The sequence below is a fragment of the Syngnathus acus genome, chromosome 22, assembly GCF_901709675.1.
Source record: "Syngnathus acus chromosome 22, fSynAcu1.2, whole genome shotgun sequence".
In the NCBI taxonomy this organism is placed as follows: domain Eukaryota; kingdom Metazoa; phylum Chordata; class Actinopteri; order Syngnathiformes; family Syngnathidae; genus Syngnathus; species Syngnathus acus.
The window spans coordinates 9,930,558-10,146,593 of record NC_051106.1 but is presented as its reverse complement, the minus strand read 5'-3'; the positions used below and the strand labels follow the sequence as shown (position 1 = coordinate 10,146,593).

The window sequence follows — 216,036 nt, the reverse complement described above, 5'->3', positions numbered from 1 at the left end:
CCATTCTCGATGCCAGCAGCAGAGGGGACACGGGTTTGTCAAAAAGCAAGTGGTCGTCAATCAGCTGCTGCTGCTCGCCATCTGACAGGTTTCTCAAGGAATAGTACTTCCCCTGTAGGTCTCCGGTTAGCGAAGCCAAGACTGCACACAAAGGGTGTTTATTTTCCCACTAACTTTCCATTCGGCTCATTTTTGCGTACCTTCAATGGAGAGCTTCTCCACAGCACGTCTCTCGCCACGTCGGCAGAGCGGCGGCAGGCAGAAGCCGCGGATGCTGCGGCCCGTTCGCACTCGGGAGCTCAAAACATACTCTGGGTCGAGATCGTCGCCCCCCTTGAAGCGACACACATTTTTGGTCAAAGTGGAAATGGCCAGTGGATGCGTCACGTGATCCTCGTACCACGAGGTTGTCCGGGTTGAGGTCGGTCTTATGCATGTCTGTTGGTTTGTATCCTCCGTGTCTGTCCTCGATCACAAGGTCAAGCAGCTCTTTGAAGACCTCGTATGACTCCTCGTCTCCAGCCACACAGCCAACCGTCATGATGAAGGGGTGACCTGCGCAAGTCAAAGAATGCCACATCAGCATGTATTCAATGACGGCGGCGGCGGCGGCAAGTGATTTACCTGGATTATCCACGCCTGTCTGGATGACCCGGTCTATAGTAAAGCCATTGGGGGTGGTCCGCTCCCTCAGTGTTTTGTACATGTCCATGGTTAAGAACTTGGCCATGTGGTTGTTGTGTTTACTGAGATCAGGGAACTCGTCCTCTGCCGTCAGCCCCTTGAGCTGAAGGTTGGCCATTTTTTGACAGCTAAAAGACACACTTCCAAACTCAAAACAAGGCACGGAAAGAAATCGCAAACATATCAACCCGCCCAACATCAAAGTGTGTAAGTTCTGCTTGTTTTATAAAGGCAAGGGTAAATATATAGTCATTGAACTGTCTTAATTCAAAGCGATTACAAAACCATCATGCCAGCAAAGAAAAAAATAACAGCCAAAGATTTAATACGAATCAAAGCTAAATCTCTCCACTTCGGTTCAGTGGTTTCATATGATAGAATTGCAACCCAGCTCCAATATTTTCAGAGGTTTTATGGACTGCTCAGATGAGTGCTTCTTGATGGACCAGATGGAGGGCCGGACGGCCCATGTGCGGACCAGTAACGGGCACAGAGCTGCACTTTAAATTGAATGCCAGAGGATGAAGTTTTGTTCACAAAGCCTGCCACTTTACAAGAAGTGACTGCAATAGGGGTGTAACGATTCATCGATACACATCGATTAATCGATATAATGCTCTACGATTTGTTGGCATCGATGCTAAACGTAAACATCGATCTATATCGCCCGTTTTTAAAAAAAAAAAAAGAGTTTGACACCCCTGCCCTAGTCGGAAACCCTAACCCTAGCTTGAAACCCTAATTAGCAATGGCAAAACTCCTTGGAAACCCTGGTCGGAAACCCTAACCCTCGTTTTGAAAGCCTAGTTAAAAACCCTAATCTTAGAAACCCTAAAAGTAGTTTGAAACCCTCGTTGGAAACCCTAACCTTAGCTTTAAAACCTAGTTTGTAACCCTAAGCTTGGTTTAAAACCCTAGTCGGAAACCCTACCCCTTGTTTGAAACTTTAATTAGCAATGGCAAAACTCCTTGGAAACCCTGGTCGGAAACCCTAACCCTCGTTTTGAAAGCCTAGTTAGAAACCCTAATCTTAGAAACCCTAAAAGTAGTTTGAAACCCTCGTTGGAAACCCTAACCCTAGCTTTAAAACCTAGTTTGAAACCCTAACCTTGGTTTAAAGCCCTAGTCGGAAACCCTGAGCCTAGTTTGAAACCCTAATTAGCGATGGCAAAACTCCTTGGAAACCCTAGTTGGAAACCCTAACCCTAGTTTTGAAAGCCTAGTTAGAAACCCTAACCCTAACTCTAGTGTTGAAAGCCTAGTTAGTAACCCTAACCCTAACTCTAACCCTAACCCTAACCCTAACTCTAACTCTAGCCCTAACCCTAGTTTTGAAAGCCTAGTTAGAAACCCTAACCCCAACCCTAATCCTAACCCTAACCCTAACTTTGGAAACCCTAGTCGAAAACCCTAACCCTAGTTTTGAAAGCCTAGTTAGAAACCCCAATCTTAGAAACCCTAAAAGTAGTTTGAAACCCTCGTTGGAAACCCTAACCCTAGCTTTAAAACCAAGTTTGAAACCCTAACCTTGGTTTAAAACCCTAGTCGGAAACCCTGAGCCTAGTTTGAAACCCTAATTAGCGATGGCAAAACTCCTTGGAAACCCGAGTCGGAAACCCTAACCCTAGTTTTGAAAGCCTAGTTAGAAACCCTAACCCTAACTCTAGTTTTGAAAGCCTAGTTAGTAACCCTAACTCTAACCCTAACCCTAACCCTAACTCTAACTCTAACCCTAACTCTAACCCTAAACCTAGTTTTGAAAGCCTAGTTAGAAACCCTAACCCCAACCCTAATCCTAACGCTAACCCTAACTTTGGAAACCCTAGTCGAAAACCCTAACCCTAGTTTTGAAAGCCTAGTTAGAAACCCCAATCTTAGAAACCCTAAAAGTAGTTTGAAACCCTCGTTGGAAACCCTAACCCTAGCTTTAAAACCTAGTTTGAAACCCTAACCTTGGTTTAAAACCCTAGTCGGAAACCCTGAGCCTAGTTTGAAACCCTAATTAGCGATGGCAAAACTCCTTGGAAACCCTAGTCGGAAACCCTAACCCTAGTTTTGAAAGCCTAGTTAGAAACCCTAACCCTAACTCTAGTTTTGAAAGCCTAGTTAGTAACCCTAACCCTAACTCTAACCCTAACCCTAACCCTAACTCTCTCTATCTCTAACCCTAACCCTAGTTTTGAAAGCCTAGTTAGAAACCCTAACCCCAACCCTAATCCTAACCCTAACCCTAACTTTGGAAACCCTAGTCGAAAACCCTAACCCTAGTTTTGAAAGCCTAGTTAGAAACCCCAATCTTAGAAACCCTAAAAGTAGTTTGAAACCCTCGTTGGAAACCCTAACCCTAGCTTTAAAACCTAGTTTGAAACCCTAACCTTGGTTTAAAACCCTAGTCGGAAACCCTGAGCCTAGTTTGAGACCCTAATTAGCGATGGCAAAACTCCTTGGAAACCCTAGTCGGAAACCCTAACCCTAGTTTTGAAAGCCTAGTTAGAAACCCTAACCCTAACCCTAACTCTAGTTTTGAAAGCCTAGTTAGTAACCCTAACCCTAACTCTAACTCTAACAATAACTCTAACTAACTCTAACTCTAACCCTAACCCTAACCCTAACCCTAGTTTTGAAAGCCTAGTTAGAAACCCTAACCCCAACCCTAATCCTAACCCTAACCCTAACTTTGGAAACCCTAGTCGAAAACCCTAACCCTAGTTTTGAAAGCCTAGTTAGAAACCCCAATCTTAGAAACCCTAAAAGTAGTTTGAAACCCCCGTTGGAAACCCTAACCCTAGCTTTAAAACCTAGTTTGAAACCCTAACCTTGGTTTAAAACCCTAGTCGGAAACCCCGAGCCTAGTTTGAGACCCTAATTAGCGATGGCAAAACTCCTTGGAAACCCTAGTCGGAAACCCTAACCCTAGTTTTGAAAGCCTAGTTAGAAACCCTAACCCTAACTCTAGTTTTGAAAGCCTAGTTAGTAACCCTAACCCTAACTCTAACCCTAACCCTAACTCTCTCTATCTCTAACCCTAACCCTAGTTTTGAAAGCCTAGTTAGAAACCCTAACCCCAACCCTAATCCTAACCCTAACCCTAACTTTGGAAACCCTAGTCGAAAACCCTAACCCTAGTTTTGAAAGCCTAGTTAGAAACCCCAATCTTAGAAACCCTAAAAGTAGTTTGAAACCCTCGTTGGAAACCCTAACCCTAGCTTTAAAACCTAGTTTGAAACCCTAACCTTGGTTTAAAACCCTAGTCGGAAACCCTGAGCCTAGTTTGAGACCCTAATTAGCGATGGCAAAACTCCTTGGAAACCCTAGTCGGAAACCCTAACCCTAGTTTTGAAAGCCTAGTTAGAAACCCTAACCCTAACCCTAACTCTAGTTTTGAAAGCCTAGTTAGTAACCCTAACCCTAACCCTAACCCTAACTCTAACTCTAACAATAACTCTAACTAACTAACTCTAACTCTAACCCTAACCCTAACCCTAGTTTTGAAAGCCTAGTTAGAAACCCTAACCCCAACCCTAATCCTAACCCTAACCCTAACTTTGGAAACCCTAGTCGAAAACCCTAACCCTAGTTTTGAAAGCCTAGTTAGAAACCCCAATCTTAGAAACCCTAAAAGTAGTTTGAAACCCCCGTTGGAAACCCTAACCCTAGCTTTAAAACCTAGTTTGAAACCCTAACCTTGGTTTAAAACCCTAGTCGGAAACCCTGAGCCTAGTTTGAGACCCTAATTAGCGATGGCAAAACTCCTTGGAAACCCTAGTCGGAAACCCTAACCCTAGTTTTGAAAGCCTAGTTAGAAACCCTAACCCTAACTCTAGTTTTGAAAGCCTAGTTAGTAACCCTAACCCTAACTCTAACCCTAACCCTAACCCTAACTCTCTCTATCTCTAACCCTAACCCTAGTTTTGAAAGCCTAGTTAGAAACCCTAACCCCAACCCTAATCCTAACCCTAACCCTAACTTTGGAAACCCTAGTCGAAAACCCTAACCCTAGTTTTGAAAGCCTAGTTAGAAACCCCAATCTTAGAAACCCTAAAAGTAGTTTGAAACCCTCGTTGGAAACCCTAACCCTAGCTTTAAAACCTAGTTTGAAACCCTAACCTTGGTTTAAAACCCTAGTCGGAAACCCTGAGCCTAGTTTGAGACCCTAATTAGCGATGGCAAAACTCCTTGGAAACCCTAGTCGGAAACCCTAACCCTAGTTTTGAAAGCCTAGTTAGAAACCCTAACCCTAACCCTAACTCTAGTTTTGAAAGCCTAGTTAGTAACCCTAACCCTAACCCTAACCCTAACTCTAACAATAACTCTAACTAACTAACTCTAACTCTAACCCTAACCCTAACCCTAGTTTTGAAAGCCTAGTTAGAAACCCTAACCCCAACCCTAATCCTAACCCTAACCCTAACTTTGGAAACCCTAGTCGAAAACCCTAACCCTAGTTTTGAAAGCCTAGTTAGAAACCCCAATCTTAGAAACCCTAAAAGTAGTTTGAAACCCCCGTTGGAAACCCTAACCCTAGCTTTAAAACCTAGTTTGAAACCCTAACCTTGGTTTAAAACCCTAGTCGGAAACCCTGAGCCTAGTTTGAGACCCTAATTAGCGATGGCAAAACTCCTTGGAAACCCTAGTCGGAAACCCTAACCCTAGTTTTGAAAGCCTAGTTAGAAACCCTAACCCTAACCCTAACTCTAGTTTTGAAAGCCTAGTTAGTAACCCTAACCCTAACCCTAACCCTAACTCTAACTCTAACCCTAACCCTAACCCTAGTTTTGAAAGCCTAGTTAGAAACCCTAACCCCAACCCTAATCCTAACCCTAACCCTAACTTTGGAAACCCTAGTCGAAAACCCTAACCCTAGTTTTGAAAGCCTAGTTAGAAACCCCAATCTTAGAAACCCTAAAAGTAGTTTGAAACCCTCGTTGGAAACCCTAACCCTAGCTTTAAAACCTAGTTTGTAACCCTAACCTTGGTTTAAAACCCTAGTCGGAAACCCTAACCCTAGTTTGAAACCCTAATTAGTAGGGGTAAACCCGCGATTTACACCCCTAGACTGCTATCTTTACAGCGCACTATTTGTTGCTGGACAATGCTCCGGCAGCGCACGTCCACAGTGTGTGTAAAGGCCTTTAAGATGAAAGAATCATGACACAGCCCCTGGGCCTCAACTGACCTCAACCTGCTATTGACAACTTTGGGCCTTTCTACAGGAGATTTACTGTGTAGGAAAACAGTATACTTCTTTTAACACTTGTCTCAAAGGCTGTTGTTGCAGCAATACAAAAAGTTGGATCAAGAAACTTCACCACCAAGCTCTTTGATGGCAGGGTTATTGATATGACATATAATATGAATTCCTTTCCCACCACTCAATTTCATAACACACATGACCTAAAACTTTTACTTTCTTCAATATTTAGGTTTGAGGCGTGGAACGTTTTCTATTTCAAAGAGCCTTAGTTATGAATATTCATAAATGCAAATATGTAAGCTATCATATTTTTCAAGCACGTTACCGTTCTATGATGCTGCACTATGAGTGCAACCAAAAAAATCCGTTGAAATCGGAGTCAATTTTCTTCGAATTCATCAAATGAGAGCACAATTTAACATCCATTGACTTACACTTGTTCAATAGTGTCTGACATGTTTGCGTCTTCTTTCTTCACAACTCCAGCACTTGCAAGATGTGGTTGGAGACAGCCAGACAGACAGTCAGACCGAGAGAGAGGCGCACGTACGCTACGGCCAGCTGCACGCACGCACGCACGCACTCATACACACATTTATAGCCATCGACGTGGCACATCGTCAGCAGCATCAGCTCTGTGATGAACACGACGTGGGCGAACAATTAAATGCGTCGTGTGCTCCACGTTCGCTTTGCGCAACAAATTGTTCCAACAAAGCGTCATGTTTGAAACCTACCTCTTATGAAAAAAAACCCCTATGACCGCCTTTTTAATATATATAAAGTGGATTAAAAGCGTGCACTTATTCGTACGAATGACACTATCAATCCCCATGTCTGCAATTCCCGTCTGAAAATGAGGCGTCTATGGCCACAAGAGGGCGACACAGGCGTGGGTTTCAAGTCAACTTCATTGAATATGTAGGAGGGTTTTTTCTCAATTGTTTCCACTTGAGTATCAATGACAACAACAGAGCCCATTCTGCTAAACTACAAGCACAATTCCTGCTGTACACTCAAACTGCAGTTCTAAAAATACACTTCTTATATTTTCAAAACATGAAATACAATTCTCTGCATTTGGCATCATTTTCATGAAGAAAATCTCTTGTCATTCAAAATTCCATGTTTAAATGTTATCACATGGGCAAACTCCTATTTTTTACAATTCACAATTTGAGCATCCAAAGCAACAGGTGAGCTCGTCGGTTTAGGAGCAATGGATGCCAACATTGGAAACAAAGGCAGAGCCAGAGGAGCGAGAGGACGAGGGAGGCCAAGGATCGAAATCTCCGATGAGGTGCGAGCCGCTTTGGTTGACCATGTGGTCAACCGCGGTCTCACAATGACGGAGGCTGGCAAAAAAGTCCAGCCCAATATGAGCAGGTATACCGTAGCGTCCATCATCCGGGCGTTCCAAAATGACAATAGGTAAGAAAAGTGCAGTATCAACATGGGTACTGGAGGGTGAATCAAATACCGTAATTTTCGGACTATAAGTCGCGGTTTTTTTCATAGTTTGGGTGGGGGGGGCGACTTATACTCAGGAGCGACTTATATACATATATGTTTTTTTTCACTTTTTTGGGCATTTTATGGCTGGTGCGACTTATACTCCGGTGCGACTTATAGTCCGAAAATTACGGTATGTACTAGCTCAGAAACGTTGTACCCCTTTGTATTCCTATGCAGTATTTTACAATTTGTATCGCAGAACTGAAAGATTGTCAACCCGAGGTGGTCGGGAACGTCTTCTGTCTCCAGAACAGGAAACTGCAATCAGGACCATGGTCCTGGAAAATAACACCATGACATTACAGCAAATGCAGAGAAGAGTCATAGAAAACAATGATATATTTCAAAATGTTCATAGGGTGAGCTTCTCAACACTGGACCGTGTCTTGCGTCGAAATAATCTGTGGAAGAAACAGGTCTACAGGGTGCCATTTCAACACAATTCGGCAAGAGTCAAAGAATTGCGATATAACTATGTGCATGTAAGTCCGACACCATCCACCACACATATCATCATAGAGTGACGGCTACATTTCTGATATTGTTTCAGAAAGTCCTTGAGCTACAGGTGGCTGACGTGGAGCACCGGTTCATCTTCATTGATGAAGTTGGATTCAACTTGACAAAAAGAGGAAGTCGTTGGCACAAAGACCCCAGCCGCCACCGATGGAACATCACAATGTGCGCGGCCATCACCCACCACGGCGTCATCCATCGTCACGCTACCTTCGGTCCCTACAACACCGCCCATCTGATCACATTCCTGGACGACCTGCACGAGAAACTCATTCCACCAAATGGGGTGGACGGGCCGGAACGCGTCAGGTACGTTGTCATTTGGGACAACGTAAGCTTCCACCGGGCCGCCGCCGTACGTAAATGGTTCAGCGCCCACGCACGCTTTTTAGTGGTGAATCTCCCTCCGTATTCTCCGTTTCTCAATCCTGTTGATGAATTTTTTTTGGCCTTGAGATGGAAAGTGTATGAGCGAAATCCACAAGCACGTAGAACCCTTCTCCAAGCCATGGAAGAAGCATGTGGAGATATAGGAGCTGAAGCTTTTGTTGACTGGATTTGCCATGCTCGGCGGTATTTCCCACACTGCTTGGCCAGGGAAAATATTGATTGCGATGTGGATGAGGTTCTGTGGTCAGACTGAAACAGAAGAGCGGATGCAGCATAGGGTCGTTTTTTTTTTCGCACAAATGCTTCTGCTCTTTTGTATGTTGACCACTGCATTTAACACCCAGGCAATAAAACACTGTCAGCCTAGATTCCAAAAGGGTTACCCCATAAAAACAACAGTGAGCTCAAATAAAAAGCTCTTCCAGGTTGTTTATCAGATCCAAGTTCAAGTACCTGGAAATATTAGCAGATATGATTGTCTTTTTTCTTTCATTTGATCAAACCCAAACGCAAAATAAAGGAATTGTCCTCATAATAATGGTCAATATTTCCTCAATTATTTAGTGACTATTTTTCCAAAAAGTAATTTGTGTCAAATCCAATGACGTTTGTGGCAAGAAGCCACTTTGCAGAGAACCACCTCAGGTGTGCCTCTATCGTCTACGATTGAATTTTCATTCATGACTAAAAAAAACAGCCTTGCCGTTATTTTCCATAAGAAAATGTTCCATAGGAAACTTATTATATAGTAATTTATTTTGGCGAATGTCTTCCCAAGGGCAATGTACAGCGTTTACCATAATACAATACTCTTTAATTCCATCATTTACAGATGAAGTCTTTGATGGGTGAGCTACAGAGATCACAAAGTGGATAGAACAGATGACTGACACGCATGTCAACGACGTCTGTAAGAAACGTTGTCACTCGCTGAAATCAGCTTGCGGCTCTATTTGTCAGATCTGAAAGGCAGACCGTTGATTTCACATAAAGGAGCAAAAGTAGTTGTATTCCATCACATTCGTTCAGCAATTCTAATAATAAAACCAAAAAGTGAACCTATGTAAATGATGGATGCTTTCAGGCAGCTAATTTGAAGGTTAACAATGATTCAGCAATATTCACAATGTTCTCCACACACAAAACGGAGAAAGGGTTTGTAAAAAAGCCGCCGGCATGGAAAAATCTCGCTTTTCCACACGTCGAGCACAAAATGCGAGTTTGGTGGGACTTTACAGCAGCGGAAGGAGGTGACTTATTTCAACAAGAAAGCTCTGAACGGATTGTTGCCTGTGAATAATTTCCGCTTCAGCGGCACCACCGTCGTTTATGGCCCACCGTAAAGGCTAAGCGAGATTTCCTGTGATTATTGTTTGTTAAACTTTGTCAAGTTTATTTATACTCGTGGGGATGGGATTCTATTTACTTTGTTTTTTTTAGCTTGCTTTTTGCACCTCATCATTTCAAACGGCTTAAAACATGAAAAGGGGGGATTTTGCTCGTAGCGTGAGCCTGCTAATTGATCATTTATAGAGCCACGTCCAAATAATAAATTAACAAACAAACCAATAAATAAGCAAGCAGGCAAAACATCAACAAACACATTTTTTAAAAAGTCTTCAGTACAAATGTCTCTGTAAATCCAACATATCAAGTGGCAAGCTTTCTTTTTTTCTTTTTTTGCCGTGTGAAAAATGGGGGTAATTTGAGGGTCCTGCAATCGAAATGAAACATGGGGCTGGCAGCAGCAACTTTGAAATTGGTCTCCTCAGTCATCAGAGTTTGGGAATCAACGTCTGAAGTCGGCGAGGTCGAAATCAGAATAATGGTCTCTCAGTTTGTGACGCAGAAAAACTTAAATATTTGCTATAAATTCCACTCTGTGAGCTCTCAGTCATGCCTACTTTACGATGCAAAAATACATTTTCTGGACTCCAAAACTATCCTTTGAATTCCATTTGCCATCCAGTGTCTGATGTGCTTTCATGTTCAGTTGGGGATTTGACACCCTGCGGGGTTCTCATAATAAAAGCTTCACGGATTGAGCTTTTTTGCTTATGCTCAAAAGGTTGTTTCCAAACCGGAGGGAGAAAGCAAAGGTTTGCTGACACAGCGTTTGCTGTCGTCTAGTCAGTTACAGTTACCAAAGTTGGGGAGTGAATCCAACTGCACAGGCATGTTGGTTAAAGCACAGTGGCGTTGTGACCCTCCATTCTGGGCAGCCGGGTGTCCTGCACCGTCCCCATGGTGACCAAGAGCGGTCGGCTGTCTTCCGATAATCCCGACCGACCCAGAGACACCGAGGCGGGGGCCCTCTGGTGGGCCGCCGGTGCACTCTGTTGGGAGGGAACCAGCTGAGTCGGAGTCAGAGTCGGAGTCGGCGCCGGAGCCAAAGCCGCCTCCGTCGACACGTCTTGCTCCTGGTAGCCGTAGCCAATACTCCCGCAGGGGAACCGCCTGAGTCTGTACACCGGACCGGGTGGCAAAGTGCCAGAATCTAAAAGGAGGGGGGACTGGCTTGCTGGCGGAGGGGGTGCTAACAAGGGTCTGCAGAGACCCTGCGGCGGCTGCTGATGATGCTGCAGCATCTGAAACTGATGCTGATATTGAAACTTATGCTGGAGACCCATCGAGCCAGCCACCTCGGCCACAGTCCGTCCCACGTGCTCCTGGCCTTCGCCGGGCACCCTGCCGCTGGTGCCGGCCAAACTCCCCCCCACGCCCCCTTGCCGCTGCTGCTGCTTCCTCTGTAGCTGCTGCAAGAACCACGAGCCGTACGTGGGGTTCCAAAGACTGCTGCTCTTCCCGTTGTGGCTCTTCTCCTCTGCTGGGTGACCCTGGTTGAAGGCCAGGTTGATGTGGCCCCCCTCTGGGCCGGGCTGGGCGCTTCCCTTGGCAGTGAGGGTGGCGCTCGCCGCCGCCGCGAGGGTGCCGGTCGTCGTCACCGAGGTCTGCGTGTGAGGTTGCTGGTGTTGATGGAGGTACGCTTGGGGCTGAGACGCCGTCTGCGCTTTGGCTTCGGACGGGGCTGTGTGCTCGGCGCCTCTTTGGCTCTCCTCTGAGCGGTAGCGTGCTTGCGCCTCTGAAAGTTCCCCGTCAGGCACGTGAGCGTTGACCAGCACGGCGGCGCCCGAGGCATTGTCAGGATGAGCTGTTACATACTCCTCTTCTTCCTGGACAGGCCCGTATTCAATAGGCAAGGGCATGGTCACCACATCCGGGTCCTAAAATGTTCAAGAATTCAAGATTTGTTTTTTTATTGGCCATGTTTGAGCATGCCAAACAAGGAATTTGACTTGGGTACATCTCAGCCTCTGTTCAACATTTAGGTGACTAACAACACTCAGGACATGTGCGAAAATTGACAAATATTCCCAAACATCCCCTGATCTTAAACTCAAGGACAGAGCTCGTGTTACAAGAGAACCCATCACGAGGAGTTTTGGAATCGAATTTAATGTCGGGTACACTGCGGACGCGGTGGTGTTATGTTGCGCCAATTTAAATATCTTCCAAAACGAGTCATGCAAAATAGTACATCACTTACAACATTGGTGTCAAACATCATTTATGTGGCCCACAACTTTACTAAAATGACACATTGTCTTCACTTAGACATTGCTAGCGAAAATATTTCAAATCAAAATATGTGAACAGTTTTTTCCTAGTCTCGGCTTTCAAAACGAGTAATTCATCACTTTATTGTGTAATGTAGGAAGGAAACTATGACTGGCAAAAATAAGTTTGACATCCCTGACTTGCATCATATTCCTAATGTGGTGCCTGTGATTTTTCTTTTACCACCTCACTGTAACGGGCAAGCAGTCCTGACTCTTACCAGCCGGGATAAACGCTTCTCGCCAACTTGAAGCCCATATAAGCAGTAGAAAATGAATACATTGATGTATTGTATTGTATTGTATTGTATCTGTGCCACTCACTTTCTTTCTCATCAGTTTCCTGATCGCTCGTGTTATGCATGTCCCACGTGGACTACGGTAAATCCACTCTAAAAGCTTTCCGTCAAGCTGCCGGCTTACTTTTTCCCGCTTCCAGCGAGGCGTGCGTTCTTTATTGTCTGCGGACATTACATTCTTGAACTTTTTTTCCTCCTCCAATAGGTGTTTCTCTTCCAAGTCAGTATTAAAATGTTCAGCCAAAAATGCTTTGTGTGGCACTTTCTCCTCAGACTAACCTTCAGCTTTACACATGCAATGTCAGCTCCGTAGGCTGTGTGTGCACTTTTAATGAAGTTTTCATTCAAGACTTAGTCAAAGTAATGAAAGGCACCTTCTTGAGGCACCATCTATTATGTTTTTCTGGAGGGTATAAAACAGGAGGCGGCGTCTAGGTGAGATGTGGCCATTATTGAATCAAGTGGACAATGATTAAATGGTAGCCTGGGTCTCAACAGCCAAGACCACAATTGTACAATTATCTAGTATTCTTCGATAGCGTCTTTTGACTTCCTCCAATAGGGCAACACCATCCGATACTTTGTCTTTAATTCTGCTCTTCACTTCCAGAGAGTGGAGACATAATGTGTAGCTCCCCTTTTATCTGATGCAGGACTCGTGAAATAATCCAATGAAACAACAAATAGCGCTGGATCGGTTGACTATAAATCCCAGCATTCAATTACATCCAAGATCTAGTTTGTTACCTGCAAGCAGTAGTCAATTCTCTCTAGGATAGTTGAGAAGTTTGGTCTGTCCTCGGGTTGGTGCTGCCAACTTTGAGTCATTATACGGTACCTGGAGATACACAAGAATGAACAAACAAACTCCAGAATGTATGCAGATAGCGGAAGAAATGCTGATGCGTTATATCACAAGCAGGAACATAAGTTCTAATCTTTTCTTTTCCATGGATGGGTTACCCATCAAACTCAAAGAACATATCAATCCTCGTGAAGCTTTGTTTAGAATTATTTTTGCCCTCATATTCCAGTCCCTCAAGTTTTAAAAAAGAAATCTCTCCAAGTCTGTACAATAGTTGTCTAAGAAGGCCCATAGTCAGTACAAATAAAGTCATTATCACAGGAGAACAGTTAATATGTTCTCAAGGGCATCAATAATGGCTGCCAGCTCCCATTATTTCATTCAATTGACTTCTCTCAGATTGCACATGAACTCTGCGGTCAGCACACTGTCCAATTCTGACATTTGGCACTCATAGTGAATATTTCACTTTTTCCATATAATCACTGAGATGGAATATTCTAAGTGGGCATATTGAGGGTGCAATGAGGACTAAAAAGTCGAGCTGCGTCTGTCCAAATGTCTTATCATTGGAGTTCTTATCACGGCAACAGCAAAGGAAAGAAAGCACAAGTCGTTGGACTCATCCTGCATATTCACAGCACTTTTTTATCCAAATTCTCCTGGGACATCATTTCCTTTGTGTTTCGACGCAACAACCACGGCACGGCGCGGCACGGCACGGCACGGCACGCGTGGTCAGGTTTACATACACAGGCCCCGGGCAGTTTTTGGGTGGGTCCATTCTCCCACCGTTGGTTACAAAGTCCAGCACTTCTTGGTTACTGCGACTTGGATAAGGCATGTAGCCCAGTGAGAAGATCTCCCAGAGCAGAACCCCAAATGACCTGGTCAACCAAAAAGGGAAACGAGGTGAATGACAATCAAGTCGTCTCAAAAGCGCCATCAAAGCGACGGCCATCAAGGACAAGGACCAAGATAGGGAAGTCAAAGGAAGATCATCTCTGACTGACAGTGACAACACATCAGAATCTGGCAACAAAGGGTGCGTGCTCACCAAGTATCTGTTTTGGATGTGAAGATGCCCTCCATGAAGGCCTCAGGTGGCATCCACTTGACCGGGAGCATGGCACGACCACCTTTCCTGTAGTAACTCGCTCTACATGCGCACAGGCAAGTTATGCAAGCAACAGAAAAAAAGACATCAGAATCATAATAGAATGAAAAGCAGCAATAGTTTTCTTTGCCGTTGCCATAGCGACAGACTCATATGGAAGGATAAAAGAAACCTGACATGCATATTTAATTGTGTGCTGTCACTGCTCTGATCCAAAAGACACATTTTGTTGTGAGGAAGTCACAATCTGTCATGGGAAAGAGGCAGGAGCATTTTTCTTTTTTTTTTTTTTCTGGTCCGAGCCATTTTTAACGCTGCCTTGCTTTTGGTAAAGAAATGATCTCATTGTTAATAATGGCGGAGGTCGAAGGCAAATTCATGCTGAGCTACATCTAAGTTCAAGATAATCAAGATAAAAATGATAGGTCGGCATCCCCGCGGCTCCTGCGCCGCATGCACTTTCAATGTGTGTTCATTTGATTTTCAAATTTAATTCTGAATTTAAAGATGATAGCGCTCTGGGTGGTGGCCAAAGGGAGTGAGTGACCTTAGCGGTCCAATCCAAGGTCGCAGCATTCCTGGCGAGTGAGCAAAGTCCAGAAAGACAAATTCGAGCCTTGGTCACTCCGTAATTGCTCAGCAGAGAGTATCTGTCGAGCAGGAGTGGGCATAATGTATGCCCAGCGGCATAAGTGGAAGAAAAGGAATGGACGGATGAATCATTGGGCAATTTGTCAAGTTCCAAATAACAGGTGACGAAACGAAAAACAAAATGTCTTGGCTGTTCCAAGCTGCTGAAATATTCATTAAAAGTGTCTGGGGCTTTCAAGTAATATGGGACAACGGAACACACCCATTCATAGGCTCTTGCATAATCATAGCCTTTTGAACAAAATCAGGCAAAAAGCACCCAATCCCATTTTAATGTTGCGTTAGCCATTTGCACATTGGACCTTCTCAACACGACATACATCAGGTGGTGGTTAAGTGCTACTCTACATTCAGAGGCGTTTTACAAGTGAAGTTAAAGAAGCAAGCATTTGTTTCGTCGAGCTTTGACCTATCAGGATGCCGGCGCCGGCCGCACCAGCTCCATCCAGACAAATTCAAGGCATTGCAAAAGAGAGAGAGTGATGCTCTGCATTCATATGAAATTCCCTGAGATGCACATGACAGTGGCCCTCATTGTTTCTGTCTGAGGAGGCAATTGCTCATTTTCTCTGTGCCATTTAACTGCAATGGTGAGATTGATTAAAGCGTTTATTCTTGGTGACGTTGATGATGTTCGGAAAATTTTCAATGACATGCCATCGATTCCAAAGTCCTCGCTTGCTTATCTAAAAGCAGGGTTAGGTGACATTTTTTAATGTCCTTTGGACTCGACCACTTCCACCCAAAGGGTACCTGTACAAAAAAGTTCTACACGGAACCCACACATGAAGATTAAAAAAAATCATTGAACATAAAATAGTCACCCGTTTGACATCCTCGGTCAGAAAGAGGCAAAATTGGGACGCCATTTGTCTTTATTTACTCACTGGCCATAAATGAGTGAGTTGATGCAAAATGAACGCGTTAACTTGATTGTGTGTCCGTGCCAGTTTCCACGACTCTGTCAAGCACGAAGCAAGCAAGCTAACTAAGCGTGGCATTCAGTGAAACCTTGGGCTTGGCTGCCAAAAACGTTTGCCACCTAACTACATAGATCGAGAAATGGCTTTTCTCTCCTGTATGTGTTACAATAGTCCTCATGCCCAAGAATGCATCCAGTCCTCCTTGAATAGAAAAAGAACTATGGCACGGCAGATTTTTTTTACGAATACAAGAGAACTTTTTGCTTTATGAGTGACAATGAAATAGTTCCTCCCAATCCAGAATACAAAATGCACAGTTCCCTGATAATTTGACATCATCCTTTGTTAGACGCCAACCAAAACGAATATGTAAGTCGTCAAGATTCAAACCCGGGACCTTTTGACTGTGAGGCAGCACCAGCCCCACTGTGCTACCCCGACAAGCTGTTCTTTTTGTCCTTTTTTTTGTTTGTTCTCGCGACTGAACCCACGAGCCCACGTTCGTGCCAGGCTGTCTGTTTGAGTGAAGAATAGCAGCACGTGCGAGTACGCCTGTGGCTCTGCTCTCCGAATATAAAAAGCTGACATTAAGCTCCATGCCTACCCTCACTGCGACGGCCTTAAAAGGACTTGCACGTCCCTTGTCACACACACACACAGAGAAAAAAAAGGGCCACACCACCAAACAGCAAATAGAAGTTGCAGACAGCCAAGCGGCACTGAGCGAGGTACCCTCTTCATTCTTCTGCACATAAAAGGAGAGATAAGCCCAACTGCTGGAGGCTGCTATATAAAAGCAAAATCTTGGCCAGGCACCTGAAAAACTGACATCCGCAATTAAATCAAGCAGGCCTAATGTGGCACCCTGGGGACCACTGGAGCAACAGCCTTAACCAGATGTGACTTTGGAGCCCATCGGAGGATTTTCACAGAATGTTGCAATGATATACTAGTTTCATGTTGTGATACATTTCCCCTGCTCCAGTCTCTCTTAGATGAAAGCTAGAAAGATCTCCCTCCGTGTGGAACATCACATGGCCGTGTTAAAATATTTGAGATGAGAATAATGAGATGCTAGTTGGCCACTGAATGCTTGCTCACATTAGAAGCCTCTTTGACTTGCGCTTGAACGTTTACAGATCTTAATGAGCCACAGGGACGGTGCAATCGTTTATGGACACAGATCAAATTGAGCAATTACAAATTTACTAGGTGCATCCAATATTGTCAATTAATGCAATACTAGTTAAAAGGTTCTACTTAAAGTAGTTGACATCGATTAATTGATAGTAGTTGTAGTCTTCACTAACAGCATCATTCTTTGCATTTTGATTGACATTCAGCTGTTTGGAAAAAGAACAAAGCAAGTCCATATCCACAGAGATTAAAAAACAACGTTGCTGCAACATTGACAAATGATATAATTCATTCGTGCTGTGCTTCATTTTTACCTGTAAATATCCCGAGCCATCCCAAAATCTCCAATCTTGGCCACTCGACCCGGCCCTTTGCACGTCAGCAGGCAATTACGAGCCGCAATATCCCTAAATGATGAAAAATACACGCAGAAGTGTGAAAATCCAGCCTTCTTTGGCATTTTATCTTTTCAAGAAGTTTAGCTGATAGATTTGGCACATTGGATCAGACTAGCAAGTTGCCATCAGCATTGCTGGTAAGCTTCCTGCAGCGCTTTTTATGACTCGACACACCTGAGAAAAGATTGAAGTGCGGCGTATACAAGCAAGATGAGAAAATACATAGAGTCTTTTTTTCAAAGAGCTGGGTTTGTTATTTTTTGAACAAGAACATTTCAGTGTACATTTCAGTGTTTTGGAGGGGAAGCAAAACACACTGGACTGAATGAATGTCGAGCTGTGCAACTTTCTTCAGAGCGTAGTGCATCCATCTCTTCATCAGGCCAGACAAATGGGCACCGAGACTAATAAACTGCCAGAATGCTACATCAAAATAACAGCATGTGACACACTGCTCAAACGGAATCATGAGGCGGGGGCACAACTGCAAAACACGCAACTGGAAGCGAGATGACTGATCGCGGTAGTAAGCGGCATGCGCTGGCTGGCTGGCTGGCTGGCGTACTTCATACAGCCTTCTTCTGATTAATGTAGATGTGAAATGACACAGTTGGGATGCAGTAATAGCTTAGACTGATTTAAACAGAGGCGGCTCGTTTTTATCACATGGCCTGCGATGTTGCGCCAGGAGAAATTGCAAATGAATCAACCAATTTGTATTGAATAATTCACTAAAAAGTCCTCAAAATCAACAGTTCTGTCTGGCCATCCCCTTCCTTCCTTCCTTATATTATCTGGAAGAGGCGAGGCGTTTGCTTTAGTGAGCATGGGTGCAATTTCCATTCAAAGTATTTTAATGAGCATGTATTTAGCAAACAATTTACAGTAGCTACACATCATTACCTCCGTTTGGGGCCTAAGCACAATGGTATTCAGTGGCAGCCACTATATCTATTTGCTTATGTTTTATCTTTGGCTCTTCCCGATTACAAACAGCATGTGGTCACATACATACGAGCGTAGGCAAATGCAAGTGGCGTGCCTAGTCCTTGTTTAATGGCTCGGGAGAAGTCACGCTAATGATTTGGTTCTGCTGCTAGGCAAGGACAAGCAGCCAGAGTTGTCGCAGACGGCGAGCGGAAGGAGGCCTTCGGGGAAGGGCACGCACGCACGCACGCACGCACGCGGCCGCCGGTTTGCGTGCAGCACAGTAATGGGAGGACAGCTACTTATTAAAACAACGTTAACAGGCCTCACACTGCAGACTTTACTCACAGTGAATTAGAAGGAGCTTTCCTGCCTTTGTTATTGCTATTAAACTATTGCTGTTGGACTTTTTAAAGAGCTTTGCTTGCGTTGAGCGCCACTTTACTGCCCTCGGCGCAGTACTTCACTTATGCCATTGCTATTTCCAAAGGAAGTGTGGGATTGAACTGCTTGTTGGTATTTAGTCATCTGACCTCATTCCTTTGCTCTTTACTCCTCCTATTCAAGCGGAAACGTTGTAATTATCCACAAGGACAGTATCAGCGGCCATTTCAATACATGCAGAGACGACGGGCCGGGCCGGGCCGGGCCGAGCCGAAGAGAAGGTCAGCGAGCTGTGCAGAAGACGTGGCCATTAGGTGGATTGATGGGGCTTTACCGCTCCACGTTGGAGCAAATACGCTTTAATCGGCCTCGTTTATCAATGGCTAATACCTGAAGTGAAAGGGAGAGACTCTTCAATTGTCTTGATTTGACTGTGGGAGGAAATGTGACCTTTCCCCATATTGACTTGTACCTGACCTTCCATGTAAGTGTCCATAACGCTGATTTGGGGCTTTAGAAGGAGGCTCTTTGAAAACCATTGTTTTCTGGACAGGATATAAAAGGGACGTTATGTATGGGCGCCTGTAGATCGGAAGCCATCAAAAGATTTGTATAAAATGATGGCCAGGCGGGTCGTGCAGTAACCAACGCATTGACGCTTCAAACCCAGCTCTGTCACATGTCGTCGTGCGCTTGGGCTTATTGGACTTACCTGGTAAAACATTGAATTAAGAAAAGAAAAAAAAATCCTTGTTTGTCCTCTCAACTATAATGTCAGAGGCAAAATGTGTCCTTATGTTCCACTTGAGCAGGTGTAGTCATAATAAACCCAAGAACAGATCTTGTTTATGCAATCTGTGAAGATCGTTTGCGTCATTTGCATTTCACATGGGCAATATATATGCATACCTTTCCCATCTGCTGGATTTCTTGAGAATACAAATTCTGTAACTCATCCATTTGTCGATGTCTATTGAAAAAATGGATGGATTCAGATACCTGTGGATAAATTGGTTCTCTTCCAGATACTGGCAGCCTTTGGAGATATCTCGAGCTACATTGAGAAGGTCAACCATGGTCAGGCTGGACGCTTGCTCCTGAGAGAGAACCATAGTTATGAATTAGAATAGGCTTGATGGCACAGTGAGTCACATCTAAAAGTCAGAGTTTCTGGACTTGGCTTGTTCAGACAGTTCCCTAATTTGGAAGGGCAATGTGTCCCAACACGAATAACGATGAGTCTCACCAATCGAGGTCTCATCTCCCTGAGAAAGGTCTTGAGGTCTCCTCCGGTCATCAGCTCCAGAAGTATGAATCTGGGCATGGCCTGCAGACTCACCCCAACACAGCGCACAATGTTCTGGTGGCTGAACTTACTACAGAAACAAAAGCACAGGAAATAAAAAGCAATGGATATGATGACTTGATATGCGTGAGCAAATTTGATTGGGCTGGTACCTGATGATTAGAGCCTCCATAAGGAAGTCCAGTTCATCTTGTTCTGAGCAAACCTCAGGGAGGGTCTAGTTTTGCATACAAAAACATAGGAGCTCATTGAAAATAGAAGATGGGATAGAGTCTCCTATTCAGTTTTTTTTTTTGTAAAGGGAACAATTTTGGAGGGGACATCACCTTGACTGCCACATGAAGTGGACTGGGTTCGCCTGGTATTCCCACCGCCAGTCCCTCATATACTTCACCAAAAGCACCATGGCCGAGGCCCCTGGAGTAAAAATTGGTTCATGCAATATTAGCACAGCCGGATGCAAATAGTGACTGTGTGGTTATTCTTCACCTGGTGAGGGAGATGTTGCGTCGTGGCACTTCCTTCAGGTCATTGACTGACGTGGTCTTGCCGGCGAAGCAGTAGTTTGGATTATAGTCAGTCATGATGGTAGAAGCCCGCAGTTTACCAAGCTTGCAGTCTGGACTCTGGAGCTCCAGCTGAATTGACTGCAGCTCTGTGTGTTTACGCCTGTACACTAGAGACCAATTGAGATTTTTATCAATATAACAAGAACAAACTTTATCTCCATCTTCTATCGTTGACATTTAGTGCTTGGACATAAAGTGGAACTTTTAGAATTCTTGAAAGGACCTTTTTCCTTCCCCACCCCTGCTTAGCAGAATTCAGTGTTGAGACACGTAATAAACATCTCTTTCAAAAATAGTCATGTAATATAGGTATCACATTTCAGAATAGAACATTACTAAAAGGACTTACAAACAAAAGCAACTCATTTATGCAGATGCAGATAAAGCAGCTGAAAAGGAAGATGACACTGCTGTGACCTGGTGTTATGGACACATTAGTCCTAGTGAGAATGCTTAATGTGTTTTATTGCAACGTGGATGTGTTTAGAGGAGCAAGCGCCGGCCACTGTGGAAGAGTTGTCGGCCTCCAGCTAAGCTGCCATCCATCATTAGCACATTTCATTGGTAGTCCTCACCCCCTGCCTTGCCTGTGAGCATAGGTGGGAGTCGGAATATGTGTGCGCGTGTAGTATAAACTTTCCACTCCAGCTACGAGAGGGAGCGTGGGTGTGCATGTGGAGGAGATGATGGCTTGATGAGTGCATGTCTGGCAATAATGCTTTGAGAGCTGCTGGGCAATTGGATGTGTGCACTGGCTCTAAGTCCTTCTTGTTCTGACAACAATATATTGAGCAGGAATGTTGCGGAACTTTGTGCATGTGGGTGGGGGAAAAAATGCGTCTCCAGTCAAGGCAGAAAGTATATACGTACTACGGTCATGTATATTTAGTATCGACATGTTCAAAGTATATATATATATATATATATATATATATAGTACTACGGTCATGTATATTTAGTATCGACATGTTCAAAGTAATATAAAAGTAAAGTACTATGTTATGTGTGCTGGGGAACCTATGGAACAAATAGATGTTGAGTTCCAATTGTTCCAAAAAGCCTCCGACCAGTCATCAACTGCAGCTGATCATTTTTCACAGCCTTTTTATTGTTATTTCAAATGAAAATGTCCATTAGAACTTTCTCCGAAATATAAGTGCGACAGGAAATGAGAAAAATGGAGTGCCACACTGCGTAAAACCTCCCCCGTGTTACTTCCCTTTCTGTTCTCGTGCACCTATTTGCTGCAGCTGCCCACACAATAAGTGAGCGATTGATTTCTCTCGCTGATTCGACATGATCAATCGTCCAGAAAACTTGCAGACAAAGGCTGACTATTGCCAACGTGCGAGGACTCACTGAAAATACTACACAAACGTACACGAGGAGCTCCTCGGACCGATAGCCACCCGTCGGCTGGCTCACGTTATCAAAGGCTGGCCATTTGGATTGCTTGCAAATAGTATATCCCATCTATATCCTTCCTAAACAAGACTTTGCTCTAATTAGCTTCACAGTGACAAGGAAAAACGGCATTACAATGAGCAATGAAGTGGCAAGACTAGAAAGAAAACATTTTGTGATACTATGATGCGGTTTCTTTTGGCCCTCAATGCGCCAACACTTACTTATCATGACTCCCGACACAGCCAGAAGCAGGGCGGCGATGAGGGCCGAAGTCCCGACAGACAGGCCGAGGGCCAAGTGGGAGAGGGACGGCTGGGGAGGCAGCAGGGACACCTCTGCAGAAAACAGCCATCCAGTTGTTACCTTCCCAAGAGAACCATTAACATTCCCTTCGCCGCTCTGATTCTCGACTTAATTAACGATGTGAAAGAGATGACACAACAGAGCTGGAGGGGAGGTGCGGCATATCAATTCCTTGTTGTCTCGACGGGATGCTCTCAATGCCGAAGAACAAACGTGGCCACCGTATTGAGAGGGTGACCTTTTCTGACCGAGCGACATACAATGAGCTGCTGCTTGTCCTTTCAAAGAACAGATTTGCAAATCATCAGGACGAGGAGAAACTTCAGGCTGTGACGATATTATTTGGAGGGAAGTACCGCTCGCTATGATATGGATTGTAATGATGTATCGATTCATTTCAGATCAATATTCATGTATTCATTGTTCATCCGAGATCACAAATCGTAATTGAAGAGGCAATTTTGGGTGGCCCACAGCCATTTGTGACACTTGGACCCGTGGGAAAAGTCATTTTTAGTGAAGCTTGACATGGTTTCGAAAGACAGAGCGTGAAGAAAATATCCAAATAAGTCACAAATGACTCTCTTATCCTAAATCCTTCACATGGTAAGAGGTTTTATCACACTGTAGCAGAGATAAATGACTGATCTTGGAAAGCGACAACATGTGGAGCAACAGTTGCTCATTAGGTACAGTGTGATTATTCCCACGACGTATGTGTCCTTTTTAATGAATGATAAAGACATTAAAACATTGAGTGAGATAAAGATTGACTAAAGTACCCAGCCGCTACGACATAATTACATTTGCAGATTAATTCGTTTTCTGTTCACAGAGTCACAGTTCATTAAAGGTACACTTTGATTCAATTCAATCCATGCCGACTCGACACACGCAAGTATCCCACCTGTAGAGTTGATACAGGACATGCCATCGGGTGCCAGGATGAGGTCATCATCACAATAGCAGACAATGTCGCCCTTTATCTCGTGACATTCGCCACTCTCGCAGTGACTGCAGTTCCGAACTGGAATGATGATCACCTCTCCGTCGCTCTCCATTGCTAATAGAGAAATACAGAGAGAAGCAAAATGTGGAGAAGGATCGTTTTGTGTATTCTCACAGTACATCAGAATACATTCCACAGTCTAGTGCTACTCCACTCAGTTGCCAAGTGTTTGTATTGACACTCCGAGGGATGCTTATGGAAAAAAACACACTCATCATATTTGGAGTTGGAGAGAAGGTGCTTCGAGTTTTTACCCTTTCATGTCACTACAGTATTAATATAAATGAATAAATACCAATACATGAATAAATAAATAAGTAAGGTGTTCACCAAAAGATTCTGCCTACCAAGCATGTTATTTGGACGTGAGAGAAAATGGCTATACTTATAAAAACATGATTGGGATGTGTTATATTAATTATATTAATGATACAAAAATGCTTTTGAATGTTTTTAGATCACCTTTCAGAGGGTAAAGGTAGGGCTCTCCAGCAGGACCGAAGAGGGACGTGCCATCATCACCATCGTGTTTGGGATTGTCATTTAATGAGGTGTTACCACCTGGAAAGAAAATTAACAAGTGATCAACTTGCTATTCTAATTAACATCATCCCTTCATTCCCCATACTGCTCGTTCTCATTAGAGTTTCCACTAAGCTAATCTTACCTGACCTTTGGCGAGAGAAAATGTAACCTGCGTTGGTCACCAGACAATTGCAGTGCAGCTAGAGACAACTGATATTCAATTAACCTAAGATGCCTGTTTTTTTTTTTTTTTTTTTTAATGAGAGGAATGAGCAGATGGAGAAAATTCGTTTTAGCATGGAGATGACAGGCAAACACCACGTAGAGATCTTGCAATGGAGATTCACACCCCAGCCACTTGAATGTGAGGCAAACATGACTACAGAGGAGAGGTGGGTACCTTCAACATGGAGGGAGGAAAGAAGACAAGGAATAGAAAATAGGACAGCACAGGACAGATAATGAGCCAGGCAGCGCAACACGCAAGGTGAAAATGACGGTGTAGTGCCTAAATGCCAGGAGGGACTTTAGAGTGCAACTGAGAGGACAATCCAGAGAGTGAATGTAATCATAAGGGATGTTTGGTGAGAATGGCTCCACACCAAGCAAGCACATCTCTACATTAGTGAAATAATGCCGTCACACATGCACATTAGCCATCTGGTGCCTAGAGTTCCTGTACAGGCAAAATGAGGACAGGTGGAGTCAGTCTCATCCATCCGAGACGGAAGTGCAGACCAGGATGGCCACCTCGTGGGGAATCATACGAGAGGACACCGTCCACACTTAGCCAGCCCCACTGAGGCAACCGGACCATCCCCACAAAAGAATACAGGGACCTCATGGCTGCCCTCCGCATGTTACGTGGTGAATTAAAAACAGTACGAGCCAAGCCTACCTGGCCTTGTGTCCTCATGGGGAAGATCAGAGGACATGAATGTGCTTAACAGTGCCTTGTGATGAATATATATATATATATATATGTAGATAGCCAGAGAATCACGGAAGGGGGGGAAGGAGGCGTCCAGCACCCCAAACCAGGAGGTGCCGACCTTCACAAACGGCGACAAGGCTAACGAAGGGCCCAAGGCACAAGGGAGAGTCCCTGCTGACTTATGGTGAGAGGTGTACAACGTAGACGTACGTAGATTGAATATAATATAATATAATATAGGGCAACTGTGAAGAGGGAATTTGAAGTGATCTGATGCCAGCCGCCATGTGAAGCACTACATTATCACTGCTTAATCATGGAACAAAATTCAATAGAAAGCAAAGTTCTGCCACATTACTAAAATTGGAAAAATTAAACGAGTAGTCGAGAGGCTGTTTATGTTTGCAGGCACCCATGAATAGCCTTTTTTTTGTGTGATTTTATGCTTAGTGGAGGGTCATCTCTGGAGGGAGATATGCACGTGTTCATTGTCTCTTTTGCTCCACATAGAACATTCATTCAAATGAATCTGCCATAAAGCATGTGGACATTTTCACACTTCATAGAAAGTAATATAGACATTGGGCAAAAGTTTCTTTGACTGACCTCTGTATCCTCCACCGCCGCCTCCAGCCATACAGCCGCCTCCACCGCCGCCAAAGCCACCTCGTGTCTGCCAGAACTTTTGACAGGGCTGTCCTCCTTGTCCCCCCAGAACGAGAGGTCTGCCGCCCTGACTGACTGGCGCACTGGCATTCCATCCTCCACCCCCACCTGCCACAAGGTACAACATATCACACATTATATGACAAGGGAATCTACTGTGACTCATGCTTGGTCTGTGCGTGAGGGTAATGAATAAAAATGGTTTGAAATAGCAGTCAATATCGGCATAAAAACCTTCAAGCTTCTTCTACAAAGACAAAAAAAAAAAATGGCAGCAAAAGCCTACTAGTCTGGGGCCAATCAGAGGCACTTTAAAGAGTGGCAGATGTGTGCCGACTCCCAATCAGCAGGAGATTGAATGCGATGGAATCATTCTCAACACAGCTACATCCTGGATATAAAAGGGTGTGCAGACTTGTGCAACCACATTTTCAGACAGGGGTTTGTAGACGTTGTACAGTATATGCACTATATGTTGCCAAGGATATGTGGTCCATTTGGGGAAAAAAAAAATTGGTCCCAACCACTGTCAATTGGAAACGCAACATACCCCCTAAAATTGTCATGTCATAGCCCCGCTAACAGCATTTGGTTTCATTGCAGCTATCAGTCTTGTTTCTCATACAATGTTCTCTTTACCGTGGACTTATGTCACAAAGTAAATAAAAGCAAGCAAGGCTGTATATCCAGGGCAAGAGCTGAACAGAGGCCATTACAGTATTGGAGCGAGGTACACTAGTGCCTGTCGTCAAGTCACTTTGCGTGCCAATTATTTTGACTTCAAGTGTGCACGAACAAATGAATCCTCTGTGTTTCTGTGTTCTCTCTTCACTGGTGTGAGAGACTTAAAGTCAAGCATTTCATTTCGCATCAATGTCTCAGAATTTCCAATTGCAAGGCATAAAGAAAGCAAACATTTCAACTATTATGAATATTGTATAATGTGATATCATATAGCATACCTGCAGCATTTGACTTTCCATTGCGACCCGGTTGGCTGAGGTCATAGTCCATCTGTTCTAGCTGGCTCCCCGATTGGCTGCTGTAGCCTCGGCCTCCTCCTCCACCGGCAATGATGAGAGGGATGGAGAGGCCGTTGCGCACCTGGGTAACACAAGCTTTTATTTGGTGATTCTTCATTGCTGTTGCCATGTCAACCTGCCACCAAGATCTGTATGAGAACTATTTGAATGTTCCAATGGGTAAAAACTACCATCTAACAATGTCTAAATGAGCCTCAAGTTTTCCGAAGGCATCATTCATGACTAAATGTCTCACCTTGAATACGTATGAAGCCCCACCACCTCCGCCACCTCCACCCTTCACTTGAGTCCTGTTCAGCATAGGGCCAGTCTGTTCCAAGCAGATCTTATTCAACATGGCGTTGGACTGTGGGCAGAGGAGAGAACCAATGATAGAACTCACAAAGGATTGCTTCTATTAGCGTAAGCAAGGACTATTTATTGAACTTCCGCAGCAAAGACAATGCGAGTGGGATGGACGTTTTCATCGTTTACAGTCAGCGTAACTCTTGATCAACATTACTGAGTGAAAGCCACATCGTATCTGAGGTAACTTTTGTTACGCTGAAAAAAATGGGTACTTTAGAATAAAAAAATCAATAGTAAGGATGTCAAAGTGGAAACGTGGGTACTTCGGAATAAAAAATCAATAGTGAGGATGTCAAGTGTACACAGCATGCAGGCATGTTTGAAAAGGTGAGAGCTTTTTATTGCTTTACTCTATCTAAATCGATGTTCTTTTTCTCTTAAATAACTTCTACAAGAGATGGATTTCAAATGTTTACTTATATAAAGTTTTCCCCATAGATAAAACTACAAATTATAAATGAATTGGCTATAGGACCCCTGTTTTGAAAGCCATTTTTTTATGCTATAAAATAATAAAAAATCATTTCAAAAACCTGTTCCACCATCCGCAACTCAATTGTATTGTCAACAAAGAATCATGTGTTTGCATAGATGTGGCGGCGTTGAGACTAAATCAATCACATTCAAAACTCATGTGGAAAAGATTCAGCGGTACTGTTGCTCCTCTCTTCGGTGACTTGAAGAGGACAAGCGGCCATTTTCAAGAGTAGGAACGATTTTAAGTGCCCCATTATTTGAGAGTAGGTTCCGCTTTTTACTTCCTAAACACACCCCCAGTGCTACCTTTACTTTTGAATTTGTCTGAGCTGAAAGCTCCCGGGAGCTGGGAAGGAGGAGAAGGCGGGGTTTAGCACAGTTCGATTGACAGGAAGTGGGTCGGATTGACAGGGTACAAAACAAATGGCATCAAAAGTTGTGGAAGAGCCTTCTTCAACTCTTTCTCCCTCTAAGCGACTTGTGACTGTTGCTGCTCATTTTAAAGTTGCCTGTGTGAGAAAATAGAAGCAGAGAAAAGATAGGTGTGTGTGTGTTTTGAAAATGACAGTGAGAGAGCAGAAGTGTCTATAGGCACTCTCTTGCTGCAGACTTCTCAGAAAGCACCAAAAGTGCTCTCTTGCTTGCCTGAAAGAGAGACGTTTGCAACGGTAGATACAATGTCTCAACAGACAACCAAACTGTGATGGATATAATTGGCTTCCCTTGACACTTTGATTCACTCTCATCAATATAAATTCTCTGCACAGGGTTGCAGGGTTAGATTGCTTGAGACCATTGGCTTGTAAGTTACTCTATAACAGGCGGCGGGAGCCAGATAAGGCTCTTTGGTGACTTATTAAAAAGAACATTAGTACACTCAAAATATGGTTAATTAAAATACATGCATTGAATTGTATCTAAATGGTCTGGCTCTCACGGGAAATGATCTGTCCGTCAAAAAGGTTCCCGACCCCTGCTCTATAAGCTCCTCGTCAGACGGAGGGAGGCCTGTAAAGGGCAAATAGTGTTTTCTGGGTTTGGTCATGTGAATTTCACAAGCGGAATTTTTTAACTCGACTTTTCTTTTGGTTATTTATTAAGACTGACATACTAAATGTAAAGTGCTCCATGCTTAATAATCTCATTGGATAGCGACTTTAGAGGCCTCCAGAGAAATCATGAAGGATGTCCTGACATTCTCAAGGGAACAGAGCGTCCATCCGTATGTCATGGCTGTGGATGTGGGGAAGACTTACTGCTCTTTGAAATGTAAATGAAATAAATATCCATTCATTTTCAACTCCGCTTGTAGTGATTAGGGTCAGGGGGAGGGATGCGTGAGCTGGAGCTTCTCTTCCAGCTGCCACGGCGAGTCCCATATACATACACTCGACTGGTGGTCATTAGCCTATCTTAGAGAAATAAATTCAATACTGTGTGCATGACTCCGATAGCTACCGTTGTTTTTGCGGTGAACATCTGCAAAAGAATGCAATTCCTTTATTCGAGTCAACTAAGTAAGCTAGGCTGCAAAATCTGCATCCATTAATAAAGACTATGACAGTTTCTCGATAAAGTATTATGGAGAAGGCTCATTTCAGCAGACCTTGTTGTGGACAAATATTTATTCAATACTCTATCTCGCGCTAATATCAGGCAGCAAACAGCATATAATTAGCATAGAATTGAGAATAATCTATGTTAATGCAATCTCTCTCTGCAGCAAGGCAGGAAATGATCATTGAAAGGGGCTGCTGTGCCACAGAAATTATTATTAGATTTAAAAGAAAACATCAAAATGCTTCTATTCGTGCAAAGCGTTTTGAGAAGCTAATTTTCTGTCTTGATATGTGCAGATGATGAGGATATTATGTCTCTCAAGATCACTCGTAGTACATTGGTTTCAAGCAAACAAACACAGCAGCTTGATCGCTCACTGTTATTTGGATAAAACGGCACGGTTTAAAAGTGATGCCTTTAACTCCTTCACTGCCATTGACGGGAATAGACGTCCAACGTCACTTTGTACTGGGCTGCCACTGATGAGAATTGACGTCAAACCTCAGTATGTACGTACTGAGTTAATTGACTTAAAAGTACTTGTACATGCTGCGATGCTGATTGTTAATTACATCATTTATAAAAGTAAGCAAAATGGAGTTGCAAAGCTGTGTTTGTGCAAAACCAACACCGTTACAAGGCTGGCGACTGCGGGCCAACTATTTGATCGAACGATATTTTTATTTCAACAAACACTTAACAGCCTTATGTCAAATGTGACTTTCTAGCCAACTACGGAGCAATAAAATCAGCAATAAAATGACTTTTCTTGCCACCATCTGTCTGTGGCTCTGTTAGCGAGTGGTGGACTGAATGTCTGACAAATATGTATTCACTTGTTAATTCACACTTGAATAATGTCCCACAGACATTATTGAGACACTTTGATTCTGGCCTACATTTCTGAATGTTTACATGGGAAATGATGGATGGTTTCATTGGTGACTGGAGGGATTTCTAATCTGAGCCTTGTGTAAGCATACAGCAGGGCTGCCAGCAAAGAGCTCCAGAGCATAGCGGATGACAACCACCTCTGACAAAACAACCAAAGTAAACTGAGGGGAATCAGCCAGGGGGATCATTGTGAGCTTGCTCGCTGTTTTAAATAGCCCTTTAGTGGCCAGAAAATGAGTCTTCTCTGTTTAACAACACAATGTAGATTGCTATCCAGCTGTTATGTCCAGATGTGGCATCTCTCAAAAGCCCCACAGCCACTTGCACACCTTCACAGGTATTAGATTAGGACTCCCTTTCCATTTTACATACGTACAATAGTGCATTTGTAATCATTGTCACTTCTTGGTCCACTACACTTGGCTCTTCTACTCTCCTTTCATTTCATTAGTCGTAGACTCGCAAATGCAATTCATGAACATTTCATACCATGAGAGATCCAAGTGACATCATTTGTGAAGAATAAATCCACGAATGAAACTTACACTGGGACATGCGTCCTCTCCTTTTTGACCGACCAGGATGTGAAGCAGCTCTCCTTTCCTCAGCAAAAAGTCTCCAGCGATGTAAATGCCATGTGATCTACTCATGGCCATAACGCTTCGGCCGCCTGCTGCACCGTACGCTGTAATCCTAATAAACACACACACACACACCAAACAAACAAAAAGAATCATTTTTCATCCATATCATTAACTCTGGATAGATTGTCCACGAGAAATAATTGACATGCCCGTAACTATTTACTGTACATGCAAACAACAACAAAGAATTAAAAAGCTAAATGAAATTGGGAAAAGTACAATTTAGCTTCAGGGCACGTAGGCACGCGTTTGCAGGCGTGCATACAATATAATGCAGTCACATAAAAGCAAATACATGGACTTTCACAGCAGAGGATGTCCATTTTAACTGTCCTAGTTTTACCAGCCAGAAAAAAAAAAAAATTGATTGGTTTTTGGGAGTGCTTCAATATTGCTCTTCCCTGGTGGTTTTGCTCGGTGGAGAGAGAACACTGCCTGGTGCTCGCTAGCTACCTCAGCTGTTTGCCTAATGACTTTTGGGAGATGCAGAGCGCACATTCATCTCTGTGGCCGTCTGTCAAGTTCATTTACTGGCTCTGCCGGATAACCGAGCGGCATCAAGGCTTCGATTTTGAGGTTTGGAGGTCTTTTTCTAAAAAAAAACAAAAATAAAAACCCCAACAAACTCTGGGACATGTGTCATGATGGCTGTTAGTAAGACTCAAGACACGTAGCAGGGCAGGGCTGAGTGGGAGGTGAGAAGTCCAATTCAACATAAATGCCTCCATGTTTTCATAAAATGCCCACAGGGTAAATATTGATGGCTGCCCGCAGTGATTGATGCTACATATTGAATTCTAGTGTAGAGTGCAGTTTGAGGACAATGTGCCCAGGCTGACTGTTGATGTATTTTTGAAAATTCTCTTCTCTACTCCTCTGTTCTCTTGAGGAGCCTTGATGCCATGCTGATGCCATGCACACAGGAGAGGAAGAAGTGGGCGGGCGGGAGGAGTGTGCATTGTTATGCTGTTCCAAACTGGATTTGCTCCCGAAAGATGCTTTTTGTGTGAGCTGTACAAGTATGCCAGTTTTGCACAATGTGTGTATTTGACAATTTTGAACGTTTCACAAATCATCGCAAATCAGTCACTGCATCTCAATTCAAACAAATAGCAAAACAAAACGTGTTTCTTTCCAAAAATCCTCAAAGGTAAATCACTCTCCTTTGGGGAAACTCTACATGCGGTGCCGTATTAATTAGAGTGCGGTCTTCCTAAACCACCAAATTCATATCACAACTTCCCTCGTGATTTGCTTTTTCGGAAAGCTGGTTGATCACTGGTTGATTTAATGCTCCCCACATTTCCCTTTGTTAGTAAAAGTCAAGATCCACCTGGGAAAAGGTCAAATGGAAATGAATACAGATATGCTTGACTTATTACAACAACATTTTGTCATGTATAGAATAAGTGAACTAGTGCCCAAATATTGTGCGGTGTGAGGCAATTCAACAGAGACTCATTATAATACATTTTGACCAGCACGACATCTTTGGCATTTGATAGTACAGCAAAGAGCAGAGAATTGCACAAATAACAATGAAAATGGAAAAAATACAGTCAACGTAATGCAGGTATTCTATAAAGTGCTCATTTGTTCCTACCTGTATGTGCCAGTTTCAGGGACCTGCCACATTTGAAAACCTTTGAAGGGCCCTCGTGTGCCCACAGTCACGTTGATTTTGCTGCTCCTATAAGAATTGAAGCACTGGGAGGGAGTGGGACCTTCTGGACCACCAGCACCACAGGTGGTAAAAATCCATTTTTTGGCTGAACGCCAAAGAGAGAGAGAGAGAGAGAGCAAAACAATAAGTTTAGACAAACATACATACATGAATATTTATGTCATATGAACAATGGCAGCAGGTGTCCCAACTAATTATGCTCTGACTGAAATTAGCTTGAGAATGATCTTGTCAACTGAAGGACTTCATGGTGCAGAGCCACAGTCTCTACTACCAGAGTTGCAAATGGCTCAAAGTCAAAAGCAATTCAAAAGTGATGCCACTCAGACTTCTTGCACAGTGTGACTGCTATAAAGGTTGTGAACAAAAAAAACAATCCCTCAATCTTTTGGATTGTACTGCACAATGTGGCCTGAGCGGCAGGTTACTTAATAGTGCAAGGTTACGTACTGCCGCCAGAAAGAAAATCATGTTTTGAAACTCCATTAGGTCGATGAAATTCAAATACACATACTGGGGAAATCATAAATAAAAAATAGAAAAAATAATAATCATTCACATATCTTTGTAAATCATACACGAGCATCTTTTGGGAGTTGCTGACAGCTTTGAAACCACATCAAGTATCATTTCAATGTCTATTTGTAGTTCATAGGTGCTAAATTCTCGAGTAACTTGAAGATGATGTTTGGGCATCATTTATTTATTTATTTATTTATTTGTCATATACAAACGGCATCATTGGCTATCAAATTTCCATTGACAAATTGTGCAACAAGTAATCCCTTCTAAAGAAGACATAAATGGCAGCGAAGGTCATGCTTGTCTGTCTGCACCTTAATAAAGCCCACTTTGCCTGACTATGGAGGCGAATTGTCACAGGATGCAACCAGATGGATCAAAGCTGGCACAGTAGGGATGGATCTGCATCAAAAAAAAAAATCAAGCACGCGCCTCAAATAATAAGAACAAAAGCTGCATTTGCATGACACTGTTCATTTTTGTTCCCCCACAACAGCAAAGCCAAAGTAACAAGAAGTAGCAAACTGTTAAATCTGTACTCAATGAAGCATTTCAGCTCGGCAACTAATAAGCAGCGAGATAATGGCAAAACCCGTCTCGGCATGAAGCGGGCGGGGAGCACCATCTGCTTGAAGAGCCAATTGAATTGTTTCAAGCCAAAGTTGATCTATTTGATTTGCAGCCCATTTTCATCTCATCCACGCTGCTTGGGTTTGTTGTCTGATGTTGCGTGAGCAGAACCTTGATATGAAAATGTGCGGGTTCAAAGAAGAGCACCCTGTCTGTCTTTCTTTTTTGCAGATGATCACTTTTGGAAATGTTATATTTCAGATCAAATGCTTATCTCTGTCACACGCTCGCTCGTGTGCACATCCACGTGCGGAACGAGAGCTCAGATTGAGGTTAGTTCACTGCAGAGTGAACCACCCACCACAAGCTCGGATGACTTTTTCATTAAGAAGAAAAAGATGAGTCGGTTTCTTTTGCCAGGATAGTGGAGCATGGATGCAGATAAGAGGAAAGTGTGTGCAGGTGAAGTCGGGGTGAATAAAAAAAAAAAAACAGCCAAAAGGAGAGCAGAGTGGGATCAGAAGCACCTGACAAAAAGACATGGCGCCTTGGTTAAGGGGTAAAAACCTGAACTCACAAAGTGTCAATCAATAAAACCTCTTGAAATGGAAAAGAAAATGATACATATAAAGACAGCATTGACATCTGCTGGTGGGAAACGATGAAGGCGAGAGGAGACGAGACGTTTTGTCGGGGTTAATCACAAAGCGTGTCAAGGGACGACAAGGGCTTTGCTGGAGTGACAGGCTGGCAGAGTTCAAATCCCCATCAGGCCCAGAGCACGGCAAAGCGTCAGGCCCACAAGGGGAAACGGCAGACGCCCGGCCAATATTAAAGGCTCACATGACAAATATTTTGCTACAGATTTAAGCAAGGGTCATTGAAGTGGACAGACATGGTTTGCTTTCACGGGCCACATAAAATGATCTGGCGGGCCGGAGCTGGCCCCCGGGCCTTGACTTTGACACCGGTGATCTACAGCATAATATGGACACGGGCAAGAGCAATAAGTAGGTTTTCTTTTTCAATGTTACCCATCCTCCCAGATCCAGCTCATACCCCCCCCACAGCGTCATCATAACAAATAAGCAGGTCAAACACCAATGTAGCATTTTCCTCCCTGACCCGCCAATGAATGAAACAAGTCAGCAGCAGCTTGTGTTCAAGACTGACAAGCGACTGGGCAAGAAGCAGCCCAAATTAGCATTTTCCCATTTGGCTCTTGCTCTGACCATCTACGCCTGTTCAGCAGATTGAATACTACATGGCGAATTGGCCGCATGCAGAGACAGACCGTTCACTGGCAGTGGCATCAATCCCTCATTTCATCAAACATATTTTTTACTGATCTCGTAAAATCACTAGTAGGGATCCTAGCAAGTTATATGAAATATTTGCTTTAGATTTCCCGATTGCTCCCATTTGCAATTTGCTGTGTATTTTATTGAACATGTGGAGTTAGGTGGGCTTGGTGTATAAAATCATTCATGAATTCAAGCAGATCATGTGGAAAAACACAGCCCAAGGATCAAAGGTCATATGACATGAATCCTTCTTGTGGAGTTAGTCTTTAGATCATTCAAAAGCTCCTGAATGAAAGTGTAGAAAAGCGATTTATTGTGATCATCTTTGTTTGCATGTGGGTTGCATTATTGCATTAGCTATATTGACCAGTTTGAATGTAGTCATCCCAGAATGTGCAAAATAGACTGCCCAATCCAGATTGCGCCCAGTCAGTAGATCAACTCCCTCAATTATTGCTGCTTCCATTTGGATCATACAAACCTGTAGTGAATAATACCTTTAAAGTCAAAGTCAAGTCAAAGTCAAATTAGCGGGGCTTACGCGATATGTCAAAAATCTTGAAAATTGAAGTCTCAGTACACAACAAAATCAACTGTCTGGGCTTGAAAAAAGCTTGAACGCTATAAAAGCTTTCAGGGACAGAAAATATGATGCAGATTACTGTGATTTGAGTCCCATGCTAGGATTCCTGGGACCATCATTATCTGCTGGACGTGAAAAGCACTGCTCAACCCACTCACATAGACTCACATTTTCTCCACATTTATTTCAGTGCAGGATGCTTATTGTAAAAAAAAGATTTCTTTCCCATCCAGTTAACCAGAAGAAGAGTAACATCTCACTTTTTTTTTTTCTTTGAGCGAGTCCAGTGCTTGAAAGCTTTCTGGCTAAGGAAATGTGTTTTGGAAAAGGTTTGATAAGACTAACACAAATATATGACTTTGGATATGGAACTCGACATGTTGCCTTACTGAAGGAAGGAAGGAAGGAAGGAAGGAAGGAAGAGAGCGTGAGCCAGAAAATGTCATGTCTGTGTAACCGTCTCCATTGACATTCTCCGGAGACAAATTGAAGAATTTTACACTCCGTAACTGCCCGTCCTGCTCCATTTATTGCCAAAGGAGATCTCGACAGGACTCCTGCTGTTGCGCGCTGGATGCGAACCGGTGGGGGGCGCGCTTACTTTATTAGAGTCTGTGTGTCATGTCAAATGCAATGCATTTAGAGTTGTTGAGAATCAGTGCATGCATGCATGCGTGGGTGGGTGTGCAAGCACAGACAAAGGAAGACAGACAGAGAAACACTATGGCATGAATAGCTTCAAGCTATGTGAAATAGCCATCTCTCATCCAAATCCACACTTACAGTAATCTCTGGTAGGTGAGTTCATCAGAGGAATCCCGACGGATGGGGTTGTGGCAGTGATCGGCGGTCCCACGGGCAAGCCGGTTGCGCTACTGCTGGCCACCGGTGGAAACTCTCCATTTGCTGAAATGAAATGTTCCATTTTATCACCAAAATATGGCATTTCTAATTCCATGTGCAGCGGCGTTGTTATGGTGTCGAATGTGCAAGTAAGCAGACTGACTAGCAGCAGTTCAATCTGTGGAATCTGCAGTAAGGCTTTTCATTTGGCTATAAAGAAGAGAGGAAATGCATACATCCAATTTCCTTTGCCTCTATCTCTCCAAACAGCGAAGGGGTAAGCACATTCAGTCTGGGTCTTTTGTAGCAATCCATCAGGCCTCCAGCCCCGACCGACCGACCGACCACATTTCCAGGACTGAGATCATATGCTCGCTCGCTGCTACCTTGATCTCATCCTGCTTAAATTCTCTCCCGGGGTGAAGTCTTCTTGGCAAAAGGCCGCCTGATTGCCTATTACTGCACAAGATAGAGGAACTTCTTCCCCCCAAAAGATGTTAAAGTAGGGGTGACTAATTTTACCTGCGGTGCTTGGAAGGCGGCCTGGAAAATTGTCACCTGTCCCCATTCTGTACGCCTGCCTCAGTGTGGAGAAAAGATGACTTTTCATGGTTGCTTAGCAGAAAGCCAGAATAAATGAGTCACTCTGTGCTGACGTCAATGTATCAGTGCATTGAAGTTGACATACTTCCATCAGCTTGTGTGACGCATTGTATACATAATATACACAAAAATGTGCAAAGGTTATGATTCAAAGTTGCGCCGCCACCTGTGCACTGACCACTGAGCTAAATGTCGGGGCGTCGCCCTTTTTGAAGGCTCTGAGAAGTGAGGAAACTTGCTCAATGTTGGCATCTATCACATGAAAAATAAAAACACACCTAGATATCAACAATGTGCATGTTCTACAGATAAACAGATGTACTGTGAACGATCAATTAAAAATAATAAAGTGCATCTTGGAGTCTGTCAAATCATATTTTCCACGCAACAAAGTTTGTTTGCACTCAAGTCAATTGAATACAATTAACATGGATGAAACATGGATATTGTAATACTTATAAATACTTGGTGACAGAGTTCACCCTTCCCCCTGTTTACGCTTTGCAAATGGCATTTCCTTCAAAGTGACACAATGCTTCTGTCAAGGAGAAGCAGTGAAGAGCAATGTGCTCACAGAAGATATGAAAAGTATGTCACCTGCTATGAACGCCAGCCAGGTGTGGGTCAAGTTGGAAAGTTTCCATAAAAAGGGATGATTAAAAGTATATTTTGTTGTCTTGTAAGTGCTCCATTTCCTTTAAATGTCATTTTGCTCCAGATGAAACTAACACTGCTGTTGAGTATGGGATGTTTTTCATATACATATATAATGGGAAAGAAAAATAGGAACACATCTCTTCAAACTCCTAAGAATAGCTTCTTTTTTTTTTTTTAATCAGTGATATAATCTTACAAACTCTACCGTGCGACAAGTGGCCAGGCAAATGTGTGAAATGCAAAAACACGTAAGCAATTTCGTCACCGCTGCTGCTGCTTCTCAATTCTAAAACGACACAGTGAGGTTGCGTGTGTGACATACTATGCTACGATATTGAAGTTGAATCCAAAAGAGCGTAACGCGTTTCGACAATCTGACTTCCACAACAACTAACGATTAAAAGACATTTTTTACAGCGCAAACAACTGCAGTTAAACACAATCTGTCTGAAGCTGTGTTTTTATATCTCAATAAGGATTTAAAAGCTCAAAATCTTTTCTTTCCTTTTTTCCACCAGCATGCTTCAGTTAGTAAATCAATAGCTCATTCCCAAGCCTGTAATCCTCAAATGAATAAGAGCATGTAAACCTCTGCCGCTTGATCGCTGTGTGCAGATTTGATGGATCATGCACTCAGCATACGAGTGGACAAATACATTTGACAGGTTGAATGAGTGGAAGCACTTTACACACCATCTGGCTGTCCCACTGGAAGTTCAAGGCTTCTATGTGTTGTTTTAACACAAGTTCAGCATGATTTTTTTGTGCCTGTGTGTGAGAATCGAGAGCAAAGTTGCTGCAAAGACATTATCATTCAGGCAATGTGTGGAAGACAGCACTGGAATGTTGCTGCAGCAACTAGCAAGCAGGTCGATGGAGTAACGTGAAACGAGAGGAGAGGCCGGCGAAACAACCGACTGAAGTGTGACTATTCATTAGTTGGGTGCCCCGAGCTACCTGGAGGCCTCCAGAAGTGTTAGAGTCAAGCAATAATGGGAAATAACGGTGATGGAATTGTTGAGTCACTGTAGCCAAAATAGAGTTTTCATCAAATGCTATAAAAATGTGAGTACATCTCCATAAGTTGAAATGGTGACTGATAATAATGATACAATCTATCATTTCAACTGGGTGTGATGAAAGAAAAGTATTTTCAATCGGCCTCATAACCTTTGTAAGACGTTGTATTCCACGGCTGTCTCTTCAGCATCGACTGGTTGGTTGGTTGGTCTGATGGGGAATCAAATATGACGGATGGATGACAGAGATACCTGCCTGCTCTGGCTCAAGAGCTTGGAAAGTGTTCAAAGCATAGATAGATGTTCCTGCAGTGCTGCCAAAGCAGTGCAGCCAATCCAGAGGCCATAACCCAGAAATGTGAGAGCAAATACCCATCTGCTAGAAAATGTCATCTCTTTAAATAAAGGGCCGCTGAGCCACTGGGCTCGGTTTTGATCAATGTTTACAGCTTTTGACAAACACAGTCATCGTTTTCTACCTATTAAAACATCATAAAAAGTGTTTGATATTAAAATGGATGTTATTTGAAGTGTATTGAAAGTTGCTGACAATATCTTTCGACTTTGTTGATCATTTGAAAGCCATCACTTTTCTACCTTATTTAAATGATGAAAAATGTTTCATATTAAAATGGAAGTTATTTGAAGTATATCGAAAGTTGGTGACAATATCATTCTACTTTATCATTTGAAAGCCATCAGAGGCGTTACAATTATTCACACTCAATACTCATGTAGAAGTACAGAAATGAGAGTTTCGGAAGACTTCCGTAGAAAATAAAGTACCCCCAAAATAATCATATACATGAAAAATATAAAATATGAAAAACCGCACTCACAAGCCAGGAAGCAATTCATGCTGAAAGAGATGTTGTCAAGTGAAATAATGGACCCAGGACCGGGTCCAGGTCCATCTTCTGATCCGAAAAGAAGCCAGAACCTGTGGGAGAACAGAAGGCATCAAACAATGTTAAAACGTGGAAAAGGTTTGACAGCTCTCACTTGAACAGAAGAACCTTTTAAAGTTAAAGTCCCAATGATCGTCACACACACATCTGGGTGTGGTGAAATTTGTCCTCTGCATTTAACCTATCCCCGTGTGATTTGGATCCATCCCCTGGGGGAGAGGGGAGCAGTGAGCAGCAGCGGGAATCATTTGGTGATCTAAGCCCCCAATTCCAACCCTTAATGCTGAGTGCCAAGCAGGGAGGCAATGGGTCCCATTTTTATAGTCTTTGGTCGGCCGGGGTTTGAACCCACAACCTTCCAGTCTCAGGGCGGACACTCTACCACTAGTTCACTGAGCTGTTTTAAACAAACATTCACGCTGAGGCATTTTAAGCCATCTCTTCCGTATCAATAAACTTCTTGATAATCTGACCGACATGCTACATTTGGGTGTAGTCGGTCGGTTGTATTCTGCAGCACTTTGGGATCTGCTTAAGCTCTACAAAAGGTCACCTCGCAAAAACTAGAAGGTTCATCTGCTGGTTACGAACATGACATTATAATTTAGAACACAAACACCGCCGACTACACAACCCAGGAATAAAAAATTAATCACTCTCAGTGGAACAGGATTATCTGAGCTCGAATGGCAAAAAAAGCTCCAGTCAGGCAAGAAAAGATAAAGTGCTTTATGTGGGTTTCTTCCTTCCTTTCTTCTGTCTCTTTAGCTTTAACTGATCTCCTCGTTGAGGGGGAATCGGGGACATTGCTAATTATGTGGCAGGGAGATGAAACCTTGAGGATTGATTTCAACAATATATCACAGACGGGCAAAATAAAAGGGCTTTTGTACACAAGGCACATCTGTTGTGAGGATTTGCTAAGGGATTTGTTCATTTCACGTCATTGCGAGAAAAGAAAATGCAATCAAAATGCTTGAAACGTATTTTGAGAGAGAGAGAAACCGAGCTTATTGGTCCAGAGGTCGATTGCCACGTGGGAAATATTTATACTCGTGTGACGACCAGTGACTGTTAAATTTAAAGCTGCCTTAAGAAAACTCTGTCAGCGAGTGCCACTGGTGAGTGTCGTACCAGTCAGCCAGTCCATAAAGTGGAACTGTGATGAATTTCCAGCCTCTCTGAGATGTAGCTTCGCTGGCTGAGTGCCACAGTTGGCGCTGCTCCTTGGGGCCAGTGCTGTTCTCTGCTATCCACAAAGACAGCATCCCCTTCTGCATAGCACTAGAACACATCCAGAACCGCACCTGTGGAAAATAGCACTGTATTTTTTGCTGGCTATTTTTTAATAAAGAAAAATACCACTGTATTGCGTATAGTCATGAAGTAAGAAAGACAATTTGAAAAATAAAGTGGTTTTAAAATTGTGTGAATCGTGTATATTGGGACCACCTGAAAGTCAAAACAACATCTGCGCCTTCAAGTGAGTCTGGCCCAACTTGGCTGGTTAGTTTGTGTGTTAGTGTCTAGACGTGAGTTTTGTTCTGCAGAAACGTCTCTCCCCCCCTCTCGTTTTTTTGATTCATGTTCTGTATTCATCAAACATTTCACATGAGTGATCCAGATTCTCAATTTGAAAGATTTCCCACCTACGATTCAGACAAATCCTACAAAAGGAGGAAACTTCTTTCAGTCACTTGTACCTGCAACAGATGCATTCTCCCCAGACCTCGTTGACCATAGGTAGTAGGAATATAGATTGCTTTTTGCCTCAGCTTTCACTTCATTACAACAATCCGATAAAGTGACCTCATCTTCTGGTGCCGCAACAATCTGTCTGTCACTCTCGTCGTACACGTTTCCTTTTCCTCGAAACAAGCCCTTCAAATCCGTGAGCTTCAACACCTGAGACAGGACAGATTTTGGGGGCACAATACACTCTCTTGGCCAAGAAACGTTGTCTCTGATTCAAAGGAGATTCTCATGTGGTTCTTTGCCGATGGCTGCAAACTGTCCTAGCAACTTGATGAGACCAGCAGGACCAAAACATCCAAAAAGTAGACATCCTCGAGTATATCCTAGCTGCAAGGTATTACTGGTGATGCAAATTGAACTCCTGAAATAAGATATATGGACGGAATAGCCGGTAGTAGCGGTTCAGGCAGTTTCCTTCCCAGTGAGGGATTCCAGTCATGTCCCATGTCCAGTCAACAAAGCCCATGCACATTCAAATCCCACAGAGGCTTTAATTCCATAAGTGACAAGAAGATGCTTTGGAAAAAGGGAACAAAGACTGGAGGCACAACAAACAGAATAATTAAAGACAAAACCAAGTGATGAAGACCCGAGGGAAAGAGTTGATTGGTTGATACCGAAGGGCATAATAGATGCGACCATGTGAAACTAATGACTAAATGAGCAGCGTGAGACTGACAAAGTCAGGAACTTTGGGGAAAAATACAAGATGATCATTCTTAAAGTGCCCAAACCAACAAATATTTGATCAACATAAACATAGTCCAGCCCATAAACACAGATTCATGGCAAATTAGCAGTCTAAATCAGAGAACCACCTCCTAAATCACTTAATCACGATCCTTACGGAATGACGTAAGTTTTTATTTGGACTCCAGGGCTACGCTTGAAAACAGAACTTGACGTTCACCAGCCGTGGGACAGAAAAAAGCCAGCTGGACATAAAGATCAAACACAACAAGCAACTCTGTAATCATTCAGAGATGAACAGATTTCAACCAGAAGGCTGGCTCATTGGGCTTGTTTTGCATCAACACCACTCCTGCATGCTTCTCCACAAATTAATCTAATTTTGTTGTTTCCTGAAGGGATATGGTCAAACTAATCTGGCCTGAAAACACACAGGGCGTAACACAAATTAAACGGCAGGAAGTAAACAGCTCCAAAGCTTGCCAACAAGCGAGCTGGCATGTCCCTCAACAGCATTTTATTAAAGCCAAGCACATAATTCTCTTTTCACCATTTCGCTGGAATAGATGCTGGTTTAATTCTGATAAGCGTAACACACAGAGGCGGCATAACCGCAAAAGTGAATACGACGTCTTTTATGTCAAGCACTCACTTATCCATTACAGCTTGAGGTGCTTATCGTCCGCTGTGAAAACAGATGGTGACTCGAAAACACTATTGTGGACAGTGGTCATCGGGCATGACATGAAAGTGAGCTGTACTAATACCAAAAATTCACATCATCAATATGGTTGTCCAGGAGCACACAGGCTCGGTCGGGTAAAAAGCGCCAAGTCGGTGTTTAAAAAAGGGATTTTGCGTCTTAATCTGGAATCATGCTTAATCTGTTTTTTGTTGTTGTTGTTGTCAAGAGACTGTGGGAAATCCTGCCTCTTAATCACTAAGCAAGCGGGGCGGGGTTTTCCACCGTGTACAATAATAATAATGATGATAATAATATACAAAAAGTGATTACAATAAGTCATTTATACCAAATTGGAATTGTCTTTGGGTTTAGCTCTCGGCTGCCTTTTGTGGTCTCGTCAATGACTTCAGCACACTTCTCTCACGCCTTTGAAGACTCCCTCCAGCTCTTTCCAATGTGCAAAGTTCACTTGCAATGGGCCATTAGAATGCAAAATAACACCAATAGCCAACCATAATTAAGACTTGAGGGATCTAAACTCTTCATCTACATGCGGCAGCGGCATCATGGACCACCAAGAGAATGGCATTTTATTTCATATGTAGGTAAGTCGAAGCAGCTTTCGATTGACAAGGTCAGCCTTGCTGTTTACTCCCGACTCGAAACAAGGATAGAGACGCATCCCTGCAAGTTTGGGAGACATCATGGTATAGACGTCTGGGAACCACGTTCCTCATCTCTCCCACTCTCCCTGTCACCATGCTTGTTTCATGAGGAATCTTTGAGCAAAACATCAAAGGAATGTAATCACCTCGTAACACCTTCTTTGTAATCTTGAATGAATTATTCATAAAAAGATTTAATAAAGCTTATCCCTGTTGAGAGGGAGAGTTGCACCATCGGTGGACACTGGATCTTTTATTTCTTTAAATACATCCTGACAAAAGCTTTACTTTAGTAGTACAAAACTTCTATTCTGATTGACTACACAGGATGAAATGTTAGTTTTTGCTTTTAATATCTATCAAATTTGAACAATTGGACACATTACATTCTATTTTCATCTATGGAGACTAATTAGAATATTATTACTGTCAAACTCAGACTTTTATTGAAGTTGGAATTGCTTTTAAATTGTATTTACGTACTACATTACCTACCTCAGCACATTTGCTATACATAAAAGAAGCAATACAATTATTTTTGACAAAGAAATCGACTATTAGAAATTATTTTCCATGTGTGTAATGTATCTCAAGTTCACTTGATTGAACAAACTGAGATAAATGTATTTTTTGGATGATATTCAATTCTACAGAGAAGCTCATGTACGTAAGTCAACTACATTTAAAAGAAGATAGAACAAAGCATCAATTGTTTTCAATCTCCTTTTTTCCTCATTCTGGTCACATTTGAGCAGGAGTGTATGGTAGCTGACTTGGGGCATGAGGGCATGGCACATAGCGCTAGAGAGACAAAAAGTCACATTACCTTCTCACCTATAAATCATTTAGAGTGCTCACATAAACAAACACGCATGGGGGGGGGGGGGGGGGGAGAAAGAGAAGAACAGGTAAGTCCAATTTTATAGTCTTTACTTGTGCATGCATACACACTTGCCAACAAACAATTATTTCTCCCTGCGTGTTCCAAAGCAGTCCAAGGCAAGTCTTGGATTTGCTACCTCTGAGTGCAAAGTCAAATCTTTACGTGTCCCACATTTGTGACGGCAACATTCTCAACCGAGCATTCGCAATAAAAAATATTCAAGTGAGTACTCACCGTGCAAGGGGAGTTTCTTAAAGGAGGTGGAAAGAGAGGACTCCTGAGTAATGCCGAGTGATGTTGACCTTTGAACTGGTTCCCCTCCATACTGAGTGTTGCACCTTTTCAACAACAATAAAATCCATTATTATACAGTGTCAAACATCAATAACTAAACATGCAACACTTGTAAAAACGTGACAGTAGTGACATGGTGGTTTTGATCCATAACCAAAAAAAAGAAAAGAAAAGAACTTGTCAGACCAAGTGCAGCTTGGACCAGGGTTTATTGACAGAATTCAAAAAACAGACTCGGTAAACTAACATAACTCACTAACGAAACCAACAACAGGACTGACCGGGACGTGAAACAAGAAGACAGCAGGACATGACGACAGCAACAGGAACCAAGAAGACATCGTGACACTAACACACAACACACACAACAACAGACACGCAATGATCCGACAGGGAGTGACACACAGGACTTAAATACAAGACAGGTAACAAGAGGCAGGTGAGAATGATCACACTAATCATGAGGACACAGGAGGGGAGGGGCGAGCACACAGACAGAAACCACGGACATGAGCACACAGGAGGGGCGAGTCGTGACAGAACTAACCTAAAGACTCAATGTTAAAGTAAAAGGATGTTCACTTTATCACATGACGTTATCACACACCCTCCATTATTTTCTCATTGTCAGCGAACAAAAAACAAGCCTCAGCAGAAATAGGATGGATTCAAAACACTTATCACCTGTCCATGGATTTACAATTCAGCGCCGGAATACATTGAGTATGTTTTCATGCAGAGTTAGCAACAGCGGAAGCAATTTGTGACCTGCTTTTTAGCACACCTGACATCTTAAGTTCCGTACCTTTGGCTATTATGATGCTGTTGGCGACTACTCATGTTTGATACACTTGGAAGAGGTGAGTTATCCGCCATGGCTGGTCGTGCATGCAAAGGCGGAACTAAGTCTCATATAATTGATGTCATGCAGGGCTATTTCCTCCAAGACCTGTTTCTATCCTTTCAGTCAAAATCCTGGCCATTATTTCAAACTGTACGCGCTCGCGCTGATCTCCACTCTGTAAACTGTGCGCCTCACCTACACTAAATGGAAGTCATTTGTGTTCACTCCCACAACGGAGCAAACGCCCTTTTTCTACCTGCGCCCGTCTACAAAAACAACCCAAAGAGAACTCCAACCTCAAATGCATTTGGGTACAAACTTGGCTTTTAACTATACACTTAAAAACACTTCAATAGATATTCTGGACCACCTGAGGATGGGCAGCTCTGTCTTGCGGTCTTGGCTGAAGACTGGAGTCTTCTCCAAGGGACACCCATCATTGACTGCCAACTGCACTCATCTTCTTCAAAAGAGCAGTAGCTGCCATTCAGGAAGCGGCCTGGAGAGACACAGGAAAGAGAATATATGAGGCCAATAGAGAAATGATAAGCACAATCATAATAGCGGGGGTATGGATAATGAGTAGACACCCAGGAGGGCTAGGGTTAGGTAGGAAAGAGACACTTTGTGGAGATCAACATGCAAGAAGAGGGTGCAGTATTGCATTGGCGAAATTTAGGTAGATGCGTAAAGTGGGAACTGAACTAGCCCTAGACAAAGAAGTGAGAAGGCCCACATCAAGGAGATGGGAAAAGTGCCATTGACGGAAACGAAGCCACTCAGGTAGCGCTATAGTGTGTTTGCGTGCCTCTGAAACCCTTTTGGCTGCTCACTGCTGGGATATTTTAGTGGCTTGAGCAGCGAATCAAATGCAATCCTCTGGAAGCCCGAGAGGAGTTGAATGTGTGGTCTGTCTCGCCTCATTTCCACAATGCCATCATGGAAAAGTGCAAAGTCTTATTTCTGACAAGATTTTTTCCCTCCCTTGTTTGTTGAAGTAATTGACTGCATAAATCAAATACAACTTGGGTAGGGCAAATATTATAAGAGCTATTGTCAAAGGCATTTGTTGGATTGATTTTTTTTTCTGTCCCATCTTCAGATAACAGAGTGGGGAATCGAAAGCATGATGAGGCAGGCTAAGTAGCTGAAGAAATAAAAGAGTTGCATACACTTTTGGCAATGCTGACGTTTTGCTTTTTCAAACCCAAGTATAACTCCGGGCTTTTGTTTCACGCTTTGGTGTGTTTCTTTGTTGTTGCTGTTTTTTTTTTTTTTGGGGTCATTTTCTCGTTCCTTTGATTTTTTTTCCCCAGAAGCTTGATGCTCCTTTAAAACTCTAAGTACCCATTACCTATAACAATATGTTGTTTTGTGATAAAAGTGGAGTTTTTTTGGCATCATCAAGAAAATGGCGCAATACTGACCTTTGCAAAGATTACAGTGCGAGAAAGAATGTAAAAAAGAAAACGGCCTCCACCTAAAAGACTAAAGCTTGAATTCATCAAAACATAGCGCTGACTGTATCTGAGTAAAGCTCACCTCAACTATAATATTAACATTGTTAAATGAATAAAACTATTTGTTTTAACATCCACAGATTAATATCCAATTCCACAGCTGGGACATTCTTTGAGGTTGCCGCACATTTGTACACTAGTTCCGTGAAGACATTTCATTCATTTGTAACTTGGGCTAAGATATGAAGGGGCGTCCCCCCTTCCTTCTGTGTAGTCAGAGCATCAATTTCCTTCCCCTTCATTTGGTTCACATCAATACGAGCAGACAGTTACTGCCGGAGTCAGAATTTGATTGCATATTAGTTTGTTACACCACGACTATCTAAAATGAGCACATCAGTCATTTCTTTTCATCATTCATTCCTTTGCCCTCACATTCAGACATCACAGAACACAATCACCTTCAGCTCAGAATAAACTCTCCATGTCCTTTCAAACTGAAAATATTTCTATTTTAATACGCAAGATCAATTTTTGTGAGCTCCTAACTTTTTAGCTGAAGCTCCATTTTTGAACATTTGCAGTGTATTTCATAAGGTCATAGTTTGTTTTTTTGTGGCAATATTCTGGCTACTGTGTGTGTGTGTGTGTGTGTGTGTGTGTGGTTACTAGATGTTTTTAATATATGACACAAATCATCAGGCTTTGTATACTTGCATTTACACCCAGTCATCTTTCCCCCATTTTTCAATAAGCGCTCATGTGACCCTGTGACATTTCCTAGTTTGCCTTTTCTTAATTATTAACGGTGAGCAGAACAACAGCCAAAAGAGAAGAGATGGCTCGATGCAACGGCCTCATATCTGGGATGAGGAGGAATCTTGCAGATTACCACTTAAATCACATGCTCGGATTCCCTTTGATGCAAGCAGTATTCCTCAGTAGTTGGATGGAATATGCTGAAAAGCAGCGGGGCGTCGGCAGATTGACGAAGATCAACCGGGGAACGCTATGGCTGAAAGATGGGAGAATGCACGTGTGCGTAATGATGCAGGGCTTGGTTGGATCGGGTACAGACTCAATTGCACCTCCATGTCAAAAGTCTTGTGATTGACACAAGCCATGATCTTTGCTAGGACTCCCTTGCTACATTTTCCTGTTAATTAGCCTCTCTGTAGCTTATGGGGGATTCCAAAAGACCAAATCAGGAAATTCACAGACAGATCAGAGAAAATAGGGCAGCAGAGATGGGGACGCTGTGATTTGCATGCTTGTGGCAAGTGATGGTCATGTCAATAAAATACAAAGATTCATGTATGGAAGTTAACTGTGTCACACTAACACATGGATGGATCACTTGTGCTTGTCTTAAGCCTTCGAGGAGAAAAAGACCTTTAGAACAGGAAAAGGCGACATGTTTTGACTGCATCAGAGTGCCTTAGCTTCTCCATCTCTTTTCAGTCACATATTTTGGCCAAAAAGGTTGACGTGTACATATTTTGCGTCTAAGCCACTACATAGCAGCCCTCTCACCTTTACAATTCTTTTTTTTGTGTTTGTTTATAATTTTTGAAAATGGAATTTTGAGTAATTCTACAAAAATAATAATTTGTTGGTCTTGATAATTGCTGATATAAAAAAATGATAGGGCCAGATGGAATTCATTCGAGAGAATTCTGAAACTTGGCCAAGGCAGTATTCCACCAAGGCTTGGAAAAAACAAGGAAACTGTAAAAAAAAAAAGAAAGAAAGAAAGAAAGAAAGAAAGAAAAAGAAAAATGTGAACTATGTCAAGGGTGATGAATGCTCACCAAGCTTATTTGCACACTTTCTGCTGCCTTTCTCTTTGTTGGAAGAGACACTTAACTGCTCTTCTCAGAGGCCTTAATGAAGCTGCAGAATAGCTGACCAGCTTTTCGACATCGGTGTTACAATCCAGAAATAAAGGTCACAGAACACAGTGATTATATCTTGGTTACACAATCCGAATGTACTCACGACATCGCTCGCCCTCGTCATCCCCAAGTGGACAGTCCGTTCGGAAGTCGCATAATTTATCCAGTGTAATCACAGGTCCCTGGTGACAGTGGTAGCGGCCCTCCAGAGTGATGGTAGGGCCCGCTGAGGACGCTGGAAGATAAAATGAAAATGCTGTTTCTATGACAACAAATTCGGACAATAAACGACTATATTTTGGAACTGCTGGAAAAATAGAACTCACAGATAAAGAAGAAAATGTTTGTCTATTTACTTTGTTGTGACCAGAAGTCCACTTAAATAATCAGCATTAAAAAATTACTTCAGTTAAATAGACTTTGAATAAACTCTTGATTAACACATTGAGTTTGATAGCCAAAATATATAAACAACCAACATACAATTTGATTTCGCATTGGACAAAATGTCATGTAATTCCGGATGATGCTGTGTTTAAGATTTACAACAGCACAAAAAGACAAATCAACTGCTCGGGTAAACATAACCTATAAATAGCAGAAAAATCTACACTTATGTTGCAGAAGTACATCAGTCAGTGACACGGGTGAATTTATGTCTTGGCTGCAAAGCGTGTGTGACATCCTAAGGCTGCCTTGTACCAAGATAAATAACTAGCCCAGGTCTGCATAAGTACGTATCTGGCTTACAGTACAGTCTTCATCAGAAAAGAAAAAAAGAAAAAACCTCTGACCCAGATAGCTACTCTTGTTCTTCGCAAGACACACAAACACAGTTGTACCGCGGTGATATTTGCATTTCTATGCAAATAAGAGCGCTGATATTTGGATATTCCCAAACTGACACCACGACCCCAATCCTCAGAGACGGATCACAGACAAAAAAAAGAAAAGTGGGGAAGGAAAAAAAGGGAGTGAGATTGTGCTGATGATCATTTTGTCTTGATTTCCTCGACTTTTCATGTACAAGTAAATAACTGGTTGGGTTGCGTCTGTTGTCAGCAAATTTGTTTTTCTATAAAAGCCAAATAACATTTGCTTCTAATTTGCTGCGGTAGAACTGTTCAATGCAAGAGGTTGTCATTTAATGTTTTTATAAATTAGAAGAACAGACTTACAATTGAATTAAAAGGATCCAACAAGCAAGCCATTCAAATAGTGGATGACATCCAATGACCAAACTGGGCAAAAAAACCCTCAAAGGCCCATAAAAAAAGGAAAAATGCCTTATTGAATTATTGTGGCCTACAAAAAAACTGTCCTAGTGCCCCCACCTAGCAGGATCCCAAATTGCCAACATGGCGTCTGCAAGGGCGCTTTATAGCTGCTTGCAGGTGTAGATTTTAGAGTGTTTCTTTTGTTTTTAATGTTTCAATACGATTGTATTTCCCCCTGCCGATTTGTTGGTTGCTTTCCATCTCAGCGGGATTCCTTGTTGAACAGCCAGACAGCCGGTTGTACTTGTTTCTCAATACTGATCCGACTCCATATGACTCTCACCTCGCTCTTCACCTTCCCACTAATAGGAGGCACCTGTGCTTCTAGCGCTGAGCCAAAAACGGCAGCCCGGCTTCGCTCTCGCACTCTCTCTGGTCTGCTCAAGGTTTCTTGGCAATCACAATTTCACCTTGACTCTGCTGCACAGTGCTTGTTTATGTGGGCTTGAGTTAGTATATAGTCGGTCAGGGGTGTGCTTTTATTTCTTAAGTGCCCTAAGACAACTTCAAATATTTACCATATGTCACAAAATGATCTGCGGAGATTTTTCAAAAGTATGTTAAAACATTTTTTTTCAACCCAACTTCTTAATCGTAAACAAAAAAAAAAAACTCATTTGCCTGAACAAATGACTTCAGCTATGCAAGACGGAGTTCCGTTTTTACAAGTGAAATGTTCAGAACCGTAAAAACAGCAATGTGCAGTGACATTTGTCTGCAAAAATAGACATAGCAAGCCCGGGACAAGGCAAATGTACCATTTCAAATAAATGAGGTGATGTTTGTTTATGACCATCCGGGTTTATGGGTCTGGATGCAGTCTTGCGATGGGCATTCATTCAAGGCATGCCTTATGCATTCATTTCAGTTTAGTGCAGCACCATAGTTCATCACTAAAAGGGAAAAAAGAAAGCCTTGGCCAAGCATTATGGCAAAGCATGTAAATCCATCTATTTGTGTTAGCTCGGTGACACTTGGATAAGCACCCAAAAGTGGCTATGTCACTCAGCTGGTACATTTGGCCGGACCTGAGCCGTAACCCCGGCCTACCACAGTCCTTAAATCACACTTGTCAGTCTGCGGAAATAATTAGGTTAGTCTGGGATGAATTGTTTGCAGTTTTGTTATCCACATGCTCATGACAATGTGAGGTGAGTGACAGAGGGAAGCCCTCATTTGAGGGCACTTCTGTTCCGTGACAGCTTTCTATACTGTACAGCAAATAAGCCTTTTTTTTCCTTACAACTGTAAGCAATTCTAAAAACATGCATGTTAGGTGTGAAACTAAAATGTATACGACTAAAGTGTTTTGTCATTCAGATACGGGCTAACGCACATTATTTCACAAGATGAATAAAAGTAACTGAGAGTCTAACTTGTTAACGACTACAAGACATTACTTTTAACATGAAACCCAAGTTGAATTCTTTTGACAACAGGCCCAAATAATTCACAAAATATGAACATCCCTGTCGAGACATGGCACATTTTTATAAATCTCTTACATCAATGCTCCAACTTCAGTGTCTCGAATGCTCTGAGAGATTTCATTTCACCAAGACGTGTGAAGAAAACAAACCCACAAGACATTAACAGAGAAATATGATCAAATATGTGTTCACAAGAACGTCAAAACTGAAACTCCTTAAATAAATAGATTACAGTTTGGGCAGAATAAATCCAGGCTCTTTTTAGAATCCTCTTGTGGCTTTGCAATGTTTCATAAAAACTGCCATAAAAGTTTTATTTGTATCATTTTGTTTTCCAAGCTCCAATCGAGGTTTTATTATACGAGCTTCTGTTGCAGAAAACAACGAAAGAACAAAGTCAAGGTAAAGGTCCGACAATTGGAATTTGTCACTGAGGAAATGTCAGTGAGAATATTAAAAGTTGCCAATATCAATTGTTGTTTGAATTTGCAGATAACCGCGAGGCTATTTTCTGATCGAAGCAATCAAACTCTAATTTCTACAATTACAGTTTGCGACATGTTTGGCAATCGAAAGGGTTTGCATGAAATAAAATCATCTGTATCCATATACATGTTTTAAATAGAAGTATAGTCTACTTAAATTCGATGAATACAGATGATTAGATTTCATGCAACAGCTTGATGAAATGAAATTGTGTAAATGTCGCAACATAACGTTTTTCTTCTCTTGTAAATGCATTTGAAAATGAAAGGATATGAAGACACTCATCTGTCCTTGGATTCAATAAGTAGTCTATACTTAAAAATGGCATTTTTTCATACATGCGGCCACCCAGTAGAGCTTCTTATAATTGTGGCCCCCTCCATCATTTCATTTGTCCATCCCCGGGATAGTACATTTCCCCTGAGGAATTACAATCAGTAATGTAAATTAAATGTGTCAGTTTCCTCTGACACCCAGATAGAATGTAAATGGGTTTTTGCTGATAATATAACTTAGGAGTTAGTTCCACTTAAGTAGTGCACTGGAGGCTAATTTTAAAGAGGAGACGTTCAAGTGTCGGGTTCAAATGAAGGCTTGCACTCAAAGGGGGACTTTGCAGTTCAAATAAAATGTCAGCATAAACGTGACCGTAGTACTATTTTAGTAAAATTATTTGTGGAAAAACAAATCATCCTTCAATACCCAATTTTCAGTCATTTGATTTTTAAGAAACCACTGCAACTGAGGAACAACAACCAATCAGAGGCGTGATCACGAGTTGCCACTCGTTTGCAGGACGCTTGCAGCAAATAATAATAATAATAAGAAAATTACATATACAGACATGACATTCAATAAAGTCTCAATCGAATCCAAACTCATAAAAGCCCTGCTGATAGTCAATGAAAAAAAAATAACAGAGAACATTATAATGTCCATGCGATGGACGAGGTGTCATTTCATTCTGCAGGGAATCATATTTAGCACATTTTGGAAGTCCACACGCAAATGAAAAATAAAGGTTGTGGATACAATAGCTGCTGCCTCTGTATTGGTGAACAGATTGTCAGTTAACCAGTCAAGAAGAAGCGAGTAGACTTTTGCTGGCCCTGAGCATGGAAGAAAATCTCAATTTAAAACGTAATCTTCTGTATCTTGTCACAAAGTCGTGTTTGATTTTATGGGGGGTGAAAGTAATGAATTCTAGCAAGAGAGGATGGAATGCAAGTTGTGAGGTATTCATGATTTACAGCTGCTGGGATGCTAAAGATGGATTTTGAGAAGTTCCCCTACTGAACAGTTGACATGTCAAGAGGTGTTTGGACATGAATTCAATTATCTGCAAAGCGCCATGCTCAATTGGGCCCAGCTCTGTCCAGTCACTACCACTATCTATCATGCTTCTACTGGCAAAGCCTACAAGCACACTTGGGACAGAGCAAAGAGCAATCGTACACCGTTGTGGGATTCATAATTGAATGTCTTTTACCGCAGAATGATTATTGTATTATTAAAGGCTATGAACAATCTTCAATTAATGTGCTCCTGCAGCAGCAGTTACTCGAGGTAAGGGGGGGGAAGTCAGTGGGCACTGTCATATTTAAACATTGTACAGAGCTTAAGATATTAATACTGTTGTTAAAATGTGTGTCCTAAGTTTTGCACGTGAGTGTCTGTGTGTGAGCTGTGATCCACAGCAGACTGAACAAAATTAGACTTGAGGTGTCAGAAGTGATTCCGTAGTCAAGCTAAAGTCTGTCCACAACAGCTTGAACACATTGAGCAGCTGCCTGCTAGATCCGATTGATTTAGACACCTGTTCCGTTTGCCATATACAATATGGGCTGCCTGCAACATTTAACATTGCTCCGCATTTGAAAAAGTAACAGCTTTGCTAGACTGCATCGGAAAAGTTTCTGCATTGGAAAATCAAATTGTGCTGATGATCTGGAGTGCGCATTTACATTTAAAAGGTTGGGAATCTCCAAGTCTAGTCTAGTGTAGTGTAGTCTGTCTGCGAAACCTATCAAATTGAAGCCAAGAGTCGACAAATCAAATACATGCCACTGTACAGGATGTCAGTTCTCTTGGTGATGGCAAAACAGCAATAACAAAATTGCCACTGTTCAAATACTTGTGAACCTCAACGCAAACACACCCACATTTTTTTCAAGTATTGATGGAATAGTTTTATGAGTATTGATGGAACCTGTCTATGCCCTACAGTCCTTGGACTGTTTTCAGCTCCGTCTTGCATAAATGAAAGAATGCAGTTCAATAACACTTTCAATGGCATCACAGCTGACAAATCAATACATGACCAAAGGGGAATTGACAAAAATAGTTAGCCCCGGCATTTTTCTCTTTAGTACATTTCATCCTGCACCATATACGGTAAACAGTCTGGAATTGTAGAATTTGAAGAAAATAATTGGATTGGGTTATTTTACAGATGCAAAATTGAAAAGTCAATCACCACCTTATGCTGAGGATGGAAAGCATTGGTAAAGGAAAACCTGAGAGCCTTGCACAGAAAAGCTTTTTCCGACAGAGCATCCATCCATCCAGTCCATCCATCCATCCATCCATCCATCCATCCATCCATCCATCCATCATCCATCCATCCATCCATCCATCCATCCATCCATCCATCCATCCATCCATCCATCCATCCATCCATCCATCCATCCATCCATCCATCCATCCAAGTGCATGTCCGCTACGTCCACTCCACCAGATTCCACAGTCCAATTTGTCCCGTTGCCTCTGCGGGCCCTTGTGTGATTGATGGGCCTGGGGACACCCTCATGCTACCGTGTACCTAATCGCAAAGTATAGACTTGCCGTACCGCTCCATTAAGGGCCTGCGGCAGAGTGGTGTAATGGTTAAGGAAATGCGTCAGGGAAGGGGAAGGTCACACTAGTTCAAATTCCCCACAGGGATGTCCGCTTCCTTGTCCAGCACTACATGTCTACTTGGAAAATGAATAGTGACAGCTTGCCGGGAACACGAGCACACATACTAAATATGCTCTTCAGTGAGCAAACTGTCTTTTGGCAGCGAGGCTAGTATGACTTTGATACTACAATGACGACAATAATACGACAAAGGCATGGAGTCAAGTCACATAATCGGCTAATGAGATTGTCAGTCATCGGGGCGGTGTCTGTTTCCTTACGGGGTGAAAGACACAAAGTGACTTAGAAGGTCATTGAAGTGTTTTCTGCTATGCCATGGTGATCATGGTGAAGAAGTAGCAGATAGGCGCAGCCTAACTTCCTGTCAGGGGGGTAGAGACATCATACCATGCAAGTTACTTTGGAGACAACAAAATTGGATTGCTTGTAGGTCCTGTGACTGATGAGTTCATTAAAATGGAAGGCTATGGAGAAACAAGTCCTAGCATAGCGTCGTTCATTCATCCTGTATTGATGATCTCTCCTTTCACTTCATGAGCTTGAGTAATCAAGGCAAACTGAGACGTACACATTTTAGGGGCATCTCTGAAGGGTTTCGCATCTAAATGGCAACATTGGCGGCATTCAAACAAAGCTGCAAGAAAAAAAAAAGTAATCAGCACACATGCTGCTAACTGCTCGTGGTTTTCACTTTACACAGAGTATATTCGCATTGAGTTTTGTTTTTTGGCGAGGGATGTAATGCCATTATTTTTTATTTTTTTCAGGACACTATTATGCTACATTTCCTTTGATGAAACAACATACTTTTGTATCCACACTCCCCCCAAAAAAAAAAAGCCTCAAATCCTATGGGAGCAAATAAACAGGATTAGTTGAAGCAAAGTTTGACTCAGGCTTGTGTAAACGCTCCCAATCGTCTGCGTACAGGTCATTAATAGCAATGAGGAGGTCATTTTGAGTGCAAAAGCCAGGAATAAATAAATCAAACTGCACCAGGGATGCTGTATGAGAGCCCCAATTGTCTGTCCTTGCTTCAAATTCTGTGCAGGTAAGAAAGGAAGGTAATTTGAGCCCCAGCTTTGTGACAGGTGCTGGAGGCTAAAGTGGGGGTGGCCTTGAAATCCACAAAATGTGGAAAGGCCACACGGTGATCTTGCCGAGAGAGATTAAGGCTTCGATTTTGCAGTAGGAGCTGCATAATGGCCGTTGTGTTGGGGACGCAAGTTTAAGAGAATCCGACACTTCAGCACACTGCTCTTCTCTACCAGCTATTGCCTGACAAGAGGAACAAAGTGAACCCTGAGTTGACAACAATTAGACACTGCTGATCCAAGGCTGATTTACATGATCAACATCTGCTCCACCCTTTGTAGACAGTTATCTAAAGAGGATAAGCACATTCATTTGCATAAAAACACAATGCGCACAGTCATTGTTTTGCATGTTTATCAGCAGCTTTTCTGTCTCCCCCTGACCAAGGATAAAAATAAAAATAAAATAAAAAGCAACACTGTGTATATCATTTTAATACTGCGTGGCTATTAACTCATTCCCTGCCAACCCAGTTAATATCTCTGACGTCAATAACCGTCAGTGGCACTGAATGAGTTAAAAAGTTGAAGCTAGCAAATAATGGACATCTAATTATTGCCTGACAATTATTTTTCTTTACAAGTTGCAAAGGTGATATATGAGCCGTCTGCAAATACTAACATTTTAGGCAAGATAAGCAAATACATCTTTTGGGCCTAATAATCCATCATTGATCAAGCAAACAATATTGACCAAACAATCCATAAGCAAGTGCTGTGAAAATTGCATTTGCTTGCCAAAGTTGCATTAATTAGATTCTATAAACAGATGTGAGAAAAAAAACTGAGATATGCCAACAAAGCAAACAAGCAATTTACATTCAGTGGCAGAAGCGGATTTTGCGATAATTAAATTTGTACTGTGTAAACAGAACATTGTGTGTGTCATTTTTGAGAATTTGGGACTTTAATATTTGTCTAAAAGTCAGGGACATGTTTTGAATCCACACACACACACACACACACACACACATACTATAAATGACTAAAATTCAAACAATTTAAAATGAGTAAGTTTTTTTTGTTTCCAGGAAGCTGTGTTAGTCCCATACTGGGAATTCACTTTGTGCTGTGTAGATTTAATTTTGTCCAATATAAGGAGCTAATGGTGGAACACTGATTTTGGCCAACCCTCACTCAATTATTCCATTTTATGTTTTAGACACGAGCTGGTAAACAAGTTCCTGAGGTTTTACAGTAGGAACTTGGAATCTTGAAAAAAAATCATTCATTTGGAAAATCACATTTGTAAAAAAAAAAATATATATATTCACATACGTAGTATGTCATGGACACATGAGAATCATCCATTAAACAGATTCAGGCGAGTATAATAGCGACTCTGAGCATCTATTATGTGTTTGATGAATGGGATAAAATGGGAGGAAAAAAGCTCACTTGAAATGATAAAGCAAAGGCTGTTGTGGGCCCGCACAGGAAATGGAAACAGTCATATTCATTCAATTTGCAAAGTGTTCAAAATCAACAGAGAGGAATATTATTTCAGCCTCCGACAGTCTTCACATTTCATTCCAGAATGTAGTCCAATAAAGAAAACCATTTTTCATTTGACATGTTTGAGTTGCTTTGAGAACTCATGCATTGACTGTAGTCTACAAGCAAGTAAGGGAGGAAGAAAAAGAAAACAGGGCCAGTCTCCTCCATCATATTAAGGTGGGCTTGTTATTCACTCCGACCACCTTTGAAAATTGCCATTTAATGATACAATGCCACAATCAAAGCCCTGCAATTTCATTTAACAGAGCAAGGACCCCCTTTTGTTAACCCTATTATTTATTCCAACCATTCAGCGCATTGTATAAAAATCCATACCTGAACATAATACGAAAAACAAAAATGAATATGCAGTGTAATATATTAAATATTCAAACATATGAATTGTTGTTACAAATAGGAATAGGTAATTCATATTTAATAGTATATTTTATCATATATTATCGATGAATATTTTGTCAAGTACAACATTTGAAATATTGCATTTTAAGTTACGTCTGTAGTTCAATTTCCCAAGTAGTTCACAGAGTCAAACCCAAGGTTCATAACATGTCAGCTTACCCAAAGTGCAGTTGGTGGTGAAATTGGGCTCTATCATGGCCGTGTCATCAAGCGTTCGCTGGTCATAGCTGGCTGAGATCCGGAAAGGCGAGCCCCCGTGGGTCCCCAAGGTGAGGTGAGCCACGGCCCAGCTGCCAAGAAGAAAAAGCAGGAGCAGGATCATTGCCATGAGCAGGCACCACGGCTGACAGACATTGTCACATCCTCTATGAGGCTGCGAGGTCAGGGCAGGTTGGTCCTGCTCGGCCCCCAGGAGAGGGACCGTCTGAGACCTCAGTGGAAGATGGGAGCGCTTCTTGGTTCCTTTCCATTTTGACACATTGCCACTCTTTGAGTGTGTAAAGAAGCCTTCGAGATGACACCCCATTTTCAACTGCTGACTGACTGAGGAAAATCCCAAACCTGTTGGAATGCAGTGAGAGTTCTGTGTACACGGACGGCCCTCCTACAACCGCAGGCAGTCCCTAATTTGGTTAGGTAAATTAAATTGTGCTGATGAGGCTTCAAGGTCATAAAACAAAGTCCCCCTTGATCCTCTGCTTTTTTTTTTACGTACCACTTTTACTTCCATACATATTTCTATGCAGCATATTTGGGTGATAATGTTTTTGCATAGCCGTGATTGTACTGCTACTCAATAGAGAAAAGAGACAAAAAGAATAAAAATGAAAGAACTTGATTGTTCTGTTTGTTTGTCCATCTGTGTGTTATTTGGCAGACTACTTCTTGGTTTGTGGAGGATGACATTTCCCCCCCGTTCACGCTGAGCCAGCTCCGGTGTTGGTTCAGAGCTCAGCTGAAGATCATTTACTGCAAAAAAACACCCACTTGAAGCGCACAAAAGTGGTGCCAGACCTACACCTACTCTTCAGATTGAGAAGGAAGACGTTAGTAGCTGCTGTGTGTATGTTTCCTGGTTGCCCTCTGTAAGTGTGTGGTCGAGTGGTGGACAAACAGGTCGTAATGCCACAGAAATGTTTATCCGGACCATTGTCTACAACCTTGTCCAGAACATAGACTCACAATCATATAGACACATACAGTCTAATTCACAACTTGTTTTACATTAACACCTGCTACTGATATGGTTGGATAACAATGGCATGTCGTTTTTTTCTCTTTCTAATTTCCAATCTGTAGTAGCTTGCTTGTATTTTCACGTGTCAAAAGCGAACGGTGAGTTTAATGGCCAAGTCTGTGTATGAAGAGTAGATGAAACCAAAAATGCATCCCCGCACAAACTGCCGCTCCACAAACATCTGAGCTTTTATGATTTCCCAAACGTCTGTGCACTGACTCAACAGGCTTTGCATCACAAGTGTTGCCATCTTCTCTTATTCTGTTTTTTTCTTTTTTCCATTTCTATTTTCGAGCGCCCTCGCTCATTGCACTCGGCCTTTCTTTGAGAGCAGGGAAGGTGTTGACCAGATGGGAAGTGAAACTTCAACACCACACGACATCATTAGACAGCATCTGTCAGATCCTATCAAAGGGGAGAAATTAAACACTCGATAAGAGTCGTCAGTGTGTCCTTGGTCACGTTGATATTACGTTCGGACTCAGAAATCCACATGCTGTGCTGTGAGGATCAAAGCCCCACAGGCTGAGTCGTCGGCGGCATGGCGATGAGCCCGTAATTGCGCAGCCATGTTTGTTTCCTTGTGCGTAAAATATATGCAGGGCAGGCAACAAGCTCCGAAACCCCAGATAAGCAGTAAATAAACGCTTCGATACCCCAAAACTCAAACAGAAAACAAATGAGCAAAATTTGAAATGAACAAGGATGTGCCTGGAGTTAAATACTCTCAAAATACCGACGCGTGGAAAGCAAGAGCTGATGGGACTGGACCAGAAACTCCAGTTTTGGTTGGCTCAGAAAGTGGAAAGTCTTTAAAAAATCCATTTCTACCGGTGTCTACTTACAACAGTCTGTGTGACCACTTGCTTAATTCTTTGTATGTCTTATCAGGCTACGTATGTGCTGACAATCACTGGACTGATTAGATGAACAATTGTGAGTGGAGCTGCCAGTGCACATCACTCAAAAGCGTTCAACGTAATTCGTGGTTGACCATGCATGGCACAGGGCCCGCAAATAAATATGGAATACAAATGAGTGAGAAGGACCAAAGGCAGCCTGTTAAGGCAGCTCGGCTAGCTTTGTCATTTATGACTACTTTTTCCCACCCTGTTTTAACCATTTACTGATCATTTTGAAAACCAATTTTGGACCATTTTTGCCATGACACTGCTCGTCTGTGCTTGTTGTTTGTGCCAGTGCATTGGCAGCCCATTTGGACTTCTACTTTTGGTCTTTTTGCATTCACACCATTTTAGCCATGATTTCACAGTGTGTGGATGCGATGATGGTGCATATTGTATAATATTTCAAAGATCAGTTCCCTACTGATCGAGAACCTAATGGTGCTGTCTTTTGAAATTCATTCTCCAAGAACCATATTATTATATATTTATATTATTGTATTTATATTGCATTGAAATAAATATAGAATATGAATCAATAATAAAAATAAATTCAAATAATTGAAAACTGCTTAGGTGACCATGTTGCAGAACTTCTCGCCTCATCATATTCTTTGTGTTTGTTGTTTTTTTTTTCCAGGATTTTTGTCACACTCTCACTCTGTCCCACCCACAGCTGCAGATGGCACAAGCATAGAGCAAAGAAAACATGTGAAATCCCTGCTTATGTTAGGGAAGGGCCCAAGTGGATGTCTCAAAGCCCAGCCAGCATCATTACTCTGCACCAGCTGGTTCACTCTGTCACTGTTCTCAGCCATCTTTGTCATGGAAGTGGTCCTAATTCGGGGTAATCTCCCACCTCACCGCGACCGCTCTTTATCTACGTAAACCCTTTTGAGACATTCATTTTATTATTTGCAGCGTGCTTGTGCCACCTCCAGTTGCAAACGCCTGAAAAAGAAAGCACAGAGTGGGTGAAGTGAAGAATATTACAGCATAGAAAGCCAATTGGCACGGAGTTATGAGCATGACTGCCACAATCTCATTTTGTTGTTGTCACACATTGCATTAAAAATGAATGAAAGGATAATCATCACATACGTAGGCCTTAACCTCAAAACAAGCTTTGGACAAGAAAATGACATCATTTGTTTGTTCTGCCAGGCAATGAGCAACAATACTTTCTTCATGGCACGACCAACAAGCATGTGATTTTTACATGATGGTTTTTGGCTAGAATGAAAGAGGGCACTTTAGGCAGGCTTGAACTATTATATAGCCAATTGATTTAAACCTATATAGAGCTAAACAGATTATTCTGCAACAAAACTGCCAGGAGCTAATCGCACAAAATGAAAGCAAACTGGAGCAAATAAACAAATGCAAGCGTGCCCTCGCTGTGATGTGTTTTTTTCCACACGGGCTGGAAAGATATAGACATAATCTGCAAGTCAGTTTCTTTTTGATGCTTTTCTTACTGATGTGGACTCAGTTGTCACGCCACTTTTACATTCGCCTCAAACAGCCCCATAACATAGCACCTCACATGACTGGGCACAACGTCACCTTTCTTTGCCATAACATTTCACAAGTGGCCTGGCTCGACCATTGTTTTTGTAATCCCAAATATGAATTGCATGATGTGGCAGGATGGCAAAGTATTGTACAGCTCATCAAATGCACACAACTTTCACAGGTGAGGGTTTAAACACAGAAATGTGCCCAGGTACTACAGACTGACCGACACTTAGCCTGCACAGAAACGACTGCATATTTCCATCGGAGATTTTAAACGGCCCCGTATCTTGAGTCTGAGAACAAGTATCAATCAGGTCAAATATTATACAGCAGCAGGCCATGAATGCAAAGCTTTCATCAAAACTTGACACTTAAGATAAATGAGACACATTCTGCGACAATTTAATAGAGGTCAACCTGAACACTCAATGAATACTGTGGACTCATTGAATGCAATGAAATCATTTCTAAACAAAATTAAGAACCACACAATAACAGCTAGGCTGAGACAGATGAGCACAGATGACTGAAGTCGAAGCATTCAACAACTGTGTACCAACAAAGGTTCTCCGTCCATCGCCAGTGTCATTCGTTTGAAAATTTATATTAAAGATGATACTAATCATGCATTCAATGAATACATTTTTGCAATGATTCAAAAGGTTTGATGTTGAATTAAAATATAACAGCAACATCGCCACTTGCGCACTATAATGATATCTGACAGCGATATCAAATATCCTGCCTTTGTAAAAGTAATAATGTTCAGCCTTAATTACCACTGTGATGGGAGCTTTCCATTTAAATGATGTTGAATGGTGGTGAGGAACTTTATTGCGTCACCATTAGGCCATGGATTCTTCCCGTCCGCTCCACCCACCCACCCGGGGCTGCCACCATCACCGAGCGAGCGCTGACCACTGAGCTAAAAGCCCCCGGCTGCCAGCTAAGCACTCTGTAGCAGGTTACGAGAAGTGAGCTTTTCAGTACTTTTGCACAGCTCAAGTTGGTACACTCCATCCCGATACTCAGAAAAGAAGTGTTTTGTTGAGATGCAATCCAAATCGAACGGTTAGTTCTTTTTTTTCTTTGACTACAAATGTTAATAAGTAAATATTTACACCAAATGATGTGCTGAATGTGATCTAAAAGTGCCCTCAGTGTAATCGTATGAAAGTGACAATTTTCTGTGTTATATGAATTATTGTAAATTTGTACAAGCAACCATTTTGGATGATGTTGTCTTTATGTTGACAAAAACCCGCAATTCAATGTAAAGCAGGCGAATGAATCAACAGAGACGGTCCATCATCCAAGTTAATGGGAACAAGAGCAACATCATTATTGATTCCTGTGCATTATTTCTTATATTTCCAGTGTGCTCCAAACAAGGGTTATCTACTGCAGATATCTCCCAGCATGGACCCGTCCGGCCGGGACCAGAAACATTTGCTGAAAGCAATAATAATTGGCTATCTACTGTACTTGAAGATTCTCGCTCTCTGTCAAAGTGAGTGAAGTGTCTTGCTGTGAAGGTTCCTGTCTCAGCACTAACCTCATAAGCCTCGGAATCATTACCCAGCAAGGTGGAAGCCAGAGGCCCTTGCCTCCTATAAAAGTGATTGACACCATGTCGCTCATAATTCAAGATAAGCTCAACTCCACCCAAGTTTATGCAACCAGGGACTTTCTCGAATGTTATCACGGGTGCCCCACAATGGGACATTTTTTTCACTTGCAAGATAAGCGTATGTATCGAAGTGACGAGCTCCCAACGCCAAAACGTGTGTTTCCCTGACACTAAAGGCAGTTAGTTCTTCAACAAGGTAATAGGCCAGGCTGAATGTGGTCAAACATGTCAAAGACAGCCTTCCTTTGTTTTAAATGTTGAATTGTTATGGTTTGAACCAAGTGAGACACTTGTCAACTCTGGAGCGAGATTGATTGTTTTGGAGCGAACTGAACAAACACATAATTCCACCGTCCAGTGCTGTCATGTATGATAGAGGCAACGCAAAGACACAGCGATTCATCACTGTAGTTGCTTTCCCGCTTAGCATTCACAATCTAATTAACGTTCATGATAATGGTTCCCTTCATTATAATGATGTCATCTATTATCCTTGCTGCGTTGCGTGTGTCATTGCAGACTCCTTTTGCCTCTTGGAGCCAGCCCACTGCCTGGGTTTGGGGTTTGACTCTCTTCAAGTAAGCTGGGGTGTCTGAATTATTCAGACACCCCAGCTCTTCAGCTGAAGTGTCTTCTAATGATAGCGTGATGATCGAAATGTCATTGCAATAGCAACAGACGATTTCAGAGCTGGGAGCGCGCACGGAGAGACACCCAAAGCCCCCCTCCATACCGACAGGCTTACATCACCGGATGTTTTTTGTGCTTTACATTTTTAGCCACAATAGTAATAGGAGTCAAAAGTGCAAACAACACTAGAAATGACTCTGCCCTATTTAGCGATGCATGCATTATGAATATTAGCTTCAAATTGTACCTCATCAAATTTAAAATCATAGTGTCATATTTTGAATAGAACAGAGTCCTCTGCAAGGATAAAGTCTAAACCTTTAAAAGAAGGGTACCAATCAATTTCTACTCTTGATTTATTATTCCAGTATTATTGTCCCCTCTGCATATCGAAGCTGTAAGTCCAATTTAATACGACTGCTGCACGTACTAACAACATGGAGGCGCTCAACAAATTGCTAAACCCTTTGAGAAATTTATTATGACAAAGATGATATTCATGTGAGGGTAGAAGATCACAGGGCTAGAAGCCCTTTTTTAATTACAACCTAGATTCAATTACTTTGTAAACCCTCACTTTCCAGTGCCACAGGAAATTGCTCAAATGGGATGATAGCGCATGTGATTAAAACATGTCGCATGAAAAACCGCTGTCAAAGCTTCACATTTCCAAAGAGAAGACCGATTCCATGTCGTGTCATGGTCAGTGCCACCAAAGGACAGTGAATTCTCTTTTGCAGGCCGACCTCTTTGTAATCTTTGGGGAGCGCTCTATTGAACATGACAAAGTTTCAGCGCCTACTGAAATGGAGTGGGAAATGTTTCAAACTAAATGACACTTTAACCAAAACTGTCATCATTTGGCAAACTGTACATTTCGTCTCTCTCGGGTGGAGATAATGCAAACATTTAGATATTCGTTTTGACTTGAGGGGCAAAGTTAAACGGCAAGTCAACCCCAAAATAGATTCTGTGCAGCCCAAAAATGGGGTTCTGATGACATGTTTTGTTTGTGGAATATGAATTAAAATCCATCCCTTTGAATCCGTCTCAGGAGGCAGCCATCTTGGCACTTGCTGCCTACTGAAAATAACATCACACTTGCCAGGTCTCAAGTCACAATCAATCACAACTCAACTCCAGAAAAGTGCCCGCCCCGTGCGATGGCTCACTTTTGCTGCTTAGCTCATATGCCACCAACGCAATATTAATCAGAATCCCGTGTTTATTTAAATCCTTTCTCTGTAAGTTTGCAATCAGAAGAGTGTTGCAATTCTACTTCAGTTTAAATATAGATAGCTTGCAAGATGAATACAAAACTTCACCTGTGAAAGCCATGCAACACCACAAGTACAGCACAGCACAGCACAACTACAAGGTGCACTTGTAGTACTGAGTTTGCTGAAACACATAAATCATGAAATTTTTAACATTTGGAACCACAAAAAAGGGGGTAGGGTGAAGCTAGAGCAGTGAGTCCAAACATCACAAAAGATAACCAGGAGAGACACAAACTTGTATTCATGCACATTTTTTGTTGTTGTTACAGCTTCACTGAGCAAAGTTTGAGATGTAAGCGAGCGTATACTTCATGAATAACCAACTTAGAGGCATTTGTGTATCATAAATGTATTCATGAAATCCGACATGTTCCTATGACAATCCCCATTAAACAGTTTGTGAAAATAATTTCATAAAATAAAATACTTTTTTGAAATAATATGCAAATAAATAATATGAATAAATCAAATAATTACAGCGCATTAGAGTGACGGGCATTTTCAATGGCCTGACACCTGAAGTCAAACCATCGATGACTTTTTTGAGCCACCACACATATTATTTTGACAACTCTTCTTATCTAGTGAGAAAGTGACTTTTTTTCTTTTTCTTTCCTTGTACCGAGGCAATATCTCAAAATGTGTGTTTGCCTCAACATTCCATTAGTGGAACTGGGCGAGTGTCGAAGGGCTTTTAAAGTGAGCAGCAAAATTGGAACTCGCAGTCAAAGTGACTCATATCTATACATTTATGGGACAGTGTCTCACTTTAATGTCGTTCCATTAGGTGATTGTGCATGACCTAGTTTACAAGTTGCCATTAGAAATGCACAGTGGAACCTCAAAAGTTCACAAAAATTCCTAAACAATTGTGGACTGACTGGCCACCAATCACAGGCTGCTCAAAACAGATCAGGTCAAATGAAATAGCTTCATAGGAAAGAAGTAATTAAACCGATCAAATGAATAAATAAACACATCCGTTTCGAGGGGTGTTGCATCTTTGAGCCTCTAGAACTCAGAAGCACTTGCCTGTCATGTATACCGAGATCGACTGTCAAAATGTCCCATAACGGCTCATTGCGTTTCGGGCAAACCGGGATGCCGTGGAGTGGCCGTCGTGGTGTAAACTTTGTAGCTTGGAGCTGTTAACTCACTTTTATAGTCTGTGCCATTTTACACATTAAGGTCACACTTATATCAGTGAACTGTAGCCTTGGCTCTCCTTTGAGACTGTACATGTTATTTTTTCCTTTTTATACGACTATGGCACTAAGGGAGCATTCGAACATATTTAACGCCAGGGATGTGAAAACCATAAACAGTGTTCAGTCCTAGATCTAATTTATCACAAGGCTCCCTCTCTGCTCCCATCGATAGCAGATTACATTTCAAATGTGCTACTGCGGACAGATATTTTAGCCAATAAGCATGGGCACAGGGAAAGCACAGGCTTTTCTCCGGAGTGATATTGCACAACAAAGGAATCAGGCTGACCTGTGATCTTATTGTTCAAAAGAGTGATGGCTGACCATAAAGCTGCCTGCCACTGCTCGGGTGAAATGTTGCGACATAGGAGGCAAACCCCAATTACTTTGCTGGGGAATGGAATCATCTCAAACATAACTGCAAAGAGAATCTGAAAAATATGGGCCATCTCCAGGAACTTGGTGACTTCGGGGTGATTTTTCTCCAGTGACATTAAGATCTGTACTAGCATTTTTAAAAGCAATATTGAAGACAGGAATCATGTTATGAGTCTGGCCATGAGAGTAGAAGATCTTGAAAAACGTGCCTTGGTTGTTAAATCCGAGCCATTTTCCCATCAAAAGAACTGATTTGGGAAATAAGCGGTAGACTTGGGAATGAGGAAACGTTCAGAAAAGGAGGACAACTTATCATTCCACAAAAAAATAAATACATCTTAAAAACATCCTTAGTTACATATTAGAGTATGCACTGAGACTGTTGAAAGTTCAAATGTGTTTCTGATGTGTTAAGATTTTTAAGAAGCTTTCCAGGACAAAGTTGTTTATTGGATATTTGTCCGAGGGAAAACAGCGACGCAGACTCAACCATAAAATTGACTGACCACGCTGGAAGCCCAGTCATGCCTAAATACAGAAATGTTGTAAATACAGCAACGTTTTGGAAATGCAAGGCGATTTATTTAAAGGCAAACATCAATGGATGTCTTGGAAAAGATAGAAGGAATCTTGGGATGTGATTTTTTATTTGTAAATAGACTTTAAACGCCGCTTTTGAGTTATGCAAAATGTTACATTTGGGAACATGCAGTTAGTGAGTTGTTTTTGATCAGCAAAGACTTTTAGGGCTACAAATGAACGGTGCATGGATGACCAGACCGGTGCCTCATGAGAAGAAAGGCGGCAGGTGTGAATGAGGCTCCCACTCTCTGTGAAAAACGTTACAAATGCAGTCGAATGCAGGTAAACACTGACAGAAAACAGCATTTACTGAAGGCATCATTAACGTCAGAGGCTATAATGCGAGGAAAGCTACTGCTGAATGTGGTCAAGTAAATATGTGTGACCTCCACAGCAACCAACGCAAAGTTAGCAATGATCAAAATCAAGGTGGTCTAACTAAAGACGTATCACTTTCAAAATGCTGTATTCAGAAATAGTTTTTCCCCAGAATGTTTCTTTCAAGAACGTGTCTTGGATCCCACCTCTGCCGTTGATTGTCATTCGATCCGACTAAGCAAATAAAAGCAGCTGCGGCATGTATACAAAAACACGGCTCTTCTATAATTGCCGACAGGGTCTCGTTTGTCTCTTGTCTTTTGGTTATCAAGGAGAATCCGTGTAATACATTGTGCTATCAAAAGCATTGCCGCACTTTCATCTCCAGTAAAATGGGCCCCCGGGCTGACAGGTGAAGAAGGGTTAACCACAACACAGGGTGATGTCTGTGATCGTTGGCAGGAGAGGTGCATATTGATGGAGGCTAGATTCAAGAGGGGGTTGCATAAGAGCAGGGGGGATATTATGTGAGGTGGGGGGGGGACAATTTCCTGGCCTCACAGGTAGCATCAATGATGTAACAGGGGCGAGCGAATGCTGCCATCATGTAAGATGTTGAGACATTTAGCGCTCAAGACTCACATCACAGCTTTTGAATGGATTGTTCTTGATGTATTTGTGCGCTCTGATTGGCTGGTGAATAGTTGAGGGTGTAACCTGCCTCCAGGCCAAAGGCTCCTGGGATAGGCTCCCGCTCACTCCCAACTGTAATGAGGATGGATAAGCAATCGGGATCAATGAACTGATGTGTGCCTTCACCTTTGTTTGATCTTCTGCCCTCTGGGAAGAGAGAGGTACAGGAGCCTGCGCTCCCGCACCACCAGACTCACCAACAGCTTCATACTCCAGGCTGTTCGGATCCTGAACTCTCTCCCCCCTCGGCTGCGTAACGTCCTGTACTTTTGCGCTGTATTCTGACTGTCTGCTGTATGCACACTTGCTCCATTTTTGCTCCTCTTATTTATTATGTTATTTGTTTATTTATTACTTATTCATCGCTCTTATTTATTTATTCATTGTTTGTGCCTTCTTGTTTCTACTTTTTGTGTTGTTTACTTGTATGTATATTGTGTACTATGTCTTGTCACCGTGGGATAGTGGGAAACGTAATTTCGATCTCTTTGCGTGTCTTGACGTGAAGAAATTGACAATAAAGCAGACTTTGACTTTAAATTGCAGTGTAAAGCAATGTAAATGAGACCATCATTAGATTGGACATACAGCTATAAAAGAAAAGAAAAATCTTGGTCATAGCCACTTTAGCAGTTTGACTTATTCCTGGAAAAAAAAAAGAGCTGAAGAGGAAGAATTCTTTCGTTTGGTGGATAACATCAACTAACTGCTGTGATATAGAAGTGGCTAGATTGAGGAGCTAAAGAAAGAAATTGAAATGAAATCATTGTAAAGACTTTCCAGGAGATCATTTTGAATAAAGTGTGTGGTTTATTGAAAATGGACTCCCTCCAGTTTATGACTAAGCCGCTCCACAGTGGAAGTCTGCAAACTTAACAATCATGCCCTGTTTTCGGTGTGCTTTGAGAGCTGTTGAGAGACTCCTGAGATAACTTGCCTTGTGTCAGAGGCTTTCCTGCTACTGTGTGATTTTCTCGACGAGTACATGAGTACTGTTTTTCATCACAGCCGTACGGCTCCCCTCCAAAGCTCTTGAAATGTGCTGATTGCTTTTCACCAGAGACATGACCTTCTTCTCATGATGATTTATTCTCTGATGCATTTGGTGAATTTCAAAATGTCAAGATACAGTCATCAAATTATTTCTGATTCTTAATTATCTCAAATGTAGAATGCTATTTTCAGTCTCTGCCATCACTGGTGAGTTAGTATCAGCAAGGGAACTTTGCGTACGGAACATCTGAAGAGTTCAAATGCAAACGCCGTAAAGCCCCGTAGAGCGACGCCCACAAATATTACGAAGATATAATGAGCTTCTTTTTAATTGCCTAATTTATTATACTTATGTGTTTGAGCATCAGGTTTCAAACACAAGGCACAAACATTCAGGGAGATTTTATATTTTTATGATGTTATTCAAAGGCTGGCTATTTACGCAGCAAGATACATTTGAATGTTTTTGCAAATTGGTTATTGTTACTCTTGACCGTTTATCATGTTAAAACATTGCCTGTATGATCATACTTTAATCTCGGAACAGATGACTTCAATTTCTCTTATTTCTTTCGGGGGGAATTTGGTTGTAAATACATTTGAGATCTACCCGTAACTACTAAATGGCATGTACATCTCTCAATGAATATCTTGGATGCAAGCAAACTAAGTTTTTGTCGGTGGAATAAACATTTTCACAGCAGTATGGCATTTACAACGCCAATTAAGAATCCATTTTTCAAAAATAATATGGCACGTCCAAATCACTCCACTCCACTGTAGTACGCCCATGCATAACAAACATGGCTGGAGTCCCAGAAGATCCAAAGTGGTTTCCCAAAAGTACTGTCAGCTTCCATACAAACAGTCTGAATGCTTTTACTATTTAAATAATTCAGCTTTTGCCTCATCACTTTTACAATTACGCTCTACGACATCACCGCTGGTGCATGCAGCAAAATATTTTTCAATTTCAGTTTTAATTAAAAGAAAACTAATAGCCAATTTGTATGAGGCGATTTAGCCCATCTCCAGCTGATGTTTGTTGTGTGATGAATTTGAGAACTGATAAGTGGAAACCCCGAAATGCACATTTTGCAGCTGCCAGAGAGGAGTGTGCAGCACAGGTGCCGCAGGCCATGTATTGGAGCTCTAATTGAGTCCTTGGAAATAATAAACATATGCATGAGTGCTGCTCAAGTGGAGACATGTAGAAGAGAAGCACTCATGAAGGTACCCTAACCACCATCTGTTCCTTTTCTAAATTTTGCCATGGGCTAAGAATATTAATGACATGGCTCAACGGGAATGCCCCAAAGCACCCACACTGCAAGCACAATGCCCACAAAACCAAAAGACAGGTTGAAATCATTTTCTTAGCCTCCTATTAGCAGGTATGAAACATGGTTCTCTGCATGGTTAACACACTGCATGAATGCCCCGCTTGCCCAGCAAAGCTTCATTTTAAAGCCTCAACCATCCAGGGAGTCAAAGTTTTGGATAATCAACACCTCAACTCCTTGGGAGCAGCCAGCCAAAATCCGGTAATCATTCAAGCAAATAATAACAGTGACTTGAGGTGATTATCCATCTGGAATGGGCCAAAGAAGCTTTGCTTCTGGCGCCCAGCAGCTATCCAAAAGAAAAAAAAAGGGCTTATCCGGATGACCGATGCGTCTCCCCGGCTGTCGTATGGACTGGCAATGATCTTTGTAATGATGATTTTTACAGCCATCAGGAGTAAAGACAACTCGGTGAGTCGGTTCTTTTTTTTCTCCTCACCCCTTCACGATATTTAAAATGTGGCTTTTGAGATTTAAGGCGACTGCTGTTGCACAGTTTGCTGGCTGATGGCCAAAGCCAGTGTTGTTGTTTTTTACTGTTTTCCTCATTTGTGACTTCAGAGTATAGCTTCAATGTGCAGAGCAATTCTGAATGTCTTATAACTGAAGTGATAAATGTAAGTGTCATTTTTACCCTGTCACTCCCTCGCCTACTCCTGGCTTGCTGTCTTGTATTTCGAGGATTGATGCAGGATGGCGAGTTTTTGTCCACCTGGAAATTTATTGGCTCCTGTAGTATCAGAGCCATAAAAGAGACAAAACGCCAGCAGCCACGAGCAGCCTGTGAACTTTAACACCTGAGATTCACTGCACATGATCCTAGAAAGGTTCTGGCGCTGACCTCACCACACGTCTAATTGTAGCCACTTTCACACAGGGAATGTGTGTGAGGCAGAGGCACAAGAGTAGAATAGATTTATTCCCTGGCCATTTCAGAGTGACGCATTAAAGCTGCTTACTGGGAAAGGCTGAATTCTACACAGACGACACAAGTCAATCCATTAACATCGAGCGGTGACATCAGCAGCACAAGTGTCCAAATGGCTTTTCAATTACGCCATTTATGATGAAAAAAAAAAGTCAGAAGAAAAACTCTTAGCTTCAAGTATGAGTGAGTCATGGTTGAAAATTCATCTGGAGAGCGAGCGCATGTAGATTCAAGATGTGTGTAAACAGAACATGTCATATATGAAAATAGTTATCACAAAATTGAGGCATGTTTTCATTTGAAGGTTACACTGAAAGTTCAACCAACACTTTTAAGAGTTGATGAACTCAGTTGACTTTCTGGAACAACTGTAAGGCGCTTGATGTGACCTGTCAGCAAAAGCTGTAAACTGGAGAAAGGATGAAGGTGTAAACAGGATGTAGACTGTGTAAGACGAGGATCACAAGAAATATTTCATTTCTGGATAGGCTAATAGTGCTTACGTGAGGCTCTAATGTTTTGCTCCCAGACAATTAGGGTGGATGACAAATCAGCAGACGTACTGCCCGAGTGCTCCTCAATAGGGGAGAAGGAAATACGGAAAATAAACCTCAACAATAGCATTTTGCCGACTTACTTTCCAGTGGAAATGAAATGATTTACTGTCAATTAAAATGATTTTGTGTGCCTCTGGTTCGTAAGGTTGCTACAACGTGCAGACTTTCGAGTCTCAACCCAATTTGTGAATCTCAACTCTATTAAAAAGTAAACCGTTTTTTGTCACTTTATGACAATAAAGCAAGTGCTGACTAACTTAGCTTTTTAACAAAAAAAACCCGTTGTCACTGTATATTGTTCTTCTTCTGCTGTCATGTACATTTGTCAAATGTACTTACAGTAGATGGATGTAATGGAAAAGGACAATTTTCCGATGTCCATTGAGCGCTAAACATAATCAATCAAACCAATATTCTTATCTGAAAATGACTATCCTCAAATGAGCAGTTTATATTCTAGTTTTTGGGAAAAACACTGATGTAATAATGTGTGTAATGACTCGGTTAAAAAGCGGCATACATCTGATTCCTTCTAATTTGTATGAATTGTTGTGTCATTTGTTTTAATGCAAGTCAATGAAGTGAGTGATTAGAAAGTCACAACGCACAATCAAGTGCGATATGTTTGTTTTAAGCACATCTAAATTGTTCATAACAAAGGGCTTTCTGCCAAATTATAATCCACAAGGATGGCTTGTTTTCATCTCGGCAAACACAATGAAAATTAAAACGCAAGGGGACAGGTTGACAATTAGTAAATTGATCACAATCGGCTTCCATCTTTTCTCAACAATTCAGCGCCTTACCACCCCCATCCTTGGAACAGGGTTGTTGTGAATTTGTCTCAAAAGAGCAGAGGCAGAAATGATGTGGGTGGATGACACAAATGAGTGCACGCAAATGCACATCTGTCACACATGTGAAAAAGCATGCTTTCGCTGCGCTGCCTAAAGCTGTTTGTTTCTACGGATATATACTACTTACTGCATGTAAATAACATTGATAAAACAGAGATGAAAGCCACATCAATGGCTTTACCAGATTGCCAAACATGTCTAAAACAATCTGCCTTTACTCCCTGAAACCAAAATAATTCAATTCCGATATATGTTGGGGATTGTACGTTGAGATGAATTCAAATCATTTCTTTTTCATGGAGTGAACTATACAGTGCGTGCTTCTTGCTTATTCATTTAAAAGCCTGACCAAACAGTGATGTGTTATTGAAATATTTTTGAAGGAAAAAACGATGGAATTATCAGCATTCCCAATAGACAATGCAGATTTAGCAATAGAAATGTAAATCCATCTTTTTTCAAACGTGACTATACAAAATATGTGCAGATTTAACGTTAGATGTGACGAATGAATGAAGCATGGGACATCTTATTCAAGTTGATATTTGGAATTTTGTCAACAAGAAACCAGTACTCACCCTGTCATAGGAGGTAAGGTGTCAGTTGAGAAGAGAGCAAGTTGCGGCTTGTCCCGCTCAATGAGCCATATGGTATATTGGCCATTTTGCTTGGGGTCCAGGTACAAAGCCATGTCGATGCTGCAGGGAGTTGGGCCACTCCACAACCAAGGGCTCAGCACCCAGGGCCCTCCAAAGTTGGAACCATTCACCCAAAAAAACTGACCTAGGAAGACAGAAAAGGGTATGAGCACAAAACCAGAACGCACAACAAAAACCATCATCAACATCATCATCATTTTCACTCTGGTAAAAATTGATTCATAGTTTACAAAAAAATGGTAAGCATTTGATGAATATGAATGAATTAACATGCTTGATTTAAACAACGTTGGAGGGAAGGATCAACTAAAGCACTTGATGAATATGTACGAAATCAAACCTTGGCAGGGAAAAAGTTAAAAAGGAGGTGCGGATGAAGAAAGAAGAAAAAAAAAATCAAAGACGTTTTTTTTCTTGCATTGATATGAAGTCTCATTTCACTTTCGAACCTATTGTGCTCATTCAGGCAGGAAGTGAGTGTGTGAGGTGGATCACAAAGAGTTTTTAACTTGAAAAGAATATAAATGTTTAATACACCCTGCTCAAGAATCTATTGTTGATGAGTGGAAATTAAAATTGCAAAGCTAAATCTGACAGAATTAATACATTTCATTATTCCCGGGAGGCATTCGAGATAAAAATGCTGTGACAGTTTGGATTATTTTGCTCTCGCATTGAAAATAGTTTGCCGTGCTAAAAAAAACAAAAACAACAACTTGATATTCAAATAGTTTGTAACACAGTTGCTATTTCTTTTTTATTCCCATTACAGTTTGTTTACAGACCAGATAATAGTAAAAGCAGCTCGCTAAGGATCAGATTGTGTTAAAGTATACTTCTCAAAGTGGGTCACATGTCTCCTTGTGTATCTCCACACTTGTACTTAAAGCGTGTTTTCCCATTCGTGGTGGCAATATGCAATTCATAGGATATGAAAGATTCAAATGCTGGTTGCGGCTCAACTGAATCTTGCAAATGATATTTCCTATTATGATGTCACCGCGAGGTCATCAAGTATTTTATAACTGCTACTCGTATTCATATTATTCAATTGTTCTCGTCTTATTTATATTACTGCAGTCACAAGACATCACAGCTGCTATATACTGTAGTTTATTTTATTTCATTTCAAATCTATCCTTTCCCCTCCTACTTATTATGTTACTGTGCTTTATTAGTCTCAGCGGCCCTTTTCCCACATTAACACAGATCCTTGGACAAAAGATCTACTTGGCTACTTGGCTTGTCCAAGTGCTGTGTGGAGAGCACATTTTTGCTGCTTAGCCAGCACAGACTTGATGTAAAAGCTTTGAACTCAGCCTGGAAGGGATTTTGGCCTGAACTAAACGATATTATTACCAACAACAAATAGCATATTGAAATAGATGCCAGGAACAGGTTATATTGTAGCGGAAAATGAAGAAATCCATAGATGGAAGATTCAGACGAATATGTTGCTTTATGCATCTTGAAGTGAAAGGCAGAATGATGGCGCAAACACACCTAAATGACTGCTCATTTCCTAACAATCCCAAAATTGTTCTCATAATTAGGAAGTCAAGACCAATCTATTGCCTCAATACTATTACAATTGTAATAATATTTTGACTTATCATCATGTTTTGACGTCCCAGTATGAGATTTACATTTTGTAGGTGTCAAGATGAACTATTCAGAAGGGGTCTCGAGAAATGTGCTAAACAGCAAACCACCTACCATAGTCTTTCATAAAAAAAAATCTCAAAGCAGTTTCTCAGGACATTATCAGCATTCTTCACAGAAAGGGGGTCACTGGGTCCTGCAGAGTCATGGAGTTTTTGTTTTTGAACTGTCCTGAACTCTGAACTGCTCAACCACCTTTCTGTACCTTTGCACATTCAAGTGGAAAATTCGATCCATTCAGCACCTCTCATCTTACCCACTCTACCCTTAGAAGAACTGGTCAGAAAAGATGTTACAACAATATAGTCAAAATCAAAAATATTCATGCCAATGAGTCTATGTGAACTAGCATCATGCCATATTCCTGTTCCTCTACATGAATCCCAAACTTTGTGCAGTCCTCATCATCTTCATGATGCGATATTTAACAGTACAAGATTTGGCCGACAGCTTTGGTGAGAATTGGCAAGTGACAACACAGCTATGATTTCAAATGCAATGGTGGATGAAACCATCATGAATAAAATGAACTACTGGCACAGCTTTAGTATGAACTGCAAGTGAAAGACAAAACTAATTAAAGTCATGTTTAACGATAGACAAGGCATTTGTGTCCGAGAGTTTGGCCCACTTTAGTGTTACAGCATCAAGTAGCTGATTTTTCTGCATCAATTAGAGCCCTATATAATCAATGTCAATTAAACGGCATAAACCGATGCAGCCATAATTTGACCAGGGTTTTTATTTTCAGATTGGCAAGTCAAGTGAACATTCAACATAAGTAGAGCACAATGTTTCTTTGAAGCTGAGAGAAAAATGAATGACTACATAAATTAGTAGGTTCTCAGAGAACACAAAATGTTCATGCCCCCAATGTTTCTTGGAAGATGATATCTCCCATCTCCCGAGACAGTCTGCGGGAAGCTAGATAGCGTAGCTTGCTGAACACTCTTCATCAACATCTGAAAGGTAATCTTAAGGTGTAAATGACTTGAGGTGCAACTATTATCTGCTAATAAATGACGGCAGTAAAAGTAAGTAATTTCAGAACAGTATTTTCCTCCAAGGCAGTCTTTTTTTTTTTTTTTTTTTTAATGTATCCTTCCTTCCTAACTGAAAAACAGATTAATTAAGCATCTGTGTTTTATCTTGATGTCGAATTCATTTGCCCCAATTAAAAAATCAATTTGCATGTGAACGCCACCCGTACACCTGAGGGAGGTTTTGTTCCTCTGGCTTGGTTTATGAATGTTTTGGATGACTAGCTCTGGACTGAATGTGCAAGAAAGAGAGCAGCCTCTCAGCGAGGTAAAGGAGCTGATGGATTACACTCCACCGGGAAAGAGTCCACCCTTCCTTCCTATGCCAAAAGCTCCTGCCTGGATCGCTATGCAGGGATAATCTAAATGCTGCTTTCAACAACAAGCCTTGAAGTTTTATTTTATGGCAAAAGCAAAAAACAGCATTGTGAGCAGTGGACTGCATGAACTATTTCATGTTTAGAAAGAAAACCAAAACAAACCCACTTTGCTCGAATACTTTTACAAAAATATAGATAAATAAATAGAGATAATCAGTTGATACTGTTAATCCCTAGTTTTATAATGTGTGTCAGTATTACAAATACATAAAAGTGGAGGTTTAGAGGATTTAAATAAATGCTTATTGCTACATAAACACTCATTCTTAATTTAGCGGCAACTTGACTAACCAGTTGTTTCGTTACAGCCCCACTATAAATGCCACATGTTTTTTCATTATGTTTTAAATAAAAACAACAAGCTTGATGATGTGGAAAAAATGATCAAAATAATAAAAAAAGTATCAAGTGAAATTACTAGAGGCCGGTCGATACACACTTAACAGGGGATCATATCTTGAAAGGCACATGAGAACACCCACACTCCAACAGCCCTTTGTTGCACGATTCATGTAAGACTGTGACAATTGTCTGCATGTGAACACTGGATCAAGAACAATTCCAAAACTCCATTTCAAGTCCGTGCATTGAGTGGAGAAAATGGCTGAGACAAAGAAAAATTATTTCATCATATACCGCTACCTTTTAAAATGAAGTCATGGTTTTATTGGTCCATAAATCCGCTTGACTTGCTTTTTGGAAGATCATCTGGTTTTTACATATTACACAAATAATTTCTCATTTTAGCAGTGGTGTGTAAGGCTTTTTATATTTACTATAGCTCCTCGGCATTATACATGTCTTTATTTATCTGAAAATATAACTTTCTGGCAATCCTCTCCACCATTCAAGAGGCTGCCAAAATTATTCACCCATCTTGTAGTTGTTCAGTCAGGCTTAAAGTCTACTGTGAGACTTGGAATGTCACACACACAAAAGCTGACACTTGCTGCTACAGAGAAAGACACTGATCATTTAGTGCTTGCCACTGTCTAGGATTCAAATCAAATGCATTGCGTGCTCAGCCATGTGCAGCCAGTCCAGCTGTTTATTATCCGGTAGCAGGCATCAAAGACTATTTATTAAAGGGGAAGTCAGCCCTAACCATTTTCTTTCTTTCTTTCTTTCAAAAAATACACAGTATGTGCCTGGAACAGTAAAAATCTGGTATTCTGCCTAATATTACATTTCTGGACTACGAGTCAAACATCATAATTCAGGAACATCGGTGCCATGTTGGACATTTGTTTCCCATTGTCGATCAAAAAATGCATCATTAATACTTTTTCTATTTCTTTTGGTACATGCGCATTGTTGCGTTCAAAAATACTCGCATTGGTTCAAGCCAGCCGTTCGGGAAGTTGCTCAAATTTGCCAGTGCAACAAAAGCTCCCCGACTGAGGACACAGTACGCCAATTGCTGACTCTGCTCAAAATTGAATGGCAGAGGGCCGTACTCTCCCTCTCCCAACACACACATGAACACACACACACACACACACACACACTCTTTGTAGCGATTTTGCAAACGCGTCCAAGGTTAGTGGTCGTTCGGCTGACAGTTTACTGGCCGCGCTGGATTTTGCAAGTGTTCTATACGCCTTTACTCATTAGAAGCCATGTACAGTACAGCATACCAATCTGCAGCAGTGAGAGGAAAACACAAGGCCAGAAGACTACACAACACAGTAATTGCATCAAATTGTTAAAATACGACATTGGATTTATATAGGGGAGGAGCGAACGCAGAGTCTGGCTGGGCGTCATCACACATTTTAATGATCACTGTTTATATAGAAGTTGGACCATTTAGCAAATTAAATTGAATACTGGTGCAGTAGTTTAATAGAATACTAAAATGCGTGTTGTAACAGTAGATTACCAATAGAGGGCGCAAAGGGTTCATACACTAAAAAGGGGTAGAATAAGAATCTGCCGGGCAGTGGATTGGCTGGAGTGTGTTGACGTTGATTTCTCATTTTCTTAGGCGGAATGAGTTACGTACAGTTTGTCAGTGTGACTTCTTTTGTTTCATGATTAAAATGAAACTATATATATATGCTGGTAAGGGTGTATTCAAAAACATCTTGAATTGTTTCTTTTCGGTTTTGGAATTCAAATGAATATGAATGAGAGGCCAATGTTTGCTTGTGGGTAGTAGATATTGATTTTTCATCAGTGTTCATATTAGGGTTCATTCAAGGACGTAAGCGGTTGCCAAGAATTTTTCGGATGTCACGCCAACATTTTGAATTTGGTTCAAATTCCTTTGGGACACGAAAAAGCATGTAAACTGTTGGCGAAACTTCATGTGAACACGCTTTGACTACCTTTGCCAACACTTGCAAGCGTATTTGAAAAAGCAGTCAGAATAAGGATACAATGTTAAAAACCACAGCACAGTATTAGCAAGCTCCCAATCCTGCAAAAGATCTTTGGTTACAGCCATCTTGGCATAAAAGCGGTGTGTCGCTACAAGGAATGCATCACGGTGGCTCATAAATAAGGTGGAGGCTGTCTTAACAGAAGGCTATATATTTCTTTATATACTAGCGGTGAGCCAACCCCTACCTACCCCGCCCGGAGGCCCAAATCTATCTATGTTGCTCTCTGCTCTGTTTTTATGTACTCCACTGAGAGCCACTCATCGTGCTCTGCCTCTCGGAATCGTCACTGTTGTTGGTTTGCTTTGTGCCTGCAGAAAAGCAACGCGGGCACGGGGAGAACATGCAAACTCAACACAAAGGGCCAGAGGTGGAATCAAACCTGCAACCTCTGAACTGTGAGGCAGACGTGGTAACCGGTGCTAAACAGTGCCAAGATGTCTTAAAAGGAGCTGTCATTGATTTGGAACATTCTAGGCCATAGTTCTTTTTTTTTCCCACCAAACTTCAACAGTAAGAGCACTTTTGATGTCTAAACGCACACTTATGAAGCTTTTAAAGAGAATTAGGAGGCCATTTGATAGGCTTGAAATGGTGCCCAGAAGTAAGGTCACCATGGTAGATATTATTGGCATTAATGTTTACCTTCTTTGTGTAATGGTTCGTACTTGAAAGAGAAAGCCTTTTTATTTTCTCCAACCCTTCAGATCTCAGCCGCAGCATTTGTCTTGTCACCGTGGGATAGTGGGAACGTCATTTCGATTTCTTTGTGTGTCTTGTCATGTGAAGAAATTGACAATAAAGCAGACTTTGACTTTGAAATATAAGCCTGGAATAAAAGGGACGCTCCTATTTACTATGTTCACATTTGCACTTTAGAGCTAGATCACTCATTTCCTTGCAGCCTGCTCAATAAAAAGAAAACATTTTGAAAGCATTATTTTCAACATCATGTCTAAATATTGCATGCAGAGATGGCAGAAATAATAAACTCTTAGATGCATGACAGGTATAATCTAAATGCATTTAAAATGGTCTTATTAAACATAGAAGAGTATAAATGTGCCATTAGTTTCATGCAATTTTAAGGAAAAATGCTAAATTGAATAAAATGATCTGTCATTGTATTAGGGGATGGATGACATTTTACAGTACACTTGGTTTCTGTATCTGCGACTACTCAAGATTTGAGTTCTTGTGCTGGTATTGGTCTGGGGAAAAAAGTGGTATTGAACATCCCTGATTAATCTTATTTGACTCATTTCAACACTGTTTTGCACCCTGATCAGTCATCATTATGTATCTTATATCGATTTAACCCAATGCGTATTTTCTCCCTACTTTGGCCCATTCAACAGAGCCTTCATCGTGAACAGTCTTATAACCAAGTATTAGGCGGGCCAAAAAAAAAAAAAAGAAAAGGAAAACACCTTAGTGGATGATGGATGAGATTTCTTGCAGCTAATGGCAAGTCCCCACCTTTTAATACTGGTGCAACACAATTGAGGTCTAGAGAAGGGGCAAAGTTCAGTTCAAAAACAGTTAAACATCTCTGCTGCATGGCCTCTCATTAGCGTGGCCATTGTAATTATATATAGGGCAGCAAGATATATCATCGGTTGGTTCACACTAGACTAGTGCCCGGCCGGCCCTTTGGGTATGATGTTTGCATGTTTTCCCTCTGCTTGGCTTCCTCCTATAGTTCATTAAACAAAGTGTCTACATTTCCCAGAGGGTTGAGTGTCACTGTCCATGGTTGTGTCTCGGTAGCATTGTTGAATACCAAACACTATGATTCAGCTCAGTCTGATATTTTTAGACCTTTCTATGTGAAAAGTTCCCAGAATATCCTATACAATCGGACTTTTAAGATCACTATGTGATTGATAGCAACGTAAAAACAACACCATTTTAAAACAAGATGGGCTGACTGACTTTGAAAATTCTTTTCTGAACGCGAGAACTATAAACATTACTGTCACTTGTTGACAAGTTACGTGCTAGAACGAAATTATTTTCTCGCCGTAAGTGTTAATGCAATTTGGCTGGCAATAGCCCATAAACTTACCGATTCAATCTTCATGACGGCAAATTAAACCGCGTGATTCCTTTGGTGTTTAAACATGTCAGCGCTGTAAACGATTATGATTGCAAGGTTCAAAGTTTTGAATTAATTTGATTTTATTTCATGTTGGATAAAGGGTGATTTCTTACGACACAGGGAGAAATCGCTGCTACATAAAGTACTTGAATTTCATGGCTGATCTGTGACGTTTTCCGAAGGTTTCAATTTCAGGGAATTTTTTATTATGGCTATTGTAGCCATGACGGCGCCTTCAGGCATGTGCCGTAAGGAGAAACAACCCAGTAGTATTTCATCCACTTCCTTGAGCTTATGGCCTGAGGGACAAGACCTCTCACCCTTTGACTGAACCTTGTTACAGATGTATCATATCAGGCCCTGCAGCATATTTCTTCCAGGTGCATTCATCACACAGCCAACAACTTTCAGCTCTTCTAGTGTTTGTCCCGTTCACTTTTTCACGCCGTACTTACCACAAGCAATTCGCTTTGACAGTACTGCCTGGAGTGCGGTGAGGGAGATATATTTTTTCTCGGTCTCATTCGTGTCAATAGTCAATTGTGTTTGTTCTCATCCCACCCACCATCACAATGCAACCTACAAAACATGGCAAGCAAGAGGCAAAGGGTGATTCCAGCCCAACATGATTCATGTTATGGTGAGGGCAGCCCAAAACCCAAGCCGTAATTAAACAAAGAGCTGGTGGTGACAACTATTGTTTGCATCGGTGCCCATTGCCACAGCTAGTCATTTGTAATTTTGTAACAAAACGGAAGGATGCAAAGTGTGCAGCAGACACCAGGACTCTTTCATTCATCCCCATTTTTATGAAAGCACGCTTATAGTCGTGTTTTTTCTTTTAAAATAACAAAAAAAACACCACCACAGTTAAGAAATAATCATTTCAAAACAAGTAAACAAAAACCAGAACAATGCAACAAAACGTAATGAGATGAAAATATACTGCAGCTATAGCCTGCAGTATTCAAGTGTAACATTGACTTGTGAAAATCGATTTTTCTTTTCAAATAAGCCACAATTGGAGCCTGACAGATTACATTTTTTTTTTTGCAAAACCCCCAAATTGTTTGTAAGAAAAGGCTTTTGACTAGAGCCAGAGATGAATGTTGTGTCAGTGCTAATAGAAATGAGGCTTATCAAATCTCGAGCACCATTTGCTCCCATCTTTTTTGTATATCAGTGGCTTGTTCATTTATCCTCCGCTTCCCATCTATTGTATGAAGTAGTCTATAGAAGTGTGATGATGCCATATCTGGGCCTTCCCTTGAATAACCCTCTACCCCCGCCCTTTCATCCCCAGACTTATTTTTACCCAGTCTTTGTTTGACAGTGTAAGTCAGATTTAAATATAATTTTATTATCCTTTTGGCTTTCATGCATTGCCATCATTTTTGTGCTCTCTTCTGATTCATCATTTTCTGTCTCTTGTCAGTGATGAATTTATAATGAACTCATAAATGGGAATAGGAAGCCTCCACAGCACTGATGTTATTTTGGCTGGGTAAATATGGAGCCTAGCGAGGATGTGGAAGTACAGTACAATTGGAACATCTGTGTAAAGCCACTGACTGACTGACTCTTTCAGTCATCAGACTCAGTATCACTTTGCCCAAAGGACAAAAATGTTCAAATGCTAACAAAGGATCAGCTCGTAATAATTTCGCCTCATTTATTTCCTTTTTTGGAACTGATGACAAATATTACAGCAGCACATTTTCCGTTCATTTTTTCTAATATAAACAGTAAGCTGAGCTACCTCTTAGGTGACAGGTCTTGCTTCTTTTAATGAATGCCCAACATTGGCTAAAAGACCGAAATTCTGTACACAGTACTTAACCGGCGGGTCAGATTCCTCCGCTATTTTCTATTCCGCTGAGAAAATGCTGTTACGTGCGGTGCTGTGTAAATGACATCAGTTTGTAGTTGGTAGCTTTTCAAGCACCGCTTCATATCCAATAAAAACAACATTTCCATGGATGAATACCTCAAGTTCAATAGTGGAGCACAGGAGTGATGCTGTCAATTTGGACTGAATTTAGATAGGAGAAAATAGCTGACTAAGTGCAAGAACGACATCAAATCAACCACTAAAACAGATTTTGACACACTGAAATTGATATTCAGATTGAAGGCTTATTACATTCTCCAAGCAGACCAGGAAAACTTATCCCTGCTTTTGTCTCCAGTCAATTTGCTTATTGTGATGGTCTTCTGACTAGACTCCCTCAGGAGAGCATCAAACAGCTGTAGCACATTCAGAACACCGCAGCTCGGGCTCTTAACAGAACAAAGACATCAGAAGACATTTCTGCAGTCTATAGACTGACATCCCGTGAAATTCCCATGAGATGGGAGTCAAGTCTACTTTTGTTCACGCGATTGGGATGGTACAGGATAAAAAGTTCACAGGAGCAGACGGAAGCGCCATTATCCTTTTTTTTCTTGGACAGTGCGTGAGGAGAACGTGGGAAACAAAGCTGTATCAATAAATAATAAATACATATAAAATAAATTGTGAATACAGCCAACCAGCTTGCCAGCCAAAGGAAGCGGCTCCATTTCCTCCTTTAGAATTAGCATGCGAGAAACGCACAGCCTTTGACATTGCAGAATCAGTAATAGACTCGCTGGAGTCCATGCAGAAGATGGAAGCGGACCTTTATGAGGAACTGCAATCAAGTATCAAGTAAAGTTGGCCATGGCGACCACAGATCACCCATGGGGAGCGCCTTCCAAGCTTATGGTGCATGTGTCACATGCCCCATTTCTCCTGCCCACATACCGTAGCTGCACCACAAGCAAGGAGGATCATTTCCCAAGATGACAATCATTATTTTAATGAAATCATTTTAAAAATGATGGCCGAGCACAGAATGCTACCATCTCATGATGGACGTCACACGCTGTGATGATAGCTACCCAAAGTGGCCATCAATGTTTTTCCGCCCGAGCGCACATGCCCTATCTATGAAAACAGAGCCCAGCCTGATTGGCTTTATGCTCAGTATACTCGGATCAATAGGCAGGTGGGTTGCGTAAGGACATATGTCTTGGCAGCAGGCAGGACATTGGCATGGAATTGAGTCTGGAATACATTGACCCTTGAAAAGGGGATTAACGTGGCTTTTAAAGATCAATCATTTGCTTAAGGCAAAGTGAAAACTTCCTGACATTTAAAATAGGATTTGAGTTTGGTTAGTGAATAGAAATGTGTTTATTGAAATGCAAACACAAAATACAGTTAATGGTAGGAAAATAAAATTATTAACTGTTCAACAAACTGTCTTCATCACTAAATTACAAAGTATATTTCATCACCACTATTTTAGGACTGTCAGTAAAAAATATTAAAAAAATTACAAGGATAACAGCAGACAATTGTCCTTTTAGTCCTGGGCAGTTTACCTAACAAGCAGAAGGAAGATCATTGGATGGAATATTGATTGAAAGGGTTGTCCGGTTCACTGGCGATAAATTTGACATGGAAGACAGAGGGAAAACATCAGGCACTGGAGAACCTCAAGGTTACACTGTGCATTCCAAAGGAGTCTCACAATACTCTCTTTTCTTCATGATGCAGTAGCCTTTTGGATCAGATGACCCCCTCAAGGTTCAATCATTGATGAAAAGAGAAGCGCAACCTTCACTAATCCATAGTAGATCATTAGCAGTGAGTCATCAAGTGGGACAAAGGTATCTGGGAAATGAGAGGAGAGGGAAAAACCTCTTGGGGGGTGCCTTCAAAAATTGAGCAGAATAAAATTGAAGGAGGTAAAAAGAACGGATGGTGCACTCGGACGGTAGTTCCACCTTAACGTCTAACAATGAATTACAACAGTGATGACATGTTTGATTAATGTACAATGCCCCCCAAAAAGCTCTATACTAGGTCACGGTCATAAACATTGTTTTATTCAATAATGATGGACACGCTGTCCTGTAGGTTTAGGCTGGGGGGGGGGGGGCGTGCGTGTTTTCGAAAAGAGAAGAAAATCGGATGCTCGTTATGTTTAAGAAAAGCAGGCTTATCTTCAAAAATGACAATATTATGATGATTTTAAAGTACCCAAATTGTTTAGAATTGAGAATATTGATTGATTTGATTTGAAATTCATTTCAATATTTGATGTCATTTTCAAAGGGGCACTGTAATGCTTTTACAAGTATACGTACATACTTTGTGAATGCGCTTAAGCTAGTGTAACTCTGGTTTGCACTTACAGACAATGGGGATTTTTCTCATTGATACCTAGCAGCAAACTGTTTCATAAAGTTTAGAGTGGCAGAACAAGAGCGCCGGTTTCCAAGTGCATGGTCGGTTGGCTAAGAAGTGCACTTTTATGGTATATAAAATAAAGCCTTTCAGTCTGTCAGTGAGATTAGTCTATTGCTGAAGCCACCGGGGTAGTGAGAAAATTAAAAGTTCAATAAACATACAAAAAGCTCTGCAGTTACGTTCCAGTTTTGCCAGCAAAATAATCATTGTGGATAATAGGCGAATGTTTTGCGGCGAAGCCATTAAACATTTCATTTTACTCTGGCAAAAATACAGACATAGATCACTACGTCCCACCCCCCATTTCATCATCGTCTCTGGAGATAAAATGCCAGAACCTGTTTTCTTAGTATCTTCCAAGGAATGAAAATGAATAATGTTTGATAATATGGAAATGGTAAAATACTGATCCAGTAAACTGTGTTCTGATCTTTCAAAAGCATCCGCTCATGAAATGATATGATCTAAATAGCTTTTTCCAAACGTTGCCTACTGTTTGTTTTTTTTTTAGACCAAAGTGAGATGCTTGAAAATCACCGGGGCACTCAAAGTAAAGGATGGCCGCTACTCCATAATGTGGAGTGCAAACAGGGAGTACGTAATGGAAAGTGAAACTCCCCTCTAATGGGGGTGTGCGCGCAATACCTTGGCTCTTACCTTCCTCCCACCCTTGGGGACTTCCTGCCCGTTTTTCGCTCTTTTGGTTCTGCTCTTCCCGTGTGTCCCCTGTAGCCACTATGCTCCATGTAAACTCAGGGACACCAGCGACATTCTGCTCACATGTGTTGCTCCTGTCGCACAGGGAATCTAGTCAAAACAAACAGTAAGGGATTTTCAGGTCAAAATAGAACAGTTGCAGTAGCATAAGCAAAGTAAGCAAAGAGGCGATCAACTCGGACCAAATCTAGGGCACCCAAAAGAATATATTCTCCTTTGATTGCCAAGTTATTCTCTTGGGGCAAAGTCCCAAATTGAGGAGGGTCATTGGGGAGGCTTTCTAGCAAATGTAAAGACAGCTTGAGGTTGACAGCTGATGGCAGATTTACTAATGAGCCCTTCATGACATTGACCCGACCCAACACACATTCATCAACCGGGGCATTTATTGAGTCATGTCATGGAGAAGACCATTTTTATTTGGTACAAAAATATATTTGTCAATTCCTAGCAAGGCATAATCTTTTGCAAAATGTGTAATATGTCGGGGCGAAAAAAAAGAGGGTAGAGTTTTAGTAACAACACCATTGGCACCATTGCTGCTTCATTTATTATATATTGGCCTTGGAAAGATTTCTGATGAATACTTGCGCTGTTATCATTTTTCTTTTGCATTGGCACAATTTCTCTCACAAGAGAGCAGAGAGAGAGAGAGAGGGGGAGAGAGAGAGAGAGAGAGAGCAGAGAGAGAGAGAGAGAGAGAGAGAGAGAGAGAGAGAGAGAGAGAGAGAGAGAGAGAGAGAGAGAGAGAGACAGAGAGAGACAGAGAAATAGAGGGCCTGTCAATTGTGCTGAGCAAGGTTAACAATGTCCAACTCACCTGACATGGGCATCCATTTGTTGGGAAAGCTCAGATCATCCTCAGCTACCCAGGAAAAGCTCCAGTACCCTTGAGGAATGCCAAAGCTCCCAGATGGTGACTCACCTGTAAAGCAAGAAAACAGTTCATATGTATTCAGTGTGCACTTTAGTCTCTTGGCATATGCATCAGTCCAAATATTTTCATTTCGTAAACATCACATATGTTGGGATGGGGGAATAATCTTCAAATGTGCTTCACAAACCAGTTGTTGTATTTTTGACTTCTCTGGGTTTAAAAAAAGAGTGGGTGTACTTTCAGCCCAATGTTGAACACCGAGTGGGTCAAAAAATACAATAACTGGTGTATGAAGCGAGTCTGAAGCTTCATTTTTCAATCACTAATACGTTAAAGTACTGTTTAAAGTCCCTAACAGATAAATCGCCGCCTTTGTTAACAAATGAAGCTTTTTTTTTTAATTGTATGTCACGTCGGCGCCATCAGCACCATGGACAGTTCCGTTTCTCTGCTCCTGCCCCTCCCGTCCCGTTATCAGTGATCAGCTTCGATTGCTGGCGCCTGCTGCTCCTTACCACAGCGGCTCGTTAACTCTGCTCCCTGTATTTCCATCACTCCTGGTCCGTTCGTCTGACTTGCGACCCATTTCTGCTTGAACACTTTCTGGCCTGCCACTCCGCCTTGTGCTTCTATTTCTTGGACTCCATTTAATAATAAGCTTGATCATATTTCATCTCATAAATAATCTGCCAAAGAATGCATTTTTGATGAATCCTATCAGTATCAATCCAAAGTTTGGGAAAACCTTCAAATATGTTTTTTCATAATTTAAAATGCTCCATAAATTGTAGATGAACACTTCAGTATTGAATATCATGAAGAAATAAAGAAGGAATCATTTGGTAAGAAAATGCTGATAAAACAGATTATGTTTTACTACATATTACAGTCTTGTTCATCTTTTGCCCAGATAAGAGCTTTGCGCATTTTGCTATTTTCTCAGTCAGCTTGATGATGTAGATGAGGTTTTATAACCTGGGATGACTTTCAGTCCACAGCTGTGAATTTATCACAAGGTTATAACTTGAATTTATTGGTGTGCATGAGACCATTTGAAATGGAAGGAGTTTCCAAATTATTTACCGCTACTGCATCAGTACAAGCGGGAAGATGATTTATGTATTTCAATTGTGGATCATTTGCTTGATATTACTAATATGACCTGGGGGGTGACTACCTTAACTCCGAGACTCCCCACACTATCACAAGAACATTCTGGGGCCTATTATTGTCAATCGATGGATGCAACTTTGTGTGTACCTTGTGCCTAAAGTTCCTTGTCGTACGACCATCATTTGCTTAGCCCCTCTTTCTCCAAAGTCCATGCTTAATTAGAACACAGTCACAGTCCAATAAACCACAGCCAAAGAAGCAGACGCATGAATCAATCAGTTTAAATGAGCCTTAAAGAGGCCATTGATTGTAAACATTCCCTTCCGTGGCCCTGAAAACAGCAGAAACTGTTTGGGCAAAGTTCTATTTCTCTCAGGTCTGACATATGGAGACATAGTAGATCACTATACAATTATGTTTGTCCAAGGTCAACCTTGGTGGTGTGTGAATTCAATCATGGAAAGAAAAAGGGCTTGCCTGTAACACATACTACATACCACATCTAATACACGTTTGCCTATCGTGAAATAGAACCACACCAGAAGATTGCGAACCTCTGGGATAACAAAGTTTTTCCAAATCTTTCCTTTGCCTACTTGCCAAACAATAAGCATGCAGTGTAATGTACTGAACTGAACAGAAAGCCCGATTGAGTGGCGCCCTATTAAATGGTCATCAAAGTCTCCTGCCTCCAAATCAGGCAGCTGAGATTTGGATTGGCTGCCTACTCCTGACGACAAAACACCACATTCATTTGCATCAGAGGACCCCTCATGTTGGCTAAAAATGAACTTTTACAGAATTCTAGTCAAGTTGCTTAATTTAACCTAAATAATTGAACATTGTATGTTATCACCAAATTCTTACTCTCAGAAGAACAAGTTGATGGATAAATATCAATATGCAACAATTTATTTCTATAAATCCTTGCCAGTCACATTATCACAAAGTCACATGAATGTTGAGCTATTTTTAGAAAAGGACTACTCGTGGTTCTTTGGAGATAACTTGTGGCCGTGGGCACCACATTGGTGACCCCTGAGTTAGACCAAGGATCTTTCCAATCAAATACTAAAAAAACGAATGTTTTAAAAGGTCAACATGGTGACAGCAATCATTTCCACTTATTCTAAGGGTATAAAAATGAGATCAGTATCATTCAAAGTGTGACAAAGGTCAGAGCAATGATAGTGGATACATCTTTAGTAAATCTGCAGTTGTCATCAAATGCTATCGTAGATTCATATTGCTGGCACAAGCCTTGTCGTGTAAACAAGTGTGGATTTGTGTTCAAATGTAGGACGCATCTCAAAGTCATGAGTACTGCCCATGAAACCTGACTTGAGGCTACCAATGACATCATCTGCACAGGGAATTTTGGGAAGACAGCAAAGATTCCATCCTGCAGAGTAGGGACAGGCAAAGAGTCTCAGAAGCACATACACATTCTACATTAGTTCAATCAGTGGGTCAGCAGCTTTTCTTGCTTGGAAAAAAAAAACCCACGTCACTAAAGCCTGCTTTGAGTTTTTGACATTACACTGACACTGCTATCAGTTTTCACAGAGTCTGATGAAAGAACAGCTAGGCTTTAACAGATAACCTTGAAATACCACATTAGGGGAACATTTAAGACTTACGGCTCTGTTCATTGATCTGTAAAAATATCGGCGAGGTCTCTCAAGGCAAACACAAAATGAATTAGACAAGAAATAAATGATTCGATCTTAGTATGAAAAACATTATTCACAGGACAGGACAAAACAGATCTGAATGCTGATCAACCGGGTTGCAGTAGTGCTCATTAAAGAAAATGATTCATTGTCGCTACACGCATAAAATAAGATCCCTAAAGAAAGCAGTCTGTCAGGAAGCCACTAAGGACACATAACGGGGCTAATCCGCAGATGGTAAAATCACAGGAAAGTGTCTAATTTGCAAAGTTATGTGTCTAATTTGCAATGCCGTATAAAAAAGTTTGTGACCACAGGGTGTTTGATTTAACGGTGAAAGTATTCATTTAATGAATTATATAAGATTTTCTCTCTTGTCCCGGTGGCGGCGTTTGCATTTCCTAATGAAAGTGTGAACAAAAGTACGCTTTATTTCACTTAAGGGCATTGAGCCTTAACAACTGTGGCAGTACTAAGGTCAAAATAAATGAAGAAAAAATATTTCAGGTTCAAAAAACCAGGCTAAATTGTAAGTTAGCCTTTAAAAAATGTCCACACTAGCAACTGCTCTCAGATGTTTTGGGAAGGGTGTTTCACAGATGTGGAGCATAAGAATAAAAAGCTGCATCACCTTGAATGGTTTTTTTTTTCTCGCTTTAGGGAGTGGTAAAAGAGCTCTTTCTGAAGACACGGCAGTGCTGAATGGCTCATAAATTAAAAGCATATCTGATAAATAAGCTTGACTAAGACCATTAAGCGCTTTAGAAACCAATGATAGAATTTTAAAATCAACCCTGAAGCACTAAGGTAACCAGCACAGAGACTTTAAAATCAATGTAAAGTGAGCTATTTTTCTGCTCTTTGGCAGCACACGTGCAGCTGAGTTCTGGAGTCCATGCAGTGGTGCAATGCTTGGATTGTTTTCAGAAAGATAGGGAAGAAAGTAAGTAGTAAGTAAGTAATTAAGTATATATAAATAAATCATATTTCAAACCACTACCTGAAACCACCATGATTTTTGGATTGTATTAATTTTCTTTTATTTTGTTGTACTGTTCTTTGTTTCGCAAGTCTTGGGACTTACTGAGCTAACCTGGGACCGTACGTATTATATTTCATGCCATATTATATGGAAATGAGTGTTGGCATGACAGTAAGCCTCCTCCAATCCTTAACGTAGAGATACAAGGTCATAACAAGAGAGAATACAGAATTCCGCCAGTGACGGAAGACATTGGTATTGCTGGGCAGAAGACAAATGGTAGAAGAACTCAGGAAGCGTGAAATGGGAGACTTGGAAGGCGACCGACCTCACTGATAATGGAATTGACAGACCTGGAAGTCTTCCACTTTATCTGATTGTGGATTGGGACTTTGAGTGGGATCTATTCTCAAGGAAACGAGCAGCCCCACCAGCATATCTGTTCATCCACCACCGCACACTCCAGAAATTGGATCATCAAATTTGTAGATGACACCATTATCGTGAGACTCAACTGTGTATGACTTTGCTTATCTGGACGAGGTAAAGTGGCTGCTTGCAAAAAGAAGAGAAATGTAGTTCTCAACCCCACCAAAAAACAAACTGAATATTACGCATTGTAATTGTCATCCTGGGTAAAAAAGCCGGTGCCCAATTACCACTACGGGTGCAAGTGCCTGCATCCATACATCCATTCATCAATTTTCTGTCGAGCTTGTACTCATTGGCTTCCCATCTTATTTTGGACAGGAGGCAAAGTACACCCAGGACTGGTTGGCAGCCAGTCTCAGGGCACATTGAAAGGTCCTGCCGATTATTTCAGCAGAGCCACTGATTGTTTTCTTTTCCCTCACAATCCAGAAATGAAGTGTTTAGGTTTGAACAGTAATCATTATTTACAAGTTACATCACAGGCATTTGCATCACTGAATTGATGACGTTCAAATGTGTAGTCTTGCACAAGTGGCCTGCTACTGTGTTGTGAAAATGCTGAAAATAGCAATATTGAGTAGGAGTAGCATTCAGAAAAAAAAAACATGGGATTCCTCACTTCATCTCCAAAGCACAGCAAATTCAACACTGGGCCGAAATGAGTGTTGGGGAGATAAGTACAAAATCACCTTGCTGAAGGGTGGTCTGCACAGATCAATATCTGTGAGAATTGATGTCCAACTGTGGCTATACGTGTCTAGGTTGTGGTCTTCACGTTGAGATGAACAGCCATACCCGTTCGAGGCTTTCAAAGGTGAGTCTTTCTGACTGAAAACATACGTAGCTAACTGAAAAGAAGACAAAATAAAGAATAATGTCTCAACTCACCTCATGATTTTAATGTGATTAGTAATCTATTTGTTAATGTGAAGATAAACACTTGTACATGAATCGGTTTTGTAGCAGGGGAACAACAACTAAAAGGTCGTCTGGAATACGGAACGTGTTTGACTAGTGGGCCGATAACGCGAGGATTAAGGCTTTCAATTCAATCACGGACATGCTAGTCTAGTCTGTGTCTTGCACCCGAGAGGCCAAATGGAATAGATGGAGTGGAGGCTAGGTGAAATCATAATCAGAGCGGTTGTCTCTCCCATTCCTATTTATCTGATATGGGAAAAGTCCAATAGCCGAGACTATAAAATGAAGTACGTGTGACCTGACTTCACCTTTTTACTGAAACAGTAATTTCATCTTTCTCTAGAAAGAAGATCGACATGTGCTCAGATTTATGGCATTTTCTCCCTCATCTATGATTCTGACATTTCCTAAGTCCCTGCGTCAACACCAGCTCATTTTGCCTAACCAAAGGGCATTGAAGGTTGAGTCATATAATTCCACATTTGTCTTCGAAACAGAAGGCGATGGATATGAATCACTTTGATAGCCCTTTGTGTGCATGAACTATTGTCACCGCAGCTGCCAGAATATCTGGTCTTTCTCACAAGCCCGAATACCAGCGCACTCCTGCCACTTTACAGCCAGGGCTTCCATGCTCCAAGGGATGGAAATGATGACATTCCACGACACGGTAATGATAACATTTGGAACTCAGGACATGGGCAGGGTGGTTAAGAGACTGTCGGGCTGGGAGTCAGTGTCACAAAAAGAGAGTAGAATAGCCCAGACGTCTGATGCCTGCTTGCAAAGCCTTTATGTCGACCAGCACCACAGTCAGGAAGGAGCCAAAAACCTCAAGCTCAATGTCAAGGTCCAAGATGGCGGAAGCTTTTAGGGTTGATAAACACACATTTAAGAATGTACGCGTGACAAACTGTCACTAAATAAGACGCATTGTGCATCCAGGCACTTTGTTTTCTGTTATGATAAAGGCTTCATTTTGAGCATCCACTCAAAATCATGAACATTGTTCTCATAAAAGTGCCTTTCATACAAAACTAAACTCTAACTCCTTCAATAACAGAAGAGTTGGATCAAACACACATTTTCAGAAAAGCTACATAAGCAAAGATGAACATACCGTTTCCTAATTTCACACTTATTTGGTGGGCAGGCTTTCCAGGGACCCAACTATTTGTAAAAAAAGTAATTCCTTTGGAAATAGTCTGATGTGGACAATTATTTTTGAGACAAACAGAGGGAAAAAAAAAATAATTCAATCACACTATGAATGAAACTGCATATTTTAAAAAAAACCTACTATGCTTGATAATATGCTGTCTCTTAACAACTTGGCAGTAAATGGACTTTAAAAATGTATTCTTGATTTCACAACCTCCCCTACTGAGGCAAAGAAAAGAAACTTTCCATACTATCTTCTCCAATAAGGAATCCCTCAGTAAATTGTATGTTTAATATTCATCAAGCAGATAAACAATGGATGTAAAGCAAATCATAACAGTCGGCTGTAAATTGCCATCAAATGAAGCACAATGTTGAACGCTTGCAATATAGAATTCATCAGCCACGTTTCCTCCAAAATATGTCTCCTTGCCTAATTTATCTTCCAAATCTGTTAAAGAGGAAACAAACGCAGCAGTTGGCTTTCTGCTTGGAGTAATGCCGCAGCCCACGTCGCCACCGGCACCCCTTGCCGAGCATCAAGAACGTCTGTGGAGCTTCCAAAGAATATTTGAAATAAAATCTTCGAAAACAAGACCCACGGCCTGACATGAAAGACAACATTTACCCCAACAGTGACTCATTAACACAATGTCAAATTCAGTCCGTCCTGCAGGACTTTGTGAATTTAGATAAAGCTGGGTGTTTAGTGAAGCGTGCAGATGTTCCTCAATCTGCCTACTGAGCATTGAGTGTTGTGCAATGCTGCCATTAGTCTGATCCAATTGCTTCCAGTTCTGCATTTTAGTTCAGATACCATAAAGATGGCCATTCACCATATTAGCAATGAAGGGCCGGGCTATAATACACAAAATAATACAATCTGTTGCTATAACCTTTCCCCCCCCCCCCATACACACACTGTGAAGAATAGCGGTTGACTTCATCCACTTTACTACTCCACATTACTGTTGAAAGCCTGAAGTCAACAAACTGCTAATCACACGTTTTTGGCATCTTGTCTTCCAGTTGGCCAATTTACACACAACTTATGACTCAGCCATCTGCCGCCGTCACTGAACTATAACTCTCTGTTGAGCAACAAAATATCCTCGTACAAAATAAGCAGGTGGTGAATGAGAATAGCAGTTGGCCTCCCTAGCTTCCGCCATTTTGATCACCGCTTGTCTTAAAAGATTCAAAGCGGCTGTACCTCAGGACGAGAGGGCAGCGAGTGGCGCCGCAAGGTCATGTCCGTCACCCCAATGTTTTGTCTGTCTAGTAATGCAAAACCGTGTACTAACAAGAACTTTATTCACCATGGCTCACTGCACATTTCCCTTTACCGTGCAAAATGGTCAAGAAATGCACAAGGTTGTGAAGCAGCAGCACTAAGCACTTTCAATAAGCAGCCATAGGGCAAATGCATTTTTTAATCCACTGGATTACAGTTGTGAGATAATCATTACATTCTAGGTGTCAGTACACACAACTGGAAATCCCTCAAGTCCTTCTTTCTTGAAAGCGTCTGAGTCACGGCGCTATGATGTCATGCTATCTATGTAAAGTGGCTATTGTCAAACCCCCAATGAGTTTACCTTCCCAAATCACACAGTGGCATACTAAATAGCTTGGAGGAAAGGCATTGTAGATGGTGCATTTGCTGACGCATTTAAAGAGGTTGGCCTTGACAAACGACATTCCATTAGCTACTCCAAGACAGCAATATCCACTTGAACAACTTTTTTTTCTGCCTCCATGTTTACCTGCTGTGTTGAATTGTATTTCTTTGTATTTTGTCTCACAGCCTCATCTCCAGGCTGCCCCAATTTGTGTTGGTCCCCTCATGTTCACAGCACTTTCTTCACCACATTGCTTTCATCCTTTGCAGTCCTCTTCCCATTCCCTTGACTTTCAATAGCCTCAACTCGCTCTATTTAGGTGTTAAGAGTGTGAGATTCCTTTTTAGGAGAATATTCAAGAACACTGGTTCGAATTGTGATGGCTTTTCCTCCCGGAGGCTTTGATTTCCATGCATGCGTTTGGAACGTAACTGGAGAAAGTCACAAGAATTCATTCCTTCAACAGACTCAATGAAAGCATTGGGGATAAAAAGAAAGATTTAAGTCTGCTCATTAAAAGATGATTCATCTGCTGTCAAGTCTACAATTAAGTTCCATCTTCCTTGATTAAACATTAGCTCAAAGTGAACGCATTCATTTGGTGCTTCTTTTCCTGTTGGATACAATCGAAAAATCACCTTTCTTTTATGTCGGAAATGTTGTGAATGGTAAATGTTTACTACGCAACAGGATGCCTGACGGTAATTGCCGCATTACAATGCCTTTATTGACGGGGGATAAACATAAAGCTCCTATTTTGTAGCATAAACGGAATATTTTTGTGCAACTCACAAGTCAAGAGCATGATTACAAACGTGAAAAAAACATTGTGCTAGCCTCCTCCAATCTCACTGATTTATTGCTACATTACAACAAAAAAGTGCCTCATTAAACAACCCTATGCCATACAACAAAACCGCTGCAGAACAAAATCAGTCAAAACCAACAAGAGTAAATGAATGGCATTTTTGTCTGTGCAACACTTTTCATAAACACTTCTATTTCGGTTCTGGAACCAGAGAAGTACTGAAAGTGGATGTAAAGTGAAAGCAGATTAAGCGTGACCAACATGCATACCTGTGATGCTCAATGACAGACGTTAATGTATAACAAAGCTCCGGTGCCACGTAACGCTGATTGCCGGATAATAAGGCTGCCAGTCACAGTTAAATTACATTCATCTAATCATTTAGAAAATTCATCCAGATGTCATCGGGGCAGGTTTTGCACATGCTTTACTTGCGACCATATCTAATTATACCTTGCTAACAGTTTTGTCTCAACTCCATCTGTCATTCTCTGTGACTATGATTGCTGTAAGATGTACAAATAATTGACTTCTGATATAATTTATCTTCATCTATGTCTGAGTCAAAAAGATTTGTTTTCTATTAATTAAGACCAAGCAGAATAAATACTATTATTGGTTTATTTGTCAGGGCTTCGACATGAGAGTCAAATGCTCAGTGCCAAATTAGAGCTTTGTAGCTCATTTTCATATGCAGTGCCCAGTGGCTATGTAAGAAATAAAAACGTTGAAAAAAACATTAGTGGTGACAAAACACCGTATACACATAAATGACATGATTCACATTTGTACAGTATCAAAGTGCATTTCTCCATTTGTACCCGCATGTATTGCATTACTCATTATCAGCTATTAAAGTTAAAGATGATGGGACATCGTCATAACTTGGCATTAAAAAAAGATATAATGTGGTTATTGTTTATCTCGAAACGGTGATTATTAAAAAGTGAACGAAGGCATACTCTTTACTGACAATCTTGGAATCAACCAATTCCTCTCACACTCGGTCGGCCTTGAGGAATCTGAAGGCCTTTTTACTTTCTCTCTTCGTGCTTCCGTGTCCTCCAAGTCTTTTTGCCACTAGAGATTTTGTCTGAACCTGTTCTCTTTTTACTCAGAAAAACAAGACCTTGCTTATTCGTCAGTGTTCCCTTATCTGCAGCCACCGCACACAGCTCTGCTCCCCACGACACAAGTAAAGCCTTCAATTCCGATGATTTACTCCTTGCGTGACACAAATCGCTCAGATGCAGACAATATATATGTAAAAAAAGAAAAGATCTAATAAAATCTGACACAGTGAGTGTTGCTAATTTATAGACTGCAAAAAAATCCTATGCAACTTATCATATTGTATAATAGGGGAGGTGCAGTGGACCAAAGAATAATATTTCAAAAACTATGGTCCATCAGATCCTTCAGATGATGCCATTAGTGTTTGTGCCAGATGGTACCCACATTTGTCATCATTTTTAATCAAACAATATTTTTGGGGGGTTTTGACAATGGTCTTTACTGGGTGTTTAACTGAAAGCCATTTAAGTTATGGTTATGTTGGCTTTGGAAATCACCACATTTGCTGAGAGGGGATAATAAATTGGTTAAACCGGTTAACTCTGTCTCTTTGGCACAAAAGCTATATGCTCTGTGGCCAATACAATAAAAATGAAGAGGGAAGCTAGCAGCATTGGCTCCGGAGAGGACAACAACAGTTTGTCAGATACGTGACCAACTTGGTCCCCCACACGCATAAAAAACCAACAACAAAAAAACACTGGTTGTTCCAGGAAAAAACAAAAGCTCCTGTTCTTAAGAATCTGCAGTATTTAACTTGCTTTTATTCGTTTTAACTGCTTGGAATACATAATCATAGTTTCATAATAAAAACATGTATCAATAACTTGAAAAAAATAAACAGGTGTGGGTGGGGCAACTCAATCAATCAAACTGGCAACAATAGCAGTCTTCACCCCCAAGGAAGTAAATGCCAAAGACAATTCAGAAACAGATCAGTCTGATCTGCATGTGATCTGGCTTCACCAGGCAAAAGCACAAGGAACAGTCCCACTGCAGTTAATCAACTCCAGCATGGAGTTCTTTTATCTGCCACATCGTGAGTGTCCTACTTCTGTGATCTGCGGATGTGCTTTGCCACCAAGAGCAGCAACCTCAAGTAGGAACTCTTACTGGTCGCCTTCGAAACAAACACTGATGGGATTGAATGACCATCTGGTAACCATCGGGTGGGTAACCCTGACAAACGTGGACAATGCTACCAGGCACCATGTATAGCCAGATTGCTAATAAAAGATGGAGATTGCAAGACTGAAGATCAAGCCTGGCAAGTCACGAAGCCTGTCAGAGTTGAGCATTTGTCGCGGGGAAAGAGAAAATCCCACTGCTTTTTAAACAAGCCATCAAAAGCCTGCGGAGGCAGCTAAGCTTAATGTAAATCCACTTCTGATCAAATGGGTTGCCTGCATCTTATCAGAAAGGCAGCAGAAGGTCAGATATATTCTTGCATTGTCTGAAAAAAGACTCATACTGTGGTGCCACGGGGAATTGTTAGCTCTTCGCTCTTATTTCCATTGCACAAGTATGACTTTGTCATCTCAAAACACAGTCAATTTACACTAAAATACAAAGTTGGCATTGTCAATTGTTTTAGCCAGGAATTTAAGCATTGGAAGTCATTTAATATTTGGAATGGAAACGATTTGTAGAGTGGAGTGATGAATAATACTTCATGCAATGAAAATTTCAGTCTAGGGCGTAACCCTGCCTCTTGCTCGTTAACAAAAACGAAAGCAACAATAGTTTGATGTTAGTTTGACTTACACCAAACAGCCTGAGTCGTCTTCAAAAGAGTTTTAGCTGCCTAATGAGGATAAGCAGTTTGGAGAATGGATGAATGAAGATGCTGTATAAAATATCCCTTTTGATTACAGTGAAAGGGAAAATAAGCAGGGCAAATACTTTCCCACTTATTATCTTGCATCATGCTCACAGTGAGGATAAAAATAATACACAGGGCTGAGCAATTAATTTTCAAAGCGTCAATGTGACAACTTTGTGTGTTGTTTTACATGATGCTGTCATTCACACAGCTAGAAAAATGTAATGAGCCTATTTTGTACATAATGCAGACATCTGGTCTCAAATATAGGGGGAAACTCGTCAGCGGAAAAAAAGAGTCAATTAAAAAAAAATGATCGACAGTAACAGTTAATTGTTCTTTGTTACTTTTCATAACTACTGGTGACATTAGCAATAATAAAGTTAACTAATAAAGTCCTGAAAATGAACAAATGGCAACTCAAACAGTCCAGGTAGCTCTGGTTATTATCTGGTTCAGCATAGGGCTGCTCGATTATGGGTAAAAAAATCATAATCACAATTATTCTGTTCAATATTCAAATCACAATTATCTACACGATTATGTTTTTGAAATTGGAAAAGTATTGTTTAAAAAACACTCCTGCTAACAGTCATAGCAATTATTTTCATCTAAGTTTATGGTTCCAAAAATGGAAAGTTTATTCGTCTTTTCTCCCCCCAATCAAAGCAAATTAAAAAAAAAGTTGCTTCGAGATTAAAATTCGATTAATTGAGCAGCCCTAGTTGTGTACAAGTCAAACACTGACTTTGAAATGAAGTTTCCTGTGATGGGCTTCATCAACTGCATGCTCATTAGAGATGATGGGCAGGATCAATGCCCGTCCGTCTCTATGCACAGCATTTAAATGCTGACTTTTTAATCACATTCATACTTCAATAGTGCAATTTGTTTTCAAATAAAAGCTCAGCAGCTTGATGATAAACGATGGACAGATGTGCCATGCTCCGAGGGTTGGCCGACTGGATCGCTCCCTGTGTTTGCCCCACAGCCACGGGGCGCCGGGGTTACAAGCTCTTGGTGTTAATGAGGTATGACCATGCTCTCAACTGTGTCCTGCTGCACCGTTTAGTTCCCTTGACCACTCTCTCCATTAGAAACAATCATAGAGCACAGGAAAGAAGTTATTTTGAGGAGTTGTGCTGCAGTCAACTCTACCCTGTGCCTGCGTGCGTGTCGTTCACAACACTGGCTGCTGTCCAGTTTTTAAGAAACACCTATTTGTGTGTCTTAAAACCAGATGGTAGGGATGCAAACATGGCAAGCATCCATTGTAGCAGAAAAACAAACACAGTGAAAAAGAACAGCTGCTCAGTTAAGAGTTGCTTACCTCCATTTGACCTTGAATAGAATTTAGAATATTGTCAGCAGATCCAGTGAACTTTTGTCATCTTAATGTAGAGTATATATTTTTGATCTATTTATTCTTCATTTGGAAATACAACAACCTTTATTAGTCCTACAATCAGTGGCCGTTCTGCCAAGAATGACTCCAAGATGTTCTTTCTTTTTGGCTCAGGATTTATGATCTACTTTTACCGAGGGCAATTTGCAAAAGTTGACCAAATATTAGCACTAGTGCCTGTTTCTTATACTTGCTGCTTCTTTTGAGTTGAGATTCAGGTCAGCTTGAGTAAAGTCATGAATATTCGGAGAGAAATAGGACAATTTCTCTTGCACACATGCTGATTATCGCTGGTAGGTGTAATATACTTGGGGGGTGTCAAAGACTGTTTCCCACAAAGGAAAACTCCTTTTGTAGGGTTGACAACTAAACATGGCATACAAAGACAAAAATGTGGCATAGGCATCCAAAGGAGAGTTTGAAAGATGTCACACGTCTTTAAAGGCCCAACTCTGAGGTAAAACATGATTAGATTTCAAAGGCGCTGAGAAAGTTGGAAACTGTAGGTGAACAATGAGACGCAGTGGTAATAGGAGCAAAATCTCTGATCGTTGTCTTCACCCAGTCAGTGTGGGAGCGTCATTAGGCAGCCCAAGTATTATCTGCATAATCCAGCTATCGTTTACACCCACACTGATGCACTTCCGCGAATACATTACGGACTTGGAGGATTAGGTGATAATAATGCCCAGGGAGGTGATGAGCATGACAAGGAAAAATGAGCAAAAATGAAAATGGTATTGCCTGTATGGGACTAAACGTTGACACTTCTATGCAAATGACATACATACAGTACCATGCAGAACTTTTTCAACATCGAGCCTAATATGCATCACCCCCCATAATCATATATTTTGCAGTATGTGCTGTACATGGGTAGATATCGTAGGAGACAAATTGAAAAGGGGAACGATGGAAGCAAGAGTGCATCTGATGCTGCACCAAAGGTGATTAAAATAACCCCCCAGCAGCGTCGTTGATTGGGATGTTGGGAAAATAGAGAGAGCCAATCACCATATGTTACACTGCGGTGACTTTACACGCCCTTGCAGTTAAAACAAAACAGAAGATCCCCAGGTGTCTGCCAGCATCTTATTTACACTACATTTCTGTCACTCACTTCATACAAGGTCATGTGCACATTTTAAAACAGATTTATGGATATCATTAAGATTTGTTTTTCTTTTGAAAAACATCAAAACAAATATTAGAATTAACTAGCGAGGGGGCAGTTACATTTTGTGCTGCTTTTAGAAAATAATAACAATAAACCACTGCTCACTTTTTGCAGTACGTGCTGAAGGCCCAAGTGTGTTCCATTCACTGTTCAGACACCACTAGCGACTGTTCTTCCAAACAGTGACGCATCATAAATCGAATGACATTTTGTGATCTTACAGGAGATTGCAGAGCAGGTAATATTCACCTCTGCAAATCCAACCGCACTTGTGCAAAGATGGCACATTCTTTCTTTTCATCACCAAGCTGCTACTTGTACATTGAATGTAACGTGCAAGTCCATGTATATGGAGCATGGAAATGTACTATATAGCACCTCCATCCCACCACTTTGATGACTTTGAATTGAGTATAAGTCGCTTATCAGACGCTAACACTGATTGGGCTGTTAGCGAACACTAATCGGTTCCCTAAACAGTGCCGCCCGGCTTCGATTTTACCATTCCGTGTATAGTCAACTATTCACAAGGTATAAGGGACTGGGTAGGCCTGTGAAAATCAAAAATCCAAGTATATATCATTGAAATTCATACGGTTTGTTGAATTGCATGACAAATTATACATGCTGTGTGTTTGTTGTTTTTTGTTCATTTGGAAAAAGTTTGCGCAATTTAGAAGGAAGGAGATGGGCATTTTCATTGCATGCAATTGTGCTGAATATCTAAAAAGTCTGTCTTCTTTGTGATGAGCACATCACATTTGAAAAGAAGAGTTCTGCTGACTCGTCTCAAAGGAGTCATTCTCCTTGTGTGCACCAAGTGACCCTCAGTAAACAATTGGGAGTTTTGATTGAACTCTTGCAGCAAATTGAGATTCATAATCCATTAGTAGTAAACGTGCTAATGCTGCAAAGTGGAGGGGGAACAGCAGATGGGCCTCAATGGTAAGAACGGGTATTCACAGAAGACGGGACAATTATCCATGAATTTAGTGAGCCACTACACTATTATCGACACATTAGGCAACGAGCGACTCAAAATCAAAGAGCGTGATGTTCTTAGTCATTCTGTGCGGCTAGGTTTTCTAGTGACCTCAATATTAAGGCTTGCGTCCTACCCGAATGTAAACAAATTTCGGAACTGCTGCCTGGTCAGAAGTCAAGCGAGTGAAGCGCAACACCATCAGTAACTTTCTGCTTATTTCATTTTTCACAATGCTTTTCATAGCACTATTAAAAGTTGTTTTCAGTAGCATGTGCTATGCATGACAAAGGACAACATATGGAAATTGATAGCACCCAGAGTGGTTCATTATCTTTGAGGATTACCATCAAATGTAAAGAAGCGTCATCCAAATACGAAGGCCAATCACACACGTTGGAGTAAAATGACGACCAACCGAGACTCGTATATCTTTTTGATTGATCTGAACTGAAGCTCTGCTCATGAAATGAGCCATTTAGATCCATGGACATTCAAAGTGCAGATTATATACTATAATTCATCCATTCATGTTCTTCAACACTTGTCCTCATTAGAGTGCTCTGTCACTGAAGCCTATTCAAGCTTGCTCATTGCGTACTCCATGGAGCGGTCGTCGCTCAGTCAACAAGATTTAAAATAAATCTGGAGTCAGTCGAGAAAAATGTGTTTGTGTGTAATGTATGTCTGCATATAGACATTGAAACACACAGCCCGAGAGAGAGAGATATCATGTGGCGGGAGGTAGGGGGTAAGGCTCTGCTGGCTTGATTTCCAGGTGCTCAGATTTCATCCTCAAGGATCAGTTGAGCAATCCTTCCAACCATTCCACTACTTTGGCATGTGCAAGGCCCAGAGTGAGAACTTGGCTTTTTCATTCCAAATTTTCACAGCCAACTCTCAGCTTAGTGCACTGAGCCTTTTTGCTTGTATCCTGGCTGATGTAAATATGCAGGTCACTGTGATTTGCTCTGGCTTGGTCATGGGAGAGCCTTGGAGGATCACAACAAGGCAAATTGGAAAGATGCAAGGTCGGAACACATTTTAGATTCAGAGAGATTCAGGTATTTATTTTCATGCTGTTGATGAACAATTTCATTTTTGCCTGGCTTACTTTAATTCCCTTGCAGTTAACTTATTTTGACATTCGGTGGCAACAAACTGACACGCCAGAAATTGATTTCATTTGACTTCTAGCAAGAGGCAGGATACACCATGGACTGTTAGCCAGTCAGGTTCAGGGCACATATCATATACTAATTATTCACACTTAGACCGATGGATCATTTAGAAAAGGTAACATTAGAAGCATGCATACACACAAAACGACAGTATGCATTGTTGTATTAATATTAATATATCACAGAACCATTTTGACAAACTCACAGGTGCGTATAAATGGATTTTAGAGTTCCGATTGAATTTCGGGGACATTGATCCCGGCGGCTTCCAGGTGGTAGGGTTCCATACATGGCTGTACAATGTGTCATAATTATTGTCTCCCTGCATTGTATTTGTGTTATAGATGTCACCAATAAATCCTTAAGTGCCCTCTCGCCAAGGTATGGTTCTCTCTCAGGGAAATGCTTTTCATTATTGTATGCTCCAAGCCTAAATCAATGTAATACCTTTTTCTCTTACTGGGAGCTCAATCAATGATGCAAACAGAAAAATAATAAAACGCATGGACTGAAGAAAAAAAAAAGGTCATCAAAGATTATGGGTGCCAATATCATCACATCTTTATGAACTGAATTTATGAATACAATGCTTTGTGACATACATGAATGCGATCTCTCAGAGAAATTAACATCATGAAAATTGATAGTTTTATATTAGATGAGTCATCATTTCTCATAATGCATTGTATCTATGCAGATAGTGACCAAGCAGTGTCATTTACATAATACACATTGATACAGATGCCATACTGATGACAATTTGTGTGTCCCTCTACATCATAATTGGATCAAGGGATAATATTCTCTGGTATATTCAATAAGGGGACAGGACAAAATATAAAATGTGGTGAAATGTCTGTTGTAGTAGAATAATGTTGCACATTCATTCTGATAACATGAAGTGGGGGGGGGGGGGGCAGAACTAGAACTGATTGTTTGAATTGAATTGCACTGAACTGAATAGAAATGCAAAAATATCAGATATAGACACCAAGCCAGAAAACCCACCTGCAAGCCGCAAGACACCATTAGACTGTCTTCTGTCAGGAAAGTAATTCCCATTAGTCTGGGATCATTTAACATGATTCATAAACAAGGGGGGAGGTTGAGAGCACACACACACACACACACACACACACACGCACACACACACACACACACACACACACTCTGTTGTTATGCCATGCCGATAACCGACAGTGGAACTTGATGCGTCTCAGTGTTATTGCAAATCCAGTGTCAAAGGTCAAAGCATATTTCAGCAGCGACAGTATACGCAAAGACAGCATCTACGAGACTGATGTGCTGCGCTCGCCTCCCAGGGGAGACGAGCTCAGACTGGGGAGGAGATTCAGGCATCTATTGAACTGAAGATTCAAGACTTTTCGTCCTTGACATTGAACAATGGTAATGCCCTGTTGCGCCCTTTCCATTCTGGAAATGAGAAAAGGCATTTAGCTGTGTCTATTCGTATACCAAACTCGCCTAACACAAGCCGGAACAGACAGTAAAAAAGCAAGTGAGAAATGTTTGTGTCATGTGATTCCAGACCTACAACCTAGATAATGTTGGAATGTGATGCAACACAGCATTGACTTTAAAGAATATTTGGATGATTTCAAATAGAACCTATACCACCTTGAACCATAAAGACGATATGAGATGCTTACAGTAATAAATACACGACATTTTACGTGCCATGTATTTTCTCATTTGCCCATGTCTAACTGATACCATTTTTCGATTCGTACAGTGTTGCTTGGCAACCGCATCCAAATAGGCTTTATATTTTGTACCTCTCTCTCACTGCATTCCTCCAAAAAGACAATAGCAACCTCCATGAACAAGCTCACCCTTTTTACGTACTGTCCCATGTTTTCCCGAATAGTCTGCATTCCCATTTTCGAATGGTGGTGGAATAGGGGCCATTTTACATGAAGGACGGTAAACAATTCTTATAAATTCCACAGAAACGCCTTTGAATAGTGTTGGGTGACAATCTTTCTGTTCAGATGGGATCAAGGTGTGGAAAGGCTCCCTTGTTGTGATTAGTGTGATGCTTGCAATAGAAAATCCTATTAGTGAATCTGAATCATTCTTAAAACAATAGAGATGTTTCTCTGTCGGCAGTCATTTGGAATTTTGACTGCAGATGCGTATTATGTTTGGGTTTCATAGCCAGTCTGTAGCTTCAGGTGGAGAATAGTCACTTTACATTTGTATGAAAGACAGCCTAAAGTGACATGTCAAATTATATTGAAATGTTCAGTGACAGGCAAGTTTTTGGATGAAAGGCAATGACTGATGAATGTTCCTTTACTCCCATGGACTCTTTGGACATTACATGTCTGACTGACAGTCTGGAAAAGTCTCTTTTTATTTTGCTTCGAAATATTTGCAAGTTCCCTTTACCGCAGTCAACACATCTATTCACCAGCAACTGCGTTATGTTGAATTAAAATCAATGTAAAGTAGGAAATGAGGGGCGTCAATGTGCTTAATATTTAATACTTGATCCATTGTGGGCGCTATGAATGAGGGTGTCAAATCTATTCGTTTTATTTAAGCATTTTCCTTTTAAATAAATGATAAACCTTATACCAAAGTCACTTTTGACCATGCTATTCATAAAACAGTTAGGGGGCAGATAGATTCGAATAGGGTTGGATTTTTAAGAATGTGTCTGATGGATTTATGACCCTTTTCTAGCTTGATAAGTTCACAATTGTTAATAATTGACCTCAAGCACTGTACTTGAGAGCAACAGTGACCTCAAAAGTGGTGTTATTCATTGGCCAAACTTCATTTTTAATCAAAAACTACTGAGATTGTTTTGACTGAAATTCCAGAGCAACATCATGTAGTCGGTGAGGTTTGTTGGCGAATCCGCCATGTAGATGTCAACAGTGGAAAAAGAGAAGACTTGCTTTGTTCCAACGGCTTCCCAATGATAAAATATGTATCATCTTTCCAACTACCCACTCCCCCTGACAGGCAGGCAGCAGAATGCTCGGCTAACCTCCATTGGTCTATGACAGCAGGCATATTCTGACTCTGTGCCAGACCTCCGACTCTCCAGGGAAATCTTGGAGTTGAGAACTTGGGCCTGCCTACTGCTGATAAAGAAGTCAACCCAACTCGGATCTTGTTTTACAACCTTCACAATTATTATTTTAAAATCTAATCCGCCGCCGAATGATTGCCTTTAGAACTTTAGAGAAGACGTATTAATAGTGTACCATTGAAGAAAGACGCAATGGTCTATACAATCACTCAAAACGATTTACGGACGCGTACATTTGGAGGAAAAACAGGAGACCCGTTTTGAACTTGACCAAAGTTCCAGTTCATCGGGCATTATAGAGAAAAATAAATGCAATGGTATTAGTTGAAGGCAAAAACTCTCAATAAATGACACAAGTCATCATGTTACAGAGCAGCAGGACAGCAAGTATTATGATTTTTCCTCGCAGCATGTGACACCAGTGAATGTGTCAGGCCTGAAATAAAAGCTTTGCGTGGAGAAGGCGCAGAGCACTTGTGTTTAATGATCGAATTCCCTACTGGTGTTGCGATGGATAGATGGATGGCAAGATAGGGACCTGCAAACACACAAGCAATTAACAAGGAGCTATTTAACCTTCCTGCTGAAGGAGACAAGATGGGTTAAACATGCAGTGGAGAATCAAAGTGTCTTTAGTGTCTATGGCCGTTACCATTTGCAGCTGCCTTAACTCGAGCGGCGATAACCCCACAAAGAACTAATGGACCTTGGAGACTCAATGCTTTCACATCTATTTAGTCAGTGAAAGAGGCGTAATTGCAGAGGTTTATTTTGCTCGTTGATATTGTTACAAAACATTGGGCAAGGCCTCCAGAGCACAGTTAGATAAAAGCTAAGGTATAATTGTCAAACGGATCTTTAACAGCATATTAAGGGAGCATTCAGAGGGGCTCATCAAGTCTTTTATCATTTGTAATAACTTGCTTTTGATATCTACTCAATATATTGAGGAAATGTATATGAATATTGAATTGGAACTGAACCGTCATGACATGAGGTAAGGTCTTAAGGTTGTTATGGGGGAATAAAATGTCATTCAAAAGTCCATTGGGATGAAAAATCATCATCACGTCTGGCCAGACATGTCTGCAGTAAGATGATTTTTGTGTATTTTTTGTTGACATTTTAAGATAAGCTTTTGTGTTATGTGGTGTGTTTTGTTCCATTCTTTTTTTCAGGCTCATGTGTGCTCTACTTCTCCTTGTAAATAGAAGTTGAATAATACTTCCATGCATCACTTGCACTTGTATCGGAATGAACATTAAGCAATGAATCCACCAGAGGACACCGCTTTGAATATCATTTCTGCCAAATAGAAATATGTGTCATTTAGTATCATAAGATTGGCTGGGTTGAAATAATACTGCTGTTATTTAAATGGAATATATCGATGCATTCTCTGATTCAAGCCTCAGCTCCAGGAAATGTTTTTTTACAGCATCTTGCCATGTGTGACAAATTGCAAAGGAAATAATGAAACATCCACCACTGTCTTCGTACGCCCTCCTGTCATGTGCTGTTAAATTTTGTCGTTCTTTCTCCTTGTTATGCATGCGTTTAATGGTGGGCATCATGCTTGACTTCATTGGAAACCCAGTGAAGCAGTAAGTTGTAAAAAGCAAGGTGGAAGTCTTGTTTATGAGATGTATCTTTTAGCTGCGATGGTCCCGAGGTGCCCGCGTAGACATGGTAACCGTGGCAACTTGAGAACAACTCATCCCACAATCATGGAAAGAAATACAAGTACACCCTGTCCTTGGTTTTTTTTGTTTTTTCTTCTGTTTCGCCTCAGCCCTGTCATTTGTACGTCATTTGAATGAATGGTCAGGTTCATCACATAACCAAACCCCACTCATGACCCAGGATGAATGGAGAGATGTTTTGTACTTATTCAAAGAGATTTCTTGGTCATGGAAAATGACACTAGGATACTTCAGCACTTTGATCCTTGCACAAATAACCATAAGGGCAAATTTGATTGCTGGAGCAAAACGGATCACAGGGCACAACTGGGATTGTCTTCTAAATAGGCAAAATTCACGTGTAGTTGATTTTGTGCATTGAGGGAGGAATCTCTTCTATAACATTCAGGGGGAAAAATGACAAGCTATTTTGAACTGTTTCTTGTTGACCCTGCGTTACATATGATGTTGTTTGGTTTTACTTTTCTTCATTGAAGGTGTTGTATAAGCAACCAAATGGAAGAGCACTTGGTTAATTATGTTCAATCACTTTCTGATTTTTGTAGGAGGTTGTTATTAATCATCCGTGCGGATGTGTAAACACAGCCGTAAAGTGACCTTTTCCGATCTCAAAACGAGATTACATTTACAATGTTTCAGGTTTGTAGGAAAGACATGAGGAATAGCTATTGTGGAAAACTTCAGGAAAAAAAATGTCCATTATCTCGGGAGAAGTATGTGCGTGTGTGTGTGTGTGTATTTCAACAGCTAGAACAATATTTAATGACAACTATACTGGTGCATAGCGGAATATTAAATCATGTGCATAAAAAAGGAAGAAAGCCGCTATGAAATAAGATTATAGTTGTCAGAGAAGAGAGAGGCAGACTAGAAATTACTGCAGAAACTCAAGTTCTCTGCTCTCAAGGTGGAGATGTGTGCATGGGGGATTTTGTCAAATTGAAAACACCCCAAAAAATATCCAGGAGGATTCCAGATTGCAGGAACGATACCAAGGAAATGTCTCAAGTGCAGAAAGCTGTGAAGTTATCCAAATGTTTCTTGCAGAGACACAAAATATGTTACTATGTTTGTGGTTTTTTTTTTTTTGCAATGTATCTAAAGTTTGATTGTGTTTAAGTGAAAAAGAAAATAGGTGGTATGAATTCAGATAGTAACTAATTTACCTGCACACATCATCATCAATCAATAAAATGAGAAAGCGTGACACATTTTGACTGAGAGCGATTCTAATCACTCTTCTATTACTCAGCAAAAAAAATATGAAAGACTTCTAAAAAAAAAAGCCGGTTTCACTCCACCCCATTTTTATACGCTGCAACATTAGAGGACCAGCTGAGACATTGTTGTCTCTCTTAATCTATAAATGCCTTAAAGCTACTAAACATCTGCACTCCAAATGAACAGCTGTGGATGCAGAAAAAAGAGAAGAAATGATATTTTTTCCGTAATTGAGGGAAACAAAAAGACACATTAGGAGAAGGGGAGACAAGAACTACCACTCCACAGCAGTTTTGAAGTCCAACTTTGATTGAGTTGACCTTATTGGTTGTTGACAGTGCACCATATTGTGTGAGATCTTCCATTCTCCAACAGACTCTCTCTTTCACACATCGCCCTCGTGGCTGCAAACACAACGGCACACAAACACACGCAAAGTAACTGACGCCTAAACTGTCACACTGACTGACTTATTGATCAGCAATTAAAGCATTAAACAAAAGCAGTGAATGAAAACACAGATGTGCTCCTCATTAACTTAGTTGCTGCTGTCTTGCGGCTTGACTGAACATGAGCTTTGGGATTCATTTGGACAGCCCTTTTGGAGGCGGATCTGGAGGGGACCAATGTGGATCCACACGCTTAAAGTCTCAGCATGGAAGTTAATAAGAGAATTAGCGACAAAACTGATGAGTGTGTGGGCAGCCTAATACAAACAGAGCCCATTGATAATTAGACTGACTGACTGACTGACTACACAAAACACTGTCACGTTAAAGCCACAAGGTAAGCCAAGCCACATTGCATCTAACAGGGTTATTAACATTAGCTTCTGATTTCTGGCACGTCCTCAAATATTCTGTTGAAATGAGGACACGGGGGCGGGAGCTATTTATGTCGACATTTGCTGACAAGTGTTAGTCAAGGCTGCTGATGAAATGCTGCCTTCACAGTTGAAGATCCATTCTATGGATCACTTTTAGTTTTTAATTGGATTGCACGTATTACAGTATATCAAGAAATATTAGATTCCACTAATGCCGAAAGTCGGCTGGGATAGGCTCCAGCGTGCCTTGTGAGGACAAGCAGTTCAGATAATGGATGGATAGATGGATTGAAAGATCCTCACTGCAGTGTGTGGAGTAAATGAGTAGGAAAGAGGTTTACAAGCAATTCAAAAGACTCCCTCCGTTTCAGATGTAATCTGGGCTAGATGCGGGACATAGCATTGAGATGATTGCATTTGGAGCATCAAAAAAAATAATAATAATGATTGGCCCCTGTCTATTTATCCCTGACATATTGCCTAACAGAGGCTGACAAGCTCGGGAAGGTAGAGTCGGAGAACAAGATTGTGGAGAATGGGGGGGGGGACATGACATGTTTGCCCGAGGCTTGAGAAAGAGATTTATTTAGTGAATGAACATATCTGCATTCTGAGTGTGGTAGTCATACAGTGTTTGCTGCCAAATCCAAGCCATTCACTTCCATGTGTAATGTTATCATACGTTCTTGTCTGGACAGAGTACGGAATTATATGACTCCAGGTTATTTACACTCCTTTGCACTCACTATTTTTGTCCATTTAAAATGTTCATTCTATCACCATATTTTGAACAGTTCTTTAGTCAGACAGAGACTGACATCATTATTAGCACGCAATGTTTTATGCAGACGAGCGAGCGTGCAGTGCAAGCAAGCAAGCCTCACACAAAGGACGAAGAATTGCGGTGCCTAAAATGGAGAGTGGGGAAGCTGCTTTACATTCTGAGGCCATCTGGATGTGCTCTGTGGGTTTCCAGCATCCATCACATGGCGAAGTTTGTAGCTATGATTGATTGGCAAGTATTTGAGTTTAGGGCTGTGCTTGGCATGGAGGCTTGGCTGGCAGTTATGAGGCAATCAGGCCTCTCGCTTCAATGCGGACAGTAAAGGCTTTGGCGTGATTCAGCAGCAGCAGCACCGGCAGGGAATGAGAATCAAATCCCAGAGTTGAGCCTTTGCTCTTTTTCATCGATACGGTCACCAGATGCCATCCACAGATTTTGGGCCGCTATTGAACTACTTTCATGTTTTCTTTTAAAAGAGCATACGTTTAAAAAAAATATATCATGTAATATTGTCAAAATTAACTACTAAATCTTGATGGTCCTCTTTATTGTGGATTAACAAAATCTACAAACAAATCCGAATTGATCTTAATTGTTGGTGTTGTTTTTGCAGGGAGTTCTATTCATCCCAACTATGGATTTTGATCTATTATTCATATACCGTCTTTAGCATGAGAAAATATTCAGGAACAGAAATACTGGCGCTAAATGAGGTTCAAACACGCTTACATGAGTTAAAAAAGAACTATTCCGATTGTGAAAAATAATCTGACATGTATTGACACGCACCCACTGAAAAAGCAAAACAAATGAATGTGTTTACACTAAACATTTTAGGCGTCAACACGAACATTGCATTTAGTTCATCTCTGCAACTCAAACTTGGTAAGCCGCATAAGACGAGTACAGCCAAAAGAATAAATAAGATTTTGGCTGTGCGGGGGATTTGATTCAGGCTCTTTCTCGTGCAGGCTGAAAGTGGCAGGCTGCTTTTTATATCTGCACTTATGTTGAGCCAATGTGTAAGTCGCCTTTTTTTCCCCAAGTGCTTTCCAACCTGAACGGTCACAACTTAAGCGTGACTTCAGGGCTGATCTGCAATGACATCACTTTGTGTCAGTGACAGCCACATGTCAGATTTCGCTTCCCCACCATTTAATATGAGCTAAAGCGGCTGGATGGCTCGTATTTTCTTCTTCACTTTTTCCGACATCGTCATTTCTTTCAGCGTGGAGGCTGAGCTAAGGTAAGATTTAAAAAGAAAATGCATGCCGGCGTAGTCCTCAATTTTCAAAAGCTGCTTGTACCCAAAAAATGACAGCTTAGGGGGAGGGGAATGTCAGACCAAATCAAATTGAATTAAACTTAGATAAGATGGGGGTTCTTTGTTATATGTTTAAATGAAACACTTGCACAAAAGACTGCCTGGATTCTGATCATTAAAATTGCACAGTCGTCGCCTTTGCAACCTACTTCAGGCTCTACCTTGCCCCAGAATGAAAGACGGAAAAAAAAGACGGACAATTTGTGCAAAGAAAATGAGGTAGCAGAAGCAGCGGTAGCAAGCATGATTTTAATTGGCTGTTTGTGTTTCATCAGTCCCAAAAGAGACAATATGTATGAGTTTGATCTTTCCGTGTTCTTGCAAAAAAAGGAAATAAAATACTGCCCAGTAGAATATGACATTTAATGACTCCTTTTCTTTTCATTCCAGGCATGCCCTGACATTTTGCATGCGCTATGTATGCGATCGCTTGATGGAGCTCTGCAATCTTTTCGGGTCGACTGTAAAAACTCATGGGTCGTAGCACCACTTGCTCATGTGGATCTGAGTAAAGTTAAGAAATAACAACAACTGGGGCCCTATTTTGGTCGACTGGATTCCGTGTTCCAGGCGTAAAAATGGAAGCAAATTCCTTTTTGTACCATTTGTTGCCTCACCCTGACAATTTCATTCATAAATATGAGACAATCACTCGAAATCATTATGGAAAGCAAGAATATCATTTGAAGTGTTTTCTTTTGGCTTTACCATCAGACAAAAGGGCACTTTAACAAAGTAGAACTGAAGAAAAAAAACATTGACACTGTCAGCTCATGTACTCCACGTACAATTTTGGAATAATACTGCCGTCTGCCATCTGCAGTATTTATTCTGTGTCAGACTAGCTACAATGCTGTAAAAATGAATTTTCCTTTAGGGACAGTAAAGTTGTTACAAGAGTTAAGTTGCACACTCCCACTTGGTGAGTACATAAAAGAGGCCGGTTCCAGGCAACTTTATCTGAGGTTCCGCTGCCCACGCACACCAGAAGACCCTCCGGTCTTGCATATTTCAGCATCTCTGGCTCTGGAAAGACCAAGTACAACCTAACTCCAGCTTTTCTTTGGCTTCAGATTTATACTGTACACCTGTCTCTCTCCTCATGAAATACATACCAGAGGCAATTTTTGGAGAGTCATTTGTATTGCCTGTGGATTACTCCAGTAGCAAACAGCAGCAAAAAAATGAAATGTATCTTTTCCTGTCTAATGGATAGAAAAAGATATATTTAAGGTCTATGCCATTTTTTTCAGTGTGGACAGAAATGACATGAAATTTGATTTGCTATCTTCAAAAACACAAACCATATGTGGGAGAAACAGCAACAGTAGCCCATTAAGATATATTGCAAGCGCTTATCAACTAATTGGAAAGCTTGTTTGGCTAATTATTCTGAGAGTGGGCAATGACTCGACTGCATTAAAAATGCAACCCTGCAAAAATAATTCACGTCATTATCTTGTTTTTCTCCCACTGTAATGGATAACAATGTTGTTTCTATTTATATATATGCAATATATACGTTATGTCGAGCTCCGAAATAGGATTGGAGGCTACTCAGTAACTTCTTTTGCGCCGTTCACGATCACCCTGCCGAGCGCTTGATCACAAGGGTCTCGTCCCGCCGTCTATCTGCCGAGTTTGATCACACAGGTATTTTGCACAGCAGCCCGCTGGTAACATGAGAGCAAGCAGCATCACAGGTAGTTGTGGCAAAAAAAAAAAAAAAGAGACTGAAAATGAAGCTTCTCTGTGATCCCCGTCTATAAGCTGCTTTGGTCTGCTGCTTTGCACTTTTTCAAAGAGCTGGCTTGGGCCATGGGCGCAATGCCTGACACTGAGGCCAGCAGGCAGCCGTGAGATGTGCATAGCCAGAATAAGAGGGAGAGAGAGAGAGAGCGACAAGCGGACAAAGAGGGAGGTAGAAAGAGAGGCAGAGAGGTGAGGGCTAAAGTGCACCAAAGAAGATCACAAGTTCTTCTAGCCGCCACGGGGCATCACTGAACACATTTGCAAGCACATGCTCATCTGCCAGCAATATCTCAGACTCTACCTAGGACAGCTATTGTTCATAAATGTTACCACACCTCTTCCGTATGTCCGTCTCATTTGCCCCCAACATCCCTTTGCTCTTCTCACAAAACATTATTTGCTTTGCTTGTTTAATTACTTGATTGATTGACAGTCCATAAACTATATTTGTTTTCAATATGAAAAATCAAACATGCATTGTCTTGAATTGCATTTTGGCTGAGGCTGCTGGGCAAAAGCTGAGATGTAAATGATAGTCTGCATAATATGCTTACAGGTCTAGCTGATGGATGTCTACCAAGACTCCACAGTGATATGAGGAGTCATCGAAAAAAACGACTTTTGCGGTTGAGCAAATCAGTCCCGAATGACAAGCCTAACATTATTAGGGCCAAGATATTGTCCTGTGCACAGAGATTCAGTCCCTGATGGCACTTGCTGATGATGCCAGCAATATAGGAATAGGCCATAAGTCATTCCAAAAAGTGGGCTCCACCATACAACACACTATATATGTACTTGAAGCTGGATTTGTTCAAAGATTCCTTACGTATTTATTCGCCACAAAATGCAGTGAAATGAATTGATACATCCTCTCTTCCAATGTTTAAAGTACTAGAGGATTTTTTTTTTTTTGGGGGAATCAAGAATTCTTGGCCCGGTATCTTGCGTGTCAATGGCTTTAAAGCAGCTAAAGAGATTATAGAGCACACCGCCTTGAGGCTGTAGTCTCAAGCTCAGTCTGCATTCTCACACAGCATTCAAGCAAAGACATTGACGCAACAACACCAAGGCACAGGATAGATTTGTATCAACAAACAAAGCCAAACTATAGACGATTCATGTTTGTTCTATGTTCAGAAACGCCCTTAATAAAGACGTTTGTGTTTGCTTAGAAGCCAGTCGGCTTCGCTCACCACAGTCGCCAAGTGCTTTCACGGGGGATTTGGACTTTATCTTCTTGCTTGGGTTTAGAAAAGTGCTCTTGTGACTGGGTGCCACGAATGAAAGGCAAATGAACAAAAATGGTTTTACCATAATCCAATCAGCACGTTTTATTATTCAGGTCTTTTTATCTTTACCAAATTGAGTAGTTGCAATATGTACCATTGTGATTTGGAGAGCTAAATGATACCGGTATAACAATTCCAATTGTATCCTGTTTCTTCCACATGAAAACAAAATCATTGATGTAGCTTAGCAGCCACGGCTACACCGTACACCTTCACATTCAAAGCGTGCAAAATAAGAGTATTCATGGATTGCAAGGTGCCTTGTTCTCAAATATGTCACTCCAAGGACAACGCATCATGAGCTTGTAAGCTTGACAGTGTTGCTCCAACACCGACCGCAGTGCATGAACAATACATGTCCGGAAATTTGAAACCCGCGAGACCACAAGAACATGGGCGTTCAAGTACTTTTCACACTCCAACAGAGAGAATCAGGACTTAACCAACAATCAAATTCCTGACAGTAAGCGATCAGCAATGGTTGATCTTGCCCATCCTTCCCACAGTGACAAGGGAGATGCAAGTTGTCCTTAAAATGGGTTCAATCGCCCCACTTTTGGAGGTTCCATCCTATATGTGTAATACAGAATGGTCTACGGGTAGAGTCAAGCCTGAAATTATTCAAACCCCTGGGGTAGGAATAATTTCGGGCTTGACTGCATGTGTGGTCATTTGCCAATGTACCAAGAAATCTGAACACAGTTAGCTGTGAAACAAATGAAATACTTTTTATACAGTATATACAGTACAACTATTCAGTTTCTAATCAACAGAGTTTATATTCAACACTATATTCAACACTTTATGATAAATACAATTGTTCTGCACAGCTTTTATGGGTCTTATAAAACCCAGGGAGTATAATAAAGCCTCCAAAAATGCACTGTATCTACACTTCACACTAGCTGTGCAATGCTCAAATTTGGCTACATTCAGACATCCCTGAAATACTTTGAAATGGTTACTTAATAACTTGAAATTGTTGTCAAACAGTAGTGGCAATCATCTTTCCATAGGAGGAAATGAACAAGCCTTTGTGTGGCTGTCACAAAAATATCTTGAGACATGCAGAGGCTTTGACATAAGGTGAAAAGCACCCAGTCAGTGTGTCTGAAATCTCCATTTCATTTCAAGCAAATGCAAAATGCACTTGTGTGGGCAAGGCTCTTATCTTTCTGAGAACATCAGCTATTTTGCCTTTTCACCCATGCTAATTCCAGCTATTAAATTGTGTTTATACTGCCAATCATCTGTCCACGTTTGCGGAGGTGCAATTCATTTATTCCGTTCATCATCCAAACTTTACCCATAAGTATCACTTTCTTTTTCTTTTTCTTTAATCTTGACACAGATTGAAGATAACGGAGATGACGCGGGGCAAATTACGGCTTTTATCTGATGAATTATAAATGGAGCTGTAACACCTTAATGACATCTAAAAAGCTAATAAACAGCTCATGTGACAACAATATGAGTCATTTATAGACAAACAGTACCCTTCTTGCTTTCTTCTACAAAACAGCATCTTCAGAAGAATTAAATCTGACAGCCTATTTTTCCTCTTTAGGACTAAGTGATATTAAATTTCCCATTGTTGACAAAGTCAATTGAAACTATCCATCCATCTATGTGAATGCTGGCATAGCCGAGGTCTATTCCAGGCAATTGCGGCTGAAAGGCAGACTACACAATGGATGGATCGATTCTCGGCCACCCAGTGCCTCGACAGTCGCCCACTGCGGCTCTGTCGTTCTAGTCCTCAAGCCCAGTTAAATGGTAGAGTTTAGTCAGGACGGCGGGCAAACGTCGCACGTGACTGTGACAGCCTAGCCCAAAGTCGCCATCCTCGAATAAAAGAACAGAAAGATTTCAGTGCTTGATTAAAGTGGCTTTTGAGTCTCAACAATACAAAAGATGAGATTTCAAGGCTAAAATTCCCTTCTCTTGGCTTTTTCCAATGCACGTGAGTTTGCAATTGAGATTTGCATGGCAGGATGCTCCAATGAAACTATTTTGTGAAGCATTGAAGATGGTAGCTCAAAGCTCCTTCTTAATAAGGCCGCTACACTTTCTCTCCCCCGTGATTGTATTACAGAGGCATCCTGCCAACTGCAAAATATTGTTAGGTCTGTGTGGGGAGGGCTTGTGGGGTTACATGCAATGTAATTAAATTGCCACCTTGGGTTACATCAGGCTAACTGGTGTTTATTAGTATTGTTGCACTTGTTCCGACACTGTAGGGAGCAAGCTGGAGTCGGAGGGAGGCAGCAAGATGCCGACAGAAGCAAGCTGGAGTCGGAGGGAGGCAGCAAGATGCCGACAGAAGCAAGCCGTTGTCAGGTGTCTGCAACCTGCGCAATTTGCTCTCATTTCATAGCTTGGACCAATTTAGCATCATAACCATGTTTGTATTTCATTCATTTGATTATGAATCATTTCTTTTAAGGGCTACACAGATTTGACACTTGAGTACTTCTCTGGCTTTTATTTTATATTTTACTTTTACTATATTTCCTTGATCGACAATAGAATACGGCTTTATCGGGGAAATAGTTCAGCTTTAAAGCAGCAATGTAGACGATAACAGAACACATGAACAACGCTATTAAATAGTGATGACTCCCAAAATATATGCATACATAACATCACAAAATGAGACCCAACATAAGTGTCATGTGCCAACCATGCATGAATAATAAATACGGTACATGCAGATATGTGAATGCCGGGATGTGAAGAGGGAGAGTGCGAGGGGAGAGAGCGAGCGAGAGAGAGATTAGCGATGTAACGATATCTCTACCTCACGGCTCGTTTTTATCACAGTATTAATCTCACAGTAGGATAATGATTGCATTAACATAGGTGAGCTCACCACAATGCAGTAAGTCTCTTGGTACTGCAAGGTTTCCAATCCTGCTGGGACCGACAATACCAAAACTTGCGCAAGTATCTCTGCCAGGTTGTGATAGTTTGATGGAGTTGGATGGTATGATTGAATCTATTAGCTTTGCGACACCTGCGGTACAGCTGTTTGCGTGGAGTATTCCACTCAGGTTCGCTTGTATTGAACCGGGGCAACGGCTGGAATCGAGGAGCGCAGATCTATCATCCTAAAGCGCCCATTTGATGACAAAGTGTTCATCAAAGCTATCTCTTTCAGGAAATAGCCCTGGGATTTGGCTTTTGGGGGCCGCATTGCTAGCAAGCAGCCTGAGGCGCTTGCTGTCAGTTCACACTCTAGACAGCTGTTAAACATTAAACACAAATCAAATGATTTCTGAAGGAAGCTACATTTTACATGTCACAGATGAGAATTCTATCAATTGATCAACATCCTATCTCCTGAAGTTTGTCTCGTCTATGAACTTTCACGGACTTTTAGAGAGCAGTGACATTTATTTTGATGGAATGTATTTCTTTTCATTAAAGAAACCAGCATTTTAGCTTAAGTGGGTGCCCATGAACATACAATGCAGAGATCGAGACATAAGTTTGTGCAAGGTGTCCTCCCTCCCCTTCAGATTCTAAATCCCTCTTCTTGAAGTGGTCAGAAACTGCAATGACAAATGACTAAGCATTCAATGAACAACAAGAAAGAGGGTTGAATGTACTTTTGCTATCTCCACTTACACACACACACACACACACACACACACACACACACACACACACAAAGATTCCATCTATCCATCCATCTATCCAAAACGCTCGCACTTCAGCTCACTGATTCCCAATCATTAACTTAAGCCACCAACAAATGCTTCATTTCTCACCCCAACACGATGGGAAAAAATAGGTTTTATCATTCTCATTTTAATGACATCAATATACTCTATAAGCGGGATAATCGATCTGTCGCGTCGCCAAAGTGTACATTGGGCAGCTCTGCCAAGAAATTCTGCCTCCCACAGATAACATGATGGATTTGTTTTCCTAATTAGGAAACAGATAAGAAAAAGGCTCTTCAGGGGTTTGTGTGAGCACCTGTATATCATGAAATCTCAAGACGCCACTGCTACAAAGGCTTGTGCAACCGCCATTTATTGTTGCAATCAGCACACGCGCCAGATGCCAATAAATGACACAGTGCATTTGGTCTGAAATGGACTCAAATCAGGCGCTTTTTTAGATAGCGCGACATGGGCCAGCAAAATCAGGATATACGTCTAACATTAGGGGGGAAAGGGCATTAACTTCCCTTTTGTCATGTTATTGGCTGCTGGGAGAGATTCAGTGATGGAGGACAAAGATGAAATGTTGCATCCATAGTGATGGCTTTGGCACCTCCCACGGCTCTGATAAGCGCTAAGTCAACAAACCAATCTTAGCTGAAGTCATCTTAATGTAATCGATTCACGTCAATGTCATGTGCTATTCTTCGACTGAAAAAAGTGTTTATTCTCTTCCCACCGTTTTAGGTCACAGAATTGATGATTTTTGACTATTACATTTGCTGTCCAGTTTAAAAAACTTTTCACTGTTTTACCAAGTGGTTGAAAGATATTGCATAGTCGGCATGGAAGCAACGATTTAGTCATTATCAGAGTACCATTTGAAGTCTCGTTATTTTTTAGTTCTGCAAGCAAACGCCTTATTAAAATGTACGTTTTGAAGTGAGTTACTGAAAAGCCTTGAACAAAGAATACAAAACATATTTTACACAAATCTCTGAATACCATACGGTTGGCGATAGTTAAAGTCAAAGTCAAAGTCAGCTTTATTGTCAATCCCTTCATATGTCAAGACACACAAAGAAACCGAAATTCCGTTTCCTCCATCCCACGGTGACGAGACATACAAGTAGGCGACATCTCCAACAGAAAATGAAATAGATTTTAGTCTTTTTTTTTTAACTCAGCTGACCTATACAACACAATGCAGTTTTTTTTTGTGCTCAGGTCATTTGCAGCAATCTGTACTGTATGAACACTACAGTAAATGCACTGAATTTAATTTGTTTTTTGTTGTGAAATTGTTTGTTTTGAATTATTTTTTCTATATACATGTGTCTAAACCTAAGATTCTTATAATGTTTCATTTGTATTGGAAGCAGCTCGGCGAGTGCTTTTGTGGTCATCTAAGAAGCAGATTATAACCTGCAAGAGTTGTTGCCATGTGATTCAATTTGTTTGCAGAGCAGGAGACATCTGCGACTTTCTGGGACTGTTTATAGCTATTGGCAACCTGCTGCAAATGCTGTATTTTATCCCCAGGGGTGTCTGCTTGGTAATCTTTACCTGTGACACAAGAAGGCTGTCTGTTCCGGACTGCCGTGCCGTGCCGTGCCGTGTGTGTCTGCCAAATACCAATTTGCATATTTTTCTTAATTAACTCTGCATATGCTTTTGGGACTCAGTGTGCATACACTACTTTACATCCATCCACCTTCTCTGATCATGTAGCGCTTTTGAAAACTAACTACAACTATTTTTATGTTTTCTGATCTCACACATCTTTTCTACAGTTAAAAAAATCTCTTTAGCATCCTGAACTTGTGAATGCTAATCACGGCAATGTGTTGGAAGTTAATTATTTATGTTAGCCCCTGCAGCTGGCCTCACATAATATGGAGATTTGTTTTTTATTTGGGGGCTGCAGTCATTTATTAAGTATTAACCATTTGGTGTCAAATAAAACAGGGCAAACATTTCATACTTGATTTGTGTATTTGTAATTTAGGTGATATGTATATCTGTGGCTGGTGCCTTGGCTAAATAAAAGATGGAAAACTGATATTGTACTGCTTGCTATCAAAGACAAAAGTCACACTAACTGATTTGTAGTGCTATCAAAGACAAAAGTCACACTAACTTAAACAATACTGAAGTACTTAAATAATTAGACTTTCCATTTTATTATTTCAATTGCAGTGTCTTAACAATGGATTTTTTTCACATTTATTTATTTTTTTGCCGCCCGCCGCCTGTCCCTAATGGTACGAGCAGAGGCAGTGGGTGTCCATTTATATCAAGTCACAGTGATGATTGTTCATATACGGATCGATACTGAGCCCATTTCATATCTTCTTTGCAAGGTTATTTGAGAGCCTCTCTGCCTCTCCTGCCTTGTGGATTACTGTTATCAAATGGACACAGATGGGATGGGATGGGGGGTGGGGGGGGATGGCTACGCACACTTGCATACAGACTTGGCTCTGCACAGCACAAACATGCTATGAATTGACATGCACGTTTCCAAACTGCCTCCTAATCAAGACGTACACGTACACACAAAGACACAACACCGCTGGACACACGCTTATTCAGCTTGTACGTAGCTCCTGATAAATGGTAGACAGAAAGTGAGACAGCTCACATGTCAGGATTAGTGAGTTCTTTGGTGCAACAGGAAGGCAGAGAAACCCTGTCCAACGCTGACATCAGTAATGTTATGGATTTATCACTGCCCACAGCTGAACTATACAATATAGATCTATATTTACACCCTAACAAAGCTGGGCCGCCCGCCACCTAAATGCATCTGCCTCATTTTATTTAATTGCCTCTCAATAATGACAGAGAATGGAGGGGGAAAAAAGCTGTTTAATCATCAACTAATAAAAAACTAGAGTCGAACACGCAGGGTATGACAAGACCGCCATTTGTTTTAATCAGCGGCAGAAGCGCACTGAAGAGACATTACCTGAACAGATGCCCCACTTAATAAAAGGTCAAAGAAAGGGAACAGGTGCTGTGTCTGTTTACTAGATAGTCCCTCACAATCATATTTCAATGAGACTTTTTTGCTAATTCCCTCATCATGACATCTGTGGGAGGAATCTACTTATTTTGCTCAGAAGAAGGCACATGATAGATAATAAGAATACCTGAAGCGTGTGCCAGCTGGCAAAACGGAAATGTTTTGGGGAATAGAGCTGATAGAGCTGGAGTATTTAAAAAGTCATTTGAGAGGACAGATGCATAAAATGTTCATTGATAGTTAGTGATTGTAATAGCAAAATGCAACGGAGTGGAGATTACATGGCGATAATAGAGAAGTGCGTATCTTTCTGGCTGTCATTTTTGGTCGATGCTGGTAGCAGTAATATTTTATTACCAAGACTGATTTATATTCTTGTTACACTGTAGTATATCTTATTTTATTATCAAGACGGTCCTAACTATTTCAAAGTTTGTATATATCATACATACAATGCAGAATATCATTACAGTACTGTGTCAAAGTTTTGGGCACCATCGGGTACGTTGGTTTTCATGCTATATCGACCCCAAGTTCTAAACTATTCCCAATCACATTTGTGTTTGACCACCAGTTGGTTAAGGAATAATGTGCTGCGGCTTCTTGCTCAAATCTGGACATTTGGTATTCTAAACAAACACCTTTCATCTAATCAGATCTGGAGGGGTTTTGCTCTCTTCTCTCCCACATACGTATCTTTGCATCACAAAATACACACAGCCCTCCTCTTAATCCCGGTAGATTTGTGGTGAAGTTCAGATGAAGGCAACGGAGCTAATTGCATTAGCATTCATTTACTGGTCCAGCAGGAGACAGCTGTGCAATCTAAAGATGCACGGCCCCTGCTAACAGGCCAAAAGTGTGTCAGCCACTCCGTGTGTACACATGTACGTGTGCCCAAGAGGATGCAGAGAGAGGATATATCTTCACAGAGAAAAATGGCAACCCAATGACGATGGTATATGTTGGCTTCAACGCAGCAATTATTACAGCAATACAGCCATGGAGCACAATTTCAGAGCCGGCTGCAGTTAATAGATTGTCAACTTTCTGTTCCACCACAGGCTACATGCATCATAAATATTTTAGTATTGTTACACTGCTCTATTGTGTCTTTCTTTTACTCCCATTTAACGCCCAATAATCCATCTCGTCCTGATATGCCAAACATCGGGAGGAATGTAAATATTAGCGAGTGTGATGTCAGACGTGATAGACTCACTACCATCTTCATTTCACAGTGTGTCACCAATCGGTTTGCCTAATTCAAAACAAGGTTAGAAAGAATTCCATCAGCCAGATGAAAGAAAAAAATGCAGACTGTAGCTACACATCAGTGGCTTTCCTCCAAAGCCTTCTCTGCATATCCAAACACTGTTTGCAGCACATTTACAACTTGGATGAAATTGCAATCATTTTTCTTTGTGTTTGTGATAGAGACAGCAACAAGCGGCTATAAATACCTCTTAAAATGATGTCTTCTGCAAACTGAGATTCATTTTCCTCAAGCCTATAGTAAACAAGAATGCTACTGGCAGTGCCGCTTTAACTTCAGTTGATTTGGGATTTTCATTTATTTCCTTCCATCCAATGGCTGAGGTTCCTTTGCAGACATGATGTATTGATTCTGAGTGAAAGAGTGCACGTCCACATGGACCACCTACCGTACATCATCAAAACAGTGCTGCCGTATTACATTTCAACTTCAAGTTCAACAAAAGAATCTTTCAGTGGAATTGTTCTATCAATTTCTGTTTTGCGCTTTGCTTGAAGTAGGGTTGAAGAAACATTTGCAAATATTCTCCTATCCTATTGACAGAGGGAAAACAAAAAAAATGATCATTTATCCTTTCCACGAAATGCAGTTCACGCGATGATCCATGCCTTTTATATATATACGTATATATATCTATATCTATATCTATATATATATATTTGCAACTAATTAAATTTCTCGGCGCTGGAGGCCATTGATTTTGTCACAGCTGTCATTCATCCACTCACAATGTCGCAGTAAGGTCAAGCAAATCTGCTCCAAATCACGTTTGTTGTTAGCAGCTAGAAGAACAACACCGGTCACCGATAAGTACCTGATATGAATGGAAATAATGCCAAATTATTCCCTGAAAAGCAGCAATGATCATTTAAATAAGGACTTTGAAAGTAAACAGCCTTGTAAGAAGTTCAAGCAGTTCAAATAAAAAAAGCCTCATTTAGATGCTGCGGCCCGTTTATGATCTGGCTTGAAGCCTGACGGTATGATTTGAAAGTTTCCTCATCAAGTGTCTGCAAAGTGCATACTGAGGGACATCTTAAGAACTGCTTGTGCTTGGTGTTGGAATATAAAGTTTTATAACAGAGCAAATATTACAAGAACATCTCCCTCTATAATAGGATAAGCAACTGATATGCTTGTGCTTGCTCATAAAATACTATTTAGCATCCCACGAGAAGGATGTTTTTATATGAAAAACAAACACTTCATTACATTCTACATAAAACAGGAAACAACCAGAAGAACTATTCACAAATTGCCGGATCTATTTTTCCCGGCAATTTTTGCGCCAATCCCTTTGGTGACTCACCCTTGATTGGTCATGCAATTTATCACGCTCCTCAAATGTAGTAAAGCGCACATACCACACTCTAATTAGTGATTCACTTTAAAGCGACACAATGAAAATGAAATTGTAGCTAGGAAGCAGGTGCAGCAATGTAGATTAACGCAATTGTTCCGATGAATTCACGATTCATTTATATGACTTGACTATAACTGAAACGACCTCATATGCTGATGGTGAAAAGAATTGCACACCACTATTGTAAAGAACTAGACAGAGGCAGTCTCAAGCTCAAAGGAACTGTGCTTACTTAATTGTCTATCATGTTTGGCCTCAAAGCAATTGAAGTGAAATGGAAAGCACCACTTCAGCAAAGTTGCTATTGATTCAATCTCAACTGGTATGGTCGGAAGCTCAACGGCATGATGGCCATTGGGTCTTGTTTGCTTCTTTTCTTTTCCTCTTGTACTCATGCATTGAATATGTAAACGACAAAAAATACCTTTTAATATATGAAATAAAATCAATATCAAATGCATATTGTGGGAAAAAAACCTGCGCCATCTGGTAGCGCCCACATCCCTTTACTGTTCCAGTTGGACTTTACGGTTATATACCGCAATATTCTGCTATGGCCCCACTGATTGATTGTGTTAAAAAGTAGTTCATTGCCCAAAAACTAAAGGAGAGAAGCCGTCTAACCCCTCCTGGATATGTTAATCACATCCATACTAAAGCTGGACCGTACAGTATCTTGTTTGGCCCACGCCAACATAATCACAACCTCGTACTTATATTTGGCAAGAGAATAATACTATGTCTCCAGGTGTCAGGCATTTTAGATTGGCAAAAGCAGAAGTTTGGCCTTAGCATTTCTGATTTTGTTTTTCTGTACCTAATGTCCTGGCCCGAGAGTCTATCTGCATGTTTGACGTGACCAAATGTTAACCCTCCCTGTGGTCCTGAAAAAATGACTCATATTACCTTGGGTTTGGATTTGAATCCCAAGGGCTTTGCTTTAAATATCATGTCACATCCCCTTAGCGCACAGATAGAAACGAAATGTGCCTTCAGATCCATGAATACACCAGAGGAAAGGCCAGCCTGAGACACTTGCTACTTTTTAGGCAGGCAAGCAAGCATCCACATGCAGCAATTTTTGAATTTCATTACTTAGCATGCTTGTGTGACACTTTTAAGAATGGTCATAGTTAGTCTTACCAGGCTCAAGATGCCATATATTGATTTTGTGAGTTACAAATGTTAATTGGTGGAGATACCGAAATAGTTCAAAGTTGATATTTCGCAAATTCAAGTTTACTTTCCCTTGAATAATATTGGATAACTCAAAAATTGTAAACTGGTGAAAAATATCAAAAGACAGCTCAGATGAATTTTATGGTCATTTTGTCATCATCACTTTTATCTACGGTTTGAATTTACATGATGTCCTTTGTTTTAGTTGCAGCGGTGGCTGTTGCAGTGTTGGAAACCTATTAAATTACGTTAATCGTAGCTTAATGGCTACATGAGCTACCTGTATATTATAATGGTGTAAGTTTAATGTATTACTAATGTATCACAATTTTCTTAATGAATGCATGAAACAAATGAAAGCCCAAGTGTACTTTGCGATACATTATTACTTTGAAACGCAGCCCTTTGTGTCGACTACATGTTTTATCAACCATCCTGGGAAAAGCCCGTCGGTTTGCACAGTACTCGATTCCAAAGGCATCGCTCGTCTTGAGTGGCTCGGTTTGATCACTGAGGGAAGAGAACTAACCTTCTATCATGAGACTGACATCAAAGTCATGCAAATAGGACCAAAGCGGTGTATTTAGTTATTGATTCCCCCCTCACGGAGAAACATAGTTTGTGTGATGTCGCTGTGAGCTATGTCTGTGCTGTGCCGACGTTGCCTCGCTTTGACGTGTGATTGAATGTGCCGCTCTCCCTAACAAATGCAGATCTAGCGGAACCCGTATCAACATCAATGATTTTTAAAGGTCACATAATCTTTGGTAACCACAGGGAAGAGACTCCCGAGACTGCACATGGCCGATCGCAGATACGCACTGCGCCTTCTTGCCAGCTTTCTTCCTCTGCGTCCTTGCACATGGCAGAAAAGTTGGTGCAGCGTAGCTTTCCGCTGATAATGAAAAGAGCTCCATTGAATATATTAACGGTTTGGATTAAAATTGGTCAGATCTTCCACCCAAAGGAAACATCGAATACGGTTTCAATTTGGTGCGCAGATCTTTTTTTGTGGTCTACATGTGCTCTGTGGGATTGGAGGTATTCAACGGTGCCCCTTGGGGAGTATGGGCTGTTACCAGCAGTTTGTCAGATTTATTTCCACAGAAGGCTGGACTCTGCCAAAGGCTGTCTAATTTTACCTGTTCATTACATTTATGGACAGAATGTCTTGATGCAAGCAAGGTGTTGAGGGGTCTGGCTGCAGTATTGCGTCATTGCAAAAATCAACATTAATGTAAGTATGCCAGAGTAAGCACAGTGGCTCAATTTCCTCCTTTGCCCTTTGGTGGGTGTCACAGGTAAGATAAATGGACAGCATATGAAGAAACGTGAATTGACTCTCTAATGGACAGCACTTTTGGGCCAAATTTAGTCCTGGACCTTTTTTTATCTCACAGTTTCCTTTGGCGCTCAGGTGCTTTTTTCTAAGCTGCAATCTTCAACCTTCCCAGAGCAGTTCACAATTGAGTCTGAAGAAGCCATTGAGATGAGGATTAGCACCTCTAAATCTGAGGTCATGGCACTCAGTTGTAAAAGGCTGGATTGCCCTATCTTGTCTTTGGAGGCTATTCAATTGAATGTCACTCGTAAAACAATTCCCTTCTGTTTCTTTATTTATGTTTTACACAACATCCCAACTTGATTGGAATTGCAATGTGTGCATGAACTGCCACTGTCTTCAAACCTTTATTGTACTCGCTAAAGAACGATACAGTTGAAGGATCTGTAATGGCCTTACTGCGGAAACTGACTTGGGCAGCGGACTGTTGACTATTTGCCCCGTGCTCTACCCTCAATAAAAGTCACTCAGTGAATTAGGACTTTTGTATTTGTGATGTGGATTTGGGCAGAGGAAGCCAATATAACATGTTGGACGTTATAGAAGCCGCCACCCACGCATAGCATTTTTTTCAATGTGCGTGATGCTCTGCTCCTCAATTTTCTGACAATATGTTCAATGTCGTAAAGATGTGTGCCTCCTTACTCCCGTACCATAAAAAGAAGATTTACTTTTATGTGCTCGAAGCTGATTATCGGGTCAAAGGATGACAGCGATATCACCCAGGCGGTTCATAGAGCAAATCTATGCAGAAATGCTGGTAACACATTGGAACCCTAACACTATTGTATTTTTTCTGTCAATTGGCAAAACAAAACAGTAAGTTGGTGTTGTTTTAGATTGTGCCACAGATGCATGCGGTCCATTATTCCAAGCTGACATTTTTAAAACACCATCTCTATAAAATGGCAAGCAACTCAGTTGATGTATTAAAGCAGCTGGGAGGGAAGATAATGAAATATGCAAACAAATAGCCACTCACGGAGGCTGGAGAACGAACTGCGGGATCTGTTTGACAATTTATTTCATAATGAAAAACACATTTGCTGCAAAATGTCCATGGGGTGCCATTGAGCCCCTCTGAGAAGCTAAATTAAACTGGCTAGGCAAGTGATTGTGTGCCCCAGCACCCACAAACCATATTAATTAATTATCAAGAAGCAGAGCACAATGGAGCTCCTGAAGAATTGATGGCATTCAAGCAATAATGAAAAGAAATAAGCTGAATACTTCTCAATCTTTAGAAACAGGTGGCTATTATCTCCGCAGCCTCGTTGGTTACTTGGAAAGAAAGATCTGCAAAGGCACAGGGAGAACATGCAAACTCCACACAGAAAGATCCAAGCCAGAATGGAACCACTGTGAGGCGGATGTGCTATCGTGCTCCACTAAACACATCCAATTTTTTGGAATACATTATACGCAAGCAGTTACGACAAGCTAGTAAGGTGAGCTATAATAGTGGTAATTAACGCTCGATTACAGCCGGGTTGTCAAAAGGAGCACAATGTTCTAGCTTCACCCACTGCCTCTGACAGAGCATGCCTCTGTCTGAGGTCAATTAAATGGTAGTTCAGCCCAGCGGAGGGAATTTTAATTACCCCCGCCCATGTCAGCAGTGTGGCTGGCGCACAAACTTTATGCTGCTTTAAGGCATTATAAGCACGTGTAAGGAGACTGTCGTCAGGCTCTGAAAGACTGGAGCAGACTCGGCTTGTGTGGGAGATGGTGAAGCTGCAGATGTTACATGTTAAGAAAACATTTCAAAAGCCAGGAATCAGACAAAATTGTCTGGTCCCATTGATTGATTTATACATAGCTCATGTTATCCCCTAATACTTCATGATCCGACCGCTTTTCTACTTCTATTGAGATGTTTCATGAAGGGAAACCACCGTTAAAGATGTCGAGTTTCTATCTACGGTACTGCTGACCTACATTCAAAACTTTGGAGTCGGAAATGTCATCAGAGAATCATAAAATGTGCCGTCAGGTGTTTACATTGTTTTCCTCACCGTTCCCTTTGTTTAATGTTGAGTATAATCACTGCAGCATCTGTGCAGTCGGATGGAACAAAAGTTTGCCAAGCTAATGAGCAAGCAAGCCCGCGTGCGCACACGCACACACATCTGTGACATTTGCAACCCTCTGCTGGACTGCCATATTGACATGACTGTTGTTGACTTTGCCTTCTCCTGCTGCCATTTGTGCCTAACAAGACCTCAAGATGCATGCAAGGTATGTACATATTGGTTATTTGTATACTCTCAGTGGTCAAATGTCTGTCATCGGAAACTGCCGTTCATCAGTTTGAACATTAACCATTTTGTCTTTGTAATGCATTCAATTGAATATGGTTTGAAATGTTTTTTTGCATATCACTGCACTGTGCTTTGACTTGACTTGTTTGATACCATGTCCCAGCTGCACTGGAAAAGGGGTTTGTGGTTTCATAGAGTCTTATTGTAAAGCCTATGAAATCCCAAATTGGACTGTAGCTATTGAATAAAGCGAGACGTTTATCCGTTTCTCTCGGCTTCTTGCTGAACTCGCCTTGTCCTCATTAGTTAGACTCTGCTGTGGCTGCAAAACTGAAAGGCATTAAAAGTACAAAGAGCACGGATGAACTTAACGGCTGCCGCATTATAAAACCAACACGGTCACAAAACCATCCAGGCCGGTGGATGCAATTTCTGGACACAACAATGTGTGATTTTGTCAAGTTGTACGATTCAAGTTCGTATTGTAATTAAAGCTATACTCATATCTCAGTCGTGTATTGGGCTTAATGATATACCATAAGGGACCAACCCCCACCCCGCCTCCTGATACCAGGTCCAGAAAATCAATGCAGGACTGCAAAAGCAAACGGACATTATTTTTATTGCTGATGAATTAAAAAGGCTTTAGGTGAAACATTCTCACGCGAGCATTCATTCTTGAAACGATTTGCCTTTCTACATAATCTTTATATTCACAAATACCCTGTGGCCTAACAGCTGTTGCAGCGTAAGGGAAACTGCTGCTAATGTACATGTTAATATGAAAATCTTTTCAATTACTGCAGAAAATGGCTCATTTGAATTCAAATTATTACCACTATTAGTGGCAAAGACACCCAACTGCAGATGAATTGGTAGCAGTTTAAGCACTCATTCTTCCCGAGGAGGTAAGTAAGCCTGCCAAATGGGCGGCGGTGCACAAAGATGTAATTAATCACTTCCCCATAGGTCACAAAAAGGGGGGGGGGGGCGGGGGAAGGCCTGGATTTGCAGTTTTGCTATTGAGTGTTAAAAATGTTCAAGTAAGACACTGGCCGTGCGCCTGTAATTCGTTGCAACGAGGCTGGCGAGTGTTTGAATCTCCCTGCACATCGATTTCTCATCATTTTGCCTTACGCATCCTCAAATCTTCCTCGCGTTGCATTTGCTTTTGGAGTCCTCTTCACATCGGCCCTGTTCTTTCATTCGATCAGCATTAGAAAACGTGTCTATGAGGTAAACCCAATTTCTGGATGTGATTTCCAAATTGCTAGAGAGAGAGCCAGCGAGAGACAGACAGCGAGAGAGCGAGAGAGAGAGAGAGAGATTTAATGGCCCCCTTGGGTGGGTTTATGACCTTTTAGTGATAAGAGCCTTGTCTTACTGCTCAGCAAATTTATGGTGGGAGAGGAAAAAAAATGTTTTCTAATCATGCCTGGCTTCTGTCGCTTTTATCCCCCATATACTGCAATAATGTAAGCATATGCCGTCGAGAATGCGTGAACTAATGTAGGACACAATTAGTGTTTTTGAACTCAGTCCACTTGAGGAAATAATTATTGCCATGAGTGTTTGATTGTAATGATGGGTCCAGTGTTTGTGACTCCTCATCCAAAGTCATACTTCCATTCTTCCCCTTTCCTGACTTCGAACTGGTTGGCAGCCAATGGCAGGGTTGAATCCATAACCTTGCTTTAAGTCACTTACTATCTTTGTGATACAGCTAGAGCTGCATATTTCACTTTATTTTCATTTGTTTGTTTGACCTCACAAAGTCTACATCTTTACAGACAAAAATGATGAGTATAGCGTTTGAGAAAAGATGGCTAAGAGTATCTCTCCCCGTTGATGACTTCCAATTTCCTTCCTTCCAATCGTAATTTCTGCACATCGCCTTTTCACTCATTAGGCATTCACGCGGGCTCCTCATTCTCCTACAAAGATCCCCGATGGATTTGAACCCTCTCTTCATTCTTCAGCGAGTCGTATTGACTCTTGTGAAGGTCTTGAGGCATTCCTTCCACACAAAATATTCTCCCCTTATTATTCAAATGAGTTCGCCTGTGGTGAGGGCCAATGTGCGGATCAATGAGCAAACCTCTCCCCAGCTGCACATGTCAAACACTGTGTCATGGGAAGATTACGCGCTACTCCGCAACCCTGTTCTTGACTTTATTTATTTTTTGCCGGGGAATGTCATTACAAATCAGTCATTGCGGGTCAGTCGGTGGCAGAAAGCTTCCCGGCTGATGAATTACAGCAAAGGTGTCAAACTCAAGAGCCACGGGCCGTATCCAACCAGCCGCATCATTTTATGCGCCTTGCAAAAGGACGTCAACTGCCGTGATCTTGCCAAAATCTGTGCCAGAAATTTGAATTGTCATGTCTAGCAAATTCTGCCATTGAGATTTTGAAGAGTAATTGAACACACAACTATCCTTGACTTGTGATTTCAAAACTACTAATCCATGTGATAATAAGAGACGATTGAACATTTATTTGGTTCCACCATCATAACGGTCCTCGGAGCAAAGCCGCTACTACAGATTGGCCCGTGACAAAAAATAAGTGCGACACCCCTGAGTTACAGCAATGCATGGATGACCAGATGGTCTCTAACAAGAGTAGTTTGATTTGAAACGGAGTCAATTTTGAATGAGTATCAAGCATCACAATTGACCCGTCTGCTCACTTTAATGCTTGATGAAATTACAAAAGCCCAGCAGAATACAATAACAATGACGATAGCATTCCGTAACTTGGTTGTGTAAGACTGAAATAGGTAGTCCTCAAAATGTTTTCAACATCTGCCCTCTAAAAACAACCTGACTCAGACTTCCGTGTAAGCAAATTGTGGACGCGTCTCAAAACCTTAATCAAGTATGTTTTAATCAACTCAATATGTTTTGTTTTTACTCAAATGGACTCTAATGTATTTCAGGTCGACAGTGACACAAGGAAGGTGGCAATGCTAGCCTTAATGGATCTCAGAGGGCTTTTGATACTGTTGAACAGACTGGAAACTTAAGTGGTATTAAATGGAACTCAAATGCTGTAGATCCTACTGAGGTTCTTTTGTAACCACTGGAAGTTTGAAATCTGATCAAAGGGCCATGATGTGGCCTTCCACAGGACCTGACTTGCTGCGGAGTAATAGAGCCCAGGTTTCAAAGCAAAAATGATGAATCGGCATGCTGCACATCAACGGAATGATTGTCTTATTTTGTTTCTTCATGCTTTTAGATGCTGTGTGGATCAAATGTGCTGCATAAAAAAAGTTACCTTGCCTTTTGTTTTTATTTAAGAAAATGCGCAAGCAAATGCGCTCTGTGACAAACTCTGCAGGAGGATTTTGTGAGTCGCTGCTATATAAATGAAATCTGTGTGACTGACTCACGAGTAAAGTGCAGTCAGAGGAACCTCTTGAGCATAAGAGATGTGTCAAAGTGAAAGACACTCTGTGATTGTGAGTGTAAACCCAATAAATGTGTCCACCTTGACAAAAAACCCAAAAAAAAAACAGGGGGTGTTCCAAGAGCAAAATAGTCAGACGGAAGAAAAATAACAAATCTATATATCTCCCCAATTCCTCCCATTTGCTATGTAATCAGAGTCAAAGCTGGGTCTTGTTAACTTTCCATTGGCATGCATTAATTTGGCCTCTCTCTTTTCGTTCATTGTTTTTGTATTCCTCTTTCTTTTTGATAGTCTAGCTGGCATTCATTGCTCGCTTGATTGACTCCTGTTCAATACAAATGCAGCAAGTGGAGCTGCTGGAGATAAATGGCACTCGGTCACAAATGCTGAGTGTTTCAAATGAGACCCAAACACACAATTGCAATTTCATTTCTTCACCCTCGCATAACAGATCATTTCTTTTGTCACTTTGATACTCCATCCATCCATCCATCCATCCATCCATCCATCCATCCATCCATCCATCCATCCATCCATCCATCCATCCATCCATCCATCCATCCATCCATCCATCCATCCATCCATCCATCCATCCATCCATCCTCTACACTACTTCTCTTCATGAGTCGCGGGCGTGTTGGAGGAAACCCACGCAGGCACGGGGAGAACATGCAAACTACACAATCTACAGTCAACCCCACAATCTATGCACTGAGGCAAAGATGCTGACCAGTCGAGCACCATGCAATTTTTAAATTCAAATTTAATGTCACCCTTTCCATTAAGGAAGCAGATACCATTTGAAGCCAAATAAGTTCATTCCTTTGAAATGCATCCACTTCTATGTCATCTTATTCAACTCCATAGAATTATAAAAAATGGGGAGACAAAAATGACCTAGTTTACTTTGTAACTCTTACATGATCAGTCCATAACCTTGTCTGCTTTTCACCATTCCTATTAGCCAACAGATCAGGGCCATCTCATACTTGTCAGTCAGTGGCCCGTCTCTACAAAATCATGAATCTGGAGGACGGTTGAAGCCAGCATTTCTTTTGACTAAAAGATGACGAGAAGGAAAGATTTGTTTAATGATCAGTCGGCTTGTCATTACAGTGAGATTGAATAGCATATCATCCATCCCGTTTGTTAACCCTAAAAGCCACTGACCATAAGTGCATGACACCACTTCATGGTGCATTAAACTTCATATTCAAACTGCCTGCCCAAATTTGTGAGGTCTCACAAAAATGTTGGACTCGAAGGCCCAGCTCCCCTCAGTAACATCTCAAAGGTAATCTGTCGGGTTAGTGTCAGTCCAGGCCAAACGATTTCCTCCATGTCTCTATCCTGGGTCCTCACAAGTAACAATTTGCCACCAAAACAGAAGATGATTGATTGCATTCCCTCGATGAACTGGACAGATTTCGTTACATAGAATAATCACAGACGCCTCCATCACGCGTACATCACCTGGTTGAACTTCTATCACTAGGCTGACATTACCTAAATCTAATGATCTAAATCTACAGTCAAGAGAACTGATTTTTTTTTTTTGCCAACACCATGCCTGTATTAAACTCAGGACACATTATGTCATTTTAGTGTGTTATTGGGGTAATGTGTTGCCCGGTTATATGGTCCATTTCATTCCTCGCTTAAACATCACTGAGGTCTCTGCCAAGTCAGGCGACAATCGGTGTTGTGTTTAGCAATGCGTCTGCTGCATGTGTCACATGCACACATCCACTGTCGACACACTCCACTGCGTAATAGTGGTGAAATGAAAACCCCACAAATGAAAATCCATGTTCTATTCTCTTATGAGAGCGCAGGTGCGCTTCACACTCTCTATCATCGTCTCTTACCCTGGTCATCACGGTAACACAGTGTAGCGCTACTCAAGTTGGCAGGAGAGGGGATGGGTATCAAGTTCAATCATATTTTATTCATAAGACACTTTTCATACATTAGAAATGGAACAGAAAGTGCTTTACAAAGCTGAAGACAGACAGGTTTTTTTTTTTTCGTTGCTTTATCTGTTTAAGTTTTTCTTTCACTAACAGGCCTTCATTTGTTTGTTCCCCAGCTCACATGGTGATCTGTAGGCAATAAGTTTGGTGAATTGTGATATGGCCTTTTTGTTTCCTGCCCCTGCAGATCTGGAAGGGGACCAGTTGCTCATTTCTTTGCTCTGCTACTGTATTAAATCTGAAGAGACAAACAACCTACTACTAATAGGCAGGCTCTTTCAATGAAAAATAAGAAGCAGCAAAATGCTTGACACGCATTGTAGCCCTCCTCATCCTCTCCCAAACTAGGAAGGAAACATGTCCAGCAGATGCACAGCACATTTGGGGCTCATAATAATGTCTGTCATCTGTGACAGCAGGAATGAGCTGATGGAGAGTCTTCACCCAAGCACACTGCTAAATTGCAAATCCCACTCAAAACATTTGAGAAGCATCTGTGACAAGACTACGTGTTTATCATCATAAGAGAAAACAATATCAATGTTGGTATTCAATCTGGTGACTGGTGTACTTTTTATATACAGCCACAGAAATGGCATTGTTACTTTAGCACAGTTTTGTTTGAAATGCTAAAATAAAGACGGGGGGAAAAAGTCAATAAACATCCGACCCTGCTCTGCTGATTGCATTTCAGCGACATCTTTATCTGCAGTGAGCTGAAATTGAAATTTGTTCTGAGGTGAGAATTAATAGGTATTTTAAGGAGGGGTATAAAGACATCACTTTCATATTACTACGCATTAATAATAACACCATCAATTTTGAGGGCCTACTTTGGTTAAATTGGCACAACAGCTCAGCAGCAGAGACAGCATTTTATTATTGCCATCACAAGCATCAGTACATGAACACTGCTCTTCTGAAGGTCATTTTTTTCCCACATTATCGTTATACGCTGTCATTGTTGTTCGTAAAAGAACTAAATGAAAAATGTGCGGGAAACATTCTTTTAAGCAAGCAAACTTTCTTGGGAACGTTCAAAGAATGGAGACGTCAAAATGCAAATTGGTCAGGCCTTGCACAATGGTGAAAATGTTCTATGCGTGGGTTTAGGGAGCAAGAATATTCAATCGTTCCCCTGACCTTCTTTGGCACAAAACGCGAGAAGCATCTCCGATCAAATGCCATTCAGTAATCGCGCTGGAGATGGAAATAATGTGACTGAACAAACACGGAGCAATTTTACATCAGGGACGTGGTCATCTGTGAGATAGCCTTCCAATATAAAAATGAGAATTTGTAGAACGACACCCACATCCACACCTGACTCATCTCAAAGTGTGTCCAAGAACTTCCAAATCTTGCCTCACATTTGATTTAAGTCACTCTCAAGAACATCTTTCTCATGCCATTACAAAAATGAAAAACGCTCTTCTGGAATTGCAGAGGTCGTTTCAAATTAAAATTGACGTTTAATATCGCTTGAGTTACAAACTGCCAGCAGTTTGCTGCTGCTGCTGCCGCTCGTATGATTGGACGGCTGGCCAAACTGGGTCTCACGTGACACTTGGAGATCGGGTGATAGAAGGCCCGAGCAACCTGACGGCCGTGAATGAAAGGTGCGCTTGAAATCTTGGAGGGTTTAGTAAAACACGGCTGTCTCCCGACCTTTCATAAGGAATTAAATCCAATGAAGAGGCTTTTGTTCTGTGATGAAGATGCTGCTGGCGCTCTTGAACAATCCCATTACAGATCATAAAGGGAGCTGGGGATGAGGCTGGAGAGCTCTCGGGCTGCTCCGTCCGCTATGGCAGCTGAGGCATTTGCTCATTTCTTTCTTACTCCGAGTCAGTCTGATGACTTTCATTCACAATTGAGGTTTGTGGTCTTAGAGGAAGCATTACTGAACCTGGCTCAATTAAGCAAGTAAATGTGAGTTTGGCAAATGACGTGTAAAGCCCAAGACGGAGCGGAGCCACTCACTGGCTGTGCTTCATTGCATTACAAAGAACGCAGATGCGCACGCCCTCCTCGGCTTCCTATTTAGTGTCCCATTCAATTTCCATTTATTTTTGAAGGTCATCTTCTCATCCATTGTTTTTTTTTGGGGGGGGGGGGGGGGGGGGTGTCTTTATGATACGTAGGTATTAGAGACTCAAAACAAAGCAATCATCAAGAAAATTTAAGAATCTGACAATGGCCTCGGAAAACATGAGCTTTGGAGGAATTTGTAAGTATTGTATTAACATATTTTCTGACACCTGAATATTTCAAGAGTGCAAACTGCATGTTTGCCCTCAAATACTTCTGTCGGACATGCTATTCATAAAAATCCTTTTCTTTGCAATTTGAATGACGAATAGAGCATATTTTGGTCACGTCCCCAAGTTGACTGAAGGATTTATTTTATTGTCAATGGTTGCGAAAGGAATCGAAATACTTTATCCAGACTGAATAGCTTTTTAATTTTGGTTGAGTCCAACATGTCTTGACGGATGAACTATCATAGTCCTAACAGTTCAATTTTCAAAACCACACCTTGATAATGTGGAATTATGGCAAAAGTTAGGGATGTAGTGTATATTATATTTATTTTCTATAAAGAACTATATCCTATTCAAGTGGCTGGATGTTAGCATTCTAAAGTCAAAATGAAGAATCAGGATCATTTTCTGCTTCACAAATTTAAAAAATAGATTTCAACCAACATGACGTCTCATCATCATCTTTGGTCAAATATTAAGAACTATTTTAAAATGAAACAAATTAGGTGATCATTTTAAATCCCTCATGACTCCAGGTCACACCAACCTCACGCAATTGCAGTAACCAGAAACACAGCAACCAAATCAAGATTAATTCAAAACACACACACACACACACAGAATTTACAGTCATTGCCTTGAGCAAATATAACACGACCCCAAATTGCATACAGTAAAATGGACTATTTTATGTATGCTGTATTTTCTCTCCCCTGCTTTGAATTCTTCCTTTTGGCAATAAAAGAAATACAAGTCACCCTGAGATTGGTTTTCTGTCAATAGGTGGTAAAAATAAATCATAAGCGCATCTTACTAATACACTGTATGTGATAGTAATTGAATTCTAAAAATGAAATAGCAAGCAACACAGTACATCACTAAATATGCAAGCAACAATAATCCTATTATGATGTAAAGCTGGTTAATGAAAGCCAATTATAGAGCCCGTAAATATTTACGATCACTGGCTGTTTTGTTGCCGATTGCGAGGGAGACCATCTAAATCGGGGTTCTCTAACTTCGGCCCTGTCCGTCCGACACAGCTGATTCAAATGATCAGCACGCTGAAAATGATCCTGATCATTTTATTCAAAGTAAATAATGTATCGGGATTCCGACTTCACGCATCATTATGTTCCTGTCGGGTCCCCTTTGTCATCATGTTCAAACATGAAAGAACACCAGCTCGCCGACTCGGAAAAGTCATTGAACAAATGTAGCAAAGGATTCCAAACGATTGAGTCAGATGTGTTGTAGTCGTACCAAAAAAAAAAGCATTGTGTATTGAACGTGCTGCATGACTTTGAAATGGATTTTACAGGTCAAATCTACTTCTGTACATCTTTGATCATGACAACAGAGGAGCACTTTCAGTCGCAGGCTTGCCGTCCGTCTCTGTCCTGCTCCAAAAACAAACTAGGAATCCATTTCTCTCCATAAGGCTGTAAAACAACAGGCAGAATTGGAGGGGATCCAAGTATCCTGAGTATCACCAATGCACCTTAAGGTCACTTAACTATATTGCACAGAATGCACACCATGCCAATGTTTTCACTTGTCACTTTTGGAATTACATTTCTATTTGATTGCTTCTCTATCTCTATCTTTTCGCCTGCTGCTGTTGCTTTGTGTTATGTTCAAAATCATTTGGGACAAAAACTATGTTGTGCTGCCGACTTCCTGGTTTGTGTTCTTCTTTGTTTTTCTTCTTTCAAGTGTAACTTGTGTGCCACTAGATCATGATCAAGAATTTAGAAGAGATTAACTATGTATACAAAAAGAAAAAAGAAAAAAAATCCACAAAGCAGCATGACAGCAAACAATAGAGGAGGATTACCTGTACTCTGCATATTTGAAGTACGTCCAACATAATTTACGGCCCAGAAGCCTCAATAATAATAATGTCAAGTAAATTTTTCATTTTTCAAAAAGCAACCTCCAGACTTGTTCACTTCTCTCATTATGGAAGTAGAACATCAGAGGGAAGAAGAACTCCTGTACTTCATAGCAAGCCTTAAGCACACAAGGCTTCTTAAACGCATCACCATTAATCAAACAGGCAGCTAGCAGGCATCTATAAATAGCTAAAACATCAGGTGAAGAGGAAGAAAAGCACTGCTGAATAAGAAGTGAAATGGCAATTCACAAACAATGTCACCTTGAGTTTAGTGAATTTGCAAAACACAGATATGCTCATAAACATCTATCAAGATATCTTTCAATACAACCGTACCTTTGACTTATAGTAACCTGGACATGTTTATGTATGGCGACGACACACTCTTGGAGTTCTCATGACATACATATCATTTTATTTATGGACTATTTACACTGCCAGTGGAACGATTTTGAGGCATACAAGCTTGCGGTTTAGTTCATTCCAAACTACCGGGATGCCATCTGGAGGATGAAACAACCTTTTTTTTCTTTTAACTTCAAATATTTACATTTGTATATCATTAGATTGTACAAATATAGCGATGGTTGTGGCCATTGGGTGCAAACATAGCATTCTGTGCATGTAATTTGAAATGTTAAATCTGCAATCAGTCTTGAAGCCCTCAAAAATGTCCATCACGCGCTGTCGTCTGCCCAGTTAAGATGTTCTGCTGCTCAGCATATCCTTGACAATCATTGTGACTTGCAAGGTGGAACCCCGGGCCTTGGTTGGGTGTCACATTATACAGCGGTGCAAATTGATCATAGAGATTCATTAATAATAAAGGGGCTTGTCATTCTGACTTTGTATTGATTTTCCCATTAGCAGCTGATTGAAACAAGCATTTAATGTCAGTAGGCTCATTGATTACAAGTTCAACCTCTATCCTTGCAATGTCATGTCATCTTCCTTTTGGGTCTCAGGGCAAATCACAGGTGACATCTCCACCAATTGGCTTTTGTTCCTCCATCAAAACCATTATTTATTTATTTATAATTATTGTTAATAAAACTAATAGGTATTTGAATTGATTTTGATATGCATTTTGTCCACAAATACTCTCACTAATCACAAATACACTGGACTGATGACTATTGTTTGGGAGAAATCCAGATTTGATATTTTTAAGACTATGTGAACAATACAGTTTTGAGATATGACAAAAAAACAAGGATTTTAATCCATCCGGATCCATTGCTTCAGGACAACTTTGAGCAATAATCTGATAAGTTTGGTATCAATGTAGTAGTCATTTTCTTTCAGTATGATAACACAGCAGTGCTGATTGCTGTGGAATGCATGAACACATGATGATGCATCAAATGGCATTCAAAAAATGAGTCAGAATGTTTGCTTGTACTGTTAAATTGTGAGCCCTCTCACACAAAGATTGCGTGAGTATCCTGATGAGCTCACACGAGTGTGTATTTGTTTTGGGGCAATAAAGGGGGTTTGGGAGGGGGGTGAACAAAGCCTACAAATGTGTTTCTTACAAGCGTGTTGGCAACAGATTTCCGCTTGAGGATAGGAATGTGCATATTAACAAAACCGGGATGCCCTTTGTGTTACACTGTGTTGCTTATTGTTTTGAAAGCACCACTTAGTAAGTATAACAACAAAAGTACAAGTCAACTTGATCACACCTTTGCATGCTTTCAAACATTTGCTCTTGTCCAAACAACTCACAGTAATTATTACACCCTTAAGGCCCACTGGCCAATTAAGTCATAAATTCATCCAGCAAAGTTTTCCTGCATTGATTCCTGCAGGCATCTTTGCGCGGTTGTCAAATTATTCAGGATGCCCATAACAGCCATTTCTTCCAATGCTAATAGCCAGTATTTGTCTTGAGGCTGGGGGGAAACAAGCACGCACGCACGCTAAACAGAGAAATGTCAAACTCAATCAACCAATCAGGGGCCTATTTTTTTTTGCAGATCTTTAGATTGACTCATGCGCTATACAGGTTGTGACATCTGTTAGGAGAACTGGTGAAAAATGACACCGGCCGGCACTTGTATTTGTGCTCATCTTGTGAGCGGCTGATGATGGAGAGGCACTTAGGACAGCGCGACTGGAGTTGCAGTTTGCGGTGCATTACAGCACCTGAACGCCGCCGCAAATGTTAACGCAATAATGCACGAGTTGCTCAAGCAATCGCAAGGGTCACGCTTCCAATCCGGCTGCTCAAAGTCTCACTAGTCATTGGACAAGACACAAAACTAGTTGCAGAGAAAGGCCCCAAAATATTCCAGACTCATTTGTTTTCTTTGGGGGCAATAAGGCAAAATGACATTAATCACATTAGTGTTGTCAAATAAACTCCTCCATTGCATTATTCCGCCACAGTAATCTGGATGACATCTCAAGTGCAATTGCGTATTCGGATGAGTGAATGACACATACGTGTGTAGCCATGCGCATGTTCCGTGTAACCACTGTTATTATCCTTTTGTAACGCAAAGCTCTTATTTTATAAAGTGAAGGTGACCTGATCCCGACTTGATATTCTGTCACTTTCGCAAGTCAACAGGTAGCCCGAGGTGCAGTCGGCGTCACGTGACACCCAGCAGTAGATCGCTTTGACATTTCAGGGCTACGCTGAGATGGTGATAATTAAAAACATGACCTTAAAAAGATGAATTTAAAAAAAGTCGGATCTTTCCCTGCTAACATTATCACTTGTGGGATGGATGGATGAGTTTGCATGCAAACTGGGCGCTGCAGGGGGTTAAGGCGTTTTGTTTTTGCCATATAACTGTTTCATTTCAGTTCTCAAACAGCAAGACCACAAAGGAAAGGCCAAAACAAATGGCATGAGGTCTTCCTTTTGCTGACTGTCCTGAGGGCCTTCATCCATCTGTTAGTGCAAATAAGCATATCATATATTTCTGGATGCTTTCATGCAAGCAAGCTCTTTGCTTTTGTTTGTTGGGTTTCATTCCATTTTTCTAGGACAGCCTCTCTCATCAAAGTGATGAAGCAATTACACTGATTGTGTCAATTCTCAGAAGAGAGCACGACTAACCCTTGGAGTACTGAACGCTAAAGCGTTCCTGGTGATTAAGACTTCATTTGCGCCTAATCAGAATGTGGCAAGGGAACTCCGGAAGGTATGACAAAAGGAATGTAAGGAGGCCCCGCTGGGGCTTCTCCGACTTAAATCAACTGACAGGTAGTATTTGTGCGGAGATGTTATTATAAAAGGAAAGAAATATCTCATTCTCTATCCGTGTCAATTGATCCGATAATGAAACAATGAGAATATTCCAGAGTGAATGAAATCAATATGCACTTCATCTTGAAATGCTGCATGAGTAATGAAGCAGGAGCATGCGGTGGGGGAATCAAGCTCAATCCCATCAGCTATACTGTCTGTCATTTCCTTCAAGCACACAATCACGCCCTCCTGCAGTCAGTGATAGCATCAAACAACTTTGTCAGTCACTACGTCAATAATTCTCAGCGCAGTTCAATTCACCTCGGGAGAGAATGTGGAGAAAGAGGCGGGGATCCGCCGCTCGGATGGCCGCAGTGTAGCGGTCCTCCATCCCGGGCACCTGCGCCTTTTTCTCGGGCATGAGCCGAACTCTCAGTCGGCCTCCGTCTGCGCCGAGCCACCACTCCAGAATAGTTGTGAGGTCCATTTCCAAGGTGAGCACGGGAGCCTGGTCGTACACGGACAAGCCCCCACATCCCGTCCTGATGAGATCCTCTCCTATTTCCACCACCACTTGATTGGATTTGCGACTGGCTTTGGTCAGACCCAATTTCAGAACTTTGGACAGCGGCCGCTTGGAGAAAAAAGGGAGCTGGCCGTCAGCAGATGCGTTACTTGGTGCGGATGCTGCAGACTTTTGCTCGATCAAGGTAGCTATGGTTTTCTGTAAAGGTATGCAGTGCATTTTTAACTTTGCGCTGACTGTGTAACATCCTCGAAAAGTCTGGCAGTCTCCATTTAGGGGTCTCTTCACAAACTCCGCCAGGTAAAAGCGCAGCAAAGAGGGGACGGCAAAATCCACAGCCAGTGTTTTCCTCTTCAAGCGCGAGTTGATTGTTTGATTGAAGTCTCTTTTGGCCACATTTTCCCCGCTGCCGTTGCTACTGACGGGGACGGCCGTGGTGGGCTCCGTCGCCGCTGGCGAGGTGCACTGCAGCCCGGTGAAAAATACCGCAGAACAAACAAGCGCAAGCAAGAAGCTCGTGTTCATTGTTGAAGCCATTCAAGTCCTCAGTCCGGCCGGGAGAAGCAGTGTCAAATCCCAGCCTCCACCGCTTCCTCCACTGCGTCTGCTACATATGCGCAACGCAAAATCAGCAAGTGTCAACGAAAGGAGCTCCTGTGTCTTTTTTTTTTTTTTTTTGTGGCTGCGCGCTCCTCGCTCGCTCGCTCGCTCGCTCACGTGGATCGACGAGACAAGAGAAGATCTTTTTTTTTATTATTATTCTCCTGCCCTCCCTTCAGCCATCACTCTCAGTGTCTCCACTGGTTGCTAATTGATATGCCGGTCTGGTCCGCTCCAGAAGCCCTCAAAGACTTCCTGTCTCCTGCCACAGTTGCGCACAAGTGGTCTCTGTCAGCAGCCACTCTCTTCCCTGTGGGGCGAGACAACACGCACACGCGTGCGTGCGCGCGCGCGCGCTACACTGACTTTAAATAGGCTGATCGTCTGCAAACTTATCAAATAAAACGGATGCCAAATGATCTGTATTTTTTATCAGAACTAATGCAAGTCTCCTCCGCTCCTCACTACTACATGCAGCCAGGGAAGTAATCCAGCCACATCCATCTCACGTCATTATGAGACAATTTCTCTGCGCACGACTCCCACTCACTCACAGCACTCAGTCAAAAGTGGTTCAGGTAGTCAGTGTGGATGTAATCCAACGTTGCAGCCTTCGCGTAACGTGAAGATTTATTCAAATGAAAAATGGTATGCAGGACGTGAGCAGACAAATGTGCACGGTTGGTCTCCTGGGGTTTACTCTCTCTCTCTCTCTCTCTCTTGCTCTCTCTCTCTCTTGCTCTCTTGCTCTCTCTTGCTCTCCTCCTTTCTCTCCTCTCTGAGCAGCCACGAGGTGGCGTTAAGACATACCGAACTCCTCCGTTTCAAAGAATAACCTATTACCACCTAATTACGATTCATTTTCAGTATGTAATTAGAGCCTTGGCTACTATAGGAGCATATGTGGGAGTATGGAACAACGCAACGAGAGGACTACAGAATTATAGAATGACAACAACGTAATTCATCCAAGGGAGGGGAGACAGGAGGATCAATACCTGGATTTAATTGATCTCTCTAATGTGGCAAATGTCAAAGTGAAACGTACAAACGAGGGGGAATAACAGTATGATGCCGTGTAATTCACTGCAAAACACATGAAACCGTTTTTGGCACTGGCATCCAAAGGGTTGTGAATTCCAATCCACAATTTTCATGTTCCCATCGCTTTTATTTTTGACACGCCCTGCATGGTATGTTAATTAAAGACTACAGTTCCTGCGGGTGAATGGAAATGGTTGTTCATCCAGAGTCAGCTGCGATTAACTCGTTAGCAAGTCCGGCCGGGGCCTACAACCATAAATCAACTGCATGGCCTCTCTCTGACGCTGAACAGGAACGGGATAGCAGGATAGAATTGGACCAATGTGTTCATAATTTTCATGGCGTTGAGAGTGTCCGGTTTGGTGAGCTCAGCATCACAACTCTGCTTTTTGCAGATGACGTGCTACGTGCATAGGTGTGCAAAGCCCCGCTCCACGCATTATGGAATCACATTCATGGAGGCAAAGAGCCCAAGGTCATTCCCCATCACCCTGATGGGAAGAGCAAAGTACAGCGAAGGAAAGGCAAGCTCATGATCTATGTGCGCCAGCCATCTCATGTGTCACAAATTGTTACGTATTCCAGCGTGTACACTCATGTATGGCTGCTAAATGGATTAGGCTCCGTGCTGTGATTTGTAAGCTGGAGCGTATTACAGGTAGACTTTGCTCACATTCAACCTAATCACATAAAACTGATAGGCGAGCATGTCAGTGCATATAAATAATCAACCTAAACATACTTCAAGAGATGAAGAAAGAAAAAAAAGGATTGTTCTTCAAATGTCGGTGGTCGGCTTTTAAAAGTAAATGTTTCTCAATGCATTTGGTCTGGGGAAAAATATAAAGGAAATAAGTAGCTTATGAATGAAAAATTAACACATTGGTCTTTGGAATTAAACAGATGCATCCTAAATGTAAGTCTGCAATTGTCGAATTGTGAGCGACTGTATTTTAAAGGAAAGCTTTGGTGGCAGCTCTCATCCTTGAAAGAATTAGTTCAAATGGTGGCTTTCTGCGATGAGACCCTAAAAATAACTTGAACTTTTTCCATCATGACTGGACTAGCTTCTCATCTGTACAACTGGATTTTTTTTTTGAGAAGCAAAAACGACAACTAAAATAACGTGGCTGCCCTTCTATGCACCTCTGCTAATTAGCATGGCGCTATTTTCAGAATGAACCAATCGCATTCAAACTCGTGTTGAATGGCAATCAGCATGCACCGGCCACAAATTAAACCGCCAGGCCAGGGTATATTGTCACATTAATGATGGCTAAAGATTTGGAATGAATTTTCTCGTTCCCAACAGTGTGTGTGGACATCCATACTACGTATGTCCTCTGTCTTCACATTTCAGATCCCAACCCACACTGAAGATGGAATTTTCATTACTGTGCATTCAGCTCACTTAGCAGCTCCATTCCTGACCATTTGTTGGCGACCATGGCTCACAAGCATTCACCCTTAAGGTCATTGGGGGAGTGCTTGTGTGATAAATTACATACAGATAGGTTCTTACAGGAAGCCTTCCCCCCTCAAGCATCCCTTTTTCATGCTACGTGGCGAAGCTCATAAATCAGCAGATGAGTCACCACAAGTAGCTTTCCTTTGGTTCTGTACGCCCGGTTGCTCTTCACTCTGCTCTGCAAAGCTGCTCAATTCCCAACTAATGGGATGTTTTGAGAACAAATGTTGTCAATGCATCTCTCCACAGGTGCAACCCCCTGCTGTCCGCCTACCTTCCCAGAACTTTTGCCTGTTTGCTGTGTTCCTTGCACAACCTGTGCTCGAGAAAGCAATCATGTATTTTTACCGTTTCCTCCTGATGACATATTTGGTATCCCTGCAGGATACAAGGAGCAACACGAAGCTTTTAAAGGACAATTGGAAGCACTGTTTCAGACGTGAAGAGTGTTTTGTTGACTGACATTCAGGGCGGACATCTCCTACAGATGGAGAGAGTCAATGGCCTAAATAGTGGACTTGGAAAAAAATGTCTGCCTTTTATCTGATTTCATCTGAGCTCTCTGCATGAGCAGTCCTGACATTAATCATCAAGCACAGCAGTGCTCAAGCTTGACGTTTGCCAAGTATTTAGCATCTATTGCTATTGTTCATTCCATTTTCCACCATGGTGTGTGGCTGAATGTAAGCCTGAGTTATTTCACACCAATCACAATAATAGATTTTCTTCTCCATTTGGAATTACAGGCGTTTTCAAAAAAGGTCTTCAACAATGACTGTGCAAGTGGTTGTAAGCGGACTGAAGCAAGCAAGGGATGTTTAAAATAACGAGATCATATATTGTATGATATGATATATGTTATGACTTTTTATAAACCTGTTGAAGGTTCTTTCCAAAGGAGGCCATGCTTAATTGTACCAGTAGCGAACTGAATGCACAGCACAACGCTCCGAGTATTTCTTCCACAATGTTTACTTTCATTAGCAACGGAAGTGATTTGGAGTGTGAGCATAAAGGATGATCACAATTACATTTTAATGTGTCTTCATTGTATCAGTATTGATCGACTGTACCTTCAGGAAACCACAGTTGTTCACGGTTTAGAAGGTTAATGTGACCCTAAGGGCCTCGTACGCTTTTCTAACCAATGTACTCGATTGTGGCTTAATAATGAGCCGCTCGATTGATGATGATATACAATGCGCACACCGTCACACCTCTTTCAAAAGGAACCAACTTCATTTAGCAAATGAAAGCACTTACACGACATCACAGCACAGTCCTCCGGACAACAATGCATTTCGACACATGGTTCGACCAAATTCAGATTCCAGGAATAGCTTCGGATTTAGGTCAGTTGCTGATGACGAATGGTGGTGAGTGCATGTATTTAAGATTTGCTTTTCCAATTGAGCCAAATAAAAAGACTCATGACATGCAAACACGCCAGAAGGGCAAGTCGGCCTTCTCCTGCACGAGTCAGCCAAGAAATCTGGAATAGCAAATAGAAAATCGGAGCGCTGGAGAAAGTAGTGGACATGACCTGTTGATTTCTACCATATAGTAAGTGGTTGTTGGCTTAATCTTTGCAGTTGACTTTTTTCCATGCGGGTGAATGAAAAATACGGAATGTTCTCCGAAATAGTTCCCAAAGGCAGACCCCATTAGAAAGACAGATTCATTTGTTTTGTGCGCGTGACCTACATTGCAGTTCAACTAATCAGTTCATTCACCCCGCCCACTATCTACTTGTTGTTTGCTTTTGTGTGCTTGGAGTCGGAGTCATCGGTGTGCAATAACAACATACAGCAGAGTGTACATTTCCCCTTAGAGTCTCTGTAAATATGCCTTGTAAATTTCCTCAAAAATAGAGCTGTAACACCCCAGAAAATGGGAATCTTTCAAAAGATGTATACAAAATGAGGTTTCAAAATCATGAAAAATCAAGCCTTGCTGTTCTGGAACTTTGTGGGCGTGTCGGCTGAATGCATTGAACACACGCCTCCATAGTTAATCAAACACCACAAGTCTTTTTGACGCCCACAAGTTGCTACATGTAGCAAAAATATTCTCTATCTATCTATCTATCTATCTATCTATCTATCTATCTATCTATCTATCTATCTATCTATCTATCTATCTATCTATCTATCTATCTATCTATCTATCTATCTATCTATCTATCTATCTATCTATCCATCTATCTATCCATCTCTCTATCCATCTCTCTGTCCATCTCTCTGTCGATCCATGTAGGCAATTGTAATCCCTTTCTGGGAAGCATCTATCATTAGCAAAAACGTGCAATTCGCTGGCGGGCTCGGTCAGTCATTCAACCCCCACTGTAGATCAATTTTCAGTGAGAAAGCACAAAGCTCGGAAAATAATGAAAAGGATGTTGTTTAAAAGAAAAGCAGCAAGGCACTTAGAGAGGCTCTTACAAAGCAAACAAATTTGCGCACGCACACACACTTGTGGGTCTTATCATCTGCTCTGGTACGAAAGCTCCACAATTTAATATGTACCTCTGCAGCTTTCTTCATGTCAAGGCTTATCCTTCTATCTATAAACATTCATTTGTTACAAAGAGACTGCTGCAGTATTCCATAAGTTTCAAGACTTTTGATTTGATTTTCACTATGGAACCATCCATGTTGGAGCACCAACCATCAACCTGATTGGGTCTAATGAGACAATGGAGTCAACGCCACATGTGAGAAAGTCCCCACTCTAGAATTGGAGGAGTAACCGGATGGCCAGCAGATTTGATCACCTTCACACAGAGAAGTGAGCACAATGCAGGCTTGGAAAGAGTAAAGCGTACCATTTTTCATCTGCCTCTTGTCAATACAAGCGTGCGCTGTGCTGAAGGCTGACGTGATATATTAGCTGAAGGGGGGATAATACAGGCCGTGCTCGCCGTTTGACACTACGACATACATCACATGGGAGATGTTAGAAGTGAATTAATAGTGAATTATCTGTTGCCAGGGGACGGAAGCGGTGGGAGGACCGGATGGATACGAGAAAGAGGAAGTGAAAACAAAAGAAAATGTGCACGGGTACATTCATCTCGGAGAAGCCGCTCCATACCGTATAGTAATAGATCTTGTTTGATAACACGTGGAGGAGGATACCTAAATTGGACTGCAGCAAAGTTACCTCATCGTTTTCTTGACGACAGAATTAGACATACTAGCAATGCATTATAGCCAACACAAAAGAACTTTGCCATTAAAATAACTGTACTCTGCTCTTTCCCCTAAAATCTTGTAAAACCCTAACAGAGGGAAAACAATAATAAAAAGCTGCGACACAACCTTTGTTGCAGAATAAGAGGAAGCACTGATGGGGGGTTGCTGACCATCAGGAGCTGGCAGAGAAAAGATTGTCCTCATTTCAGTGACTTGTTTTCTCCAAATTGCTACTGGTAAGAACAGATGCATCCCTCTAACGATTTAACTCTGCATCTCTATGTTTCAATTTCGTTGGGTTTTATTTATCACAAGTCCACCTTTGTACTCTCCTCCTGCCTTTATAGCTTGAGCCTAATAGCAGAGTTGTGGGAGTCCAACATTTTAGAGAAAAAAAACACAACAACAAGACAATGGCCGTGAATGCAGCAGCTTGCTTAGAAGTGATATTGTCAAGTAACCCCTTGTTGTATAGATATTGTGATTTTTAAACCAGTCAATCTTTTTTGTATGGTTGTAAAAATCAATTCTTCAGCTTTTGTATCGTCGACAACTGGAGTTCAAGGTTAGTTCAAAGTACACGCATTTTAAAATCCAATTTCAATTGATTTGATGTATTAGGTATCCTCTGTGAATGTAAATCTACAAAGTAATTCTCATAAACAATCACACAAGTTCCCCCCATATAAAATATTGCCAAATGTATTCCTTTCATGCACTGCACACAATCCTGCCAATATAATTTATGATCCGCAAACAGTATTATTTTAGTGTGCAAGGATGACGTTAAGGCTCTTCTGGAAAATGAACATAAAATAGTAAATAGACTGAATAATGCATCAACGACAATGACAAAAATATCACTGGTGCTTTGTGCATGTAGCATATAAAATAGTGTAACAAGCAGCAGCAGCAGCAGCAGCAGAAGCAAGGACTAAGGACTCTTATGGACTTTTTCAATTTCTTTCTCCGTTTTCGATCTGACATTGAAGCAAGAGACGAAAATGCAAGTGAATGCCAAGGCCGCTTTCAAGGTCACGGTGCTTACGTGCTGTAAACTATATCTGCCTTGGCCACAGTGCGCGCGCACACACACTTGGGCAACCCAAGAAAAAATGGCCTCATAAAACTGCCACAACTCGTACTTCAACACAACTCCAGCATAAATAATGGTAGGAAAAAACTCTACTAGCACCATGTAACCTTCATGCTATAGCCATATTGTATTGTATTTGAAGAATTCATGACCATTCCAGCCGCTATTGTGGGAACGCAGTTCTTACTATGTCTCGACACAAACTTCAGGGAATGTAAACGACGAAAATGCTAGCCGTCTTTAATCACTCTGCCAACCTAGAAGTAAATCACCAAGAGGCTAACACGAGACTTAAATGAGACACTTAATCCCCTTGCTAATAATTGCTCCATTAAGAATGGAGCAATGATTAAAGCTCATGGAGGACACTCAGCGCATTCGAGGCTTCTGAGCAAAAATGCTCATGGGGGAATGGAGTAAAATAAACATTGGTGCCAATGACTTTTTCAAAGTGTCGCACAGTTTTAGATACCATAGAAGCGAAAAAACAAATAGTACAGAATTTAATGGCTGCATCTTTCCCAGATATAAGTCACTAAGGGGATTTTGGTCCTTGTTTTTTGTGGGGGGGAGACTTCCACCCACAGGGATTTGATTCATCTTTGTTTGCAGAAATACACAATGATCTGATATCCATTTGCCTGGCATCTTTTTTTCCCCTTGGAAATGTGCTTTCTTTTGTCAACTCAGCACCCAATCTTTCTGCCACTACCGTCACTCAAGGTTCCATTTGTTTCAGGATGCTGTCAGCCTGTCTGACTCTGCACCTGTTTCACCACACAAGTGTTTACTTCTCTGGATGAAAAATCAGATCATCCATGGAGTTATTTACATTTTTGCAGACTGTAAAGGATATTCATTTTCTTGTCACATAGTATCTTAAGGATAAACTAAACTATTATTATTTTGCTATTATTCTTTTCAAAGCTGCTCCCGGTGCATTTATTTGTCCATTTTCCATCGTAGAGGTTGACTTCTGCTAAAGATGCCCGATCCAACAATGTTCTCGCGACGCACCGATAGAGGTTACTTGACTTCATTAGGAGCAATAATGCGGTTGTGACATCATTTAATGATATTTACATCCTACTTAGCAAATTGACTACAGCGTCTTTGGCAATGCTGACCGTGATAAATGGATATCGGGAATTGCTGAGAAAGGAGCAAATGTTCATACATTGCACAGTAAAATTGATGAATGTGATGCAGGCTGGATCACCATTATTCTATTAAACATCATCTTACACATTTATCAAAGCCAATCAAGCGAAGCAATAATTGCTTGGCAATAAATCATCTCTCACTCAAAATGTTGTTACATATAAACCGTTGTGAAATGTGCCACGCTGAGCTTTTTCCGAACTCATATCTGGATTGTAACTACTTGACTATGGAAATGACACTTGAATGAAAGTTGCATTGTGCATTTAAAGTGCCATGATTCAAGTCCACTTTGTGCATTCTTCCTCTCGCAGCTCCACTTGCCTGTGCTCGTTTGCAAAGTAACCAACATTGGTTGAGTCCATCCTGCCTTTACGCAGATTTACACCATGTGCCTGCCACACGGGATTTATGCAGGATAAAAAGAGAGAGAGAGAGAGAGAGAGAGAGAGAGAGAGCCCCTAATTGTTAATACTGTAGCTGTGACTGTGAGGCTGAATGAGTGTTTGTGTCTGTCCCCTGTGATTGACGACAAAGCAGTCCAGGGTGAACCCAGACTCTCGCCCAAAGTCAGCTGGGATTGGCTCCAGCTCATCTGTGAAGATGGATGTTTGAGACAAGAAGCTAACTTCTCTTTGAGCTGTCCTCCCACCTCTTCATTGCTTCCCAGTGGTGAAAGGTTGATTTTATGGAGCATTTCTTTAGTGACACGCTTAACCAATAAATCTGCAATACAGTTAGTTTGCACTTGCATCATTTTCAACAGCACCTTGAGCGTGACACCTATTTCTGGGTAGCGATGATGTCACAGATAACAGACGTGGCAATATGGTGGACATGTCTTGGGCAAGTTGAAGCTGTACCCTGTCATGAGACCACCTAAGTCTAGATACATTTAAAAAATATATACGTATATACACTTATTGATTTTAATTTTGGCCACACGAAAAGTATTTTTTGTATAAAGTGTTTTTAGACCACAAACAAAGTCACACTCAATTTAACGGTCAGACCCCGCCCCCATATCATTATGTTAAATTGAGGTTTCACTGTACTTCTTTAGCTTTGGAATCTTAAGTTTGGCTCTTCAGGAACGACCCCGGTCACGTTGCCATAAACAGCACTGTGCGATGGTGCACCTCTCCTCCAAGATTCAATGGCTCCATTGCATTCCAAAAAGAGCTTCCCTTTCAACCGCTCATTTATGTCATATCAAGTTCCACCCCATGGAGTGACTGTAAACAAGCCTAAAGAGGAACTCCTCCAAACAGCTCCTGACAGACAAAAGACAGATCTTTGACAAACAGCGCTGTCCACTGGGGGAAAGGAGACCCGAGAAGAACCACCGGGATCTCGTCAGAAGCTGACTTTTGTACAATGATGGGAAGAGCTTTTCATCTGCAGGGTTAGCACACGCTTGGAATCGGCACGGTAGCAATAAAGGCACGCCTCTTGCGGTTTGAGAAAGTTTTACATAATGCTGTGCTCAAAGTGTCAACTTGCTCAATTCCCACACAATGAACCACACATGCCTCAAACACTTAGACGAAAGAATCCTCTGTCTTACATTTCAGCTTCCAAGATATGTGTGAAGCTTTTGGAAAAAGACAGGTGAAAGAAATGTCCTTTGTTGAGGTTTCATCCATGACACCCGCTTCACAACAACATCAGCTGGTCTGACATAAAACAGGACTTTATCTCCACACAAAACGAAGAGAATAAAATATAATTTTACAAATCCCACCAAAGGTCTTGATGTTAGCAGCTCACCGGGGGAACTGTTGAAACGCGTTTTCTGTTTCATCATCATCCATCTACTGCATCTGCAGGAACTTTTTGTGCGCAGAACATAGAGGGAAGTTTTATTTGGATTACAATCACATTTTGTGTGTTTTTAACAGTAGTTGGGATGTCAACATGGGCCAGAAATGCGTTTTTTTTTTAGTCTGACTAAAGTAACCATCAATCACTTTTTGGGGAGAACTATAATAATTGCAATCATCATTATTATTATGATTATTATTATCATTAGTGTACATGAGCGGGTTTCCTCCACCGCTTCATATTTTGCCTGCACTTTGCTGGTCCCACTAAGCTTTGGGGTTTGCACCTCCCTCTCAGACATGATATTTAAAGACGCAAAATCAGCCAGCACCCCCTCATCTCTGGTATGATAAATCACAATATATCATCTCTTCAAATACGTACACTCCCGCCTACAAGGTGCAAAATAAATTCTGCCGATAACGCAGATGCAAACCTGGTTGGCCTGGTGAAGAGATCAGCTTCCTCGTCCGTATGCATCCCATTTTTTTTGCATGTGCAAAGTGCAGACCGTCAGTAAATCAGGTCCTCCCTCGCTGCCATGTCGTCAGTCGTCATTTGGGTGTCTTGTTAGTCTCCCGTCCTGTAGAATCCACAGAATTGGGGAATTTTATGACTCGGAGCGACGGATAATTACGACTCTTGTAAACTGCTAATTATCCCGTCAGCGTTAAGTGCTGAGACAGGAATTAGCTATTGTCGTGTGAGGGGAATGAGATCCCATTACACATTATCAGCATTTAAGTGTTGTGCATTTTTGTCAAACAGATGCACAGTAACAACACAGGTAGTAGTTTGCCAAAAAAAAAAAAAAGACACGTTTCAGCAAAGACAAAAATGTTGCCTGTCCAAGCACAACCGAACTGGTTTCTGCTGGTGGCAATTGTTTTTCTATTTGTGGGTTGGATAGACAGACAAGAACGTTTCCACATAATGCTTTCCAAGACGATCAGGACCACGGACAGAGCTCTTGTCATGACGCAAGTGCTCTGAGCCAGTGTATGAAAGATTGTGTGCAAAATTAAACATGTGGGTTGGATAAACAGACAAGAACGTTTCCACAAAATGCTTTCCAAGAAGACCAGGACAATGGACAGAGGTCTTGTCATGACACAAGTGCTCTGAGCCACTATATGAAAGATTGTGCGTCCAAAAATAAGCATGTGTGTTGGATAAACAGACAAGAACGTTTCCACATAATGCTTTCCAAGACGATCAGGACCACGGACAGAGCTCGTCATGACGCAAGTGCTCTGAGCCAGTGCATGAAAGATTATGTGTACAAAATTAAGCATGTGGGTTGGATAAACAGACAAGAACGTTTCCACAAAATGCTTTCCAAGAAGACCAGGACAATGGACAGAGGTCTTGTCATGACACAAGTGCTCTGAGCCACTATATGAAAGATTGTGCGTCCAAAAATAAGCATGTGTGTTGGATAAACAGACAAGAAAGTTTCCACGAAATGTTTTCCGAGAATATCAGGACCACGGACAGAGCTCTTGTCATCACACAAGTGGTCTGAGCCACTATATGAAAGATGATGTGTACAAAATTAAGCATGTGGGTTGGATAAACAGACAAGAACGTTTCCACAAAATTCTTTCCAAGAGGACCAGGACAATGGACAGAGCTCTTGTCATGACACAAGTGCTCTGAGTCACTATATGAAAGATTATGTGTACAAAATTAAGCATGTGGGTTGGGTAAACAGACAAGAACGTTTCCACAAAATTCTTTCCAAGAGGACCAGGACAATGGACAGAGCTCTTGTCATGACACAAGTGCTCTGAGCCACTATATGAAAGATTATGTGTACAAAATTAAGCATGTGGGTTGGATAAACAGACAAGAACGTTTCCACAAAATGTTTTCCGAGAATATCAGGACCACGGACAGAGCTCTTGTCATCACACAAGTGGTCTGAGCCACTATATGAAAGATTGTGCGTCCAAAACTAAGCGAACTTGATTGCTCACATAAACAATGATTTGATAGACAGGCTGGAGAAGTTAAAAGAACAAAACAGCTTTTATGCAGTTGCTGATCCCACCCAAATAATTGGAGCAATAGTTTTCTTTTGTGTTACTCAATGTGTTTGTCTTACGTACACAAAAGAAAATGCAATCACTGTGTTCCAACATCATTACCACAAGTTCAGAACTCTTTTAAATGTTGTGGTCTCCACCATAGTTATTTGTTAGAATGAGGGAAGATGCAATTTACAAACCACAATTCCCACCAAAAATGGGATTTCATGCAAATCATACAATCAGAACACAATGATAAACCTTTTGAATGTTATGCCTGCAACATTTTCCCAAAAGGCTTACTAGACCAGGGGCGTCAAAACGTTTTGCAAAGGGTGCCAGATTGCTTCAGGGCGGTCTCAATTTAGACACGGGCCGGATTTGGCCCACGGGCCGATATTTGGCCACGTCTAAACCTTAGACAGTGGCATGTTTATGACGGTGTTATATCACCTTGGCCTTTTAACAAGTGCGGTAAGACTAAACTAATTTCCCTTGGCTGATATGTCAGATTACAAGTTGAATCCCAGATCCTTCCCTCTGCCTCACAGTGCTAGTGGCCCAAGCCCTGTTTGCTCCATTCAAGCTGTAATTGTTTGCACTTCCCACTACCATTAATCAATGCCTCCATTTCCACACACTGACACCCACACAAGCTCCACAGTCAAGATTTTACCACTCGCTGTAGAGCCACAGACTGGATATGAAAAATTCATAAGCTCCTTGGCAACCGCAAGGTGAGGCGATACGGAAGAGAACAGTGGTGGTGGAAGATGAAATGGAGTACGTCTAGATGACTGGAGATGTAGAGCAGGAATCCATTTAGCACTAACTGTCTCATTATTTTTTCCTGTCAAGTCTTGGTTAACGGCTCAAGGACTCGCCTGAATTAGAGATGACTGCGAGACACAAAGTCGGACAGAACCTCGGGGTCTGTAAAATCTCTTCTGTCTATTGGGAGGATATGCAAAAAATTAATACATACCCGAATAATGAATAAAATAATACTAATAAAATAATAGAGACTAAAATAACCCAGTAGTAAAAATTAAACAAGGTGTTTTACACCAAGGGAGCTCAAACTGCTAATAAAATTGGTTAAGAACATGATGAGTGGATGTTGAAAGTTTTACCTGGGGTGGAAATGGGCTAACAGGAGGTTCTAACCACCGCATTTGTATGACACACATTTCAAGCTCAGGTTCCATTTTCTGCAATCCCAGGCATGTTTTATGCATGGCGTGAAGAACAGCTTAAAGGGACCATTGACTGCCCTCAACATTGGCACTCTATCTAAAAATGATCTGACGCACTTAATCAACTTTTACTATCGAATATGATGCTCTGTATGTTTTGGAATTTGAATTAAAAAAGTTTAGAAACCCCAAATGGCGGGATGGATGGACGGACTGACGGAAGAATGGAAAGAGCAATGAAATATAATATAATAATACGAGGGCTAGATTGACGCTTGGCGATAATACATTTAGTCTGATTAGATGAATCCAATTAAGTGCATCATATTATGCCTCTTCAATAAAATGCAAACTCCGTTGATCTGGGACAATTTTGTGCCAGGGGCATTTCTATTCAAGTAGTCAAACAAGGCACATGAGCATGAGTTGTGCATCTTAAAAAGACAGTCAGTGGTCGTGATGTAGAATCACACCTATTTCTTGTGAAAAACATCAACATACGCAAATTCAATAACTCATTTAATAAACTAACCTGTTTCAGAATGTGTGTTCTGAATCCCACTCATATCCTGAGTACAATGGCATCTTCATTTTTGCCTCCCACAAACTGGATGACAAGTGTTTGGCCTCTTCACTGAATTTTGAAGAAGTGATAGTTGCTATGAGAGCGCCACTCCATACCTGTCGCTCATGTTGCCAAGAGTGCACCACTGAAACGGTTTGCAGCATATGCATATGAATCATGTCACATAGTTTTTCACTAAGGCGTGATGATTTGCATTCTTACCCCTGCAAAGAACCTTCACCGAACAGTGGCCAGCTTTCACGATCCTCCTCCTCCTCCTACTGCTACGTAGGAGACAGACAGACTGCTGGGTTTCACTGGGCGCCTGCAGATTGTAACACAAGGATCGTCCATTGAAGCACTTAAGGGTGCGACAGATTTAGCTCACGGAGGTTTTACAACAAGACATTCACAAAGGTATCTTGTGTGCGTTTTCCATTTGGTAGCAACTCTGAAAACAACAGCCCTGCAGGCCATTGCATTATTAAAGCATGATGCAGACGATTGAGAGAATAAATTCCAATTTTAATAGTGAAGGACAAAAGGGGAGTAAAGCGAGTTTAAGTGTTGTTTGCCAAGGACTGCAGCTTTGTCTGTGTTTGGACAAAGAGCAAACTTAAGATAAAAGAGCAAATTGGTGCCTCTTTCAGTTGTTTCTTCCTAAATAGGTTCGGAGACACTCAACAGCTGTTTATTGAAAGAACCCTCGTCATTAGACGAACCTTTTAGATCAGGGGTGTCAAACTCCTTTTTTCGCGGGCCGCATTGTAGTCATAGCTTCTTTCGGAGGGCCATTATGACTGTCAACCCAAATAAATGTATTTTATATACAGTATAAGCTACAAAACAAACTGACAAATAACTCCTTTTCAAATCAGACAAGTAAAAACTGGTCAAATATTTAAAAAAAAAAGATATTATTAAAAGTGAAGACAATTTGCAATTCTAGTAATGACACACAAATTTGATGCACAATTTGTCTTCGTGGGCCACATCAAATGATGTGGCGGGCCGTATCTGGCCCCCGGCCGGGCCTTGAGTTTGACACCTGTGTTTTAGATAAATAAAACAAAAAAATCTGTGTGACAACATCTAAAGCAAGAAGAATAATAGCTCCGTTCTTGTACAGTCGCCAAGGGGGGCCATGGCATTAACTAATTCACAAGCCTTCTCAGCTTGATGCGATTGATATACGTATCGGAGTGACTGGCTGTCAACAACAGTGGAAAAGACGGCTTATCATTGTCGACGTCAGCCTATCATTATCCTTTATGACATTTGATTGATGTACAGGGCCTGCTTGGAAACGTACGTTTTAACGAAGGTCGAAAAAGAAATATCGGCTAATCTCTTGGTATTTTTCTATCAGACTCCAGAATAGTAGTGCCTCATCAGTCATTAACTTGAATATCGGTAAAAGCTACATTAAAACGTTTCATGTTTCACAAGACATTCATATTCCATTAATGTTGTTCAAATATAGTAAATGTATTGTTTTGGTCATATGTTTGGGAGCTGTAGAAGTCATCACTTGTCTTCACACTGTTTTCTATGAAAAGTAGTGCTTTGGTTTTTGTACAATTTGGTATTAGTCAGATTTTCAAAACCAAGTTTGTAGTCTGATTGCTGATGCATCTGGAAATTAATGATGGATTGTTTTAGGACATACCTAACTGATATTTTTGAAAAGGAAAACAATCGTGGAAACGTTTGGTTCATATTCCTTCGTGTGTCCGTACGCTATTAGTCCTCACTGTAGGTAGATCGCTTAAGACCTTGCTGTGTTTGGTCATTTTATTTTGAATAATATTCTCACGCAAGTTAATACAGGACAAGTTGGTGCTTTCTAATGACAGCATCGTCCAGACACCTCATTGATTCTTACAAATACTAACACGCTAGTCACAGTCTGTCAAAATCAAAAAACAATCATGGCACAAGATCAGAGATTTTCCATCGAGTCAACCAGTTAGACAATCGCATTACGCTGCGCTGCAGTGACATCTTTCAGACTGTAATCTATATGCAAATATTCGCCAGCAGTTTCATTGCACCCTTTATGGGTCAATGTGAATGTTTTTAAGCAACAATGGGTATAATAATTCACAAAACAGGTGAGTCTCCATTGCTCTCCGGCTACTGACGTTTTGCATACTGTACGCTGAATCATCACACTTTGAAAATTTCCATTTCATGCGTCTTCAAGCACAATATGATAAATGGAAATGTTGATGTGAAATCAGGCCCGTCTTGCCCCAGCATGGCGACGGCAAGGACGAGCGAATGTATGCGTGAAATAATGTCGCTGTCGCAGTGCAGCGCCAGAAGGACACTATCAGAGTCGTATCGGGGTCCTCCCGCCCTCCCTCCCTCGCACAGGCTAATCCTCTCGTTACAATGGTAAATGTTTGATGAGTCACTTCATCGGGAGCGGTAAGGCTAGGTTGATTTTCACAGCAAATGGCCATTAAAGCGCCAACTGTTTCCCAGCGTGTTCTCGGGTCTCTGGCTGGCTTTGTCTCCGTGTGCAGCTGTGGGTGTTCAGCCTGTGCATTTCACACTGGCCCTCTTTTGTATTAAATCTAACATCATTATTCATTTTGGGAAAAGAAGGCTCCTCTCGCTAAATGATTTTGTTCCGGAACCACCGACCGAAAAAAATCAGCAACTGTGATGGCCGTGGCCCTCTTTTGTATTAAATGTAACATCATTATTCATTTTGGGAAAAGAAGGCTCCTCTCGCTAAATGATTTGGTTCCGGAACCAGCGACCAAAAAAAATCATCTACTGTGATAGCCGGTCAAGACAGTAGAATAAAGAGCTCGTGCTCGCAATACACAGAATTTCTATTGTAAATGACTCCTTGGGGTCTAACGATTGGAAGATGCAAATACTTGGCAACCTGTGGAGATGTTTCCTTGGAGTTACTTTGTGGCCAGGGGTGTGTTCTGCATCATCCAGTCAGTTAAGCTCAGCGATAGTGTTGCTTTTTACTTACTATAGACACATTCCCGCTGTGATGGTCAATGTTCATGGACACAATCCCAACCTCAAGAGACCCGATCGCTGGTTAATGGTTGAGAGCAAGTCATTTGTCGCCGTCAACAATGCTGAAGTTGTGGTTCAGAAAAAAAAAGATAATTGCTATTTTCTTCTGAAATGTCCATCCATGCTTTTACTGGCACACTATGCACATGACATCTTAAAGCTAGGAGGATTTTAAAAATGTTCCATTTTTGGGTAGACCTTGATTGAAGTCCAACTGTGTTCAATTGATACAATTTGGAAAGACAAAGAAGTTTTCTAGATAAGGCTTACGTGACAGAATATCTCAAGCTATGGGGTCAGCTTGAAGAGTTCATGTGGCTAGGCACATACATTTGCAAAAATATCTTGCTAGGATAACTAGCCATGGGATTTTGTAGGGGACATTAACTGGCGAGGCACACAGCCACTCTTCATTTAGTTGATGATTCCTAAAACATTTTATTACACTCAAGGCAACAGCGGAAATATATTAAAAGGGCTTTGTTATTAGATTCGTAAAAACACCAGTTGCCTAATCCCCCCAAGAACTAGCTTGAAATATAAGTTCCATATAAACGTCCGAGTCCACCACTGGGTTGGTTTTATTGATCAGTTTCACGGCAGTCATTTTTACATCAAACGCTAAGTGGTAAAATACTAATCGCTTTTTCACTTTTTTTTTTTTTATAGATATGATGGAGGGGCCATTACATTTTTGCTGAGGCTCTAGATGAAGGTGAAAATGTCGGAATTTCTTTTCACCATTGGAGTCCTTACAGTACTATCGCCTTCTGTAAATCAGGATTCTGTAAATCACCGGTTAACTAGTGAAATACACAATATGGCTTCGGATAAACAATTGCAGAATTGCTTTGACCGTAGCATGTGGAATGTCCAATGTCCTTTTGTCCACCAGTTGCTTTACCTGTAGCATGCACCTGCCAGACAAAGTCTTTAAATGAAAGATCTTTTCTTACAAGGAATGACCAAGCTGTCTCCCGTAGCTACATATGACATGTGCAGTTGTTTACCACAGATAAATCCATCATACATGTTTTGTGTGGATAGTTTGCATGAGCCTTTTCCCTCTAACTGTGTCCCCACACCGCCGTCTGTCCGTCCATTCTCATTCCTCTTCATCATGCAGTTGCTTTTAACATTCTCGCACTAAAAGTAGAATCAGAGGTAGCAGGGGGGTGTTGGGGGCTATCTTGAACCAATCACGGCAGATAATCGGTTTAAATCAGTCGGCCGCTGTGAAAGGCAACCCAATTCCTGACTTCAAGGCCTCCAAAGTTGCTCCATTCCCCTCATTAGATCTGAAATGGGGCTCGTATAGCACAAAGACGTTTTTTTCCAGTGGTTAACCAAACGCATAATTAAAGACTTGACACGGTTCCTATGGGTATTCTGTTTTAAGACTGACAATTCGGGGTCTCTGCACGGCATCTACTGAATAGGAGTCTTTTATGCAATGCACACATTGTTGTCCTATAAGCCACACTCACAACAATGCAGAATCATTCACATTGTCTGTTGCCGTCATAGCACAGTGACAATTCTCTGTTAACGCATGGACGGCTGCGTCCATTTCTGCACATTTAAAAGGAATGGGAGGGGCCGCTTTGATTGGAAGCGAATGGAGTCAGCTTTGTTCCCACCCACAACGACGCACGCCACCCTCTTTTACAATACAACTCCATAGACACAGACGAGCGTTTGTTACACTCAAAACCGTCGCTGCCTGCCAAGAGATCAGGCAACTTAAGCGTTAACTTCATTGACTGAGTTGTCAATCCGTTTTTCAGGTACAATAGCTGTAAATGGGGTCTCTGATGGTGGACTGTATTCAATTCACACTCAATAATGGCGTGAAAAACGGCTCAAAGGCGAGTTAGAACATCTTAAGTGGCATAGAAATTTAAAACATTCATCAGGTACTTGCACCCAGCGGGGGACTTGTGTTTTGAAGCAAGGCACTTCATCATCACAAGGTAACGTTCATGCAACTAATCTGTTTTCCAAGCAATAATCCACTTCATGAGACGTCCAGAATTGCTGGTGACAAATGTACGGATCTACTAGTCAGCTATGCTATGCTGCTCCGCAGTTAAAGGTAATGAGACATCAAGTTTGCTTCATTTCATTTGGCATGTATACTTCATGGCAGCAGCGAGTCACTGCCTTAAGTATTGTCTGTGTAGTGTTCTTCAATCCAGCTGCAAAAACAATTGCTATGTTGTGTGCGACAAAACTTTGGTGGGATATCGTTTCGATGCCATCGTGAAAAAGCAAATGACTCGGTGGTGACTATTAACAATCGTATCTAAAAAGGGATATTTGGGATTTATGAGCATATTAAAGAGCTTCAGTGACGCTTTGCAGTTATGATGATGACTGGACGTGGAATTTTAAGAGTAGTGGCGGACTGAGTGTGTGTGCGTGTGATGTTTAGCACGAAGATTTATGGGGGGGGGGACAATCAGGCACTAATCAGGCTGCTTCAAGCATGTTCTCAGCTTTAATGAGTCATTTCAAGATGCAACACAGTTAGAATCATTTATAGCATTTCAAATGACAGTACATTGTGCTAAAGCTAATTGTCTGATCTGTTTCAAATTGCTCCGACACTCTCGTTGGATTGTTATTGTTTAACGAGCACTGGGCTTATGATAGTTGGGGATTTTTCATCATAGTTTTTATTTTGTTTTGACTTTTGTTTTTCCAAATTCAGTTAAAAGAATGGGTGCATTAGTTTGATTGTTTTTTTCGAAATGTTTTGTTTTAGTTTTTATTTGTTTTGGTATTTTTGCTTTATAGTAACTGCGACAGATATGCTTAAGTCAAGTTCTTATTTCATATACATATTTCATTTCCTAGTTCTTATTGCATATTTCTTACGCACTTGTAAAAGCTTGCGGAGGAACGTCTAAATGGAAATATCGGCTGGAATGGAGACGAGCTAAACTAAGACAGAATCTACATCGCTGTCATCAAGTATTAGCGTGGGATCTTTTTGAATTCCAAAAACTAAGGTTTCCTTTGAGAGTCATTGAAGTGAAGGACACCTTTGCTATTCGTCATGTCGAAGAAATGCTAATGAGTAGAACCCAAATCAGTCAGAGCCAAGTGAGGAGATAGTTTGTATCCAAATGCCACCAGGGCCTGGCGTCAGAAGTTGAGCAGTATCTTTGCATATCTTTCAGATCAAGACAAACAATTAATTGTGCAAAAAAGGGAAGAAGATAAGGGGTGGGGATAGATGGGATATCAGGTTGGCTCGCTCTTTCATGTGACCTAATGTATCAGAGCATTACATCAGCCCCTGTCACTTTGGCCTCCTTCATCATTTTGTGATCAACCTTTTGGACTTCACTGTGGACCAATACACAGAAGAATGCAAACACTGAACCTAATCTAAAAGGCAGCGAGAGGAGCTGTCAAAACGCTCCCCCCCACCCCCATAATGATGCTGTGAGCTGTCGACCGTCACACTAAGTGGACCTAACGAGTAGTTTCCAATTCAAGACACGCTCCAAACATTTATGTATAAAATAGCATTTGATCATATTCACGCTCTACACTAAGCATTGTCATGACCTCATCACAACACAATGGCTTTGATGAACTGTACAAAATGCATGCTGATTTCAATTTGATGGTAGCCGTTGACAGCTTTGCCGCAAGAAGTACTCGTCCTCAGCTGAGTAAGTCGTCTGATCAAAAAACAAAGTCGCAACACAGACTGTGTTATTCCATGTTCTTCTCAGCCAACGCTCAATGCTTGCAGCACATTCCACTCAATATGAATAACCCATCAGAGTCAGTGAATTAGCTCTGCGTGTTTTCCACCTTTTGCATACAATTGTGGCCCAATTGCACAGTTTGTATGTAAAAACATGCACACACACACACTTGGTGGGGGTGTTGCATTTGCCAACTCCTCCCATGGGCAAAAGATAAAAAGCCCTTACGTCTTCAGAGCTAATCCTGCTGCAGGCATTGAGGATAAGCATATTACATCTCATTCCTGCGTGTGAAAAAGCCACTGTCTTTGTATCTTACCATCAGTTTCAGCTCATATTCATTTCAATCCAACTTTATGAACCCCGATGGAGGAAATTGATTTAAAAGCAAGAAAAGTGCCTCAGACAATAAGATAAGAAATGTCAAAACTGAGCTGAGTGTCAAGTGAGTGAGCGAGAGAATTTCAACAAATATGTTTTCTTTTGCTATGTTCAAGGAGACGGGAAAAAAAAAAATGAAAGGCGGTTTAAAGAAATTGGATCTGGCAAATGTTAAGTTGACAAAGTTTTCATTTGATATTTGACACTACTCTTCTATTAAATACTGTTCTGGGAAGTTGATTTCTTTGGATTTGGGCTCTTTTACAATCATGACCAACAATAGGAAGGACAAAGATTTTAAGAAAAGAATGTCTACCGATTGGCCTACCCAAGCAAAGTGTCCCAAAGTGCTGCTCTTGAGCATTTATGTGAGCTACACTTCACCTCCAAATGCGGCTTTAGCCAGCTTTTAAAATATACAACAGAACTTTTATACTGCTATTAAAGCAGCCGTTTGACCCGTCCACCCGTTTACAATGGGGCTTCTCTTCCCTTCCTTTTAAATCACCCAGCTCGAGTTCAAACGAGATAGCACTCCATGTGGTGGAGTTGGAATCAAAGGAATGAATGATTCACCCAATGGAAATGCAAACGCCATTGTCAGCTGAGAATTCAGACAGAAATGATAATGGCAGATGCAAAGCATTATTTGCTTAAAACTCAAAGCCACTAAACTATATTTTTATCTTCTTGCTCCATACTGAGTCCATTAAGTACATGCCTAAAGCCAAACTTATCATAAAGTAACTAAATGAAGACTACACAAAACAAAAGAAACATGACAAGCAAGTGGGCCATAAAGGGCTGAATGTTGAGCTTTTTTTTTTGGTTAATTCATGTGCTTGTTCCCAGTGGCTGCTGTCTCAAAAATGCTTCATGTTCTTTCCCCTACTAGTTAGTGCCCCCTAGTGAACATACAGTATACAATAGTGAGAGTTTCTCAAGTGACAATCTTTTATTTGCGGTCATTTTCCACAGAATTCAAGATATCACTCCATAATATTGGTCTGATAACATTTTGTATTAGCAGTGAATCATTTTGCAGTCTGTGGCATTTGTAAGTGCTATGCAGAGCTATAAAAAAAAAAAAAAAAAAAAAATTAATTAAATGTGACCAATAAACATGTCCGTATAATTTTACATGTCAAATGCACAGGCTGGTGGTTTTAATTGTATTAGCTTACATTTTGCATCATATCAAAATATTTCATCCCCAGCCTATCATTTATTAGCTAGTCTTTGGCTTACTGGTCACGACATGACTAGCGGTAACGAGAAGATCCAACAATTAATATGACACAAGTATGCCACGAAAAATGAAGAAGTGTAATTTTTTCACCGACTATACAATTCATGTCCAGACTTGACTCACACTTCAGTAAAATGTCATTATTTATTTGTCATTTGCCATCCTCCACGGCCAATTTCACATCCAAATGAAAGCCTTTTCTTCTGTTATGTAGGCCAGCGAGCTCCTGGGAGTCAAGCAGTAATGCGACACCGTGACATTTTCTCAGCCACGCGGGAGCTCTAGTAAGCAAAATGGGCTTCTTCTCACTACACTTTCAGACTAAAGGGTGAGATTAGACTTTTGAAAAAGGATCACCAGGAGATCAATGATTCATCTCACTTTATTACCGCAATGCATAAGTCATGACTCCAGGGGTTCATTAGGCTCTTCTAAACTTTTACATCTTGTGAACAAATACAGAAGTGTCGAATGAAAAGAACACGATGGCAACTGCGACTTCAGTGGAGTGAAATGCGGAAGGTCAAAGCGGGCCCTGTTCACGCTACTTATGCTGGGTGGAATTATGAGCGGAAGACGCGTTGCTTATTTTCTTGACAGAGTTAGAACGGAGCCCAAGCCACTAAATGGACGTCAAGCGAATGAACTGCTACGCCGCCAACGACAACATTTTAATTTTCCCAAATGTCAAACAGGTGTAAATAGATGTTAACTGCTGTAATACAAGACATTTATGGAGAACAAGAGAGAGGCTGCTTCTGCACTTCACTTTTTAAATTTCTCTTTGAATGTTTTATTTTATTATTTATTGTACTAATTCCCCTCAAGGCCGGGGGAAATTGATTTGACACTTTGCGCTATATTTTTTATTGCACGCCACACAGAGAAGGTAAAAGTCGCCTTCATAAATGGAGACATAGAGGGAGTGTCAGATACATAGATGAGGCAGGTACATGCAAATGTTCAATGCCTTGCTCATGGGTACTTTGACAGTAGTGCCAAGGCAGACAACAAGTGGTTGCAATTTTCCAAAGCCAAATCCATCCTTTGCTGTTCAGTGCACTTATTGCGCCTTCAAAACCTGTGTGAGGAGGATTTGTCGATGGCAATCGTGAACAACACTTTCTTCCTCAGAAGAGACGGACGGGGTTCAGAAGGGTCAGTCGCATAGCAGCTTCACTCTGACTCGACAAACTGAAGGCTTATCAAATTGAAGCTTATTCTGACTTTGGGCCAGAGGCTTGCTCCACCCAGGAGTAACTGCCAGCCATGCACAAGGCACAAATCTCACACCTATGGATGCTTATTCTGACTTTGGGCCAGAGGCTCGCTCCACCCAGGAGTGACTGCCAGCCATGCACAAGGCACAAATCTCACACCTATGGATGCTTATTCTGACTTTGGGCCAGAGGCTCGCTCCACCCAGGAGTGACTGCCAGCCATGCACAAGGCACAAATCTCACACCTATGGATGCTTATTCTGACTTTGGGCCAGAGGCTCGCTCCACCCAGGAGTGACTGCCAGCCATGCACAAGGCACAAATCTCACACCTATGGATACTTTGGAGTGTTTGTTCATTTAATCAAAACACATTTCAGACAAAGTCTGTTTTTGGTGAGTAGTTTTTATTTATGAACAGGCTTAAATGGTTCAACTTCACCTGTACTGGAATTTACGTTTCGATTTCATCTGTACATATTCAACAGCTGATGACTTTCACTAAAGCAAAAACAACAACCATCTAAAGCATTTGATCAGCGATAAAACTTGCGCTGAGGTGAGACATTTGTTGTTTTGTTTTATATAAAGCTACCTCACTCGTTGGTCTAAGGAGGCGGCGCTTTTGAATTTTAGATGCATTCTGTGTTGGGTCTTTTAAACCTGGCGTGGCGGCGCTGCTGGACCATTAATTATGTAGCTCCCCTCTGTTTCTTAATTTCTCGTCTCACTGGTCGCGAGACATGAATTAATAACTTCATTTAATAAGCAATTTTTTGGGGGGGGTCTTGTTCCTGTCGCACATCTATTAGTGAAGCGTGCTTTGGATGACAGCAAGAGGATGCTGCGGTTATGTGCCGTTGCCGTGTTGCTGTGTGGGCCTCATTGAATTCAGTAATTAATGATTTGAGTTTCACAACTAGTTTGTGGCTTTGTATCCAAAGGTTTGCATGCAAACTCTCTGTACGTGTTGTTGCCTCGTGTGTTTTGTTAGCGAAGGAAAAAATAATAATAATGTGTTGTCGCCTCCTGTGTTTTGTTAGCAAAGGAAAAAAATAATAAAAGCCCTCATGCATATAATGTACCAATTACCGAACAAAAAAAAGTTACTAAAGGATACTTTGTAGAGAACAGAGAGACAGTCAGTCAGGGTGAGACAGACTATTAAACATCTTGTGAGTTGTTTTTTTTAATTATAATTTCTAAATGAGAATGTGCACACTAACGCTGTGTTTGAATATAGGAATATTCACACTTTATTTAATTGTAGGAGTAAAAGACCCTGTAAAGAATTACTCAAGACAGTGTATGGCACACAAAAGCTAAAAAGCTATTTAAACAAACATATAAAAACCAAAGGTTTCCTCCAAGATTAAATACAAATGTGTTACTACTTTAAATTAGTTCTTAAAAGTAATACTGTAGCCTACTTACAAAAATGCAGTGCGCATAAAAAAAAAAAAAAACACTTTAGTTTAAGCTACCGTATCAATATTGTATATGCACAGTTTGAATGTTGACCTTGTAATTAAATATTGGAAAAGTGAAAACCATATCAAGCTTCGATACTTTTCCCGTGGGTCTACTCTAGCCGGACTTGTGTTTGGTTGCACAATATATCATGGGAGTTGCGGTGGTTTCCAGCATTTATTTCTAATAACTTGGCCATCTACCACACGCTGCAGCCTTGGCTCCCGCTCGGCTCCAAATAAAAGCTAATTTAATGCAGTTGGAGTCATATTTCCTCACTGGTTTATGCTGTTTGTTTCTGCGAGCAGCGGCTTTACCAATAACGGTAGCCATTTTTAGGACCTGAGCTCAGCTCAAGCAGAATTGTCTTCAATGTTCATGTTTAAATCATTCCCCTGAGCCACAGCAGACTGAAGCCATGATAACTTGCCCGAGTTATTTATCATTTAGTTTTGTCCCTTCACCTCTTGCCATGAGGATTTGAAATGCACGCCAGCGTTGAAAAACTTTTTAAAAATTCATTTGGATCTCCTTTGTTGTTTTAATTAACCTTTAGATTCGCAAGTGAGCAAAAAAACACATAAAATACCAGGCCTTGTTTTTTTTGGTTTGATATATTTGCCTAGTTTTCCAAAAATATGCTCCGACTGCATAAGGCTGACTAACTATTTTTCTTCCCTTTTCAATCAATTGCTGGATTGTATTGCAACTTGAAATCGTTGATAACCTCTTAACGTTTATAAGCAAAGTGCACCAAGTATGCCTCTCACAAAACATTGCTCGCTGCCTTCAAAAGCTTGTTTTATATGCGAGCTTCTGAGCGAGGAGTAAATAAAAAGATGGGACGTGATTAGCGAAAATTCCAAACTGCCCCCCACATGCTCTTACTTTTTTTAATCTAATCTCAGCTGATTTGAAGCAAAAAAAAAAGTAAACGTAAAAATAAGTAAATTACAGCAAGTATCTTGAGGCAGGACTGAGACGTTGCAGGGGGGGTCATTAAGCACTATGGTAATAAAGTTTACATGAGAGGAGCCCCCACCTCCCTCGTAAATGACAACACACCATAGTCATTAAGAATAAAGCTGTCTTCATTCATGCATTCTTGACTCATTTCTCCTCCTTTAATTGTGCACCCGATAGTCATTTCTTCTCCACGTTTACAGCAAGTCTAACTACACTTCCCGTAATTTACCGAGGACCCAACACGTCCAGCATTTCTATAAAGCGTAAGGGGGGCATTCATGATTTACATTCGTGATGGGAAAATGAAGCTTTGGATTTGCTTCATCAAACAGTTGTTTTATATTTGACTTTTCTAGATGGCACTATCTGTTCAACATTGGGCTGAAAGTATACGGACTCAAACCAATAGTTCGGTGGTCAGGTCTTGCATCAAGCAGACTAAAAAAAAAGTTTGCTCCTGCTGGATGTGATATCCTAAGTGAGTAGACAGTCACATGGCCATAATTGGCATTTTCAAGGGTCTTGCACACTCTTAGCTTGCTGGTCTTTGTTTGTTTGTATTCGCATTGAAAATGCTATCTAATTAGGCAATGCTCTATTTTGTGCTGTGACTGCATAAATTAAGTTTAATAAGGCCGAGCACTCCGTATGCTTTCAAGTCTAGGAGAAGTGGGTCTAGAAATGTCACTACATAGAACCTTGGGATGTCTACCTAACCTATTTGTGTATGTAGTGCGGTTTGAATGGTGTTTTGATCATGTGCGGCGGCATAGACGCTTTCTGGACTTCGCTCCCATATCTAATGTGCACATCAGTTGTGTGGTCCAAGTTCACTGTATGCATTTCCACATTCCTCATTGTCATCCTGCTCTTCAACAGTGTAGATGTCCTTGGGTTTTATTCTGTTCTGTGTCTGGAGCCTTTTTTGTTTTTTTGTTGCATACTTTTGCATAGTGATTGACCTTCTTCCACTTATGCCATTTTTTCTTTTTCACAAGGCATTCTTCTGCTCTATTGATATCACAGGCCTTTTTGTGGCTTTTCTTTCGTGCCTTTTGAGATCTGGTCCAATGGCTAAGCAACTTTTCATTGGGGTTGAGTTGGTTGCAAATATAAAACAAATATGCATTCACATTATTTTATTGCCACAATGTTTAACTACAACCTTTAAATTAGTCAAAAATGGTTCAACTGACTCAAGTTTCATGTGATTTCTCTTGGAATATGTTTTGGGCAAATATTGGTTTGGGGCTGTATGTTGTTGGAATCTCTGTTTGGGTAAATTAAATGAGGGGATTTTTGGGGTGGGCAAAATGAAACCTTCCATTCTGTCTTGTCATTTTCTTTCTGGTTTTGTTTTTTTAGTCGAGGCTAGTGTCACGTACGTTGATTCAAATTCAATTACCAAATATTTATTCAGCACAATACAATGTTCCCAGGACCCAATTCCCCAGCCTCTTTTGTGCCACAAAACAGTTTCATTAATTTTGTATTTGATAGTTTGTCTTGATGGACTGGCATATAAACAGGGGGAAATATTTATTTCAAATTTGTTGTTGTAATTAGTGAGAGGCCAGCACATGTTCCTCTTCAATGAGCCAGTCTCATTTTCCATAATGAGTTTTGAGATGCAACACTGTACCAAGACCCAAATAAAAAAAACATTTTCGTCTCACAGTTTCGAGTTCACTTGTGCTTTCATTGTACAATATTTGAGAACAGACTTAGTTTGCAAGAAACCATGCCACGGATGTTATTTTTCCACAAGCTAAGGGGTCTTGTACAACAACTTCTATGATGCAGTGCGAGTTAGAACTTTAAAAAACAGTTTAGACATCATTTGGATATTTAGACCTACCTATCTACCCCCCTCCACCACAGTTTAATGTTGTTTCATGCACAGCTTGAGTATCTCTGTGGTGCATTAGTGCTCCAAAAGGTATCAGGCATTTAAGGACATGAATTGCGAGATACTCCATTGCTGCTTCTTTTAATAGGGTGTAAAATTCCTATTTATGGGTTTGAGCATATACGCTTTCTAATACATCTTTATGAATATGGAACAAGCTCCTTATTCCAAATGTTTGCTCACTGCACATTGTTTTATCTAATAGATTCCTATTGTCAAAAAAATAGCCTGAATATAAATGAATGTGTGGCAGTGGCAGAATTAGATCCATTTCCCAAAAGTCACTGGGTTAATGGTGAAATATGAACCTTTTTCTACAATAATCTGTTTTTCTTATTTCAAAGACCAGAGATCTGCGCACTCTCGATACTTCCCCTGCTCCTCCAGAGCCTACATTAATTTACATTTGCCAATTATTTTATAGGATGACTCAGCAATTAGATCTAGCTCAAGTGTGACTTATGTCTCAACCCTGATGAGAAATATGATGAAAACTCTTATCTGAATGCATTCTCCATTGGCCAGTCCCTTGTACTGCAGCTGAGTCAGTGGCTCATCAAGTATGGGGAACCATAATTCAAGGATAATAATTAAGTCATATATATCAACTTTTGACAACACCGATTTATAGTATTGAAGGAAATGTACGTTCATTTGAAGTTAACTTTGGAATATGGGCCTTGATCAAAAAGGGAAAAGGAAAGAAAGAAAGAAAGAATGCACAATATTAAATCGTAATGACAAGAACTTAAAGAATGATAATCTAGAAGAAATGCATTTATATTTACAATGTTTTTATTATAGCTGCAAAAGCGTGGGCACTGCCAGACCTCTTGAATTATAGTGAAATACAGTACGTAGCATAACATTTACGATGCATCTACAACTCTTACATTGCTCTCCAGTATGTTTCAGAGAGTAGCAGAGTTATTTCCTGTAATTAATATAGTGATGAAAGTTTGCTGTACTGCATAAGGCAGGATCTTATGAATCATAACAATAAATGCTTCACTGCTACATTAAAATATCTGCAGCCTGTTTGCAGTTACACTATCTGATGATTTCAAAATGAAATAAACATGACTGGTGAGCCTCCAGATAGATGCGTTTGCTCAACACTCAACTTTATTTGACAAACTTGCTAGTCCTTTCAAAAAGTATACAATTCTGAATTGTATATTTTTTTAAAGGACTAGCAAGTTAAAAACAATTCGTAAAAGTTAAACTTGTGCCCTTGCAAACATTTAGCACTGTGGCCTTGAGTAGCATTTTCAGAGCTCCTGGTTGAAATTAGACATTTAATTGGATACAAAGAACTGAGCCATTCCTTAGCAAGGTCCAGAACCAGTGTAACTCAGCATCATGTAGAATAGTAAAAAAATATAAGTGGTTCATGATGCATCTTTGAAACTTCATTATCCCATCACTACTCTGCACGATGAACACTCACTCATCCGCACAAATTCACCTTTGGAAAATGTAATGGAAATTAGGCAAGTGAAAAACTTTGTCATTATTGTGAATCTATTGTTTTGCCATTGTTGTCTTGTTAAAAGGCCAACAAGTAAAATGTCATTGTGTGATGTGCCACAATAAATATTCACCACATCTCTCTTGGGAAAGTCAAATCTCCTCCTTTCCTTAACATTTGTGGAAAATGTGATGTAATCTGTCAAAGAGAGATTAAAAAGTGCTTTTTATTTCAAACAAAGAAATGAATCGGACTCTCGGAAGTCGCGATATTGTTGACGTGAGTGATGAAATTCTTACTCGCGCGCTGTAACGTGTGCTGCTGCGAGTTGAGGAGGTGCTACGGTAAATAGGTAGCCATGGAACAAACAGGTCATTTTCAAAACTAAAGTTCATTTTCCACTGGTACCGGAAGTGACTAATTGACATCCTAAAATCAGAGGTGCCACCATGTGGCATGATACTGTACTACAATAAATGTCTGCGTCCATAGTAACAGTTTTGCAAGGGGGGTGAAAAGTATCGAGTCATGCAACAGTCAAGTGTCAAAGTGATGTTAGACCCGTGTTTGCTTCCAGTTAAGTTAAAAATGAATTATATTTCAATCAAACCAAGGGGGCTCCTTGAATTAATCCCCCTCTCCTGCACAATTAGAGCATGATAGCTGCAAGCAGCTCGCCTCACAAGTAATTTTGTCTTACTAATGAGCAGACCAGACCCTGAGTGTGCGTGCGTGCCTGCGTGCCTGCGTATGCGCCAGAGAGCGAGACGCAGCTCGGCTTTTGGGGTTTTAAAGCTTTTGATGAATGACTACTGTCCCACTGGCTCATGCCATCATTAGTCTGACACCAGATAGAAGTGAAGTCCTAAAAGAAAATGGAAAATTGATTTACCTCAATTGTCATCCAAGGAAAATACTTCATCCTGGTAATCCTACGCAACACTGCGCAGAGCGATTAGAGAATTACCAGTGTGTTTCCTGATGCACTCATGTGGAAAGAAAGCATTCTAATCAGCTTTTATACTCTCTCTTCACTGTGCAGCACCCGCATTAATGGAATGTGAAAAAAGACACCGCAGCTGCAGTCTAATTTGGATAACATTGCCATGAGACTTTTGGGGAAAGCTGTTATGTATAATTGTGAACAGGGCTGAAAAGGAATGCCCATTGGATTACCAAGTAGATTGTTTCCCTTTTTGACCCAAGAGAGAAATGGCTAGTTATACTTAATTTATTGTAGAATTTTTTTTGTTCATCAATCATTCACATTTTTACATTAGCCTCCACACAGTTGCAATCAGCTCTTATTTGTTGCTGGGCGCAGTGATCAATAATATATGTTGAGATTAAATATGATGCGCTGCACCCGTCCGTGTGTGTGTGTGTGTGTGTGTGTGTGTGTGTGTGTGTGTGTGTGTGTGTGTGTGTGTGTGTGTGTGTGTGTGTGACAATTCACAGCCTTCAGACTATATGGGATACTAAACTTCCACAGTATTGTTGCATCATAAAAGCTGCTTTACTGAACAATACGATAAAAAAATTCACAAACGGTGTTTTAGTGTGTTCATAATTATGCAAGTGACAAACTAATAAAAAAAATATAACTATACATACAGTGAATGATAGTTTGTAATAAACCATGTGGTTTGGCAATAGAAAGCGCTGCATGTCATTGTAACTGATTACACCTAACATTTTTACTATCTAATTTTAAAGAGTTTCTGAGTCAGCCAAATAATGAGATATCAACATTTGCACACATTTACAAATTGTATCACTAAATGTTTCACTGTTTTTTGAAGGTCTTTAGATTTTCAGACATCTTGCTTTCTGCGTTTATTCAAGTATTTAACGCCAGCCACTGATAGTGTGTGGCTTCTTAATGTTGTGTTTATTTGCAGGTGCTCAAATATCAACATCAACTTTGTGCATATTATGTGAGTACATCTGTTACTTAGTGAAATAAAGACTAGGAATTGAAAGAAAAAAGTAACTAAGCTGCAAATAATTTCTTCTGCTTCTCTTTTCATTTAGTAGTATTATTTTTGACCATTCCTGAGAATTGTTTCTATAATCGAGAAGACTATTTCTGATATATGGCCCTCCTCATCTGAGCGAATCGAAATGAAAAGCCTCAATGGCGTAAATTTTCATCGCCCAAGTTCGGCATACAAACTACCTTCTAAATAATTGACATCTCGATTTATACAACAATGCAATTCAGACAAGCCTTATATGATTTATTCACACCTGCTTTTTGTCGTTTTCCATCTGTTGTACCATATTTTCTCTCCTTGTGGGCATTTGAACACATCTGGTGACCATCGTTGCAAATAACCATGACATCACATCTTCTTCCTGGTGGCAAAAGACAAAGAGTTTGTGATTGAGAAAACAGGGTAAAAGGCTTCAATGGTGATTTTAGCATTCATGATTGATAGTGGTGAATGTGTGAAGAGTTAGTGGAAAAGAAGAAATATGAAGTACTAAAGCAGATTACGCCAAATGCATGAGCAGTTTCATCAGAAACGTAATGGTAAAACATAAAAAGTCCACAAACAATAAACCCCAGGATAAATTCCAGGTTTTTGTGATGTTAAAGATATCCAGAGATCAACTCAACTATTTTACCTGCAGACAAGTAAATGCACAAGATTATAGATCTCCTTGATGGTGGATAAAAAGTTTTGAAATGATTTACCTTGGTCTTATTTTAAGATGACAAAAACCTGGGATTGCAACAAAGGTGTGTCAACAGGTGTGTCAACAGGTGTGTAACGACATTTTTTGAGGTTGCAAATGGTGACGTCATAAATGCGCGACATTTGTAACATTTCCAGCGGAAGACAGTGTTACAGTTGAGGGAAAAGCTTTTCTACGAGATTGTGGTTGCACAGTCCATCCATCATCTCATCCTATAATGCGTGTGACGCAGTCCATTGCGTAGATTAATAAAACTTTGGGGGGAAAGGGAAGATTAATACAACTTTGTTATTGTTTTGTTTTTTTAAAGGAAAAAAAGGCAGCAGGAGTTGTTGTCTGGTGGCAGCCAATCAGCAGCGGATGTCGTAGGAGCGTCACTGCGCATGTGCACGAGCATCCACACGTGGTTGGAGGAAACCACGCACGCAAACTCCAGCGCTTGCTTTCAGAAATGGCGGACGGTAAAGGCAGCGCTTCGCTGCCGCTACCTTGCGTCTTTTCGCCTAAATCCCACCGATACCTGGCAGTGTGCGCCCAGGATGGGAGGCTTCGAATTTGGAACACAGACAGTCAAACACTCCACCAGGAGTACGTGCCTTCAGCTCATTTGAGCGCCACTCCTACATGCATACATTGGGGACCATGCCGGACAGCCAAGGTACGCAAGACTGCTGCTGTGGCGTTCCTTGCGGCTAGCGCGGCCTAAATTACTCGGGCTCGGACGTTGTCATCAAAAGACGGCAACACGTGATCGGTCGCGATTTTCTGCAAAGAAACGTGCAAATAACCATGACCTACCCTGCTTAGCACAGAGACCTTTTCTCCTAGTGCGTGTTCGCGACTTAGCCGTAGAAGCACGTTAGCTAACTGCTAGCCGTCAACAGCTCCCAAAACCCACGTTGGTCGCACGTGGAGTTGTGATCTGCGCAATTACGGGATTACAACAATGGAACAACCACAGATGATTAATTTCTCACGTTGTCGAATACGGTCCGTCGGTACTACAAACCATATTTTTCTAATTCACCTAACAGCGGGTTAGCAACATGCCGGTAGTGGCAGGAGGAGTCTACTCCTCCGGCAGCACTGTAACTCAAATAAAGCAGCGAAAATAACATTTAACCGTCTCCGACCACTGGCATTGTTGTACGTGACGTCACATGTCGCCGACTTTCTTTGCACGAGATAACAATCCTCCGTGTCAATTGTGTCAAATCAATGCAACCGTTTCTCGTACACTGATGGAAGTGAGTGTGGTACGTTTTTCAGGAGGGTCCTCAGAGGAAGAGGAGGAAATCGGAGGCGGTGCAGCTGGAGCAAAGGGCAGACCTGTTGGCAATGGGCACGGTGGCGGGCACCGTCCTTATTTACAGTACAGCCAAGGGAGCTCTTCACTGCACCCTGGTAAGTTTGAAACTAATCCTTGTCATCATTTGTAGCCGTTTCTGTGCATTTTGACGCTAGAAGGTTGTTTTTGTGCTTTCAGGACGGAGGCCATAGCGGGGGAGTGAATTGCGTTCATTGGCACCCCGAAGACACTTTGTTATATAGCGGCTCCGATGACACAAACATTGTGGAATGGGACCTGCAGACGGGCAAGGCGCGGAGGTCAGTCTAATGATAAAATCTCCAGATCTGCACGCGACATCCTCAAAATGAGCCATGATTAGGGCTGCAGGGTACCGGTGTCAATAAATGCAATCCCAGTTGTTGTTTACAGCAAGTGGAAAGCAGACGGAGCCGCGGTAACCAGTTTGTGCGTGAGCCCGGACGGTAAACTGCTGCTTTCGGCCGGACGGGTCATCAAGATGTGGGCCTTGGACACCAAGGAGCTTTATAGGGTGAGTGTGGCTAACTTTGTAATCACCCATCAAGCATCGCTTTCATCGAGCCGAACCGGCAACCTATGGGCCTCTCTCCCCCGTTGCAGAAATTCACCGGCCACTCCACGGCGGTGACGACGCTCCGCTTTGCCACGGCGCAGCCCAGCGACAGCAGCGGTCTCTATTTTGTGTCTGGCGCGGCTCACGATCGACTGCTTAGCGTGTGGTGCGTGCGTACGCGGTGCTCATTCAAATCCTGAAGCGACCCGCACTGGTGCGGCGGTACTGACTCCAGATTGTCTCGCCGCAGGCAAGTACGAGAAGACGGCAAGGACAAAAACTCGGTGGCGTCGTTCGTACTGACGGATGAGCCGAAGCACGTTGACCTCGTCGCGTCCAAAAGCAAGGAACAGGTCAGAGAAGATGCGATGAAACCTCACCGATCCATCCCGACGGATGCTTGTCGACGAGCACGCCGCCAAATTCCCGGTTGTCTCCTCTCAGCAGGCGGTGAGGCTGGCGGCGGTGTGCCAAGATGGACAGCTGCATCTCTTTGAGCACTTTCTAAACGGGTGAGCGCATTCAACCTGACCTGCGCGTTCAGACGGCCGGCTCGGCTCGCCACGCGAGCTCATCAAAGCGTGTCGTCGCAGGCCCTGCAAGAAGCCCCAGTCGCCTTTGTGCACGCTGCAGATGTCGGACACAAAGGATACCCCGACGCCGATCCCCCTCCTCGCCGCCGCCTTGGCCGCCGAGTCCCGAAGTGCGATGCTGGCTTACGGCAACTATCTGCAGCCTGTCACGGAGAGAGTGGTGAGCGCACAGGCCCAGCGTTGCCCCTTTGCTGTCTTGTAGATCACTTGTAAATGACCTTATCCCAACCTCCTTTATTTTTTTCCCCCCCCAGGACCTTAACACAGCCGATAGGCACGTTTGCTTGACGCGGAATGTTCAGACCACATTGTCCCTTTCCATCACATCTGCCGTTTCTAAGGTAGCCTTTTTCAGGAAACGTAATTTGCCCTTTGCTTCTGCGAGATCAAGCAGTAGAATGCTTGAGAACATACAACAAATCTTGTGGTGTCTCAACTCCAGGTGAAAACCCCAGTTGTCAACGCCAAGAGCAAAGTGCTCATTCCCGGTCTTCCCGGTCATCAAGCCCCAGTGAAGGCGACGGCGAAAAGAAAAGAAGGCACGGACAACAAAGAGGTTTGTTCGGTGTACCCGTCCCGATCGCTCGCGTATATAAGAAATGGCGGGGGGAAAAAGAACAGCCCCAACGCCCCTCTCTCTTTTCAGAAGTCAATAGCGGAGCGTCTCGGGGAAATTGATCTGCAATCTGCGGCCTCCGCCCAAAAGGGGGCGCCCTGCTTGCAGACGGACAATTTTGCCGTGCTGCTGGTGCAGGGCCTCGAGAGCAACGACAGCACCATCCTAAATGTGAGTATGAGCTGTTAAAAATGGCCGTCCCGTTCCTCTCATCGCTATTTTCCATTCCCAGAAAGTTTTTCAAACTCGTAAAGACACGGTGATCAAGAAAACGGTGGCTCGGCTACCCCTTCCTTCCGTTTTACCGTTGGTGGAAGAGGTGAGTGAGCGTCACTTCGTATTCTGCAGTGACAAGCCTGGATCTTTGTGGCCGTGCTTTAAGCGACTATTTTTTCTTTTCTTTATAGATTACCAAGAGGCTCCAAGGGCACCCTTTCACGTGAGTCGCTTACATTAGATGCTACTAAGCTAAACGACACCACTCACTTGTGCCTAGTTTACATGTAATAGAGGGATCCATTTGAACCCCCCTCCCTCCCTCCCTCCTTCTTGTAGGGCATCTCTGATGGTCCGGTGGCTCAAAGCGGTACTAATGCAGCACACATCATACCTGTCTTCGGTGAGTCAGCTGTTGCTCACTCACTTCAAGCTTTCCATGTTGAGTATTTGATGGTGTGACGTGAACTAAAAGCTACGTTTCCTTGACCTGTCTGGCCCGTCCCACAGCTGCCCGACCTGGTTTCCCAGCTGGGAGTGCTCTACCACATGATTGAGAGCAGAGTGAAGATGTTCCACAAACTGACAAAGTTAAAAGGAAAGCTGTACCTCCTGGTGACGCAGGTCAGCTTCAGCATCTCGTGATCCTGTCATGCAAACAAATCGTGACCCGTTAATTGCTTCATCTCAATCTGTTTGCGTTGTGACAGAAAACCCAGATCATGGGAGAAGCTCTTGATTTTTGTGACAGCAGCAGGAACATAACACTATTATTGTTGACCGCTAGGTGGAGACAAAGACGGAGAGCAACAAGGCGTTTGACGTTGACCACACAGCCAAGCTGGTCTATGAAGAGGGTAAGGGACTGCTTTCCTTTCATTTGGACACTCATGAAGCTATTTTTCCAGAGCGCGCGTTTTGAGGTTCATGTCGGCAGTTTTGCTCTTCACGCAGACATTGTGGTGTGTGCGCTGCATGCAAACGCTGCTGCTGTTGCCTGGCAACATGGCCAGTAGCAATTTATCTTGAGCAGAATGAGCCCCCCCCGCCTGCTCTGGTCACCAGTGTCTTCAACGTCACTGATTGTTGGAATATTGAAGGGAAAAGAAAAAAAAACAACCAGCAATTTAGAAGTAGGGCTTTCTACTTTTGCAACACCCTAACTTGAGTTGGAGTTTGCATTTTGCTTTCCTGCGTAACGAAATGAATCTCCCAACATTTCAAGTACAACTTGTTGTGATTGTTTCCAAGGACCAATTCAGTGAAGAACTTTCAAATGAATGTGTCCTTTTGAAAAGAAAATTCTTTGGATCCAATAATGACGTCTGTAGGGCGCAAGTGTTTCTTAATAGAAATCTTTCTCCATTTATTTTTTAAAATGACCCAATGCCACCGTTTTCTGCCTTTAACAGAATCTTCGGATGAGGATGAGGCCTCTGGGTCTGAAGAAGGCCTTGTGGATGAAGACTCGGATGTAAGTTTTGAAGAGTCCTCCAACTAAATGTTGAATTGCCAATGCTTACAGAGAGGATCTGGAAGGACATCATAACATAACACAATACAGACATTTTGGGTTATGCTATTTGAAACACAAGCTTATCTGCAGCAATTCATTAATAAATGAATCTGAAGGCTTATTTGCTGTTTATTATTCGTCATTAGAATTGGGAGGAGGACGAGGTGATGGAAGACGACAAGAAAGAGCCAAGTGATCACGAGGAAGACGATGCCGACGGCAGGACGGATTCCAAAGCGAACGGGGAGGAAAAGATGGAGCACGATAATGAGAGTGAAGAAGAATGACAAGGCAAATACAACATGGACCTGAAATGTACTTTCATTTTAGTTTCCTGATTTTAATTTTCATATGAAAACAAAGTATTGTGTTACAAAATGGAGGAACGTGATGGAATTTGAGCCCCGCTTTTTGGAACGAATCCCAGTTCTTTGTCGCCAAATGAGCGACGAAGGAATTTGGAGATGGATGTTTCCAGAATTTCGTTCTGCCATCTTGCAACCAATACCACAACGTATTGTTCTGCCGTGCAGGAAACAAGGTGGCGCCGCCTTATTGGTTGAGCAGAACCATACTCGCCAGGCCTTTTATGTACAGGAAACTGTTTGAGCCAAAGGAGGACTCATTAAGACCACACATTATGTCCTGACCCAACAATGTAAATCTATGTACAGTCAAATGTTTGTATGCGCTCTTCATTCTAAAACTACCCCGCAGAGGTCCTTGAGATTAAAGGAACTCCTGTAAGTCAAGTCTCCTGAAAGGTGTGTGTGTGTGTTTATTTTTATCTGGTCCACATCACGTGTTGCCATCCTTTTGTACAGACTTGGTCCTTAAAACCAAAGCTGGCGGCCACCGGAAAAAAAAAAATTGCAATGAACAGACTCAATAAACGACTTTGAATTTTTAACACAACTTAGTGTTTGTAGAGTTGTTTGAGTCTTTTAAATACCTTGCTTAGCCTGTTAAATATTTCAATTTGATTCAAAATGAGATTTTTTAAAAAATGGAAGCAATCATTTGTATAACATGCCTTAATATACAGCAAGGGTGTGCTTTGTATGTGTTGTATAAATTGTAATGTGACAAATATTTACCAAAGCTGCACAAAAGCCTGCAAATATTTTAATTGTGTATATGTATTCCAATTAAAATGTAAGATTAGGCCAGAGTGGGTTGTCGTATGTCATCATTCACATCTTAATCTTCAAATGTTAGCTATACAAATAAACACAGCTAAGCTCATGCAATTTTGGTGGAAGAAGGTAAACTGCTTTAAGACATTGTATGCTATGTTGTACATAATGAAGCCGGCAGTTTGGCAGGTTCATTTTATCCAAATTAATGTAATACTTTCTGCTCTGCAACCCTCTTGATTGTGCCTTCTGAGATACCTCGGCATCTTCAAAACATCAGAAGCTCTGATGAATACTCTGCCTTCATGAATTTTTAAATGCAAAATTGGGTTAAATGCAAAACAGGAATTAGGCCATAAGGCTTTTTTTTATTGAGATCTGGTAAATACAATCTCTTTAAATATTGTGGGGAAAAAAACACCTGCATGTTTATCATGTGTAATAGTGTTGAGATTTTGGAAGATTTTTTTTCTTACCATTTTACAGCAAAAAAAAAAAAAAAATGAGTAATTGAATAAACTTTTATCCTTGATATCTGATTTCAAAACTATCATTTTATGTGTGTAATATGTGATAGGTGATTAAACATTTGCTTTCACCATCTTAAGCAAGCCGTACCTACAAAGTGGCCCGCGATAAAAAAGTTTGGCACAATTGTTCTAAACGATGCTCCAGTAAATCCTTCAATAGTCAATCGTCTGTTCATTGCAATTTTTTTTTTTCCGGTGGCCGCCAGCTTTGGTTTTAAGGACCAAGTCTGTACAAAAGGATGGCAACACGTGATGTGGACCAGATAAAAATAAACACACACACACACCTTTCAGGAGACTTGACTTACAGGAGTTCCTTTAATCTCAAGGACCTCTGCGGGGTAGTTTTAGAATGAAGAGCTCATACAAACATTTGACTGTACATAGATTTACATTGTTGGGTCAGGACATAATGTGTGGTCTTAATGAGTCCTCCTTTGGCTCAAACAGTTTCCTGTACATAAAAGGCCTGGCGAGTATGGTTCTGCTCAACCAATAAGGCGGCGCCACCTTGTTTCCTGCACGGCAGAACAATACGTTGTGGTATTGGTTGCAAGATGGCAGAACGAAATTCTGGAAACATCCATCTCCAAATTCCTTCGTCGCTCATTTGGCGACAAAGAACTGGGATTCGTTCCAAAAAGCGGGGCTCAAATTCCATCACGTTCCTCCATTTTGTAACACAATACTTTGTTTTCATATGAAAATTAAAATCAGGAAACTAAAATGAAAGTACATTTCAGGTCCATGTTGTATTTGCCCTGTCATTCTTCTTCACTCTCATTATCGTGCTCCATCTTTTCCTCCCCGTTCGCTTTGGAATCCGTCCTGCCGTCGGCATCGTCTTCCTCGTGATCACTTGGCTCTTTCTTGTCGTCTTCCATCACCTCGTCCTCCTCCCAATTCTAATGATGAATAATAAACAGCAAATAAGCCTTCAGATTCATTTCTTAATGAACCGCTGCAGATAAGCTTGTGTTTCAAATAGAATAACCCAAAATGTCTGTATTGTGTTATGTTATGATGTCCTTCCAGATCCTCTCTATCAGCATTGGCAATTCAACATTTAGTTGGAGGACTCTTCAAAACTTACTACATCCGAGTCTTCATCCACAAGGCCTTCTTCAGACCCAGAGGCCTCATCCTCATCCGAAGATTCTGTTAAAGGCAGAAAACGGTGGCATTGGGTCATTTTAAAAAATAAATGGAGAAAGATTTCTATTAAGAAACACCTGCGCCCTACAGACGTCATTATTGGATCCAAAGAATTTTCTTTTCAAAAGGACACATTCATTTGAAAGTTCTTCACTGAATTGGTCCTTGGAAACAATCACAACAAGTTGTACTTGAAATGTTGGGAGATTCATTTCGTTACGCAGGAAAGCAAAATGCAAACTCCAACTCAAGTTAGGGTGTTGCAAAAGTAGAAAGCCCTACTTCTAAATTGCTGGTTGTTTTTTTTTCTTTTCCCTTCAATATTCCAACAATCAGTGATGTTGAAGACACTGGTGACCAGAGCAGGCGGGGGACGGGGGGCTCATTCTGCTCAAGATAAATTGCTACTGGCCATGTTGCCAGGCAACAGCAGCAGCGTTTGCATGCAGCGCACACACCACAATGTCTGCGTGAAGAGCAAACCTGCCGACATGAACCTCAAAATACGCGCTCTGGAAAAATAGCTTCATGAGTGTCCAAATGAAAGGAAAGCAGTCCCTTACCCTCTTCATAGACCAGCTTGGCTGTGTGGTCAACGTCAAACGCCTTGTTGCTCTCCGTCTTTGTCTCCACCTAGCGGTCAACAATAATAGTGTTATGTTCCTGCTGCTGTCACAAAAATCAAGAGCTTCTCCCATGATCTGGGTTTTCTGTCACAACGCAAACAGATTGAGATGAAGCAATTAACGGGTCACGATTTGTTTGCATGACAGGATCACGAGATGCTGAAGCTGACCTGCGTCACCAGGAGGTACAGCTTTCCTTTTAACTTTGTCAGTTTGTGGAACATCTTCACTCTGCTCTCAATCATGTGGTAGAGCACTCCCAGCTGGGAAACCAGGTCGGGCAGCTGTGGGACGGGCCAGACAGGTCAAGGAAACGTAGCTTTTAGTTCACGTCACACCATCAAATACTCAACATGGAAAGCTTGAAGTGAGTGAGCAACAGCTGACTCACCGAAGACAGGTATGATGTGTGCTGCATTAGTACCGCTTTGAGCCACCGGACCATCAGAGATGCCCTACAAGAAGGAGGGAGGGAGGGAGGGGGGTTCAAATGGATCCCTCTATTACATGTAAACTAGGCACAAGTGAGTAGTGTCGTTTAGCTTAGTAGCATCTAATGTAAGCGACTCACGTGAAAGGGTGCCCTTGGAGCCTCTTGGTAATCTATAAAGAAAAGAAAAAATAGTCGCTTAAAGCACGGCCACAAAGATCCAGGCTTGTCACTGCAGAATACGAAGCGACGCTCACTCACCTCTTCCACCAACGGTAAAACGGAAGGAAGGGGTAGCCGAGCCACCGTTTTCTTGATCACCGTGTCTTTACGAGTTTGAAAAACTTTCTGGGAATGGAAAATAGCGATGAGAGGAGCGGGACGGCCATCTTTAACAGCTCATACTCACATTTAGGATGGTGCTGTCGTTGCTCTCGAGGCCCTGCACCAGCAGCACGGCAAAATTGTCCGTCTGCAAGCAGGGCGCCCCCTTTTGGGCGGAGGCCGCGGACTGCAGATCAATTTCCCCGAGACGCTCTGCTATTGACTTCTGAAAAGAGAGAGGGGCGTTGGGGCTGTTCTTTTTTCCCCCGCCATTTCTTATATACGCGAGCGATCGGGACGGGTACACCGAACAAACCTCTTTGTTGTCCGTGCCTTCTTTTCTTTTCGCCGTCACTGGGGCTTGATGACCGGGAAGACCGGGAATGAGCACTTTGCTCTTGGCGTTGACAATTGGGGTTTTCACCTGGAGTTGAGACACCACAAGATTTGTTGTATGTTCTCAAGCATTCTACTGCTTGATCTCGCAGAAGCAAAGGGCAAATTACGTTTCCTGAAAAAGGCTACCTTAGAAACGGCAGATGTGATGGAAAGGGACAATGTGGTCTGAACATTCCGCGTCAAGCAAACGTGCCTATCAGCTGTGTTTAGGTCCTGGGGGGGGAAAAAGTAAAGGAGGTTGGGATAAGGTCATTTACAAGTGATCTACAAGACAGCAAAGGGGCAACGCTGGGCCTGTGCGCTCACCACTCTCTCCGTGACAGGCTGCAGATAGTTGCCGTAAGCCAGCATCGCACTTCGGGACTCGGCGGCCAAGGCGACGGCGAGGAGGGGGATCGGCGTCGGGGTATCCTTTGTGTCCGACATCTGCAGCGTGCACAAAGGCGACTGGGGCTTCTTGCAGGGCCTGCGACGACACGCTTTGATGAGCTCGCGTGGCGAGCCGAGCCGGCCGTCTGAACGCGCAGGTCAGGTTGAATGCGCTCACCCGTTTAGAAAGTGCTCAAAGAGATGCAGCTGTCCATCTTGGCACACCGCCGCCAGCCTCACCGCCTGCTGAGAGGAGACAACCGGGAATTTGGCGGCGTGTTCGTCGACAAGCATCCGTCGGGATGGATCGGTGAGGTTTCATCGCATCTTCTCTGACCTGTTCCTTGCTTTTGGACGCGACGAGGTCAACGTGCTTCGGCTCATCCGTCAGTACGAACGACGCCACCGAGTTTTTGTCCTTGCCGTCTTCTCGTACTTGCCTGCGGCGAGACAATCTGGAGTCAGTACCGCCGCACCTGTGCGGGTCGCTTCAGGATTTGAATGAGCACCGCGTACGCACGCACCACACGCTAAGCAGTCGATCGTGAGCCGCGCCAGACACAAAATAGAGACCGCTGCTGTCGCTGGGCTGCGCCGTGGCAAAGCGGAGCGTCGTCACCGCCGTGGAGTGGCCGGTGAATTTCTGCAACGGGGGAGAGAGGCCCATAGGTTGCCGGTTCGGCTCGATGAAAGCGATGCTTGATGGGTGATTACAAAGTTAGCCACACTCACCCTATAAAGCTCCTTGGTGTCCAAGGCCCACATCTTGATGACCCGTCCGGCCGAAAGCAGCAGTTTACCGTCCGGGCTCACGCACAAACTGGTTACCGCGGCTCCGTCTGCTTTCCACTTGCTGTAAACAACAACTGGGATTGCATTTATTGACACCGGTACCCTGCAGCCCTAATCATGGCTCATTTTGAGGATGTCGCGTGCAGATCTGGAGATTTTATCATTAGACTGACCTCCGCGCCTTGCCCGTCTGCAGGTCCCATTCCACAATGTTTGTGTCATCGGAGCCGCTATATAACAAAGTGTCTTCGGGGTGCCAATGAACGCAATTCACTCCCCCGCTATGGCCTCCGTCCTGAAAGCGCAAAAACAACCTTGCAGCGTCAAAATGCACAGAAACGGCTACAAATGATGACAAGGATTAGTTTCAAACCTACCAGGGTGCAGTGAAGAGCTCCCTTGGCTGTACTGTAAATAAGGACGGTGCCCGCCACCGTGCCCATTGCCAACAGGTCTGCCCTTTGCTCCAGCTGCACCGCCTCCGATTTCCTCCTCTTCCTCTGAGGACCCTCCTGAAAAACGTACCACACTCACTTCCATCAGTGTACGAGAAACGCTTGCATTGATTTGACACAATTGACATGGAGGATTGTTATCTCGTGCAAAGAAAGTCGGCGACATGTGACGTCACGTACAACAATGCCAGTGGTCGGAGACGGTTAAATGTTATTTTCGCTGCTTTATTTGAGTTACAGTGCTGCCGGAGGAGTAGACTCCTCCTGCCACTACCGGCATGTTGTAACCCGCTGTTAGGTGAATTAGAAAAATATGGTTTGTAGTATCGACGGACCGTATTCGACAACGTGAGAAATTAATCATCTGTGGTTGTTACATTGTTGTAATCCCGTAATTGCGCAGATCACAACTCCACGTGCGACCAACGTGGGTTTTGGGAGCTGTTGACGGCTAGCAGTTAGCTAACGTGCTTCTACGGCTAAGTCGCGAACACGCACTAGGAGAAAAGGTCTCTGTGCTAAGCAGGGTAGGTCATGGTTATTTGCACGTTTCTTTGCAGAAAATCGCGACCGATCACGTGTTGCCGTCTTTTGATGACAACGTCCGAGCCCGAGTAATTTAGGCCGCGCTAGCCGCAAGGAACGCCACAGCAGCAGTCTTGCGTACCTTGGCTGTCCGGCATGGTCCCCAATGTATGCATGTAGGAGTGGCGCTCAAATGAGCTGAAGGCACGTACTCCTGGTGGAGTGTTTGACTGTCTGTGTTCCAAATTCGAAGCCTCCCATCCTGGGCGCACACTGCCAGGTATCGGTGGGATTTAGGCGAAAAGACGCAAGGTAGCGGCAGCGAAGCGCTGCCTTTACCGTCCGCCATTTCTGAAAGCAAGCGCTGGAGTTTGCGTGCGTGGTTTCCTCCAACCACGTGTGGATGCTCGTGCACATGCGCAGTGACGCACGCTAAGCCCGTCCTTTGCTGGAAATATTACAACTGTCGCGCAGTTATGACGTGTCATTCGCGATACCAAGCATGGCGACCTTCTTCTAACTGGAGCATGCATCGGAGCAATGTTGTTGACAATATTGTTTATTTCCTCTTTGACACCTGATATCTTAGCAAGGTACGTTGCCACGGGAATTTAAAATATGCTTCATTTTACCACGATTTAGGCGAGACCAAAGCCATATATTGATCCCTTCTCCTTGTTAAATTAGAATAATTTGACGTAATGACAGTACAAATGCCCTGTGCTGGACTTCTTGTTTTATCTAGACTGGTACGTATTCACACACACCCTCTTGAACTTTACAGACACATGTCTGTAAAATGTAATTCCAATAGAGTGGAAATGAAAAGGTTTTCAACAGGTTGTGTGAAATGTAGCAATGATGACAGAGAGGGCTCCAAAACACAACTACTGACCACCAAGCAGGTAGCTAGGCAATCGCTGCTGTCCAGGAGATCTTTATCTCCCCTCGAGAGGATAAGTTCCCTGCTTCCACAGGATGCATTGGGCCCTGAGGTGATGCAACTGAGAGATCAGAACCATCCACATGAAGAGGAAACATATATGGAGGAGCACAGCTCATCTGATCCCAGTTCAGATGCAAAAGATGGACCATCTTTGAAAGAAAAGAATTCAGACGATTGCAATGATGTGGCTGCACAGCAGATGGAAACTACCCTCCAACGAAAGCCCATTCTTGCATACGGGGAGCTGCTAGTGGCTGAGTATCATAAAAAAGGCTGTGTGGAATTCAAGAAGATGTTCCAGCTTCAGCTTGGAACACGTCTTTTGAGCAGCTGGGGGATTATCCTGCATGACGATATAGCTGGGCAGCCTGCAGCTCACGTCCAGAGAACAAGCAAGGGGATCCCCATCTTCGTACGACGTGCAAGTTTGGAAGATTACGTGCTGTATATGAAGAGAGGCCCTGCTATCTCCTATCCAAAGGTATATACAACAAATGCAAAAGTGTTACCTTTTGCTCACATTGTACCAGTGGTCAATGTATTCAACATTATGCCAGAAGCAACTGTGCCAAGGTGATGCCTTATTTTTCATTTGAGTTGTGCAGATAAAATATTTGGTGTAATCGACTTCTACACTCAGGATGCCAGCGCTATGCTGATGATGATGGACGTCACGGAGGGAGATTATGTGCTGGAGTCAGGCTCTGGGTCTGGGGCCATGTCTCTGTTTTTATCTCGGGCAGGTACGCAACGCAGCCGGTCATTATTTTGTTAGATAGGATAAAATAGATTGGACGTGGTTGTTATCTGATGGCCATAACTCGCTACTCATGTAAATCCAACAAAGTGTTATCTTGGCAAGTCCAAGTGTATTGGAGTGGCCACTAAGTGCATTTTTGCATGTCATAGTGCACTGATTGTCAGTTTGGTACGGTACGCGGTCGCCCTCTTGTGGCTAACAACAGAATCACATGCACATACATATCCATCAATTTTCAATACCGCTTGTATATTATTATGTTATATTGATATTCAAAATAAATGTATTAAGATGGACCTGTACAATTAATTCCCTTTAAACCTTCCAGTGCAATGCATTTGGAGGTTATTTATAAGTACTGTTTGTCTTCAAACTTCAAAATGGATACAATTGTAGTTATCTTTTGTGAAATCCATTTTTATTGAATTATTTAGTACAGTTTCTACTTTCTTATATTTAAGTGCAGTGTAACTACAAACCTGTGTGCTATTTTTGATGGACTGTAATTTATTGTTGGGCATGATGGTGGTATTTGGTATTAAAAATGTGAAGTGCCACTGTGGTAATAAAATGTTCATTCATTTTCCTCAGTGGGCTCCAGGGGCAGCGTGCTGAGTATAGACATCAGAGAGGATCACCTCAAAAGAGCTATGCTCAACTACCAACGCTGGAGAGCCGCATGGAGAGCGCGGCAAGGGGAGGAGTGGCCTGACAATGTCCATTTCCATAAGGCTGACCTTTGTGCGGCTTCACCTCTTCTTGCCCGTCGGGCATTCGATGCGGTCGGTGTTGAAAGTCACAGCGGCGCTTTCCAAGGAAACAATGCCGTGGGCGGCAAGTTTGGTGTTTTACTGATTGGATTATGTCTATTGCAGGTCGCTCTTGATCTGATAAGCCCACAGCTTGTTTTGCCCACTGTGATTCCACATCTGCACCCTGGGGCCGTATGTGCTGTCTACCTCGCCAAGTGTGTTCACTGTCTTCCTATCTGCCTCCGAGATCTTTTCCACACAGGTCAAATTTTGTTCACGTTGTTTGTTCCACTCAGTATAACTCAAGTGATCGACCTTCTGGAAGGGATTCGATGCACAGCGCTTCCTTTGTTGTGCGAACGCATCTTCGATATTCCCACTCGGGACTGGCTTGTTGGTCCTGCCCGTCTTAAAGATGGGCGCTATTGCTCGAAGAAAGCACCGAGCCTCAATGGAGCCCCCGTAGAGGAGGGGAACGCTTCAGTTGAGGTGGAACAAGGTGACTTAACTGTGTTTGTATTTTGGGAAATCGCTAAAAAGTTGAAACTTAACTATCCGTATTAAATTCCAGATGAAGATCCAGCCTTTGGGAGTATCCCATATATTGCCAGGCCTCACCCACAACAGTTGAGCCACACAGGTGAGATAGTTTTAGCAGAATATAAATGTTCCTTTTTTTAACAAATGTCATTGTCTTATATTTCCAGCATTCCTGGTGAAACTGCGGAAGTTTGTGACATAGCTCCTTAGCGAGTTGGACAAGAAACCATTGTCGATGATATTTGTTCCTGTGTTTGTATGGAAAATTATTTGTAAAATAAAGACCAAGATTTAAGTGACTACGATTGTCTTTGGTTATTGTTATATTGTACGTCAAAAGATCTCGATTGAAATAATTGTGAAAATAACGTATTCATATTGTTCTGTTATTGTGCGTCAAATGATCTCGATTTAAATCATTGCGAAAATAACGTATTGGTATCATCCCTTTTGAGGGACACAAGGATGAACTTGAAACAGCAACTAAAAAACACACCGAGAATGGCACTCACGATGCAGACAAGGCTGAAAAAGAACAATTTGAATCAGCCCCAAATTGGGTGTCTTTGTAGATTGCAATCTCGTGTTATTTGAGGAATTGTCCAATCTCCCAATGTCAACAAATTACAAAGCAAATCTCTTTTCAGCCATTTTAGTTTGTGTGTGTGGTGCTACTGGCAGTCTCGAGCATAATCAAAAATACTTCATATCAATATTTATTTCATTAGTGAACATTTCAGTCTTTAGTGATCATTGAAAGCTGCATCAAACTGAGCAATCATGGCTTGCATTCTGCCAAACATAAATTGTCTTTTTATAAATGCTTGTCAAATGTATTGCTACAAGTGTTGAAGTAAATAAATAACATTGATAAATACGAAGAACAGTGTGCATTATATCATAAATATATAAATAATAATAAGTTATTCATGAGTTTTTCTACTGTTGGCGCTTTACAGATATCAGCAATCTTGAACGTGAATTCTAAGTAGAGGTGGTGTTGCTAAAAGACATTTGCTTCAAAGTAGAAACATCCACGTGTTGGGAGTTTGAAACTGGAAGTTGGCAACGACGCCGATGGGATGAGATGGACAATGGACTATTTATTGATCCAGTCCATGGAGGAGTCGTACATGTAGGAGTCAGAGGACAAACTGCCTGCCAGAAAGTATACAAACATGTCAACTCATAGTTGACTGTATTGAATAAATAATAATGCTAATTTATTGTCATTCATTTTGCTTTGGGCCAGAATTCAAACTTTTGAGAGCCTGGACTCAGAAGATTTGGACTTATTTTTTTCTTAAAAATGGTCTAAACGATGACGCAATTATTAAAATACGAGACGATTCATTTGTCAGTTGATTTGTTGTCGATTAATTGATTCATTTTGGTACCTACCTCCAGTAGGATACCTACCAGGGAACTCGCTGCCGTTGGAAGAACGCTGGGTTTGGTCACTGGTCTCCCTACAAGTGGCAATGGGTGGTGGGGTTTTCTCCAAACTCAGCGGAGTGCTTTGAGAAATTTTATTCTTGCAGCTGGGCAAAGACAAGCTTCTGGATATCTGCAGCCGCTGACTGAATGTGCTCTTGCGATTACAGCGGATACAAGGGACTGGAGAAGCTGAAGGCCCTCGGGGATAACTGACTTTGTCCGTTTGCCTGTGAGCGCCACTGTGTTCCTCTGAGCGCTCTCGTTTCCAGACAAAGTGAGATGGCATGATGGCCATTACCTGGAAGCACAGAAACCCTCATCAAAAAAAAACAAAAGCAATTAACAGAGCTTATGGTCGGACGCCAAACTAAAAACACTTCATGGAAAGATTCAGACCGAAACCTCATTTACGGGTGAAGTTTGTTTGTTTACCTCTTCACAGCAACGTCTGCTGACGGCCGCTCTGAACTCAATGCGCACCCAGAACTTGTCCTTCATTTTGAGGAATTGCATGACCTTCTTTCTCCAGGTCTTACCCAATGCCCAAGGAAAAATCTCATATTTACTCTCCTCCTCTTCTTCCTCCATGCTGTTGGCTAGATACCTACAATATGAGCATATGAGTTAAAAAAAAAAAAAAGTTCGTGTGTGGGACCTGTAAACATTCTGTGAACTTACAGTGCAATGAAAAAGTTCTTCTTGGTGTATTCTGCAATGGTCAAGTGAGACCTTTTGAAGTAGATGAAAACCATGGCCAGAAGATACTGCAAATTAGATAAGGAAAGACATGAGTTGGAGTATTAATGTGAATATTTTTTCCAGAAAGGTAGACATTTACCTTGTCTGTAATTTTACAGCAACAGTCCATCAACAAAAAGTCAAGGATTAGGTCATCTTCTGAAATTGAGTTAATCATGGTTAATTTCTGGCTTTGTATGTCGCAAAGAACAACAATGTTGATTCTTCTCACCAAAAAGTTCCAAAAAAGACATCATTTCTTGTTGCTTAACGGTAAAGGTTGGTTGCAGAGTCCTATGAAAGTACATCCCAGTCCTGCAGCTGCTCTTCTCAGGTGGACATTGTTCTTCACTCTTGTTCCTGACCTGGAGGGCGGTGGTGGTGGTGGTGGTGGTTCCACGCCGTTTCATTGTGCTCCTGTTGGAAGGACATGAAGTTGATGAAACGTGTTCTGGGGTGATAAGGAGAGGAAATGTCAATTTAAATGAATGCTTCAAGTCTGATTCACTCACAAGACCAAATAGTATTCATTTACACACAGTCAAATTTGAGTTTAAATGGATTCAAGACTCAAAACCATTTTCAAGTTATTCTTGAAACTTGTGATAAAGGTTAAAGTAATAGTGATGGACATTGATTGTTTAGCCACATTTTTATTTTAGTTATTCCGATTATTCGAGATTAATTCAACACGCGCAGTTTATCCAAAATTCAGAAGTTTAAAGCGGGGCTAAATTGAACTTGATTAACTGTAGTTGACATGGGTACTTTAACACCAAAATGTGCTGAGTAAAATGGGCCGTGGCACAAAACATCAAATTAATTTCTGTTATGTTTTTGGTAGATTCTGAATCTAAATCCACATTGTAGATTACAAGCGGCATGTTGAATCCAATTTTTGCCATCTACAATTACTTCCGACTAGGTGATGTTAGCTTGAAGCTAACCACAAATTAAAGGTGTAGCTTTCCGTTTCGTATTCAGGAGACTGGATAAATAATAAATACAACCTTTGTGACAGTGGTGGAGAAATGATAGTTTGTTTACGAACGCTTCTTCCAATATTCAAACTTCGTGTTAACGACGCCGTGTGCCCGCTATACGGCGCGCCAATACCATACAATGCAATAAATAAATAAATAAATACATACATACATACATACATACATACGGTTTCTATCATTAGCTGTGTTGTTAAGTTTTTGTTTATTGCAAAAGTTTATTTTACATTGTTATGGAGGAATCCTTTTGAAATTCAAATATTTCAAATATTACAGTAGTCATAAGAAGGTAACGCTAATGACCATAATATCAAAAATGTATAAGAACACATCAATTGTGGCGGGGGAAAAAGGGCTATGGGGTATAAATATTGATTAGAGTGCGCTTCCCATTTTCATCTTCATCCTCTAAATGTGATTTAATCAATGATGCTCATTAGAATACTGCAAACTGTGTATACTAGGAATCTTAATATCATAGAAAGAGCTTGTGTCTTGTTGTTTAATCATGCTTTTGTGTAGTACTGTGTCCCAAGAGTGACACCACAGCCAAAAGCAATTCCTTGCATGTGCTTTACATCATTGGCCAACATTTGTTATTAAAGAATATTAGCATAATTTAGTTGAGTTGACGGTGCAGATGCGTCACCATAACAGGTATGTTTGTGCAGACTATAAAAAGCCAGCTGAGGCCAACCCTCATTACCCAAATGAGCTTATGTGCTTACAAGTCGGTGAGTTTTATATGCTTTAACGTGACATATGTAGTTGCCGAGGGGGTTCACCCAAAGCCTCACTAATCCTTTCAGAAGCTTGTCCTTTGTCAGACACACAGCGATGTGTTCGAGAGCATGCAACAAGACATTTCTACAAACATGACCGACAAGCCATGGATTTATTTTTTTCATCTATGAAACCTTCAAGGGTTATATCCAAATGGATTTATCAGCATATTGGTTTGGTTGCATCCTTTTCGTCAGATTTAACTCTCGCTGCCATCTGAGGGAAACAGATACAGCGGATGGCTGAGGACCTTGGATATTCTTTGCATCATTTCCATCTCAATGTACTGCTGCCACGTCATCAAGACGTGTAAGCTGATCATATCCAAATATCCAAAATGGGATGCTCACCATCTAAAGGTAACAATTTTGTGACTCTGGGCTCTTTGAGGCGGGGAAGAATGCTCCCCGCTGCACCTAATGAGCAGCCCAGAGAAGCTCCTTTTAAAAACGGAGATGATCACAAGTGTACTGGCGTTGCCGATGGCAATACTAAAGACAAAAACAAGACAGGTGGACCAAAACAAGTATTTCAAAGTGATGGAAATATACCACCGCGAGAAGATGCACACCCAACTGTGCCTGCCCCAGAGGTCATCAACACGGATACAGTAAAGAATCGACGAACGGACAGCAACACTGTGATGCAGAAAAAAGACAAAAATAGGGACAAGCAGGAAGAACCGGAGAAAAAGTTGGGGAAAAAAACAAGAAGATGTTCCAGAGGTTTAAAAGTGCTTAAAAAGAAAGAAAAGGAAATGCCCAAAATTGATTTCCCAGAGCCTCTGGTAAAAGCTCACCAAGCTGCATATGCCTTTTTAAATCCCAGCATCAACAAATATGATTTTGTACTTGGTTTACTGGAACAAGCGACTCAAACGCAAACCTATCTGCAGCCAATGGTTTCTTTTATGGCTTTGCGTTTTGAAGAAATCATTCGAGCACTGGAAGAAATTGTGGATGAAGGTGAAAAGATGCTGAAAGGAAACGGAGAACACCTTTCTTGGCCAAATCCAACAAAGAAACTCTCATCTGCTGTACCTTCAAAATCTGCCGCCGCTATTGAACAACCACCTGATTTGTTGCAGCAGCTGCTTCAGTACACCACGCAAAGAATGCAGAACGTGAGTCAGACAGTTGGAGGAATCGGGGACTCGGCCCTGGAGGATGCAGTGGAATACTTTTCTTCAATCTCCGAACTTTTAGAGGAGAAGCTGAAAGTCAAACGTGGAATTGAGACTAGGATAATGCAACTCGCATCTCGCATTGAACTGGCATCGCTTCGCAGGCGTGGGCCTGAGGACTCTGCACTCTTTAGTGAGGACAGTGGGATCGGGGCTGAGAGCGAATCCCTCGCTGGATCAGAAAAGCACCAACGGCGTGTTAGTTGTGAATCGAGCGGAACAAATACAACTACTCCCTTCAGTCCTGTGGATGATACCTCCATGACTGGCGTGCCGGTGAACAACCGTGCACATCAACAAAGTCCAAGTGGTTCCCTTCATTCTTTAAACTCGTTAGCGTCGATGTGCACAATGATGGCCAATGTACAGGGGGACTCATTCCTCGGATCCGTCTCTTTAGATGATGCTGAGGAAGATGACGATGATGAAATGGATTGTAGAAAGGGACAACAATCAAATTCATCACTTGAGCAACAGAAGCCACGGCGGTTGCCCACCAAGCGCATAGAAAATTCCAAAAATGTCGAAATGACGATCAAAATGAAAAATGCGATAAGTGGCAAAATACACTTTGCTCACCCACCAAGTGCTGGTACAAAACCCAAAGTTGTTGGTAGTCCAAAAAGAGGTAGAGGTCAGAGGACAGGGGAAAAGGGACCATTGCTAAAGAGATCTCAAACAACTGCTCGAAGGAATGCGGTCAAAACAACCACACTGGCTCAGGAGAGGCGTTCCCGTTCTGCAGAATCCTTGCGGAGCAAAGATGAGGATCCTACTTTGCTTGAACTGGGAAGGTCCCAGAAGAAAATTGGCCAAAGATTACAGAAAATCAACAAAAGCAAGGAAACCACAAAGGGAAACAGAACGACTTTGTCATCGACACAAAACCAGAGAACCTCACCGTCTGATTCTCCCAAAATCAACCAAAGAAGCCCATCTTTGGAGAAGGAAGGCAATCTACGTGAACGAGGGAAGTGCATTACCAAAACCACCAGAGAAACTAGCAATACGGAGCAAAATGACAGATCAACAAGCCTTGTGAAAGCAACACCACCTCCCAGCCCCCCTATGTCCCCAAGACCACTTTCAGGTCTCTATAGAGGCAGAAATTCAGTCAGAAAACTCATAGATACCTTCAGCCAAGGGATCGAAGAGATGGACAGTCCTAAAGTCCTCGGGCCACTTCGGGGTGTCCGAAAGTGTGGTGTTCCAGTGTTACCCGGTTTAGGAAGTCCTTCAGCTTTCCTTAGCACTGGCAAAACAAGGTCTCGGAGCACTCCGTGTGAAAAGACTGAGCATTTAGACCTGGATAATCTTCCTCCACCCCCGTTGGAAGTATTAATGGACAATTCATTTGAAAGTGCCCTTTCAGGCGATGGAGCCTCGGAAGGGGCAATCAAATCTGCAAAATCCCCTACGGTCAAAGGGGCTGCTTTGTCACAGCGACTACGGGCGTCAGTTAAATCTGGACCCGTCTTACCTAGCAAAGGAGGTGTGCCTCATTGTTCCAAGAGAATATTTCCTGTCGGCTTGGATCATCAAGTCACTGCGACCCAGACCGATGTCAGTCAACCGGACGCTAAAACAGATCTGAACAATTTAAAAGACAAAAAGTCTTCTTTGTTGCAGCAAGTCAGAAGAAACAGGTACAGAAGACATTCCTCAGATTCACACTCTTTTTCAAATGATGAAGCAATATCTCAATCTGTTAGTCAAGAACACTCAAGAACTATGGACGAGAATGACCCAATGCCTGGAGCTACTGCAGTCTCTCAAGTGCCTCCTTCATCTGAAGCTAGTAGCCATCCACACTTGCTGTCTAAGGGGCGAATTTTGCCATCCACACCTTCTTCTTCTTCAAAGTCTTGCCATAGACGACTTCCGAGTCCCCGCAACCTTAAAAAGTCCTCGCCTTCAGCTAGTCCCCCAGTTAACAGGGAACTCACTACTCCACCAGAAAGTCCAAGGAGCTTCCCCAGGCCAGCAGCGTCAAAGCACAACATTTTAAACTCTTCATACCCTTTCAAAGCACCATCTCCACCTGCTTCACCAAAAGTGCAACGATGTTCTCGAGAGAACAGCACGGAGGAATCTTCTCGGTTGACCAGTAATGCCCGTTCTGTTTTCTGTCCGATTTCTCCATCGTTGTTTGAAGCCCAGCCACGTATAGCTTCAAAACTATCACAAGCCTGGACCTCTGTCGGAGGCTCTTTTCTCTCAAATATTCGTGGTAAACGTGGCAGATGTTCTGTGTCGGTCCAAGGACCTCAACTTTTTATTCGCCGAAGTCTTTCAGAAAGAAGACCAAGTTTGAACTTTCCACCTCAATCACCAGTCTTCTCAGTGGCTGAGACGTGTGGAAGTGAGCCTGCAATTTGCACACAGGGGTAAGATTTCTTTTTTTTTTCCCGTCTGGCAGAATAGTGCTTAGTGTGTAAATTAGAATCCGAATGGTTGTCGGTGTCTATCTGCGTCCTACAACCGACTGTTGAAAAATTGTCCGCCAAATAAACCTTTTCCGATCTTGCAATCACGTGTATATTTTCCTCTTGTTATTATAGACTCGATGATGAAGCAGCCAGAAAAGAGGAATCATGGGGTAGCCAATGGGACCTCAGAGCAACTCTCCGTTCTGCATCTCACCCAGATCTTTATGTTGTTGGCCAGGCCTTGTACAGAGACTAAACTGGCCAATGAAGTGCCAGTGGGATTATGGATTAACAGCTTTTTAAGAGGATTTAAGAAGATGTCGCTTCAACGCTACGAGAGGAGTGACTAACCTTGCGGCTGTGCAATACTTTCACAACAGTCGTATAAATAGTCGCATTATTTCAGCAAATGCTAATTAAACATGTTCTCTGTATTATACACCAACACTTTTATTATTACTTTTCATTTTACTGGTCCTATTGAGCCTTTTGTACCGAGTTTATCAATAAAATTGTGTACAAACCATGGTCCCCATATATATAAGTATATATTCTCTTCAGCATTTCAAAACATGAATAGTAATGTGTAGTACCAACAACTGGATTTGTTGTTAGGAACTGCGCCGAGCACATCCGTTTGTTTACAATTGCAGACAGGTGTCAAAGATACAGCTACAATTTTTCTGACACAACCATTATTCCGCGTTGCTCAGTGGCTCATGCATAATGCATGGCTTGGAGAGAAAAAGCAAAGACTAATAAATCCAAACAGTCACAGCTGAAAAAGTGGGAGCTGGTCTGAATGACCAATGTGGGCAATTTTAAATGGTACATTGTTTTGTTTGTAGGCATATTTTCTCGGGTTACGATTTCAGGTTACGTTAAAGCAGCTCAATCATTTGAATTGTATTGGTTGACAAATGAAACGGCACTAGCATACGTTTTGCACGACAGCCGCAAATGAAGTTCACAGATGAATCAAAATATCACATGAAAGCTTTCCATTTCTCTTTTGTGGGCCCACATTTCACTTTTGACTTTTATCCCATTTGCACAGCCAGACTCTTCTGAATGACTTAAAGCTATTGATCTCTTTGGCCCACCGGGACAGATGAAAAAAATATGAGCCACCAGGTGCCATGGTTGAATTTCCTCAAGGCACCATGCCCAGCACTGGTTTGGACATGGGAGCTCCTGGATAATACGCTTTGACAACCATCTGTGTGGTGCCCCCAACATTCAAGGGAAGCTCCAACTGGGCTGTTGTTGCGCCTACAGACTTGCTGAAAAACCCCATGGCAGGAGCCCGAAATATGGTTTCACAGATTTATTCATACGTACGTATTTTTCTAAAACATCCCCTTCCCTCTTGCAAAAGACACATTTTTACAAAATGTGTACGTTAGTGTTATTATGAGGGCATGCATTCATTTGAGAAGTTAGAAACTCATCAATAATCTTCCTCTCATTGAATAGTATTTATCTCATATATTAATTTATGTAAGCATCCTTCTGTCAATTTCACAAGCCATTGCTTTTTCAGAGCAATTCTGTTCTTGTAGGTTGGTACTAAAAAAATCAATATTGGCACAGAGCCATGTTTAATGACCATTTCAAGTTCAGGTCCTTGATAAAAAAAAAAAGAACTATCGACTGTTATGATTGTTCTAAGCTATGAATCATACGAATAATTTGAGAATAAGAGGTGGTGTATTATTACACTGATTGCACAGCGGGTTGTTTGCGTACAATTAATTGCTACGCCACCATGGAAGATGGGGCTTACATGATAATATCACTGTCAAGCTGGAAATTTGATACAAACAAAATAAATAGCATCGCTTGCTGCTTGTCGAGTACATGCTGCAGAATTTTCTGGCAAACATTACTCTGGAAAGTCCATTTTGAAGGTCATCTGAAAGGTCTTTCCTGCCTCCTCTATTTGGCCAGGGTGGGGGGAGAAAAAAAAGCGCCAACCCCTTTCCCATTGCAGTCATGAATATAGTGGCGTGCCACAATCAGCTTAGCCAGAGTCCTCAGGCCATTTGACTTAAGCTGTTGACGGATTTTGCTTCTGGTCATTATTAACTCTTCCCTCAGCCACCATCCAGCCTTTGCCCCATTATTTAACTACAGTATAAACATTTCCTCCAGTGATTTTAAACTGTTATTTAGGCATATGCAGTTTTGTTTACTTAATGCATTCAGGGATCATTTTATATACATAATATACAAGTCGGCAAGTGTAATTGATGCAGACTGCTGCATGCATTTGAATGCCTGCTCCCTCCCTCCCTCCCTCCCATGTGATTTCAGTCCTGAGAGCGAGTGAGCACGTTCTGCAGCTTTGCATTTGCAAACATCCGTGACTATAAGAAAATACCATAATCCAAAGCATGGAAAATATACCATAAAAAGAAAAAAAATGGTAATAACAAGACCAAGCAGAACATATTTTACATCCAATGAAAACATCTTACATGTCAACAGAAAGCGCTCTAATGTAGACACACGTATTTAATTCACATGTATTTTAAGATAATGACTGTATTCGCTCTTCAAATGCTAGATGAATTTGTAGTTCTAGTAATAGTCGAGCTCCCACTGACTGAGTTCTTCTTCCAACATAGTTAAAAAATGCGTGTAACAAAATGTAGGTACACTGGGTGGCAGTGTTAGCAAATATACTGTTTTCCCTATGGGCGCCTCTCTTACCTGTTGGAATTTATTTAAAATATGGCTTGTATAGATAGATATATGTCTTACGACAGCTGAAGATGCAGTGAAAGTAATTTGATATGATTCAGAATTCCCATTTGCAATTTTCTTTGAGTAACTGCCAGATCTGGACACATATTTGATGGATGAAAGAAGATACAAAGCAGAGATGTGCAGAATACCTAAATTGAACATGGTAATGGCGTGGTTAAATTGTGTGACATTGCACCTTATATTGTTTTTGAAAGAAACTGATGCTTTTCTCAGACATTGTAGGTGGAGCCTTTGTGAAAGGTCAGATAAGCAGCTGTGATATTGTTCTCCTCACTAAATGTCACAATGTCTCGGGGGTCAATCTGACTGACAAAGGATGTAGGAGAAAACTGGTGGAGGAGGACAGTGCACAGGGTCACTGCTGCTGGTGCCTTGGTGATATCACGTTGGACTTTCAGTTTTATTTTATGTTATGATACAGAAGTGTGGAAGATCATGTTTTGACTGGCCGATATGGTCCAACGTACTCGGGAATACGGTTGAACATGTTTAAATACAACTGTGGGCTACATCCACGCGGAAGAAAATGTTCCATTGTGTTATGCTGGGGAAAAAGAGCCCTACAAAAATCTTGCACCGTAGCCACAATAAAACCATAAAATAACAAATTGAGCGTATTGGCACAATGAAGGTCAATTATTCAACACAAACTAGCTTTTTATGCACAAGTCAATGGGTAAAATGCTCCGCTACCGGCACGTAGTACGTTTGAACGTAAAGAAGAAATAAATGAACAATAATTTAAAACCGTGTGTATGCTTGGTTGTTTAAGCTAACAAACATTTGGCAACTCATCATATTCACAATAATAATAATACAATAATCATCACAATAATGCCTATGTCCGTCCCGGTGATGTCTGAGTTTTGACGGGAACAAGCTCTGAAAGCTCCAATGAAATTAGATTTGCTGGTTATTATATTTTTATTGAGTATGCAATATTGATAATCCCGAGGGGCGCTGCGGCTGCAAATGATTTTGTTATCAAAGGTTTAATGGAGTCTGCTCCAAATGCATTTTCACTAGATAGTCATTCTGTCTTCAAACTTCCACGTTAACCTTTACCAACATCCTACAAGTTGTGCATATTAAAAAGTAACACTGTCATCAAAAATAGAATGGAATTATGACAGAATCCTAGACACAAGAATTTGCAATCCGAACAAAAAGGTCTCATATTGATGGCATCAGAACTACAATACTCATCAAAGATAAGATAAAGTTTTCAAGGCTTTTGAATAAAAGCTTAAACCATCTAACAATGCTGCAAAGTTGCCCAAAATTTGATGGGCACAATAACAGAGGCTTGAGGCACAACCATTGAGCCGACCGAGTGTGGCCACTTCGACTTCAAGGGAAAGGTCATTCCATTAAATTAACTTCTACAGATTTGGATTTAATATTGAAGAAATATTCCGAAAAGCCTCTCGGAAAGCATTGTATCTGCATATCTTTGTGACTTGTAAAAGAAAACAGACAGATGAACAGACTTTTGCTGTGTGTTGATGGAGCGCAGCCCAGAGTCCAGGCTGTGATGTCAGACAATCCCCAAGTTGAGATGGGCAATATTAATTACAGATAACATGCTTCACTTCTCATTTTGGCACTATGGCGACGGACTGTCATTGCACTGATGGCGCCAACAACACTTGGCAAACACACGTGTGCGTCTGGCAACATTTACCTTCGCATAGTATTTACAGTACTCAACACATTTTTTAAACACCAACCATCATGAAGTTTAGTTTAGTTCAATTTTAGACAATATCACAACTTTACTGGAATTGGGCTTTGTTGACTCGATGTGTCAAGCACAAGAAGTCAGAAATCCCTTAATCCTCTTTTCAGCCTTGATATGCTCCAGTGGTAATTAGTAAAAGTGCAGTGCAATTTATGCACTCTCTATCCTGTACGTACGTTGATCCTGAATTACCTAAATATCCTATTCACAATATTCACTTTACTATAATATACGTGGCATTATATTCTCTTTATGTCACACTAGGGAATTAACTGGATTTAAATAATCAACAAATCGTCCATTAAAATTGTCCAAACAATGTAATTAATTAACTTCCAACAAACACTGTGCTTAAGATTTACACTAGCACAAGGAAAACAACTTAATTTACAATATAAGGCTAAAATAATAATACATTTAAATGATGTTGTTGTATGTTTAAAAATGTTCATTTGTTTTTACCTTCATTTATTTCCTGAGCTTAAAATAGTACACATAGAAGATTGTGATCCATTGCGATTAATTACTTAAAAAATGTAATCGCTCGATATTATAAAGTGTAGATATTATGTCGTATTTTTGTTCATCACAACTGCTGTATTGCTCCCAGCCATTTATGGAATAGCAACCCAGCACCTGCCAGCACAGTCTAAAAAAAATGCAGCAGTATATGGAGCGCACTCAATCATGCTTTTAATCAGCTCCAATCATGTAAGGTAATTACTGGACAACAAATTCACATCTGATTATTATTTTTTTTAAAACTTTAATGAGTTTCCAGTCCTCTAGTTCACTTCAGTAACTGAACCCTCCAGGAATATCATTAAAATATCGTTAAATCGTCTCATTAGTGCTCTATGCCAAAGAAACACAAACAACATATATTGTTATTTACAAGATTGTAAAGACAGCAAAAAAAATGTGTCAAAAATAGTCCTAGCCGTTTATATTTTTCTGGACGATTCCGAGGAACCAGGCGTCACGATGAAGGAAGAGGACGATAACAGTAACTGTGACTTAAAGAGGGCCACAGTTGAGCAACTTGAAGCCAGAGCTTTTTTTTTTTTTTTTTTGGAGGAGGAGGATGCTGTGACATTGACAGAAGTTTTTTTCCAGAAGAGAGAGCCAGAGTAGGTGAGATAAACTGCCACAGCAATAAGCTAAAATGAGGAGAACCGAGTGTTGGTTGAAAATAGATTTCTTATGTCCGATTTGAGGAGGGATAGATGTTTTGTCCTTGGCTTCAAGGAGGAGTTGATGGTAGCTGTCAAAAGGTTGAGCTGTGGTCTCAGTAAGGCACATAGAAAGGAGTCCGAAGCGGAAATGAATGTCCTTTAGATGTACTTGAGCAAAAAAAAACATACTTAACTTAACCGGCCACTGTTGCTTTGAAAGAAATGCACAGTGTTAAAATATATTTGCAAGATTATATTGGAAGCTACTTGCAAATGCATTTTAGAGACACAACGGAAAAAGCATTAGGCCCGTCCGGCCGGGTAAGACGACTTAAGTCCTTTCATTTGTTTGACTGAAGGCCGACTGTGTTGTGTGAAGGCATGTTTTGAAGAGATTACGCCGGTCTTAGACTTTTATAAAACTGCTGTCCAACATTTTCTTGGGTAGGATTTGATTGTTAAGACATCCCTCTATCCCAAGCACCAGATCACCGCGGGACTGACCGCATTTCCGACATACCATAAATTCATCCGACTAGACCTGCCAGTCATATCTTGTATTTCCCTTGCTAGCCATAGCCAACCAAATTTGCTGTTGGCTCGGATTAAAAAATGAGTTACACTCGTAATGGGGCTTGAAAGAGGCTTAATTGGCACAGTATATACTCAGCTTTAAGTGTCCACGCCCTCCAGGGTCTATGCTGCTTATTTAGTTATTCATTGTTATGGTCCTCCTGCATTTGCCATTTTCATTGCATCTCCACCAATCAGCTCCCTCGCTCGCTCTTGTGTGTTTCACCACAGAGAACTCCCGTTCATCGTGAGGGATTCGTTCCACACCCACCCAGGTGGAAAAAGAAAATCTGCAACACACAGACAGATGCAAAGATACACAGTATAGGATGACAAATTAAAGCAATGCTTGCAGCGAAACCGCTGAATGATATCAATGCTCAGAATGGGGTCGACTAGAGCTCGTAGGGACTCTCGAGTCATGAGACAGCCAACTAGTGATGCACTATGTCGTCTCCAAACGGTTAGCACGCGGATAGATTGCGGAGTTGAGCTGGGGCCGTGTGGGTAGTTTGAAATGATGCGTGAGGGGGCGAGAAAGTGTTTAACCCTTTGCCTCAGAAGCGTTGGTCTTTTCTCAACCTGCTGAATCAAAGGAACAGAGTGATGATGTTAAAGGTTGGATGCTATCAACCTTTGAATGTGTGGACAGTATTCTGTTTGAATGAATCCATTTTTAGTGTCAAGGATAACCGTCTTTACATTTAACGGCGATAGCTAACTGAGTGGACCATGCAAAGCTAGTCTTGGACCACCGTGCTGGATTCCCCAATGCACTTTAGGATTAACTAACACTTCTTTAATCCTGTGGGCTTGTCACTTAGGGAAACCACCAGAGGGGAACCATGAGCTTGCTCTCAAATACACACAAAATTCCCTTCCCTCTACCAAGTGTTGCCATGAGTAAATTACAAAATTATTTTTTTTTTTAGAAGGGGGGGGGGGTGAGGTCTGGCTTTTCTTCATCTCACATGCGCATTCTTAACCCTAATGAAACCCAACGTGCCTATGTCAGCCTCCAACGTTCATCCACACAAAGTAGCTCAAAGTTCAGTTGAGCAAGCTTTAAAATGAAGTAGTTGAGTTCATAAATCGGACTTAAATATTCGGTTCCAAAAATGAGGAGTTTACAATTGATATTGTGTGGCCTCCTCATTTCTTTGAGGAATTGGCTGCAATTCTGACCTTGGTGTTTCCACTCCATAATTCAAGTAGATATGAGCACATAACCCAAAAGACTGCTTGAAATTATGACTTGCAAAAGTGCCCTCATGAATGGCCATAAACATAAACTCTGTCTGAATAAAGAAGCTCCAGTGGGGGCCACAGCTGTGCCGCTATTATGGCAATAAAGTCCCCTGTAGCTCAGATCGCTTTTGTTGTGCACTCGCTCTACTAAGAATAAAATTCAGCAGTCCATATAGCAGAGGACTATAACAATCCTGATCCAAATGACTCCCCCCCTGCTCTTTAATGGAGGCCTGTGCAAGCGGAGAATGAATCAGGAAACTAACATGCAAGTCAGAGGGAATCATTGAGAACAGGGATATCACGTTGGCCAGCTCCAATAGCCCTCCAAATCCCATTAGCGTGGCGATGGAACGAATTAGCATGGGACGAAAAAGGATGGGGAGATGCTCCTTTTCCTCATCCCTCCCTTTGTCAGCATGAAAGCACCCGCACACACAACACACTTTCCTCTAACCTATTGCCAGCGCCAACAGAAAGCTCCACGGTGACGCTTTGTCAAATAACCACCACCAGTGAGACTAAAACCCAGAGGAAATAAGTGATTTCTTCCTGGAAACTCAAAATAGCTGTCAAGACTCAGGCTCAGGTTGGCCTCGGCAAGACAGCAGACATGAGATTTACAACAAAGAAGGAAGAGAATTTTGTGTGTATCTTGGTTTATCAGCAAATACACCACGTGTGTACGGGCATATCATTTGCTTCTGTAGTCTGGAAGTATAGATAGATAGATCTTTATTGTCATTGTCACACATGTACAACATTGTGTGTGGGTTCATTTGGTGTTGGTTCAAGAAAAAAGTTTCAAAAAGGGCGAAAAAGTTGCATCAAGTTAAAAAAAGCCCCAATCAGGATTCAAAGAGTATCTAAAAGGTATGCATGAGTCTGTTGCACTGAACCAGAGTTTGTTTGCAAGACCACCTTCAGTTGTGCTCAAAGTTCAAATGTTTTTTTTTTTTTACTCTGATGGATTTTATTATTGAATCCCAAACTCTGATCTTATCCCAGTTCCGTCTTACGTCAAGCACACATCACCACGAATAAAGTTATGTCTGAGGAAAACGGCTTAGAACGAGCAAAAGATGTTAAAACAGCTACGATGAACCATTTTTTAGAAACAACTCCAAAGTTAGTCGTAGCAATTTTCCAAACAAGAATGAGAGTGTTCCTGAGTGTCATCTTGTTTTCTCTTCTGCAGACTATATAGTGTATTACAAGCTGGTAAAATAAAATGGCGTGCTTTTGTTTCTCTGACAATCATGATGACCACTGAAAGTGACTTCAAAGACTGTGGAGTCCTCTCATATAAAACACGGGCAGCCATACTGATGGATTCATTCTGGATGTGCAGAATTCTGCAGGGAAATTTAACTTAACCTTCCCATCCACATACTGTGCTGTTTTCTATTTTGCCACAGATGAAAGATACTGTGCACCTGAGACCTTTGCATCTCAATTTGTTACACTGAGGAATGCTGTGATATTGTACATGCAGCTCTTATTGTTTAGAATAAAAAATAAATAAAATAAATAGGAAAAGGTCAATGAAGGTGAGGAAGAAAAAAATAACCACCGACGGTGAGCGTATGAATAAAATACAGGACAGAAGGTCAGCCATGACATTCTAGCCACCAAACACTTTCATTTGAAAAGCACCTAAGAGATCACTTGGGACTTACCAAGCAGCACCATGTTCACAGTCCATTCAGTAACTTTTTTTTGGAATAATTCTATCAAGTTCTTTTACCAACTGTGATCCGTTTTGAGGTGCCTTTCATTGACCTAAACGATTAGAACTTGTTAACAAATCATTTTTTGTGTATTGCCCGTTTGTTTGACCTTTATCGTCATTTCTGATGTTAGGAACATGAAGGTGATCATGTTCTTAGCACAATTCAGTGTTTCAAAAAGCAAGAGTGAACCCAACTGGCCCAGCTGTTGTGTTGCTCACCATGATGCCATCCGAGCAAAACATGCCTCAAAATAGTGGAGAGTTCAGAAAAGCTGCAACTCGGCAGGCCAAGGGCAAATCCAGTAGTGCATGAAATTGCAAGAATCCACAACTAAGCTGCCCATGTCTGTACTTAAAATTGCACAAGTCCATTCTGTTGAAGTGATTAAGCACAGAAAAGTCAAGAAATGAGGTCAGAGATGTGCTCAGACATAAAAGATGTGCTTTTGAGGATGTGATCAACACATAGTGTGTGTGTACATATTTGACTCCTTTGATTTGGGTTTTCTTTTTTTATTGATTTCATTTAGGATCATTTATTTATACGCACACACAACTGAGAAAAGGGCAGTTGGGGAATCAAGGAGGAAAGGGCCAGGTGCTCGGGCAGATGGGACTCAGCAACATGCAGCAAACCCAAACAATGGAGAAAGCATAAGAAGAAGAAAGCAGAAAACGAAATAAGTGTCGAGACAATCTGTGGCTGAGGGAGCTCATTGGAATACACGAGCACAGATGGAAACAAAAGAGGCACAAGAAAACAAGACATCCGATGAAACAAAACCAAATCAAAATGTAAATCGATTAAGACACGACCACACTCGCGACAAAAGCACACCGCGCTCGTTGTCGATGGCCCAACTGAGTGGTTGAGAAGATCCATCTAAGCATGCAGCTGAGGAAACGTTCAATTCCCAAAGTCACGATCCATTTCGGAGATCATCCCTAAACAAAAGTTGCAATAATGTTCGACCCGGCTTTCTCAAGAGGTTTGCTCAAAGGGAATCATTTCAGAAGAGTAAATATGGCGCTGTGGCGTGGGCGGGCCGCGGCCCCGGCTGATGCAACAGAGGTGTTTGAAAGTGGCTTGCTGACGTTAATTCGAAAGATTGGTGGAAATGTGCTGTGTCTTCAGGCCCGGCAGCAGAGCTTGTCAGTCCATCATTTGGCTGACAGCGTGCTTGCGTCTGCATGCTATTCAAAGCCGTCTTATTGTTCAAAAGCTTTGGACACAGCACTTTGATTTATTTCAACTTCACCACTTGCCTCTCAGGTTCAGCACTGCAAACTTCAAAACTTGTCAGAAACAAAAAAAAATATATTAGCTCAGCAGATAGACACTTATTTAATATTTGGTCTAAAATATTACATTGTGTATTGAAGGGCATTCAAAATGAAAGCGTGCCGATTGAATTATGTACTAACAATATTGCTATTCGGTTTAATAACATGTGCTCTCTTGTGACAAGGGAAGACTGGCAGCAAAATAAATTTGAATGCGTTGAAGCTGCCTCTTTGTTATTATAAAACGCTACATGCCTTTAAACTCCATCCATCCATTCATCCCAAACTTCTTTTGTATCATGTTGGCAAACAACAGTAGGCTGAATCTATGGGAGGGCTGGTCCAGGCATAAAATACATTTTCATGTGGGTCTATAGTGAACATAATGTGCAGCATTTATCGAACAAAATTGAGGTCAATCTCAATGACAGGAAAGTTCTGTTGTCATTTGATATGCTTTGTGATACGCTTTCTCAGAAAAGGATATATAATATATCGTGGGCACAATATTTGTATTCTACTGCGTCCACTGCTGCATTTTGAGAGTAGTTATCCAAAACAAACTGATAGAATTGAAAATGTAAGCCAACATCATTTTCCTGATCGAAAAAAAAAGGACATCTCGAGTTTCGGAAGGAAAATAAGGAGCCAGTGTTGAAAGTAGTCCTCTTGTTTAGACATCATTTGCCACTTCACAGGTCTACACATCCGACTCGGCTCTGTTCTACTTGTCTCATGTGGGAGCAGTCGATTTTGCCCATCCAAATTGAAAAGTGTAATAAGCAAATGGCATGAGTCAGAAGAAGGCGCTAACAAACAACAGCGGTGTCATAGGCATGGCTCTTTGCCACTGAAAGGACACACTTTGAATTTGTCAGCAATTGATTGGCTTTCTGAAGCTGCCCTGAAAATATTTCAATGCTTTGAAGCATTTCCTACACTTCAATCTGTCTTTATCTGCTGGCTTCACCTGTGCATTTCATTTCAGGTATGACTCACAGCCAGCGCAATAAAGGTATGTTGTCAAACCTGTTGCTCTGTAGCTATGTACAAATATTTCATATTGTTCGAATACTGCAGTTGATAGAAAACAGTAATAACACAGTAGAGGTTATTTTGTCGTGGACGCAAAGGTGATAATAGCAACATCTGCAAAACACAACAGCCTGTTTTTCTTAAACTGAATTAAAAAGCAATAAACGTTATATTTTGGTAGTGAATCAGGCTTTTCTGTGATTTCATCAGCAGTGCTTTGAAAACGCAGATTCTTCTGACGCAATCAAAACAATTGAGATAACAAGATGAAAGAATAATACAGAATAATGAATAAGGCCAATCCTGTTAAAATGATTGATGATACTTAACTTTTATTCTAAGAAATATGGAACGCGTATGGTTCAAATAGAGGTAATGAAATCGTGCCAGGTCGACTTTAGTCTGCCTTGGACTTCCTGTCTGTCATGTCAATCGATGCTCTCGTGACAGCTTCCTCGTACGCCTCGCCTCTTCAATATTGCATTCAAGACGTTTGTTTGTCTGGTGGCAATTTTATTTTTTTTTGTCACGGAGCAACAGTGTTTTCTTTATTTACCTACAAAGAAATGTTCTTGTTCTATATGGATACACAGAAAAGCCGAGGCATGAATGTTCCAGCACTTTTAAAACCCATCCGTACACCGTACTTAAAATAGGTTTAAGATCAAACCCGCACCTCGTATCCCTGTTCGTACTCGTGTTCCAGGAAAGGACAGCGAGTGATTGTGATATCAAGACTGAACATTTCAATTAGTGCACAGTGATGTGGCTGAACCATTCAGTTAAGTGATTTATAATCATATAGTCTATTATGGGCGAGATTGATAGGTTGGGTAGGGCGGCCTTTGGTGAAATGGCAAGATCAATTCCAAGCAAAAGATTGCAGGGCGATGAGTTATTGTTACCTGTCATTTAATTCAATTTGACATTTAAGAAGGTTTTGGATATGCTTGAAAACATTACAGATGACCAGACAAATGATGTAAAAGGAAGAGAATGTTTTCTTGGTGGACCAGACATGCGTGAATCTCAAACTAATTGTATGCAGATTTATCGTTGCTGTGTGAAGACGAAAAATGCTAATCTGTGAATACATGCAAGTCAAGTCTGGACATGCACAAACACATTGAGCAATGAGTTTCACTCACTTTCACTTTCTCAGTCGCTCGATTGCAAGTGGATCGATTGCTGCCGACGGCTGACACACAGCGACTCTTTTTGAGGATGATGGTTGAGATAGCAATTAACTCGGTTGACTCAATTATTTCCCGGGGCAGTTTATAAACTCTGCTCACGTGTGCAGCCAATTTTGGGTGAAGATCTGGTGAAAAGATGGACAGACTGTAGGAAATTTGACTTTCATTCTTAATTGCTTGATGCTTGTTGAAGGAATCTAAAATAGTTTGTGCAATTATAATGCTTCAGTTTGGTACAGTCCCCAAATATTATTTATATTCCCTCTTTGTCTCTGTTGTCAAAGTAGCAAACAGAAATATTATCATATATAGATTTTACACTGTTTGCATGTTTTTTTAATCCATCCTTTGTTTGTGGTCGCTTATCTTTGTCTTTTCAAGTTACCCATTTTTTTCTAATAAATAAAGGCTTTTGATTGATTGATTGCAGATTTTGATTGATTGATGCAGTTCTCTTGCGTTTGCTTTTTGTCCATTGTGGTTGTGCCAAGACCACCGAACAGCGTGGCCTTCCTCGGCTCCACTTTGCCGATAACTTTATCGATTTTGGTCTCTAAGGAATTGCGTTTCTTCCTTTTCCTTTCAGTGGTCGTCATGATTCACCCTTCATGTAGTATTGATCGGCACGGCTCATTGATATTTGTGTGATGCTTGCTGTATCTTAAGTAGAGGATAATTTATCGAGCTAAAATTTCCTACAGAATGTTGATTTAACAAATCCACCTGTAGCGCTTGGTGAAAAGATTCCTCCACTAAGCAAGAGCAAGAGACATCAACAACTTATCCCAGAATACGTTTGAAAGTAACCGAGCGAGTCAAACAGCGGGGGATTAAAAAAATGGTCTGAAAGTTGAATTGCTGTGCTTGATACGGCAGTAAAAGGCGTGTTGAGAAGAGAGCCGACATCAAGGAATAAACAAAAGACGATGATTGACAAGCACTTTACAACTGCAAAACACATTCCATGAAGGTTATATACTACCTGACAGAGATATGAAAAGAAGCGACTCCTGATCTGTTATTGCCTCTCAATTATTTTCTCCAGTGACATAACCACTGTATGGACACCCGATAATATTTGACACTTTTTACTTATTCCTGCAAAATTCTTCGACGTAGTATGTCACGGAATACACTTTCCCAAATTAATCATAGAGAAAAACGGCCCTTTTTCAAGCCAGTCGTTACCAAGTCATTTCTTTAATTCCTTTTAAAAAAATCCGTCCTTTATTTTATCTGTGTGGGTGCACATGCAGACTCTGCTGCTGCTTTAATTTCAAGCACCCACACACTGTTCACAGAAGAAAATGACACACTCTCATACTCATCTGTTTTACCCAATTGGTCGACTACCACTATTACAGACTACTTGACTTTTAACATTTCAACTATTGGGTAAATGTTTTCATACGCACGTCTTTACCATTCGTTCCTAAGATCAAAACATCTGCCGAGAGTTATTGTGGTGTTTTTAAAAATCATTGTTCAGATAGGCAGCAGAAGAAAAGATAAATGTAGGTCATGCAATCGTATGCGAGGATGCTCAAATGCGCAGTTTAGTGTATTTTTTTTTTTCTTCTTCTAAAGATGACTTTGGCCTACTGACCACAAGATCCGTGCCACAATACCACCCCCTTCTTGTATCGCCCAGTTTGTAAAACCACATGGGCTTGTTCCCCCTTAAGGCACAATTACAAAAGAAAAGTGCTTTGTGGGCAAAGGGACCTTGGGTTTTGTAAAGCTCGGGCCATCTGTTTGCTCTCCAGGAGCTTCTTGATTCTTTTTAATCAGAGGGGGACAATAATAGTGCCCGAGGAAGTGTTGAAGGGGACCACTAGGACGAGACAGTGATGTTTGTTTTATTACAAAGTTTATGGGTCAAAATAAAATTAGCTTTATAAAAAATAAAATCAAGTACATTGAAGATATGTCATTAAAAAAAAAAGTGAACTTGTGTCATCATTTGAATGGCAAGGTGTTGTTGATGACTTCACAAGGAATACCACCTGCCATTCCAGATGGTGTGTGCTTTTAATTTTGAAAAATGGACAATTTCCAAAAAAATGTTAAATGACCACGGTACCAGACTTTAGGTAAAGTAAGAACTTGCTTAACTCACATAAACATCATATGATGTCTACTGATGAATGTTTTCTTTCTTTCTTGGGATTTTTATTTGTAATGTTATATGTTGAATTATTCAGTCAATCAATATTTGTAACCTCATGCTGGGTATTGTCGCCATTGGAGGCAGGATTGCTGCAAGGGATTTGGGGTTCAGTGGGGGGGGGGGGGGGGGGGGGGGGGGGGGAAACAACAAAAAACCCACTTTGTGCCCCTTCAGAAATGGACTAATGTTCTCCTGTCAGTCACAAGCTCTTAGCATCGTCATCACATGGCTTCTCCTGGATGCTGGCAACTGTCAATCATTTACTTGAGCTGCAGTGCTGAACAATGACAAATGGATTGATTTGTCATGAAAAATTGGAAACCCAGAGGATGAAGAATCTGTCAGCTCCACTTCACTATGACAGAGTGGCTGTTTCGAGATCATTTCTTTTCATACCGTTATATTCTTCTATGCATAGCCATGACCGCATTCCAAACAATACATTTCTTTGTTTTGAATTCAAATATTTGAAATCATATTTGTTACTAGCTGTTGTGTAAGACTTGTCCCTGTAATGTGGCCCGCTCTCTCTCCTTCCCTCCAATGCATTGTGAAGGGCAATACTTTTAATGCAGACGCGTCCTCATGAATAGTCATCATACAAGAAGATAAGTAGCTCTACAACACTTGGGGCTGCTCTGTGTGTCTTATTTGAAGGTTTATAATTACCAAAGCGTCAATGCTGATTTCCACTGTCCTGTAGGTAGTTGCACAATGAATCCAAGCCAACACTTGTTAATAATTGATTTTTATCGGTTGTTGCAGCCCTACTGTATTTATTCTATATTTTAATGTCAAAAAGAATTTGTATTTTCATTGAATCTATGCGCATGTCATCTTTTGACCTGTCAGTCAAAGACCATTTTAAGTCAAACCAATGCAAAATGTATTGATTTTCATTTGGTGGTGTAGCATAGTATTGCACCTTTTTTTCCTACGAGAGGTTCTTGTAGCCACTGAGGATGAGTCCCTAGGATGAAATTATGAGATGGTGGTGCAGCGAAACAAGGGTTGATTGATGATGAATGTACGTCGTCAAAAGCGATATCCTGAGGTGCACATCAGCATGAAGAGCTACATCAGCTGCTTGGCGGACAGCATGGGCCTTCATTACTCCAAGATAAAGACATTCAAACACGGCCAATGGTGCGCAACACTCCTTACAGCACACACCTACACTTCCTCCCCATGACTCATGCACTGTCTTTTAGGCTTCCTTCAAAGATTTCTATATATCCACAGCATCATGTGCTAAAACAAATGAGCATGATCCTCTTTTATCCTCAAAGCGTTGTCGCCAGGTCCATTCCCCATCGCATCTTTCTCGAATAGGATTTGTTCACTCTAGGGGATGTGGAGGCTGGTGGGAAGGATCTTGCTCTGTTTACTCTGTGACCCCATCATTGTAAGATCACATTTCTACATGTACGTTGGTCGGCACAGTTCAGAAGTCCACTTCACTCCAGGCTGGCAACCAGTTCAGCCAATTCAATGTTTCCATTTGTAATGTCTGATGACAGGGATCGACAAAAAAGAAATCCATCAGGGGAAAAAAAAATAATGCAAAAGGAGAGAGAATTAATGTTACAGTGGTCCTTCGGTTCAGCTACTTGATACAATTCATTGGGCAGCAACAGTGAAGGGGATAATGCCAGAAGACGGTACCGACAGTGGTGACACATACTCCCTATTGGCTCTTTATGGAGTCTTAAGGAAAACAAAGTCAATAGAAATTGGAGCACTAAGACATGGATATTGATCCACTGTCTGTTACTATGAGGAAAGGTGGTGATGTAGTGAAGACCAAAAGAGCTCAAGTGAGGCATGATCACAATTAAAGAAAGGGAAACAGGACAGTTCCTTTATTTCCCAGCTCACAAACAGAGATGCAAGCGCTTTAGGAGGGAGGAAACTCTTTGGAGTTATGAAATAGGCAGAAAAGAGACACAGTCAGAGCTGCAGTCTAAAAATAATGCTGCAGTATTTTGGCAAGCTTCAGACATCTGTGTCTGCTTGATTTCTATGTCATGATATACTTGCTGATTTCTTTTTTTCTTCTCCTCAACTGAGTGTTATATAATTTTTTTCATTATGTCATCCGCAGTACACGGCCAAGCCTGCAGATCTTTTTCATCTTTATCTGCCAGTCAAAGTTCTTATCGTGGTGGATTTCGTTCATCTTGACTTTCTTTGACTGCTCTTAGGAATGGTAAGAACCCAGTTTTCAACTACTATATGTATGTGGCCGACAAGGGCACTCGCGATCGAAACAGACGAACGCTGCAAAGACAGGTATGCTTAAAAAAAAAAAAGATAAATACCTGAATGCAAAGAATAAAATTCACAATTACATAAGATTGCAAGTCAGAAATGCTGCAAATTGGCCAGAAATATTCTTTGTTTTATTTATGTTTTTTCTTAATTGATTGAAATCGGAATGTATTAGAACCAGTCACAAATGCACAATTCATTAACTGATGCTGTCTCTTGAGTATGGATTGATACTTTGAAGGTTGATGGCTCCATATTCTTGCTTTTTTTCTTCATAAAGAAGTAAATAGTTCTCTTTTTTCCATCCTGAGTGGATGTTTGGGAGAAGCACTGTCTTTTCAGATTTGTTTTTTTCTCGTTGCAGCATTGTGAAATGAGGGCGCCCAAAACGGCTGAAGCCGAGGGCCCTGTACCTCCCACCTCGTCTCCTGGTCATTCTGCTTTCCCCGAAATACACAATATGTCTGGTCTCATTCCTGCCCTTGAAAATGTTCCTTTCACTGAGTTGTTGCTTGTCCGACACAGTTCTACTCTGATGCTTTTCTCCCCCTGCTCCATCCATCCATCCTCTTTTTCACCTGCATTCCACACTCCCCATTGCTTTATCCTGTCGAGTATAAAATGGGATATACTGTACGTATGCTTCCTTCAGCACTCTGGAATACACTATGAGCTTATCTTTTATAACTAGGCCATGATGTCCTTTTGGGAATCACTGTGACTGATTAGTCCTCAATAGTCACCAAAGCTTTATCATTACTGGGAGGTCGGCTGGGGCATTTGCACACTTTGGTCTTCAACTTCAATTTTTGTGACAAAGATCTACAGTCTGGAATTCTTCCATTAGAAGTGTTGATGAAACAACGGTTACATTATTAGCTAAATCAAGGTCACACGACTGTTCAAATTCTTTAGATTCTAAAGAATGGGGTATCCAATATATGGCCCGCGGGCCATTTGCGGCACATCGTCCATTTTTAATTGGCCCGCAAGAAATTATATGAATAGAATATTCTTCAACTCTTGCCCGAGTATATTCCATTTTTCAATTTTCACATCAGAGGGAGCTACTATCCTACTAAACTATATCCACTTGTTTTGTTAAGTTCAGTTCAGTCTGTTAATGTTGATAACCATTTCAAACAGATGTTAAAAGTAAAAAAAAGTCAAGTTTCATGTATTGATTGAAGAATAAAAGCAGGAAACAGATCTTGATTTCTGATGTTCTTTACATCAATGCGCTATCTAGTGTCTAATCTTCTCTATCCATCATTCACCATCGAATCATTTTTTCATCTGTAGGGGAAAAGCTCGTTATTTGCCATCCACGGAATCATTTTTTTCTGCTGTCTTTTTTCCACCCATTTGAGAGTTGACCTTTCTATAAGAAGTTAAGTAATACCCTTGGGAGTTCTAATATGGAAGATGCAATATTTGTTTCCCCGCAGTCGCCATATCTAGGCTTGGATGAGAAAGGGTTTAGCCTGCAGTTCAATTTATTCTTATTTCATAAAGAGCAGTGGCGGCGGGAGGAAAGAATCCGAGGGCGGGGGAAGGAGTAGCCCTCGGAGAATGGGGGGGGGATCACATTCTGCTTGATTGGGGATTCAACGCTGTGGGGGTTATGAGCAGAGAATCGGGACCCTGTGGGAGGGCTTCCCCTCCACTTTTATTTGATGCAGTGTTTTCAGAGCATTTAGGGCTTGTGGCCTTCAGTAAACAGTAGACTTGATCACCGAAGGAATGCTGATGCAGAATGATACTTGGAGGGAAATACATAGTAGTATATTCATTTGAATCAATGTGTATGAACGGACGGATCACATCAAGAGGCATTTTCAAATGACACTTGTTTGCGCTTTCATCATTCCAAACTCAATCAAGCGTTAGAATCAATTACTGGTACTCACCGTGTGCCCGTTGAAAAGCAATCTTACACGTACACGATGAGAGGAAGCTACACTAGCTTCTGTCTTACATTTTTGCAAGGTTTAATCGTGTTCAATTCATTTTCTAGCTTCACTTGAGCATTGTGTCCTACAATATTTTCTCCCTCGGTGTTGTTTATTTAGAGCTTGATTTGATAAACACAGACGATGCCTGATTGCTCATTGACTTTCAAATACATTGCTCATTAGTGCTTCTTATTTGCCTTTTGAGCACTCTCCAACTGGCTGATTGAAGAATCGATTGTTTTCTTCAACAAATCTAAATACATGCTAATGTGCCATTGATGTGCTCGCGATAATGTTGCAATTGATCTTTCGCTAAAGGCTGGCTGGA

The 216,036-nt window shown here is 41.5% G+C and overlaps 6 protein-coding genes, 1 long non-coding RNA gene and 1 pseudogene across 11 annotated transcripts; 3 read left to right on the top strand and 5 right to left on the bottom strand.

Annotated features, from left to right (window-relative positions):
* LOC119115818 overlaps window positions 1–6,434 on the bottom strand; it is a 7,332-nt pseudogene extending 898 nt beyond the window's left edge.
* Window positions 6,435–9,962: 3,528 nt separating this feature from the next.
* alk (ALK receptor tyrosine kinase) lies at window positions 9,963–143,145 on the bottom strand. Of its 3 annotated transcripts, none has more exons than XM_037240863.1 (29): window positions 141,899–143,145; window positions 86,329–86,433; window positions 85,437–85,598; window positions 72,865–73,069; window positions 57,389–57,519; window positions 48,210–48,341; window positions 45,122–45,250; window positions 43,848–43,951; window positions 40,070–40,242; window positions 38,867–38,967; window positions 35,689–35,811; window positions 31,846–32,011; window positions 30,144–30,291; window positions 26,555–26,665; window positions 26,239–26,380; window positions 25,217–25,384; window positions 23,614–23,712; window positions 23,050–23,205; window positions 22,061–22,174; window positions 20,353–20,539; window positions 20,190–20,280; window positions 20,016–20,080; window positions 19,804–19,933; window positions 19,557–19,654; window positions 17,163–17,255; window positions 14,078–14,179; window positions 13,773–13,907; window positions 12,963–13,053; window positions 9,963–11,523 (listed from the first exon to the last, which is right to left on the bottom strand). In XM_037240863.1, the coding sequence occupies exons 1-29, from the start codon at window positions 142,638–142,640 to the stop codon at window positions 10,483–10,485; spliced, it is 5,244 nt and encodes a 1,747-aa protein (XP_037096758.1). In that variant the 5' UTR covers window positions 142,641–143,145; the 3' UTR covers window positions 9,963–10,482. The 3 variants fall into 3 exon arrangements, with proteins under 3 accessions (XP_037096758.1, XP_037096760.1, XP_037096761.1); XM_037240865.1 differs by having other exon boundaries at window positions 85,449–85,598; XM_037240866.1 differs by lacking the exons at window positions 72,865–73,069; window positions 85,437–85,598; window positions 86,329–86,433; window positions 141,899–143,145 and adding an exon at window positions 57,661–57,775.
* A 30,793-nt stretch (window positions 143,146–173,938) lies between these two features.
* On the bottom strand, window positions 173,939–174,804 carry LOC119115995. Its single transcript, XR_005096220.1, has 2 exons — window positions 174,421–174,804; window positions 173,939–174,077 (listed from the first exon to the last, which is right to left on the bottom strand). It is a non-coding gene; the product is annotated as an uncharacterized LOC119115995 (long non-coding RNA).
* A 13-nt stretch (window positions 174,805–174,817) lies between these two features.
* LOC119115991 (WD repeat-containing protein 43-like) lies at window positions 174,818–180,417 on the top strand. Of its 2 annotated transcripts, none has more exons than XM_037240986.1 (18): window positions 174,818–175,080; window positions 175,692–175,826; window positions 175,909–176,030; window positions 176,143–176,263; window positions 176,353–176,471; window positions 176,556–176,658; window positions 176,753–176,817; window positions 176,899–177,058; window positions 177,153–177,239; window positions 177,341–177,454; window positions 177,545–177,685; window positions 177,747–177,833; window positions 177,922–177,953; window positions 178,070–178,133; window positions 178,241–178,354; window positions 178,518–178,587; window positions 179,143–179,204; window positions 179,393–180,417. In XM_037240986.1, exons 1-18 carry the CDS (start codon window positions 174,874–174,876, stop codon window positions 179,531–179,533), a joined length of 1,944 nt encoding a protein of 647 aa, XP_037096881.1. In that variant the 5' UTR covers window positions 174,818–174,873; the 3' UTR covers window positions 179,534–180,417. The 2 variants fall into 2 exon arrangements, with proteins under 2 accessions (XP_037096881.1, XP_037096880.1); XM_037240985.1 differs by having other exon boundaries at window positions 176,750–176,817.
* A 783-nt stretch (window positions 180,418–181,200) lies between these two features.
* wdr43 (WD repeat domain 43) lies at window positions 181,201–186,392 on the bottom strand. 2 transcript variants are annotated; one of them, XM_037240987.1, is made up of 18 exons: window positions 186,130–186,392; window positions 185,385–185,519; window positions 185,181–185,302; window positions 184,948–185,068; window positions 184,740–184,858; window positions 184,553–184,655; window positions 184,394–184,461; window positions 184,153–184,312; window positions 183,973–184,059; window positions 183,764–183,871; window positions 183,533–183,673; window positions 183,385–183,471; window positions 183,265–183,296; window positions 183,085–183,148; window positions 182,864–182,977; window positions 182,631–182,700; window positions 182,009–182,070; window positions 181,201–181,817 (listed from the first exon to the last, which is right to left on the bottom strand). In XM_037240987.1, exons 1-18 carry the CDS (start codon window positions 186,334–186,336, stop codon window positions 181,677–181,679), a joined length of 1,941 nt encoding a protein of 646 aa, XP_037096882.1. In that variant the 5' UTR covers window positions 186,337–186,392; the 3' UTR covers window positions 181,201–181,676. The 2 variants fall into 2 exon arrangements, with proteins under 2 accessions (XP_037096882.1, XP_037096883.1); XM_037240988.1 differs by having other exon boundaries at window positions 184,394–184,458.
* Window positions 186,393–186,454: 62 nt separating this feature from the next.
* Window positions 186,455–189,287, top strand: trmt61b (tRNA methyltransferase 61B). The gene is made up of 7 exons (XM_037240989.1): window positions 186,455–187,414; window positions 187,574–187,676; window positions 188,285–188,475; window positions 188,569–188,660; window positions 188,742–188,944; window positions 189,017–189,085; window positions 189,153–189,287. The coding sequence occupies exons 1-7, from the start codon at window positions 186,689–186,691 to the stop codon at window positions 189,185–189,187; spliced, it is 1,419 nt and encodes a 472-aa protein (XP_037096884.1). The 5' UTR covers window positions 186,455–186,688; the 3' UTR covers window positions 189,188–189,287.
* Window positions 189,288–189,916: 629 nt separating this feature from the next.
* On the bottom strand, window positions 189,917–191,570 carry spdya (speedy/RINGO cell cycle regulator family member A). The gene is made up of 6 exons (XM_037241722.1): window positions 191,393–191,570; window positions 191,261–191,319; window positions 191,101–191,186; window positions 190,855–191,026; window positions 190,387–190,720; window positions 189,917–190,143 (listed from the first exon to the last, which is right to left on the bottom strand). Exons 1-6 carry the CDS (start codon window positions 191,568–191,570, stop codon window positions 190,085–190,087), a joined length of 888 nt encoding a protein of 295 aa, XP_037097617.1. The 3' UTR covers window positions 189,917–190,084.
* A 1,397-nt stretch (window positions 191,571–192,967) lies between these two features.
* pcare1 (photoreceptor cilium actin regulator 1) lies at window positions 192,968–196,982 on the top strand. The gene is made up of 2 exons (XM_037242098.1): window positions 192,968–196,514; window positions 196,689–196,982. The coding sequence occupies exons 1-2, from the start codon at window positions 193,282–193,284 to the stop codon at window positions 196,810–196,812; spliced, it is 3,357 nt and encodes a 1,118-aa protein (XP_037097993.1). The 5' UTR covers window positions 192,968–193,281; the 3' UTR covers window positions 196,813–196,982.
* The last annotated feature ends 19,054 nt before the right edge of the window (window positions 196,983–216,036 follow it).

Coding starts and splice junctions, on each gene's coding strand:
- pcare1 (XM_037242098.1), top strand. CDS start 193,282: ATGGGATGCTCACCATCTAAAGGTAACAATTTTGTGACTCTGGGCTCT. Junction 196,515..196,688: donor CCTGCAATTTGCACACAGGG/GTAAGATTTCTT, acceptor TTGTTATTATAG/ACTCGATGATGAAGCAGCCA.
- LOC119115991 (XM_037240985.1), top strand. CDS start 174,874: ATGGCGGACGGTAAAGGCAGCGCTTCGCTGCCGCTACCTTGCGTCTTT. Junction 176,659..176,749: donor CGTCCAAAAGCAAGGAACAG/GTCAGAGAAGAT, acceptor GTCTCCTCTCAG/CAGGCGGTGAGGCTGGCGGC. Junction 177,954..178,069: donor CTCCAAGGGCACCCTTTCAC/GTGAGTCGCTTA, acceptor TCCTTCTTGTAG/GGCATCTCTGATGGTCCGGT.
- alk (XM_037240863.1), bottom strand. CDS start 142,640: ATGGCTTCAACAATGAACACGAGCTTCTTGCTTGCGCTTGTTTGTTCT. Junction 86,434..141,898: donor TCTCCACATTCTCTCCCGAG/GTGAATTGAACT, acceptor CTTGCTTTACAG/GTGAGTCACCATCTGGGAGC. Junction 14,180..17,162: donor ATGGCTCGGGATATTTACAG/GTAAAAATGAAG, acceptor GTGCGCATGTAG/AGCGAGTTACTACAGGAAAG.
- wdr43 (XM_037240987.1), bottom strand. CDS start 186,336: ATGGCGGACGGTAAAGGCAGCGCTTCGCTGCCGCTACCTTGCGTCTTT. Junction 183,472..183,532: donor ACGACAGCACCATCCTAAAT/GTGAGTATGAGC, acceptor TTCCATTCCCAG/AAAGTTTTTCAAACTCGTAA. Junction 183,149..183,264: donor CTCCAAGGGCACCCTTTCAC/GTGAGTCGCTTA, acceptor TCCTTCTTGTAG/GGCATCTCTGATGGTCCGGT.
- trmt61b (XM_037240989.1), top strand. CDS start 186,689: ATGACAGTACAAATGCCCTGTGCTGGACTTCTTGTTTTATCTAGACTG. Junction 188,476..188,568: donor CCCGTCGGGCATTCGATGCG/GTCGGTGTTGAA, acceptor TGTCTATTGCAG/GTCGCTCTTGATCTGATAAG. Junction 189,086..189,152: donor ACAACAGTTGAGCCACACAG/GTGAGATAGTTT, acceptor TTATATTTCCAG/CATTCCTGGTGAAACTGCGG.
- spdya (XM_037241722.1), bottom strand. CDS start 191,570: ATGAAACGGCGTGGAACCACCACCACCACCACCACCGCCCTCCAGGTC. Junction 191,187..191,260: donor GCTGTAAAATTACAGACAAG/GTAAATGTCTAC, acceptor TCTAATTTGCAG/TATCTTCTGGCCATGGTTTT. Junction 190,144..190,386: donor TGGTAGGTATCCTACTGGAG/GTAGGTACCAAA, acceptor ACTTTCTGGCAG/GCAGTTTGTCCTCTGACTCC.